At 36.6% G+C, this 262,297-nt stretch overlaps 2 protein-coding genes and 1 long non-coding RNA gene across 16 annotated transcripts; all 3 read left to right on the plus strand.

Annotated features, from left to right (window-relative positions):
• Positions 1-19,817: 19,817 nt before the first annotated feature.
• Positions 19,818-90,116, plus strand: LOC116165304 (uncharacterized protein K02A2.6-like). Of its 5 annotated transcripts, XM_031479619.1 has the most exons (5): positions 19,818-19,888; positions 29,870-29,983; positions 30,036-30,138; positions 47,530-47,847; positions 83,711-90,116. In XM_031479619.1, the coding sequence occupies exon 5, from the start codon at positions 83,818-83,820 to the stop codon at positions 88,018-88,020; it is 4,203 nt and encodes a 1,400-aa protein (XP_031335479.1). In that variant the 5' UTR covers positions 19,818-19,888; positions 29,870-29,983; positions 30,036-30,138; positions 47,530-47,847; positions 83,711-83,817; the 3' UTR covers positions 88,021-90,116. The 5 variants fall into 5 exon arrangements, 4 of the variants coding, with proteins under 4 accessions (XP_031335479.1, XP_031335477.1, XP_031335478.1 ...); XM_031479617.1 differs by lacking the exons at positions 19,818-19,888; positions 29,870-29,983; positions 30,036-30,138; positions 47,530-47,847 and adding exons at positions 79,604-79,731; positions 79,780-81,132; XM_031479618.1 differs by lacking the exons at positions 19,818-19,888; positions 29,870-29,983; positions 30,036-30,138; positions 47,530-47,847 and adding exons at positions 79,604-79,731; positions 79,780-79,931.
• LOC116165303 (agrin-like) lies at positions 55,787-206,048 on the plus strand. Of its 10 annotated transcripts, none has more exons than XM_031479612.1 (27): positions 126,238-126,337; positions 170,685-170,714; positions 170,885-171,386; positions 173,261-173,296; positions 191,506-191,715; positions 193,745-193,966; positions 194,065-194,709; positions 194,756-194,841; positions 199,157-199,274; positions 199,323-199,556; positions 199,658-199,999; positions 200,959-201,111; positions 201,159-201,422; positions 201,473-201,619; positions 201,667-201,797; positions 201,849-201,957; positions 202,009-202,266; positions 202,313-203,051; positions 203,099-203,466; positions 203,522-203,765; positions 203,817-203,981; positions 204,029-204,309; positions 204,363-204,435; positions 204,551-204,718; positions 204,793-204,975; positions 205,020-205,174; positions 205,225-206,048. In XM_031479612.1, the coding sequence occupies exons 3-27, from the start codon at positions 171,014-171,016 to the stop codon at positions 205,380-205,382; spliced, it is 5,862 nt and encodes a 1,953-aa protein (XP_031335472.1). In that variant the 5' UTR covers positions 126,238-126,337; positions 170,685-170,714; positions 170,885-171,013; the 3' UTR covers positions 205,383-206,048. The 10 variants fall into 10 exon arrangements, with proteins under 10 accessions (XP_031335467.1, XP_031335470.1, XP_031335472.1 ...); XM_031479614.1 differs by lacking the exon at positions 126,238-126,337 and adding an exon at positions 163,333-163,427; XM_031479616.1 differs by lacking the exons at positions 126,238-126,337; positions 170,885-171,386 and adding an exon at positions 162,931-162,940.
• Positions 154,295-162,931, plus strand: LOC116165306. Its single transcript, XR_004144126.1, has 3 exons — positions 154,295-154,375; positions 162,619-162,773; positions 162,832-162,931. It is a non-coding gene; the product is annotated as an uncharacterized LOC116165306 (long non-coding RNA).
• Positions 206,049-262,297: the final 56,249 nt, after the last annotated feature.

Raw genomic sequence — 262,297 nt, forward strand, 5'->3', positions numbered from 1 at the left:
ATGTCGATTTAAAATTCCCGTATATTTCAAGCAACAATATGTCAAGTTTAATTGAAGAAAACTGAAATACTTTATTTGAGCACGTCAATACTTGACTTGAGACTATTCTCGTCCATTCAAAAGTATTACTCAAGTATTTATTATACTGTATGCGACTTTATTGCTTATTTACTTTTAAGATAAGAATTTGCATCAAACATACGATAATGTTGATACAAAATGATATTTCTGAATAAATAGCCATTCTTAATTGAAGAATAGATTTTTTTGTGTAATTGTTCTTACTTCTGCCAGCGTATACCTTAATAGTGAGTAGAAAGTCGACTTGTTGACTACAGCTTATTAAATTTTCCGTTCAAATCTTCAGATTTGATCCAATGCTTTTCCCGCAGAAGAACCTTTATGTTCAAATCTTTAGAATTCTCTTAGATCCTTTTTTATCTATACACAAAGGAATGCCCGTTCTGCTGCTTCTAATAAAAACAGTTTACAACAATATTTATTTGCTACTTGATAGTTTGGACATATGCCTGGCGTCGCCGCCTCTCCCAGGATTTAGTCAACTGTCGTGGGGATGCATCCCTGATAGGCACTATCAGGGGCGTCTTTTAAGTGAGACTTGGTTTAGGACAAAGATTTTTTTCACGCAAGTGAAATGTCCCGCGCAATTATAGGTGGAGATTTCAATGCGCATCCCGCGGTATGGGGTCAAACCGCGGTATGGGGTCAAACCGCAATGACACTAATGGAATGCAGTTCATATACAAACAGCAGATGATCTTAATTTTTCTATTATTAATAATGGTCAGCCAGCAGTCACTCTACCCGATCAACAAAAATCCATGGTAGACATCAAATTCTGTTCTTCTCATCTTGGAAATAAATTAAACTGGGCGGTGATCCCGATAGTTAGTTATTCAAATGAAACTTATCTGTTATCATTCAACAAAAAGTACCAAAAAGTAAGTAGAACAGTAAAAAACGCCAATTGGTCTATGTACACACAAACGCTTGAAGACTTTTTCAATAGCGTAACTATTGACGCAAAATTAAAATAAACAGACAGTATAGACTTTGCAGCGACAAAAGGTATTCCCCAGTTTAAACGTTTGAAGAGGACCCGCAAATAACCAAAAATATTTCGCGCCAGCTAGTTTTGTAAACAAGGTATCTTGTGCTGGTATTGGATACGTTTCCCTTTTAATATATTTATTCAAATAAACTGGGTCCAGACATATGCAAATATCCGCACCCTTATTCTTTGGTACAACTACTATTGGATTTTGCCAATCAGTAGGTTAAGTAACCGGAACAATCAAATTGTTTTCAACCATTTCCGTTAACTTTTCCCTGACTTTGTCTCTAAGTACTAGTGGTATTTTTCGCGTACCGCTTATAAAAGGAACCACGTCATTGGTTAAAGTTATCGTGAATTTATAAATCTAGACCTTTATCTATCTACAAAATGTTCGGACTGTTTTTTTAAAAAGTTTATACCAACTGAATACCGATTGTTTAAATTACACCGATTTTTGCGCTAATCTGTTTTATTTTTTTACTTTCGATCAATACGATTTATGGAAAAAGTAAACCGACAGTTTTCTCGATAAGTCACTTCTAAACATTAGCCCAAAAAATGAAATCATATTTTTTGTAAATAAAGTCTGTATCTTGGCAGGCGGTAAATCAACAATTTTATTGTAGCAAGTGGCGCCGCTGCACAGTGTCGGCGGGAACTAACTAAGGATCAAGACAGGAGTTGACAAAGCAAGAATATCATCTTGTGTCTTGCATAATTATAATTAATCATCTATACACTATATTGTAAAAAAGTTGCGCTTAGGTAAAGAAGACTTATCAACTTTACAGATTAGGTACCCGTAAAAACACTAATATATTTTTGTAAACCGCTCTTACATTTCACTATTTGCAGTCAACAGTCAACGGTTGATTATTATTGCCTAGTTTAGACTTTTGCACACCCGTACCTAAGTCCCAAAATTGATTTTGAAAAGTCGTTAGGCAACACAAAATAACAAATTTTGCGATATACCGTTATAGGTAATTGCATTGCAAAAACATTTGTTCTAACACCTCAATTTTATGTCCAGTGTAGCTCGATAATACACTCGACGAGGGTACCTAATAGTTCTTTGGAAGCAATATTTAGCTTTTGCAAGTTCGAAAAATTAAGAATACTTACTTGACTGCTTTTTAAATTAATTTTACAACAATTAATTTTAATTGTTGTCTCATACTAGTCTATTAAATTCACACGAGAATCTTGTTGTGAGCCTTTTTGTATTGTCCACACTAGGTTTTTATCACGGTTAAAGTACCTAGCACTAATCTGAGTTTGACAGTCGCTCTTAGAACTAGTGTCCTCATCAATTTCATGTACAATACCCTTTTTTGGACAAAATTGGCGATAATGCCCCCTTTCGGGACCCTATGAGCAATATCTATTAAAAGCAGAGTGTTATCGTGCACACCACCATATCGGTACCAAGGAAGATTTTTACCTTTTTGTCCTCGTGACCCTGTATCAGTGGAGTTACCCGTATATCCAGAATATCCTGAACGTCCAAAATCTCCCACTACGTGTACAGATTGTCCCTAGGATTGTCCTGACACTGGCACATAATGTTTTATGCTTTTGTCACTCGATTTTATTCCGTATTCCACTCTACGCCTCGCTCTACGCACAGCATTCACTTCTTTGGCGATTTCCCGTTGTGTTAAAACACTACCTACTCTCCATTGACCTACACGTATCTATTGGTGCATTTAACTCTAAGGTACTAAACTGCAAAAGTTCTTCCTGGATTTCTCGAATCGCGAACACCCAAAACAGTTCGATCCAAAATCAGAACGTCCCTTTCTTTAAACTAACACGTGCTAGTGCGGTTATGAATTGATTTATAGTTTCATTGGACAACTGATCACGTTTAAAAAACTTCGATGTACTGGCTGATCAGTAGAAGATCACCATTATCAAATGATAAACTATTGCTATACATCCTAAAGCCAATATTGACATATATGGCCTTCAGCTGTGGAGAAGAAATCCAATATTAGCATTATCCAGAGGTTCCAATCCAAGATCATGCGCTCAATAATAAACGCACCCTTTTCTTTAAATGATTTATAAATCAAAAGAAGTCATTGAAATCTAAATAAATCCGTTTAAATCTGACTAGATTCTTTTAAATTTAAAAAAAATCCTCTTAAATCTAAATAAATCATTTTAAATCCGAGTAAATCTATTTTAATCTTAAGGAATTACCGAGGGGTATTTCACGGAGCAAATTTTTGTACACGTACTGCCGAAATTGGCAGGACTTGGTGTACTCCTCCTGTCCTGCTCGTAATTCTGTGTACTACCGGGTACTGCCAAGTACTGCCAAAAGTCCTGCCGATGTACTACCTGGTCCTGCGCGTGTACTTCCAGGTATTACCAGGTCTTGCGCACATACTTCCAGGTACTAGGTCCTGTTTGCACACTGCCGTGACCCACGAAACGAAGGACAATCTTATCGACATTTTTTTAAAATTAATGCCACAAAATTTTTTTGCAATGATCGGCACTTTATTTACAACGCTAAAAGCTAAGACTCCCTAAATAAACTCTTTACTCGCCTCTTTATTTAAAAAAAAGGATGAAAATAGGACGCGTCAAAAAATCGCTGACACAAGGTTAAAATACATTTTTCTCGAATGCGTATGGAAAGTGACAGAAACCCAATAAGTATCTAAAATTACATGACTTTAGGGAAAAGAAGAAGAGAAAAAAAAATCACGCATTTCTATTAAAATCCATATGTTTCATTTCACTGTTTGTATTGTCATTTTTACCAATTTCATATAGTACCTACATAATACTACCTCCAAATTCGCAGGGTTCGCCTGAATGGACCCAACCCGAAAAAACTCAGAAAACCCACTGAGTTTTTTCGGGTCGGACCCACTTGAAAAAACCCATTGGGTTTTTCATTAATGGGTTTTGTTATGAAAAAGTAACAATCAAATTTTTAAAAAGAGATTTGGATAATTTCATATGGCCTGATAAGAAACAGGAGGACGTCGAGAGAGTAGCAAAAAAATATATTTTTTACGGACCAGTGGAAATTTGTGGCAATAGTCCTTTTGAACTGCAGAGAACAGATGTACTGAATATTGACAAGTTATATAAAGTGCTAAAAGTTTACTTTTTTTTTTAAAGGAACAAATTGTTTAATGAAAATAATAGAACAAGAACAAATTACATATAAGAACGGGGTTTTAAAACATAATAAATTTCATGAAAAGAATTACTAAAAAAAGGAAAGTTCCTAAAACACATTCGGCGTTGCCTTTTTGAATTTCTATACCTATCCGTTGGTAAATAAACTGGGTTGAGCGGGACTCTCCTGTTTTTTGCCTGAGTCTTTTACCAATTGCCGCTGTCATCATTTTCGCTTTATTTCTCCACGGACCCATGGTTTCTACAGCGAATCCGTTAAAAATAAATTTAGGTTCTAAAGCAGCGTAAGTATTTTTCTTTCTGCGTTCAGCTAAAGCGGCGGCAGAACCTGCTTTCTTCACCGAGGAGAAGAGATATGAAGGACATAAGGTATCAACACAAGTAAAGTCCCATGCCAGACATCGTCCTTCCATCCAAGGTGTTAAAGTTCTCCCTTAATTAATTAATTAAGAGTAACATATTATGTAGGATTATGCCCATAAAATTAGGTAGCTATGCTGATACAGAAAAAATAAATGCCACTCGTGAACACCGACCTTCACCACCCAACAAGTTTACGAGGATGACTATCTTTGTTTTATCATCCTTTGAGTTTTTCTCTGTAGTAGCTAATAAGTAAAATTCAAATTTTTGTTTCCATAAACGCATTTGCAATATTATTGCCTTCAAAAGTAAATTGTTCCGGAATTCTACTAGCATTGGTTCATTATAATTAAAAGTATTGGAAACTAATGAGATTTAATGTAAACAGATAACATAAATATACGTGCGCATTGTTACACTACTAAAGCTGAACTCATTCATAAACATAAGAATATCATTGGTATACAAAATTCCCATACATTGCACCTCCTTGGTGGAATGCTCAGTGCGGCCAAATGATTAAAAAACCGCAAGAATTCTTGTGCTCTTTGGTCGCAAACAAAAAAAATCTATAGAAAAATAACTCTGACGATTAAACCTTTCGAAACTATATAGATACCAACTCAAATAGATATGTATCCACCTCAAAAACATTTTTATTTTCTTAGAAAAAGAAAGTTTCTTACTTGGTTTCAATAGATTGGATGTGCCATCCATTAAATCTTGTATTTGTGTGCTTACTGGACACAATCTACCCAATATAAAAATCTTACATTTCATTAATCAACAATCTTTTTGCAAATAAATTAAACATTTAGGAAAGGTCCTTGACAGGAGGTTATCTTGGAAACTACATATTGAAAATATGTTAAATGGATGTAATAAATAAATCTTAGATTATGGACGCATACTTTATGGATCGGCAAGTACACATCTATTAAATAAAATAAAAATCTTGATAACCACAGTTCTATGTATTTATTTAGATGTCATGAAATCCACCCCTATAACGGCACTGTATGTAGAGGCTCTCGAACCACAACTGGATTTAAGGACAGTTCGAAATTAAAAACGCTACATTGAACAACAGCACCTATTTGTTACCTTAATGAACAAGACATATTTCAAATAAAAAGACTAATAAATGAATTAAATAATATGAATAAAGAAAACTTCTTGGGTTAAAGCTCATGTACCTAGGACTTAAACATAACGAACATATGTAGATCGACGAGCAAAAAAACGCTATTACGCAATGTTCCACAACGGAACATAAACTTTGTATCCCGTTGTCTACGCATGAAAGAAAAATAAGGGGAGCTGTAAAAGTTCCTGGAACAACTTCCAATACGTACTATTCCATAATACAACCTGATGCCCCAAACGAGTACTAAAATCTACAGGTTCCCCGAAAGTATATATAACGACAATTTTTAACATAAGGTTTGGGCATACGTGCTAGCCAATCCACTTACAGAAAATACATGTCCTGGGACTCAAGTCTTTGTCAACTTTGAAGAGAAACAGGTGATCTAAATCATATCTTTTTAATTGTACTAAATAGAGACAACAATCGGAAAACTTGATAAATTAATCTGAGAAAACCTTTTCCATCCTCATAATATATGCTCGTTATTAGACCTAAATAGAAAATGTTTATATGAATGCTTGTTTGAATTTAGCGATTTGGGGCTTTGGGCACTTTTTAAAAGATTGATAAACAATTTTCGCACTCTTGACGGAAGTACGTCCACATAATACCACCACGAGTCACCACCAGCTAACTCAAGACAGCAAGATATGTGACAAAATCGTCATTGTATAATGAGTAACAATCTTAAGGTTTTCAAAAGTCTAAGGGTAATTTCCTATGAAGTCGCTTTGCAACGAATGCCAACGAATAAAGTTCGTCTCTGTGAGGGCATCTGCAACAAAATGACCGACGAATACTCGACGTTAACCACGTTCTTCAATTGCGGCAATTATGATTACATCAGCTTAAAGCATCCCATCCTCGATGCCAAATTGTTACAACTCAAAGAGAACTTAATATTAAAAAGGACAAATGTATAGATAGGGGCGCAACCGACCTGTCGCTGAGACATTACAGAAAGTTATTATGTTAGTCTAGAAGTAGGATTATTAAGTGATAATATATTATGTTATCATATCGAATACTGTATCAATCAAGTACAAGTATATGTATCCTATATTAAGCAATATTAGGACATAGTAAAATGAAGAAGAATTAGAATTCGATGGTGCTCCGATGAGTAATGTTCAAACAAGAAATACGCAATCAAGGGTGGAGGGACACCTGATATTAGATGGAAGAAGAAAGCAGGCAATAGCGTTTCCACGGATGTGATTACATTCATAAACTTAAGCGATTGTATAATTTAATGTGTCAATTAATAACTTCAATATCTTTTTATCGTCGAATTTCTACAAAATACAATAAATTGACGACGAGGATAAGAAACTACGACCTTTACAATGACTATTATTTTTCAAACTGAGATGTTTGAAATTCTCGAATTCAATAGGAGAGATGGGCGAAGAGATTGGAAGGTACATTTGATGCATTTCAAATTGAAGAAAATAAGAAACTGCCATACTGATTACATTATATGGTACCAGATATGTACGATCTTCTATGCGACAAGCTTTCACCTAGCAAACCTACTGACAAGACATCCAGTGAAGTTGTTAAGCTTCTACAAGATTACTACAGTCCTTTGGAAATTGAAGAAAGCAGCACGAGGGCAATAACAGATTTCCAAGTTAAGTTAGAAGTCCGGAACATTTTTCCAAAGTCAAAAGTAACTCAGCATGTAGGGTATTATTATTATTAAAATAGCATCCGTATAGAAATGACGGCTGAAAACAAGATGGGAGAAATAAAAACGGTTTTTTTAGTTTTGGAAAAAGAGACTCTCGGAGACTTAAGCCTACTGTAAGGCGGATACCACATTGCAAAGTTGAATTTCTCTTCGTAAAAGAATTTTTCTTAATTTTCAAACGCATGTTAATCACCTCTACCATTGAATAATAAATCTGATTTATTATTCAATGCCTCTACCAAGAAAGGTGAATAATCGACTTAGACGGTCCAATAATATTAAATAAACGCGTAATTTCGAATTTATTTGTTACCTTTCGGATCGTGACCGTGATGCGGAGTGGATCGTGCTGATATCGTATCTTTTGAACAGACTAATTTTAGTGACATGCATTGAGCAATAAATTTAAACTAATAATTGTGCTTGGTGATGGTGGATATATTGCGGGAAACGAACGAAAAAGGTATGGAAACTTAGTTTTACAGTTTTGACGGAAAGATTCGATTTGATAGTGTCAATGGGTCTCACAATCACAAACTGTGGTAAACTGATCTACCTAACCGCAACAAAGCCTCCCATTAAGCTGAGTGTACCGCAGCCTAGGCTCTCCAAATCAAAGTCCCATACTCGCATAATAAAAGCGTGCTTGTGTAGTAATTAATTAGTAGTCGACCTGATTCAGTCTCATCTCGCCTGGTTTCTAAACTCTGTACGTCCAGAAATGGTGCAGAGCTTGGGAATTTATCACCAATAAATAATATAAAAAATAATAAAAAAACAAATAATAATAGATGACCTGATAGAGCCTAAGAGAAGCTTATAAAAACGGTATACACAAAATACATGCTAAAGTAAAAGCAATACAAGAACGACCAAGACCTACCGACAAAAATCAGTTATGTTCTTTTCTAGGTTTAGTCAATTATTACTATGGTAGATTTTTTGAAAACTGTTAGCGCCATTGAATTTATAGTTATAAATTCAATAGTTAATGGTTAGCGCCATTAAATGACCTTTTAAAACTCATGTCTATTTGGAATCAGAAATGCGAAAAATAAATTATTACAAGTTAAAAAGAAATTCAATCTGAGAATTTTTTGTTCATTTTGATTTACAATTAATTCCTACAAAATACAATAGCAGAAACTGTACGAGACTTGATTTTTTGAAAAAGAATTAGCGCGTGGAAATCAATATCAGCATTTTACGAAGCAACGGATTTATGTTTGAAGTATGGAAAAAGTAAAGAAAAAGCGAAAGAGAAGTCAAGCAGGTTGCTGACCTGTAAGGGAGGGTGTAGCTAAAAGGGAGCTAAGAATGAATCGTTGAACTGGCCTCTCACAATTCGACCCCTGTGTCATTTCGCTCCTAAATGTTCATTCCAATTTCGGCAAAACTACAATTCGTCGACAACGCAATGAACATAGACCTGGAACACTTGAATATTCCCCCACAATGTAAAATAATTGAGGTACATGGCGGGCACCAACAGTTCCCGAAGTAAAATTCCGATGACACTCTGCTGCCTGACAGGATATTCGTTTTTGTTATAATGCTATTGCTATGCTGCTATTGAAATGGAACATTTTCTGAGGCTCCAAATTTATTTTCCCCTAGATTTTTCCAAGTATATACTATCCATGTATCAGAAGTTACTTCAAAAGTTTGTTACCAGGGTTGTTTCCCACTAGGCGCCTGCTGGACTTTGAAGCAGGAGCATTATTCGTGTTTATTATTCGATTAGCTATAGTCATCACCTAATATCACAATTCATCATCACACCTATGAAACACTAGAAACTAGAAATATGTCAGGATGGTTCGACGGTTAAAGTAAAAACATATTAAATTTGACAAAAGTTGAATTATCAAAGTACTCTGGTTACGATTTGACAAGGAAGTCAAGATCGGAAAGAACGCCGTAAAACTTGAATCGGAGAAGAGCGATCTGTTGATCTTGATCTTCTTGAGAAAGCCGACCACGTCGGGTGGAATGCCTGCCGTGATTTAAGTGCAAACAATTCGGCCCTAACTCTTCCGACTGTCGTTTATAAATTTATATGATTTGATAATTTATATGTCAAGGTATCAAGTATCAAGTAAAGAGCTAATATATTATACAATATTTTTGACATGATGATGACACGTTTGTGTCTCTGTAGATTGTTTTAATTTATTGATGTTGTTAACTATTGATGTTAACTAATGCGTAAGATTTTTAATTTACATTGTTCATTTCTTGCAATGCAGATTGCCAAACTGAACAGTTTAGTAAGTAGTGCGAGTATTGAGAGTAGCAACTTTATCAAAAATGTAAAAAAATCTGAATGTTCATGTCATTTCTAATTTTTCTTCTGGCAGTTTCGTAAAAATCCATACTGTTGACGACTTTCTCGTGACATGGACTACGATCTGTTCGAAAAAACTGATCAGGAGTTCGAATTGTCCCCAGAGCTGGTAGGTCCACAATAATTCATTAGTCAACCATTACAACAACAAGCTACAACAATAGAAATGTGACGCAACAATATCATAATCAATCACTAAATCAAATTCCAACTTGGTTACATAAATGGAAGATCATGATAAAACTAAATAAATCTGCACAGATAACTTTTACACTAAAACGAGAACAATGTCCTCCGATACACGTAAATATTATCATAATTTCACCAGCATATAATGTCACGTATACAATTGGACAGCAAACTATCATGGAAGGAGCACGAAAACAAATATATTTAAAAGTGGATGTTTGGAAGACGATCTAGTATGTTCATAGTGAAGAAGCTATTGTACAAAGCAATTATTAAGCCAATTTGGATGTATGCACGTGAACTATGGTTTGATGAAACCAAGGCAACACAGAAGATTACGAAGGCAATGGCCTGCAGACCTAAAACAAGAATAAAAAGGGCTTCTCATTGGAGAAGTGACTTAACACGTCATTAGGGCTACGTGGCTCTTAAGCCAACAAAATAGCTTTTAGAGTATTATCAAAGAATACTTACTTTGGTATTATGTAAATTCTGATTGTTAATAAATATGTATGAAAATTTGCTGTGGCTAGCGCGTTCTGCCTAAAAGCTTCCCAGTTCTTTCTTTTATGTCTAAAAATATGTGTACCAAATTTGGTTCCAATTGGTTCAAGCGTTTAGCCGGAAATGAGAATACAGACAGATATACCCACATAATCGTACTTCAAAACGTATATTTCCGTGGAGGATTATTTCTTACCCCAATACCATACCTCACTAACGAGAGGGTGGTAAACGCAATTAATGATTATGAACTTGATATTCCCAGTCGTAGTAAATACCGATGAGTAAAAATGGTACTATAAACTTGTAAGTAAAAATGGTACTATAAACTTGTAAGTAAAAAAAGAAAAGTGCAATTCCTTTGGAGTGCGGGGGGTAGTAGAAAATACGTTATGTTTGGTGAGAAACGGATTTTTGAAAGATGTAGCCACAAATGTACAGATATTCAACAAGACCATTTTGTCGTGGAAGCCATCAATTTAAGTATTTGAAAAAAATACGTCGTGAGAACAAGACGTCATCATTGATTGCTACAGCACGCACCCCAGCATTGATTATTAGAAGTTGCTGCTGTATACTTACAGCGACTTTCGCCGTTTGCTGTGCTTATGTTTGGCCCACAAAATTTTACGGTAGTTTCTACAGCCACATTGAAGGGATTTATTCATTAAGCTTGCAGAAATTGTTAATTTTAATATGCAAAGGCGGTGTCTATAGAAACAGAATTTGTTACATAAGTATAGATGTCGCTGTAGATTTCATCTAACTGCCACTTCTAATTAAAAAAAAATCAGAGAATTTTTGAGATATATACGTTCAACTAAAACAGATTTACTTACATAAAAAAGGGCGGAACAAGTAACCGATTTAAAATCGATTGCTAACCAGATTTCTAATTTTAAACTTTAAACACGTTTCAAAACCCCAATTAATTTGCATTTAATAATGTAGGATTAATATTTTAATTTACAAGGGTAGCTTATGCGAAGCGCACCGCGTTTGTCGTAGTGGAATTGTTTCAGGCAATTCAGGGTTCGTTGGTGTAATGGAAATGTAGGTATTTATGTATTTCCTCTGTTCGTTTGGAGTAAAATACTGAGAATAACCAACGAGCATATAATAGAAGAGTTTCCTTCTCCATATTTATTTTATTTCATTCATTGTGGGTCCATAGCGGGCGTTTTCAGCATATTAGATCTTTGTTTACTACCCATTGTTTCAATATACATTTGATATTGCACCTTTAGGAACTCCACGGGAAATAGCGCAATTTCAATATTTGCTTGGGCGTGGCAAATGAACTACTTTCTGATCACGCTCAATTTCCAAAGTACAGATTTTACGAACACTTTTCCACATGTATGTTTGTGGAGTTTTTCAGTACGTTGTGAATAATATTTTTTTCAGTCCCACTGTCTGAATTATGTAATTTAATTATTTCTCAGAAAATGCTCATCAGGAGTAAATTAAACACCTGGGGTTATTTATTTATTTATTTATTTATACCCCTTAAGTAATTGTAAAAGTACAACCCATAAATGTAGTCAGAGGCGCCGGTCTCTTACCGGAAGCAGAAGCTGAACCCAAAATTACTCGTTTCGCAAAGGAAAATGTAATTGACCATAGTCCCTTGATTGTTGTTGACTTTCACTCCACAGCGTAAAAGACTGTTAGCAGTTATTTCTTGCTGCAAAAAATGCATTTATGGTACCGAAAGAGTATCCTCTACCTCCTTTGCTTTTTAGTTTTCTTTTGTGGCGAAAATGTGTTCAAAATTCTCTAAAAACGCACGAATTTGGAGGGGTTGTTTCGGGGAAATCAATAAAATAAAAGTTTTACCAAAGAAACGTTTATTGCTTTCTATCGCGTACTAAAACCCCTTTTCTTTTTTTTATTAAAATTACCGGATCAGCACACAGTATGTTTAAGAATAAGTACATTGCATAATTAAATAGCACAATAACTAGGTACTAATTTTTTAGAATTGGTTGGTTCAATTGTTTGATTAATCACTGTCACTGAGGAGCACGTCTTGGGGTATAGCCTTCAGACGAAGTTTGGTAGATCGCCGTCTAAGCATGTAGTGATCGGTGGCTGGGTTGGGCCCTACCTAGATTGTTGAAGAACTTTTTGGTGGTGGATTTAATCAATTTCTATTCTTATCTTTATGTTATGAAATCATCACCCAAATTGGAGGAGATTCCTTAACGCAACTCGCAGTACCCACTATTTGTTTCACTTCAGATTGCGTCTGTAGATAATGAAAACCTTTAAGAAACTATGCTTTGAATACACCTTGTGTGGCATGGAATCATCCCCCGATCGAGGCATGATTTGCATATACAGTATTTATATTTTTTAAGAGTGGAAGCTCAAAAAGTTTGATAAGTGATGAGTGTTGCTTAAAGACTTGTAGAGGAGTGGTTAAAAAACCAAAACAAAAAGCTTACCATACCCTTGCTGAAATTCTGGTGAAAATCAAGGGATGGATCCATGATACTTTGACAGTCATCAGGCCGTTTAAAAAAAAAAGCAGTTGGAGTTTCTAAAATGATGTCATTGCTGTAAAACTAGCAGAATCCATTAATCCAGGGGATGCTCGCGCTGTAGACATAGGCTATCATAAGAATTGTTGGAACAGAACCGTCGCTAATGTTTTGAGGGAAAATAGACAGAAAAATAATACTGGCGAATTTCCGAAAATAACTGGATCATCTTTGAGTTTCCACCCTTCATTTAAATTATTTATATTCTAGTCAACTTTGAAGATGGATCCTACAAGAGGTCTGTGATCTGTTATCACAATAATTTTTTCACTGTAAAGGTATGGGCGAAAGTATGTTATTCCGTAATGGATAGCTAAAAGTTTTTCGATTATTGGCTTGTTTAATTCATGATTGGTTAAACTTCTGCTTGCAAAAGCTATCGGTTGATCTTTTCCTATGTCGCCTTGCGATAAGACAAAACCTAGGGCGAGTTGAAGCATCGGTCATTCAGAAATATCTGGGTATCTAAGGATAGGGTATTATAAACGAGTTTTCATACTCAAGTGTCCATTGCAATTCTACATTCTTTTTCAGTAATTTGTTTAAAGAGTACGCTCTTAGAAAAATTTGGGATAAACCTACGGTAATAATTCATAAAAGCAATAAATCGTCGGATTTCATGCGCTGACTTTGGAGTGGGGTAATTTATTATTACATCATGAGATCTGGACTGATACCTTCACTAGGTATCTAGTGACCTAGATACGTTATTTCGGTTTTCAGAAATTGGCATTAGGATGGGTCGAATTTTAGATTATACAAACGACATCTTTCAAATATCTTAATTAAACTTGCCTTATGGTGCTTTATACTCACGAACTTATAAATTAAGATGGACTGCTGATCAAACAGTTGCATAGGGGTAGAAATGGCCCTAGCATGGGCGCCGCCATGATGTGCACATTTTAGTTATTTTCTAGGGGAATTTTCCTAGTGCTCAAGTTTTGAGACTATTAGTATGTGGAATTAAAAATTATGTTTCTACTTCATAGTAACATGTAAAATTCTTTTCTAATTAAAAATATATAAATGTTACGGTAAAAGTACGTAAATGGTGATTGTATACAATGACCGGTAATTGTATAGAATCACCAAAGTCACTGGTAAATGTACGAAATTATTCTCAATTATCTACTTTTACCGGTAATTGTATACAATAACCAAGGACCAGCGGTAAAAGTAAGAAAATCATATCAAAAGAAGAAATAAAAACAATAAATTCAAATAGTTTTTTAAGAAGTGTAATTTTTATTATTACTGTTTTTTTTAACCTAAAAACAAGAGGTTTTTTGCCTGAATCAATAACAAGAGGCAAATTTTGTATGGCAGAACAGATACAAACACTTCCGAAGAATCAACACTGCAGACTAATAACTAATAATAGGATCACACATGCACGTGGTAAACAAACGCACTGCGCTTGCGTGTCGATCCTTGAAATTTGAATTTTTTACTTTCACCAAGTTCCTCTGGCGATTGTATACAATTACCGGTAAAAGTAGGTAATAGGGGGTTTTTTAAGATTATTTTCTACTTTTACCAAAGACTCCGGTAAATGTATACAATTACCGGTAATTGTATACAATTACCACATTATGTACCCTTACCGTAACATAAATACTATACAGGGTGACAATTTGAAAACTTACCACCCCCCATATCTTAGTAAATAAACGAGATATTTAAAAAAATCAAAATCCGTTTCGGTAATTCGGAGGGGGAATCACAATGACATAGTTGGCGACGCACCCCCTCACACCCCCTGCGCCCTAGCCACCCCAACTTTTAAATCTTAAATAGTGACCCCCCATGTGTGATACGTCGTTGGAAAGCTCTGAAAAAATGCTTTCTAACCATACCAAATAGCATTACATTTAGGTTAGTAATTATCGTGCAAATCAAAAAATAAACATGGAAAATCGTATTTAACTTGAACTTCCAAAGCCGACTCGACAGTAACTCATTTTTGATCGCCAGTTATAATCTATTCTCAAACTCTTGTCGAACCTTTTCAAATGTTGGTTTTGCAATATTTCGACATTCTTGAATTATTCTGTCTTAGTTCGTCTATGTTCGCCGGTTGCGTTTTAAATACGACAGATTTCAAATGTATCATATTAGCTTATTTTTTGATTTGCACGATAATTACTAACCTAAATGTAATGCTATGGTATGGTTGGAAAGCATTTTTTCAGAGCTTTCCAACGACGTATCACACATGGGGGGGTCACTATTTAAGATTTAAAAGTTGGGGTGGCTGGGGCGCAGGGGGTTGGAGGGGGTGCGTCGCCAACTATGTCATTGTGATTCCCCCTCCGAATTATCGAAACGGATTTTGATTTTTTTAAATATCTCGTTTATTTACTAAGATATGGGAGGTGGTAAGTTTTCAAATTGTCACCCTGTATCTTGCAAGTTTTTAAGCAAATATTTTTTCATGTAGGGGTGATTTAAGGGTGGTTATCTCCCTTCTGCCACTCCTACGTGACGCGCTCCATTGATATTCGGAATATATACATTTTTTCTGAGAATTTTGATGTATGACATAATATTGCGCGACTAAGTTGCACACAGAATACTAATTCAAAACTGACTAATAGTGAAAATGAGCGGTAGATACCTGTTAACGCACCACGCACCATTTCTACTCGTATTATATGATAAAGTTTAGTCTTTTGTATTCATTTTACCATTATTACCTTTCATTTAAAGCCAGGATCTTGTTGTAAAGTGGCATATAGTAGACATTTCATTGTGACATGCAGTATGGAAATTATAAACGTTTTGTTATCTTTCATCATACGTCCATGTCTTTGCTTACGAAATGTATTAACATTACCTACCTGTTAAATCAGAAATTGACTACACGAGCATCGTTACAATTTACAACATGATAGAACAAACAAGTTCATATTTTGTGACTAGAACCCAAACTATTTTGAAACTTATTGTAAATCACAGCGACTGTCTATTTGTTGGCAGCGCAAGGTAGGGCTAAGTGACTAATGGTGTCACAGGACCCTTTAATTAATTCACCAGACCTCAGTTGATAACAGAGATAAGGTCGCTTTCGCCGCATTTGAGATCCTATTGCTTGACACCTTTAGTAATTATTAAGTTTCGAATAAGATTGAGTATTTTACCATTTGTTCGGAAATTTATGCTAATACGCATATATGTTACACAGTAATCAATACTAGATATGTCAACAGTACATTAAGAAAATACTAACTAATTAGTCTAAAATTAGTTGGAAATCCTTGTCATCGTGGTTTGTTTAAACCTTTTATATGCGTTGTTATTTTAACTCAAGGTATCTGTTGCGCTAATACCTAAAATACATAAAAATCGATAGCAATGTGGGAGTTCTTAAAGTCAGATTCTTATCTTAACTGGTTTAAAATTATTTCTTGCTAGACATGGTGTGTGAAAAGGCACCAAAGGAAATGTTAAACTTAATTTTAGTCGTTTCATCCAATTAGTGTACTTGTATTGTAAGGTATTTAACTACATAATAGGCGCCGATTTAGATTTATATAACAACCCTTAGGAAAATAGATCGCAGGAGTTGAATTTAAAAGGGAAATAAATTAAGCTTAATTTTTTCCTAACCAATTTATTTCGAAACATAAATCACACAGGAACCAGATCGGAGCGCAGGATACACTTTTTTGCAATTCTGACAATCACGCACGACGCACCCTTTATAAAAGTAATTCCAAGGAGGAGAATTGAGAAACACCCACGTACGTGAAGTAATTTTTTAAAGATCGCTCTAAATTTACGCCGTGCACATTGTTGGATCCGTTCAGTATTTATTTATTGTAGTTTAATCTCATTTAAATACCTGGAATATGCATTTAGGTGGGGAATTTGTTGTATTGATAGGAGATTGCATTGCTCTCAATTTTAGAAATACGTTTCATTAAGCATCCCTAAATCGGCACCCCAACATCGGGTCTGTATACACTGCCTTTTTTGAAGCCCGAAAAAAAATTGTCTCAGATCGACCCGGAAAAAAATTTTCTTATAGAATGTGGCCTGTAGAATCCATAATTTCAAACAGTTCCGAGATTGGGCTACTAGTTCAAAAGTTACAGCCCTTTGAATTTTCTTTCGAAATTGGTTTCTAGTCTATAACTTTTGATTGAGAAGTCTGATCGAAAAAGTACGAAATGTTTTGGATTCTACGCACCAAAATTAATATGAAAAAGTGCTTCCCGAGAAATTTTGGTGCAGTCGATTTTTGGTAAAAAAGGAAGGTTGTACACTGCCTTTTTTTGAAGCGCGAACAAAAAATTGTCGCAGATCGAACCGGAAAAAAAATTTTCTTATAGAATGTGGCCTGTAGAATCCATAATTTCAAACAGTTCCAAGATTGGGCTACTAGTTCAAAAGTTACAGCCCTCTGAATTTTCTTTTGAAATTGGTTTCTAGTCTATAACTTTTGATTGAGAAGTCTGATCGAAAAAGTACGAATTGTTTTGGATTCTACGCACCAAAATTAATAAGATAAAGTGTTTTCCCGAGAAATTTTGGTGCAGTCGATTTTTGGTAAAAAAGGAAGGTTGTAACACTGCCTTTTTTTGAGGCCCTCAAAAAAAATTGTCTCAGATCGACCCGATCGACTAAGAAACTTTACATCAAGAAACGCCTGCAAATTTCATCAACTTAAATAAACAATATCGCACATTTATCTGGAGCACGCAATTAAATAAAATCATGAAAAAGGGTTTTCTCCTTAAGGCGCATTTTAAATGAATTAATCAGTACTTTCTGAAAGGTCATGCAAGTTATGGCATAAACATTCTAATAAATAATAAAGTTTCCGATGCCTACCACTTACTTGTTTCCTCCTGTATCCTTTTAGAGTGTCTGACCGATTAGGCATATAGGTACGCTCTATTCCCAAGCCACAAAACAAATTCCGAACGTGGAGATTGATTTGATTTGAATTGAATTGGCGCGACCATATTAATTTTAGGAAAATGCCAAAAACCGATTGTTAATGCAACTTTACTATAAAGATAAATATGTGCTAAAGTGCTCTAATACTTCATAAGGTAACCTTTTACAACATAACGGTTTCGTTTAATGAGGAAATATGCTAACTTAAGATTAGTTATTTATTTAAGGACATTTAGGAAAACCGTCTCCCTTCTGATTGTTTTAGAAAGCTTATTAAGGAGTTTAAATGGAATAATACCTACATTTAAGTTTAAATAAGGATTACACTAAGTGCTGTTGTCTAACGGTCTTACATCTTGTCTTATTTGTTTTCACCTTGCCGAACAAATAAACGTGCAAAATCGATTAAATAAATAAAATCGAAAAAATACGCGAAGAGGTAGGTCTTATAGAATGAGGTAGTGAAGTGTATTAATTATCCAGTATACGGTAAAACATCGACACCTTAATGGGCGTATCAAGCAGTTAATGATGACAAACTTTTTCCGGGTTTATAGTGCACAATTTCGATTGTTTTATCACGTTCACACCGTGTGAAGTTTGCGTCGTTGATATTCACTTAGAAACATAAAACAGATTTCTTCTTAGTTACCTATTTTCTGTGATCGTTAATATTCACCACTTAGTATTTATGATCACTTATTGAATATGCCTAAGACAGTTAAAATAATTATCGCCTTTATTCAGCTATGAGCTTTATTATTAATTCTTATTACACATTGCTTTTATACCAATATTTGTGAACCAATTTCATGTAGAAAAGCATGCTATGGAAATACAATCGTTCACTTGTAATTGTAAGAATCTTTATTGTTTTGAATCCTAAAACACTGAATTCATCACATCTCTTCTATTTATCATTATCATATTCATCAATATTACCGTTTGCATTACCCTTATTTTAGTTAGAAGCGAGATCCACGGACTTGTCTTAGCAATAAAGCTCGGAACCAGCAGACAGCGTACAATAATAGGGCAAGTAACTTATTATCGTTGGAAATTCTTCATTCTCTGAATTTGGAACGGCAATTTTTTGAAGATATGATGGTTTAGTTTCCAAAATATTACTCATTAAAGATCCTTATCTAATTTAAAATTTTAGCATTTCATGGTAAACGATGTCCCCTTTGAACCTACGGGATTTTTGTTAATTTGCTTGATTGGTGCACCTATGCGGACAATAGCATCAAAGCGGGTGAAAGATTAAGACGCATAAAAAAAGATCTCATAAATATCACAATCTCTTCTCATTTGACACATTTGCCAAAAGATATGGACGCATTTTGGGCATCAAACCACAACAAAATACAACTACAATATTTTTTATCACCAAAGGCGAACCATCATTTAGTATCAATAGGTCCTCATTATTGACAATAATGACAATCTCTTTTCCTCCCCACATATGATCACTATACCAGCAACAAAAATGGCCGATCACTACCTTAATATCTTTTTTCTCCCATTGTTGATCCGGGAGATCCAGAGAACAGCCGGTTAAATGGGGTTTTAACTTGTATAGCAATGATTAATAGATTCATTTCTCTCGATATTACGTTTTCTTTTAGAATGATAGCGACTCACTCCCCCATGTGCCCTTTGACCACCCACAAGATCTCTCCTCCTCCTCTCAATGAATAGGGTTGCGATGGCTTAAGGTGAGTTTCCTGTATCGCTACGCAAAATGTATCATTATCAACATGACAATATACGTATTAATTACATGGAATAGTAAATATATTGTTATGATATGATATGATTATCAAATTGTCATTGTGCGAATTGCGGCAAGTTTTCCACTTTCACTTTATGCGTATGCATTGATATGAAAGCATTTAAATTTTGAATCGCAGTAATCTGCTAGTGTAATTAACTATATACGCAAGTAAGTGGAATTTCAATTGTTTGCATGGATTCTCCAATTAATGATAAGTAGCAAATTTGCCTAAATTAATTGTAAATTTCATAATCATTGGGGATATGTAAAGATGAAGCGCATGTTATCTTGTGGGAAATTTTTAAATTGATACCTGCGCCACTAAAGGATTAATTATGATTGCTTATGTGTCCTGTTATTTGTAGACGTCATTATTATTTGTTCGTCGTCGTCGCCAACTTCCCGATCTATCAGATTGCCTTATTGGTATCCTCAGCTCCAGACAATAATTGTTCAAACGACTCCTGGCGTTCAAGCTGATTCTGATCCTGTTAAGGGTGCACCCACCAACTACTAATAATCGCTGGCCGCCAGCTACAACCCTGTTCTAAGCCCCCACTTCAATATAACCTTAAATACATAAACAGATAAAATAACGAAACTAAATAAATAGATGAATATATAAAAAGCACAGGTAGTATCACAAAAGGTATTACAAATCAGTTTATCCACGGTTTTTTGTGGATACCCTTGAAGTAGATTGAGATCTCAATCTTGTTCTACATTCTTAATAGTTCTGGGTTTGCCTTTCGGCCATCCCCTACGCTTTTTTTATTTTGATGAGAGGACGAAAACCGACTACTTTTAGGAGGGCTTTCTCTTGTAGCTGTATATTCTGTGCTGTCTTTTTTAGTATCAAACACAGATTTTAATGTATCTACCACACTAGGTAACAGTTCTTTTGCGAATTCTGACTTCTAGTACATTCTTTACAGATGATACAGTATCGCTATACGACACTGTCGTTGGCCTGACAACCTTCTTTGCTTGGGACATGTTTTTCATCGCTTTAATTTTCTGTATGGCCACTTCTTGTTTATAAACAGGGCAGTTTTTATACGTAGCATTGTGGTTTCTAATACAGGTCACACATTTGATTGGTGGGTCGCATGACAGGGTTGCTGGGATGTGTCGGGTGGGTTTTGTAAGAGGTAGCGTATGGGACAGGATTTTGTAGGTGAAGGTCCCTGAACAGGACCGCCTTTTACGACAAGTGGGACAATTCTCTTCCCTGAACCCAATTTTCCTTTATAAAGAAGCATCTTCTGTAAAAATTTCAGAAAAATTGGTCCACAAACAAAAAGTGCAAACAATGTGCGCATGTGCAATCTATTTTTGATCATTTTCAAGTAAGATTTTGAAACCATTAAACCCATTTTCATCAGTAAATTTTAGAATGCTATGAGCGAGGAACTTCAAAGTTTTGAAAAATGCGCATTATTAATTTCAAAATGTATAAAAGCTGTAACAGAGGGCCGCTTTGCTTTGAATTTCGTTCAACATAGGGAAATTTGCGCATATACCGCTTCATACGGAACATGAACGTAAGCATGGTATAGCTATAAAACGCAGGTAGTTCAGAAAGGGGTCTTGGGTTTTATCTTCCTCGATAAAGCGACGAACGTACTTGGGGAAAGCGTGCGCTGCTGCAGCGATGTCTTTGATCCTCAAAAATGCGCCGGTTCCATTTTATTCCGGTTGAAAAAATCGAAATGCCGGTTTTCTATTGGTTAGTAGGGCATGCTAGGATTGTTGCGTTCAGGAAGTAGGTGCCGTTTTGGTTTTTCACGCACAATATGATTACGAGAAATTTACTTCGAATGAAAAACTAAATTTCGATTACGTCGTTTAGAAACATTTAATTAAAAACTGGAATTTGTTACAAATTACCGGCGACGGCGAGTTTAATTTTACGCTAAAAGAATGAGATAAAACGGGATTTGTAGCAAGATCGTTCGTTTTTTGAGTGATAAAATTCCACGCCAATAAACGTTTCTAAATCATAAGAACGCTTTTTATACCAGAACTGACATTAAAACATAGCGTGATCAACAAAAAATTGTTTTCTCAACCTTAAGTGTAACGACTGGTTAAAAAAAGCAAGTTTACCAAAGTGACGTCATTGTATAATGCATGGTTTTATAAATAAAGCTTTGCATACAACGGTATAAGGTAAAAAATTTAAAGACGATTAATTGGAGCATTTACTTGCAGCAAAATTAGGTAAAATGAATATCCATACAGTGGAAAACTGGTTCTTGGTTTGCTTGTATTCGCAATTCACGCGGACATTTTTTCAGCCAAATTTTTTCATAATAATAAATAATAGTAATAAAAAAACTTTGCTTTAACCAACTTTAATATTCCTAACGAAACCGACCCGAAAAAAATATTGGCATGAAGCAGATTGTATAGTATTTCTTGATAACAGATAATTTTGGGTATTGTTGTTTCATTCATTGGGAATTTGCATTTAATTTCAGTGATGCTAGCCCTTTGGTTGGATTAAAAGAGATGTGTGTGTATAATTTGAACAGGAGAATGTACTAAGAATTTATCACGTGTAAAAAGGAAGGTTCAGAATCAGATACGGATCAGAGCATTGATCACGAGTTATGAACCACGCCAATATTTTAAATCAAATAATCTGTAAAGAAAAATGGAATTTGACCGCTTGCATTTTTATTAATGTATTCAATCAATTCAATTCACATGCGTATTTATTCCAGATCAATTAAATCAGGGCATTAGGGTTTGAATTTCACATTTAAAATAAAAACATTAATATTGGAGAACACCCTTACTCAAGCCTTGCTATACATTTTAATTATTCGATAAGAAATCGGTACCGTTCACGATCTTACCAAACAGTTGTGGGAATAATGAGGGGCGGTGCATTCGGTGGCAAGACTGCTCACCTTACACGAGATGAAGTTTATGTACCCAAATTCCAAAAACCTCCGAATGTCAGATCACATTTTAAAGTTTGTTAACGTTAAAGATATAGCTCAAGAAGAATGCGGATAGCTTAGAAATCAGATGGAAAGGTTCAAGCGACGAACTTGCTAGGAAATTAAAGCCAACAGACACATTTTAAAGAAGGGGATTCGCTGAAGAAGTTTCCTCTGAATTGATAAACGTACCAAACGTGCAAAGAAATACCTACACGTAATGCGTCTGCGTCATTTGACCCTTCAGAAAGTTAGATGAACTCAAGAAAAATAGGTACACACAAGGAGACGATGAAATGAAAAGAACCATTGTCAAAGCAATGCACGACAGTCAGACAAAGAGTTTGGTAGTTTAATTGATTAACAGTAAAATACTTACACGTAATGGGTCCACGTCATTTGACCCTTCAGAAAGTTAGATGAACTCAAGAAAAATAGGTACAAACAAGGAGACGATGAAATGAAAAGAACCATTGTCAAAGCAATGCACGACAGTCAGACAAAGAGTTTTGTAGTTTAATTGATTAACAGTAAAATACTTACACGTAATGGGTCCACGTCATTAGACCCTTCAGAAAGTTTGATGAACTCAAGAAAAATAGGTACAAACAAGGAGAGGATGAAATGAAAAGAACCATCGTCAAAGCAATGCACGACAGTCAGACAAAGAGTTTTGTAGTTTAATTGATTTACAATATGTTAATAATATTAGCGAATATTCCATCCCGATAGATAGTCATTGGCGATAAGGAACGAAGGCGGATGTGTCGCAATCTTTCCGGGAAATATGACGCGTTTTGCTCTAGGGTGTTCCGCCGCGCGCACTCGAGTTTGCTATATAAGCAAATCGAATTGCGTTTCAGGTTAGTGCCTATTTCAACGCCAAAGTAATAAATAGTAATAATAAAAATAGATAAATAATATTTTAACTGTTATAAATCAATTGGTTTCAAGAGTGTTATAAATTTATCGTTAATTAATAAATAAATCACGTTAGGTTACAATATTTACAAAAAGTTGCAATTTCAAATGTACAGTATAAGCACAACGAAGGTTCTGTTCACCCATTTCCAAACGTTGCTCTTTCAAATTTTTGTTTTTGCCAGGAATTCTTTCAATTTCATTTTCTATTAATTTGTCAACAGAAAAAAATTAATACGGTCAAGGAATATCACCTTTAGCAGTGATTGGTCATGCGAAGCCATCAACCATGTTAATCTTAATTTACACAACAATATTTAAATTAAAATGCCACAGTAACTTATTGAGGCTGTATATGACAAACGTTCTCTATTAAGTATTGTAAAGGGTTCTTTCAATGACTAATTCGCGCGATTTCCCACAAGAGTAACATTTTCCTTTCTTTTTCTCTCGAGAGTTGAAGTTCTTTCAACCGCAAGTGAGAATTTCATGTTTGAACAAGTTACGGAAGGTCTTTTAGAAAAAAATTATGGATAACTAGTCTGTTGGTTCAGAATTGAATTGTGCTGTCTGTATAAAATGATTGATTCCTTTGTCGATAAGAATATTATTATCGTTAGAGTCTCCCAGGTGACTAATTTGGATTACATCCCACTCGAACACAAAACAGAATACGAATTGAAGAAAGCGAACCTACATTGATCGTCTGAAATGCCTACGCATCCGCACACATGAAAAGCCGCTCTACTTTCTCAATGTAATGCTGCTGAAAACTACAAAGGTCTGTTGTTAATTACTAGTATTAGCCCTCTCAGCATGCCAAACGTACTTTATAATAAAAGTCGAAATGTGTGGTCTCATGGAAAATTTAAAATAGTACGTTTCAGGGTTTTTAGTAAATATAGGTGCGCTAGAACGCTTTGAACGTTATTCAAGCATCTAGTAGTTCAAATACACATTCTTCTTGGGTATATAGATAGGAATTTGATATTGCGTAAAAGATACCAGTATATCGAAGGAATGAAGGAATACATAAATTTCGTCTTTGTACCGCACGTTGTGGACAAATGTCACTCACAATATTTTACACAGAGTCGTATGTAACCACACGCAAAATGGTGTTACTGACAAATTCAAGTCACAGAGGTAGGTAACCAAGTCACAAATATAAAAGTCTATCATTAGAGGAAGCGCAAAGGCTTACTAATTTATACATTTAATTAATTTCATTTCAACGTGAATAACAATTTTTGTTTTCCGAAGCTTAGTGCTGATTGCCTCTATTTTAAAACATGTATATTCATAAAGGGAAGCATGTCTCAGGGGTGGAGAATTTCTTTTCCTGTCGAGACCGAGATTCTTCCATCTCAGTCTGCGATATCTAGGTTTGGGCCAACCCTTCTTTTCGGTTTAGCTTTCAGGGCTTTATCACATGGAGAACTGGATGCTCTTTTCCTTTTTTCCTTCGTATTCATCCCTCTTCTGTTATATTTTGAAAAGAAGGTGGCATAGTGTGTCTGCTACACCACACCTAATACTTGGTATTAGAATATCACATACGTTCTTTGATATCGTAACGACTAAATTTGGTACCATTTTTTTTGTTACATCTTCTACAGACGGACTTGTATCATTTTTCCAATTACAGAAGTATGTTTAGCTTTTGGATATGATAATCCCTCTGTTACTTTGAGCCTTTGAATAGCTACCGTTTTTATAAACTGGGCACCCTTTCGACTTAGACTTGCACAATTCACACATTTAGGTGGTTCCAAACTTAGGTCATCATTTACGTGTCTATTTTTTTTACCTACACATTTCTCAGATTTAATTTAATTTAATTTAATGATGTAATACAGGAATAACCACAAAAGCACAAACATATTTCGGTGTACAGTTTCAAAGAATTACAAAAAAATAAAATTAACTACATTTTAAACTAAATTTTAAATTAAGATTACAAATTAGCTAATAAATGGTAGTTTATTATTTTTTTTTTTTATTATCCCTCTCTTGTTTTGGGCCTTCAACAGGCATGCGCCCAATTACAGAGTGACCCGCATAATGCTATTTAGAGGTGCCTCTGCAGAAGGTCTTAAGATGGTCTATACTACTCCGGTATTTACCTTACGAATTAGGAAAACTGCAGGAAAACCTAATTCGGAGTAGCCGGTAGAATGCTCGGAACTGGTCTAAGGTAATTTCCATCTCCGCCACAGATGAAAAATTCACCTCAACCCAGGTTCGAACACCCGACCTTCGGATTTATAACCCAATGCTCTTACCACTGAGCCATAAATCCGTTTAGATATATAATAACTCAAAAACCCAAAAACTATACAAAAATAATAATTTAAAAATTAAAAAAAACAATAATTCAATAACTCAAATAAATGTACAGATCCTCTACGAAAAATACAAATACACAAATACAATCACTTAGCAAGGATAAAGACAAATAAAATAAACCTTAGGGAATAGATATATGACATCTTACTGATGTGTGGCCGAATTTTAAACAATTTTTACAACTCATTGGTGTAGGAATATAAGGTCAACTTCCATACTATAAAAAGCGGCTTTTACATTCTTTGGAATTTTAGGCGATTTAAATGTTAGGATGTCGCCCCATCTATTATACCTTGTTACGTCATGCCTTCTCTAATTTCACTCACTGTACAATTCAAGAAATCCCTGCCGTATACAATTCGAACCCGACCGCGACTTCGCACTACTTTTTTAATTGTCGTTATATCTCCCGCCAAGCCATAGATTGCACGGGAGATGTGGAAGACACTCGCAAAATCGCCACCGTCCACTCTTTTCACAACCATGAACCGAGGAATCACAATCGACTCCCTGCTTGCAACTCTTTGGGGTGTTTTCTGGTGTTCACCATTGCATTACCGCTTCCATTAGCTATCGTTCTGTATTTTTTTATAAGTATAAGAATTTTCAGGTTACCACCCTTGAAAGTGGCCAATCCTTGTACAAGGTAGACATGGGTCAAATTTTTTACCATTAATTTGCAATGAGAGTTGTGTTTACTGGTGGTGCCTTGTCATTAAAATTTTTTATTTTGTAAGGTTTAAAATTTTTTATTTTTAATCTTTTTCATTGTTTTTTAAATTTATATTTTGTTAGTAATTCATCGTAAATATTCTGGTTGTGGTTTCCAATGACACTTATCTATAGTACTTATTATGAAAAACGTAACGGTTGGAATTTTACAATTGCGCCGTTACCAAATTTACATACCAAACAAAAAATTAATTAAAACAAGTGTGAAGCAAAGTTATTATTTATATTGTGACCTTTTGTCGCGCGTCCAATTTTACATGCGTTCAAATTTCATGCGTCCTAATATCCGCGTCCTTTTGTCGCGCGTCCAAATATCTGGGTCCTATTGTCGTAGATTCATGTTATATACTGATAATTTGGACCACCCTGTATAATACCAATAACATAACTTTTTACAATGATATTGTAAATTCTATTCCACAATGACAACACAGACAAACATCTTGAATAAATATAAAAAGTTTGTATGCGAATATCATATTTTTAGTTTTAATACGTGATCACCCTGTATAAAAACAAAACTGGCTTGGCATCATACTAAATATGTACGTCTCAGACAAACAATAACTCGTGGACCTCTCAAAAACACAAGATGTTACCTAGCGTATGGACCATTATTGTTACCTTTTACTTTTAGGTAATATTGCAGTGTGCTCATTTCCCTTTGGTACTTTAACGGCAGAACCTAGCCTTCGTTGTACAGCTTGGAAATTGGGCTCATTCTGAAGGCCCACAGGATCAGCCTCATAGCTTGGTTGGCGAGTTTTTCAATTGGAATAAGAGTTGTTCGTCGCGCCGAACTATATATTTTAGTTCCATATTTTATTCTGGCCATTGGGGTTGCAATTATGCTTTCAAAATCCGCAATGGTTCTTAATACGTTCGTTCTTTTTGCATTCGGTAGCTAATATAATATTATAATAATAGTAGAGGAAAGTCGCCTAATATTGGACAGTTGCCTAATTTTGGATACTGGATTATCTCCGAAACCTATTGACAGTTGTCTGTAATTAAGTGGACAAAACTAGTTTTCGAACACAAAATAATCCTGTGTAAACGGTATAGTTCAGTTGTGCACCACTAGGTGGTACCCTAAAATCACATGAAAGATTTTTTTATTTTACTCACCAAACATTGAACAGGAAGGTTGCCCAATTTTGGATAGACAAAGTGTCTTAAAATTGGATATCCAAAAATAGGAATTAAAAAATTCAAACCAAACTAAAAAGAAGGTTTTCAAAAATAAAAAACTAAAAAAGTGGAAGACGAAGTTGAATCCTCAGACTCATCAAAAGATGTTCCTTATGAAGACGACTCAGATATGGATCCCGATCAAGAAAGTGATGGAGAGTATATTTTCTGCACTGGACGTTATTCAGAGGACCAAAACGGAGAAAACTGGATACAGTGTTCCATTTGTTTCAGGTGGTCACGTGTGGACTGTGCTGGTAGTGACAAAAGAGCTTACGTCTGCGATCTTTGTTTACAAAAATAGGTTCCCAATATTGGATAGGGTATCCAATTTTGGGCTACTTTTTTTTTATTTCAAAAAGTGTCATTTTTTATTTGGGCATATTTTTTATACCTTTTAAGGGTAAAATAAATGGTTTTGTATGCATCACGTGTTTTTATTAAAGTAATAGCACTTTCTGAGTACAAAAAAATAAATAAAAGAATTTTTTTTCGGTTCAAAAAATTGAATTTAGAAAAAGTATCCAAAATTAGGCCACCTTCCTCTATTTGAAGGCTCGGGCAACTTAACCAAGAAAAATCTTGACGTTTAATGTGTGCAGGCGCAGTCTGTGCAATCAACTTTCTTATTTATGGAAATATTTTTTTGAAATTTTAAACACAGGTGCTTCTAGTAACGACAAGCATTGTATTAAATTATAAAAATCAGATGTGAGCATGCGCTGACTGCGCAATATCAACTTTCTTATTTATGTAAATCTTTCTTCGAAAACATTTCTAATTGCAAAAATCAGCGCAAACGCAATGTCAACTTGCTAATTTATGGAGATATTTCATTGAAATTTTAACCATTGATGATTTTGGTAGAGACAAGCATATCGCATGCTGTAAAAATGTCACCTTTCTTATTTATAGAAATATTTTTTTGAAATTTTAACCAGATTCTTGTAGTAAAGGTAAACATATCGTATAATTTAAACATCAGGTTGGGCAGACTGCGCGACGCTAAGTTTCTATTTATGCCATAACTTATTTTCCTTTACACACATAAATATTCCGTTATATGACCTTTCGAGAAATACTGATTAATTCATGGAAAATACGCTAAAGTTACTCGCCTTAAGGCGAAAAGGTTTTCTTCATTTTTGGAGATTTAGCCGCCGACAGCGCATATTCTACTCTCACTCGAAATCTTCTATTGGTCATAAAAATTGTTGCAGTATGTCCTTTTAATCCCCATGTTCTTAACTGCTGAAGTATTGCATGTCTCCATACAGTGTCGTACGCTTCCTGCGCGGTTATTTTTAATGGCGTTCTCCAATTCTACCATGTGGTCCACAGTTGAATGTCCCTTTCTAAATCCAATCTAAATCTTTCATAGATCTATAGTGCCATTCCGAGATATATATATATATATATATATATATATATAAAATTGTATTTTTCAAGATTATCTCTTCGAATATTATTTATTCTTGTTTTTCAGTCATTTTTGTAAGCCGCAAATTACCCTTCATAAGTGCCACAATTCCCCACAACCCCTCTACCCAGGTTCTTCCTCCAGGTTAACCTTGATGCGGCTTGTTTCTGTTTCCTCTCTACTACTCTTTTCCGTGTAAATTCCACTAAATTATCTAGATTCCAGGGACTTATCTTGTCCACCATGGTACGGGGTTTCTATGTAGACTACTGGTACTGGTAGTCATGGTCATAGATTGACTTGCTGCAGACAATATCATTTCAATTAGCTTTTCGACTTGTACACATTTGAGGTACATCTTTTGCATCTTGGTACGATTTCCCATCAGCTTCTTCTACTTCCCAGCTTCTTACCCTTTTCATCTCTTCTCGCCGAATGGGCATGCATATAGGAAAAGGATCACTTTGATATACCCACTCCATTCCGTCTGCCAACGTTGAGGAAATGAGAGACACATCAACTACACTAAGACCTCCTCGAGGTGTTCAAGACTACTAAGCTGTTATTATGGATTATTTCTTTTAGATCACCACATTTGTGGTCTTGATGTGATCTCCATAGTGGACTTCATCTCCAAGTGGCGCTGGGATCTGCTGTAAGTAATAATCCATTTATCTGCTAATGTTCAACTCTGATTAGGTAACGATAAATTGCAAATTGACAGTTTCACTCTTACAACAATTATTTGCAGATCGGTCACTACTTCCACCTGTTTTTTTGTGGTACGTTGCCCGTATGTATGCTGCTCACATACGTTGAGAACCGTTGGATATTGTCACACTTAGCGAATAGGGGTGAGTTTAAGTTTTTCTTTTTCATTACTGACGATATTGTTAGTTGACGTACGTATGCGTTAATGTTAACCTTATTCTTGCATAAGCGGTCGATAAGGGTGCCAGTTCCTGCGTACTAGGTTTCGTAATTTACTCTACTTAAAACTAGGTGGCACCACCCAATCGTCGCTCGTTTTAGGTACGATACAAAAATCCACCCCCTTCACGTAGAGTTACCGGTACCAGATATTCTTGTTACAACTTAAAATCATGAGGTACCGAATAACGCATTTTTTGTGAAAATACAATTAATTAAAATGTGAAATCTTAAATTTTCTAGAGCGCCACTTTTAGACCTGCGAACAATTAAAGTATGTAACAACCACATTGAAAGTAACTGATTAAAATTCTAAGGAAATATTCTGTCCTCTGTTAAAACAGTTAGGTTTCAAAAATAATGACCGAAGGATCTGCTGGCGCCAAACTAAACAAGGTCATCAGGTAAGATACCGATGTTTAGGAATGTATTAATTTAATGATATTGTTATAAGTTGCAAATTATGAAATTCCGTTCTTCAGATGTTTCCTTGCGGCTGCCACTCAACGTTGAGACAAGAGCTTACGCGCGGAGAGCAATAAATTTACACTTTATGATGTAGTGATATAAAATTATTGTTAAAAAAAAGCAATATCGCTTCAGTGTTTCTTCAAACCATTACAATTTGCTAAATAAATTCAGATGAGAGGAAAGAAGTGTGTTAATTGGGATTTAATTGTTAAAAATGCTTCTTTTTTTGATCGATGTATATTTGCTTACAAAAAAGTGAAGTGAAGAATTGTAGGTTCTTCGAAAATCAGTCGACTATTATCACCTGCTCAACGCGGTATGGCGCCTTCCCAACCCACGCAACTCTCTCGTCTACGCCGTAAGACATTGCAGGTTATACCGTACGTTTGAAAGGTTATTTATTTCAAATTGGTTGTTAAAATAATGTAAATGTATGTGATTGGTCCGATAGTTCCCCAGTAGAATAAATAACACAATTTCGATTCGAAATTTTCGAAGACTCATTGACGCAGCTGGTTTATTTGGTGATACATTTTACGGGGACATTGCCCATATGAAAATTGCGCTAACGGTCCGATTAATATAACAGCGTACTAATTCTATAGCTCAAAGAAGCAGAGGAGTATAATAAATAAATTTGAAGCGTTTAAATTGTATGAACATTTGTATTTATTTGTAAACATGTCATATTAACGCCACTTTTCAAAGATTATAAGGATATAAAACGCTTCAACGGCTTTTTTTGTTAACCTGCCTTCGACAGGAGGTTCTACCAAGGTAAGCAACCACTTCATACTAAAACAACATGATAATTGAATCGGATTGATGCCTAAGTTGACATGCCTAGTTAAAGAATTTCGTTTTGGTTTTACGCACAAACTGTCCTTTCCATGAAAAAGATATACGTGTAACGCAACTGGTAAGTCTTGATGAGTATATTTTCGGAAAAAAGGGAACAAAATGTGTGTACCTATGATACGACGAAGTATAGTAAAATGGGTACTACAGCCTCTGCTCTTACTGATCCAATAAGTTTTCACTCAAAGTACTCAAACCATCGTTAAGGATTTATATCCCTCTACAATTTCTAGCTGAATCATCTATTCATCTTAGTAAATACACCTTCATTTTTGTACTGTTTCACATGACAACCTTATTGATTCCATCTAGAAAACAATCAACGGCGAAATAAAGAAATATTTCATAAACTTCCACTAGTTTTCGTGAACGATCATTACTGCCTATTATTGAATTATGTTATCAGTATTTGATACAATCATCCATACATTGATTTCGTTGGGTTTTCTTGCTTTTTAACAGCATTCTGCACTATACAGTGCGTTCTAGATAAGAGAGTCCCTTCGACAACTCTTTTGTTGGCGAGATACGAAAAATTTGTCAAATATATTTTTGTATGTGACATTACGATCTATCCGATCGCACATTGAAGGTTCCGGTAGCACTTCCTGTTTAACCGGGCCGCAAGAGACGCCATTAAACGGATTGATCTAAAACGTGCCACGGACGTCCAAACGTCTCTGAAAAAACTCGAAAGCACTACTATTTGCGGACGACCAAAAACTTGTTAATAAAGACCAATCCGTAAGTGACTGTTTAAATATTCAAGAGGACATTAACTCAGTGATTAAGTGGTGTACCAAAAATGAACTGAAACTAAATATTGGTAAGTTTAAGGTCCTAACATTCACTAGATCGAAAAATCCCTTACTTTTTAACTATAAGATGAATGGAAAGGTCTTACTAAGAGTCACATCAGTTAAGGACCGGGGGGTGATTTTCAAGATCAACCTTAATCTCAACTTACACATTGAATACCTAACAAATGAGTGTTACAAACTTCTAAAATCAGTAAATTATTAGTAGTCGAAATTTTTATATAGTCCATAACTTTTGATTGAGAGGTCTGATCGAAAAAGTACGAATCGTTTTGGATTCTACGCACTAAAATTAGCGAGAAAAAGAGTTTTCCCGAGAAATTTTGGTGCAGTCGATTTTCGATAAAAAAGGAATGTTATACACTGCCTTTTTTTGAGGGCGGAAAAAAAAATTGTCTGAGATCGACCGGGAAAAAACATTTTCTTATAGAGTTTGGCCCGTAGAATCCATAATTTCAAACAGTTCCAAGATTGGACTACTAAATCAAAAGTTACAGCCCTTTGAACTATATATATATATATATATATATATATATATATAAAAAGCGGTAAGGTGAGATCATCAGACATCAGTGTAATTCACCGAAATAGGAAGACCCACTCCAAGTGCCCCAAGTACACCAATGCGTGTAAATGTAATGCAAAATTTCAGGACAATCAATGAAATAAAAAATATTAAAATAAACGAGACTGTCATTCCGTTATTTGTCCTTGAAAATGACTTACAGGCTACAACTAGAAAATTTACGGGCTTTATTTTCACAAGCACTTTTTAAATTTTTTATTTTGCAAATAACGACTCGGCAAACTAACAAAAAATTCAGAATTTACTAGGTTTGTGCACATACGTGTCAATTTTGTTTAAAAACAAATACAATAACATTATCTAAAATGAAACCATAAATTTTTCAAAATGACCTACCACATGTTATGTATAGATATATTCGTTTAATTGATAACGGCAGCATCATCAGTAGTAATAATTTTCTGTGTTATTATATATTTTTAGCAGACTCGTAAATTACAAAGGTAAATTCCGAAATCTGGCTAGGCAGGCTTAAAATTCTTCAGGACAGGCTGAGCCTGCGCTCGCGTACCCCTGGCTGCCGCCCTGCCTACAGGGTCATTGGATTTGACCCATTTTCAATAGACTTGTTACATGTGGCACATAGGTCAACTGTGCAAAGTTTTAACCAAATCGGTCCAAGCGTTTGACGGTTATCGTGTTACCGGACGGACAGACGGACCCCATCGACTTCCCTATAAAGCTTGCATCGCTTTGCTCTGCCGCTTAATAAATCAAGTTAAACCTTAAGTCCAAATGTATGTTCAGAACCCCAGTGTCATGTAATTGGAATTTTCTTATTCTGTATGGTGTCTGGTTAAACAAATAAATAAATAAATAATATTACGAAGCTGTATAATGATTTGCCGAGTAATATAAAAAAGTTATCTGTTAGGTCCTTTAAAATTCAGTTACACTCACAATTTTCAAAATCTTTCGTAATCAATTTAAATCATATTAGTATCAGTTTTGTTACAGAATACGGTTCTTTTGTTTTTTCTCTTTTTCCTCTTTCAATAGAAATTTTCTTTAGCATTTTATGATTTCATCTTTCAACAATGAATAATGTATGTATTCGATTCAAATAAGATATTACTTTTTTGCACTCGTACAAGATAAATGGTTTTAATTATAATTTTTCAATTGATAGTTATAAGATATGAAATTATAGGGTTCAGTGGTAGAGCAAGCCTTGTGGGTGAATTTCGTCACTAGCATCTGAACTTCGCCCTTTTAGTTGCGTACATTGTACAGGGTCATTCTTGACGAGCGTCAGTTAGAAAGATATGGAGAACCTTTGAAATGAAACTAAAGTGATAAGTGATAAATATTTTCAAGACGGTGCCACTTCGGCAAATACCGGAAGTAGCCATCAACTTTGTTATTTTAAATAGGAACCCTCTATTTTTTCTACATTTTCGGGTTCTACGTCGAATTTGGAGTACAACGATAGTTAGCCCTTTGTTCGAAGGGTTCCGTCGATATTCAAGTTTTTTCAAAAATTACATTTGCTTGGGTTATTTTACAAATTCATTATTGGAAAACGGTAAGAGATATTGCAAAACAGTTTTCACGGCGTTATTAAGGAAAGAACGAATTTTCTTTTGGTATAAGTAACCGTCCAAAAAAGTAAGATTACGTCACTTTTTAAAAGCTCTAACCTTTTAAATTTCCGAAACTCCATTTTTTCAAATGGCACCTCCCATTTTTTTCTTCACTTACACTAATGAAGTTTTTTAAAATTTAATATTAATACACGGTGAATGAAATCGACTAGCGGCCAGGACTTGCCGTCTTTTTTCAAAGATACCCTGACAAGGCGCTACCCGCAGAGGCTACAATTCGCAAATTACTACAAAAATTACAGGAATAACGGTATGTTTCAGACACAAATACAAAAAAGAACGCCCGTGGTAGACTCTGAAGAAGAAATAAGTGTTTTTGGCCTGCACCATCAAATAACATGGTTTAATGTTTTTTGTGCCACAAAAAGAAATCGAATATTATGTTACTCATTTCACAATGAAAATTTGAATGCGGAAAAGTCTTAGGCGCCGTATTCCATTTGAAGAATTGGCCAGTACCTTTTACCAACAAGATATGTAATTTCAGATTATCTGGAGCGAATCTTTAATGATAACTGGATCGTTTATTTATGACCCGAGTTCACCCGATCTTACGCCCCTAGACCTTATCTTTGAGGAACTATCAAAGATATGGTTTATGCTACACCATCAGCAACAAAAAGCTGGTATGGGACGAGTTAGAGATGCTTTCAATTCATTAACACCTCAACAGACCCAAAGGGCAACTCGTGGAAATGTAAAAAGGCTAGAAACATGTTTAACCCAAGAGGGAGGAATATTTAAAATGCAGATATTCGATATTTATTTGATGTATTTTCAATTGTTGAGTTTCTTCATTAAATCCGTAGATTAAAACTTTATTAAATATGTCGTGATTTTTATTTTGAACGATTCTTCATTGCATGGTTTTGTCTTCTCATAGGACTCTTCTCATATTAAAATAAAGGGTCAACTCTGGGGTATCGTTGTACTCCAAATTCGACGTAGAATTCGAAAATGTAGAAAAATAGGGAGTTCCTATTTAAAATAACAAAGTTGATGGCTACTTCCGGTATTTGCGGAAGTGGCGCCATCTTGAAAATACTTTACTTCAATTCATCATGTGTTCTGAGAAATTACTCTTTCAAATTATTCGTAAGCGAAAAGTGCGAAATATCTTGGGGGTGAAATACCCGAATTGCATTCATACAGGCTCGTCCATTGTCCAACACGTGTAGAATGACACGTTAAAGCTAATTGGCGGACAAATGCTTTACTTTACCATTTAAGAAGTCTAGTACTTCATGTCGTGTCGTGTCATTGTTTTCCTACGTAGAGGCTGGGAGGAAAGGACAGGTCCGTTGGCCCCTTACTAACACAAGGGTACTTAGTAACTTGAGGTACCGTCTGCCGATGACATTGAGCAAATTGTTATACTATTTTGTAATTTAAAAATCGGATTCAATCGACGATGACGTGGGCACGCAAAAAAGTGCACCACGAAGTTAAATGTGGGATAAAATGACCTTCCGGGAGTTTATAGTAAGCGGATTATCAAAGTAAACGCACCGCCAAAATGTTTTAAGACTGCAGTTCGTACACTTGCGGTTTTGACCAGCTGGACGGCTCAGACAATACAAATGTAGTCCAATAAAATGTTCAATACTTTCAATATTTTTCTATTATAATATACTACTTTCCACTTCTTCCCACGCGACAAATCATTAAGTGGCAAGAGAAACCATGTCGGCGGCGTGGTTCGTGCGACGTGTGCAGTCTATCTCTTCCCCGTGCGCGCGTCTTCTCACGCTTAAGCACTGCCTTAGGCCAGGTATCTGTTTTACTAGCAGCCGGAAGCTTAAGACTAATGTAGGATGATCGCAATTCGCCCCAATTACTCTTCACACTGTGAATATACTTATATCCCAAAAATGACCATCTGCTACTTGCGCTAAGCGAATAGCGTGATAAAGAATGCACATGTGCGAACGATGGCGCTTTGATGAAAGGCGTGAGAGACAAGGATAAAACTATGTAGGAGTTATAAGTGCATATTTTATTACTTATTGGACGTTCAGGCCAAGAACGCGACTACAGAACACAAAAAATAAAGATGCCATTTGAAATTTTAAAATGCGTCTCCATTGCACCTAAACAAATAGAGTACTTAACATGCGCCCGCAAACCTACATGCTTCAAGATTCTCAGTTGTGACACAAAAATGAAGAACGTATTAAGTTTTAATGCCGTGCACATCTGGTTGTAATATATCAGCTGTAATAGCAATTACTCATTTCATTACTATCTTGGGAGTAGTGATTTGGCGCCATCATTAATAATATCAAATATTGTGTATTTTAATAGTTTATTGGTACGGCATTAATTCTAAAACCAATCCATTAAAATATTTCACAAGCAGGTTTCCTTCAGTAACGGTATATATTTGACGTTATAGTGTCTTACGAAATAACATCAATCATTTTATCAAAAACCAATTTGCCTATATCTCAACAGCTCTTCCAAAACTGCCAAACGAGTTGTAATTAAGAGACATTATTTTAGTCTCATTTCAGATATGCAAATTATAAAATCAGATTAAAATCAAATTAACTACTTATACCAAATAGGTATATGTGACCACCTAGGGTTATAAATCGTGATGACAAATTGGTCAATTCTAAAATTCAACCTAAATATTTGCATTTCTTATCACGCAGTTTTCCTATGTTAAACAATAAAATCAAACTTTGAAACAAAATCCAAACGCATTATGCCGACTTGTTAATTCCATGAAACTACGGGGATTCCAGGGGAAATGGGATTTGGTACTGAAATTTTGGCTTCTCCAGAAGGCATTGTTAATGGAATTGCTAGAAATATTTACACCACTAATGAATACGGTCGAAATGCTGCCCAACAAATCACTAGACTACATGTGCTTTACTTTAGTTAGTGAGGAAGCTGTCATCAAGTCTCTTAAGCAATTTAAGTCAAAAAGCACGGCTGGATTGGATGGAATTCCATCGTTCCATATAAAGGATTGTTGGCCGATCTTAGTAAAACCTCTAACCCATTTATTTAACCTTATTATTCGGACGTCGGGATTGCCGGTAATGTGGAAGTGCGCTAAAGTGATACCAATCCTGAAATCGGGAGATCAAACGGACATTACAAACTACAGACAAATATCTCTGCTCAATAATTTTAATTTTTAATTTGTCCGTAGATAGGAAAATTCTGTGTCTATTGTTCTCAAAAGGAATGAGCAGAGTTTAATTAGTGGAATTATGTGTACTTGGCATACCAACCTTTTTGAGATTCTTTTAAAATCAAAGGTTCAGCTAAGTCCACATAAATAACTTTAAATATGGCAGCGTCACGAACTCTCTTAAAATGTAAGGGGGGCTGTTTTTGTCTATTTTGTTCACTGAGTGACGGTTGCGTGGAATGCAGTTGGAAATAACGCTTTTAACAGTATGACGGCCATCCATAATAGTGTTCTCTTGGTATATCGAGCAGTGTGTGAACACCAGCATGTGATGATTTTTGATGAATATTAAAAGTTAATTTTGTTACGAAGGGTGTTTTGCAGATAATAAAATAGTCATCAAATAGACCATCTTGTTGTAGTTTGTTAGCTACACTGTTGATGCGTTTTTGATCGATATCTAAATTCTTCTTTAAATGTGGGCGTGCTTGTTTGCATGGTATTTGCATCATATACCCTCAATACACCCCTGCAGTTGGAAACGGCTCACTCTTTTAAATTTGGGATTCTTATCCTTATTATCAGTCTGAGATAAAAACTCATCATTTTGCACCTCAGACCTTATAAAATACATTCAACCATCTAATCTTGTTTTTAATGTTCCACCAGCACCAGCGAAAGCTGTGGTGATCGTTGTCAATCTCTTAAAAAATCTTCTGGCATGACATGTATCAGTGTGGCACTCCAAGAGTACTTAATGCTCTTAATTAGGTTTCAACACGATCATATAAACTAGAGGACCGAGTTTTTGATTAGGAGACAATTCTTTGTTTAAAATAATTTTAGTAGTTCCCGTACGTAGAACGTACAAACGAAAAAGTTTCCTTTGCTTGTCTTTTATATAATTATTATATTGCAGTTTCCGTGAAACATACTCGTCAGTACGAAATTATCAGTCAACCAAAAAAAACTGCCTGTATACCTGCTATCTGTCTCCAAACCGGTGCGATACTCATTCCGTTTTTCATGTTCGTCAGTGCAACATACCGGCCTAAACGATCCCGTGCTTCTCCATCCCGTGATAAAAGGGGTGAAATAAAACCTTAAGAAACAGTGCAGAAACATGAGTCTACAGGTAGGCTGTTTTTAATTATATATTAACTGTTGTAAAGGGAAAACGTGCGTTCTTCCCCAAAAGAACATTGAAACGGAATCGTGGGATTTCTTCAGTTGACAATAATTTTAAATACCGGGTGGTATTTAAAACGGTTGTAATTGGGCGACTTAATTGTATTTTAGTTTTTGTGTGGGAATGGTTCTGGCGCACTTTCATTTGCGTTGGAATTTCTTATGTGTAGTATGTTGGAAGGTTACAAATTCCAAACTAATTTATCCTTCGGTATTTCAGTAGACAAACTGCTATTGGAAATCGGGTGATGCCATTTTTATTAGTTGACAGTTTTTCTCGTCTAAAAGCCTTTATTTAACCCATGAGGGTTATAATAAATTGCTACCTTTGTTTTTGCCATTAATTATATCGCGCGATGTTGGGAAAATGAATATTTCGGTACAAAGTATAATTAAACCTGAACCTTTAACATGTCACGGTCTTGGGTTGGGTCCAATTCTATTCAAAACCTAAACAAATATTTGATCCATTGGTAAAATTTGTGCAAGCTCAAAGAAAAGCATATGAACATTCCTTACAAGTGTTACTGAAAATAGGCTATATTGAGAGTAGTTGTCCAATAAAAGGTTAATTTATATCTCCTTATTTTTTAACTAAGAAACCGAATGGGGAAAACAGGTTTTATACTAAAAAAAAACTGCCCCACATTTTAAATTTGAGGACTACAGAACTGCTCTAAAACTTCGACATAAAGGTTACTTTCTCTCAAATAATTTAGATGCCCTGAAGTAGACCTTTTTGCTACTAGGCTAGATAATAAATGCCCCAAATTTATTTCATGGTTTCCAGATCCGGAGTCCTGATGCTTTACAGCAGACTGGTCGAAGTATTACTTCTATTCCTTTCCTCCTCTTTCTATTATGGCAAGAGTATTGCAAAAAATCATACAACATAAGGCACTACGAATCGTAATTGTTCCTTATTATCTAACTCAGTCGTGGTTTCCACTATTCAATAAATTATTCATCAACCAGAAAGACATTTACTTACTTCCCCTTTTAGGGGAAGCCATCCGCTTCACAAGGAAATTTCCCTGGTGGCGGGGAAGTTATTCGGAGGACATTTCTGAAAAAGGGAATTCCGAAAGACGCCGCGTAGGCACAAACTATAAGCCATTGGATGAAAAAGACGTTTAACAGCTCATAGCGTACGTCACGCATCAACCTCTGCCGCGTTCAGAGCAGGGGTGAGTATAGAACAAATACGAAATACCGCGAGTTGGACATCTTCCTCCAACACGTTTTTAACTTTTATAACAAACCCATAGATATATTGGGTCTAAAACCTAATTATATATAATTAATTACTTAGTATTTACTCTTACTTGGTTATATTGTTATAATGGTATTATTGGTATACTTGTCAAGGATCTATATTAGTTATATTTTTCGGCAAAAGAAAATCACCTTTCTTACTCTGAACATCTACAATGTGATAATTATATTAAGCACAAGCGAAGGAAAATTAAAATTAATAGACTGACCTGAAGGAAGAATAATTATAAGTTTACGAGCTTATCCGTAGATATAATTATTACCCAGCCCACCCTATGCATTGACTGAGGTGTCTTGCAACAATATATCACACATGGTGGTTCAGCACCACATTTTGACTAGAGATAGAGAGAGTTCAAAGAATCCATGTGGAGGACTTCCACAAAGGATGACGTGAAATACAGCATGTATATAAGAAAGAAGATATAGAGAAAAACGGGTTGATTCTTGTAGCGCAGTGGCACGGAAGTTTAATTGCGGTAATTAGGGTGCCTAGTTAGAATCTGGGTATAGATATTTGTAAATGTGGATTGGTTTGGTAGCTTATACTGAAACTCCACGCACTTCAAAATAAAGACCAAATGAAATCACATTACTGCTATACATAAGACAGCTACAAAAACACAATATATGTTTAAGTTAATCAAATATGAGTCCCCAAGAAAATAAGGGATGAATTGCAGCAAATCAACACAACACTAGCTGCTTTTCAAGCAATACGGTAGAAGGAAACTTAGCATCTCATATCTCAAAATTCTTCGGCTTGGCGGTTTGCGTGAATTTATAGTAGTCATATTCCGGATCTGCGAATGCACTTGCATTTACAGTTAGTAATGATTTTGTTCAAACTTTAGCTGACGAAATTAATCCCTTGCTTAGTGGAAAAGAAGTCTCAGAACGGCTGTTAGTTTGCACTGCTACAACATTATAAAAAGAAAAGATGATAAAACGTAGTAAAGATTAAGTCTCTCTTTTTCAGAGTCCAGACTATTCTTAAAAAATTATATTTATTTAAAAGTTTGTTTTTTTATATTTAATAGAAGTGGTGCACTTAAAATGAAGGTATGGAATTGCTCTAGTCTAGTATTCTTTGTAGTATTATCGTTAATTGTTATTGAAGACATTCTCCTGTACATACCCGGAGAAATACTGAAAAAAATGCTATGGCCTAGTATATTAAGAAAAATAAACGCAAGATATCAGGACAAATCTTCGGTTTGCTTCACATTGGTTTCAACATAATACCAAGACAAGAAATTGGGACCCTCTGGGGCTGCTCGCAGCTATTCTCCACGTTAAAAAAGAAATAGTCCCCTCTATACATAAAAAGAATAATGTGGGTCGAGCAAATGAGTAGAATAAAACAATTTCATTTTCACTCACGGGAAAAAACTGGAATTAATAATGATAATTATATTGCCTTTAATTAACCATAAAGAAAATGAACAAGAGAAAAAGTTAGTGCAAAGCGAAGTTCAGATTGACAATAAAATAAAAATAAACCAGCCAAACTAGCTTGATCTCTAAAGAGGATCTCTTCAATTATCGCAATCTTAAAGCACGCCGATCAAACGACGCCAATTTCTTCTCACGTAAAAAAGAAATTGACACACTAGTTATGGAATTTATCATATATATCAATGTACTTCAGCACATGTACATTCAGACATTAGCACAACGATTGTCATTTGACACTTCAGCAGAATATACAGACGTTAGGTTATGCAGTTGAAACAATTGATGATTGGAGGCGTTATAGAAAGCGCAACCTACTCCCGATTGATTTCGGGGACCATCCGTAAAAATAATAGCGGTATTACCAAATTGCTCTCCTATAGAGTTAAACAATTGAGTATCATGTTCCTCAGAACCGTTGTATTGGAGGAAATATGGACATGTGGAGTCCTAAACGATTGAAAAAAGTCGCTGTCATTTCTCCCGTATATAGATAGCTACTGCCATGTTTTACAGAATGCGTCTGCTAATAAGGGAGATGGTTTCTTGACCCAATACATCCCGTAAGGTCAACCGTTGATAACATATTTAACCGCTGAGTTTTATGACGTAGATCTCTATTAAAGTCAGACAGGGCTTTATTCTGTATGACGTCAATTCGTTTCAAGTGATATATTCAGAAGATTTGGAGTATTATAAAACTTCATCGCTCTCTGGAAGCAGCGCCTCGAACTCCTCATAGAATAGTTCATCCTCATGTTTATCGATGTTTTTTGCCTTTGGTTTTTTAAACAAAAGTTTATTAAGGAAATTAACGTGTGATGTAGAGTTTAACTGTGATGGGCTGGAGGAGAGCAGGTGTGCGCTTGTAATTTCCTCTTGAACAACATTCATTTAATTGTTCCATGTGGTGCACTGACCTTCCTATTTGCAGAGTTAGGCTCGGATTCATCTAAATTTGATCCTAAGAGTAAACTTATTGAATTTTGAGTAGATTGAGTGTCTTTTTTTTTTTGACATTCTCCTGCAACGTGGCCTACCTAGTTACAAGTGAAACACCTTAACTCTTTGGAGGATAAACATATTCGAGAATGTTAATTAGGATAGAATTTGGAATTTCAACGGTATAATAATTTCATTTGAAATATTAGATAAAACTAGCCGTTTCTCTGGTGTTGATTAACCGGCGAGCGTCTCTTATGATTATGCCTTTCTCTCTTCTCATGAAGCTATCAACCAGTTCTCAATTTGCAAAATATGCACATATCCTGCCATTTGAGATACGTGACGTAAATGATATTTTTAGACTGAATAATGTGAACAACCACCATAATATATTGGTTTTTAGTGTAACCGCCAATAACTGGAAAAAATACCACTTGGTCGCTTTCCGGGCACGACTGTGACCTTACTACTGCAGAATATGGTAAACTACCCTTTTTGACAGTGTTACCATTACGATTCATTTCGACTGTAGGGTTTGTATTTTGATTTTCTGGAACCAATGTGTTCTCCATGTTCAAAACATGAGCTTTGCAATGAGGAACTGTAAATAAACTCAATTCCTAGCTTATGAAAGCAATAAATAACTGAAATTCGACAGGGCAGGGGCGGTAGTCACCTCGAACCCCTTTTTTCCGCTTACTTTATACTCCCTAAATTAATATTTAACAATACCAATTGAGGATGAAAGTAATGGTTAACATTTTTCTTTACAGGAACGTAATGTTTCTCTTCAAACCCCCATTTATAAATAAATATATATATATATATATATATATACATATATATATATATAGGCTCGTAATTTTGTGGAATGTTTAGGAAAACGTATTGCCAGTATTACTGGAGAACCTCGAGCTACTAGTTATTTAAGACAAAAAATCAGTATTGCTATACAACGTGGCAATGCGGCAAGTGTAATGGGGACGCTTCCAACTGCGATCCCCATGGAAGAAATTTATTATTTGTTATGAATATTTGATCTTTAAAAATTTTTAACTTTGTAATTAAATTTATTGAGTTCTACGAAAAAATCAATCAATTAAAAAAAAAATAAAATAAATAAAATACACCATGAAAAATATATATATATATATATATATATATATATATATATATAATTCTATTGCAGCAAAGATATACCTTAAAGAACCCTTTCATATTTTGATAAAGATTATTGAATTATTATTTAACCTTTTACCCTTTTCCTTAAGATGCCAGAAGAGGATTACTAACTAACAGCTGGCCGAAGCACATTTATTTATATAATACACAACAAGAACCACACCCAATTTAATTAAGATATATGAAGCTGAACCAGAGGTAGAGTGGAGTAGAAGAAGTATTTGTAACATCCGTTACGACCAGATGTCTTCGTTTCCCAAATCATTTTGAGCAGAACAGCTTCTGGTAGAACGGAATATGAAAGAGATTAATTGGATGACAGTTATGACAGTAGAGATTTTCAAAAACAAACGCTTCCTAATGAAAAATGACGAGCAGGACCTATAGAATTGTCAAGTAAAGCAGCTTTCTAATTCATTTGGCCATCATTGACATTTACACAACTTTACAAATAAAAGTGTCTAAATGGTACAATTATTCACAATTGGTCAGGATAAGCGAAGGACTAAGATTAATGAAAGTGTTCGGCGTTATTGAAATAAGGGAAAAAAAGTCGTATGCGGTGCGGAAAAATTGATGATAGTCAATTCGTTTACCATCACAACGTGCTTCTGAACGGTATTGGGAATGTCAGCGAACATGGACGTTTTATGGAGTTTACAAATAGAATGGCAGTGTGTGATAAGGAGATGTAATTGTAAGGATCAATTAACAAGCTTGAAATCGACTGTATGCAAACTTGGTATTAAACGCATTATGTTTCCGATAATTGATGTGTCTGCATTTAATGACGGTAGGTTAATTACTATTTACTATGCCCGAATTAAACCTAATTGGCCGTGATTGATATGTGGCAACTTCGGTAGTACAGCAAAAGGAGGGAGATAGAGTTGGCAATATGAGAAGGTCTTGCTCTATGCGGCCGAAACCCGTTTTAACAAAACGGTTTAAATGCTGGATACTGAGGTCTGCTATAGAATCCCTTTTCAATGCCCATCTTAATTTTACACAATTTCCTGACTCCTCAAAGTGCTACTGCATCGCTGTTCAACCCCGCCCTACAATTGCTTTTAATTTATACATAATTAAAGAATTTATGTTTCCAAACCGCAAGGCTGTATATTTAAGCTCATTTAAAATATTATGGTGATTGATGCACCGTTCATGCTAATGTATTCCACTCTTTAATGTAGTCTATAAACGATAAATTGGAGAACTAAAAGCTTTATTTGTAAACTTCTAGCATCTACAATGATGGTGCTAACGCAGATACAAAATTTCGTAAGCGATAACATCGGTATGCCGTATATCTTCAGGTAAAATATACCTTTCATTACACTGATAAAGAATTACGTTTAATTGGTAATGGATGCTATTCCGCTATTATAACTGTACAATATTTTGGAATTGTACCATCTGGAAATTGATGTACACATTCGCATTTTATCTTCTTCAGCACCACTTTAGTTCACATTTTCAGCGCTCACCCAAATTGACATTTACCGCATGGCCACGTTAATTTGAATATTGCCAAAATCAGCCCCTTTATCATGATTTATTGTGGTTGTGGCCTCTTTGGCAGTTGCCAAACTGTCGACGTATTTCCTTATTGTTCTTCACCTTCCCAAGTTTTGCTCCAAGGAAGAAATTTGTCTATGTCACTTGGTGTTGCGAATAGTTGAGTTTGATCTACTGACTGAATATCAATCCGGCTCGAAGGACCATGTAATTTTTCTGTGTGGTGGTTTCGTGCTTTTCAATCACAGATCAAAATATCGCAAAACTGCATGAATACTGGTGCTTTATTCAACATCATTACAACGAATGAAATTTCCCATACATAGAATAAACAAAAATGCGATTGCGCATAAACATAAACTCAACTATTCGTAACACTTGGCGTCATGCGATTTTATAATAATAATCGCATTGGTACACCTTCCATTTAGTTGCATTGTAGGTATAGCAAAGTAATAACTCAAAAATATGTACTGAAATTTTGGTACGCGAAGATTTTTTTGGGCTTTAGTTGATGCTCAATTCGGTCTTTAATTCAGTGTTCAATTCCGCCTTTGTTTCAATTACCGCTTCTATAAGCGCAGAAAAATGCCCTTCCGGTAGGCTCATCAGCCCCATTGTGGATAGCTCTTCTTTCTTTTCTTCGGGTAGGTATGTCTGAACCGGGTACTAAATCCGCGCTAACTTCCGTCGGTATTTCAATTGCACTTTCGGCCTTCGAATCCATCTCTTCTTTATTAGAGGACGTTCTTCGTTAATATTAAAACCTTACCTCTAACACTGGAGATCGCTTTAAATCTGTTCTAAATGAAAATCTTGGGCCGCCAGCAAGAAGGTAGTGTGTCTTGGGGATGGTCCCTTGGTGGTGGCTTTGTGTGTTGGTGAATTGTCGGGACTAGCATTATGCTTATTGTTGTTATACATCCAATTCGTGACACGTAAACATGTGGGTTTACTTGCTTCTGTATGGTATCCGTATTGGTCATATCCTCCTGTCAAAACAGGATCATTTTCATCGGCTTTAAACATGCTTTCCTTTTTTGCAAATGGGATTGATGCATTCGTGACTCTGGGGAATCTAGTTGTATATCCATGGGTTATGATATGCTACCACCTTTCGGATATATATATATATATATATATATATATATAATTAATATCCCGAAAAAAATCACTTTATATATATATATAATATTGCTAATTATTTAAATTTCTCACACAACTTTGGTTAACTTGCTTCTACACAGATTTATGATAAAAAATGACGAACTGCGTCTTCCGTCTCAAGTACTTAAAGAACCATCACTTCTACGATAAACTCCTTTTTTATGAAATTTCAAATAAATCGCCAAACGTCCTGGCTTCTCTTACATAAAGCACGCAATTATCTTAACAGCGATCAGATACGTGCGTTAATTATTTTTCGCCTGATAATAAAACTCCTTATCGCAAACGACCAGATGTAACGTTACTTCTAACACCTTATTTAAATTGAATAATTTTCATAAGCGATAAAATTAAAACGAAAAATTACGCATTTAAGAAATTACTAAGAGGAAAAACAAACACTGAAGTAAAATTCCAATCAAAAAAACAAACTCTGTACTTATTCGTAAATAACCCACCGGACTTGCATTTAAAAATTCAAATATGTCTCATATACAGGATGTCCCGTCATTATTTTGGGTGTTTCGAGCGAAATAACGTCTGTTGTGTATAAAAAAGCAATTGCCGTTACAAACAAGAAGTTTCTTTATAGTTTGAGGTATGTATAACAGTTTTTAGTATCTTGGTATTATACGGAAAATTCAGTTAATACCAATTATAATCGAAAGTATGTCAAAATTAATATTTTAAAAGGAACATCAAACATAATGCTTATAATGTTTGATTAGATATTTTAGTCGTCACTGACAGGTTTAGTAGCAATATCGTTCATAAATTATTATTATTAATTTACGGTTATTGTGTTTGTTATGTGAAACGTTAGTCTTATCCGACACATAATTTGTAAATTATTCAGTTATACGGTAACGCCCAATAAAAGAAATTTATTAATTATATTATAATAGTAGGAAACGTGTTAACGTTTTAAAATAAATAAACGAAAAGATTGAAAAATTTGCATACAACTTTCACGTGGAGACTAAATTCTTACAACGCCATAATACATAAATTGGAGGCTAATATGACAACAAGTAATGGCATATAAATTGAAACAGTATATTGTGTAAAGAGTGGTGTAAAAGTGGACTTTTTTGTTACAGATTGTGCAAGAGCCGCAGGCGAGTGTAAAGAAGTCTCACCGTTTTTACGACGTCATGCTTACTTTTCATTGCACTATGATGAAGTAGCATAAATTGATTAAATAGTTTGCTTCTACATCTGCGCATGTGTGGTCTTTGATTCCACATAAAAAATGTGTCCAGTAAATCAATTCAGCCACTGAAATCCATGATCATGTGGACGAAAGACTGGAGTTATTTACTTTTTGAGGCGAAGAAAGGGGCTAGACCTGGAATTATTCAATACAAGAACCCAACAGAACGAGGTAACCACCGTAGCATTTTGATGAACAGCGTGGGGTATGTAAAACCTTTATTAAACTAGAATAGAAAACTACCGTTACAGCGTTACCGTTACACGGTTCAGGAATAGTAGATCCTCCGTATTAGTCCTGATACATGTCCAGTCCTTAAGCAATTAAAAAGACCAATTTTCGTAGTTGCGTGACCAATACTCAGCTAACGTCACGTTTGATACTACCATCACCAAAACAGTCACGTCACTCTCGTTATGCTCAAACCTACCCCCTAGACGTAATCTATCTTTCAATGGAAGCGCAGGTTTGCAACATTTTCAAAATTTAAGACCAGAGGGTTCGTGTGCTTAGAGGTCATTGTAATTTTGCCAATTAATCCTTCGAAATCCTTCATTATGTACGTTCTAGCAATACCTCTTTTTTGAACATCCCATGCGGAATCGCAAATCCGCCAATGTAACCATGAAAGCTCACAAATTGTGATATAGATCCTTGAACAAATTTTTTGTATAAGTGGGCACAATCATTTTGGTGACACCATTCTTGTGTATGGGTTAAACTTTATTTTAGTATCCAGAGGTGTGTAAAGCTTTTGAATAGGAAAATGTACTAGGTGTTGAATTGATTTCGAATATTAAAAAATCTAGATAATGAGTTTTGGACGTGTTCACGAGGTGGGGGTTGAAATTTATCTATATTAATTTGTTGAATGAATTACATCAATACTCGTATTTTAAATCTTGAACAATGTAAAGAAAAGTGGAGTATTCGAACAAGGGATCTAACCAGAGCATCAGGTTTTGACTTTCAGATTATAAGGGGAAATAAAGAATGAACTTTCCGCAAGGTAAGAGTCAGTTTATATTATTACAAAAAGTAATTCTTACAGTAAAATTTGTAGCAGTGCCGTAGAGAATAAAATTCATTTTTTGCAGGTGGGGTTTACAATCCCTGTAACTGTAACTAAACCGTTACAGCATACACAACATATTCTTTGATACGTCCTTTCAATTTGATTTTATAATAAGCATCTTAGCGTATAGAATTTCTACGTCCAATAAATGGCAAAAGTGTAAAATTATGGTATGAAACAAATGATTTTTTTACTATAACTTGTTTAATAATAACGCACATTTCCTTCCTTGCTGCAAGCCGCGACACCAGTAATTTTTTTATAACAAACCAAATAGCGAATACTCTAGAAAATGAAACCACTTCGCCAGACACCAGATCAGATGACGTTTACAATCTACATGGCCCAGATTCCCAATCGTAACAGCTTTTTACAGAATTTCCGCTCAAGCTGTGCAGTATTTATCAATGGACTTATTGAAGCTTCTTAATGATTATTATTCGTTTTCTCGGAACAAACAAGAAATCCCAGTGTCCGGAAAATCCAAAAGAACGAATCAAACAATATTAAGTACACAACAGATTTGTTTGGTACTCAAACAAGTACATTTTTATTTGCTCATAGCGTTTCATTGCACTGCGCCATATTCTGAAACAGTAAAAGTCTTTTGAAACTGTACTAGTCGTACGTTAACGTAAAGCTGGGAGGCTTTTATGACATCGTCAATTTGTAAGTACCCACTTAACGATATTGAAAAGTTAGTTGGTCTTCCACTTAAAAGGTTAAGATATGTCGAGTATGTTGTGAATACTAAGGATAATTACCCTTATTTTTAGTGAATTTTTCTTGTAGATACCGTCCTCCGCAACTGTATTCAGTTACAATACCAATTATATGGGATTCGTTAGCACACTTTTTTCGAAAATCGCTCTCAAACGTAACGAGCGTCTATCTTTTGTAGCTTTGTTTATTAATTAACCGCTTTCCTCGTTACATTGTAATACGGCATTTAAACACAAGCTTCTTACTTATCGAGTAAATGGAAGTTCTAACCGTTGCGTTGTCTGGTGAGCTTTTTGTGTAATATTTAAATAAGTATTCTTTGGCGTGGCAACCAGTACCTAGTATTTGGCGATTTTATCGGCACATAAAACATTTAGAGCCACTAGAAATATTGTAAGCCCTGTATTTAATATTAATGTGTTAAGTCACACCCAAAAATGCAATGTTACATAACTTGTAACTATTTCAAAAAGGTTCTAAAGTGTATTACGTTTCTAGTAGGAGACCAATGTGTATTCTCCAAAAACGGTTATTAGCTCCACTTTTTTTGAGTTTTCTTCACTGCCTTTCTTTGTATATCCACGTATCCTTCCCCTCTTTTAGATCGTCTACCATCTCCACGGCTCCTTCGATCATGTCTTTCAGCAAACTATTCCTTTTTAGCACTTGACCAAGTCTTCTCAAAATTGTTATACAAAAATATTCCTTCTCCTATTGTTTCTAGTACATGCTTGTTCCTAATCCTGTCACACCACTTTATTCCAATCATAAAATTGTCCACGTTTCACATCTGTACACCATAACATATCAAACGCACAAAGCGATTCTTGAATCAGTTCAAAGACGTCTTTGCAAATATGTGTTTTACAGAACATATGGGTATTATCCAGAAAGAGGTTGTGACAAACGTAGAGCTGTTGGATCGTGTTAATGTTGAAGCTCTTGAACTGAGAAGAACTAAAATTGGACTTGCGTTTCTACACAATTTGTTGCATAACAAAATTGATGCTCCGGAACTAATGAAGTACATTAACTTTTATATTCCACGCCAATGTTATCGTGGTAAGCAAACATTTTATCTCCCACTACCTAGGACAAATACACTAAAACGGTCACCTATGTATTCTATTTGCCATAATTGTAACGTTTACTCTCAACCTTATGATATACTAACTACAACAAAATGTGAATTTATAAGCTCAGGTTATTAACTTTATTATTCATAGTTTATAATTATTTATCTGTTAATGAACGATCACCCTGCTTCATATATTCTTTTCTTTAGAGTTTATTATACGAATTTTTTTGTTTTGTTTTTATGTATAATCAGGTTATCTACTATGTTCAACTTCAATTGCATTTAATTCTTTTTCTTTTAAATTTTAATGTAATACTTGCACATTCTCCAAATAAGGCATATTGTCCTGTAACTGGATATGTATATCTGTTGAGCAATAAATTATTATTATTATAACACTCCATATCTAATACTAATATCCCGAAAAGATATTCCACCTAGGGAAATCCCTGAGAATAAACATGATTAAAAATGACATTAGTACGGTTTATCAAAAATCCTCTATTACTTCTGATCCCAAGTATTCTGGGTGGATTCTGTGTTGTAAGGTTGCTCTGATGTGAGAACGCGTGGATACAAAGGGGGTGCAAAACTACGCTTTAAAATGCAGTCAAATTAGAAACTGTACAAATGACTTTTCAAAGTCTGAAAATGACGACACTGTTTAGGCAACTTGATTTTGTGGTTTAGGGCAATAAACGTTTTTCATACTAATAAAGTTCACTAGCATTTCGATCGCACGGGATAGTAGTAGTGGTGTCCTAAAGTTCGTATTACCAGAATCGAATGTATGAATTTGAAAAATGGCGTATTTTGTCATTTAGTACGCAACGGTAGTGGGTGTATAAGAAATGATCTAAGTTACAAAGCAGATGAAAACTTAGAATGAAATCGGAAATCGTGGGATTGCTGAGATATTAATATGTAATTGCACCAACAGCGTGTCGTAATCCACCCAAGTCGCACTTTAAAAATTACATAAAAGTTTAATCTTTGCGAAAGCAATTATTTCTGAGTAAATATTTATTTATAAAAGATAGTGTTCTCTCAATCCAAACTTTTCCCATTAACCTACTATAGATATGGCGCGATAATCAGTAATATACAAAAAGAGTCAATAATGTCAGGGTAAAACAAGTTACACAAGGGCGAAAGCGGCTCAAAACGAGGAAAATGGGATTTTAAAATGGTTCGCGTTTAAAAAGCATATCCGGAGCTCATTTGTTCGTTTCTAGGGAAATTTTTCGAAATAAAAAAGATGGCACCGTCAAACTGATAACGTACATCAATATTGTTTGTTCTGTTATGATGAACAGGATTTGCAGACAGCTTTTTTGCACTTTGGATATCATTATACAGGACTAGAGGACTACAAATCTGTACATATTTCGGAAGATAGATTCAAGCATGCTTCACAGTTCATGTATTTAGTCTCGGTGCTAGACAGGGCTACAGTACGTTGCCTTTTGCTTTCCCATGATACTAGATATCGTGATAATTTGAATCAAAAACCTCTCCAACTTTTCGACACTGACTTCCATATCCAGTAATTCACTTTTTATTGAATTGGAGGAGATTGTTATTCCTGAATGCCCAGTTCCCTTGATCATTAGTGAAAATCTTTCTGGCAGACCTGGTTCATCCATTTTAAATCCTGTGCGCATTTTTGAGGATAACATAAATCGTCACTGAGTAGCAATTTTCCAGACGTGTGGAAATCCCGAAACTATCAATTAATGATTTTGACTTCGTTCAGAGGTCTTTCGTGTTTTTTATATCTCGAATATGAACATATAACGAGGGATCTATAGTTAAAATCAACCCTTCCAGAACTAGGAAGCTTTCTACGATAAATACCGCTTTCGTTAGCAATGTAATTTGCAGCCATTTCTGATTTAATTAACCGATTAATCATGCGCTTTAAAATCTGGGCCCATGACCTATTAGCGCCGTTTATTGGTTAAGTGTGTGCACACATAGGGTTACCGGAGATATATATATATAGTTCAAAGGGCTGTAACTTTTAGTCCAATCTTGGAACTGTTTGAAATTATGGATTCTACGGGCCAAACTCTATAAGAAAATGTTTTTTCCCGGTCGATCTCAGACAATTTTTTTCTACGGCCTCAAAAAAAGGCAGTGTTATTACCTTCCTTTTTTTTACCAAAAATCGACTGCTCCAAAATTTCTCGGGAAAACACTTTTTCTTATTAATTTTGGTGCGTAGAATCCAAAACAATTCGTACTTTTTCGATCAGACTTCTCAATCAAAGTTATACACTAGAAACCAATTTCGAAAGAAAATTCAAAGGGCTGTAACTTTTGAACTAGTAGCCCAATCTTGGAACTGTGAAATTATGGATTCTACAGGGCACGTTCTATAAGAAAAATTTGTTTCCGGGTCGATCTGAGACAATTTTTTTTAGAGACTCAAAAAAAGGCAGTGTACAACCTTCCTTTTTTACCAAAAATCGACTGCTCCAAAATTTCTCGGAAAAACACTTTTTCTCACTAATTTTGGTGCGTAGAATCCAAATCGATTCGTACTTTTTCGATCAGACCTCTCAATCAAAAGTTATGGACTAAATAAAAATTTCGACAATATATATATATATTTTTTTTTTTGGGGTCATACTAACACAATTAGCCGATTTGGAAGTGAATTATTCGCAAATATTCTCCGAAATGAACATCCGGCCTGTTGGAACAAGGTCCTGGATTGGACGTGCCACTTTGTTGAGTGCAGGGCCAATATGAGTAATTAATAAGTCTAAATAATTTTGTGAATTTAAATTTCGAAATTTTTATGTCGAAAGGGCGAAAAAAATACCTGCTCAAATATTAGTTTTTTTTTGGGATATTGCGTTCTAAAGGTTTAAATTCCGACCGTTTTGCACGTTTCGTTCGTTTACCACATTCATCCGTAAAGCAAATCGACGATAGAAAATTGCGATCCGCATTAGCACGTTCTTGAATAATTCTACAAAGGGATCTTCATCCAACGACAATAACTCTTGATGGCATTGAAACTTGTACGAAGGGATAGCCGTGCTTTCTTCCAATTTTGCAGACTGTTTCTTACCGCCATAGGTCTTGTACTTAGTTTGAAGATACCAGGCCAATAACAATTACGTTTGCGATGTTCATTTAACTTGAAAATTTACCTGAATTTCCCTTTTTAGCGCATTTTATGTTGGAAGGCGCTATTATGGTCACTTTCTCCGTCCGTCCGTCCATCTGTCCGAGGCCTTATCTAGTCCTACAGTGTTTAAGATATTGCATTCGGTAGCTAATAGCTCTGGCACCTCAACCAAGAATTAACTCCTATAATATAGGGACCACAGATGCTTCTAGTAAAGACAAGCATATCGTATATTGTAAAAATCAGACGTGCGTGCGCACTGCGCAATGTCATCTTTCATATCTATAGATATATTTTTGAAATTCTAACCACAGATTCTTGTAGTTAAGGCAAACATATCCGTTACATAGTCCGTTACATTACCTTTCGGGAAGTACTCATCAATGCATGAAAAATGCGCTAAAGTTACATGCGAAAACCTTTTTACATTTTTTTATTACCTCAATTTTGCTCTTGTTCACCAAGAATACATAATTCCTATAAGGTCACACTTAGTTTTGTCATTTGCATGTTTTTACTTGTGAGTAATAGATTAAGTTCGTTTGCGTACATTTCTTTTCAATTTCCTCTTTAGAAAAGGCACGAGAAAGATTTCGTTTCCATAATACGGTCCACTTAATTAATCGTTTGCTGCCTGCGCGTAACAACGAGCATGTTATGACGCTTATTATTCAGAAAGTGTCCGTTTGCGACACGAGCGAGCTTGTGAGGGAGTAGAGTAAGTGAGTCGAGTGAATAAGGATTATTTGAGTTGTACATACGGCGTTATACGGTTATCATTTCCAATGTCTCCGATGGTTGCATGGATTTTATTATAAATACTTTTTCCTCAGTGATTTACATTTAAAAAAATTAGTTGTCATAATCTGATATTGATTTGAAATTGAATAAAGTTTGAATCTCTTTTTGTCTTACTAATAGTCTAATTGGGTTTATTGATAAAATGAGAAATACAACTAAAAATTCGTACAACATTAGATGAAGAAAAATATTATTTCAATTGGGGTTATTATAAATGATCTGCAAAAAACCTTTTTCCCATGTTCGTTGCTTATGTTCAGTCTTTGAATATATTTATATTCAAAAGTTCGGTTTTGGAAGATTCACCCGGTATAGATATCATATTTTTGTGGAATAAGTATTACATTTTTTTTATAATGTTTATTAATTCGCATTTCAATTGTAACTGCCAATATTGGTATTTCCTATGTGTTTCCCATTGTTGGTCCATTACATTTAGTGCATGGAGTGCATTTGTTGCACTCAAACGCCCAAATCGGAAAATTGCCGAAATTTTGATTTACCCACTTCGCGATGTGGCATTGCAGAATATCCAAATCGGGTTCTGATAAGCAAAAGTGGTTGAAACGAAATGGTGGATGACCCTTCCCCCAATAAAGCAGATTATAAACCTATATTATTAGGTTATAAGATTCGCCAAAAAATATCGACATCGCGAAGTACGTAAAAGTTTGGGCCATTGTTGGATAATTTGGAATTCGGCGTTTGTGTGCAACATATCCCCTTGAACAACAAAATACGTCTCGCTTTAATTTAACACAAAGACAAACGAGAATTTGCAATCTCCAAAACAAGGATGTTTGACATTGATCATTGAAAAGACGCTCCTGATTGGCCGCTAGACGTAGGAGTCTGCGATTGGTGCAGAAGTACGTTTTGGTTACTAACATTGCCAAAAAATAAACATGCAATGATTATTCATTCCAAATTTTTATAGGCGTTTGAAGAGGAATCTGGAAACTACAACAAGGAAGGTACAAACATGGGGTGGTTTTGGCACGGTTTTGCAAATGGGCCAAAGATGATAATGAAAGAACGAGGTAAGATATAGACAATCATGCAATGTTTTTCTTGGATTATTTCGTCAAAATTTAACGATAATTTACGATTACTTAGGTTAATAGAGCCATACCGTTGGCAGGTCGATTTGACTACTGACCAGCCACCACAAGTATTACGGAACTTTCTATAGTACCTATTAAACGAATTGAATTTGTAAACAGTAACCAGTGAATGTGTAATCTAAATGAGTGGGCCGTGTTTCAAAGAACCAATCCCAGTACCTCGTGATAGAGTAATCCGAAGAGATGTTAGTGTTAATCTAGTCCAAGAAGGAGCGGTAACAGTGCTGTAGTCAGTCATGTCGCGCCTGTAGCCGAGGGTACTTCTAACCGCGTGAAGGACGTGGACATCACGAAATGCTTCCGGCATATCTTTGGTGGACAATAACCATTTGTACCCTGTGGGTAGCCGCCACTGATCTGCCGCGGATAATTGCACGTAGACAATCCCTTGCGAATCTGTTATACTCCCCATATTGCAAATACGACGAAGATATTATAAAGAATGACTATAAATTGGAAAACATAATCGAAAATGCAGATTACGTTTTCTCAGGGAAAGTTATTAGTGACCTGCAGTATAACGCAACCACGAAAACTATCGCATTTTTAGTGCTTGTTAAACGATTTTTTAAAAGTTCGGAAGTGCTGAAAAACGCGAACGAACTTAGGGTGATAAAAAACTTACACGAGGGTGAAGGCACCGAGTGCCGTCAAGTTGTGCGATACCGTTACATCGCGATTTTTATTGGACTTAAATCACAGGAGTTGGATACGGATGTTCACCTATCTATTAACCCCATTACTGTCACTCTAGAAAATTTGGATCGAGTGAATAACGCCGTTAAAAAAGGTAGGATCACATTCTTAAATAATTTCGCGCAATTTGTTAAATGAAATCCATAAGGGAGGTATGAAAGTTTAACCTCGTTAGCGCGCATAAATTAAATCGACTGCATCGACCATTTCATTACCATTCCCGTATGCAGTACATTTTCATTACTGTAAGGGTAATTTGCCGAGATGATTCTCAATTACGTTTATTGGTGCGTAATTTCTTTAATGCTAACAATCCATTAAAGGGATTCGTCGTTATAGAACGACTTTTAGTTGATGTAATCTGGTAATTAATCATACAATCCATTATTCTTATTATTTGGGAGTTTATTTGATTCCGTTGTAGGCATTAATTTCGCCTTTATTTGTTTCACTGAACAGAAGCCTTCGAGTAGATTTGAATACTTTATATTCCACTTGGAAAGTTTAATGGAACTTCAAAGTGTGTGGCTAAGAAGTGCCATTTGTAAAGGTTGACAACGCAAGGTTGCTACAAATTTAAGAAATTCTCAAACCTCTTACGGGAACAAATAATTCATTTCTTAATTTCCTGATAGGTTCTCTAACCTCGGCGTATCCTCCCTGGATAATTTGTAAATGGACCGGGGCAGATTAATAATTTTAATTAGTCTTATGCACAAGATTTTCCGGGACTAATATTACGATTTTCAGATAAAAAAAGAAATTCTCCCATTATTAATGCACTCACTCGAGTAAATTACCATCTCAAGGTGATCAAGGTAATCGCTTTCTTACGTTACCACTTTGACCATGCCCAACTCGTGCGAAATGGACATTGTAAATAATTGAAACATAATTGTTTGGTTACAGACCGACTTATTCGCATGGTATTTCTAAAATTGAAAGTTAATAGGGACGACGTCCTATTCGTACCATTTCTTGAATGGTTGTAAACGTAGGTATTCAAATTATAATGAAGTAATGGTTTTTGGCTTGTAGTAACACGTTGTAACAGCATCATTGAAATGTAAAAAGTGTTAAATTAAACAATTACAATTCGAATTAATTGATTTAAGCAATGTATAAAGAACGATGCATAAAAACCTCCTCCTTGAGCATTGGCGCGTATAATTGGTGTACGCACTTTCTTTGTGTCGCCTTCTTATATTTTCTCGATTTTAATCATTTGGGGTGAGAACGATTTATCATTATATGAAAGCGCTCGCAAAATACAAACTCTTTAAATAATGTATTAAACGTGAACTTTAATGCAAGAAATTAACGTATAGTGCTAGGTGAACGAGTAACTTTATCACCATGCGGTAAGGAAAGCTTTCCACACTCCCGCGTATACAATAGCTTCGGTAAAGCTTCCGGTAGGGGTGATCACTTCCCTAACACTGAAGTCCTATAAATCGATTGATTTTGATGATCTATGTGTCGTTTGCGATAGATTAAAGTTCTTAGCTTCAACCCTCTAGGATTGACGGTCTTCGAAATAAGGCGTGATTTCGTAAACGTTTGGTTTTTACAGTTAGAGCTCGTTTTCCGCCACTTTGTCTCATATAATTCCGTTTCTCTTGATATTTTAATATTATGATTGGTGGAGATCTAAAAGGGGGAATGGAGGTTTCAAAAGCGAATACGTTTGGTCACTTCACTACCTATTATTATTCTGTAGTATGGTCTACCTATTAGTTTATAAAAATCCAGAATAGTAGGGAAAGGGACCGTCTTTTATCGCGTCAACGTACGTATACCAATATAAGCATTCGAGCACTTTTTCTCACCGTCACAGTTACATGCTGTGGTGCAAGGTAAAGAGACTTTTCTGCATTTACATAATCGTGTGGAGTAAACAATGGTGCAGGCACACCTTCCCACTTCCAAACTCTTCAGACCATATTGGTGTAAAATCGTCCTTCCACCCTTACAAAGTGGTTATAGGGGAAGCTACCGTTTTCATCAGTCTTAGTTTATGAGGGAATTCGATTCAATTATTCACATATTTGTTTGATTCTTAATGTACAGGTATCATCCCTTAAATATCACCAATAAAATTGCCAATTCAAACGTAATCGTTTTCCTTAGGGAAAAGTTATAAGGCAAAGCACGTTCAATTTCAGGTAGTAGGATCATAAGAATTCACGTATTTGTTTGATTGTTAATCTACAGGAACCATCCCTTAAATATTGTGAATAAAATTGCATCATTCCTAATCCATATATATATATAATAAATATTTAATTAATGTAATATAATAAATTTCTTGCATGGGGATCGTAGTTGGAAGTGTCCCCGTTACACTGGCCGCGTTTCCACGTTGTATGGCAATAATTTTTGTCGTAAGTAAGCTCGAGGTTCCGCAGTAATATTGGTTATTCGTTTTCCTAGGCCTAGTGCGAGCTTCTCCACACCAGGTGCAAAAGGTACCTATAAAGATATGGTTCTGCTTTATAGTCTTTCTTTATTTTTATATTTTCCGCAGATTCAGCTACTGCACCACCTTTTTTACTTGACAAAGTAACATGGGATGGTGCTAGGGTGTCAGTGCAGGTCGCATTCCAAACTAACATGTGTCCTTTTGTCGAGGAAACCAGGGTCATTCCATCAGTACGTTTATTGTGGTCAGTCAGATTTCACGGTTTTTCTCGCGACCTTACGATAAATGTAATGAATCTCCAATTGGCGAAGGTTTGGCATCGTAGTCTCTTGTCGTTTTTGAGTTGGACGAGGAAGAGACGGACGGACAAAACCATCACATAAGAGCAATTTCTTTTGAAAAATTCCCCTAAAAAGGGTGAGACTTTTTAGGGAGGAAGGTGAAAGTATAAATAATCGTAGAGAACAGAAACCAGAGCTGGATAAAATAGAGGATTTTCGATAAACCGTACTATTGTCATTTTTAATCATGTTTATTCTCAGGGATTTCCCTAGGTCAAGAAATGGAATGTAAAGTGATTTTTCGGGATATTAATATTATATATATATATATATATATATATATATATATATATATAATATTTAAAAATATATTTAATAATTATTAATCGACTGAAGACTATGGTGCAGATCTTCGTTCGTCACCGATACAGCTCTGAAAGCCCGTATCTGCCATGTACCATAAAAACCCGTTAATTTTTAGTACTTGTGAAAGCGCACATCCCCTGGTTTCCAGATCGCTGCCAATAATATAGTCAGCTAACTGGTGTTTGCAATAAGGAGTTTTTTGTTAGGAGAAATTTAATTAACGGACGCAATTTTTTCTCTGATAAGAGATATGCAGAAATATAAATCGAGTATCGCAAAAAGAAAACGACACCAAATAATAAAACACTGGCTTGCAAAACACCTTAATTTTATAAAGCAATGGAAAATTATTTTGTCATTTTGATTCTTTAGCGCGTATAACCACTCTTTGTACTCCAAAAATTAGAAAAGCTTAGAATTTCAAATGGAAAGCTAATGGTTTAAAATTAGCTTAAAATTATAAAATATCAAACAACAGAATTTGATAACGACGAAAAGCTCACAAAGTTGAAGCTCTTGAAGTGTCGAAGTAAACGTTTAAAATGTATATCGATAATCCAGAGATTCTACGCTCTGGAAACGGACTCGAAAATAAATATTAAGACTATGGCGATACGCAGTAATCTCAAGAAGAGAGAACTTCCAAATAGTCAACAACTGTGATCGCGAAGGAATTGTACGCAATCATTTTCGTATAATTTAATTTTAACGACGCCAGATGACAGTCATTTTTAGTATACGTATTCCTTATACACCTTTTGGTTGAATTTAAATGTCGCGAGCGTCAGTAACCATCTCAACAAATCTCACAACGTTCGAGTTAATCAAAATGAAGCAAAAAGTAAATTATTTCGGTACAGAACTGTGTAATGTGACTATTATAACATCACTTACCTACTTAGGTTTTATTATGTATAAATATTTGAGTAGTTAATAATCTTTAGACATGCGTTCGAGTACACAAATTATGTTCAAAACAAACTTTTCTTGTTTACTTTGAGATAATATTTAATTATTTAACAATTCAATCGTTTTAGGCACTCAAATATGCTCTTCATCGTCAAATAATGAGCAACTTCCTAATAAGCCGACGTACTTTTTTTTTGTAATGTTTAAACAGTCAATATAGGCGAACCCTTTCTCTCGTTTTAAGTGACATTCTTAAATTTATTTGCTAATGTTATGATAATTGGGACATATGTGGATCTACAACAAAAGCGTCAAAATGACTTGTGAAATCCACCCCCAAAGTATTTCTAGTGGTTTGGTTTTCTATTAGTTAGTAAGACTGTACTACTTGTCAGACCTGGACATTTCACCAGACGTACGAGTTTTAAAATAAATGCTTGACAACTAAAAACGAATGTACAGGAAAGTGCAAACACCTAGCGGAATTATTTACAGTCTTGTATCAAATGTAGAAGGAATGATTCGTATTGATGTCCCCGAGTTCTCCTCCACTAATACACCCTTTCACATTTGAGGAACTGAAAAGGAGTTAAATAAATCGAAAAGTAACGTATCAGGACTTCATACGATACCTTTCGAGTGTCACAAAGCACCGGCCGTTGAGAAACTTAAATCAGATATGGTTTGGTGACGAATGTCCAGACACAAATTTTAGAACCATGGATGAGGCTAACTGGTTCATGTTGTATAGACCTGTCCAAACTCGACCAAAACAATGATAATCCATCGGTAATATAGCGGTCCTTTCTGCAACAACTTAGTAAGTTCGCTTCCAGCCAAGTCATGTACACGGATGGTTCCAAACCAGAGAGTGGTACTGGTTTTAGTGATTGAACGATCACTCCCAGCATACGTCAGTGCCTTACACTAGTGCATTTAGTAGAAAATATCACGTAATTATTGTATTTAGTTTTAGTACAGGACATACACGACTAACCCATTCGTACTTATTCACTGGTGATCAACCCCCACCCTGTGATACATGTAAAGTGCAGGTAACAGTTAATGCAGATGAAGAGATCTTACGATTCCTGAAGAACTCGTCATTAGATAAGCGCTAATGTAGTGTATGCGCTAATATAATAAAAAAAGACAATAATAGTAATAATATATTAGTCCTATTTATGTGCCCTGCACTTACACTGGCCAACATTAGGAAATAAAAAATACGTCCGCAGCGTATATCAAAAATATGGCAGATTCAATTTAATAGCCCTTTTGATGCTGCTGAAAATTCATCAAACCAGTAAAACGTCTTTATCACAGATTTAAACCTTGACTTGCATAATTCCCTGGTCGCAGTGGGAAGGCAGCTAAAAAGAAGTGGACCCTTTTCATGTTACAAAAAGAAAAATCAATTTTAATTTCATTTCTATTTTGGAAAAAGTAATGTTGACACGCAACATCACTTTGAGGCTATAAACTGATAATGGTGGAGGGCGGGGGAACAAATATAGTAGACGGTGAAGCTACTATACTACAGTGTTAAAAAAAACTTTAAGGGTTTCAATAAGAAGAAGAATAGCAATGTAGGGTGGTACTAAAATCCTTAATTAGGAATCATTTGACGATAGTTAATTTTTTTTCGACGAGAGATGTATTTAATAAAAGCCACATTTTAATTTTTACATATTTTTAGATTTTGGGGTTAGATCCATTTCAGATCAAATGTTTACCATCCGAGATATAAACAAACAATTTTGAAAAACATGCTTCTTGATTTTGGGGGTTTAATTTTTGTGTGTTGTTCCTAGTTTAATAATAATAAGAGAGATAATAAGAGAGGTGCAATTTTTGAATCTAGAAAAAGAGGCATGGAAGATGTAAGACGCGATTTCTCGTTTATTAATTTTATACATGATTTTTGTATTTTTATGATTGGAAGGAGGACGTTTTTTGAGGCACCGCCCCAGAACTCTATTCCATAGCTTAAACGAGAGTGTATGTATGCATTGTACAATAATTTCAGAGCATCAGGAATGATCATATTTCTGTTGACTCCGTGTAATTTTGGTTTTAATTTATCTACGTGTTTCTTCCAATTTAGCTTTGAATATAGGACTATTCCCAGGTATCAGCAAAAGCTGTGATCTTTCCAGCCAACCTGGCTTTACATAAGTCATTGCAATAAATAAGAAAAGCGTTCTTGATAAGACGCAAACTTGTGGGAACCCAAGATCTTCCTCACAGATAACTATAGAACCAATCCCATGCCATACCCCTTACGCCAGATTTCTCCAATTTATCTAAAAGAATATTTCTATAGATCTAGATCAAGGAAGATTACTGCAGCCTTAGTATTATTATTAGGTTAGTATAGATATCTGCCAGTAAGTGAGCTTTTACCCTTTCGAAAACCAAATTAGTTTGGTGCTAATATTTTATGATTTTCTTATGGATAAATCTTGCATTCGTTGCTTTTTCAAAGATCTTGGATAATATTGGAATGAGTGATATTGGTCTATAGTTATTAACGATCCTCGAGATCGTTTATAATTTTGTATTGCTGTCTGTCTGTCCGTGTGCACGATAACTTTGTGTGGAAACGTCCGATCGCTTTAAAAATTGATACGCATGTCCTTCAGGATATTGTTTTCTGGCTACGTAGTCTAACGGCCCAAAAAGTTATAGCCCAAAAACCTCCAAAAAGGGTTTCTTTTATAATTCTTGTTACAAAGAACATATTATGAATGTCCGGTTTTCTGTGTTGGTAAATATTCCTTAAACCTCCGGCAACTATGCAGACGAATTAATAAAAAATTGCGCATGCGCAACGCAACTTTTGTATTTGTGCAATCCCAATTTTTTTTTGTTAAGATATTTAAATGAAATTTGTTTTACAAGCTATGCTGATCAGGTGGGACAGAATCAACCCCTTAAAATGTGTTTGTAAAAATGATGTATGTGTCAAAATGTCGAGGATCGTTCGGTATTCAGTTGTATCGGATTTTTTAGCATCTCTTTGTCATCCGATTTGTATAGTGGTACTACGAGCTTTTTTTAACGTTTTCGGAAAAGTTCCTTAGCTAAATCTTTATAATTTTGTATTGTCTGTCCATCTGTCTGCCTGCCCGTCTGTCTGTCTATCCGTGTGCACGATAACTTTGTTTAGAAACGTCGGATCGCTACTCGCTATTGTTTTTCAGCTACGTAGACTAACGGATCAAAAAGATATTGACCAAACTTCCAAAAAATAGGGTTCTTGTATCATTCTTGTTACAAAGACCAATTGAGAAGCTAATTTTACTGTTTTCACCTGTCTGTTTTTAGTGTGTTTGTTATATTGTTTGTTATATTTTATTAATGTTAAATGTAATTTCCCATTTCTTTTGACGAGTGTAAGTGTAATCCACACCTTCTCACAATTAAATATTATTATTATTATTAATTGCAAAGGTACAGCTAGTAAAAAGCACTAGGTGACGAACGTATGATTAGCATTATGTCATCTGCTTAAGTGGGAGATGAAATAAAATTAATGGAGTTCCTGGGCACGTGGGAGTTCCCGGTAATACAATTGTACAAATATATAATAAATTATCAATTATAAAAGAGAAACCTAAAAGCAAATTCCAAAAGTCGGCGGAAGTGTAAGAAGTGTCCTTTTATCGGAATAGAACAGGTGACCCTCGCCCAAATGAGAATATAGGACGCACTAATGTCACGCGAGACTCTCCGTTGGACTTTTTTTATAACAATAATTCAAATTTATTGGCAAAATGCGTCGACAAGGATGATAAATTTAAACACATGAGCAAATTTAGTCGCCATAAAATATATAGAAAATACAAAGCCTTTTTACACTTCCCTCGTTTTGAATACCTTTCTCATCAGGAACAACGTGTATGTAAATACCATGAAGGTACACCTATGCCCTTTGTAGACTCTGAAGAAGGAAGAAGTGAATGATCATTTCAACGTTCCCCTCGTATGCTTTAGTCTATTGACATAGCATTTAGCAAGTCACGTGCAATAAACAGGACAAGTAATGTGGAAATTAATAATAAAAGAACAACGCATTTAGCTAAATAATTGCAAAATTAAATTTACGTCTCTTTCCATAACAAATGTTAGTTCAAATTAAACATAATCCCTTTTATAAAAGTTTTCACCTTTTAAAAGGGACGAATTGTATCGCCTTTTGTTGCGCTAAACTCTCGGGGAAACCTACAGGAATGTAATTGAGTTTCTTCATTCCATTTACCGTAAATAATTAAATTTATCGTCATTTTCTATAAAGTAAATAAACAGAGATAAAGGATTGAAAATACGCTTCATCAATTATAAGTTCTGCAATTGGACGCAAAATTCAACCCCCATAAAATTGATGTAGGAAAAAGGCGGCCACCTATTCATTTTATTTGCTTAATGGACATTAAAAAATAATCGTGTATAAAACTAATTACTATCTCCATTAGTTACGTTAGGAGTTAATTGCATTTATGACACATTTAGGAACCCACTCGTCAGAACTAAGTAACTTTAACCTTCATAGGAAAATATTGAGTTTGCGTTGACGACACGACAGAATGATTTGTTTACATGTTTGATTCACTATTCCGTTTAGTGTTAGTAATTGTGTGGTCATTGTGCATATTTGGATATGATATGCTATTTGCGAAGTGCGTACGCATTAGAATGTAAAAAATCATTAAAGGCAAACTTCTAGAAAAGGGACTGTCACATGAAGGGTGGAGGGCGTTAATCGACGGTCGATCGGATTTGCTAATAACGTCGAAAGCTTTTCATTTTTGTCGTTTAGGACTTTCTTTCTACGTGCGATTGATTTTTGCAGTGTTACAAGGAAACCCTCTTCGGCGCACATATTGGTAAACTAGACGACCAAAATTGTTTCATTGAAATTTATTAATCATCCCTACTCAATAGACTCAATCTAAAAATATTCAAAGGTTCTTATGAAATTGTGCTTTTACAGTGGACGTATAACAAATTATCTTCTAGATAGCGCTCTTAATGAAAATTTCATTTTGTACAGTTTTATATTTTTGATTAATCACAGTAATAGACAAATTCTTTCTTCATAAAAAACAGTCGTCATGGCAAGTAGTGGTATAATGCAATGGCAGTGAATAGACGTATTAAGATGTACGTGGTTACACTTGATTAATAATAAATTTATAAAACGAATTAATTTATAACAGTAATTACTGTTTATCATTTACAATTTACAGCATAACACAAGCGCATCTAAGGTACGATTTACTTATATAGCTAACAACATTCTTTCTAGAATGTTCTCACGTGTTCAAGGACGCTTCAAAATGTTCTCGAAAAAACACGACGTATTTCTCCGAAAAACTATGTCACATCCGCAGTCGTTGTTTATTGCCGATGTCTAATCTTTCATGGAGCTTAGATGTCTGTCGTGATTTCTGGAATATTCGCCACACTTATTTTCCCTCATCCCAGCAAGTGGCGCCAAACTTTCGGGCCGATATTTGTTCTTTTGAAAATAGCTACAAGTAGAAAATTTTGTGAAGATATATTTACATTTTGATTTTGTAAACAACAATGGCCATGGACGGACTTGAAGATCCTGCTTTATCTGACAAAATCCGAGGCAAACATACATAACAAAAAGAGACCTCTGATACGCATACAAAAGTTTAAACTTCTGTTCTCAATACACTAATCTTTTAAACAATGCCTTCACTTCAGAAGTAGTGTTGGGTATATGCAGGGGCGGACATAGGATTATGTTTTGGAAGGGTCATTCTTGATCTGGGGGATCTCCACCGGAAGTTTTTTGGCATTTTATAGCTTCAAAAACGTGTTTTTGGAACCATTTTTTATGTCAATAAAGGACTTTGAACTAAATAATTAATTCGCTATTTAAATGTTATCATGAATCATGATGATTTGATTACTTGCGAATTGTTCTTTGCATTATATAAGTAACAATAATTTTAGACCAGAATTAGAATTTACTGTACTATTTCAATTTCACGACAGCTAATGATATTTAACTGTTAGGCCTACGACTATATTTTTATTTATTACACATAAAGAAATCATCAAAGGGTTTGGAGGGGGTCATGACCCCCATGACCGCCCCCTTGTATCCGCCTCTGGGTATATCCTTTTTGACGCATTTGTAAAAATTTAGAAAAAAATACGGTATTTTCAGCCGGTCTTTATCGTTGTTCATCTGCTACATGAATCATAGAGGTCTCAAACGAAAGCTTAGATATAATATCAGGAGGTGACCCCCTCCCTCCCCTTTGGACCTTCTAGGCTCGACAGCACTCCTCTGGTGGCGGACAACAAAGTGGAAATTCGATTTCCCAGGTTTATATTATTCGGTGGTTTATAATAGTAATAGTACTGAGGGATTTCTAAACTGTCTTTCGCTCTTAAGGTACTCAAATCCAAAATAGAATACAAATTAGACCTCGTAGAATAGAGGGCGCCCCGAGGGCCAACGAGTTACGCTTACACCACTGGCGCCCAGATCAACATGGTCAACTCCTGGTGCGTATCAACGTCGGTACCACCTTTGGATGCGAAGGGGCAAAACAGAGTCTCACAGGGATCAAGTTGTACCAGGTATTACAAGGACAAGGGTATCATTTCGCCCCCCGCGCCGGCTACCATAAAATGAAAGTATGTTAATTAATGCAAGAAAACTAAGGGAGAAACGGCATTTTTGCATTTTTGAAATGTTTATTTTGGTTTGGTTGTTGCTACTTCTTGCTTAATATAATAACTGCAACGTATTACTAACGTCTGATCAATAAAATCAAACTGAATCCCAGCTTCACTCTTTTACAAAATTTTCCCCTGGATTAAACTTTCCAAATCTAAATCCTTTTACTCCGTGGGCATTTTTACAACCCCTAGCTTACCCCTCTTTTTACTTTCTAGTAATGACATAAATATCTTAGTTATCCTTGATTTTGTCACTGTTAAAAGTACCCAGTTCTCATTGAACATCGCAGATCTTTTCACAAGGAATATATTAAATGAAGATAAACTATTTCTTGTTGCTTTACTAAACGAATCCAACCAAAAACAATTGAAATTTAAAATGGTTACATTTGTCACAATACCTTTTTTCTTAACGTTTCTTGAAATGGACGGTTTTGCTGTACAGTGGAACAAACTGCTATCAGATGTTCGCTGGATCGGGGATCGAGGCTACTGATTGAAAATCGCCTTGCAATTGAAGACTCCGAGAAAAATGATGAGGATAATGACTCGTTGGAGTTGGTTTACTATTATTTATTTATTGAGCACAAACTTTCGCCCCTTTGTGCAATTTTTTAACCAGCGCAAAATATACTGAATATTGTTAGAAAGATACATCGAATTATCCATATTTGGAATATTTGAATAGTCCGCTTCAGAAAAATGTGTAATAGGCTCGCGGGAAAATATTTCCTGTTCCATTAAAGCAATAATAGGGAATAGTTAATAACATTGAAGTGTAGGTGAAAAAAAAGTTTGAATTAAATATAACTTTACAGAATAATTATCAGTATTACCCAAAGTACATGCGAATCGAAAAATAATTCATGGACTTCGTATTGAAGCGGATGGAGGGTTGAAATTTGTTCCGCAAATGAACATTAATGGTTAATTCATATTTCGAGTTTGCGGGAATCTTGATAATAATATTACTAATGACTAAATAACTGTTTTGCAAATAGCATTGAGTTGCAGCACCTCGCACGTGCATTAACTGTCGACAATTTGGTATATCGCTTGTGAATAGAAACGATACTCCAATCACAACTAATTACGTACATATCTGATCATCCGGTATGGTAAATGTAGAACCTTTAAACTGTGAAGATACAGTCACGAAAAGGATAAAATTGCTCTCTACATGTCTATTAACAACTTAAATTTGCATTTTAATATCTTGCGGCTTAACTTTGGCGGGTGGTTACTCGTAGTTCACTGCAACTGTCAATCCTTGCTATTCTTTTACTGCATTTGACAAGAGCTCGTTACACTTCTCTCAAAATCATTACAATGCAAAGACAATCGTACCTTTTTGCCTGTGGTATTCCAAGTTACTATATTACTCAGGATGCCAAACTTATTAGCTTCTTTATTGAAATGAACAAAAACCATTCCTACCTTATATCTAGCCTGATAGTAAATAGGTACAACAGAGAACTATAAGATCGCAATCGTATTCTGCTTGCCTCCATACACAGCGGTGGGATGCCTGTGATTGCCTCTAGCAATGTTGGTGTGGTTTTATAACCCCCAATTGCCTTTGCATGGCGTTAAGTTGATTCTGTAGCCTGGTATCGGCTTCTCACCCCCGGCTGCATGAGGAATCGCTGGTCGCACCGCGTAGATGTATAGTGCTTTTTTTTTCTTCTCTGGCCTACATTCAAATGGGCCTTAATTTACAATAAAAGTGTCAAACAATTAATGATCCATATCGACCGACGACTGTACGCGTCGATATTAATAATTTTCATCTAGGATTTGCTTAAAAGGGGAAATTTGGGCAGATGTATGTGTGCTTTAGTGAAATGAAATCGTAATTTGGTGTTTTGAATAGTTACTGTGGCGGTTTCGATTGCAATTACTCTGGCAACGTATTCTTTATCTTCATTTATCGCAACCATCTAGTTCTATGATCGTGTTAGACTATATCCCAAATTAACGACATTCCAGTACAGCATGGGCATTGTCATTTATAGCGCATTCCAAATACAAATTGCCCTCTTATAAATGTACTGATAATACTTTGAATTAAATGCAATGTTGTTTTCGAATTTACAGTATCCCTTGTTCCTAGTGCTGGTTTTACCTGCCAACCCTCAGTATGAATTCTTGACAGATTTACGTGTTTTTATTTACATTTAGATACAGCATGACGTTCTCTTAGGGATGATATTCAATACGAATGTGCAGAATTAAATGATGCAATAAATAATAATAATAATAATAATAATGTGTTTATTTCCACCAAAACCACAGGGGTTATCGGTTCAGTTGCTGCACAGGCAGGTTCTGATCTTCCACCGACTCCCTGAATACAATTAGAATTAACATAATCAAGTAATGCTTATAACTGAGTAATATAATAAAAAGGAAAATATGATAGAAAAAGATGACTCTAGATATTCATATCCTTGTAATATTGTGAAATATAATCCTAATAGTAATAAATGCACATAGGAGTAACTAAATGAGAATGAGATGAAGAGAGATTGAGTAATATACTAAGAAAAGCGGACAAAGAGACTAGAGACATGTTAAACAAGATAAATATGAATGACAATCTACAACGTACGTACAGAGTCATGGGCTAATATTTGACGCAATTTAATTTTGAAATACTGCGGAGAAAGGGGCTTAATCAAATCTGGAACAGACGAATATACTTTAAAAATATTATAACTAAAAGATCTCTTGTACATTTCTGTGTGATGAGAGGGTGGAGTAATCCCACCACTAAACCGTAAATTTAAGTTGTGAACATCGGTTCTAAAAGATATTTTGCGGTATAAATATGGAGGAGATTTGTTCCAGATAATTTTATGATACAGACACGCCGCAGTAAACAGTCGCCTATCCCTCATGCTGAACCAGCGTAATTCTTTTAGTTTGGAAGATACTCGATCAAACTTCCTAAGACCAAATACTAGTCTAATGCAGGAGTTTTGTACTCGCTGTATTCTTGCAGACATATCCTGAGTGATGCACGGACCGTAGACTTGCGAACAGTAATTAAAGTGGCTTAGTACCAGCGCGTTACAGAGTTGAGCTTTTAAAGTTTGGGACAAGTAGTGCCTATGGGGAAAGATACATTTTAAATTTGCATATGCTCTCTGAATGTAGCTAGTGAGTAATTTGTTGTATCTAAACGAATTGTCTATCATTATTCCTAAATTTTTTGCTTCCTCCTTTAGTGCAACAGCTTTGTCGCCAATTCTGAATTTTACCAAATGCTTCAAGTCGGTGACTTTCTGCTTGTTACCAAACAACATGACTGCCGATTTTAGAGGATTGAGAACCAGCGAGTGCGCCAATGAAGCCCTTTCAATAGCCTTAAGGTCACTCTGAATCAGATTTAGCGCTTCGTGTAAATGTTCACTTTTAAAGGAGTGGTACAACTGCATGTCGTCTGCATACATGTGAACTAGACACGTCTTAGGAACTGATGTATAAAACAAAGTATATATAGTGAACAATAAGGGGCCAAGAATAGACCCTTGCGGCACACCCCTAGATAGTTCCCTGTACCCAGATGACTTACCCATTAAAGTAACGCACTGTGACCTGCCCGTTAGGTGGCTATGAAGTAATGAGGTAGCATTAGGAGAAAGACGTGTAGCCGTAAGATGGAAATTGCAGTTTGATGATTAATTGTATCGAAATATTATAGCGATTCGTGGATGGTGCTTTATTTTGAAACATCGACACTATTGATTTTCTTGCAGCACATTTTCTTTCTTTTGCATGAATATGTTACTGTTTATTTACAGGGTGCTTCATCTGGGGGCTAGTGACGTACGTTAAGCCGCTGATTATTACATTTTGCACTTGGCATTGAGAATTAATTACTTTGAATTTAAAGCGTGAGTTGCGTAGTCTCTCGGGGCTGGCCTGGGTACGTCACAAGCTTTTCCAGCAGTTTTTCTTGGAATGCCTCCAAACGTCCTCCGCGGAATTGGTGTATGGTTAACCCTTATGCCTTCCCGGAGAGATGATCAGCCCTCCTACTCGCCAGCAAGTACCTAGTGACATAACAGTGTGTGGCGACAATCTACTACACCGTACGTTTCAGCCGACACGTGTGCTTTCCAACGCACCCAAAATAATAGGTTTACTCGCTCCCCTGGCAGAAGGAGGGGAGATGAAAATTTAGATAGAGCATAGCAAACCTAACGTAACCAACGTGCAGTCCGGATTAAGGTGATTTTCCGACCGTACTCGAATACTTAAATATTTAAATTTGAAACACTGCCATATTTTTAATATCCTACCCCTTCTACCAAGACAGGAAGACCATAAAATTTAGTTCTCGCTCTTTTAATTAATTTTAAATTTAAAACAGTAGGTAAGAAATCTAAATTTTTTATTTTTGTTTATTTTTGGTCTTTATTTTTAAGTGGGTTTAAGGCTGTTTTACCAACCCAACCGACTGTACGTTTACAAATAAAACTCTATGATCCACTAAGAATCAATTATGGAAGTGTTGCTAGTAACAGTAACATGAGCAAGTGGTAATTAGATTTATTTATTTTATTATTTTATCTGCCGCTTAGATGTTAATCTAGGAGTTAACATTGCTTAGGTTGTGTACATGTTTGCCATTATCAAAAACTTTGCCAGAGCTTCGAAACAAATATCAAAATCAGCAGAAGGTTAAATCGAAGCGTTTCAACGTCCAATGACACCATCATCGCCGTCTAAAGGTGGCTCCAGTTCGGTAATCAGTTTTAATTATACTAGATGCATAGATGTAAATATACTATTTACATTTGAGCTGGAGGCCAAATTGATTGCGTCGTCAGTGCCATATGATTCTTTTAAGAACACACACGGTCGATAGCAGCCTACGTGAGACCATAATGTCAAGCAATTATTATGTAAAACAACATATTACACTTTCATGCAAAGATAAACGGTTTTTTCTTACACGAGGCAAAAATTTACGAAAAATGTTTGCAAAAGTTGTCAAGATTGTGCAGAAAATCGCGTCGCACAATGCATTTACGGTATGTTTGGCAGCAGATGCGAAACATGCGTAACACCGTAGGTGTAGAAATAATGCTTTCAAATATATATGGGAAACCCACGCAAATTCCGTATTTATCTGAATGTGTCAAATAAGTTAGCATCAGCATAATCTTCTATTTATGTAATGGAAAGAACCGATCTACAAACTAACTGGTGCGCGAATTTGTAAGCTGCCCACTTTCCCTCGTAATCGATTGACAAAAAGGCATGTGAGAAATGGCGTACCCTTCGTTAAATTTGTGTACCTACTCATATTCTGTAACGAGCGCACGTGAGTGACACAGTTGTGGTTGGAGGTTGACGTAAGTGTTACAGTCACATGGCGTGCGCTAATAAAAATCCCGGCGACCAATCATCCCTTAAAATATGCCTACACGGTCTTCTACATTAATGTTATAATTCGAATCAAACGCGTTTATGACCTCTTGAATACCTAAAATATGGTCCAATAAAAATCGAACACCTTTAGGTGTAGTTTTATAGGCTACCGCGAGTTGTGCTTTATAACGTGATTTATCATCGGTATAATCTTATACCAATTATATTTTTTATACGTCTACAAAGTACAACAGATGACCTCGTTAGAAAGTTGTCAAACTGAAAACAACCCTATCGTTGAGTACTCGCTGAACGCCCTTATGTAATAAGTCAATTTATCGTTTACAGTGAGCCTATTATATTACTCGACTTTCGATTTCATCACTTTCTTGGTTTAAGTTTGTCATCACGTTGGAATTTGTCGACTTTTAGAAACGAAAACTAAAATATACAAGATTTAAATGATAACGTTACAGCTATACACTAACAGAGCCAGTAAATTTGTTTGAGAGTAACATAAAATGTATCATCAATATTAATTAAGCCTTGGACAATCTGTATTATATTTTTAAAGCAAATATTCGAAATTGACAAGATGTCATGTTAAATGTATTTAACAGGATTCTTTTGTCAAACCCTTAATGTGTATATCTGCCAAAACCCTTCAATAGGTTTAAGATATCGGCAGATTCTTTAGTATTTCTCACTAGGAAACCTTTATGTGTCGATTAAAGGTCAGATCGCTGTCAAATTTAACACCAAGGTCACGAATACTGTCATCCCGCAGTATTTAATTGGAGGTTATTAATCAAAAACTTATACTTAGATCATCTATGGCAATCACAAATTGAGCTGATTAAAGAAAATATTTTTACATCATCAGCATAAAATTTGGCATTCTTCATTAATAAAGATGACGAATAGCAGGGGACCCAGGTTTGATCCCTAGGGCACCCCAGAAATTGCATTGTGTCAGATGTATAACCACTACTATATTAATTTTATTTTAATCTAAATTGTTAAGTTAATATTCAAATGTGTGTTCCATTTCTGTATCAGCATATGACCGAAAATGTGAAGGGATACTTGCATATATTAGCTATGTATTGGTTGAAACAACATCAAGTGCAACAAGAAGAAATATACGATTTAATTAAGGTCAGAAAGCATTTTAAAAGTAACATTCGACTCTTTTGGCAAAATGCATTGGCGATTTGTGTTTCCAGAAAAACTGCGCCATCTGTCAAATTAGACAGACATTGTAACGAGGTCCCGCCATAGAAAGTGCTCAGAAAATTGAAGCCGAACATATGAACGAAACTTGTACAGCGATAGTCCAGAGAAATGGATCTAGTTATTTGACAAAGAAAAACAATTGCTCTGTTATTGAAATGTATAAAGTCAAGTTATTAATTTCGAGTGCTTCGGAAACAGATTTTTCTGTGTTATATATAATCGTGAATACACCAATTTCCGGTATTCCATTCCCTAGTTACAACTTCTAAATCAACTTACAAGAAAGCTGGTGGATCCAAATTCAAATCTCAAAGCCAAACAACCACACCCGCCAATGTCAAACGTAATTGCCAAGGATGCGGAAAATCTTCCACGCACACCCCGCGCGAGTGCATACTGTGTATTAAGAAGAACCCATCAGCCCACCTTATCGGAAAATAAACCCCTAAAGCGGATCTAAAAAAGCGACAGAGCATCGCGCTGTGACCTTGGATTTGGGTCATTTTCATTAGGATTGTTCAATTACGTCAAAAGATGTTTATGATACCAATGCCAATCCCTTAGGCCTCATCAAGAGAGATGACAAGGTCCTTATCCAAGACCACCACACTAACCGATGGTGTACCCTTGGTCATCGAAGTAACAGGAAGATCCGCTACCATCAAAACGGAATCAGGCAGTCTCTTCCGCCGAAAACGTCGATTTCTCCGACCCTTCAACCCAGAAGAAACCACCACATCCACTAGGACCCAGGCGATTTAATAAAGAAGACTCGCGGCTACTAATGATATTTGCCAAAACGCTAGGTAATAGATAAAATACATGGAGCTCTGAACTTTACATCTAAACTCAACTGAGTTACACGTGGCCTGATGCGGTTTCATTATCTCAGGTCAGAAATATCTTCTTCGGCGTTCAAATCTACTACGATTCGCATTCCTAATGAGTTATTTGATGACATGCCATTAAAAGCAGGGCGACTGCCAATCACTGACGCTGTCGGCCTGAGCTCGAAGGTAATCCCCAAAACTGTAGACCAATTAACGTGGCTCGTAATTTTGTTTCTCAGTGGCTCAAAAAACTAATACGTAGTTCAACTTAGTACGAGGTAAATCTGTAATGCGTACTCGAAACGTAATTTTCAGGGAATCGGCTCGTAACTTCTAAAAATTAAAGGGTTTCATTATTGAATAATGAAATAAGAACTTACTGTTTCTGAACGGCACAAAAACTAATAATTAGTTCAATTTGGTACTAAGTAGGGAATGCAATCCCGCAGCAAAATCTCAATCCCGGTATTTGAGGGATCTCGCAAAACTTTAAAATTGGCAAATAAGCAATTCTGTGCGGTTAACTTCTGTATTAAAATAAATCGCTAATTATCACAATATTTAACAAAAAAGTACCTTCGGCCTAACTTAGAACTCAAAAAAACCTTACCTGTAAAGCACAAAAGTCTTCTAAAGTGCCTCAAAAATCATAGTACATTTTTAACGAAAAAAGTTTAACAATTATTTAAAAAATAATTCGCCGTTATCAGTTTCATTAACAAAGTAAACAGAGTCGTCCCCTTGGTCGACAAATTCCTCAGTCCCGCAAATCCCTCGATTTATGTGCGGGATTAATCTCGCAAAAATGCTGCGGGATCCCGGTATTTCGAGATCCCGTAATCCCGGTATTGCATTCCCTAGTTTCTAGTCTATAACTTTTGATTGAGAAGTCTGATCGAAAAAGTACGAATTGTTTTGGATTCTACGCACCAAAATTATTAAGAAAAAGTGTTTTCCCGAGAAATTTTGGTGCAGTCGATTTTTGGTAAAAAAGGAAGGTTATACACTGCCTTTTTTTGAGCCCCGAAAAAAAATGGTCTCAGATCGACCCGGAAAAAAATGTTCTTATAGAATGTGGCCTGTAGAATCCATAATTTCAAACAGTTCCAAGATTGGGCTACTAGTTCAAAAGTTACAGCCCTTTGAATTTTCTTTCGAAATTGGTTTCTTTTCTAGTCTATAACTTTTTATTGAGACGTCTGATCGAAAAAGTCCGAATTGTTTTGGATTCTACGCACCAAAATTAATAAGAAAAAGTGTTTTCTCGAGAAAGTTTGGTGCAGTCGATTTTTGGTAAAAAAGGAAGGTTATACACTGCCTTTTTTTGAGGCCCTCAAAAAAAAGTCTCAGATCGACCCCGAAAAAAAAAATGTTTCTCTTAGAATGTAGCCTGTAGAATCCATAATTTCAAACAGTTCCAAGATTGGGCTACTAATTCAAAAGTTACAGCCCTTTGAATTTTCTTTCGATATTGGTTTCTAGTAGGGAATGCAATCCCGCAGCAAAATCTCAATCTCGGTATTTGCGGGATTGTTAGATGTTAATCCCGCGGGATCCCGGTATTTGCGGGATCTCGCAAAACTTTAAACAAATTGGCAAATAAGCAATTCTGTGCGGTTAACTTCTGTATTAAAATAAATCGCTAATTATCACAATATCTAACAAAAAAGTACCTTCGGCCTAACTTAGAACTCAAACAGAGTCGTCCCCTTGGTCGACAAATGCCTCTGTCCCGCAAATCCCGCGGGATCCCGCTCCATTTATGTGCGGGATTAATCTCGCAAAAATGCTGCGGGATCCCGGTATTTCGGGATCCCGCAATCCCGGTATTGCATTCCCTAGTACTAAGTAAATTTGCAATACCTACGTGCACTCAAAACATAATTTGTCAAGGAATGCGCTCGGAAAAGCCTCCTATCGCTTTACCCATTCTTTACTATCATTACTATCGCTTACACGCCGACAAGGAACTAACAATTACGAGCAAAACAACACATTATATATACAGAGACGTGGACGAAATTTTGGAACGTTACAGCCTTTACTTCAAAGCCATAGTTTTCAAGAACAGGAACCTATTTGTAAAAATGAAATATCGCAACAGCAAGTAAAACATTGATATTCAAGCTTCTAGAGGTGCGTGAATACAAGGCGTAAGACAAATTGTACTATGTTAATTGGAATGGGCAATATTTTACTCGAATAGCCTACAATGTGCATGTAAAATTAAGATTTCCATTTGAGAACAATGATTTAGCGGTAAATATATCCTCGGCTAGTTAGAATAAATTACGTTTCTTATCATCATTAAGATGTTTCATTAGTTTACAATCACAGCTTACCTATACAGAATGGTAATTTATACCGAGGGTGAGCATACGTCAAAATTAATTTGAATAAGTGATGTGGTGCATAAATAAAAAATGAACAATGTCTTAATTTATAACAAATTAATAGGCGCGGTGTGCCAAATAGAAACCGACAGTCATCGCATAGACCTAAACAAATTCCTCTTGGATTAAAGTTGTGGAAAAAGAACTCAACCATAACTATCCTACAGAATAAGAAAACCACCGAACGGATTTTCAGCTTTTCTATGCTTTTAAGCATTTTTCATTTTTAAGATGGTTTCCTTGCTTTAAAAACGTATTAACTAATGGTTCTGATATTTAAATCTATGTTGTCCATTGATTATTATTACTCAATTTTCTCCATAAGAACCAACACCTTTTACTTGCACGTGTAAAACTCATATTATCCGTTGATAAGTTCCAATTGCCTTTTCTGGTTTTACTCTCTAAGTTTTGCCATCTTTTGCGTCCAAAATGACTATTGTTTAATTCATTGTATCAACATTTTATTCTAAAGCAACTATGCTAACTAAGCATAGGAAGATTTACACGTATACCGCTTTATAGCGAACAGAAACAAAATTACATGTGAAAATAAAAGGCGATAACAACGCGTATATTTTTAATAAAAGGTCTGCAACTTGAGATAAGCATTGGTTACACCGTCTGTGCGGGGACAATCAGATGAGGTTGAAGTTTAAAAGAGAAAGCACGTAATCTTTTAGTGCGCAAAAGGTGGTTATTCTACGTTGCATATCAACATTGTATTGTAGTTTTCCGGTACGTATGGCCATTTTTTGCTTGGTATTTACCACGAAGTTGGCGTTACCAGGGTGCTATCAAGAGCTAGCGGTGGTATATTTCCATATTTCTTAAAGTGAGCAGCATTTTCCGGGGAGATGACCAATTGTAACCTGAAAAGAATCTGATCCACTTCAGTTACTGTAAGTTGTTTTGAATTTTTGTATTGTATGAATTAGTGGTCGGTTAATTTTAGGAATTTGCCTAAAGTAACTTTGATATTGAGGTTTAAGCAAATGGGGTCTTCAACCCTAGTACGTGTAACTAGCCCGTTACATGGATCTTATCCTTCTGTGACGCATATGAAATTATTCTATGACAATTATTCGTTTATAAAAGGACAAATTGATGTTAACGTCCTAAATTAATAACGGTTTTGGGCAACTTATTTCCTTAACCTTTGACCTAGGATGAAATCGAGTCATATCTTATAATAATTGCCACTGTACCAAATTTGAAGAAAATCCGCCAACGCATTCTGAATATTACTTATTTATGCATATATGCACGTAATTATGTAAATATCTTGTGAGCGAATGGTATTTTACAGTGGGGTGGGTGACGCACAGCCCAAATTAATCTAATTGTTGCTAAAAGTCAATATTAACGATTAGTTTGCTCTATCGACTTCATCAGGGGTTGTTTCAGATTGTAGGAACAGGTGCTGTTGAATCGGGGACAAAATGTGAATATTCTAGAAATCCCGATAGAAAGCAAGCGCTCGAGAAAGAGGGGGTTTGCTATATAAGCGAAACGAGTGATGATTCGGGGAGTTCCAACATTGATGCGTTCTTGTTGTGTTATTAATTGCGAATGATAGATATTGTAATTATAAATTTATTAATTGTAAATAAATAAGCAACGTAATTAAATTTACGTTACAGTATTAACAATTTGAACACTTAAATGAAAATGATTCGATTTTTGAGTTCAGTCGGTTCAGCAAAGATTCAGAGTCATAATTGTATAGAAACTATGAAAAAATATTTGTCTACACGCAGACAGTGAACCCACTTCTGCGACCTTTTAGAGGGAATTTTGATATTAACCAGAGGGATGTTGTGGTGCCTGCACAGGCGTTAAGTTGTAATTATTCAATTCAATTTGTGTAAAATCCGTTACATAAGATATAGAAAATGATTTGGTTTCTATCTTGTATAAATTATTATTGTTCTATTTGAGATGCTTAGTGGAAATAATTATGTCGCACGAACAGGAGAAGACGTGATATTAATCTATGATAGTAGTAGGTAATGTATAATGCGGCATATTTTAAAGTCACCTTTCTGGATTAATTTAAGGCACAAAACAAATGATGCTGTATGGATTGAGCAGGAAAACGAGATACCGCAATTTGCCATGCGATTAAAATCGCTAAAATTGCATTAACGTGCCAAATTAATATTCAACATGAGACTTTCCTGATACCTACAATATAAGCACGATAAAGGACACGTAACGTTTAAGATTCCATTTAATTAAGCATTCAGGTATCTCAATTATGCAGATATTCCGTTTCATGTATGAAAGAAAAGTAATAATTTCAAAAAACTTTCAAAGGTTCTACTTTATATAATGCAGGAACCGACACTTTTTATATAATTTTTCCTACCGAAGGCGAGCACGTTTTCTATAATGCTTTCAGTCGTACCATAGTGTAAGAATAGAACTTTACACTAAGGTCGTACCTAGGAATCAATATGTAAGCTACCGCGTATAGAATTTGATCATACCATTCCTAACTAACGTAGTAGTGCATTATTTGGGTAGTCCTCCTAAGGGAGCCTATACCGCCAATAATGTAATTGGTGGACTAAAGAAATACGCTTGATTATTTGAAGGTGACAAATAGCAGTGCTGTTAAAAAATATGTACGTGCTAAATCACCTAACGGCATTAATGAGTTCGGCGATATTTATTTACAGTACGGCTCGGTTTTCACGAAATAATCGAGGTGGAGCTAATTACTCGTGTTATTATTATTGCTGTGTTTACCACAAACCACCCACTGTGTGGTGTTGACTTACAGATATTAGCTTGAGGTTCCATTATAAATTACTGTATGGCATCGCTAACGTTGGGCCATTGAAATGAATTAACAACTATTATTCCACATCTCAATGGTGAGGGGTCGCGAATTCAGGTAGCGTATAGCTACCAGCTCGCTTTAAAACGAATTAAAAACTTTTAGTGGGCTAACTAAAAACACAACGCAAAAATGGTTAATTAAATTGTAATAACGTAAAAGGCATGCTGTTTTCTTAACGCAACTGTTCAATTACCAATAAAAATTGTCAGAATTTAATAAGTAGCCTAGAAGTTAACGGCTGCCAACGTATGAAGGTACGTAACAGTTTCAATTTAGTGCGGCTTGTAACCAATTGTGTCATGCACAGAAGTTTGCTTTCAAACCGTGTTAAAATTTAAATCCGTATACTAATTAATAGCCTTTGATGTTTCCTTACCACAGGTTCAATTTGTTTAGTAAATTAACCTAACAAAATCAATAACTCCTTATGTTATCTAAAACCGTCGAGTATACACCTTTTGCTAAATCGCAATGGAAGGCGAGACATACTGTAACAATAGTATGGGATTTGTAGCCGTTCGGAGTTGAAAACCTCAAACAAAACAACAATATTTACGTTTATTATTCTGCACAGTACAGAACAAGCTTTACGAGAGTCCCAATTCCTGCGAAATATGAGAGCTTACACAGCTGGTATTATACAAGAATCATGAAAGGGAAAAGCTCTTGAATTCAAAGGTTGATACGTCAGTAGTTTCACAACATGCATTGGTGTAAGGATCTCTCATACGGTTCAAAAATATCCGATTCGATTCTTTGGAAAAAAATTTACAGAAACTTGAGAGCATTCGAGACAGAATTGTTTAGAAGCTTTTGATAGATAGTTTTGCAAACAGCGCGACGCATACTTTTTTAACAAAAAATAAAAGGAAATGAATTGTTATTGGTCACATCTAAAATGAAGTTGTTGCCACGAGAGCATTATTTATTTATTTAAAAGAAGAGGTTCGTTTCAGGATAGGCAACATTTTGAAAGCGAATACGACTATTTTATAGTAGATTATTTTATCGGTATAGGAGGGCTTCGTCTGCATTTACCTTACCTTTAGTTAGAACAAGTGTTTATTGGTGAAACCTTTAATTCCATCTAACTGCATCACGATTTATTTAATATGATTACGCTACCTTTTTACTTTAGCCAATGAATTTCCAATTTGGGAATATCAATGGCAGATCTCTCTTGAGTAAGGTGGAAAATGTGAAAAATTTACTTTATATGATTGATTATGATTTCATGGGCATCTCCGAGTACGCCCCTTGGACTGCTTGGGATTGATGATTCTTGCATATACCAAGAGCTTGATGTGATCATTCCGGCACCGATTTCCCGGCGACCATTTACTTCCCGGCTTCGGTTATCCCTGCCATCTAAACCCGACGATGGGTAATCCCGGCTTCGGTCGTCCCAGCAATTTGAACTCTGAGATCGGGGGGATGGAAAACATTTAAGACGAGGTAAACATATGAAGTAAATTCATCTTTATTATATTGAAACAATTCACCGGAATTAAGTTTTCTTATTTGTTATTGTATAGAGTGTGATTTTTCCTTTCTAGATATAATACAATCTGAATAGGGACTATAGTATCAAATTCAAATTATGCCATTTATAGTTAGGTAACCTTTTTTGATATCTACCTGCGTGGGTAAATGGTAAAACGCAATTTTCAAAAAATGCGTCCCTTGCACCGTTGGCAATTGTGTAAACAAGACTAAGCGATTGTTGATGATATATTAAAATCTGTCCGTCAAGGTAACTGTCTATTATTGGCGCTTTTTGACTATTCAAAGGCATTCGACACTGTGAATCAGTCTCTGCTTGTGTCAATTTTATGTTACGTAGGTCTTGACGCTGAAGCAGTTGCATCGTCTGTATGGGAAATATAATGAATCAAATGCAGTTGGGAGTGCCTCAGGGTGCCATACTTGGTCCCCTACTTTTTACGATTTAATGTATTTGTAGCCGTTCGGAGTCGAAAACCTCAAACAAAACAACAATATTTACGTTTATTATTCTGCACAGTACAGAACAAGCTTTACGAGAGTCCCAATTCCTGCGAAATATGAGAGCTTACACAGCTGGTATTATACAAGAATCATGAAAGGGAAAAGCTCTTGAATTCAAAGGTTGATACGTCAGTAGTTTCACAACATGCATTGGTGTAAGGATCTCTCATACGGTTCAAAAATATCCGATTCGATTCTTTGGAAAAAAATTTACAGAAACTTGAGAGCATTCGAGACAGAATTGTTTAGAAGCTTTTGATAGATAGTTTTGCAAACAGCGCGACGCACACTTTTTTAACAAAAAATAAAAGGAAATAAATTGTTATTGGTCACATCTAAAATGAAGTTGTTGCCACGAGAGCATTATTTATTTATTTAAAAGAAGAGGTCCGTTTCAGGATATGCAACATTTTGAAAGCGAATACGATAGAGCTGGACACTGCTCTGTTGAATTTAACCTATTCATGCGGTTGACATGTTTCTATGTCTTGAAATACAGTGGTTACGGCTTCGAGTGCTCCTGCTAAATTATGCGACATAAGAACGGGAAAACACCAAAGAGAAACAGAAAGAAAGCAGTTAAAGCTTTCTATGGAAAGTGCTGTATCTGAACTGAATTAAGAAACCCCAGTAGAAGTGGCAAACGTAACCCTGCCTTAGGGTATGGTAAACGATCCGTATCGATCACGGCGGTTGAAGGCGCACCGATATTAATATTTTTGAATATGATTTCGTCCAATAGGAGTATTGGTCAGTACGTCTGTGAGCTGAGTGCTGTACTAATTAACACTACATACGTTGCATTGCCTCAATTAATTATTTTAACAGAAATCTGGATTAATAATGACGAAAAAAATCTATACCAAATAAATCGCTATACAAATTTTCAAAAAAGCAATGCAAATTATCGCGCAGGTGGTGTAGTCCTGTACGTACATGATTCAATTGTAACTACTCTTGATATTGATCCGTCTGTAAATTTTTTAACAGCTGATGCATTATTAATATCACTTAGAGTAAGTGGCGTTAGTTTGAGTATTTTGGCTCTTTATAGATTACACGCATATACAATTGCTTCTTTTTTGGAAGAGTTAGAAAAATGTTTAAATGCGAATTTAAAACACTCAAAAAATGCACTTATCATAGGGGACATAAACATTAATATCTTGGCTAGTGATAGTGAGAGTATAATAGATGACTATAAAATATTATTGTCTGGACACGGCTATGAATCTTTAATAAACGAGCCGACAAGAGTAACTCAGCAGTCCGCAACCTGCATTGATCATGTGTATGCAAAGGTCGCATGCAAAAGCAGGACGAAGTTTGGTGCTACGATCGAGCACGCTCAAATCACCGATCACTCGCTGACGATGGTGACGTTCCAGGTGGAACTTGGAGCGCGTACTCTTACCTCTACCAGCCGGCCAGCTGATTCTGGTTATCGAAAGCGTATCGATTATGACGTACTTGATGGTCTGCTCAATAACGTTGACTGGAGTCCTATTTATCAGCATAATAATGCCTCGATAGCGTTTGACCTATTTTTTAATACCCTCCAAAATTTGATAAATAAAAGTCAGGTGTCAGTTAAGATAAGCAATCCTTTAGTTCATTTAAAACCATGGATAAGCGATGCACTCTGTAAGAGGATTCTTTTTAGGAATAAGTTGTATAAAAGATTTAAACGTACATCTGGTGTCTCAGATGAGAAATTTAGGCTATTCTTTATCAGGTATCGAAATAGGACAATGATATAAAGGATGCCAAGGAGGCATATTATATGAACTTGTTTAACAACAGCAAGGGAAATTCTAAAAACACCTGGAACATCATTAAGGATATTACAGGGCAACAAAATAAAAACACACAGTTTGCATTGAAAATACAAGGTAGTATACATAAGGACTGTAAATACGTGGCTAACTGTAGTGTCCCAGCTTTAGATAGACAAAGAGTGTGGACTCAGCTTTAGAACGGGAACGGTAATGGCCGACAATAAAGAGTGACTGTCTTTTTATTTTAGATTCCACACGATTGCTTGAATTAACAGGATGTAACAAACATCACATTTTGGCGACGAGAATTAATAACATTTGTATACGTTTTTCCTGTGTGAGATGAGAATCCATAATGGAGTTCCTAACAGCACCAGTCCCAATTTTTAACATGCAAGATGATGCAAGCAGCATGGGCAGCCGGTGGGAAAAATGGTTGAACAGATTCGAGAACTATTTGTTAGCAGCCGGGATCGATAATGAGGAAAGGCAGAAGGCAATGTTGTTGCATTACGCAGGTGAGCAAGTGCATGATTTATTCCTAACACTCCCAGATATAACCGTAAATCCTACCGAAACTCCAGCTCCTTCAGCATACCTTGTAGCAAAACGCAAACTAAACAAATATTTTCACCCTAAAGTAAACAGAGAATTCGAAATATTTAATTTTCGGCAATGTAAACAAGAGGAAAACGAGGTTATTGATACATTCTACACAAGATTGTTAAAATTATCAAAAACCTGTAGTTTCACCAACACCAACGAAGAAATAAAATCACAAATAATCATGAAGACGAAGTACACTCAACTTAGAAAATATGGTCTAACCGAACAACCAAGTCTAGACGATTTGTTAGCGAGAGGTCGAACAATCGAAGCAACAAGAAAACAATTAGCAGCCATCGAAGATGAACACAAACAAATAGAAAAATGCAATCGCATGCACCAAAATAAAAACAGAAGCAACACGAGTCAGAAAAACAGAAATCCGGATCAAAACAGAGATCATCAGATACAATCAAAATGTAAGAACTGTGGAGGAACCTGGCACACAAACGGAAGACAAAGTTGCCCAGCATACCAGCTTAATTGTAGGTCTTGTGGGAAAATAGGGCATTTCGCAAAAGTTTGCATGTCAAAAGGAAACCAAAGACCACAACACAACACGAGAAACTCAAGAACACACACTCAAAGAGCAAGAGTGAATTTCAATGAAACCCAAAACCAAGAAGAGTTCAACAGTGACCACTCAGAGACATCATTCCAGATCACAACAATACAAAAGGTAAATAAAGTCAATCTTCCGACAACGCAAGTAAAGCTAAATGGTACATCGGTTGATTTCATCATTGACACGGGATCTTCTATCAACTTAATCAATGCCGAAACTTACAAAAACTTAGGCATACACAAATTGTTACCAGATAATACAACCATCCTGCCATACAACACAATGAAGCGACTTGAACTTGTAGGAAAATTCAAGGGTAAATTCGTACACAACAAAAGCGAAACAGAAGCAGATGTATATGTAGTTCAAGGAGATGGAGAAGCATTACTCAGTTATGAGACATCTGTGAAGCTGAACCTCATACACGTTTCACTTAATAACAAAACAATCTCGGAAATCAGTTTGAGCGAATACCCAAACCTAACCAAAGGTATAGGAAACCTTAAACATGTAAAAGTGATGCTACACATCGATGAAACTATAACACCCGTAGCTCACAAACACAGGAGGATTCCCATACATTTAAGGAAAGCCGTCGAAGCAGAGCTTAAACGTCTGGAACAACAAGATATAATTGAAAAGGCAACAGGTCCCACACCATGGGTATCTCCGATCGTAATAATACCCAGGACTAGCAACCCAAACCAAATCAGGCTGTGCGTAGACATGCGTGAAGCAAACAAGGCGATCAAACGAGAACGACATCCAACACCAACTATAGATGACATACTATCGGAGCTAAACGGAGCAACAACATTTTCCAAGATTGACCTAAAAGATGGGTATCACCAACTAACACTTCACGAAAATTCAAGATACATCACAGTCTTCTCAACACATGCAGGACTGTACCGATATAAACGTTTAAGCTTCGGAATCAACTCTGCAGCTGAAATCTTCCAAAATATAATACGTCAGACCCTTATCAACATTCAAGGAGTTATAAATGTCAGTGACGACATATTGATATATGGAAAATCAAAGGAAAAACATGATCAAGCATTACGAATAGTACTAGAACGTCTAAATGCGAACAATTTAACTATTAATTTGCGGAAATGTGTTCTGAACAAGGACAAAATAAAATTCTTTGGTTACGTATTTTCGAAAGATGGCGTACATCCAGACCCTGAAAAGATAAAATCCGTTGTAAACTTAGAAACCCCTACGAATGTACACGAAGTTCGTAGTTTATTAGGAATTCTAAATTACGTAGGAAAATTTCTACCTAATTTGGCAACAAACACACAAGTGCTAAGAGAATTAACAAATAAGAGAAAAAAGTGGGAGTGGAGCGATGCACATGAAAAAGCCTTCAAATTTTTAAAGAAGCAACTAAGTAATGCACAAAAATTAGCCTATTTTGATGTTAACAAAAATACTCACCTTTATGTAGATGCAGGACCAATAGGACTTGGAGCGATATTATCGCAAGAAGCAAACAACAAAACTGAAATAATAGCTTATGCAAGTCGGACGTTAACACAAGTAGAACAGCGCTATAGTCAGATAGAGAAGGAAACTCTAGCAGCAACATGGGCAATACAGCATTTTCACATCTATCTATATGGAACAACATTTACTCTACACACTGACCATAAACCCCTTCTCAGCATTCTAAGTAATCCACAATCATCTCCAAGCGCAAGAATTGAACGTTTGTGCCTAAGGACGCAGCCCTATCAATTCAAAATAGTACACCAACCTGGAGTATCAAACCCATCAGATTATTTATCGAGACATCCTACCACAGACGAAGGGATAAACAAAAATGACAAAATAGAAGAATATGTCTACTTCATTGCACAAAACAGTATGCCGAAAACAATGACTGTCGAAGAAGTTAGGCAAAAAACCCAAGAAGATGCACTTTTGAACAAATTAAAAGAAGCGCTACAGAATAACGACTACAAACTATGGGAAAACCCACAACTAAAACCGTACAAATCTATAAAAGAAGAATTAACAATTTACCAAGGAGTAGTACTAAGAAAAAATCGAATCTTAATTCCAACATCCATGCAAGAAAGAGTTATACAACTGGCACATAAAGGACATCTAGGAATTGTAAAAACAAAACAGTTGTTACGCACTAAAGTATGGTTTGCCAACATGAACGAAATGGTTGACAAATATGTCAAAAGCTGCCATGCTTGCCAAGCGGTAACACCTTTCAAACAAAGAAATCCACTTGAGACAACTGAAATGGCTAGTCACGCATTTGGAAGCGTTGATGTTGACTACGCAGGACCATTTCCAAATGGTAAATATGCTTTCTTACTAATAGATGAATATAGTCGATTCCCAATTGTTGAAATAATTCCATCAACAAATTTCAAACATTTGAAAGCAATTTTGGACAAAACTTTCGCCATATTTGGAATCCGGCAGAAACTCAAATCAGATAATGGACCCCCATTCAACGGGAAAGAGTTGAAAAGTTACTTAAGTTCAATGCACATAAAGCATCACCCGATAACACCGTATTGGCCAGAAGCAAATGGAGTAGCCGAAAGATTTGTCAAAACACTCAAAAAGTCTCTCCTATGCGCATTCTTGGAAACACATGACATGGAAGCTCAATTGCAAGAATTTTTGATCAACTACAGAAGCTCACCACATCAAACAACAGAGAAATCACCATACGAACTCATTTTCAACAGAGAAGTCAATACATTCTTACCATCTATAATACAAACCGGAAACTCAAACTACAATCCGTCAATTGAACATACAAAGAGGGAAACACGAAACAATAAAGCAAACATAAAACGTAGAACAAAGCCACACACTTTTACATTAGGAGATAAAGTTCTATGTAAACAAATTAAACACAACTCACTAACACCGTATTATGACCCCTATCCATGGAAAATAACCAGAATCACAGGTGCTCAAATCGAGGGAGAAAGAGAAGGAAGGAAGATAATCAGAAATTCATCTTTCTTTAAATCATTCATACCAAGAACAAATCCTTCAAACCCTAATAGTCCTTCTTTAATCACTTCACCCAATCCCAATGAATCAGACACTCTCACAAACACAAGCCTAACAAAAACTACAAAAATATATGAGACGCCACCAAATGGAACCATCCAGGAGCAAGAGACCAGTGAAAATTCAATGTCAACCGGAACAATGAGAACCAGACCATCCATAGCCCCAAGTAATCGGACTCCAACACCAATCGTGACACCATCGACATCAGGTCATGAAGCCCAAGACATTCGACACCCCGAAGCAAGCCCACCATCGTTTTCTAACAGACCCAAGCGGCAAACAAAGACTCCCGGACACTTTAAAGACTATGTAGTGACTAAATATTAATCGAACACTCTTATGTCCTTAGTTCAGTAACATGTTAATTAGTTATAACATTTTAAGTTGTATTTTGAATGTTTTAATGTTATCACATAATTAGAACTTGGGAGGAATGTAGTGTCCCAGCTTTAGATAGACAAAGAGTGTGGACTCAGCTTTAGAACGGGAACGGTAATGGCCGACAATAAAGAGTGACTGTCTTTTTATTTTAGATTCCACACGATTGCTTGAATTAACAGGATGTAACAAACATCACACTAACGAATTCAACAAATATTTTTTAACGGTAGTTGATAGTTTAGTCGGTAACTTGAGAATACCACAAATCCATGGAACATTACCTTATAAAAACTTATACAACCAACACGGTGAATTACGGTCCATGTTTAAGGTAAGTGTATATTTTCTAAAATATCTGAAGTTTTGTTACACTTAATAAACTTGAGTTTTCAAACAGGGATTTTTCCTTCTAAATTAAAAGCCGCAGTGGTAATCCCTATACATAAGAAAGGTCCGAAAACTCAATGTAATAACTACCGATCCATTTCATTAGTGTCTACATTTTCAAAAATTATAGAGAAAATTATGAAATCTAAATTATTAAAATTTTTTGACTTAACGGGATTTTTTAGTAAGAACCAACATGGCTTTAGGGAAGGGGTAAATACTGAAACAACCTTGCTTAACTTTATGGGCATGGTTTGTGATGGTCTTAACCAGGGGAAACGTGCCAGTGGCCTATTTTTAGATATAAAGAAGGCCTTTGACACGGTCGACCATGGGATACTGTTAAGTATACTGTATAAATGTGGAGTAAGGGGAGTTGTTTTGAAGTGGTTTTGTGATTATCTCACTTATAGAACACAGCGTGTTAAAATAAATGGAGTTCTTAGTGATATCGGTATAATCAAATGTGGGGTACCGCAAGGGTCAGTTCTGGGCCCCACATTGTTCTTAGTATACATAAACGATCTTTGTAATGCCCGCCTGCAAGGCACAGTTACGTCATTTGCGGATGATACGGCTTTATGTTACATTGCTAATAACTTCCTAGATATAGAGAGGGCCATCAATAGTGACCTCATGGCACTGCAGTGGTGGTTTACGCAGAATAAAATGGTCCTGAGTCCAGAAACAACTAACTATATAAATTTTAGCCTTAAAGATCCCGTCAGTTTTAGTGCTCCATTAGTATATAAGTGTATAGACTGTTCATGTGAAAATTCTACTTGTACTATAGACTGTGTGGAGATTAAAAGCTGTAATTCTGTGAAATACTTAGGTCTGATTTTGGATTGTGAAGTAAGTTGGAAATTACACATAAAGTATCTCAAATCCAAATTAAGTAGTATCCTAAGGATCTTTTATTTTTTAAGGAAAATGTGCGTATACTAAGACTACTTTATTTTGCTCTAGTACATAGTCGATTGGATTATGGAATATCGTGTTGGGGAGGGACCTATAAGACCAATTTAAGCACTGTCATAAAACTTCAAAAGCAGTTCATCAGAATTACCCTAAATAAGAGAAAAACAGATCCGTCATATCCTCTATTTCTAAGCCTTAAAGTCCTACCCTTAAGAACAATGTTTGTTTACATAGTTTTAAAACTTTTTTATGCATTTAGTGGGAATTTACCCGATATCGATGTACATAATTATCGAAGAAAGTTACGTAGTAAATCTCAATTTGTTGTTCCTAAGCCTAACCTAACTCATTTTACTAAAACATTTCACTTTTTAGCACCAAGAATTTTCAATAAAATTCCTAATATCATAAAGTGTTTGAAATCCAAACCGGTTTTTCTTTCACGGATAATGCGATGGCTGCTATCGTTCCCAGATGTTGAATTTTTAATTGAAGTACGGGGGTAGGTAGCTAGTAAACCTAGGTGTATAAGCCAAATTATCCACTTCTACAATACGGCATATTTAGAAATGTAACTTACTTATAAATAATTCTTAATTCTAGTACTTTGGTATATATATTGTGATATACAAAAAATTATGTTTTGTTCAATGGTCTGGTTTTATTCTGACCGCAGGCTTACTGTTTTCATTTTTAGTTTAAGTGCGTGAGGGTGTCCACAGGCTTGCCTTAGAGGCCCTAAGTTTTTTCTCTAGTATAGCATATATATATATATATATATATATATTAGTTAGTTCGTCAATCAGATTGTTGATTAATGTTAATTTTATTTTGTGTTAATTCAACTACTCTGCTGCTGTACTTGAGCAAAAATAAAAAATTCTTATTCTTATTTATTGTATGCAACTAGACTCATCATTCATAATAACGGTACAAGTGCACGTTTCCTCAGCAATGTCATGCATATAACAAGACCAACGTAATTTCGATATTGTTTGGGAGTTACCGTGAGTAATCATTTCTTTATTTCTTGAAATCTCTTGAATTTGTTTTTTTGGGACGTGCGTTCTGTGAACGGGCTGTATACAAAATGGCTTTATGTCGCCTTAGAATTTTTATTACAGGATTTTCTACTTGCGTTTCTTTTGGGTAAGAATACATTTTAAGATTCAGGTTCCATTCCATTCATTTGTTCTGTTAGTTTGTTGTTCCGGAATGGTATTTCTGATTTGTTTCAAAATTTACGGAATCTGATTCCGGCCTTCAGAACTTTTTTTAATTTTAGGTGTCACCGTCACTTATAGCATTATGCGGGTCACTCTGTAATTGGGCGTATGCCTGTTGAGGGCCCAAAACAAGAGAGGGATAATAGACTTATTTTACCTTCACCCACATCGAGGGCGATGCGTATAAAAAGATGTCACTTTTCTGTGAGCACTGCCTCTAACACTCACACGGACTGTCTTGCAGGGGTTAGATTCGACAGGGGTATAAGGAGTAGGGTTCTCACTCCCACGACTATGAAACGTCAGCTACTAAACGTAACACGTTTGAGTGTTGCTGAGTAACACGAATAGAGTAGCTATGTGCAAGACAGAGGGTGCTACTTGTCCTGACAATTGGGGTGAGTGATTTGCGTGATGCTGCAAATAGAATTTTTCTGTGATAAAGTATCTATGTAGTCTAAAATAACTGCCGGCATTTATGCTTTGTTGTACCTTTAGTGTACTATTTTATCTATATTTGTAATATATTTTTTAAATTCTTGTGATGTTAGTATGCTTTATATTTATCTTGAAATAATCCATATTGTGGAATAATAATAATGTACATTCTCAGCAAACATCTCCATAGCTTTAGGAAATACGATCAACATTTTTCCCACGTTCCGAGAGACTGAATAGCGCAGTATGGTGTTGATCCGTCATTTTTCAATAGCCTGTGTTGTTATAAGCCAAGAGCAAATAAGAAATTTTTCTTTTAAACTTTTAAAGATAATTTAGAATACAAACAAAATAAGTGTAAAACGTATCGGCGGCGTTCTTGCTTGTAAAAAGAACAGTAGGTAGGCGTAGCTTTTCGGTAGATAACTCGAGTTCGTTATGGTTAAATGGGTTTAAGTTACATGAAGTACTTCGCTTGCTTTACAATGTAATGTAATGAGCTGAAGTAAGAAAGTATATCGTTTTGAATTGGCCAGAAGTGGTAATGAGGACGCATTTTGCTTAAAACTGAAATTAATTTGCCAACGCTCGGTAAAATGTCTTCAACGTTACCAAAGGCAACAGTAATTGTAATGCATCAACATGTTTCTGAAATGACGGTTTAATGCTTGTCCTAAGGCGTATATGAATTGGCCTTGTATCTCGCCGTATTTTACATACTTCTATGTGTAAGTGCCGACGTATTTTCTGCATAAATCTTAAATAAGATCGATTTCGATTTGGGGCCTAAATGAATTCGGCATTTGGGTATGACAGAATATAATTTTTGTTTGTTTAATGTTATGACGAATAGATGCATCTTACTGCGAAACAAAAAGAACAAATCAATCTACATTCGTACTCACTACACTACATATAAAACTGTCAAAACCTTGTAACGATCGTTTCTGGAAAATTAATCGTCCAACCGGACGACGGCGACTTTGTTCATTTGTTCGGCTTTAAGCTGTTTTACACATGCATATCGTAAGACGTTCAAAGTATCTTAAAGTAGGCGTTGTAGTAATAATAGTAGTATTAATAAGTGGAAGTAGGATTTATGTTAATAAAAAACGACCGGAATGAGTGTTTTTTAATGTGATTACAGTTAAATGTACTGCTAATGATCATTAGAAGATCGACATTATTCTTTTTATAACAAACGTTTTTTACTGACCCTAGAATTATTTAGATAGGCATAACTCAGTTACTTCATATTGCACTAATTTCACGTGCTAACTAATCGTTCAGTTATATGGCTTTCCAATAACACATAAAAATTGCATAGCTTATTTAACCACAAGTCTGGGATATATTTCAATGAGGTTGAATCCGTTCGCCCTAATTACATGTCACACTCTATTTTAGGAGAGCTCGGACTGTTCCCCTCAAGGACCTTAAGATCCTGACACCCGGCTCAACTTTTTGTCAAGACTGGAAATCCGAGAGGTCCAACGCCTTTGGCTTTTAGGGCTTTGCAATCAATGGAAGCACATAAAGCTTTTCGTCTTTAAGCTGCCTGTGACAATAATTTATTAAAACTCTCAATTTCAGGACTATTCGAGTAACCAATATCCAAAAATGTTCATGTCTTAGTTACGATTCAGCGTACACGATAAAAAGTCGAACAAACCATTTTTATTGGTTTTTGGAAGATTGAATATCTACACTATTTTATAGTAGATTATTTTATCGGTATAGGATGGCTTCGTCTGCATTTACCTTACTTTTAGTTAGAACAAGTGTTTATTGGTGAAACCTTTAATTGCATCTAACTGCATCACGAATTTATTTAATATGATTACGCTACCTTTTTACTTTAGCCAATGAATTTCCAATTTGGGAATATCAATGGCAGATCTCTCTTGAGTAAGGTGAAAAATGTGAAAAATTTACTTTATATGAATGATTATGATTTCATGGGCATCTCCGAGTACGCCCCTTGGACTGCTTGGGATTGATGATTCTTGCATATACCAAGAGCTTGATGTGATCATTCCGGCACCGATTTCCCGGCGACCATTTACTTCCCGGCTTCGGTTATCCCTGCCATCTAAACCCGACGATGGGTAATCCCGGCTTCGGTCGTCCCAGCAATTTGAACTCTGAGATCGGGGGATGGAAAACATTTAAGACGAGGTAAACATATGAAGTAAATTCATCTTTATTATATTGAAACAATTCACCGGAATTAAGTTTTCTTATTTGTTATTGTATAGAGTGTGATTTTTCCTTTCTAGATATAATACAATCTGAATAGGGACTATAGTATCAAATTGAAATTATGCCGTTTATAGTTAGGTAAAGTTTTCTGGTATCTACCTGCGTAGGTAAATGGTAAAACGCAATTTTCAAAAAAAAATACGTCCTTTGCGCCGTTGGCAATTGTGTAAACAAGACTTTCGGTACCTAATTTGACAACTCCTTCTACAGTATATCATTATTTATGTCCAAAAAAAAACAAAAAGAAAATGGACTTGGACAGACGTCGTTAGGTGTGCATTGCCCAGAAAGTAATAGTCACCGGGATGGGTTGTCGCCGCGAAAACGGTCACGGGGTGTACGTCGCCGGGATGAGATGCACCGCCATTTTCATATATCGCAATTTCAACAAAATTGGCCCGCCCGCTTTTAATAAAGATTTATTTGCAATACCATGGTATTACAATGTATATAAATTTAACCCGAATAGTTTTTTTGCTTTTTCCGAAGCTTTGGAGGAAGATATCACTTAAATATTACTCGTATTTACGTTGTCATCTAATGCTCCTGGCGTTGACGGTATCAGTATAATAATGTTAACATATTGCTGCGCTTTTCTAACTCCTTATATAACCCATATTATCAGCTACTGCCTAAAATCTCATTCCGTACCTTTTGTATGGAAGTGCTCTTTGCTTAAACCAATTGCGAAAGTGCATCACCTAGTGGTATATCCTTCGCCCTATAAGTATATGACCTTAACTTAATGTCCCCCCCGCTACGCTACGCTACTTCGTACTGGGTATGATTAGGAGACCTTAGTATACCCATGGCAAGGTTAAAAATTTCAAAACAATCTCCAAATTCTGTAGGAATTAAACTATTCAACCACCTCCCAACCTCAATTAAAAAACAGCACACACTCAAAGATTTTAAAAGATCAATAAAAAATATTCTAAGCGATTGTTGATTATATATTAAAAGCTGTCGGTCAAGGTAACTGTCTATTATTGGCGCTTCTTGACTATTCAAAGGCATTCCACACTGTGAATCAGTCTCTGCTTGTGTCAATTTTATGTTACGTAGGTCTTGACGCTGAAGCAGTTGCAGTTTTTCGCAGCTATTTATGTAATAGAATACAGATCGTCTGCATGGGAAATATAATCAATCAAATGCAGTTGGGAGTGTCTCAGGGTGCTATACTTGGTCCCCTACTTTTTACGATTTAATGTAAGGACATAAAATATACCAAAGTCCATATTTTTGCGGATGATACCCAGATCTATACCTCATTCCCTAAAAGTAAATTTCAAAGTGAAGTAAATAATCTAAATCTGCACCTTCAACAATTGTCAGTAAATTCTAATAAATATAATCTTACTTTAAACTCTAATAAATGCAAAGTTATATTATTTGGGAGTAGGAGGAATGCCAATAATAAATCTCACTCCAGTATCTATGAACGGTACAATACTCCCACTTGGAAGTGATAAGAATCTTGGACTCATTGTGGATCCAAATTTGCGATTTAAGTTGCACATCCCAAAATTAATACAACAATCATCTTGTATGCTGAAATTGTTGTATTCGCATAGGCATTCATTAAAGTTAAACCAACATTTAACAAAATTGCTTAGCTATACTCTCATTTTATTTAAAAAGAACTCGTGTGTCTTAGGTTTATATTTGACGTCAGAAGAAAGGAAGGAATTTCCCATTACATTAGAAGGGCTTGTTGGTTAAAAATGGAAGATCGAAGGACGCTGCATTGTTACTGCACTTTTTATAAAATACCCACAATTTCTCGTTAATAAAATACGGTTCAGAACATACTCACAATATCAATATCAGAAGAAAGGATTTACTTATTACAATCCCTCTTCAATTATCTTCTCTTATTTACTCGCTTTTTATTTAAACAAACTAAAGAGTAACTTTTCATCTGTGTCACTAGCACAGTTCAAAACCTTAATTAAAAAAGGCTGTATTCTGGCGAGTCATAATATAAATAATGTAGATTTGTACCCTCTTACTCAGTTGGAATCATTGGCTAATAACTTTCTATCCTTTTCATAAATTAATAGATGTAGGTAGATTTCCGCGATTTAAGTATACCCCTCTCTATGACGTATTGGGGCTGAGTGGTAGACCAGACGGTATTTTTGCCCAATCTGAATTTCAACCCCGCCTTACGGGAAACTAGAAGGGCTTTATTGTAATGATCATACTCATGTACCTTATATGACATTCTATGTTAATCCCAGTCTAAACTACGTTTAATTTTTGTTTATAACCGCATTGTAATTGGTTTATTTTATTTAATTGTAACTGGATAGGATAAACAACGTCTCGAAATTATTTGCGTAATATTTGAACAGTTGATCTCATCGTTTTCTCCGGTCGTATGTCGTGGGTAGTCCGATGTTTCCCGGGAAAAACTCGTGCAAGTGCACAATTGAAATAACGTAACAGTTTAATATGAAAGAGTTGCGCTTATCGCAAAAATTTAATGAATGATGATTTCGCAGAAAATTGTATTTATTTTATTTAAAGAATAGGGAAGTGGAATCCAAGATGTGACAAAATCTGTTAAATAGGAGAGGGAGTGTTGTAACGGGGATCTTTTTATTTCGCCGGTCGCTTTTCGCCCTTGTGGAAGTCGGAGCCGCCGCCGCTTCTCGTTTTTTTTGTACGCGTCGTTTAATGGAAATCCAGTGTAAGACTGGATAGTAGGATGATTTTATTTAACCTGTTTTGATCGAGCGCTGGGTAGCGTCGTATTTATCCCTGGTACTGTCGCCAATTTTTATTACAACAGATTTGTATCAGTTTGAGCCCAAATTACGATCGTGGACTTTTCCTGAGAGTTTCCTGTTACTTGTTTTTGTGAGCGACTTTATCAAATTGAGCTTGTGGGTGGCCGTGAAGGTTTGCCACTGTGAACCAATCCCGGCAGAACCTAAAGTTATGCTCGTGCCAATATTTCTTGTTTAAATTTGCATTGTAAAAAGACTCCTGCGAGATTTCACGTAGCTGAAAACTTGATCTCCCGTCTCTAAAAGCTTTGATTGATTCGACAAACGGGCCCTTTTCTTATCTACCTTGAACTAGAACCTAGGACACAAACCCCCGGCAAATTTCCCCCGATCAAAAACCCACTGCAAATGAATCCCAGGAGACAATAACTCCTAGGACTTCCAGGAATAACCCCCGAACAATTTGAAAGGTGGATTACTGGCTTTGTATTTTAATAGAAAATATAAAACAACAATAAGGGTTTATAATATTTAGTAAAATGCATCTTATGGATGTGCCCTAACATAATAGGTATTCAATCGGTGTTTTGTGACCGGAATCGTATACTCCGAATTACGAATAAGCGTCTTTTTTTTATACCGATCTCTTAAGGAGTATGAATTAGCAAAGAATCCACATTGGATGTATCATCAAACTGTAGAAAATGCTCATGTCCATCTCTCCGGGGGTTTTTGTAGGGGGTTATTGTCTCCCGAGGGTTCCTGGTGAGGGGGATAATTGTCCCTATTGTGCCTACATATACTTCGCTTATTTTCAGAGTTATAGAGAAGCATCAAACTTTGCTTTTTTCTTTTCTTCTGTGTGCAATTTTGATTCATGGAAAGCCAGTTCACACTGGAAATTTTCTGGTTTCGCCAATGGAGAGTTTATATGAGTGTTAGCTATGACCCCTTAAAGAACGATGGGTCCCACGCACTTGTGTATTTTGCATATTGATGGATCCGAGTGCACGAAGGTTTTAAAGCATATAATAGAAATACTCCTGGATAGCATTTATAATATTGGGTAGGCATTTGTAAAGTTTCTGCTTATTCTTCTGTAACTTTTTCCCAGTATTCACTAATACTTCATCGATAGTTAATTACACTCCTTGTAAATTCTTAACCTTTAAACTTGACTAGACTGTTATTTAAGGGTTTGGGGTGATTCGACATATAAAAAGTTCAGTGTTTACGTGCGTCTATTAGTCATCCTTATTAGTTGTCATGGTGGAAATTGTTCTTGATTTGCATTAATTTTATTTATATGATCTTAATATTAATCAATTAAAAGGTCCATTAACCTTGATAACAACTTAACGCACGATGAGTGCCTAGATTATGAGGTTATTAGACCAATTATTATGACTTCTAATTCCATAATAGCTTTTAAAAAATTACTTTTCTATGACCAGTGATTTATTATGCCCGTGAATCTAATTTTATAAGAAAATTGTGGAAACTGTAAGCAGGAGCGCAGTTCTTAGTATCTAAAAATAGGTTCTGGATATTGTAGATTGAAAAGTTGCGGAGTATAATCATAAAATTTCGTTGTCAGTGTGATCCGGCCGTTTATCCCTCTAATCCGTTTCCAGGGTTATGGGAAAACGGATCGCACGGCTCATACGGGGTTAACGTCTGACAGTAAACAGCAATATTGGTATCGGTCAAGAGTTCAAATGTCTAATTCCCCCTCAATTGCCCAATTGTGACGCTGGTTAGCCCCCTCATCCTCGAGTATTTCCTCTGTCGTCTTAAAGGTCAGCACATCTGTCGAAACTAGCTTGGCCTTGGGGAACTCGGAACGCCTGGCCTTTTTCGCTTCTAGCTTATAATTATACAGGGTGTTGCACGGGAACCAATCGTAGTGCGTCCCCCTGTCGCACTGCAGAGGGGATCCGAACCCTGTTTCGGGCTCAGGTGAGCGTTTTCACCTTATCTCCTCGTACTGAATTGAGTAAATCGTTAAGTTCATTGCTTTCCATAATGGAGGACAATAATAATAAAATATTTAAAAGTAACCAACTAGTAATCAGGTTAAACGTTGTTCAATGGAATATACGGTCAGCTATATTCAATAGAGTTCGGACCACAACCCAATCCTTATGAGCATGAGGAAAAACAGCAGTACAGTTCACCCCAAAAGTGGGTGGAAGATGGATCGCAATGAACTCTGCCAAGTGGAAAGCCTTATAGAGGAAAGGCTATTGTTGAACCCCATGCCTACCTCTGCCAGCGATAGGGTCTCTCTAATAATCAAAGGCGAGTTTGGGATAAAAAAGTCATACCAAATAAGGTCAAAGCAATCTCCGCCCTGGACGCACAGTGCGAAAATTTAGTCAAATTACGAAAGACAGCGGCCAAAACTTTCGAAAATTTCACTCATTGCCTATGCAAAAAGGTATCTCAAGCACAGGAAACGCTTCAGTTTGCAACTCATTAAATTGGAACACGCCGCCCAAACAAATATGGTCAACTATTCGTAAAAAAAAGTCATACCAAATAAGGTCAAAGCAATCTCCGCCCTGGACGCACAGTGCGAAAATTTAGTCAAATTACGAAAGACAGCGGCCAAAACTTTCGAAAATTTCACTCATTGCCTATGCAAAAAGGTATCTCAAGCACAGGAAACGCTTCAGTTTGCAACTCATTAAATTGGAACACGCCGCCCAAACAAATATGGTCAACTATTCGTAAATTTTACGGTGGCGTCAATTACCCAAACTTGTATGACACGAGCTGGAAAACGGATTTTCTGGGAAACCTTACGCCAGATTATGTCCAAAGCCAACCCAAACGGTATAGAGTCTCCTGAAAGATCCCTTTACTCTCTTAGAGTTGGGGAGAATGAGACATGTTAAAAGAGACAGAATTTAGGAACGTACCCGAATGTAACCAGTTCTTATCAGCCACTATCACTGTTGTCCTGCCTCTTTAAAACTTATGAACGATTAGATAAACAGAGAATGGTGGGAATGAGATGTTAAAAGGGACATAATTACAGAATTTAGAAACGTACCCGAATGTGACCAGTTCTTATCGGCCACTATCGCTGTTGTCCAGCCTATTTAAAAGTTAACGATTAGATAAACAGAGAATGGTGGTGGATTCAAGAAAGCCAAAATTCTCCCTGGCCACCAATATGGTTTTAAAATAAGGCATTGGGACAAACGATGCAGTCACGGACATACAGATACCCTTGGCTGATAAACAATGTGTAGGAGATATATTTATTGACCTACGTGTTGCTTATAATTGCGTGAAGCGTTTAGTACGAGCCGGCAAAAAACCATTCTCGGTGCAGATGTCTCTTAATCCCAATTAACAAAATTCAACATTAAATTATTACACAACCATATAACACAAAAGCAGACGGTTCTGTTGAAGAACAAATAAATAAAACTGAGAAACCAAACTGACAAACTTCATTGATTTCATTATTTCAAGCATGTAGAAAAATCGACATTTTGTGGTACCTCTTTGTGTCAAAGCTCAATCGATTAGGTACTTGAAATTTACATTTTATAACAGCAAGTGAAGTTGTAAAAATTTAATCTAAATTCGCCCACGCCCTTTTGTAAATAAGCATATAATAACAATTTAGGGGATGCAACTGTTTATGGAAATGCATAATCGTAAAGATGACAAGCTTGTACAAGAGCAAACAAGAGAAGTCCATTGGTATTGTTAAATTATTCGGAACGTGACAGTTTTGTTTGGCCACACGCGTTATGACACCAACGCAGAGTGAGTACTACTTTAGGGTGCGGTGAAGAAAAATATTCCAAAATATGCATTTCCAAAAATGAAATAATTGGTGGGTATGAACCATCAACCGATAAAAGAGGTAAACAATATGTGTCATCGGAAGTAGTCGCATTCTTCCACCTACAACAATTTCCGGTGATGCCGATACAACCATTTTCTTTCTTTCAGAAAGAGGGTATGGTTACATGTTTGTCATTCGTCTCTAAATTTTACTAATGCGCAAAATGAGGATAATTTCCCGCATTAGATTATTCCGCGGCAGACTCCTCGTTTATCCTACGCAAGGTATGGTAACTATTTAGATTTGATCTTTGAGTATATATTTTATATTCAGAGGTTTTATTTTGTAGGTAAGCGCCACGGGTACTGAAATGCAGGTATATGCTTGAACAATTGAATTGTTACCTATATTTAATTTTAGGCTATGTCCCAAGGATAATTTGTCTACCTGAATGTTTCGAATTGTGATTTGTTTTTTATCAAAACTGATCGCCCGAAGCCTAACCTTTGTTGAATCATATTGAAGGATTTATGTTGGTGATCCCGGGAGCCACTTCAGTCGTTACGATAATAAATTGAGGTCCGATACATTGCACCTGCGCTGCCCACATTCTACTTAGGATCAGTAAAATTGTTAAAAACATTTCTGGGTGGTTTTAATATTTCATAATTATAGTTGTCACATTCGATAATTGTTTGGATGCCATTGGAATTGCATTAAATCTTTTTAAGTTGCAACGCAAAGCCATATATAAATTGTTATTAGATTGCGGAGACGTTTCGATGTAGAATTCAGATTCTTATTGTTGTATGTCTTTTTGACAAGGAAAGTTTCATAAGCTTTAGGGCACTCACAAATGTCTTCGCCATTAACGCCAGGGTCAGGACCCAAAAAAAAAGGATTTTTTTCATTATTAAAAAAATACTCGAGAGATTTTAACACATATTGTTATAGTTCAGAGAGAAGACAAAATTGTGTTAATAAACGTTCAGTAGAGAACCAGAAAAAAAGACAATTGCGGATGGTAAAAAAAGAGAATATGCAAATTCATGAAATGAAGAAAGTATTCCTTTGACAGGAGCGTGTAAGTGAACACAAAAAGTAAAAAAAAAATATGTTTACCTAGTGCAACTTCAGCAAATAAGGAGAAGAACGGAATTAACTGCAGCTACATTAAAAACTATAACAAGATCCAACAGTCTATTGTGACAATTTTGTGTTATTGTTATATTGGCTAAGATTAACCAGATTCATTAAGTCGTATATTAATTTAGATTTCCTGCCATTACTGCCTTTATATTGGAAAAATGTGGGATATTAAAATCCCCCATAATTGAATTAGTTTTATCAAAGTTTATTATTTATTTATTATTTATCGTAGTATCTGGTGGTACAAATACGTCAACTGTATACAAATGAAAACAACACTCATCGACTCATCGAAACGATCCACATAACTACAGTTTTTTATAGCAAGAAGAGCACCCCCACCCACCCTATTTCTGGTTACAACAGAGTAACACTCAGGAAAGTATTCCGCGCTGGAAATCGAAGATGTTAGGCAGCTTCCACAAGTCCAATTAAATCAAATTCAGACACACTAACAGATGCCACATTCGTACATTTTTGAACGAAGATCTCTCACGTTGTGAAAGTAACACACTAAATCTATTTCATTGTTAGGACACCCTGTACATGTTTAATCTATAAGTTGACTTCTCCTGCTCCTCCCTATGACTATGCCATAGACTTTAAGTCGATCCGATTCTAAGGGGTGCTACGTGAAGTGAAGGCACTCCTTTTAGAAATTTTGACACAAAACAAAAATTTTGGTTTTCTCGTAAACGGGAAGCACACAAAATTTGGGGATTAGCGCACAAAATGAGCACAAATTTTACCGATTTAAGAGGATGCTAGCTGAATCCACCTAGGACCACCCGACGAATTTCGTATTGTGGTCTTTAACTTGGACATAACCAGTCCACAACGCAGTTTGGTAGTTTTTCCGCTCAATCAGCATTTCCATCTTTGATCCAAACACATTCAGTACCTAAGCAGATTTAATAAAGCGGCAGAGCATCTCAGTGGGACCCTACGGGGTCATTGGATTTGACTTATTTTCAATAGGCTTGTTACATGTTGTATATATGTGAACTGTGCAAAGTTTGAACCGAATGGGTTCAAGCGTTTGCCAGAGACAGAGAGGCGTGACCCTACGGGGTCATTCGGTTTGACCCATTTTCAATAGGATTATTACATGTGGCATATAGGTCAATTGACCAAAGTTTGAACCGAATCGGACCAAGCGTTTGACAGACAGACGGACACCGTCGATTCCCCTATAAAGCTTCCATCGCTTATTAAACCGATACAATGAAGTATCGAAGCCCTAGAAGTGGATCAAAGGTACGATTTCGCTTGGAACTTAACAAACGTAAACGCTTGATCACCCCCCCCCCCCCCCGATCTCGTCTTGTAATTTATTGATCTACAATCTACAATATCGTTTAACAGTAGATATTTCAAACCCTACTTTTCGCTACTATATTGGTATATACAACAGTAGAATTCGTAGTTGATGTTAAAATGCTAGAATGCAAACGTAAACTTCTCTAGTTTAGCTACTATCAGTAGAAACCAATAAAAATTGTGTATGCAAATGAAAATGTTTGACTGAATTTGTCAACGCTTGTTACGTTATCTGCTTTTATTGCACATACCTGGTCCGTGTAGGTATCTACACGTTTTTCGGTAGTCTCTCATGAGAAATGCTAATTTAAGTCAAGCTATATGGAAAACAAAGCCATTACAACCATTATACGTATAATTCTTGTATGTTAGCAGCATAATTAAATCAACAAAAGTTAATCTCATGGTTTATCCGTGAGTACTTGTGTCTACGTAATAAAATGGATGGTGTGCTATACCTATAATACCTGCTTTATTGTGCTTTGCGGAAACTTTATAGCTTCCTTGCGCATTATTAAAGATTTTTTATTTTTCAGCCCACAGAGTGGAACTTCAAAAAATTGCTTCTTCAGAGAGTGTTTTCGTTTATTAGACTGCAACTGTGTAGTCTTTGTTTTTTCCTACTGTGCACTAATGATAAACCGGGTTCTAAGCGACTCTGTCAAGAAGACAATTTCCGCTATTTATTGCAAAGCTTATGAAACTTACTAATACTACCCCTACATGCTGTGACAGCATTACCGCATGTGGTCAACAATAGCAAATTACCCATCGACGGTTCCTTTAATTTTATGGTATATCGCGTCAAGCACCTTCCACAATATTGACATGCGTGAGATAGCAGATTAATGTCATTATAAGAGATGGGGATCGTTTAAATCTCAAACTGAAAAATGTCAAAGTTTCAGTAATCCCTTTATCTTTAGAGAGACGCTAATAAAATACCTTAGCATCTTAAAAAACAAATAAGAAACATAATTGAGTGCAGAGAATGGGGTTTTTACGAACGAGTAACCATAATGGAAATATATGAATAATCTCCAAATGTAATAAAGGGAAATGATTGTCAGAATGGAATGTTGCTACGATATGATCCACTTTATAACAAAATAACTGGTCTTTAAACGCGTTAAGTATATGCACTTAATTACAAACGAGAAAATCGACAACCTAACACACAATTGCAATGGTCAAGGATTACTATGTGTGCAATTGTGAAAAGTAGAGTAGCGAATAAGTAGGTAGGTTCTAGAATATAAATAGTATATAAACATTGTAAATAAACGCTAATGATTTAACACGCATTTAGCCACTATCATCATGTGTACCCAAGTCTTCAAATAATGTTATAAGATATTAACAGTAATAATTACAGTAATAGTTTATTGTTACTTGATACTTTGGCATATGCCTCTCCCAGAATTTAGTCAACTGTCTCGGGGATGTGTCCCTGGTAGGAACTAACAGGGGTGCATCTCCACCACTTTTGTTGCCATTGGTGCATTTTGTGGATTGGGGGGGGGGGGGGCTAACTGGGTATTGTGCGACCCCAAAGAGTACGGCCACAGCTTCAACTGCATTAGAGGGAACTCTGCTTCCTGCTTATAATAAGCCCCTCCCCCTTCCCATTAGTTCCCGATGCTTCCAGTCTTCTTTCTTGTTTCTTCATCTCTTATTGTTGTTCTTTCCCTGCATCCCTTTCTGTCTCCTCCTCCTCCTCTTGGCTGCTTGTACTTCCGTCTGATTCTTCCTCCACTTCCAGTACTCGTCGGTTAATTATTTAAATAAATAAATAAATAAANTTTTACAATTTTAAACAAAAAAATGACACACACAAAAAAAAAAAACAAATTACTCAAACATTACAAAAAAAACAAGACAAAACAAAACACTAACTACTACTTACTTTTAAAATTAGTCCGAGTAACGTACTCCGATAAAAAGAGGTAACCGTACACAAACACGCAAACCAAACACTCAAACACCGACGTCTTCTCTCTTCGGGTACCCACAAATTCAAAACTTCCGTGTTTCCGCAAAATAAAAAAAAAACAGGACGACGACAAACTTCTTAAACTTCTCAATAATTCTTCTTAAAACGGCAGACACAAAATTCTAATTAAACCTGGATCCAACTACGCAGGAAAACTTCCACAAAATTCAAAAATAACGTAACCGAAGAAGCGCCGGTTGGCTTTGTAACGACCAAAAAGCCCCGCTCTCTTCAAAAATTTTCTTTTTAAGCCAAAAGCCCTTCTCCTTTCTCCCACATCCCGCCCGCCAATCACGCGAAGCGTCGAATTTTCAACTTCTTGCTAAACGGCACGTACGCCCGGCAATTCTGCGAAGACAACCTTATCTCTACTTCGCGCTATACCTCGTTAACGGCAAATAAAATTTAAAAAGAAATTTACATCGAAAAAATTCTAGGAATAAAATAAAAACAGAACACTTCTAAGAAATTGAACCAAAACTATAACATGAAATTTACGCAATCCTGTGTCTCAAATTATTAAAAACCCCCCCGGTTAATTAATTGAACTAAACAAAATTGTCACATCCAGACGCTCTATAATTTCTTTCAAGTTACAACTAAAACAAAATAACACAACAATATATATATATATATATATATATATATATATATATATATTCCAAAATGTTTGTTATTACCTTGTCCCATGTCTCTTTAGGCTTGCCTCTCATCCTCTTGTTTTGGGTTCTTGCTTCCCACACCTGTTTTGCCTGTCTCTTGCTGTCCATTCTTTGCAGATGACCCCACCAACTCAGTTGCCGATTTTCTATGTATTTTAATAACACCTGTATTCGTATTTCCTCTCGTATTTGATCATTTCTGATTCTGTCCATTCTTGTAATCCCTTTAACACGTCTAGGAAACTTCATTTCCGTAGCCTGCAGTTTACTTTTTTGGTTTTTTGTTAACACCCATGTTTCACACCCATATGTCAATGTTGCTCTATATACAGTTTTATACATACATTTTTGTATTCCACGACACTTCTTTTTTACTTATAAAACACTTGTTTAGTGCACCGTAAAGTTTTATTGTACTGTCTATTCGCGTATTTATATCTGGGTCCATATGTCCTGTTGAGTCTATCACTACACCAAGGTATTTATATTGTTTTACATGTTCTATTTTAATGCCGCATAGATTAATGTTCATGTTTATGCACTCCCTTGTTACACTTTTGTTTTAGCTTTATTTATGTGCATGTTGTTATTTTCTAATTCCTGATTCCATATTAATAAATTATGTTGTAAGTCCGTTTCAGTATCTGCTATTATGACCATGTCATCTGCGAAAGCGCACTCCGATAATGGTATCCTACTCATTTGCCTATATCATACTAGTGCTTTTTTGGTCTTTGCATCACAGCTTCTTATTATGTCATCTATAAATATATTAAAAAGTGTAGGGCTGAGTCCTCCTCCTTGTCTTATTCCTTTGTTGTTGTAAATGCTTTTGATTTCATATTCTTCCGTATAACATAATTCGTTGTATTTCTGTACATATTCTTTATAACCCTGGTTAGTTTTGAGTTACTTCCCTTTTATTTAGACTATCCCATATTCTGTCCCTAGGCACTGAATCAAAAGCCTTCTCTAAGTCGATGAAGGCTATATATTTCTTCCCACTATTCCCGTTCTTTTCGATTAATTGCATAATTGCGAAGATAATATGATCTTGTGTGCTCCTACCTTTTCTAAAACCACATTGCCCTTCTGTAAGGGTTTCTTCTGTTGTCCATTTCAGTTTTCTGTTTATAATTGGTTCGTAGACTTTCATCACACTACTAATTGATGTTATTCCCTCTATAGTTTTTACAGTTCTTCGTATCTCCTTTTTTATGTAGTGGAACAATGATGCCAATCTCCCATTTCCTAGGTATGTTGTCCTTCTGTCATGCTTTATTGTAGATTGCCTGTAGTAATTCTGTCCCTGCTGCCCCCATATATTAATTATTTTTTTCATATTAATTTTCTCCTTGAAAGCTTTGTGTCGTGATGATAGATTTCATATGGTAGTTCGTATGGAGTTATAAGAGTTTTGGTACCATGGCATTTTAGCGACGTTCTCCGTATTTATTGTAATAATACAGATCATGATATATTCTGCGTGTTGGATAATCATGGGATAATGACATTCCATACTGATTTTCGCCATAGTGGGTAAGTATATTTGTATATTTATAGAATTGATTGTTAATGTGTTCTTTTCAAGGTCCTGCTCCTTGTAGACCATCTTTATAATTTTTATCTGCAGTGTTTCTACTTTACTTACATGAACTGGTTGTGCACATCACCAGACTTGTGCTGCATACCTCAAAATTGATTCTGGCAATGCAATTTTAGTTGTCTTTTCATCCATGCACTGTTTTAATAAATAAATAAATAAGACCCGCGGTATTTGATTGAGTTTTAAGGATAAGCATAATCAGAAAGTTTGTTGTATTTTAATTGAGAATCAATTATTAAGCCGAGGTAAGAGTCCGCGCGTATTTATGTATGTACCTTCATCCGAATTGACACAGCGCTTGCAACACAATATGAAAGGTGTTTAAAGGGGGTCAAAAGACTATCCAAAACTTTCAACAATAGAATGCATTTTATGTACAAAAAATAGTAGGTAAGATGCTAATCAAGTTTCCCAGTTAAGAAAAACTAAAATAATTTAATGAAAGCCGAAGGGCTGGTTTATCCACTAACATTTCGGTGTCATTGTAAGTTGCTCACGTAATCTTTTTATTTGCAGGTATGTCATGGTGTCCCATTCCGAAACCATAGATTCGCCTTCCGCCTTTAAAATGATGACTATTATACCGTTTACTATTCGTGTGTAAGTGCATTTACTTCAGTTTATCTTTTGTAGTTAAGTTTTATCAAAATATAGTTATTTATTATTCCATCCTAGTCTCATATTATTTGATTACTATTTAATTTAATGGCCCAAAAAAAAACAGCTATAAAATGACTGGTATAGTTAAAAAACCAGTTGCCAAATTCTTGACAGAACAGCTTCCTAGCTCAAAGCAAGTATTTCACACAAAAAAACCTTTTTGACAGTCTTACATTCTTTACGCCTAATATACACTGCTAAAAGTCTTATTAATTTGCTGTACGTGCCTTTTTATTACAAAACACTACGCGGTCGGTACTTGGATGGGTGACTGCTTGAACACCTCTCATACTCATGTTTGTGTATTGATTTTATTTATTTATTTTTATTTTAATGGAACAAGGCATCATATAATTAATAATTGTAATTCCTAATTAAAATGAATTTAGTTTTGGCTATGACATTTCTTCTCAGTTTTTTTTTTTATAAAACCTGGAACAATTTTTGTAGGTTGTACACACAAAAATAAGGTCTTTCGAATACCTTAATAAAAATTGGAGGTTACTTTTTGAAAGTTCTATGCCGTTACGGCGGTACAAATTTTTTTTCAAAAATCCGGTCCATTATTTTTCGTTTCCATATCCAAAATTGCCAACATACGTACGTACATACAGACGGAACAAAATTTTATTCTTCGAAAGTTGTTTAAAACGTCGACATTTGACGTTTCCAAAAAACGGTGATCGCAATAGCTATCTCGCTCATGCCAGATAAAGCTAAAAATTGGATTCGCGTTATTACTGTTACTACGTTTTCGTGTGCTCCGGGAAAATAACTATTCACGTATCGACACCAACGGCACAAAGACATGTATAGGTACATAATCCATTTGAAAAAATCGGAAGAAATTTCTTTTTTGTTCCCTGCATCTTATTCCCTAGAAATTTATTTTTACTTTCCCAAATTTCCATCAATTTTTTCATATTCAATAGTCATTTTCCATTTATTTTCTGCGAGGAACTCCATGATAATCAGTCTTAGTTTTCCACATTTCCATCTTTGCCCCACCCTTAATTTTTCAAAGTATCCTTTAAATTTTTTTCAGATGTAGATGTGCGGGGCTTGAACTTCCCCAAGTTTTTCTAAGATATCTTTCGACATTTCTCAGTTTCCTTATCGTTTCTTTTTAATGTTTTGAATTTATTAAAAACCATTCCCTTTCACTGGACGGTATTCGATTTCTTGGGGTCGGAATTATCGGAAAGTGTTTTCAAAAATCTAGATAACCGTTAGCTGTATCCCATTATGGAGGAGTTTAAATCTCTCTTTTAAAAACAAGAATATGCGGAGCGAGAAACACGATATAAATCAGTACATGTTTTATTCCGTGTTTTTCGGCAGGCACTTTGTGCTTATTTTTAAGTCTTCTTTGGATATTTATGAAACGCAGAATAACATTCATTAACATCACAGTAATAATCTAGAAGGCTGTATCGATCGATTGTACGCAGGTTATAATATAAATTGAAGATGAAGCGTAATTCAATGAAAAGGACAAATTGGAAAGGATAACGTTCGTAGCTACAGCCGGGATTAAGTCGAGTGTTAGAAGCACTTTTTAGTTAAACTGATTGCAAGAGTACGACGATATTGCAGTGCATTCTCACAAAGCAAGTTCATTGTTCATAACTTAGAAAGGAATGTACCAAAGATACTTAAAAATGAATGATAACTGAAAATAACTAGGTAGTAATGTTTCTGCTGTTTTATGTAGGTATATTATTTTTCGACCTTTGTGTTTCTAATTTCCGCGTCGGATGTGGAGCAGTACTTGTACATGGGGTTCATATTTCTACGCCTTTGAGCAATTTTCTCTGCGGTAGGTGTTTTCTGTGCAGCGAAGTACAATAGATTCATCCGTGCGTTTTGTGTTACTAACCCTATGGATGAACTTTCCTAAAACCGATTTTCCTTTGGGATCACGGAATATCAAAGGTATAATGAAAACGCACGATGCCGATTGTTAAAATAGAAATTTTCTCGGAATTGATTTTAATTACAAATGACGTTAGGACGGTAGCATTAAACATAGAAACCCTTACAGCTCGGTTATCCAAGAGATTCGAGTCCGATTGGGCGATTTAAAATTAAATATTTGAAATGAAGGAAATCTCTAAAGTATGTTTTGTTTGCGGTGGAGTTTTACAACTGTTTGATTTTATCTGCCAATGTTCGGAAAATAGAACAATCGAAGACTTAGTAATCATTTACAATTACAATATAATATAAATGAAATAAAGTTCATTACGTATACCTTGACAATAATATATTTTCATTTCATTTATTTGTCGTAGTTATACAATACCGCATGGTTCCACAAAGAATTAACGTTTATGTTAAAATATTTACATTTAAAGGCTGTGAGGGGAAGTGTAATCAGTGCTTTAATCATGTCTGATCATAGTTTTAAGTTAATTAAATTGCTAAATTTGTAGTTTTTTTTATAGCGTTGGCTATTGTGGCCATCAATAGCTATTTTGGTAAGTATGAATTACATAATATTCCTATATTTCCGTAATGTGTTTTTTTACCTAGAGACAAACAGTAATCGTTATTTGATTTTTAATCCGTGCGATTAGTTAACCAGGCTAGACCTGAGTCCTCACAAGAAACACCGACCATAATACACACATAAAACTCTTTCTTTTCAGAAACACACTACGTTATCACAACCCACTCGTATTCAACCCAAACAAACACTTACACAATAAACAACGCCACTTGATTAAACTTGTAGGAAATGTGTGTATTTTTTATTTTATTATATTTTATTTTCTTATTTTTCATTTTTTTTAAATTATTACTATTTTGTCTTATTTTATTTTTTTTTTTTTAAATTATAGAATTTAGGACTCTACAAAACTTAACCAGACGAACGACGTTCAGCAAGGCGCACACTTGGAGTGATCTGGATGTCCTGACTTTTAAGTTTGCGTTCCAAAATTTTTCGTTGTTACAAAATTATTCTTTAATTGTTATTTAATTATTAGATAAGTTTTTCCTTAACTTCCAAAAACAAGCTTGTTGGAGTAACGTCAAGCTGAACACCATCACGAATACATTGCATTTCTTGATTTAGGTTTGTGTTCCAAAATTAGTCTTTAAAGTTCCATAATAAAATTATACTATTGAAATTTTTCCATCTTTTCCGATTTCTAAGGTGCCGACTTGACGTCTAGCTAGCACCCCCACGTATAAATTGTATTTTCTGACTTTAGGTTTCGGTTCCAACATTTTTTATTGTGTTCCAAAATTTAAGCTTCAATTGTTCTTTAATTATTACATAAGTTTTTTCTAGATTTCCAAAAAGAACGTTGGTGGGGTGACCTCCAGCTGGCACCTCCCCGAAAACTTTCGCTCCCTGTCTATATTTTTCCCTTCCACCTTTTTATTGTATTCAAAAATTAGTCCTTAATTTTTAACTTAATTTAATTTTTCCATTTTTTAAAGAAACGGTCGCCGACATGACGCCAAGCTAGCACACTTACGAATAAATTGCATTTCTTGATTTTAGGTTTGCGTTCCAAAATTTTTGGTGGTGTTACAAAGTTAATCTTTAATTGTTCTTTAATTATTACAGGTGTTTTTTCTTAATTTATAAGAAGAAGGTTGCTGGGGTGACTTCAAGCTAGCACCCCCACGAACAAATTTCATTTCTTGATTTAGGTTTGTATTCGAAAATTAGTCTTTAATTGAATTTAGAATTTAATTGAAATGTTTCCATGTTTTTCTATTTCTAAAGAAAAGCACTTTACGTTAAGCTAGCACCTCCACGAATAAATGGCATTTCCTGACTTTAGCTTTGCGTTCCAAAATTTTTGGTTGTGTTACAAAATTAATCTTTAATTGTTCTTTAATTATTACAGTTTTTTCTTAATTTCCAATAAGAAGGTTGCTGGGGTGACGTCAAGCTGGTACTCTCAGACATAAATTTCATTTCTTGATTTAAGTTTGTTCGAAAATTCCAAAGTCTTTAATTGTTCCATAATTATACGATTGAAATTTTTCCATCTTTTTCTATTTCCAAGGAAAAGGTTGCCGACTTGCACTCTCACGAATAAATTGTAATTTCAGAGGACGATTTTGTAGAAGCACGTATTCTGGAGAGGAATAAATTTATTTGGATTAATTTCTCTTTTTTTGTCTGCACGACATACCTACAATACTTTACGGAAAAGGTTAGCGGTTTAATCTTTTGTTTATTCAACAACCTATTGTTGGTATTTGTACCCGTTCAATTTTAGCGCGCATTTTGCCGACGTCGTGCTTTTTGTTTGTCGACCTTAGTCTTCCTTTTTAGTTTGAAAAACAGCTGAGGTGTTAGTGAAAACGCATGGAATTTCAATTGCTCCCATCCATATTTTATTAACCTTCGGCAATTGAATTCATTTAATTGGCGAATTCCGCAGGTATGGACGGATTCACCTATAACTACGATATAGAGAGGATAATTGTTTTGTTACTTCTTTATCGTAAGTACGCCATTTGTATGTTCCGTAATTGACGTGTATCTTTTTTTAGGTTTCGGCTGATATTTGTCACATTGTAATTTCAATGAATTTCATATGGGGAGAGTTGAGCTAGAAATTGAGTGGCGCTCAACCATTGGTAAGTACAACGAAGGGTTTGAGGAAACGCAGCGGTTTTATCGTCCGCAAAAACTGGAGACCGTGTCAGGTGAGTACCTTAGAATAGATTGATCGGATTCTATTGATCAAGGGGTAAGGGGGTGCGAATGTCCTTGACTTTCCTGAAGTGAAAGTTGATACAAACATTTGTTAATTCATTATTAATGTAAATTGTGATAAGGATGTTTGTTTTAAGTGTGCTTTTTAGCAGACACTGAAAATCGTACTAATACTCATAATTAACCAATTATTTCTCATAATCTCGTCAATCCTTCGACTTCATCATTCTCAGCTATACATTCTACATTCGTAGCGGTAATAATGAAAACAATAATGCTGTTTTTTCGGAGGTGACGTTCAGTAACTTCTATTATTGCTTCCCGGGCTATATCGGATTGTTTATTAGCTTTAGCGGTTACGTTCAAAGAATGAATTTCGGCTTTTAAGACGATTATAGGATTTTTTTGGTTCCTCAATGTCATTTATTAAATTAATGTGTTTTCCAAGGCTAGCCTTGAATAAGCGAGATTTGTGCAACTTGTGCGTGCAAGATCACGTGCAATAATTACGCTATTATTTCCCTCAATTTGTACGGAAAATCGCCCTTATCAACTCCTATTATATGAAAATGACAGAAGACTATACTTATGGTAACGAAAACTGGTGTTCTACAGAAAGTAGGTATGATTTCTTTGGTCCATTTTACTTTCAATTACAATTGCACTATATTCATGATGTACATAATGATTTATTAAAAGACTTCCATGTAAGACAATGTCATTTCACCTTTTATATGATTTTCCTGATTTTTTTTCTCGTTCCTTACAGAAAAACTGAACAATTAACGACTTTTTCTTGTTTGTGTTGTGTAAGTATTAATTTAATTACAAACTGGTACAGGATCTGCAACGCCTGATGGGAGCTTCTAAATACGGTCGTGATAAATCACTTATTTGTATAGCACGCTCACCGGGAGTATTCGAATGGTATAGCATAGCGCAGTAATTGGAAAATCATCCCTGGGATTTCGATCATTAATTTAGGATAAAACTTCCCAGGTTGCATATTAGCTTCCATCCTGCACAAATATGTCCTGTTCTTCTGTGCGAGGTGGGATAAAGTTCAGGAACCAAAACGGGGGTACGGTGCCATCGTTGGCAGCACCATCTACACCGTAAACTTCACAGTAAATGTAGGTTTACGACGCGACTTTGCATGGAGATCCGTAGTCGTGAATCTTCCAAAACCAATTATAGGAGCGGATTTTTTTAAATACTGGTGGACATGAGAAATCGTCGCATTTTAGAGCATTACCTCCCCTGGAGAGGTGACCGAGTATGACTTATCATGAGTTCCTGGTCGTCACCATTACACCTTATTTCCAAGAAAAACGAAGAGTGGAGGCAATGCGGTTTTATCGGGCTCTGAATGCAAGGACCTTTCATAGGTTTTTTAGTCCTCCAAGGTTTGGTATTCTGTTTTGCCTATATTGAGGACATACTCATCGCGTCATCTTCACCCGAAGAACATCTTCAACACTTGAAGAAACTAAGTTCCGCGGAACAGAAATACTCCGCTTATGGCCGTGAAGTTCTAGCAATATACCGGGCGATCAAATAAATTCGGCATATGGTAGAAGGACGACATTTGGTTGTGTACTCGTACCCCAGGCCAATAACGTTTGCCTTTTCCAAGAAAACTGGCACTGCCATTCCCTTTTTGGAAAAAAAATCTTTGAGACACTATGTAACTTCGTGGGAACTATCGCTTATTATAATACTTCCCAAATTGATTTTCAAGAAGTGGAGCTATTGTCCTACTAATGCCGTCACTAATGGCATTAGTATTAGGTTTTCAAATGGTGCAGCCTTCGGAGACTCGATGACTACTTTTTATCATTGCCCTTAGTTCGGTAAGATTTTCCGAAATTCTTGTTTTAATTACAAACTGGTACATGATCTGCAACGCCTGATGAGGGCTTCTAAATACGGTCGTATACAATAACTTATGTGGATAGCACGCTCACTGGGAATATTCGAATGGTAGCATAGCGTAATTCGAAAATCATGTCTGGGATTTCGATTATTAATTTATGATCCCAGATTCCATATTAGACTCCATACTGCACGAATATGTCCTGTTTTTCGGTGTGATGGAATCAACAAAACTTAAGGATAATCAAAACGATGGTACAGTACCACCGGTTTCGTTCTTGCATTTTTAGTGTAGTTATCTATAACGACAATGTCAGAATACGAAAAAAAATCAGGAAGCATGTAGGCTCAATGGAAAACTGATTTTCCTCATTTGCATTGGTTCAGTTAAATGGTTCATTTATCTATTGTTAAAACGTGCCCTAGATCTCTATCTATCAGGTACTTTTACTTATCCGGATCTCGCTTTGAAATATATTCCCGAGTGAATTACCTATTACATTGGCTTATATGAAACCGGGGTAATACTGGAATTCTTATTTTCCGAAACTCTGAAATGATTCCAAGACTTTTTTAGGGCACTTTCTTTATAATAAGGATGGATAAAAATCAGTTTCTATTTCAGACTGGTACATGATCTGCAACGCCTTTAGTTAAGACACTTTCTAGGGAACGATAATAAGAGCTCTTCATCTTTCTTGGGTTTTCCATTTAAACCACGTTCCCTAAAAAAGCATCAAATCAAAAAATTATGTACCACAACAATTACTTGTCCCATAAGCGTAATTCAGTGTTATGTAATGGAACTATCTTCCCATTTGAAATTCAGAACTAATACATTTCCATTTTACTTTAACTGGTATATCGACCATATTTCCGGTGAAGACAACGTTGTTGCGGACATGCTTTCTCGGGGTTTAATTTGGGCGCCAACCTCTCTGATGTTTGCTTGCCCAATCGACAGGTAAATCGGACAAGACAATAAAAATCAATCCTGCGACTAGAACAACAGTTAATAAACAATAATAACCAAGGTAAGTATTCACAGTAATTAATTACGTGATTAATACACAATTTCTTTCAGGTACCACTAGCTAGCGAATGATCATGCACCCTCACAAATAAAATACGTAGCTATATCCCAGGTTCCGATAAGATTTCCTTTTTCTTATATATTCTAATTGCAGGACGGACGACGATTTATAAATAAAATTATCACAACGGGGAGATAAAGTAAGTTTTGTGGGTCTTGGAAAATATTGCTGTTTGGTGCATCCAGGTACGCAGCGGACGAGTATAGCTGACCTTTTGATAATGGCGCTGCAAGGCCCTTGTGCGAATTGCAATCAACCTTCTTAATTACGTTCTTCGTAATGATGGACTGACGATTACTTGGAGTAAGATTTGACTGCCGGTGGTGATGGATTATAAAAAAATACCAAACTGTTGGAGCCTTTGTTTTTGGACGGCTCCGAATGAAAGTTTAGGATTTTCCTAATGGTGATTATTGTTTTATGTAATTATGTATTTCGTTAGACGATTTTAGTATTTTAGGGCAAAATCATGATCTCAAAACTGAATTCTGATATTACACGTAGCAAAAGTGTAAATTCGTTTTCTTTTTAAGACTCAATCGCATCTCCCAAACTACTCCGCGCGTCTATTCCCCGACCTTTAATTTTTCAATATCGCCTCACCACCCATATAATTTAATACCGCGAATTTTTAGCGTTACAAAAGTTTCAGAAAGAGCTTTTAATTCAATCCACAATATACGACTACAGTTAAACTCGTAACCAAACGTTTTGTATGGCCCTCTGTTAAAGCAGGTAGTCGAAAGTGGGCGCCCAACAGCATCGGCATGTCCCTTCCCACAATTATTTCGGAATCCTAACACAAATTACGATTGATATGTGCCATAATGGTCTAGTACTAAGGACACACTGCTGGCAACCGGGCGGCTCGGGTTCTATTCTTTGCGTGAAAAGTTTTTTCACAAAAACGAGTATCCCAATTCAGCGGACTTGCAAATTTGAGGTTTTCCACAGGGATAACGCGTCTGCTATTGCCGAATATACTGCCCACAATGTTCAACGTTACAAATTTTGTAGATATATCACAGCCTCGTTCGGAAACTTGGCAACGCCGAAATACAGATTCGAACAAATCCCAAACAATTTAGCATACCTCGATTATATAAACTTGAAAGGAAAATACCCTATCAGCAAAGATTACCTTACATACTGAACACAGAAGTAGTTTTAGAATCATGTAATAATAATAATATAGAAATAATATTTATATATACCAAAACGTAGTAACGTTATAAAAACAAAACCATTGCTTTGACCATTGCACCATTGCTTTGATTGTGCTGAGCTCCAAGTCCAATCCGTCGCACAGAAAAACATATTTGTGCAGACGGACATAATTATATATTTTTGGGTGTATGTATTGGATAATATACATAAACAAATATGTATAGTATTGATAATTTATTATATTAGTTACTGCATATCTGACAAGAACCCAACAATTATTTATTTATTTACTTATTTATTTATTATAAGGTTGCATCTCTCCACTAAAGACATCAATCAATTAATCGACTTAATCAAGCAAGCTATTTCAAAATTTTCGCAGAGATGCACAAAGGAAAGGATTAAAAGATTAATAAACTATTTAAAAAGAGATTTAATTGAAGAAGGTTTAAAGAAACCTGAACCCTTAGATTGATTGAGATTACGAGAGAACGACACAAAAAGGAGATAGTACCTCCATTTATCCTACACTTTCTCGAATAAATTACACCACTAATCAATCAATGCTCAATCTCAATCGACAATGTTCCAACACCCCTACACCCATATTCCAAACCCTACTAAGCAACAGCCCCCGCAAGGTCAATATACTTATAGAAACAGAGGGCCCAACCGCACCCACAAGGTCAATATGCATATAGCTACACGGGAACGGTTCCAACCGTTCACGACTACTAACAACAATGACGAAAACAACTCGGAAGAACAACCCAAAAAAGAGAAAGTACCTCCTCTACGGTCGAAAGTAATGATTGTCCGGGAGCAGACGAAACTTCCTTCAAAGTCACAGAGTGACTCAAAGATTTTTTGCCAAAATGGAGACAAAACCAAAGACGTGGTTCACCAGTAGGCAATGATACTGTGCCACGCAAAGGAAACGATGAAGTTATTGATAAGGACCTTATTGAGAAGCTTCGATCGTAGCACCCCGGCCATAGAAAGTGCCGTAATTTATTTCCGACGGTGTCGATCATGTACCAGATTGAAATTAAAAACAATTTTTTATCATCCCTCTATTATATAAAAGTGGAAGGCAAATACACTATCTGCAAGAAGTAAGAAGAGTATGAATTCAAAAAAGGGAAAATAGTGGAACTGTCCGGGAGCAGACAATAGATCCTGGAAGTCACAAAGTGTCTCAAGGATTTTTGCCAAAATGGAGACAACCGAAGTCTTGCACGGCAAGTAGGGAAGGATACTGTACCGCGCAAAGTAAAAAGGAAATTATTGATCAGGACCTTATTGAGAAGCTCCGATCCCAGCGCTCGTTCCATAGAAAGTGCCGTAATTCCCTACAGGCGTTGCAGATCATGTACCGGTTTGAAACTAAAACAATTTATCATCCCTCGATTATACAAACTTGGAAGGAAAATACCCTGTCAGCAAGAATGCCTTACATACTGAACATAAAACAAGTTTTAGAATCATGTAATAATAATAATATAGGAATAATATTTATATATATACCAAAACGTAGTCACGTTATAAAAACAAAACCATTGCTTTGACCATTGCACCATTGCTTTGATTGTGCTGAGCTTTAAGTCCAATCCGTCGCACAGAAAAGCAGGACATATTTGTGCAGACGGACATAATTATACATTTTTGGATGTATGTATTAGATAATATATAGAATCAAATATGTATAGTATTGATAAATTATTATAGTAGTTACTGCATATCTGACAAGGACCCAACAATTATTTATTTATTTATTATAAGGTTGCATCGCTCCACTAAAGACATCAATCAATTAATCGACTTAATCAAGCAAGCTATTTCAAAATTTTCGCAGAGATGCACAAAGGAAAGGAAAGGATTAAACTATTTAAAAAGATATTTAATTGAAGAAAGTTTAAAGAAACCTGAACCCTTAGATTGAAGGAGATTGTGAGGCAAGGACACAAAAAGGAGACAGTACCTCCCTTTATCCTACACTTTCTCGAATAAATTACACCACTAATCAATCAATGCTCAACCTCAATCGACAATGTTCCAACACACCTGCACCCATATTCCAAACCCTACTACGCAACAGCCCCCGCAAGGTCAATACACTTATAGCAACAGAGGGCCCAGCCGCACCCACAAGGTCAATATGCATATAGCTACACGGGACCGGTTCCAACCGTTCACGACTACTAACAACAATGACGAAAACAACACGGAAGAACGACCCAAAAAGGAGAAAGTACCTCCTCTACGGTCGAAAGTAATGATTGTCCGGGAGCAGAAGAAACTTCCTTCAAAGTGACAGAGTGACTCAAAGAATTTTTGCCAAAATGGAGACAAAACCAAAGACGTGGTTCACCAGTAGGCAATGATACTGTACCACGGAAAGAAAGGATGAAGTTATTGATAAGGACCTTATTGCGAAGCTCCGATCGTGGCACCCCGCCCATAGAAAGTGCCGTAATTTATTTCGACGGTGCCGATCATGTACCAGATTGAAATTAAAAACAATTTTTTATCATCCCTCTATTATATAAAAGTGGAAGGCAAATACACTATCTGCAAGAAGTAAGAAGAGTATGAATTCAAAAAAGGGAAAATAGTGGAACTGTCCGGGAGCAGACAATAGATCCTGGAAGTCACAAAGTGTCTCAAGGATTTTTGCCAAAATGGAGACAACCGAAGTCTTGCACGGCAAGTAGGGAAGGATACTGTACCGCGCAAAGTAAAGAGGAAATTATTGATCAGGACCTTATTGAGAAGCTCCGATCCCAGCGCTCGTTCCATAGAAAGTGCCGTAATTCCCTACAGGCGTTGCAGATCATGTACCGGTTTGAAACTAAAACAATTTATCATCCCTCGATTATACAAACTTGGAAGGAAAATACCCTGTCAGCAAGAATGCCTTACATACTGAACATAAAACAAGTTTTAGAATCATGTAATAATAATAATATAGGAATAATATTTATATATATACCAAAACGTAGTCACGTTATAAAAACAAAACCATTGCTTTGACCATTGCACCATTGCTTTGATTGTGCTGAGCTTTAAGTCCAATCCGTCGCACAGAAAAGCAGGACATATTTGTGCAGACGGACATAATTATACATTTTTGGATGTATGTATTAGATAATATATAGAATCAAATATGTATAGTATTGATAAATTATTATAGTAGTTACTGCATATCTGACAAGGACCCAACAATTATTTATTTATTTATTATAAGGTTGCATCGCTCCACTAAAGACATCAATCAATTAATCGACTTAATCAAGCAAGCTATTTCAAAATTTTCGCAGAGATGCACAAAGGAAAGGAAAGGATTAAACTATTTAAAAAGATATTTAATTGAAGAAAGTTTAAAGAAACCTGAACCCTTAGATTGAAGGAGATTGTGAGGCAAGGACACAAAAAGGAGACAGTACCTCCCTTTATCCTACACTTTCTCGAATAAATTACACCACTAATCAATCAATGCTCAACCTCAATCGACAATGTTCCAACACACCTGCACCCATATTCCAAACCCTACTACGCAACAGCCCCCGCAAGGTCAATACACTTATAGCAACAGAGGGCCCAGCCGCACCCACAAGGTCAATATGCATATAGCTACACGGGACCGGTTCCAACCGTTCACGACTACTAACAACAATGACGAAAACAACACGGAAGAACGACCCAAAAAGGAGAAAGTACCTCCTCTACGGTCGAAAGTAATGATTGTCCGGGAGCAGAAGAAACTTCCTTCAAAGTGACAGAGTGACTCAAAGAATTTTTGCCAAAATGGAGACAAAACCAAAGACGTGGTTCACCAGTAGGCAATGATACTGTACCACGGAAAGAAAGGATGAAGTTATTGATAAGGACCTTATTGCGAAGCTCCGATCGTGGCACCCCGCCCATAGAAAGTGCCGTAATTTATTTCGACGGTGCCGATCATGTACCAGATTGAAATTAAAAACAATTTTTTATCATCCCTCTATTATATAAAAGTGGAAGGCAAATACACTATCTGCAAGAAGTAAGAAGAGTATGAATTCAAAAAAGGGAAAATAGTGGAACTGTCCGGGAGCAGACAATAGATCCTGGAAGTCACAAAGTGTCTCAAGGATTTTTGCCAAAATGGAGACAACCGAAGTCTTGCACGGCAAGTAGGGAAGGATACTGTACCGCGCAAAGTAAAGAGGAAATTATTGATCAGGACCTTATTGAGAAGCTCCGATCCCAGCGCTCGTTCCATAGAAAGTGCCGTAATTCCCTACAGGCGTTGCAGATCATGTACCGGTTTGAAACTAAAACAATTTATCATCCCTCGATTATACAAACTTGGAAGGAAAATACCCTGTCAGCAAGAATGCCTTACATACTGAACATAAAACAAGTTTTAGAATCATGTAATAATAATAATATAGGAATAATATTTATATATATACCAAAACGTAGTCACGTTATAAAAACAAAACCATTGCTTTGACCATTGCACCATTGCTTTGATTGTGCTGAGCTTTAAGTCCAATCCGTCGCACAGAAAAGCAGGACATATTTGTGCAGACGGACATAATTATACATTTTTGGATGTATGTATTAGATAATATATAGAATCAAATATGTATAGTATTGATAAATTATTATAGTAGTTACTGCATATCTGACAAGGACCCAACAATTATTTATTTATTTATTATAAGGTTGCATCGCTCCACTAAAGACATCAATCAATTAATCGACTTAATCAAGCAAGCTATTTCAAAATTTTCGCAGAGATGCACAAAGGAAAGGAAAGGATTAAACTATTTAAAAAGATATTTAATTGAAGAAAGTTTAAAGAAACCTGAACCCTTAGATTGAAGGAGATTGTGAGGCAAGGACACAAAAAGGAGACAGTACCTCCCTTTATCCTACACTTTCTCGAATAAATTACACCACTAATCAATCAATGCTCAACCTCAATCGACAATGTTCCAACACACCTGCACCCATATTCCAAACCCTACTACGCAACAGCCCCCGCAAGGTCAATACACTTATAGCAACAGAGGGCCCAGCCGCACCCACAAGGTCAATATGCATATAGCTACACGGGACCGGTTCCAACCGTTCACGACTACTAACAACAATGACGAAAACAACACGGAAGAACGACCCAAAAAGGAGAAAGTACCTCCTCTACGGTCGAAAGTAATGATTGTCCGGGAGCAGACGAAACTTCCTTCAAAGTCACAGAGTGACTCAAAGATTTTTTGCCAAAATGGAGACAAAACCAAAGACGTGGTTCACCAGTAGGCAATGATATTGTATCGCGCAAAGAAATGATGAAGTTATTGATAACGACCTTATTGAGAAGCTCCGATCCCAGCACTCGTTCCATAGAAAGTGCCGTAATTCACTACAGGCGTTGCAGATCATGTACCGGTTTGAAATTAAAAACAATTTATCATCCCTCGATTATATGAACTTGGAAGGAAAATACCCTGTCAGCAAGAATGCCTTACATACTGAACATAAAACAAGTTTCAGAATCATGTAATAATAACATAGGAATAATACTTATATATACCAAAACGTAGTCACGTTATAAAAACAAAACCATTGCTTTGACCATTGCACCATTGCTTTGATTGTGCTGATCTCCAAGTCCAACCCGTCGCACAGAAAAACAGGACATATTTGTGCAGACGGACATAATTATACATTTTTGGATGTATGTATTGGATAATATACACAAACAAATATGTATAGTATTGATAATTTATTATATTAGTTACTGCATATCTGACAAGGATCCAACAATTATTTATTTATTTATTTACTTATTTATTTATTTATTTATTTATTATAAGGTTACATCGCTCCACTAAAGACATCAATCAATTAATAGACTTAATCAAACAAGCTATTTCAAAATTTTCGCAGAGATGCACAAAGGAAAGGATTAAAAGATTAATAAACTATTTAAAAAGAGATTTAATTGAAGAAGGTTTAAAGAAACCTAAACCCTTAGGAGATTACGAGAGAACGACACAAAAAGGATATAGTACCTCCCTTTATCCTTTACTTCCTTCAAAGTCACAGAGTGACTCGAAGATTTTTTGCCAAAATGGAAACAAAACCATAGCCGTGCTTCGCCAGTAGGCAATGATACTGTACCACGCAAAGAAGCGGTGAAATTGTTGATAAGTTATTGAGAAGATCCAATCGTAGCAGATCACGTACCGGTTTGAAATTAAAAACAATTTATCATCCCTCGATTATATAAATTTGAAAGAAAAATACCTTATCAGCAAGAATACCTTACATTCCGAATACAAAACAAGTTTCAGAATCATGTAATAATAATAATATAGGAATTATATATACCAAAACGAAGTCACGTTATAAACACGAAACCCGCAGTAAAGAGAGTACAAATGCAAAAAAGGGAAAATAGTGGAATATCCGGGAGCAGAGGATACTTCCTTCGAAGTCACGAAGTGACAACGATTTTTCCCAAAATGGAGACAAAACCGAAGCCGTGCACCGCCTTTAGAGAGTGATACTGTACAGCGCAAAGAAAATAGAAAGATATTAATCAGGACCTTGGTAAGAAGCTCCAATCCCTGTACTGGTTCCATAGAAAGTGCCTTAATTAGCTATTGCCGTTGCACATCCTAAACAATGCCATGAGGGAAACACCGAGCCAGGCGCTGGTAAGTGAAAATATCCCATATCTCCTTCATTTTACACTTCAAGAACATGCTCTGCACCATTGTTTTGGTTGTGCTGAGCTTTAAGTCGAATCCGTCCCACAGAAAAACAGGACATATTTGTGCAGACGGGCATAATTATACTGATGAAAATTATGTAATTAAGGCGGCGCTGAGAGAAAAACTATTAGAGTTGGGTCATTCATTAAATAAATCGCAAAAAATTCAGCAACAACCATTACCGTAAAGTAAGAAAAAATGTAGTTAATCCCTATTTAGACAATTTAATATAATAATTCAGTTATTATGTTTGTGACTGAGGTGCATCGGTTGAACTAAATGAAATGAGTGAGGAGCATAATTGGTACTCAATTTGGAACAGTATGTAATAGTTACAATCTGTAAGATCTGTGAGTGTATTTGAGAGACCATTTTAGGCATCCACTGTTAATGAATGCTTCAAATTGAGAAAGACTAACCCTTATTAAATAAACGTGATAGGAAACTACACGATAAATAAGAAGTGCCTTATATACAAACGAAAAATTTTTTGAAGCGGTTGTTTTTGCTCCACATTTCAGAAACACCCTAGTATCGCATTCCGATAGAGGTGGTAGAAGTGAAAATGTAGCTAACTATTTTTCTGAACCAAGCACGACATTACAGACAATAGTCGCAAAGTCCACGTGAGCAATATAAAACTACCCATCAGTGATTGCAGGCTACCCCATTTTCCAAAAACACCCGACAAAGAAGTTAATGTACTGCATACTTGCGTACTTGAACAAGGGAAGTACTGCTACTAAGCAACCGCCCCCTCAAGGACAATATACGTATAGAAGCACAGGGCCCAACCGCCCCCTCAAGGACAATATGCGTACAGAAATACGAGGCCGGTTCCAACCGTTCACGACTACAAACAACGATGACGAAAACAACTTGGGAGAACCAAAGTATTGTTAAACGCTGTTGTAAAATTCGAAGCACCATGAAAGAAATCCAACTTAATCCAATGCCTAAGATGCTGCTGGTATGGGCGCACAAAGAGTAACTGTACACGCCCGATGGGATGTTACATTTGTGCAGAGACGCGACCACAAAACATGCAACAAACAAAAAGGTGATGGCAATGATATGCGATATGCAAAGTGTACCAAGAAATAGGCGGTAGAATCTCGAAAACTCTAAGTTCCAACAAAACATCCCTCAAGAACAAGAAGACCCCAACATGCCAAAACCCAAACACCAATACAGACAAAACCAAACCGATACAGCACCAAGAATACTAGAAACCACAGCAAGAACAACATCCCCTTATGGCAAAACCGCAAAACCTATACTTCACTCAGCACACCTCAAAACTTCCACCAACAACAAAAACCAAAGTATGCCCCAGATAACTAATGTCAGCAGTATCATCACTTCCCTACAAGCACCTACAACAAACTCACCAATCATGCTATCATACTCCTTACAACAAAGATTTTTATTATGGTGCTTGTAACTATGGACAAAAAAAAAATATTACAACAATGTATCAAATACCTGCAAGTGAAGGAGCATGCAGCCCTGTACACTCATGGGTACACAGAGAGAGAAATGATCTACAATTTTATTGAATATCAACAAGTGTTACGTTATTTGGTTTTCCAAGAAACATGTGCCGTTGGTACCAAATTACTATCTGTGTAGTGAACGACATTCTGGACCCGAAATTGAACTTCTAAGGTCAGTATGATTACATTATTTATTTATTTATTGTCTCTTTTGTTCTAGGCCCTCAACAGCCCAATTACATCATGAAGATCCATACATCGGTCATAGTCTTAAAAAGGAAACTTGTCGACGCCTCGTCATTATTTTATTATGATCATTATGATGTAGTAACATGTTCACCTTAAAATGCCACTGGCGTAAATAAATGCTTATTATTTATGCCTTTAGCGGATTCCAAATTTCGTACCCAGCGCCTCAAAGTACCACATCTACTGTGACGCCTTCATACACCCTAGTAAGCGTCAATGGCTTTAATCGGCGCAGCTGTGGATAGCCTACACACATCATTGGATATATATATATATATATATATTATATATATTTTTGTTAAAAACTGTTCATTATAAATAAAATAAGTGGATCACATGCAATGTGTTCGATTAAAGGAATTCGTTTCCCAATGAGATGGGTGGGGACCTTTACAATGAAGTAACATCAACATTCAGGAAAAGTGGAAGGAAGTCTTTGTGAATTTTTCGAATTCTGTAACTTTTCTCTCTTGGAATAAGCTGTTATTAATATTATCGACCAGAGACAAACAATTTATGATGGTGTTAGTTTTCTTCTTTAATGTTGGGGTTAGTATCTCTCTTTAGTTCTCTTAATGAGATTGTTATATTTTGTTTAGGAACGCGTGCTTGTTTCAGAGTATACGTAACATTTAACATTGATTTATCGGCTGCTTCAGAGACTTTTGACAGCGATTTCTACATTAGTAATATTTTCCATGGAATAATTGCTCTTTTTTAAAATATTAATTGCGTAGTTATCAATATTGACAATTGGCCCCGAGAATATTTCCCACTATAAATGTTCGGAAAGGGTTGAAGACTCGATTTTCGTAGGAGAAAAGGCGTTAGTTTCGAAATGGGCTAAATGGTAATTCAAGGGATGCTTTTCTTATGAAGCAGCCGAGTTAAATAATAGGTTTATTTTACTTTCCTTCTATTTAGCAGATAAGCTCCTATAATTTATTTACTGTATCATGTAAGTGTACACGAATCTCCAATCAGATATCCAAATGGTGTGCAAACCTGCTAAAGAAAGCACTTTTAGTGGAGTCCATTTGAAAGTATTAAAAGACAAAGAATAGGAGCGATTGAAGCTAATGGACGTGGCGCTAATGAATCGACGTAATACATATTCTTATTATGATTACCAACTGGTAAACTTAATAAGGGCGAACGTGATTTAAGTCTCTATCTAGGGCGCAATAATGAAAGATCTAGCAAAATCCGCACTTCTCGTAATGAAACTGAAAATTAGTCATTGTTTTTTATTCGCTCCAGCTTGTATCTAAATAATTTAGTGAGAACCATCACATCGGGTTTCTTGATATAGATTAAGTTCAAAAAGAAAAAGTATTGGCTTTAATTGAGAGCCTTCGCAATGATTTTTTTGCTGCGAAAGCTTTCCAAAGTGACACAAAAAGCTTAACGAAGGAGGCGTAATTCAATTACGTCACTACGAAAAAAATGTGACAACTATATGTCTGTCATTTCTGCTTGTCGTGCCCTAATTTCCTTATGTCAAATGAGTGGTGGCATGCCCTCTTTGTAATATTTGTTACAGTGACCGTCGAGCTTTTGGCGTTCAGGTGGCGCTTCTGCACCGACGCCCTTCGACGCCTCTACGACGGAATCAGTTTTACGCGAGCTATCGTTTTGGATAGCATACATTCTGCGAATAAGTTTCGTGTTTACGAAGCACGTGTTCATTAGAGGACAGAATATTTACACAAGGTAGCTTCTGATTAATCTGAAGTGGTGACTGTTTATAAAAGATGAGTGGTATGTATTAGTTTGGTGTCGTTTCACGTATAGTTTTGCGCTGGTCCGTGAAAGCCGTTGTTCCAAATGGATTGTTTCCCTTATAAAAGTAAATTTTAACATTCGGATTCTGTTCTGTAATAAATCAGGCTTTAGGGAGGGAGATATATTATCACGGTCTTCGCGTATTCTGTTGCTAATACAATTCTCCTTATTTGTCACAATATCAGGAAGGCTAAAACCAACGGACGAATTTGCCGTACTATTAAAATGTAACCTGCATTGAATTATGAATAGGGACAGCGAGCTTCGAATGCCGAGAGTAAGAAGTAATATATAATTTACAATGACAGGCTAGATGTATTTCGTCTTATTGTTAACAATGCTTAATCGGGGTAAATATTTTAAACTGTTTTCAGACAGTGCTTGGTTTCTTAGATATATTCTTCAAGTTGGGCCAAATCCGATAGAAACTATCTTTGAACCAACTTTAAGTTTAATTCGCTAATCTAGAGGGAAAATAACTAGAGGGCATACGGGTCATGTTGTTGACAGGTTGCTGACGTTTAAGGATACAGTTTTCTTATTTTGTATTCAATCCGTGTTCGTCGCTCGCAGCATCTTTTGGTACACCACAAACTTAAATATGTTTGCCGGCTGCGATATTACATTGTTCCATTAGTTTTCCAAACTCGTTCTTTTACCATTTACAAGTATTTTGAACTCGAGTTTTTATGCAGAAGTAACCGTATAATCCTTAAGATTGCTCTTGAAAAACTCACAGATTTTCCGACGGCAGAGAACTTATTATGTTAAAAGAATTTGTTGGCAACAAACCCTTATAAGTTTCTCCCTAGAGTTACAGCAGGTTGAGAGCGTACGTGCACAACAAAAGTTCGCCTCTTGTGACACTTCATTACCATTATTCCTCCAGACGTCACCTTTGCGATTATTTGGAAAACGCGGTGAAATAGTTGCGCAGGAAACGATATGTACTATTGATATTGCCAAAATTTATTAACTGTAATATGGTCGTAAGTTATCCTAAAAAAATATAGGAGAAAGGCTATTTATTTTCGGTCGATAGGGGTATAACGTATCGGCTATCAAGAACAGTATACTAGTACACAGTTAATAAATTATTCCATCTGTGACGACTACCATTAGGAGAATAACTCCAAATTATTTCAGTTAATGGCACCTAATGACTAGCTTTAGAAGTAAATTAGGCGTAGTGATATATTTTCATTGAATGCTTGAGATTTTGATGTTCCTTTAGAAAAAAAATTGTGAAGGTAATTTACGGCGATTATTATAATGGAATCGTAACATCGTAACTCTACATCATTATCTAGTATTTGTAGTACGATCGAAGGTACGATTTGTTAGTTTCATTTGCGCAATGGACGAATATTCGAAAAGTGGTTTGCTGAAGGGCGTCGAATTGAAGGTGTGCCTTACAACTTCAAGGTATGTGGTCTGAATTTAACCAAATTTTACATCATCCCCAACCCAACCTCTTCTATTACACTGGGGGTGGAGACCAATACATCGGTTTCTTATTATGTATTTTTGATACATTTGAATGTATTAGCATTTTGTTACGTCTTTGTTAATAACATATAATTAAGAGTGTAAGCTTCAATTGCCGGTTGAAAACTCATACTTCAAATAGTATTCAGACAGGAACCATGTAAACCTGTGATTTTTTGGGAATACCAAGATGAATTGGACTCATTTTGCAATTAGAATTGAAATATTGTTTCCTCGACTATTGCAGTACCACGAAAATCTCATCAGATGTAGAAAAATGTAGGCCTTTATGTACTTGAAATTACCCCCTTTAATAATTAAAGGGAAATTTGAGTGCCACAGCGGATTACAATAAAGTGTGGTAACGAGTAACACGTATTCTGTTATGATAAATTTTCTTAGGTAATCAATTTACTTGCCGATATCACTTTCTTCCAATCGCAATCGGTACGCCGCACAGATCAGTCGAGTGTATGTGTATGTAGTATCTACATAACTCTATTTCGGGCTCAGGTGAGCGTTTTCATCTTATCTCCTTGTATTAATAATTAATTTGAGTAAATCGTTAAGCTTATTGCTTTTCTATAATGGAAGATAATAACAATAATATATTTATAAGTAACAGACAATGCACCTACATTCGCGGTGGTGGTTGAAAAAAGCAACCAAACGAAACTCACTTTCCCCGAAAGAGAACAAGGGATCCTATTTCAAGCAATTGGTGGCCCAAAAACGAATATATTATTGGGGTCGCCTCCTTAATTGGGCCCAAACATGTATGTTCGCCCCGCGGGCATCAGATGGAAGAGTATGCATTTACGTATCTAATAGACATCATGGACAATTTTATATATATATATATATATATATATATATAACAACTTCGTCCCCATCAACTTTCGACCAGACTCAGGCTCCAATAAGAGCACAGGAGCCTTCTCCTCCCCATATCAAACGCGCGGTAGCCACGGGGATCTCAACTCCGTGTATTACAAAGTCTGATTCGACAAAGGCACGTCCACTTGCAATTTATAGACCACCAGAAATTAATGTTTGCGAGGACGAGTACCTAAGCCAGTTGAAACAAATTAGACCTCCTTATAGGTGATTTAAATTCACATCATGTGGCTCTAGGGCCCAACAGGGCGGCGGGGGACATTGCACTTAAGTTAGCGGATAGATTAGGATGTGTATTTTTGAATAATGGCCCCACTCGACCAAATGAAATAATATCCGCTATAGGTATTACTCTAGTATCACCAAGCCTGGCGTCTATTGTGGACTGGGAAGTACTCGAAGACAATATTATGCTGCTGACCCAATCCTTATTGAGTCAGTTCTTCTTATATCCAGTTCTTATCGGCCAATATCGCTGTCGTCGTGATGCTTATAATGCGTCAACCTAGACAGATAAACGGATAAACTGGAGAATACAAATATTCCTAATTTATATCGCAACAGAAATGTGTACGTACGGACACCTTCAAACGCCTACATAGGTCCAAGATGAGTTTCCGTGGGTATCCCACAGGGATCTATTATTAGTCCTTTATTATTTAACATATATACGCCAGATTTCTTTCGCTATGTAAAACATGAAATTAATATCATTCCATATGCAGATGAGTTTGTTAAATATTATTCTAACCCCATCATAACTAGTTGTAGAAACCCTAAATAAGGCAATCGTAGAACTTAAACTATTAATTTTCAACGACGGACTAGAAATTTCTGCTGCTAAATCAAAAGTAGATATTTGCTGTTATGGGTTATGGCTTGATGCATATATTTTTTCTTAAAGGCAAAGGATTGGTGTTCTGTCCTTTCGAGAAACTTGTAAAATTTGGTACCGAAAGGGGTTCTTATTGCTCATCGTACTTAATTCGAAATGTAAGGAAGCGGAAATACGTAACGGTCATCCCAAAATATTTTCTAAATTCCCTTCATAGGTATGTATCCACATGACATGGAAAAGGAAAATTATTACAAATACCAAAATTTAATATCGAAAATACTGTACGTATTTTAACAGTAGTACATTTTTCATTGAAAGAACAAGGTTCAGAGCATTCCTTGTCGACTTAACTTTCAAAGAAAATCCTTTCGCTTTGTAATACAATTAACTTACCCTATGAGTGTAACACATAACTAAAGTAAACATAACTTAGATGTGAAACTACCCTGTTTAATTTAGGTAATTCGTTTAGTATAATTTAATATGCTTATCTACGTAGAACCGTATTACCACATTTTGTTTCTGCAGCCCACGTTTTATTTCAAATTTACGTGCAGGGGTGTTTGTTATGTGTCTTACATGCCGTTCATGAGAATGATCTATCGACTATCGAAGGAATATATAGTATGGAAAGACTTGATCCTCCCTCATTTTTCTAAAATGTAGTTTTCGTTTATGTATTGGATTATCAAGTCGATATATAAATAACTGAACTGCCACTGGGAGCCAGATCTGGGGAAGCAATTTGTAAATAATTTTGCGATCGTTTTCAGTAACTAATTCTTTTTACCCATTATTTTACAATTACAAAAGTTGCTGCCCCACTCACAATACTATATATCGCGAACCAATTTTCAAACAGCCAAATTTATATAGGTATCGTTTGAAGGTTAGTACCAAATAAAAAACATGTGGATTTGATTCTAGTAACATCATCTATCTGTCAGCCTGCGAACTTTTCAGCCCAATTGTTAAATGCTTCTAGAAGATTATTCGACAATCTGTTCCCTAATCGATTTTTTATAAATTTCAGAATTGAGAATGAACGTTCACATTCAAACGGCATCTAAAACGTTTTGACAAATTTCACAAACGGCATTTTTAGAAAAATAATCTAACGTCTTATGACATTCACATTTCAGAGAAGTTAATATTTTATCCAGCAAGCGGAAAAATTTATAAATTAGTACAATACAGGAATTATTTCCTATTTGATGACTTTTGCTTTAACTACGGTAATTTCTAGATGTACGAAGAAAATTTCGAACAATGAAAGTTTACAGTCGGATGGAGAAGCATAAGAAATAACAAAAATTAAACCGCAATAAAACTTTAATAAACCGCGTTTCAACAGCAAAGCTGTCATCATCAGCGTACTACAAAAAGAGAAGGCACCTCTATTTACACTAATTACATATAATGAAAGCGAAGGTTTACGAGGTCTGATTGGCTTAATGGACCTTCCTCGTCATTTTTCATTAGGAAACGTTTGTTTATCGGAATGAGATTTTGGGGACAATGAAAAACAACCTGAGTAAAGAGATATATGAAAAGCCTGGCAATTCAACCCTGCTTTTCCAATTATTTGTATTTTTCATGAAGCGTGCTCTTCAGAAAATCGCACACTTCTAGAAACGAGATAAAAAATGGCAGGCAATGGCAATTATTATTTGCTATCTGCTACTTTATACTAAACAATGACTGTTTGCATTCACGTACAAGTATAAGAAAATTTATTTTCTCGTCATATGGCTCATAAAATTTACTTTACTATCTGTTCAACCATAAAAGGAAAGATAAACAGCAAGTCACTAGACAACGATAAAGTAGTTTGTCCAAAAAACAAATTAAAAATCGAAAAGTAAAACGCACAAATGCAATCGATATATAAATATAAGCAAAAAATGTTATGCTTCCCTCATAGGCTTTTGTTTCATATTACCGCATATTAGTTGCTGATCAGAACCACCTTGATAGGTATTATTGAGAAGAGAGAAAACAGAACCATCCCTTTCGCGCAGAGAGTCGGTACTGATCGAGTATGTAACGAAAATAACATCCTCCGTCTCTATTTCCGCGATCATGAGATTATACCAGTAATGTTTGTTATATTTTGATATTATATGTCATCACCTATATACAATATAGAAACCTACTCTTCTCCTACCGTCTCTGGAACACACAGTGAAAATGCAATCCTCTACCTTTGTATTTGAGAAAGCCAGAGACCCAGGAATCCATATCATTCGGATATCCAAACATAGTTAGAATGGAAGTATAACAATAATTTATTATTTGGCGGGCCGATCTGAATACGTCTCTATTGTTGTATCTCATGAGCAAACATGACAATTTGTTCGATTATTTAATTGCACTTCCTACTAGGATTATGGAGTTTCGCATGTGCAGCGTACGAATCGGCCTGGCCTATTCGGCTATTCAGGACGGAGACGAATCCAAAAAATCATGAAATTCCATCCAGCCATTCTTGATGATTTATGTCGTGTAACCAACACGACTTTGTATACATATATTCATTATCTGAAAGCGCCCTCAATATTGAAAGAAAATGGTCATACTACATCCAACAAGGGATACTGAAACCATAGTGCGAGCCCAGTTGCGAAAACTAAAATTGCAATCGATATTTCAATAGTGTTTTCCACCTATATTTTACAGGTCTTTAACAATGCGCACCACGTGAACACAAATTTCATAAAAGCAGTTGCACGCAAACCTGTTACAGCTTTAGTAACAGTGCATATAAATCGGCAAACTCAAGTTCCAACTAACGGCGATTTTCTAAACTACCCACTTCTTAATAAAACTGGCCAGTACAACTGGCAACTGATTAAATAGCAGCCAAAAAAATATACTGTCAGTAAAGCAGTGCTTTTTAGCTTCCTAATTTGAGCTAGGTTACGCACCGAACCTTCCAAACAAGGATCGGTCAAGAGCAAGACACCTTCAAATTATTCAATACAATCGCCAGGAATTCTCAGTAAGCGCGAGTCATAAGCTCCCGTTGATTATGTTCCTGCGCTTTCTATACACCGTTCGTAGCTACTACCAATCCAACGCTTGGTGAGGACTTCCAATCCAGGCCCGCCAGTGTACAGTCGACGGACGCTTGGGAACTTGATCCTTTAGAGGAAGTAAAAGTTGTAACAAATGTTGAACGATTTTTGTATCTCACTCGAGTGAAGATAGAGAAGACAATTGAGAAATATAGAAAATACTGATGTAATTTAAAATTAAATAATTCTGATGATAACAGTAATGAAAATTGTTTAAAACATTCGCGAGGAATTCCCTATGTATTGTTATGCTGTATTAATCCATAACATATGAATGATTTGTTCTCCCTCCCGATTTTTTGATGGAGAAAGATTCTCCAACAGTTCGATTTGGTCGATCTAAATCATCGTTAGACGATGTTATAAAGAAAATCACCTTCGTCATATTAAGGAATTATATTAGGATATGATTTATCGTACGACCTATACAACCTCTCTACCCACATATCATGGTATTATATTATCACGTTATGAGATTATACAGTAATACTGTTATATTTTGATATTATGTCATCATTGGTAACGGTAATGCAAATTGTTTAAAACATTCGCAAGGAATTGCAAGTAAACGCGAGTCATAAGTTCCCGTTGATTATGTTCCTGCCCTTTGTACACAATTGAGAAATATAGAAAATATTGATGTAATTTAAAATTCAAAGAATTCAGACGACAATAGTAATGAAAATAAGTTCCCGTTGATTATGTTCCCGCCCTTTGTACGCAATTGAGAAATATAGAAAACATAGATGTAATTTAAAATTAGAAGAATTCCGACGACAACAGTAGTGAAAATTGTTTAAAACATTCGCGAGGAATTCCCAGTAAGCGCGAGTCATAAGCTCCCGTTGATTATGTTCCTGCCCTTTCTATACACCGTTCGTCGCTACTACCAATCCAACGCTTAGTTAGGACTTCGAATCCAGGCCCGCCAGTGTACAGTCGACGGACGCTTGGGAACTTGATCCTTTAGAGGAAGTAAAAGTTGTAACAAATGTTGAACGATTTTTATATCTCACTCGAGTGAAGATAGAAAAGACAATTGAGAAATATAGAAAATACTGATGTAATTTAAAATTAAATAATTCTGATGATAACAGTAATGAAAATTGTTTAAAACATTCGCGAGGAATTCCCTATGTATTGTTATGCTGTATTAATCCATAACATATGAATGATTTGTTCTCCCTCCCGATTTTTTGATGGAGAAAGATTCTCCAACAGTTCGATTTGGTCGATCTAAATCATCGTTAGACGATGTTATAAAGAAAATTACCTTCGTCATATTAAGGAATTATATTAGGATATGATTTATCGTACGACCTATACAACCTCTCTACCCACATATCATGGTATTATATTATCACGTTATGAGATTATACAGTAATACTGTTATATTTTGATATTATGTCATAGGATATGATTTATCGTACGACCTATACAACCTCTCTACCCACATATCATGGTATTATATTATCACGTTATGAGATTATACAGTAATACTGTTATATTTTGATATTATGTCATCAATGGTAACGGTAATGTAAATTGTTTAAAACATTCGCAAGGAATTGCAAGTAAACGCGAGTCATAAGCTCCCGTTAATTATGTTCCTGCCCTTTGTACACAATTGAGAAATATAGAAAATATTGATGTAATTTAAAATTCAAAGAATTCAGACAATAGTAATGAAAATAAGTTCCCGTTGATTATGTTCCTGCCCTTTGTACGCAATTGAGAAATATAGAAAACATAGATGTAATTTAAAATTACAAGAATTCCGACGACAACAGTAATGAAAATTGTTTAAAACATTCGCAAGGAATTGCAAGTAAACGCGAGTCATAAGCTCCCGTTGATTATGTTCCTGCCCTTTCTATACACCGTTGGTCGCTACTACCAATCCAACGCTTAGTTAGGACTTCGAATCCAGGCCCGCCAGTGTACCGTCGACGGACGCTTGGGAACTTGATCCTTTAGAGGAAGTAAAAGTTGTAACAAACGTTGAACGATTTTTATATCTCACTCGAGTGAAGATAGAGAAGACAATTGAGAAATATAGAAAATACTGATGTAATTTAAAATTAAATATTTCTAACGATAACAGTAATATAAATTGTTTAAAACATTCGCGAGGAATTCCCTATGTATTGTTAAGTTATAAGATATGAATGATTTGTTCTCTCTCCCGATTTTTTGATGGAGAAAGATTCTCCAACACTTCGATTTGGTCGATCTAAATCATCGTTAGACGATGCTATAAAGAAAACCACCTTCATGATATTAAGGAATTATATTAGGATATGATTTATCGTACGACCTATACCACCTTTCTACCCACATATCATGGTATTATATTATATTATACATTTTACGTGTGATATATTAGGATATTCGTTCTCCATCACGTTATGAGATTATACAGTAATACTATATTTTGATATTATATGTCATTAATGGTAATGTAAATTGTTTAAAACATTCGCAAGGAATTGCAAGTAAACGCGAGTCATAAGTTTCCGTTGATTATGTTCCTGCCCTTTGTACACAATTGAGTAATATAGAAAATATTGATGTAATTTAAAATTACAAGAATTCCGACGACAACAGTAATGAGAATTGTTTAAAACATTCGCAAGCAATTGCGAGCAAAAGAGTCATAAGTTCCCGTTAATTATGTTCCTGCCCTTTGTACACAATTGAGAAATATAGAAAATATTGATGTAATTTAAAATAATAATAAATTAAACAAATTTACTTGATCTCCATACTAATTATATTCTCGACAGACGACCCTTCAGTATTTAGTACTTGTTAAACGTTGCATACATGAAGAATTAACTTAGCTGTTGAAGTAGAGGCGCACGTTTTCCTTCAAATGGCGGTATATGGTTCTTTTGAAAAGTAAGAGGCGTTTCAGAGTCAGCTCCCCTAGCCATATTACATAAATGCATAGCAATTTTCGTTTCACGAACATAAATTCCCCCAAAAGAATATTTTGAAAATTTACATTTACAGGTTTGTTTCATATTGAAACTTTTCATCTAATTCAAATTTATAGTAAGTATATTTCCATTGTAAACTAAATATTATTGTAAAACTGGAAACCTCAGACGGCATCAGCAATTTAGGCTTGTCAACTTCTTTTACGAACCTTCCTATCGTGTTTTATTGTTTAAGGCAACAATTCTTATTTGTTGCAAAAATGGAATGTACTTATGTATTTATTTTCAGTTGAGCAAGTAATATTTATGTGACAACTGCATAAAGTAAATGGGTTGCGTATGAACTACGATGAAGCAATTTATGCTGATTGGTAGAGAAGCAAAATGCAATAGCTTTTTAATCGAGTGTATCTTGTAGTAATTAATGATATGGCCCATTGTAAACGTACAGACGAAAAGAAAATCGGTCGCTTGCTACGGTTAATTATACACGGTCATGCGATTGTCTTATGATTGTAAGTAAAAGTCTAAATATTTATGTCATCTGCCTCCACGTCCAACCATTAGTGTCTTCATCTTTCAGTATATTTACACTTAATGGTGCAACCAGGATTTGAAACGCGCTGTTAATGTTTCTCCTATTCTTAATTACTGGTCGTATTGTATTTTCAGATCTTACATCATGCAATTTGTAGGTGGTGTTATTGTTGCCACATTTTACATGTACATTGCAGTTCCAGTTGTTCGGAGCTTACTTGAGAGTCATTATAAGTTTTCCTACTTCAAAGGCGGTACTTCCTTCCAGTCATTATTTTCAAATTTCAAATAGTAATCTCTAGTGAAAAATTATATATATATATATATATATATATATATATATATTCCCATTTTCCGGTCAAAATTTTCGCATGTGTTTTAATATCCTGTCATATTCCCAGCGAAGACTAATCCAACAAATCAAAAATCACTAAAATCGATCCAGCCGTTCTTCAATTATAAGATTACAAACACGTTTCGGTCCGTTATAATATATATATATATATATATATATATATATATATATATATATATATATATAATCGGGAAATTTCCAATTTTCCTGTCAAATTTTCGCATGTTGTAATATTCTATGTTCTATTCCCAGAGCAGACTAATTCCACAAATCGATTTGAGTTTTTGGGAACAACTCCACTACTCACTTGGCGCACCCTGGATTTGTCTGTATGATGTACGATGATGTCCGGCCGTCAATTCTGATAACGAACTAAAAGAAGCAGCTAAGTGGAGAACTGCAGAAGCTGACTGGGACTCTTTTAGTCTATCCGTTAAGGAGCAAACCCAACTACATTTAGTAATAATATAGACCGCCACGTATTGAAACAGTTGTCATTCAATTTAATCAAAATCCTTCTGAAAGAACCTGGTGGCGTTTAATAAATGTAATAGGTAATTTATGGGTGGCGAGAGAAATTGATTCAGCACCTAACGGTAAATAGGAAGAATATAACGTTCCGAACAATGTTAACGATTCATATCTACAGAATACAAAGTTACTGTAAGATAATTGTAAATGTGTCACGGTAGCTGCACGTCATTCTGCCACTCAGTCTTACTGTTATCAGTAGAATTAGTTAAATATGCATATAATACGACAGCGAGAGCCCCGGGTGTTTAGCTAAACTTTTACAAAGGCACACATTTCCAATTTACGCTGTACTTGTTTGCCATGACGAAATTTTCTCATTTTCATTAAAGTAGCAAAACAATAGAGCTAGGCTAATGCAGTACACCTATTAAATACACAATATGCCACCGTAAAGATTGAATATTTACATTATCTAGCTGATTACAATACTGGATTTAGTCAATATTATTAGAGATCCTCGTGTCGTAGGGATTAGCTATGAGGTGGGGTCTTTGCGCCCACCACATATCGTGTAGTAATCTAAATGAGCAAGACAAGAAGACTTCTCCCTTATGAGTATGCTAATCAGATGTAAATCGTTAGAAATGGAAGTAGGGAATAATAGTATGAGTACCTCGCCAACGTTATTGAAGTGCTACAACGACGAGAGAGAATTTTAGGAGAAGATATACATTTCGTTTCGCTAAAGGCAGGTTGGATTATTTCACAACTTCTACGCTATATATTATGCGAATCCGAATTTTGGGGTAACGGCCCATTTCTGCATCGATCACGTTATTCTTATCGTACTACTGTATTACGTATAGTCATCGTCACAAATCGATTCTTCGCAAAGGTGCAAAAGGTGGTTTATTCACCGTACTGTGGGGTAGTTGATAGATACCAAAGACCTTCCTTCTCACCAATCGTTTTTTAAAACGTCAAACCCGTACCGCTTCCGGTTGATTTAAAATCGACCTTGGCTTTATTCCCGGCGACACCTTTCGAGGGTGTTTCGTCCCGGATGCCCTCCGAGATAGTTGTTTTATTTTGTTGACTATTTTCTCCAAGGTACATAACGTAAGAAGCTTTCATTTTTTTTAATTATTACTTCAATTTTTCATATTCAAAGCTTCCTCGCAAACGAAAATATCTAAATTTCCATTGATGTTTGCTTCTATACATTGAATGCGAATGATTGCTGAACAGTATGCGGACTAATAATTAATAGAAATTCGAGCAATAATTACGAACGCGTATATTTGGGAAGGTAAACTTAATTTAGTAGAAAGTTATATAAGGAATTTCACAAGCGGTTCAGGGCGAGTTTCACAAAGGAATGGGCAGCTTCGGTTCAATTGCCCTACACCCTTCTCTTCTCTTTGTCATGTAAGGTGAACAGAGTAAGTATTCTACAAAAACCAATTTAATCCCTAACAATGAAGAAACGACGCCCTCGAGAAGAATCCAAGAATGGACTACTCTAATTAGCACAACACATACAACCCAATGTTCTGTATGTGTTTTAATACGAAGTGTGGCAATAAAATTCCCCGAATGAATTCCCAGAGGTGTTTCCATGTTCCATCCTTTGATAGACGCACTGGTTTCCCCTATCTCTAATGATCACTCCAAGGTACATAACGTAAGAAGCTTTCATTTTTTTTAATTATTACTTCAATTTTTCATATTCAAAGCTTCCTCGCAAACGAAAATATCTAAATTTCCATTGATGTTTGCTTCTATACATTGAATGCGAATGATTGCTGAACAGTATGCGGACTAATAATTAATAGAAATTCGAGCAATAATTACGAACGCGTATATTTGGGAAGGTAAACTTAATTTAGTAGAAAGTTATATAAGGAATTTCACAAGCGGTTCAGGGCGAGTTTCACAAAGGAATGGGCAGCTTCGGTTCAATTGCCCTACACCCTTCTCTTCTCTTTGTCATGTAAGGTGAACAGAGTAAGTATTCTACAAAAACCAATTTAATCCCTAACAATGAAGAAACGACGCCCTCGAGAAGAATCCAAGAATGGACTACTCTAATTAGCACAACACATACAACCCAATGTTCTGTATGTGTTTTAATACGAAGTGTGGCAATAAAATTCCCCGAATGAATTCCCAGAGGTGTTTCCATGTTCCATCCTTTGATAGACGCACTGGAATTCTCTTCCCTATTCCATTGCACATCAGATATATCATAAAATTGGAGAATTTGGAGAATGGGCGTCTATTCGTCTCTAAGTCTAAGTCAAAACTAATCACTTGTAAATATATATATATATATATATATATATATATATATATAAAAAGTTCAGGGGCTGTACTTTTGATTTAATAGTCCAATCTTGGAACTGTTTGAAATTATGGATTGTACGGGCCAAACTCTATAAGATAATGTTTTTTCCCGGTCGATCTCAGACAATTTTTTTTCCGGCCTCAAAAAAAGGCAGTGTTATACCTTCCTTTTTTACCAGAAATCGACTGCTCCAAAATTTCTCGGGAAAACACTTTTTCTCACTAATTTTGGTGCGTAGAATCCAAAACGATTCGTACTTTTTCGATCAGACCTCTCAATCAAAAGTTATGGACTAAACACAAATTTCGACTATATATATATATATATATATATATATATATATATATATATATATATATATAATTTTAAATTGAAACCTGATGAATTGGTAAATGTATTATTTTGCGACTATAAAGAAGCTGACCTTTTTACTGGTACATGAACTGGGATCCAGTCAGCTAACCAGCTTGCTCACCTCAGGAGCTTTAAACTTGCCTCCACTAAGTTTTCCGACTTTTACAAAGTGAAATATACGTCGAGCAAAAGGGATGTGCAAATTAATTCAGGGACCCGAAAGCCTGTACAAGATAAAGAGTGACCACAATAGGTCACCATGAAAGTGAGAGTAATTATTATTATTATTTGAATAGAATCGTCAACGGGTTGGTAGCAACACATCTTTTATCTAAGAATCAATGAACGTACTTTTAACTTAACAAAATTTGTATATTGTAGATTGGTAGTACGTAAGAGTTTATATCTGTATCTATGATCATTCTCAATAGACTATGCATATTAGGAAAGAAATGGGGGTGAGAAGGAAAGTTTTGCTACAGTTTTGATTTTCTTCCCCTCTATCTTTTTTGGGTGAATGAACATGAATTTGAAGTTTAAAGGCAAAAATTTGACCCGGAAGTAGTTTTAACACTTTTTCAGTTTTTGGCCTATATCTCAGAAAGGAAGCATTTTTTCGACAAATTCACTCCATATAAAATGAAAGTAGACAAAAGTTCGCCTGCTCCCCGGTTATTGAGGACAAGGAGGACGAAGTTATGTAATATTTTCTTCCTCAAAAAAAGACAATCACGCACTTGGGACCTGTCTGAAGTGGTTAGTATGAATGTACAAGCTTACGCAAGTCTTCTGTTCAGTACAGACCCCTCCACCACTTGAAAAAATACGGAGAACAGATGATCGGACTGAACAGGACGTGAGAGTTCCTTGAAAAATGAAGGTATGTACAATAGTATCTTCAGCAGTAAACATGTGCAGATTACCACCCACCTCGTCTATAAATAAATCCATAAAATAACATTTCCTGTATATTCCAAATGATTAAGGCAGTCCCAATTATAACGGCAGCAGCATCACTATACGTAATTATATGGATATACGAGGTGAGATTTTTATTTAATCTACCTAGCTATGAAAACCATGACGAATGGCAATGATGAACCGTCCTCCAGATTCCAGAAAATTGTGTATTGGGTATTATTATTTTGTGTAGATTTTTTGGTTATGATTTATGCCAAGACAAGGATGGTTTTACACGTTCTTGATACTTTGACATATGCCACCAAATTTCAAAAATCAATTGGTGTGCAATAAGTGAGTTATTATTAATATTTCAATCTAAAGATATATTCCACATAATATCAGCAAGTTTGGAACAAGGGAAAATGCATATGCTATGCTTTTATGAAAGAGGTACGTGGATACACAAGTGTACCCAGTATTGACGGTAGCGCTACTCAAGCTCAAGAGCTACTCAAACGCCATTAACTTTGGCGTAAGTATCCCGATAAGTTTTACATATCCTGAATGATATCGGATAATGTGCAGAAAAAGTTACTTCAGCCCCAAACTTTTAAAACAGAATGGAAAGTAAATTTTAAATCAATGGAGGACGCCGTTGCGCAACTATAAGGAAGGCTTTCGCATATAATATAGGAAGTACGTTCGCGTGGTTTAATTAGTGCCTGAAACAACCTAATGTCAGAAATTGATTCTCGGCTGTAGGTGAATACCTCTGAGAAACCAGAGATCTTATCGCGTTAGGTCACAGAAATGTTACGCTATTAACCTTTCGTATTCCACTATGCATTACCCTAAACCAAATTTGCTGTTAACCTTTAACATCCGTGCTTTTTATTGTTAATCAAAATAAGCTTTAAAAACGTCGATATTTTCCATACTGGAATACCCACCCAGATGTTTTTTTGCACAAAAAGGGCGGGTACTAATAAACGAAGCTCTTATCTTTATACATGCTGTTGGGGTTAACTAGTCTCATAAAATTGACCCTTTAACAATATGCATTATTGTAGGGTCTCCAACTCGAAAATTAAAAGCCGTTTAAAATAAAAGGCAAATTTAATTTTCATTTTCCATCAGACAATAGCGTTTAGCATGGAATTTTTAACGCTAGTTACGTTTCGAATCTTTACCATTTATAATTTTATAGGTATCCGAAAGGATTTCAATGGGGGCGCCAATTAAAATTTAGTAACGTATAAATTATTTATGACATATACGTTAACGTACGTTCAACATCGACATAAAGTGGAAACGTAATGGAAGATAAATTTCAATTCATTATTAATGTGCACTTAATCCTCTCTGGGTGGATGTATTAGAACATTTTAAATTAATGATCTACAGTGATCTGAATGTCCCTCCATCTGTCTGTTCAATGTCAATTTAAATCCTTGTATCCGTGTAATCAAGGTTTCTTCAATTTTCTTTCATTCATCGTCGTGCTTCATTCCACAGGCCTTATGCCACTTTCGATTGGATATGTACTTCTTGGCGTTTTTGGGGATTATTTTTCTAAACTTAAATATCGGCCCATTCATTGATTCAATTTACCTCTTCCGCATTTCAACACATACTGTACCGACAGATAAATCAAGGAAAGCAACACCAGTTTCCAATTTTCATTCAAGATAATGCCTATCTTTACGTCGTTCGCTTTCGGAAAAGGAAACAATTTCAATAAAAACATTGGTAACTAGCTAGAATTTTTGAAGGCTTTTCTGGTTTTAAAGTTGTTACTACTTTTGCAAACTCGAAAAATTTTGACCAAGATGTACCGTCAAATCATGCATTTCTTCAGTTTTTAAGATGTGATAACAATAATTTACTCTTCAATGCTAAATGTAATTAAATTAGACACAATAATTTTAAATGTCCATTTGAATGTTGTTCATGAAATTTAGCAAAGCATCAAATATGTTTTTGTTTTGAGTATCAAATAGTCGTGGATGAACCGCAGAAGTCAGAAGTTATTTACTTCTTCGGTATTTGCAAACGCTTCTGCCAACATAGGTCCATTGTGAATGTACACTTTTCACCTTGTTGGACGCTAGATAGTAGCGTCTTGTATACAGGGGCAGGTCCAAAGCTCTAGCTAGAATCGCGTGAACCATCGAAGATTTCATATAGCTCCAATGCAGATTCTTCATGCATTCTGTCGACAACACGCAGATGACACACTGCCGCCACCCCATCTACAGGACTGCCATAGTCGAATATGGAGCGAATGTATGCTCTGTGGAATTGCACAGCAATATCGGGAGCTGCACCCCATTTGGTTTTGATGTCACATTTGCTCTTTATATGTTCGTGTTCTTATTCCATATTTATGTATATTCAAGGGGCTGTAACTTTTGATCTAGTAGTGCAATCTTGGAACTGTTTGAAATTATGGATTCTACGGGTTAAACTGTATAAGATAATGTTTTTTCCCGGTCGATCTCAAACAATTTTTTTTCCGGCCTCAAAAAAAGGCAGATCTTCCTTTTTTACCAAAAATCGACTGCTCCAAAATTTTTCGGAAAAACACTTTTTCTCACTAATTTTGGTGCGTAGAATCCAAAACGATTCGTACTTTTTCGATCAGACCTCTCAATCAAAAGTTATGGACTAAATACAAATTTCGACTATATATATATATATATATATATATAAATTATGGGTTCAGTGGAAGAACACCTGGTGGCGATATTGCATTTGGCCTTTCTTTATGTTGAATTTGCCGTTCTAAATATAATAATTTTTGATAGAATTCGATTTGTTGCATAGCAGACATTCCATGGCATGACGGATATTGGCATAGTTTTTGTATTATGAAATTCCATGCCATCAGAGATTATTGAAAAAGATGCGGATTTTATTTTTCCAATTTTCGGCCTTTATTATGACAAAAATTGAAAACTAAAACCGTAGATTGGCTACAAAAAACCTTAATACATTTTTGCTCTAAAATAATGTGGGGAGCCAATAATCGCATGTTATGAATTTTACATTAAAATCCCTATGCCAAATGGCGCTTAGTATACCACAACGTCGTTCTCGTAGTCGTATAACCTTTTATTGTAAAACAGCACTTGCTCTAAAAATCCCCAATTTTTCAAATGTGTCATACCTTTAATAAAATTTCTACTCATGATATAAATTACGACTCTTTTATGCATATAAAACAGTTCTTTATTAACAATTATTAATAATTTTCATTTGAGGTGACTTGTTTTACTACATTTCACTGCTACATTACATGTTATCTTAGCGTATTATGCTTCATTATTTTGTTATACTGTCTACACAATGTTTTGTTTTATGTTATTTTGAATTATATACGTAATTAGTATCAACACTGTGCCCTGTAAATTGATGTCTCATTAATTAATTATGTCGAATACATTTGTAAGTACTATCTTTATTTCAATATATAGGTAATCACATAATGCCTACTATTAAGGAAGGCAATCCCCTTAAGAGAAACCACAATATACACCCAACTAACACAGTCGTTGGGCTGTATTTGTATGAGCCGTGGTAATATTTTCCATGCACAGGACCCGATGAGTCGCAGGAGCCATATAGTAATAAAATAATAGACTAACCGGTAGTATGCACATTATACTTTTGCTTGCTTTAGCGTGTAATAAACGAATAAGGATAACCTGGTAACAATAACAAGAGAGCTGTTTGTGAACGAAAATCCCAACTATATCTTACACCCCGAGAACAGTTTCTGGAACATTAACAAAAAACCTCAATTTCGTCTTGAACCTTTTTTTAATCTGCTATAAAGTAGTTGCGACGTTCCACAAATTGTATTGTATACTTCCCAAATCGAATGTAACTTACTTATTTGATTTGATTTAAACAAGCAATAGAGTTTTTAATGTGAGGGTCTAAGGTGGAAACGTTGGGCATTCGTCGGTGATTCTTGATTTTTAAAACAGCCAATCACAATATGAATTCTATAACGATTTAGTTTTGCATAGTTTCTAGTTTATATAATAGTGCGATGGTTTCTACTAAACGGTTTCATTAAATTTATGCCATTTTCACATCTATCCAATGTATCACTTGATGTTTAAAATCACACAAATATTTATCCTAACTTTTATGCGGATAGAAATACTTTTATATCGTAAGTTGCTATATCCAGAGAAGATTTATTTGTAGCAGACCAGGACGTTTTATATTTATGTTAATTCAATAAACATAAATATCGTCAACGTAAAACCACTACTTGATATATTGAAGGAGATTCTTATTCAAGGATAATACAATATCTCTTGAATCTGTTAGAATAGCTCATTCTGGTAACTTGTTGAAATCCTGTCTCGTTTCATTCAAATGTACGTAAATAGAACTGTTTTTAAAAAGGAATACAATATCTCTAGGGACTCGTTCCAGCATACCTAAAGAGCTTAATTTACTTTAGAATATGTCTAAGTCTACATTACGGAAAACATTTTCAGTATCGGGAAGCACGGCGTATATATTTGTTCGTTTTTTAGCGTCTTAATACTAAATGAGAACTGCTGTAATTTCGCGAGGCAAATTGAACATTAACGCCTCCTGATAGGTCATCCTCCTCGTACACTATGTTCCAGCAGTGAACCCTCTGGGGATATTCCTTCGTTTTTTTTGCCATTGTCGTTATGTGGACGCCTTCTCTATTACCTCACTTGAAGTGAAGTGAAGTTACCAAACATCTTTATTTAAAGCACTGTGGATAATCTAAATGTTCCAGATAAGATTTCCTGTGGACCGTTACTACGTTTTCTAGATACGATGGCCATCGGTATTCTTCCACAATGGAATTATTCAAAGGTATAGGAATTTGCAATAGATTCATCTCTCCTCAATGGAGACCCCTCTTGGAGCTCAATTTTGTGTTGCCGCGAGATGCCCTCGTGCCACTTCGCTTTGCCTTCCAATAGGCATGGAGCTCATCAATTTCCATGGTCGGTTTTTTTAATACTTACTGCTTTTCTTTTTTAATATGTAAAAAGTACCCATTGTCATTTTTAATTGTTAAAAGGACATGTCGATTATATTTCAGATCAATTTTTAATCTTAAATGCATTGTACCTGCTACTTGTACAGTTGCAGATAGCAATTACAATTGTGGAGAACGATTTCGATGCAATTTTGCAGGATTGATTCTTTATTAAATTTGTAGATCGGAATTCGTGAATTGACAAAAAATAAGGAATGCCCTTTTGAAATCTCCGTTGCATGAAATTCACACTGGGCATAGCTATCACTATAGCTGTGAATATATGCAAATTGCATATCATTTATTTTTGGTTGTACTCGTATAAGATTTTGGGCATTTTCCATTTGCAACATTTTGAAGCGATTAAATTCAATTTATTTTTGTATATCTTGCATATTCTTTGCATTTAATTATAAACTTGCATATTTTAAGATGTATTTAAATTTTTGTTAGTTTTAATCGATTTTAATTTGAATGTTTAGCACATTTTTGCGGATTTTCATAACGGACGCGATCATGAAACATACGCAATAGCCGGAAACAAGATTTATTAATTTAATTGATGTTTAATTTTCAAACTATTTTCTCCTTCTCTAGGGTGTTGATAGGTGATATTGTGGAAGGTTTGGAAATTGCTCGCAATATCTTGGCGGCCCTTTCTAATGCACCTATTACTTCTGTTGATGAAGGGAAAAGTTTCTCTGCTTACTGCTTATAAATTAATTCTTAGGGGCACGAGGCAAGCATTTCTTGCAGAAAACTTAGAGAAACATCTTCGTGCTAGTGCAGTTTGCATATACATCAAAACTGTTTTCATATTTTTCACTAATTTTCTGCAAATATATGCGCATATTTTACCATTTTTGGTGCATATAATTCACAGCTCTAGCTATCACCATATCATATGTAGTGCCAAAAGTGGAGTCTAATCGAACCAATATGTACAGTGACCTTTTGGTATTTCGGCCAATTTATGAACCGAATGGCATGAAATTCAAACTGGGCATAGCTTTAGGCATACTATACGCAATGCCAAAAGTTGTGACTAATGGATTCAACATTCACAGTGCACAGGGCATCTCGGCCTTTATGAACCGAATTGCATGAAGTTTATCATTATTATTTTTTTTATTAATTTGGCGCATCGACTACTATGGTCTTTAACGCCATTGCTATACATACAGTATATACAACGTATCACCTTTAGATTTTTTTATAATATCACGTTTTTTGTCATATTGTTAGATATCACATACATCTGGCGCAATGGATGATATAAGGAGCAGTTACAAACAATATGTTCCACCGATAACGTAAGTTGCGGTTCATTTGCTATTTAATATTTGTGTGTGAACACTGTATTCCCTATTCTCAATCGGTGCGCACTTGTGAGACGTTTTTAAGGGCACTTCCCATTTACTGACTGTAGGTAAACCCTAAATAACTGTGCTAATGCGACCATTCTTGCTGCCATAACGATTTTGCTTGTTTTTTAAATGAGCATTTATGCTTGATATTTCTCCCTGTACCTCGGCGTTGTTTTTAACAGCACGACATACCGCTCTATCGGCTGTCTCATTACTTGAGATGTTAATATGTCCTGATAGCCACACAAATTTAATAAAATAATTTAGAGTTACCAGATGAGTAAAGATCGCTAAAATTAGTTGCACCATCGGTTCTCTGTTGTAAGGATCTTGCAAGCTAATGAGTTAACTCTGTGAGTCGGTTACAATGACAAACTTTCTTTTGTTCAAATACATTTCACAGTAGTGGAGAGCGTGCCAAATAGTATAAAGCTCCGTCGTAAAAATAGACGTATGTGGGAGCATCCTCATTTCCCCCCACAAACAATCCACATCCTGTACCGGTTTTTGATCTATCTGTGTAGAGATTTTATATTATCCCCTCAATTTGCTTTTCGGTTGAATATGAATATAAAAATCCTCCACTTGACCCAAGATAACAATAATCAGCAAAGTTTTCCACTATGGTCGATATATTATGGATGTTTTCCCAAGCCGCTCATTATTTAACTATCTACGCTTTTAGTTGAGGTTCTGTATAGCATATTATTAATTTGTTTCCATACAGCATGCGGGTCTCTTGAAATGCTTTCGTATGTATTATTGTAAATGCTCGTTTGCTGTGCCTGATCTCATTATTTATTCGGTTTGTAGATATTTCAATAATTTGCGTTACTTGGGTGCGATTTCCATCGCTGAAATAAATTTTTTTTGCGTAGATATCGTTGTTTATTCATTCCTTATCCCATTCGCTATTCTCATTGTTGGTTTTCTCTAGGTTTTGATTAACGGCCGATTGAACATTTCATACATGGTTGTGGTTATAGTTCTTATAAGTATTTGTCGACATATTCATTTTCTTTCCTCTGCCAGTTTTGATCTCAGATTGCATTTGTTCAATTTTCTAGTGCTGTATTTTGGCAGGGGGCACATGCATAATGGTCGGATTTTTTATATCAATTAAAGACTCTTGCTGAACTTCTCCAGTATTTAGTCCATGCGAGTAAATAGGTTTTATGGACTGAGGCTCTGGTGGTTATATACGTTAAAAGAGTTATGACTTGTAGAGATGTATGGAATACTCAAGTTTCCCATGAGTTTTTTCTAGAGCTTTTGAACCAAATGATTTATTTATCAAATATTGTACGTCGATTTGTATTTGGGTAACTGACTACAACACAATTTCCCAACAATCCATCGGTGGTACCTGGACCTCAGCTGCAGACACCTGGATTCTATCTTTATCCCGATAAAATACAATAGCTTTATAACATTTATATCAGGGAAATCTCTTATACTTTTAACAAAACCTAACATTTTGTAAACAGAGGGAATTGTCTCTGTCACATGATCACCAAAAGACAATTCGTTGTCAATTAATACTTGTAGTCAATTCTATTTTTATATTTAATTGTAGTTAACACCAATAAATCGCAAACAAATCATTCTGAAGAATAATACAAGCAGAAATGGGCAAATATTAATATATTAAGAGACCCAAGCTAGATTTCATCCAGTATCATTTAAACTTATGCCCGTTGTCCAATAACTTCCGCAGTTATTGTCCTGCCAAAGGCAAGGGTCACTGTGTAATTTTCCTGCAAAATTGTTTGTTTGCTTTTAACTTAAATTCTAATTAACTAACTAAATGCAATCTAAAGATCCCGCTTACAAGACATTCTTTGTAGAAAGTATTTTAGAATAGCTCCTTAGAGCGAATATGTTAATTGAAACGACAAGTTTTATTCTCACCGGTTACGGTTTTTCGTTTGCTTGTCTACTTGGGCAAAGACCTTCTGTAGTCTTAAAAATAGAGATGTTAGAATCTAAGAGGGCTCTTTACATTGAAACAGCTTAAACGCCCCCAAACATTTTGTTAATCCAACAATTAAGAGCCCTACTTTCTGCTTACTGATAACGGGACCCTTGCGCGCTAAATTTAATTACTTTGGCCTCTTTCTCATTCTGAATTTTATCAAGTTTATTTTGTCACCAAAAGTAGAGGTGTCACGGTTATGCCTTTCTTTTTTTAAAAAATACGAAACCCTCGTCATTATTTTAAATAGTGCTCGTAATTAAAGGACGTTAACGTTATGAATCTTGCGGCGTCATCGTTTATGAATTTCACTTGGAAAAGTGGAAACTGATACCTAACACGAACACTAAATCCTCGGATTTTGCCGTTCGTCTAGCCAATGTAAGTCAGAGTAGTTACTGTTTCCGCACTCGCAGCGCTCTCGCCTGGTGCACCAAGGCATCTAGGGATCGATATTTGCACTACTGCTTCGAGCAGTTTACATATATTTGTGATTAACGTGTAACTCCCCAGTTTCAGCCCGAAACTCGAAGGAGTTGGTCGACTAGTAGTTGGGGCTTTAATGTGTTTGGAAATAACAATTTTGTGTCCACAATTGCGCTAAGGGGCCATTCGCAACCAAGGGGAGGCTGGTAAAAAATGCTTTTGCATCATTGTACCTACAGTGGTTTGCAGACACCCAGCCACAACAGGACCCTCCCTGGGGAAAGTGCTTCATTTGTGACCCATGTACCCGTTTCTGGGTCCTGGAAAGCCATTTGACAGATCTTGAGAGCTATTTCTGGTAATATAGGACTTAAGCTTTCCGCTTTCTTTATGTTTATACTGTAGTTCTATGATACGGTCGCGTTCCTCCTCGTCACGACCCGTCTTGAACCTTTTAAGGGTTGCTTAAACGACATAACGAACCGCGCGCAACTTGCGATCCACCCCAGCGTTACTCGCCTTTGGTAAGTTATATGGCGCTCTGAATTCCTTCATTTTGGTCGGCCTTAGCGAAGGGTTATCTAAGTCTGGTATGGAGGTATTACCATACCAGTGTCGAACGTTTTCCAGTTTGTTTTTCGGTATCTGTACCGGGGCTTTATTTTAGCTATGTAACTGTGCTCTTAACTTCCACATGATAATTGAATGGTCGCTCAACGTGGCCGTTTGGAAACGTAATGGATTACGCTTCAGTTATTAACAGTAATGTCGCGTGCATGTGTGATATCTATACATATATGGCAAGCCATTAACCGTACAAAACGTGACGGACCATTTATGTAGTTCCCATTCGGAGGAACAGTCTTCGGGTTTAGTTAGTAGATTTTCAAAGCACGTTTTGGGCACTGCTAGATTTGGGCCGGGCTCTTGTATTGAAATAATGTTTGCGTTGTGCTCTTGTGCTCATTACCCTAGATGTAACGTGGTCATCTTTGCAGCGCAACAACCTGGAGCGACTCCCCTAACATTGGTTATGCCCTAGAGGTCTTCATAATCAGTCATATTTATGGCTAACTCGATCGGACAGTTACAGTCTGCCGCCGAGTGGTTGATGAGAGATTCAACCGTTTACAATTTATGCAACATAGGATTGCATCCGTTCTGGGTGTGTCTACAAAAATGGCACTTAATATGAATATGTTCTTCAACACAGTTTTCAATAACTAATAAGTTAATTGCGCCAATTTTCATTAATTCCCTCTGCAGATTTCTACATTTTCTTTTCCCTGCAAGTTTAAAGGGGAGGTGCCAAAAATGTAAAAGACGCTTAGACAGCACTACCGATACACACTACAGAAGGCAACCTCATTGGTATATGGCGACTGCGCACTCAATCCAATACATCTAGAATCTCTATCCCGATGACAATGTACGGGACAACTTCACTTCATCTCCTACTTCCAGATCCTCTGGCATTAAAGATGTATTAAAGGTATTGCTACTGCCATGAGCAATATCCAAAACTTGGAGCATGTGTTTAATAATGTTGTGGTTTTAATCCAATTGCGCGTAACATGGGCGCAATAATGGTTGAAAACGCGTAGAATTTCTTTGAATTGCGGTTCAAGAGTGTGTATAGAAAAGCTCGAGCTACCGTCTGTGGCGTTTCTTTGGAAAAGTTTTTTCTATAAGCTTTTGTTCCATTTGCGTAAGTATTTCTCAGTAATGGATTAACGTTATTGTAGAAGTCGGCGCCTTGGATATTCCTACCAGTGGCGTGGAAACATTTTAAGTAGGTATAGCGGAAATGTATTGTCCTACGGCTTTTGTTTTTACAGAAGTAATTAGTTACACAAACTTCTTCAAACATGGTGCTTAAGCATTCTCATTTTAAAGTTAATGCTTTTTAACGTGGTTGTAAGAAGATGGCGGAATGAAAATATGACTTATAACTATGTTTTCATTGTTTATTCACGAGCCTGCTCGTATTTCACAATTTTAAAACAATATTACACCTATTCAAAAATGATGAAGATCCCACACATATACGTTTGCTTTTGGAAGCTAACAAGGGGAGTCCGTAACTTTCTCGTTCCATTAGGCGTAAGAATAGTGACCTGAACAGCGCTTTTTCACTCAACACCCATTACGTTATGACAAAGTATAAAATGACAGCACAGGCAAAATTTCATAAATTGATACAAACAATTTCAAGCATCAACATTTTACACGTGTTGAGATTTGGTGATAACGGCGGCCTGTTAAAATCGATGAGCCCTTTCGCTTTCCATTTCGTATAAATTTTAGTTAAACAGACGTACATATTTCGTACAGTGTTTAAGTGATTTAGTATATGAGAATATTTTCATATTATAAATTGATCTACGGGACCGCAAATGCAATATTTTTTTTAGATTAGGGGAGATGCCACCTTATTATTACGGATTGGAACGCACTCTACGCTGGACCTTGAGTTGTGATAGCTCATAGGTATCGCGGTTATTTAAATCAGTTCGTTTTAAACCGTTGACTGGAGTAGTCGAGTGCAATTGTACAATATTGTTCTAGCGATTGGCGCCGTAAGTATATTACTGGTTTTTGTCATATCCAAATTATTTTATCTGTTTAAAATTCATCTTCTAAACAGAGAAGCTGCACGTTAGTTTGTAATCGTAATCAGGAAATTTAGAAATAGTGGGGAAGTAAACTGCAATTTTGCATAATAGGAATAGTAAGTAGGTATGGGATTGGGAAACATGTAAAGTCATAGGTTAGTATTATAAAAGAATAACTATAATAGACAACCTGTAATCGAAACTCTCCTCGATCGTTGAAGAAAAGGCTCCCTTTTAGGCTTTTACCTAAAGGTAATTACCATTTCATTGTAATTTAAGTAAAAATTTTTAATTGACGTTGAGAGATTAAAGTCAAAAAAGGCGATCTGCTACAACTTTTGGCGCTCAACGTGGGGCGGAACCGGAAAAATGCAGTTGGCCTGCTAAAGTATGGAGCCAAACGTTATGTATACGTGATATAATCTACAAACCTTTGTCCAATGCTATCGATTGCCCCTCTTCAACATTCAACCCGTTTAGATGCAGAACTGCCGCGTTACAGAGATCACCAGTTCATTTAGTGTGTTCACTAGTGAACGAATTACCTTCCACCACGGATATATTTAATATTACTTTAAACGAACGGTTACAATTCGTTGAATGAAATTTAGTTGTATCAGAGTTGAATTTTTAGATTTGCTTTTTTTTCTTGAATAGTTAACGGCTCGCAATAACTTTAAGATTTCTTTTTTTAGATATTGTCCTGTTATAGAGTATTTACTTGTTTGGACAATAAATATTATTATTATAATATAATTTCACAAACCAAATCAATGCATGTGGAGAAACTTAATTGCTTATCTATGTACATCCGATGGTAGTGGTCAAAAAGTAATGGGACCCAAGTCTGTTTGACTTCGATGGGCTCAACCAATTCATTGCCGATTACAAACCGGTAGTGATCTTATCAGTAAAAAAAAGCCACCCATAAAAAGGTTATACTTGTAACACTTGACGTGCCAGCAAACGTTGGCGATATTGCGACAAACTTTGCGCATACAGTTGAGGAAATTCCCCCTGCAGTTCGGCAAAGTCAACCACTTCATTTCCGATGGAGCGGTGGTAATCAAAAAACCACCCTCACTAACAAGTGGAAAAATTGATGACGTACCAGCGAGGGTTTGATAGTCAATTTGATGGGTTTCAATCCTACTTCCGTCTTGATTTAGACATCTTTTCTATTTTGGTAGACCCAGCAATATCGCTTGGAATTAATTGCTCTACGTAATTCTTGAATTTCCTCTTTCATTCGATTTTCCCCATGCTATCTCGATTTTTATTCGTTTTAGTTCTATCGCAGTTCTATGTAGGCCGTCCTGCAAGCTCGCAACATCTCTCCCTTTGGCTATTAAAGCCAGGTCGTCCGCGTACGCCACGCTCGCCATATCTGAACCCATTTCCAATGTGAGGACTCTGTCGTAGAAGATGTTCCACAGGGTTGGGCCGAGAATCGATCCCTGTGGGACGCCGCTCGTAACTCGTCTTGGCCTCCCATCTTGGGCTATTATAAAGCGGTTTATATTCAACGCAACGGAAGAGCAGGGATAATGGACTTTGCGTTAGTATCTGAACTTCGTCCTTTTACATCGCGCATATGTATATTATTATTATATTGTTTAGATATTCGTTTTCATTAATGTGATTAGCGTGATTTAATAAAAGACATTATTATTTTAATTTTTTTTAATAAAAATGTCCCATTGCTTTTTGTAATGCAAGCACGATAAATGCATTACTTTCATAATTTGCCTCAATATATAACAAGTGCTCGGAAATGTACTTAGACATGATGGTCAAAAACTCATGTACAAGATCTCATTCTTTAACTTGCGAAAACTCATTTTTATGGATCTCTCTCTTTTTCTGTTCCATTGTACATGGCACAAAATTGTGAAAATTAACATTTGACGTTATTAGAGTAATGGAACAAGATTTCAAATAATGTACCATGGCCATTTCGGCTAGGATGGGATCATGTAAACATCCAAATGAGCTTGAAAGTTTGAGCCCTATAACACATTTTTTGGAAAATGGTTTAGAAGGGTGGCACTTCGCATTTATTTTAGGTAAGGGAAATTGATCTTTTTTAACGGAGAAATACGGAAAGAATTAAGTGTAACCAATTTTCTCATTTCAGCAGTATAGGAACATCAAAATGTTGTTTGCTAAATGGATTTTCCAAGTTTTCCGTTTTATCGTAAATTCATTTGTTTGAAATAGTTGTATGACTAAGAAAGGTGGGTATTTAAAGGAAACCAGTTCAGATGATAACGTGTACATTTAAATTCTTTGTTTTCAGTTGAGCCGTGATCGTCTTTCGGGGAGTGTTGTGTCGATATTGAATATTGTTTAGTGCACGATTTCAGCTAAATAAAAAGGTATGGAAATAGAAACTTTTTTTTAATTCAGAGAGAAACACTCGTTTTGTTATTGTAACGAGACAATTAATTTGTTTCTTTTAGTCCTAATATTTTATTGAAATTGAAAACCAATTCCAAATTAACATCCGTCCGTATGATGCGAATTACTTAAATTTGTTGTGATCTTTGATATTCAATTCGAGTGTCGTGGAACCAAAACAAAGAAAATATTCTTCCAAGAAAATTGTATTGGAAATTTGAACGTGATTTAGTTTCCTGATTTTGCGTTTTTTTTGTTGCCCCTCAAAGCTAGTCTTTAATCAACTTGACGGGGTGCCAAATTTTCCGATGTAATTCTTTACGAGATCGGAATTCTGGACTACAAATTTTAGATAAAGCTCTTTCTATATGTGTTGTTAGTGTTTGTTAGAAGAAATGAAAGACGCGGAGGTGGTGTGTAGTTTCCCAATGAAACATTTCAACCTTTCGTTTAAGTTGTAGCACCCCATATCCATGAACAATATGAGCAAAACCTTATTCGTGGCTTTGTTAATTTTATTAGTAAGGTGCTATAGTCACCATTTGGAAAACACATCTGGTGATTTCATTTCGTGAGAAACAATAAAAGTTCAAGTTTTGCTTAGAAATTAGCTCTTGATTTAATCTGAAATCCTCAAATTTTTATCTTCATTCAGTTCTAAATTTCAAGTGGCTGATTAAACAGAACTATCAAACCTCAAATCTTCGGTTTTAAATTCCTTAAATTTGAATGTACGCTACCCATGCTTTTTATTTAAAGGGAAGTTATTACCGCGAATATTAGGTATACTTTAAGGCTCTATTCTGTATAGTTTGAATTCGAAACTTTCAAAATCAAGCAAAATTGTTTAAGATTCAGATTTCGAGTTTCAAACGTCAAATTTCGTTCGAGAACGAAACCCACATACTCGTATATTATGTCAATGATAGAAATTTACATTTCAATTATTTTTATTATAGGAACAATGTGCACTATTAAATTGTTTACATTGAAGTAAAAAACGTGACGGTATCATATCACCTTATGCGCATACCTGGATCTACATATTTGATAGAGGGGAAATTCAAATTACAATTGAGGGTTCTGACACCCCCTCTTAATTTTAATCACCGATCAGCTATGCAACAACAAAAAATAATAATAATAAAAATGCACAAAATTTTAACGTGTTCTACAGTGGTCAGATCTAGATCGAATCCAAGCTGATCATATCATCATTCACCACAATACATTTGTGTAATCCTAAACTAGATGACAATTTAAGATGTGCGGGTGAGGGAAGAGATTTGGTAAGAATATCAGCAATATTTTGGTCTGAGGGTACATAATCCAATTTGTACAAGTTACTCAGTATACAATCTCTCACGAAATGATGCTTTATATCAGTGTGCTTGGAACGCTTGGTAACAATAGGATTGGTAGACAGCTTTAGGGCAGACTGACTGTCTGTGAATACATTAACTACGGGGACTTGGCCTACGATTGAAGCATAGAGAGAGACAAGAAATTTGCACTCCTTTGACATCTCTGCCATTGCCATATATTCGGCTTCACATGATGACAATGCCACAGTCTTCTGTTTTCTTGATTCCCAAGCAATGGAAGTGTTGGCGAGCATCAAGACGAATCCTGTAGTTGACTTGCGGTCTGAGCAGTCACCACCCCAGTCACTATCAACGTAGCCTGTAATTATGCCGTCTTTAGACTTGCTGAAGATAAGTCCCAAGTTAATAGTAGATTTGAGGTATCTCAGGATGCGTTTGGCGTGTTTCCAGTGGGTTTCGGATGGTTTGCTGCTGTAGGCTGCAAGCTTGTTGACTGCGAACGAAATATCTGGTCGAGTACATGTCGCGAGCCAGATAAGCGATCCAATGAGTTGTCTGTAAGGTACCTTAGCAACCTTATCAGGTGTGGTTTCTTCAAATTTGATGCCACATTCCATTGATGTAGCGATGTTCTTGCAGTCTTGCATTTGAAATTTTTTAAGTAGGGAATGGATGTAGTGAGCTTGGTCTACTTTAAGTTGATTGTTTTCCCGTTGTACGTTTAGACCTAAAATGTGACTGACACTTCCAAGATCCTTTGTCTTGAACTTATTAGTTATTTCAATTCTGACAAATTTTTCAAGAATTTGGTCATTACTTAATACAAGGTCATCAACCCAAATTCCAATTACGACTAAGCTATTTCCTTTCTTAAGAGTAAACACACAGGGGTCAATATCAGAGGATTTAAAATCTACTGATAGGAGAAAATCTGTAAGTTTCTGGTACCACCGACGCCCTGCGTTCTTCAAACCGTAGAGAGCTTTGTGCAATTTAAGCACTCGATCGGTTCCGTCTTCGAAAATTTCGGGTTGCCGCATGTAGACAGGCGATTCCAGTTCCCCGTGTAGGAAAGCACAGGTGACATCCCAGTGACTCAGGCTCAGATTATTTTCAATGGCCAAAGCGAATAATAGTTTGAGTGTACTATATCGCATCACGGGGGAGTAGGTTTCCATTGATGTCGTATCCTGATTATAGCCTTGCGCTACTAGTCGTGATTTGTACCTCTCAATGGTACCATCTGAGTGTCTTTTTATTTTAAACACCCATCTACATCCAAGAACTTGCTGATCCTTGGGCTTTTCCACAAGACTCCAGACTTCATTTTCATTCATTGCGTTGATTTCTGCTTTCATGGATTCATACCATTGATGTCTATCTCGGCGGTTGAGTGCGTTCCTCACTGTGGTTGGTTCATTCTCATTCAGCATAGAGGCCATCACGATGCTTTCAGTCACTAGGTTGACGTTGCCTCTGGTTTTGTAAGGAGAATCTTTGTCAGCTACATCTGAGTCTTCTGAATCTTCATCAGATGGCAGGTACTCACTTGAGTCGATTAGTGGACTATCTGAAGAACATGCTTTCCTTAGGGCAATTGTGACGGGCGATTCTTGCTCGTCCTCGAATTCTGATGACGCTTCCGAACGTACAGGCAGCGTAACTGCTCGACTGTTGCTCGGGCGATGCTCAGGTGACTGCAGCTGTGTCTGCGTGGGCTGAGCTTGATGTCCCCCCTTTCGCGTCTGAACGGTAGGCGGCGACGTCAGAGGAACACACACGAGACTCTTGCGATCTTCGTTGACTGGTGCGGTCTCTGGAATGGCGTGAAAGAAGTGGTCTTCCAGAAATACGACATTTCTGCCTACAGTTAACGATTTAGGACGATGGGGTCAATTAAGCGATAACCTCCCTTCTGTGTCTCAGAATATCCGACGAAAATCAATTTCTGTGATCGGGATTCTAGCTTCTTCCGATTAATATCCTTCCTCTCATAAGCAAGGCATCCGAATACACGGAGATGAGATAAATCTACAACAGTATCAGACCATACGCCATCTGGTGTATTGTTCGGAACAGCTCCCGACGGACTGCGGTTCTTAATATACACAGCCGTGCTGGCGGCTTCCGCCCAATAGGCATTTGGTAGATTTGCATGAAGCAACATGCAGCGTGCCTTTGTAAAAATTAAACGACAACATGCCTCGGCGACTCCATTCTGTTCTGGATGATACTTCACACTGGATTGATGCTTGATTCCATGCTGTTTCAGATAATCCTGGAAGTCATGGGCGAAGTACTCAGCCCCATTGTCGGAGCGAAGAGTTTTGATCCGCTTTCCGGTTTGGTTCTCGACGAATGCCTGAAATTCGCAGAATTTAGCAAAAGCTTCTGACTTCTTCTTCATAAAATAAATGAAGGTTTTTCGGCTATAATCATCGACAAACAGGATTGCGCTCGTCGCGCCGTTGAGTGAACTTACATTCACAATAGCAATATCAGTATGTACAAGTTCGAGTAATTCTGTTGCCCTAGTACCTTTCTCGCGAGGTATAGGTACTCTCTTTTGCTTTCCCTCAATACAAGGAATACAAGGGTCGTGTGGAGTATTAGGGTAGTTAACTCCTGTAGCGAGACCGTTACGTAGCAATCTCATACTACGATGATTGAGGTGAGCTAGGCGTGAATGCCAAATATCATGAGAATGTTGGACAGCATTGGCACGAGCATTTGACTGCTGAGGCTTTGAAATAGCATGTATAGTCTCAGTAGGTTGTGATTGCTGCTCATTTGTAGCCTGACATATCATGTGCTTAGTAGAAGGACGATCCAGTACGTAGATTCCATCTCTAAGAGTGGCGGTGGCGACTACAATACCTTCTGGTGAATGAATCTGGCAGCCATCACTTGTGAACGTTGGTTCTGACATATTACATCAAAATTTCTCGCATAATTCCATGCTTAATCCCTCATTTTTATTTAGTCCTTCTTCGAGTTAAACTTTTTTTAAAAGTCCTTTCTAGGGTCCTTTAGTGTGAATTTTTTGAGTCATTCTGAATTTTTCCACTAGAAGAAATTCAAAATTATGCATAAGTGATGTTTTTTAAGTCATAGTTGGCATAGTTTATGTCAAGAGTAACAATGTAATCTCATATGCAGAAAAAAATGAAACTTCCATACAGTAGACAGAGCTTTAGAACGATATTGTTCATAGGCAACCGGACTTAATGTTGAAAAATTCGCTTTCTACCTTCTATAATTGATTCTTGATGTAAGGTGTTGAAAATTGATGAGATTGGCTCATATCAAAAGAAATCCTGCACATAACATACTGTTCCAATAACTACCCTTGCGCTCCGACACACCACAGTGTGACTCTCCCGCTGCTTGAAAAACGAACTCTTAATAGTAATCTCAAAATAGGAGTGTTCAAAATATTGAATTTAAAAATTACCTTCGCCAGTTCCAAAAACCCAAAATGTCATGATCAAATGGCTCGAGCAACAGGAAAACAATACCGACATTATCTTCAAGTAAAAGATTAAAAACAGTATTCTTAATTAGAAGGCTTGTAGTCTGCTAAACATAATAGGGAACATCATCATTCCTAAATATTACTGTAATCAGGGAAAAGCAACCCTTCAATAAACAATATTAATACAATTTCCCTAAAAATCGTCAGGTATATCGAATATAGTCAATATTCGTTTATTTAGTAGTTTTTAATTTACCCTTATCACGATATAGTCACGTAAACTGAACAGAAGCATTGAACCCCAATAGCTAAATACTGCCACAATAACAAAAATCCTAATAATGTCAAACAGACAACTCCCTAATTGCAAATCGATGTGATTGTAATATTTGATCACGCTTTCCAACGTGAATTTTCCAAAATAGACAGACGTTGATGAGACACACATTTATCATTTAAGGGGTTCTTCGACAAGAAAATCATTCGTACAGTTAAGAATTGTTATTAATGAGAGGTGTAGACACACTTTTGAATCGGCAGTCTTGAAGAAGATAAATTTGAAAATCAATCGAGCATAAATAATGCGCATGTAAATTAACTACCGACAACAAAACACAGAATGCGGAAAGAGTACGGTTATTTTCTATGAATGATGCTACGGTGACAGTGCGTTTACACATTGATTATACACTTACACTACAAACGACCGGAATGGCAACCATTCTCCCTAAAAGTTATTGATTAGGCAAAGTTCATGACCCATTTAAATAGTTGTAAATAAAATATCTCATTTTACTCTGGCGTCATAAAAGCTTTCATTATGTTTTTTAACGTCCAATCAAAACATTCAGTTATTTTCCAAATTAAACGATGCCCGAGGTTTTCCTCAGTCCCCCGATACAAGTATGTATCATCCCTTGTTAAAATTGCATAATTTTAAATAGATTCGTTACACACTCGAGCCACAGCTTTGGATTAAGTACCTTCAAACCTATTTATTATTAAAAGATTAAATGAAAATCTGAAAGGTTGAATATTCTCATTTCACTATAGCGTAAGCGCACGAATAATAAATATTGATCAGCCGCCTTACAAATGATTGCCTCATTTTTTAAGCGACAAGTAATTTGTTAGAATAAATTTCTTCCAGCATATACGCACATTATCCTTGCGGAAAAGCAAAAAAATCTTTAGTTCGACACTAACTCATTTGTGAACTTGCATTGATTGCTAACAGTTGTTGAGAATACAATGGAATTGTAAAGGGTGCTAGAAATGACATGATATGTATACCTTTCGCAAGGTTATTTTTCAGCAAAATCAATCTTTTTTGCGGAACCATTGAATCTCAATCTTTATATAATGCGCATGATTGCTTACAACTGCAACCTTCACAGGACGTAGTCAATATCTCGCTTCCGAATTGCGCTATGTTTACATTTTGAATCGGGAATTTACTAAAAACTCGGGAAACGCTCGACCTTCTAATTTGTTTAATGGATTTTAAACAAATTACGTTTACCCATTATAGGCTTTATAAAACGTCAATCGATAACTTAGCTCTACCGCTTTGAGAGTACGTAGAATGCGAGTTCGAAGGAGGCTACAACAAACATATTTGTCAGAGGAAGAATAGAGAGGTTAGAAATATGAAAATTTTGCCTTTGGTCCCAAACACTCTAGCCTGAAATATTTTATCTCATAGTAATACGATACAAAATGTCTCTTCTAATATAAGCACGATTGTATTAACAGCGAGGAGCAAATATTGCGTCCACGCATTTTATACGACTTTGGATACCACGTTTGTCTGTGCATCTGCCTACAAAGAAATCATACTCGAGTCATAAACGTAAAAAATAAACTTCATAGGAAGTACATAGTTATTAAATTGCCTTTGTATATCCACGAATTGAAAAAATTCCGATCCCTTACAAAATACAATCAATCCGAAAATTAATTAACAAGCCAAGAATAAACATTACACAACCAAAACTTAACATATAAAGGAATATGTGAACAAAAAGCTATTCCAAACGCTATGTATCCAACAAATGAAAATACAATAGAGAAAAATAAGTTAAAAACAACATATAGGTAAGATAAGCACCGATCTCAAAAATATGTTCTTATAAATGAACTACATACTCAAATGCATTAGAGCATAGCTTTCAACATGTGTGTAACAAGTTTCGCACATGTTGGGGACCTCTTTAATAAATTGTACTGTCTTCATGCAACAATTGTTACATTCTTTCCGACGTTGTGGTACGACATTGATAGCAGAGGTTGATGATGAAGGTTTCTGTTGGCCTTTAAAGGATATGTATTTGCAAAATATGCGCTGAACAGCTACAATGGCATTCGTATGATTATTATACAACGGCTGCCATATACTGTTGAGGCATGCTCGGGCATAATCCGAATATGTTTAAATAGCTTACAATGTCTAATCACAAAAGCAGCTTGAAACTACAATTTTTGTTAATGTGGGACAATTTGGCATCGAACAAGACCCCAAGATCCTTAAATTCTTGACGTTGACTCATTTGTTTTGTAATGTGTAATCAATTAAGATGCAATTCTTTCTTCGATTGGAACGAAACAATAGCACATTTTGGTATGATTTTTGTCGCACTACTTTATTCAGGTGAAATTCTAAGGAATGACAATCTTCCATTGTGGATATTGAGTAAAACACCTTCAGATCGTTAGCAAATAATACCTTACGTCAATAATATCATCCATGAACAGTAAAAACAAAACTGTGCCAAGCTTCGACACCGGAAATTACCACCAAACATGGAAGAGTGATGTTCGATCTTGATTATATGAAGACCTAATTTCCTTAATTTCGGTGAGACTCTAAGACAGACCTCAGCTACCCCTTATACATCGTAACGTTTTAATTCTGAGAATTAAAGCAAAGTTGGCCACGGTAGCAGACATTTTGGGATTCTGGGACCAACCCGCTAATAACCTAGTAGTTTCAAAGTTAACCCTTTGCTACTAGCAGCAGAAGTTTCTGCATCCCTGGTACTATACGCGGAAAATTTACTAACGTCCATGTCACTGCTTTGTAAAATAAGGTTAATTCATCCGCTAAGCATTTGGGCAGTTGCCTTGTGGAACTGCTTTTTTGTTAATAACAGGAACCTAACTGAGACTTTCCTAACTCCCGTTTTGATTATATAAGGTAGATGGTTTGAACTACACAACTCTCCAGATCCACACGACAAGTGGACACTAACTTTCCTGACATCCTGTAAAATGAGTTTTTGGAATAAACTCCATAATTTTCTATTTTTGACAATTCGGCTACTAATTTCAACTGCTGTTCCCTTGGCAAAGATACTGTCATTTCTATGGATTTAACTAATTACATATTAACAGTTTTTACAAATTGATTAAATTGTTTTAGATTGACAATTAATCTCCCTGTGCCCTCCGGGTTAGGAGTCCAAAAACACATTCGAAATGAACTGACCTGGGTAAAACAAATAACAATCCAAATTGGACCTTCTCGATCGCAGAGTACGATAGCTCCTCCGAAAAGTACTGGCTTTTTAATGAAAGGTAACAAACTCCTTTCAACCACGATAATAAAACCAAATTATTTGTTAACTGTTTCCAGAATGTTGTGAAGCGTCATTAGGCAGTTCATTTCCTTATAAACTTGTCGTCAATGTTCATGGGCAGCTCGCTTCATGGGGTTCGCCGTTTTCAACTGGCCGCTGCTGTTGGTAAGGACTTGTCGATGCCATCCACCCTGCCCCTTCCCTACCAAATCTGGCAGCCTACTACTACAATTCAACACATTATGCTGATGTAGTTGAATAAGGTTTTGAAATTGCTCAATTGCTGTACAATGTACAATCCCTAACAGCAGTATTGAAGTTTGGCACGTGGAAACCTCCCGGAGATGTAATTAATAAAGGTGGTGATTCACAATGTATTGTTCCAACAGTTCAAAAATCAAATTGAAATTTATCATGATGGCGGAATAACAAATATCCACAAAATTATTGTGCATGGAAGTAACATTGACAACCCACTATATTACGGCAATCAATGCACCACCACCTCACATCTTGCCCGTAATATCATACGATCGATCACGATGGTACCCAGGACGATCGTTCAACACACTTTCACTATCGCTTGCGCTACAAACAACTAAGTCTGTTTTATAGCAAAACCCAAAAGGGCACCGTAGCCCCCAATAAAGAGGTATGTACAATATACTTCAATAATAGAATTAAGTTAGAAACATAAACCAAATTAGACAGATGCTGACCCAACACCCGTAGGTGGAGACCACCTGGTGTAATCGCCGCCACACACACAGATATATATATATATATATATATATATATATATATATATTAATTTTAATTATATATATATATAATTAAAAACCCAATTTCAATGCAAATGTAATAATGTATTGGACTGCAGAAAAATAGCGATATAGGGTAATAGAGTTTAAAAAGTTATTTTTATTTTCAAATTATTTATACTCGTTAAATAAGTCAGTAAAATGTCCCTGATTGGGGTCAAAATTCTTCAAAAAAATATTCAAAATAATAACTCCGGACTACAAGTGTAATTAGAATTAAAAGATCGAACAAGAGGCATTATAAGTACCGGAAAGGATTGCTCATCAGGATAAAGCAGAAACCTCTATTTGAAAAGCTGCAAACGACGGAGGTACCTGACAAAGAAATGTCAACCACACTATTTTGTGATAGAACCGAATTAATTGGTCTTACACGTATTCCTGCGTACCTCTCCGGACGGTTTAAAGTAAATTTGCTCTTATTCCCCAAAATAATTTCATTAATAAATTCACTAAGACAAGTAAATTGACATTTTACGGCAGTAGCGTTATGACCTACTGCGTATTCAGTAAAGGCGAATTCCGAGCCTTTGGTTTCCCGTCCCTAAATGGGGAGTGTTCCCCTCAAAAATAACAATAGTACTTTTAAGCTTGTTCGGCATGAGTAATATAGTTACTCCCCACTCTAATAGACAACATGCTCGTAGACGAAAATTAGAACATTCAATAGGAGGGATCGTGTTCAACCCTCAAAAATATCAATAGTATATTTAAGCTTGTTCGGCATGGGTAGATAGTTGCTCCCCGCTCTCTAATGCTCGAAGAGGAAAATTAAAAAATTCAATAGGAGGGATAAGCACACGAATAAGAGGTGTATGTAGATAATAAAGCATCCGAAAAGCATGGTGTCGACCAATAGGATTTTTATGGACAATCAGGAATATCCCCTGCTCAATAAATTAAAGAGCATTGAAGAAAATACAGATACATATAGATATTATTCTATTAATAGATAGATTCGTCCACGTAATGGCAAAGATCTTACGAATATCTCGAGACCTCGATAAAGGATTAGAATCAACAACAGCAGAAGTTAAGTAATATTTTAGAGATAGCCAGAACAATAGTCATCTGGGCGTTGAGCATGGATCAAAAAATAAATGAAGGGAAGTATAAAAAGCACCTGCCAAGGCAAAGGTCACTTCGCAAGCTAATGTAAGAGTCGAATAGATCAAAACAGCAAGTAGACTAATAATGTTGAGTCAAAAACAGTTATTGAGCATCAAAAGGTATTATTATTATATTGAAATTATTATTATTAATATTATGTATATATTGTTAATCGCTTAGGTACATCGTGAACGCAACAGCTCTTTATCCCACAAAAAACACCACAAAGTGTCTGAAAATTGGAATTCGATAGAGAGAAGAAGTTTCCCACTGATATTTCCGCTTGGTTGTGCAAAGCTGAAACACTTATAACGTTGGAATGGCACGAGCTCGACTCACATAAACATCAATCGAATTTTGAAGCGTGTTCGGCGTGTGCAGGTAACACAGTTTCATTCCACCCTGAAGTGCAGAAACCGGCACTGTAATCGTAGAAAATCCACCCAGTATATGAAGTGAAGGTTGGTGTACTTAGACCCATATACTACTAACGTACGTATCAAATTTGGAGAGGAACCTTATCCAATTACTGTATCAACTTGCATATCTCCATGGTCTCCATCAAAAGTATGGTGAAACCAGATATAGAGCGTACTTATTTAGTACTTATTTAGTTATTTAGGGTTCAAGATTAATTTTTCAAAAATTCCAAGGGTATAGAGACAGAGACTTTGGTCATCTGTCGGGTTTAGAAATCTGTCTTAATCAGCACGAATCTGAACCAGGCTTCCAGAATGTCATATTGTTAGTAAGCGGCATTCAAAACTGTCGCAAGACCAGATCACATATACAACGTTTCCGTATCAATTCAAGACTATCAGTTATTTAGGGTTCAAGAGTAATTTTCAAGAATTCAAAGGGTAATAGACAGAAACTTTGACAGCTTGGTCACATGTCGGCTTTAGAAATGTGTCTGGGCCCAACTAGGGTCTAATTAGAGCGAATCGGGGCAAAGCTCCACAATGTCATATGGTTGGTAAGCAGCATTCAGATTATGTCAATCAAAACTGCCCAAAGACCAGATCACATCTACAACGTTCCACGAAACGTACCGTAACAAAGAGCAGCATCTGAGATATAAGTAGCATACCCAGTGTTCCCAAATTGTACATCTGGGAATGATTCCTGTTTGTATAATAGTTTAGAGTATAATTTAATTAGTGACTACTGCTTAGTAAATTGTAGCTCATGTCGATAAAACGGTTTTGTTGGTCTCGATTATTATCAGTGAATTTTACAAATTAAGTGTATTTGCCAGTGGACTACTTATAAATTGAAGAAAAGAAAGACACGTGTTATAATGGTGGATTAAAAAATAAAAGTTTAGCTGAAGAGCGTGTTAAGGAATTTGATTGGTTAAATTGCAAAAATGCACCAATCACATATTAATTAGCAATTTTAGCCCAGTTTTACTTAAACCAGAATTCAAGCCGCGGTATTCAATCTCCAATAGATATCCAATTTGGGCACTTTTGCGGGGTAGGTATACCTTACATACTTTTTACCCGCACACTATATAGGTATATGATGTTTTGTATTTATTAGACACAAACATAATATAAGCTTTTCAACAACAATCTCAGAATTTAAAATTTTTATGTTTATATGGTGGATTTCGTTTATAATAAAAAAATTAAAACTGTATATCGCCAAAGCACCCATATGGAGACACCTTATTTAACTGCTGGGCCTTATACCTTACTTGCGGTTTAAAAATTACTGTAAGACTAACATTTTTATGCCACTCAGGATTGATCTAAGGTGTCATCATACAAAAGAAAACGAATTAAATTGAAATGCTTGGAGTGTGGCGGACAATTCCACAGCGATTACAGAGCACGTCATGAAATACGAAGGAAAACGTGTAAAGGTGCAGCACGTTGGAGCGCCGTTGAACCCATTTCAAGCGGCAAAACGGAATTGCAACGCTCTTGCAGATTCGGCTACACCTCCATCACCTTCATGCATATCGATTGAATTTAAGACGAGGTAAACATATGAAGTAAACTCATGTTTATTATATTGAAACAATTCACCGGAATTAAGTTTTATTATTTGTTATTGTATAGAGTGTGATTTTTCCTTTCTACATATAATACAATTCGAATAGGGACTATAGTATTAATTTGAAATTATGCCCTTTATAGTAGGGTAAAGTTTTCTGGTATCTACCTGCGTAGGTAAACGGTAAAACGCAATTAAAAAAAATGCATCATTTGCACCGTTGGAAATTATGTAAAAAAGACAGCTTATTTGAACTTCCTTGCATATTTCAACCATATAACAACCACTTTCGGTACCTAATTTGACAACCGCTCTACAGTATATCATTGTTCATGTCCAAAAAAAAAACAAAAACGATAGGTCGTCGCCGGGATGGGATGCACTGTATCGATTGATGCTGTGGTCTTACTTTCATCGACCTTCACACATGAAAAAGAAAACGTTCCCATTACAGAACCGTCTCCGGTCGCGGTTGCGGTTCCGAAGAAGAAGAAACTACACTACCCGAGAGTCTCACGGACAAAGAGAACACCACACCAGAAGAGGCCACATCTATCAAATTTTCTTGGACAGACTACGTTGGGCAAGTAAATGAATTTTGAAACGATAGGCGAACTAATAATTTTCGAAAAAGTGCAGCCCCAAACACAAAATTATTCATTATAGAAGCAATAGACGTTTTAACAATTACCGTGGAAACAGGCACCATGATAGAGCATGACGCCGGCAAACGACGAAAAGTATCTACCGAAAATGAACGACAATATTTAAACTCTCTTGGACCATTCCAGCCAAAACTATGCAGACAGCAGTTCCAATGGACAAACGATGCCGTGGTACAAAGAGTATCCATCATTGGAGTACAGCATTCACAACGACGACGCCTTTTGTCTGTACTTTGGTTCCAGAAGGAATGAGCCGGCATAAATCTAATTCCGAATGGATATCTGTTGGCGTAACAATTCAAGACTGTCCGATGTTTGTGGCAACGGATTGCATTGTAGGCACAATAATGTTCATAGCAGTTGCTAGAATGATTCGTTACTCGTTGCATATTCTGATGGAACTGCATCAAGATTAATTTTTCAAGAATTCAAGGGGTAATAGAGACTAAGACGGCTTGATCACCTGTCGGCTTTAGAAATGTGTCCCATTGGTTTCAACGTTCTTACAGAACTACAGTTAATTTTATATTTAAAATTATTATTGGGCGCGCTATGACACCTCGGCTTGCTAAAGACGTGTGCCTTAAAACCAATCTATTTTAGAGTGTTGTTGTTTGACCAAGATTGGGTGCTACTATCATCGCCGATATTACCACCGCCTCTATTGCCTACATCCCACTTGCCTCTATCACCACCAGCTAAATTAAGGCTTTAATTTGGGCTTGATTCTTTAACAGTTCACATATACAACGTTTCACAATGCAACCATGGAAGAGTAACCGGTGTTGGTGGCAACGAGTACATTAGTTACTCGTTGCATATTCAGCAGGTGCTGAAGCGACTCACAGCCTATCAGTCACGATGACAGTTCAGCAATGCATTTAAGAAAACAATGGTACTGTGGTACCTACACAAGTGATCATAGTGTTAGTCTTAGTTGCACAAGAGCGTACCCCTTCGAAATGGTCCCAACCAAATTTTAAAGCGTGTTCCGCAAGGGAAACAAAAGTATTTACATTGGAAAAAGAAAGACATACGATAGAAAAGTTCAAGAAATGGAATATGATATGTAAATGTTATATAACCACCATCAAAAACCAATTATTAAAAGAATTCACCACTAAAATACAATATTAATGAACAGTACAAATAGGATTTCGAGATCAATACGATTGCCAAATACATATATACCAGAGGAGCGGGTAACAGGAGAACGCCACCAACCTAGACAGAGGCAAAATCCAACAAACGATCTTCCCAACATTCTAAGGTCAGAACTGGAGACTCATCAGTCACCAATCAATGTAGAATTAATTGCATCCCCATCGCCTGAATCAAGAACATGTTAAGTATTCATAGGAATTTGCATCAGGTATTTAGTTTCAAGAATTTAAGAAACTTCGACGGCTTGTTCACTTGGTCTAATTTTCTCCAAGATAAAACATTTCAAGAAACATGCCATACCAATGGAAGATGATTCGCTGATTCGCTGTTATTGGCAACATCTAAAAGATGCGTTTCCTATGTCCATTAAAAAAACAGGTAAATTGTAATTTTATGGATGTGCGCCTATGGCGGAATCGTGCAACAACGATGTGTCATGACTGAATGTGAGATCCGAGCTCGAGCTTTTTAAGGTTGGATCTACACTGTCGACTATACAAAGGTAAAATTCCCGTATATGCTTTTTACTTAAATGGAGTTTGGAGATTAATAAAATATCGGTTTTCATACATAAGAACTTAACACATGCAATCTCTCTAGAAAATGATGGGAGTAAACGAAACATATTTTGAAATGATTCATTTCAAATGTGAGCACTTTACATTCATTTTAAGAATTTCGCTGGCAACTTCATCCCAGCTGATATGTACGTATTGTGCAAAATAGCTTTCTTCATCACATTCCTTAAAGTGTACCTAGGTACCAGCTCAGTCGCATGCTCAAAGTGTAAAAAGCGCTAATGTAATATTTATGTAAGACAGCGTCATCTATGTATCTTATATCAAAAACTGAAAGAATGTGTAAGGAACACTGATATCATTTTTCTCGTGAATTACCGGAAAGAAATTGTGGATTATCGTCAGGGCTGCAGTCCCAAAAATTAGCAGAGTACACGCATCCAAAGGTTTAGGACTGTATAATTTAGCGTGTTTGCTACAATTGTGTTTTGGGGTGCGTTATAGTATGAATTTTATTTTTATTACAATCCTCGGCGAATCGATACTATGTGTGCAGTGTACTCCAATTTAAAAGGATGCAACTGAGTATTAGAAGGTATACGCTAATCAGTCGACTGCAGCGCGGATTATTGTACTGATTTATAGGAAATAATTTAAATTTTAAAAATCTAACGGTCAAATTATACCATCACTGTTGAAAATGTGGAAAATATGTGCCATCCCAGTCGAAATGTTGTAGAATCTCATGAATTCGTTTTATGATTCGATTCAATACCGCTGAATTGTAGAATTTCTTTCTCATTAAATGCATCCATAAATTACAATAAAGAAAAAGAGGAGTTTAACTTTTCGTTAAATTGTGCGCTTTTTCCTTCTATCCTTAATAACTCAAATTAAATTGGTATTCTTTTAAGAATCGCTTTGAATAGTATTTTTGTACACTATCCCTGTATCTTTTCTTTGGCCACCACACCAAAGCAAAACGGTGGTGGTTACCGGGGAGCGATTCCCTTTAATTCTGCCCAGTTGGTTGCATCATTGAAATTCCGTCTTAAACAAATTGATTGCAGATATCGATATATATATATATATATATATATATAGTCGAAATTTTTATTTAGTCCATAACTTTTGATTGAGAGGTCTGATCGAAAAAGTACGAATCGATTTGTAAGGTAAATAACTGCCTTTTTTTGAGGCCGGAAAAAAAATTGGCCGAGATCGACCGGGAAAAAACATTTTCTTATAGAGTTTGGCCCGTAAAATTCATAATTTCAAACAGTTCCAAGATTGGACTACTAGATCAAAAGTTACAGCCCTTTGAACTTTATATATATAATATAGGCTTTGCCCCTTTGCTCATATACAATCTTCTTAGAGATTGTCGGGGTGCAAAACGATCCCATACTGTTTTAGACCTAGGAATAGTATTTCTCTATTTCTGACAGGTTCTAGACAAAATCATTGCAATAGTTTGCAACCTGTCAATTTCAAGTCGGCAACTGACCAACTTAACATTGTGCGTAATGCTAAATTGTTGTTGGGTTTTCTGCTTATTGGCACTGATAGTTAGAACCTTCCTTTAACGTCCTACTTCAATATACTAACTTGTTTTATTTTGTTACAGGTAAACGATCGAAAGCACAATTTAAAAAGTGTGAGTAGTTAGATCTAATATGATTGGCAATTTTGAGTCTAAATTCATAGTCATACTATGAATGAATGTTGAAGAGGGAAAGCATGTTTATTAATAACACTAACAGTAACTATACAGTGATTTCGGAGTTTGTCCGTAATAATTACATAGATTATGCTTCTACTTCACAGTCACCTCACACGTATAACGATGCTTGGTACGTGAGGGAGGCAAACTCGGATGGACCCAAGGTCTTCCGAAATAATCTCGAAGCAGAATCCAATTGTTCGTGTAAATGTTGGACCAACGAGATCTCAAAAATGCATCCATCAACGATGAGGTGCAACAACTTACCGCAGTCCGCGGCCAGTATGGTGGCATCTTATGGAGTCTACCAAGATACAGAGTTACGAAAAGTAGACAAGGAGGATGGCTCATTTACGCGTAATAATGCCCACAGGGGAATTGTAGTGAATGCCACCGTAGGAAGTAGTGTGGTACGAACTAATCAATCAATTCCTCTTCGACCAAGTTCCTGCACTTGGTGCGTTCCATCACAAACTACAGCATCTAACTCAGGGACCGAGTCATCCTTTTGGACGCCATGCTGCAAACCTTCTGTCCTACTACTTGTACTTGTAGTATTAGTAGTAATATTTGTGATGGTCTCCGGAATTCTAGTCTACTTTAACTGTACGTTTATTTATAACTAACATTGCATGCTATTAGGGACTTTCTTGCTGTTGTGCATGATGCATTGCATTTTTGTCACACAAACAGTGCGACAATCGCTCACGTTGGTACATTAGTGATCAGATCACCCAGATGAGCTGTTGTTTATTAATTTTGAGGAAGTTTTTTGCATTTTTGACATTTTAATAAAGCATTTTGAATAAATGAACATTCATTTAAGTATTTTGCAGTAGCAGTAGATTTTTCCAAAACATTTGCACTTGGCTCTTCCCAAAATTACAAATCACTTTTGTGATACAGAAAGAGGAAAGTCTAGAATCAACACTTTTGGATGGTACACATTCAAAAAGAAAAATGAAAAATATTTTCAGTGTCTAGGATCTAGATCCTGTCTTCATTATTAACTTAAATGTGGTTGTCGGAAAGCACCCTTTCGCAGTGTTCTAAATCTTCCTCATGGATCATTGACACTAATCGACGGAGGGCCCCATTTAATCGCAAAGAGAGGTAAAATATCCCTATTCAGCCGACACAACAGACACACACTCCTTCATTTTCCCACCAGCTCTGCCTAATAGTTTGTGGATTACCCTGTTTTAAAACAGCGGTTACTATTGCCTTCCGAAATTCATTGGAATCTGACCGGAATTAAGAACAATGTTCAAAAAATTCTTTGCTCAATTTAATAGAATTTTAGACAGTGCTGTAGCATTTGGAACAATACAAATCTTTAATTGTTGCTGTTCCTCTGCAATTCAAAACTACTACCACGGGAATCATTTCAGTTTCAAAGAATTCCTTTAAGATATCCTTTTTGGTAATATTTTCCTTGGCAGCAGTCTTTAAAACCCTATCAGTCTTGAAAGATTGCAGATAGTTGAAATGTATTAAAGTAATCGAATTCTGGGACGCACATAATAAAAAAATAACAACAATTCGATATGATTCGATAAATAAACTATTAAAAATTCTGACGGTATCGAATATAGGTGATTTAAATGAATCAAGTGAGAGCATAAGGGATTTCTATTATTGTAGATTTTTATATATACATTTACTATTTTATTATTATTTTGTCAGTAAATATAGTTGCGCAGTATTAAAAATATAGAATTATTAGTGTGTTCGATACACTTCGTCGATATACACAGAACATTTATAAATCAGGATGTCGTTCTATTTAACCAATAAATAATAAACGCCTAACGCGGATCTAAAAAAGCAGCAGAGTATCTCGGTTTGATCCTACGGGGTTATTGGATTTGACCCATATACTTGTTACATGTGGCATGTAGGTCAACTGTGCAAAGTTTGAACCGAATCAATCCAAGCGTTTGGCAGTTATCGTGTTCAGAATGAAACAATTCTTCTCTTTTAAAGAAACACCAACGGATTCAGGCATTTCGCATATCACGTGATCAACATTATCGATTTTATTTTGACCTTCCATCATAAAAGTTGGCTTTACTCTTTTGAGTGATTTTGCAAGTTGGCTACCGTTTTTCTAAGCTGGTAGCTAATTGCACCTTGATCTCAGTGTCAATGTAATTTACGGACTTTAGTTGGCGTGTGGAGACCTAGTTTTCAAAGGTTACAAATGAGCTCTCCATCGATACATCAAAATCATTACAACTAACACACTGCATGATACAATGGATAAACTGCAATGAAACACGGTGTTCCAGTTACAAGGTCCCCATCTAATGCGACCGCAGATGCGGCTAACAGAGGGCGCTCGAGAATCGCCCTGTAGACACAGTAGCTTTTATGCACGTTCTAGTTTAAGTGACATAATAATTGTTATTGTACACCGTTTGCATGTTTTCACATTATCGTTTTTCCTCGTTTGAATGTAACCCTTTTTCGTCTTTCAGATATGACCTACAAACCTGGCCAAGCACCATCAGAAGGTAAGAGAGTTGTAGTAGGTGTTGTATTTAGAAATTTCCTTTGAAAATTATTGACTAATAAAGTCTATCAATCGTTCGTTAAGTCTCCTGTTTTGAAATAAATAACAATGATACAGAATTTTTCGACGTAGTGATCCGAAGCTCGACGAGTTTCTCCAACACCAAACCCTCGAGCTCCTCAAAATAGGCATTGGCGCTTTCTGTCACCTTGTCATTCGTGGAAAATTTTTCTCTAGCCAGATAAAACTTCTACTTTTGGGGAAATCTGGCGAAGCCAAATCAGGTGAATCAATTGGAGCCGCAAATAGTCCAACTTCTAAAACACAAGAGGGCAAAGTGTTAATAATCCAAAATCTCATGTTGTGCCGCGATTTCCAACAGATGCACTAACACAAAACACCAGGTGAAAATACTTCGACTTTAATTATAATAGTACTTGAATTTCGATTTAGACGACACTGGGTTCGTTGCAATTACTGACGTAAAATTTGGCTCTAGAACAACACAACTTAAATATCTTAATACTCGTAGCACTTAACTAGCTTTCTTCTACAACAAAAACTTTACGAATACAAAGGACAGACTGTCTTTCCAATAATACGCTCAATTAACGGCAAATCTGCCAATCATTAAACAATAAGCGGCTACGTTTCAACATCCACAAAAAACAAAACCGACCACTGTGAACGTCCGCCACCAGACAACCCTCCGCTTAACTCTTAACGTTTACTTTTATCACACGACGTATTGTATTGTATCTAGCTTCTACCCAGGCTTCTACACAACTTTACAATTAAAAAAGACAGACGGTCTTTTCAAATACGCCCAACTACGACACGATTCACGTCCAGGTAGCTTACTTAAAACATTCTTCTCTTTCGCTGTTCCAGCTTGGACCTCTCTACTTCTTTATAAAAATACTGCGTCTTGTTTCAATAATCTGCATCTGCTTAACTCGGCGATAACACGTGCTTATCTTGAAACGAATTAGCTTTCGCAGCGATAAGGAAACGACCAGAGATAAACTTCTACAAAAGAATGAACAATGGACGAATTTCAGCACCAGGCGTAGTTAAGTTAGGAGTAACACAGGATCCATTTGCTATTTTTGATGTATATTTTGTCTTCCGGACTGTAGATTCATATGTAGTCTGTCGACTCCCAAATTTACTGTAGTTTTTCACACCACGACTTAAATAAAATTTGTTGATTAATTGTAAATTTTTGTTAATTGCGCAAGATATTAACTTACTCTCCAGAGAATGACAAATATATTTGTGTATCCTCGGCATAGAAATGAGATTCAAATAAGTAGGACCAACATCCTTGCGGAAAACCCCAAAAAAACTTCCTGGTACCTGTCACTTCTGATTAACACCATCGACCCTTGATTAAACCAAACATCATTCAATAAAGCGAGCAACAGTTGATGATCGACCAAGTCGAATGTTTAGCTCTAATCAAGCAGTACCTAATTGTGAATCTAATAAAATTGTATGTGCCTTGTGATGCAAAAAACACTGAACATTAACAAACTTAAGGCATGGGTAGATCATGTTTGTTAACTCTTTTAATTAAAAAATGAAAATTTGTACGAAAGAGAATGCAGGCAAATCCGAAAGAAATGCGAAATTAACAGGAGTAGTAAGAAAGTATTTAATAAAGTTAAGTAGGAACATAAACTCGCGGAAAAGTAATTATAAAGACATTAGTACGTTCGATACAATTAAGGGTTAAGAGACCTACCAATAAGGAAACACCTTAGGAACTGGTTATTTGATAGTAACATAATTCCGTTTGCAAAAAGCCATTGACATTTTAGTTAATTTAACAACATCCGAAAGGACGTACCGGAATCGACGTCGTTTCCTGCAACATTAACGGAATTGAACAGTTTTACTTATCCGTGGTGGAAGTCTAGAAACGGAAATCGGAAGTAAAGTTGCAGATGACAGTTCCTTACCAATCAGTATTTGCCAAGAGTAAGTCACGGTTCGCCGCCTAGGCCGACCTCATTCCCGTGATGTATTTCCTATAACGCCCGCGGAAGGGGAGAATATCGATAAATTTTTAAACCTTAGACTTGTAGCAGTCTGATGTGATGGGAGCCGTTCAATCTATAAAAAAGTTTCACTGTGCTTTCCTGAGTTATTGGCTTATTCAAATCGAGTTATGAATATCTACAAGGAAAAATCGAGTGCCTTTTAGAAAAATTACTCGACAGAGTGGATTGTGAGTTGAGTACTTTCCAATTGTCATTCAAGACAAATCCGAACTGAATTATTCGTAATTCTGAATGTTTTCTCTTGATATTTGGAACGCAAAGCTCTAGCTGTACATAGCTAGCTGTGCCTAACCGCCTATTTGTGATTCCTATTTCCTCAGAAGGTATGAAGTTTACGTACGTGAACCAATCCGACTGATCCATGTCGAATACATTAAAGAAAGTGTAACTTATCCCACTAATTTTACGTTAAACGTGAGAGACAGGCGGTGTTTGTGTATGCGGCTCAGCTTTTTAATGCTTTCTTTCAACGAGCTTTAGCTCGCAGATCTAATTCAACGTCTTACATTTATTAAAATTATATTTTATGGGTGATTAATCCAATATTTTCGCTCCCTACATTGCAGTTCTTAACATTTACGAGTATTGATACATCATCTTTCAGTACCAGTTTGAGCATTATGCGAGTATTTATTATTTTAATTAAGTAATAGTTCATTTTCTAGTTAAAGCTATTTACGTATTAAGATTTCATCGATTCTGTTCCATGACAGGACGTCGGAAAAACTAGAACCATTCAAAATTCTCCGCCCTTTATTACACGAAATTCATCGTCCAGAAATTCCATTTATGATATGAGAGCTTTTAATAAAATATTCGTTTTCGAAGTCGGGTTTTCAAAAATAACTGGGTAGGTTCGGCAAATAAAAGTTTAGCAAAGGACAGTCTACTCGATTATGAATGAAGTACAAGCGTAATGATATCTTCGATTCTTCCATGGTATGTTGTATTAAGCACTGCTTCTTGTGGATATGCTCTTGGGGAGTATACTCTGTCTATTTTAAAAACTAAATATTTTAGAAATTTCGTCGTATTCATTCGATGGTACTTGCACTTGGTTTTTATTGATGGGATACCATACAAGATTACAGTACTCCAGCTTAGGTCGGAGTAACCCCATGTGTAAGGAAAACGTACGTGGTGGTAGTATTGGAAAAAAACTTACACTTTAGGAAGCCTAGAGTTTTATGCACAGAGGCATATGGACCTAATATGTTTAGAAAGTATCTAGGTATGTACATAACACGCCTCAGTGGTACTGAGCTACTTCTGGAATTTACTACCATCTTTCGAGGAAGATATTTGACAATAAGTTATCTGCAAACAAGTAGTGATGACGTGATATTACATTCGTGATGTCGTTAACAAATATTAGAAATAGAATACGTCCCAGGTTATGCCCCCGAAGCAAAGTGTGCGTTCCCAGAGCGTCTCCATCAAGCAAAGTTCGGTGCCGGAGGTGCTGGAACCCGCAAGACGATGAACTATGCCTGATGAGTACCAAATCAGGCGAAACCCCGATAGGGGACCGCAACGCTACTAGCGTGCAAATAGATAGAACTAGTTATAGAGGCGAAAGAATAACCAAACCCTCTAGCGGCTGCCGCGAGATCGGATGCAAAGTGCCGAGCAAGCCATTTTTGTTAATCAAAACCGGCGCTCTGTGAAAACCATGCGTTTGTAAGGACAACACATTCTAATTTGGCAACATAACCGACATTACAATACTTTGCTTCTTAGACTATGAAACAAAGCGGACTGATAATATCCTATCAAGGGAAATAACCAACTAAATATTTTAAATAATAAATACATTTTGAACACAAGAATAGACAGAGAAAGATTAACGATTCTGTAAATATTTAACAACCAAACTTATTGAAATTCCCAAAAATAATTCAACTGCGTCACAAAAAAGTTTACCTGGGTAAGGTTCTCGATCGATTTTTTCAAACAGTAGATATGTATGGTATTCAGCTACTTCTGAATCTAATACAATCGTTCCAGGTAGATATTTGACAATATACGTTTGTCATGTGCAAAACAGGAGTGATGACCGTTGGGTATAGGGTCGCATCTATCCCTATAGACTCGGGTTGCTCTGAATTGCAGCCCCAAGTAGGCGGTCGATTCCATCTAAGGCTAAATACGATCGAACGACCGATAGCGAACAAGTAACGCGAAGGAAATTTGAGAAGAGCTTTCAAAAGACGCTAAACAGTACGAGAACCGTTGGGGGGTAAACTTGAGAAACCCGAGGGATCGAAATTGGAAATACAGACACCGGCGATGTACACTTCTCGGCCGATAGGACGTCGCGATCCCCCGAGATCGGAGGACTCGCTGGAAAAACTCGGCGGGACTTTGCGACCATCCGATCGTCAGCTTTTGCTTTGAGCGTTTTCATGGCCTCTCTTGAAACAGGTAACAAAGAGTCCAAAATGCTTGCGAGTCAATGAGAGCACACAACGGCCGTTGAGAGGATGGGCCATTGTCGGCACCATAACCAGAACGTCCCAGTCAGACATCGTCATCAAAATTAGCTACCGGAGGCGCAACCCCAAGAACACCGACGTTGAAAATCGATAGAACTGGGTATAGGGGAGAAAGAACAATCGAATCCTCTAGTAGCTGCCGCAAGATCGAATCAAGCTAACCCAATATTTGAAATTTATTTATTTATTTTATTTATTTATTCATTTATTTATTTTTATATTTACTTATTTCTTTATTTATAGTTAACTAAATGTTTGAAACAGCAGATAGATTTGAAGAATTAATTAACACGAATAGAAAGTCAAAGGTTAATATATTAATATATTATATTTGGTGTGCACTTCTCGGTCGGTAGGACGTCGCGATGCCTTCGGACCCGTGGATAAGTTCGGGCATAACCCAGACGAAGAATCTCTGCAACCATCCAATCGTCAGCTTTTGCTTTAGGCGTTTTCATGGCCCCTCTTGAAACACGTAACAAAGAGTGCAATGTTAAAAATAGATTGCACTGGGTATAGGGGAGAAAGAACAATCGAATCCTCTAGTAGCTGTCCCAAGATAGGATCAAGCTAACTCAATATTTGAAATTTATTTATTTATTCATATATTTATTTTATATTTATTTATTTTTTAATTTATTTATAGCTAACTAAATATTTGAAATAGCAGATACATTTGAAGAATTAATTAACACGAAAAGAAAGTCGAAAGTGTACGATGCCGTTGGGACCCAAAAGATGATGAGCTATGCCTGGTGAATACAAAATCAGGTGAAACCCCAAGAATACTGACGTTAAAAATAGATGGTTAGAACTGGGTATAGGGGAGAAAGAACAATCCAATCCTCTAGTAGCTGCCGCAAGATCGGATCAGCTAACTCAATATTTGAAATTTATTTATTTATAGCTAACTAAATATTTGAAATAGCAGATACATTTGAAGAATTAATTGACCCGAATAGATAGTTAAAGGTTAACGATGCTGTACATATTTACCAATCAAACTTATTGAAATTCTTAAAAACAATTCAACCGCATCACAAAAATATTAAGATCCTGGAGAAAGATACTGGATCGACTTTATTAAACACCAAATATGATGGTATTCCAGGTACTTCTGGAATATAATACAATATATATTTAGTGTGCACTTCTCGGTCGGTGACGTCGCGATGCCGTCAGACCCGTGGATACGTTTGAGCCAAACGAATACGACGAAAGTTTGCGACCATCCAATCGTCGGCTTTTGCTTTGAGCGTTTTCATGGCCCGTCTTGCAACAAGTAACAAAGAGTTCAATATGCTTGCGAGTCGATGAGAGGACACAACGGCCGTTGAGAGGATGGGTCATTGTCGTCACCATAACCAGAGCGTCCCAGTCAGACATCGTCGTCAAAATTCGCTACCGGAGGCGCAACCCCAGGAACACTGACGTTGAAAATCGATAGAACTGGGTATAGGGAAGAAAGAACAATCGAATCCTCTAGTAGCTGCCGCAAGATCGGATCAAGCTAACCCAATATTTGAAATTTATTTATTTATTTTATTTATTTATTCATTTATTTATTTTTATATTTACTTATTTCTTTATTTATAGTTAACTAAATATTTGAAACAGCAGATAGATTTGAAGAATTAATTAACACGAATAGAAAGTCAAAGGTTAATATATTAATATATTATATTTGGTGTGCACTTCTCGGTCGGTAGGACGTCGCGATGCCTTCGGACCCGTGGATAAGTTCGGGCATAACCCAGACGAAGAATCTCTGCAACCATCCAATCGTCAGCTTTTGCTTTAGGCGTTTTCATGGCCCCTCTTGAAACACGTAACAAAGAGTGCAATGTGGTTGCGAGTCAATGAGAGCACACAACGGCCGTTGGGAGGATTGGCCCTTGTCGACACCATAACCAGAGCGTCCCAGTCAGCCATCGCCGCCAAAGCTCGGTGGCGGAGGCGCACCTCAAGCGCGATCGTTGAGACCCGAAAGATGGTGAGCTATGCCTGGTGAGTACCAAATTAGGGAAACCCCTATGGGGGACCGCAACGATACTGACTTGCAAATAGATAATGCAGAACTGGGTATAGGGGAGAAAGAACAATGGAATCCTCTAGTAGCTGCCCCAAGATCGGATCACGCTAACTCAATATTTGAAATTTATTTATTTTATTTATTTTTATATTTACTTATTTATTTATTTATAGCTAACTAAATATTTGAAATAGCAGAATTAATTGACCCGAATAGATAGTTAAAGGTTAACGATACTGTAGATATTTACCAATCAAACTTATTGCAATTCTCAAAAATAATTCAACTGCCTCACAAATATATTAAGATCCTGGAGAAAGATTCTGGATCGACTTTATTAAACACCAAATATGATGGTATTCCAGATACTTCTGGAATATAATACAATATATATTTAGTGTGCACTTCTCGGTCGGTAGGACGTCGCGATGCCGTCAGACCCGTGGATACGTTCGGGCCAAACGAATACGATGAAAGTTTGCGACAATCCAATCGTCGGCTTTTGCTTTGAGCGTTTTCATGGCCCGTCTTGCAACAAGTAACAAAGAGTTCAATATGCTTGCGAGTCGATGAGAGCACACAACGGCCGTTGAGAGGATGAGTCATTGTCGTCACCATAACCAGAGCGTCCCAGTCAGACATCGTCGTCAAAATTCGCTACCGGAGGCGCTACCCCAAGAACACCGACGTTGAAAATCGATAGAACTGGGTATAGGGGAGAAAGAACAATCGAATCCTCTAGTAGCTGCCGCAAGATCGGATCAAGCTAACCCAATATTTGAAATTTATTTATTTATTTATTCATTTATTTATTTTTATATTTACTTATTTCTTTATTTATAGTTAACTAAATATTTGAAACAGCAGATAGATTTGAAGAATGAATTAACACGAATAGAAAGTCAAAGGTTAATATATTAATATAATTATTATATTTGGTGTGCACTTCTCGGTCGGTAGGACGTCGCGATGCCTTCGGACCCGTGGATAAGTTCGGGCAAAACCCAGACGAAGAATCTCTGCAACCATCCAATCGTCAGCTTTTGCTTTAGGCGTTTTCATGGCCCCTCTTGAAACACGTAACAAAGAGTGCAATGCGGTTGCGAGTCAATGAGAGCACACAACGGCCGTTGAGAGGATGAGTCATTGTCGTCACCATAACCAGAGCGTCCCAGTCAGACATCGTCGTCAAAATTCGCTACCGGAAGCGCAACCCCAAGAACACCGACGTTGAAAATCGATAGAACTGGGTATAGGGGAGAAAGAACAATCGAATCCTCTAGTTGCTGCCCCGAGATCGGATCAAGCTAACTCAATATCTGAAATTTATTTATTTATTTATTCATTTATTTATTTATTTATAGCTAACGAAAAATATGAAATAGCAGATATATTTGAAGAATTAATTAACACGAATAGAAAGTCGAAGGTTAACGATGCTGTACATATTTACCAATCAAACTTATTGAAATTCTCAAAAATAATTCAACTGCATCACAAAAAAGTTAACCTGGGTAAGGTTCTCGATCGATTTTTTCAAACAGTAAATATGTATGGTATTCAGCTACTTCTGAATCTAATACAATCGTTCCAGGTAGATATTTGACAATATATGTTTGTCATGTGCAAAACAGGAGTGATGACCGTTGGGTATAGGGTCGCATCTATCCCTAGATTCGGGTTGCTCTGAATTGCAGCCCCAAGTAGGCGGTCGATTCCATCTAAGGCTAAATACGATCGAACGACCGATAGCGAACAAGTAACGCGAAGGAAATTTGAGAAGAACTTTCAAAAGACGCTAAACAGTACGAGAACCGGTGGGGGGTAAACTTGAGAAACCCGAGGGATCGAAACTGGAAATACAGACACCGGCGATGTACACTTCTCGGCCGATAGGACGTCGCGAACCCCCGAGATCGGAGGACTCGCTCGAAAAACTCGGCGGGACCTTGCGACCATCCGATCGTCAGCTTTTGCTTTGAGCGTTTTCATGGCCTCTCTTGAAACACCTAACAAAGAGTCCAACATGCTTGCGAGCCAATGACAACACACGCAACGCAGCGATACTGACGTGCAAATAGATAGAACTGGATATAGTCATTGAATAAAAAATTAAAAAGAATAACCGAATCCTCTAGTAAGCTGCCTCAAGATCGGATCAAGCTAACTAAATATTTGAAATTCATTTATTGTTTTAATTATAGACAACTAAATATTTTAAATAGTAAATAGATTTGAAGAAATAATTACAACGAATAGAAACCGATGCTGTACATATTTACCAATTAAACTTATTCAAATTTTCAAAAATAATTCAAGTGCCTCACAAAAATATTAAGATCCTGGAGAAAGATTCTGGATCGAATTTATTAAACACCAAATATGATGGTATTCCAGATACTTCTGGAATATAATACAATATATATTTAGTGTGCACTTCTCGGTCGGTAGGACGTCGCGATGCCGTCAGACCCTTGGATAGGTTCGGGCCAAACGAATACGACGAAACTTTGCGACCATACAATCGTCGGCTTTTGCTTTGAGCGTTTTCATGGCCCGTCTTGCAACAAGTAACAAAGAGTTCAATATGCTTGCGAGTCGATGAGAGCACACAACGACCGTTGAGACGATGGGCCATTGTCGGCATCATAACCAGAGCGTCCCAGTCAGACATCGTCGTCAAAGTTCGCTACCGGAGGCGCAACCTCAAGTGCGGTCGTTACTCGTTGGAACTCGAAAGATGGTGAGCAATGCCTGGTGAGTACCAAATCAGGCGAAACTCCAAGAACACTGACGTTGAAAATCGATAGAACTGGGTATAGGGGAGAAAGAACAGTCGAATCCTCTAGTAGCTGTCCCAAGATAGGATCAAGCTAACTCAATATTTGAAATTTATTTATTTATTCATATATTTATTTTATATTTATTTATTTTTTAATTTATTTATAGCTAACTAAATATTTGAAATAGCAGATACATTTGAAGAATTAATTAACACGAAAAGAAAGTCGAAAGTGTACGATGCCGTTGGGACCCAAAAGATGATGAGCTATGCCTGGTGAATACAAAATCAGGTGAAACCCCAAGAATACTGACGTTAAAAATAGATGGTTAGAACTGGGTATAGGGGAGAAAGAACAATCCAATCCTCTAGTAGCTGCCGCAAGATCGGATCAGCTAACTCAATATTTGAAATTTATTTATTTATAGCTAACTAAATATTTGAAATAGCAGATACATTTGAAGAATTAATTAACACGAAAAGAAAGTCGAAAGTGTACGATGCCGTTGGGACCCAAAAGATGATGAGCTATGCCTGGTGAATACAAAATCAGGTGAAACCCCAAGAATACTGACGTTAAAAATAGATGGTTAGAACTGGGTATAGGGGAGAAAGAACAATCCAATCCTCTAGTAGCTGCCGCAAGATCGGATCAGCTAACTCAATATTTGAAATTTATTTATTTATAGCTAACTAAATATTTGAAATAGCAGATACATTTGAAGAATTAATTGACCCGAATAGGTAGTTAAAGGTTAACGATGCTGTAGATATTTACCAATCAAACTTATTGCAATTCTCAAAAATAATTCAACTGCCTCACAAAAATATTAAGATCCTGGAGAAAGATTCTGGATCGACTTTATTAAACACCAAATATGATGGTATTCCAGATACTTCTGGAATATAATACAATATATATTTGGTGTGCACTTCTCGGTCGGTAGGACGTCGCGATGCCGTCGGACCCGTGGATAAGTTCGGGCAAAACACAGACGAAGAATCTCTGCAACCATCCAATCGTCAGCTTTTGCTTTAGGCGTTTTCATGGCCCCTCTTGAAATACGTAACAAAGAGTACAATGTGGTTGCGAGTCAATGAGAGCACACAACGGCCGTTGGGAGGATTGGCCCTTGTCGATACCATAACCAGAGCGTCCCAGTCAGCCATCGCCGCCAAAGCTCGGTGGCGGAGACGCACCTCAAACGCGATCGTTGAGACCCGAAAGATGGTGAGCTATGCCTGGTGAGTACCAAATTAGGCGAAACCCCAAGAACACCGACGTTAAAAATCGATAGAACTGGGTATAGGGGAGAAAGAACAATCGAATCCTCTAGTAGCTGCCGCAAGATCGGATCAAACTAACACAATATTGGAAATTTATTTATTTATTTATTCATTTATTTATTTTTATATTTACTTATTTCTTTATTTATAGTTAACTAAATATTTGACACAGCAGATAGATTTGAAGAATTAATAACACGAATAGAAAGTCAAAGGTTAACGATGCTGTACATATTTACCAATCAAACTTATTGAAATTCTTAAAAACAATTCAACCGCATCACAAAAATATTAAGATCCTGGAGAAAGATTCTGGATCGACTTTATTAAACACCAAATATGATGGTATTCCAGATACTTCTGGAATATAATACAATATATATTTGGTGTGCACTTCTCGGCCGGTAGGACGTCGTGATTCCGTCAGACCCGTGGATACGTTCGGGCCAAACGCATACGACGAAAGTTTGCGACCATCCAATCGTCGGCTTTTGCTTTGAGCGTTTTCATGGCCCGTCTTGCAACAAGTAACAGAGAGTCCAATGTGGTTGCGAGTCAATGAGAGCACACAACTGCCGTTGAGACGATGGGCCATTGTCGGCACCATAACCAGAGCGTCCCAGTCGGACATCGTCGTCAAAATTCGCTACCGGAGGCGCAACATCAAGTGAGGTCGTTGAAACTCGAAAGATGGTAAGCTATGCCTGGTGAGTACCAAATCAGGCGAAACCCCGATAGAGGACCTCAACGACAATGGCAACCAAAAAAATATAACCGGTTATAGGGGCGAAAGAACAATCCAGCCCTCTATAGTCTATAGCTAACTTAATATTAGAAATAATAGATACATTTTGAACAATTAATTAGCAAGAATAGAAAGTGAAAGATCGGACCAAGCTAACTAAGTATTTGAAATTCATTTATTTATTTTATTTATTTTATTTATTTATTTTTATATTTGTTTATTTATTCATTTATTAATTAACACGAATAGAAAGTCAAAGGTTTACGATGCCAAATCAGGCGATAGAGAACCGCAACGATACTGACGAGCCGTAGATAGAACTGGTTATAAGTGCGAAATAGCAATCCAACCCTCTAGTGGCTATAGCTAACTAAATATTCGAAAGAATAAATACACCTTCAGTTAATTAACAAGAATGGAAAGTGAAAGATTAACAATGCTGTAAATATTTAACAATCAAACTCATTAAAATTCCAAAAAATAATTTAACTGCCTCACAAAAATGTTAAGGTTTTGGTTAGTTTTAGTAATTCATTAATATGTTTAGTTTTATGGAAGTTTCTTAGGTGTTTATATTTTAAACAAATGCATAACATAATTTATTTGGTTCTTTGGTAACAAAGAGTCCAATATGCGCGCGAGTCAATGAGAACACACAAAGATGGGCCGTCGTCGTCACCATCCGAGGATGTCCCTATCAAGTATCGTAGTCTAACTATGCACCTTCGTTGGGTGCCGGAGGCGCACCTCAAGAACGGTCGCTGAGACCAGAAAGATGGTGGGCTATGCCTGATGGCTACGAAACCCCGATAAAAAACCGTAACGATACCGACGTGTAAATAGACAGGCTGAACTGCACGAAAGAACAATCGAATCCTCTTGTAGCTGCCGGTAAATCGCATCAAAGGTGCCAAGCATGCCATTTTTGTTAAGCAGAACCCGCTCTCTCTGAAGCCCAGGAAAGGTGTTGGTAAGGACAACAACACAATTTAATTTGACAACATTACTGACATTACAATAGTTTGCATATTGCCAGGATCTCCCAGAAAATGTATAGCTAACTAAATATTTGAAATAGCAAATACAACAGTTAAATAACAAGAATAGAAAGTGAAAGATTAACGATGCTGTTAATATTTAACAATCAAACTTATTGAAATTCCCAAAAATAATTGAACTGCATCACAAAAATGTTAAGAATCCTGAGAAAAGGTTCTGGATCGTGTTTATTCCGACGCCAACGTGATGAATTTGCATGTAACTCTGCCCGTATCAGCTGCTTTGCTAACTCTTCTCGACTCCAGTTGTTACCTCATTTCTTTTAACTAATCAAAGATGGGTATTAAGGCAGTCTCCTTCTATCCGCGTCCCCGTTTTTCAGAAAACCTTTATGGTCGTTTAGTGGAGCGCCATAGGATTGAACCAGGGTCATCAATGAATCTTTATATAAAACTTTGAAATGTGTTTTAACGATATATAGAAGAATGTTAATAAATTATTTTCTCAATGTTTCTCAAAGGTTTACGATGCTGTACACATTTACCAATCAAACTTATTGAAATTCTTAAAAACAATTCAACCGCATCACATAAATATTAAGATCTTGGAGAAAGATTCTGGATCGACTTTCTTAAACACCAAATATGATGGTATTCCAGATACTTCTGGAATATAATACAATATATATTTCGTGTGCACTTCTCGGTCGGTAGGACGTCGCGATGCCGTCGGACCCGTGGATAGGTTCGGGCACAACACAGACGAAGAATCTCTGCAACCATACAATCGTCGGCTTTTGCTTTGAGCGTTTTCATGGCCCGTCTTGCAACAAGTAACAAAGAGTTCAATATGCTTGCGAGTCGATGAGAGGACACAACGGCCGTTGAGAGGATGGGTCATTGTCTGCACCATAACCAGAGCGTCCCAGTCAGACATCGTCGTCAAAATTCGCTACCGGAGGCGCAACCCCAAGAACACTGACGTTGAAAATCGATAGAACTGGGTATAGGGGAGAAAGAACAATCGAATCCTGTAGTAGCTGCCGCAAGATCGGATCACGCTAACTCAATATTTGAAATTTATTTATTTATTTTATTTATTTATTTTTATATTTACTTATTTATTTATTTATAGCTAACTAAATATTTGAAATAGCAGATTCATTTGAAGAATTAATTAACACGAATAGAAAGTCAAAGGTTTACGATGCTGTACACATTTACCAATCAAACTTATTGAAATTCTTAAAAACAATTCAACCGCATCACATAAATATTAAGATCTTGGAGAAAGATTCTGGATCGACTTTCTTAAACACCAAATATGATGGTATTCCAGATACTTCTGGAATATAATACAATATATATTTCGTGTGCACTTCTCGGTCGGTAGGACGTCGCGATGCCGTCGGACCCGTGGATAGGTTCGGGCACAACACAGACGAAGAATCTCTGCAACCATCCAATCGTCAGCTTTTGCTTTAGGCGTTTTCATGGCCCCTCTTGAAACACGTAACAAAGAGTGCAATGTGGTTGCGAGTCAATGAGAGCACACAACGGCCTTTGGGAGGATTGGCCCTTGTCGACACCATAACCAGAGCGTTCCAGTCAGCCATCGCCGCCAAAGCTCGGTGGCGGAGGCGCACCTCAAGCGCAATCGTTGAGACCCGAAAGATGGTGAGCTATGCCTGGTGAGTACCAAATTAGGGAAACCCCTATGGGGGACCACAACGATACTGACTTGAAAATAGATATGCAGAACTGGAAATAGGGGCGAAAGATTAATCGAATCCTCTAGTTGCTGCCCCCAGATCGGATCAAGCTAACTCAATATCTGAAATTTATTTATGTATTTATTCATTTATTTATTTATTTATTTATAGCTAACGAAATATATGAAATAGCAGATATATTTGAAGAATTAATTAACACGAATAGAAAGTCAAAGGTTAACGATGCTGTACATATTTACCAATCAAACTTATTGAAATTCTCAAAAATAATTCAACCGCATCACAAAAATATTAAGATCCTGGAGAAAGATTCTGGATCGACTTTATTAAACACCAAACATGATGGTATTCCAGATACTTCTGGAATATAATACAATATATATTTGGTGTGCACTTCTCGGCCGGTAGGACGTCGTGATTCCGTCAGACCCGTGGATACGTTCGGGCCAAACGCATACGACGAAAGTTTGCGACCATCCAATCGTCGGCTTTTGCTTTGAGCGTTTTCATGGCCCGTCTTGCAACAAGTAACAGAGAGTCCAATGTGGTTGCGAGTCAATGAGAGCACACAACTGCCGTTGAGACGATGGGCCATTGTCGGCACCATAACCAGAGCGTCCCAGTCGGACATCGTCGTCAAAATTCGCTACCGGAGGCGCAACATCAAGTGAGGTCGTTGAAACTCGAAAGATGGTAAGCTATGCCTGGTGAGTACCAAATCAGGCGAAACCCCGATAGAGGACCTCAACGACAATGGCAACCAAAAAAATATAACCGGTTATAGGGGCGAAAGAACAATCCAGCCCTCTATAGTCTATAGCTAACTTAATATTAGAAATAATAGATACATTTTGAACAATTAATTAGCAAGAATAGAAAGTGAAAGATCGGACCAAGCTAACTAAGTATTTGAAATTCATTTATTTATTTTATTTATTTTATTTATTTATTTTTATATTTGTTTATTTATTCATTTATTAATTAACACGAATAGAAAGTCAAAGGTTTACGATGCCAAATCAGGCGATAGAGAACCGCAACGATACTGACGAGCCGTAGATAGAACTGGTTATAAGTGCGAAATAGCAATCCAACCCTCTAGTGGCTATAGCTAACTAAATATTCGAAAGAATAAATACACCTTCAGTTAATTAACAAGAATGGAAAGTGAAAGATTAACAATGCTGTAAATATTTAACAATCAAACTCATTAAAATTCCAAAAAATAATTTAACTGCCTCACAAAAATGTTAAGGTTTTGGTTAGTTTTAGTAATTCATTAATATGTTTAGTTTTATGGAAGTTTCTTAGGTGTTTATATTTTAAACAAATGCATAACATAATTTATTTGGTTCTTTGGTAACAAAGAGTCCAATATGCGCGCGAGTCAATGAGAACACACAAAGATGGGCCGTCGTCGTCACCATCCGAGGATGTCCCTATCAAGTATCGTAGTCTAACTATGCACCTTCGTTGGGTGCCGGAGGCGCACCTCAAGAACGGTCGCTGAGACCAGAAAGATGGTGGGCTATGCCTGATGGCTACGAAACCCCGATAAAAAACCGTAACGATACCGACGTGTAAATAGACAGGCTGAACTGCACGAAAGAACAATCGAATCCTCTAGTAGCTGCCGGTAAATCGCATCAAAGGTGCCAAGCATGCCATTTTTGTTAAGCAGAACCCGCTCTCTCTGAAGCCCAGGAAAGGTGTTGGTAAGGACAACAACACAATTTAATTTGACAACATTACTGACATTACAATAGTTTGCATATTGCCAGGATCTCCCAGAAAATGTATAGCTAACTAAATATTTGAAATAGCAAATACAACAGTTAAATAACAAGAATAGAAAGTGAAAGATTAACGATGCTGTTAATATTTAACAATCAAGCTTATTGAAATTCTTAAAAACAATTCAACCGCATCACAAAAATATTAAGATCCTGGATCGACTTTATTAAACACCAAATATGATTGTATTCCAGATACTTCTGGAATATAATACAATATATATTTAGTGTGCACTTCTCGGTCGGTAGGACGTCGCGATGCCGTCAGACCCGTGGATACGTTCGGGCCAAACGAATACGACGAAAGTTTGCGACCATCCAATCGTCGGCTTTTGCTTTGAGCGTTTTCATGGCCCGTCTTGCAACAAGTAACAAAGAGTCCAATGTGGTTGCGAGTCAATGAGAGCACACAACGGCCGTTGAGACGATGGGCAATTGTCGGCACCATAACCAGAGCGTCCCAGTCAGACATCGTCGTCAAAATTCGCTACCGGAGGCGCAACATCAAGTGCGGTCGTTGAAACTCGAAAGATGGTAAGCTATGCCTGGTGAGTACCAAATCAGGCGAAACCCCGATAGAGGACCTCAACGACAATGGCAACCAAAAAAATATAACCGGTTATAGGGGCGAAAGAACAATCCAGCCCTCTATAGTCTATAGCTAACTTAATATTAGAAATAATAGATACATTTTGAACAATTAATTAGCAAGAATAGAAAGTGAAAGATCGGATCAAGCTAACTAAGTATTTGAAATTCATTTATTTATTTTATTTATTTATTTTTATACTTTATATTTATTTATTTATTCATTTATTAATTAACACGAATAGAAAGTCAAAGGTTTACGATGCCAAATCAGGCGATAGAGAACCGCAACGATACTGACGAGCAATAGATAGAACTGGTTATAAGTGCGAAATAACAATCCAACCCTCTAGTGGCTATAGCTAACTAAATATTCGAAAGAATAAATACACCTTGAACAGTTAATTAACAAGAATGGAACGTGAAAGATTAACAATGCTGTAAATATTTAACAATCAAACTCTTTAAAATTCCAAAAAATAATTTAACTGCCTCACAAAAATGTTAAGGTTTTGGTTAGTTTTAGTAATTCATTAATATGTTTAGTTTTATGGAAGTTTCTTAGGTGTTTATATTTTAAACAAATGCATAACATAATTTATTTGGTTCTTTGGTAACAAAGAGTCCAATATGCGCGCGAGTCAATGAGAGCACACAAAGATGGGCCGTCGTCGTCACCATCCGAGGATGTCCCTATCAAGCATCGTAGTCTAACTAAGCGCCTTCGTTGGGTGCCGGAGGCGCACCTCAAGAACGGTCGCTGAGACCAGAAAGATGGTGGGCTATGCCTTATGGCTACGAAACCCCGATAAAAAACCGTAACGATACCGACGTTTAAATAGACAGGCTGAACTGCACGAAAGAACAATCGAATCCTCTTGTAGCTGCCGGTAAATCGCATCAAAGGTGCCAAGCATGCCATTTTTGTTAAGCAGAACCCGCTCTCTCTGAAGCCCAGGAAAGGCGTTGGTAAGGACAACAACACAATTTAATTTGACAACATTACTGACATTACAATAGTTTGCATATTGCCAGGATCGCCCAGAAAATGTATAGCTAACTAAATATTTGAAATAGCAAATACAACAGTTAAATAACAAGAAGAGAAAGTGAAAGATTAACGATGCTGTAAATATTTAACAATCAAACTTATTGAAATTCCCAAAAATAATTGAACTGCATCACAAAAATGTTAAGAATCCTGAGAAAAGGTTCTGGATCGTTTTTATTCCGACGCCAACGTGATGAATTTGCATGTAACTCTGCCCGTATCAGCTGCTTTGCTAACTCTTCTTGACTCCAGTTGTTTCTTTTAACTAATCAAAGATGGGTATTCAGGCAGTCTCCTTCTATCCGCGTCCCCGTTTCTCAGAAAACCTTTATGGTCGTTTAGTGGAGCGCCATAGGATTGATCCAGGGTCATCAATGAATCTTTATATAAAACTTTTAAATGTGTTTTAACGGTATATAGAAGAATGTTAATAAATTATTTTCTCAATGTTTAATTTTCAGTAAAATAAATATTATTTTTGGAAGTATTAGTTTTTTTTATTAGTTTAATTATTTTGAAAGGGAGAACTATTACAGACTTGTCTTTGGGTCCCAAGGGTCCCAGGTAAAAAAGTGTGCAAGTAGTTGCAATGAATATTTATGTAAAAAATTAAATAACTGAAAATGCAATTTTGTTTCAGAGCCATGTGAGAAGACATTCTGCGCTTGGGGTGCCCATTGCGTTACTGGTCCTGATGGTAGAGCATTATGTCAATGTCCCACGTACTGTAAACCAATCAGCGACCCTGTATGCGGTACCGATGACAAGACGTATTTGAATCAATGCGAATTAAGAGCATCGGCATGTCAAAATCGACAAAATATCAGGCAAAAATATTCTGGTGCTTGCGGTAAGTGTTCATTAATTAATATAATGGCAAAGGCACAGACTTGGTTCATTTTATGTGCTTGTATTTTTTGTTAGCTGCTACTGAGTCACAATAAATATATATGCCTAAATTTCCTCGTATTTGTAAACAGCTTTTAGACGCTTTAACAAAGTTCACACGTAAAATCCATCTCACGAGTCTTTTCATTAATTAATGCCTTTCAGGATTTCTGGCATTTTAAATACCTTTCCGTTATAAATAATTACGATCAAGATTTTAATTTCAAATAAAAATGGTAGGTAGCCGTCCAAGACGTTTTCATAAAGCAAAATCTATGCCTTTGTCGTGAATACAAGATTAGATTATAAAGTTATCTTAACTCGAAATCAGGTTTTACATAATACTCGCACGTTAATTAAATTTTGGATACAATATTTCCAAATAATTATTTATTAACTCAATTAACTAAGAAAATTGGATGATACTGCTGCAGTCATTTACCTTCGTAAAGGATATTGTTATTAAAACTAATGCCGTACTTATCTGGACTTGAGCACATGCATTGCCTTATAAACTATAACGAGATAATGTTTTTATAAGATCGTCCTAGGTAATAACTATAGTGTTAAGGACGTGTGAGTCTGAAAATTGAGTCTGTTGGGTCTCGGGGGAAATGAAAAAGCCACATATTTTGAGAGTGTTATCTCGCCGAAGACTCTTGGGATAAACTTGGAAACGTTTTTCATCGTGTGATTGGAGTTGTCCGATTTGTTCGTGGTTATACAGTGAAATGGTTCTAAACTATTATAATAATAATAACAATAAATCAACCAGAGTGTGTTCATTCTGATTTTGTAGTTAGTTAACGTCATTTCCACATTTTTCAAGTAATGGACATTAAACTCGAAACTTCAGCGCTAATGTAGGATTATCCGACTTGCAACAAGGACCGTGCTCTAATGTTAAAGTTGCGATTGTTGAAAAAGTTTAAAGGTTACGAAACATATGTCATTAGTGTAATTGAGAAACATATCTCTTGGATATAACAGTTTCGCAAACGAATTAAATTACGTACTCGTAGATATGAAGACACTTATTCTTCGCACTGACATCTATATATTCGAATTTCTCTACTGGCAGGTAAACCAGAGTCTTATAAATGCCAGTGTTGCAGAATGCATATTATTTTATTCAAAAATGGATAATTTCTTGAGTTGTGCATTGACACCTTATTTTACTTATTGGTAATATGATCTTCAATCTCTGAACCGAAAATAGTAGTGTGCGGTATTGTTCTTATTCGCTATCGCCCGCTACGGCGCTACCCCAAATCTCAGATAGAGTTAACGTCTTCGACTACCACATCATAAAGCAGCAAGTGACATTTTCCGTAATTTTTTTTTATTTATTCAAACATTAATTTAGCGCTTCGCCTTATAAAGTCCTGTTCGACGGTGGGAATAATTTTTCGCACAGCGTTGAGGAAAACGCCGTGTTGATTTTGTTGGCATTTTACTGATAATTGTGGTGTGATGCGTATCAGCTACCATATGTACTACCACAATTTGAAAGACCGATCGTTGCCATTATGTATGGCTCTTGGCTGTCATGTGGATTGGTATCGTCCCAAATTCGACAATTTTGTTTACTAGCATACCCTTACATCCAGAAATATATTATAACAAAATAAATAATAGATTGCAAGTTCCAAGATTTTCCCCATGGCGCCTTTCACCAATAATACGGTGGGTAAATAATGTGGACCTTACTAGTACAAAACGAATGCCATAATCTACCAGAAAATGGTATCTTATACATAATGATTAATGACAACCAAGGCCCCCAAGGGCAAATGTCCGGCAGATAAAATTTGTAGAGCCGCGGATCAAACTCTTGATGCAAGTCCGAGAACCACGACGAAAGTAGTAGAACCATTGCTTCGAAGTAATTTTTTTAATGCAAAGTCGCAGTTATTAAGTTTGCCTGAACAATTATCACATTCAGCCTCACCCCTTGTAAACATCACACTAGTTCATTATTACGTTTGCAGAACTCAGCAACCCCTGTAAAAAGAGCTGCGCAAGCGACGGTCAATGCCAATTCTCCCCTGACGAACGTGAGTGCGAATGTCCTCAAAAATGCGTTGGAGAGCATTCCGCTTTGCAACCTGTTTGCGGGTCTGATGGTGTTGACTACAAGAACACTTGTGAATTGAACATAGCGTCATGTAATCTTAACACGAACCTTACAGTCAAATTCTACGGAAAATGTGGTACGTACACAAGTTTTTTAATTTTGATTTATCCCGAAACCTTGTTGCAATTTTTCAAATGGAAAACCTAAATCAATGTATGGTGAAATGTTCTTTAGATCCGTGTGCTGAAATTGAGTGTCCTGATCCGGAAGTATGCCAGTTGGACCAACACAGGAACCCTGTGTGCCGATGCGGTGAAACCTGTGCCCTTGCGTTTAATCCTGTCTGTGGTTCTGATGGGAAAACGTACTCTAACGAGTGTGTGTTGAGGCAAGAGGCTTGCAGGACGAGGAGATCGCTTCATATAATATACCGTGGAAAATGCAGTTCGGGAGTTAATCCATGCACTAGCGTACGGTGTAGTTTGGGGCAGGGTTGTGCAATAAATAAATATGGAATCGCTCGTTGTGAGTGCCCTCCTGCTTGCGAACCCATTATGCGACCTGTATGTTCGAAAGACGGTTTAACGTATCCCTCCGAATGCGAGTTGAAACGATCGTCGTGCATTTCGAGAACCCACACGGAGGTTGCACATACAGGACACTGTAGCGCACTTAGTCCTTGCACTCAGAATGTGTGCAAATTTGGAGCAAGATGTGTCGAGATTTCGGGAATGGCAACGTGTAAATGTCCCACGTGTTCCGCCGAGTTTGATCCCGTGTGTGGATCTAACGGAGTCACTTACGGAAATGAATGCAAGCTGCGGTTGGAGGGATGCGAGCTTAGTCAGGAGATTAAATTGTTGTATTGGGGGCCTTGCGGTTAGTTAAAATGTTTTATTCTAGGCCCTAATGCAGCTAATTACAGATCGATGCGAACATGGTAAATGCGAATATCCGACTTGTAACAACGAAAGCCGATGCATCTGTCCCAAGTCTTGTAATGAATCCAAGGTATGTTGAAGAACTGTCTAAATTTGTAGTGTTAACCGTTTGATTGAAAGTGTTAAGGCGTTGGATACCAATTTCCACTTGCTACTACATTTTTCAGTTTTTCGCCCATAATTTGAAAACTACTTATAGTTTATTGTGTAAATAATAACTACTGAAATAGATTACTCTAACGATCGACGTATGTTGGCGTTGAAATTCGGTGCAGAGAAATTTTTTTTTAATGTTAGTTGGCACTGAGCGTAGTACCCAAAGGCGAAAGTGTCAAAATTATTTTTCAGTCTTTCGTCGGAGACCTTATATCAAAAATGGCACGTGTAATGTGTCCATACAATCAGCGGCTCACAATGACAACAGAGCGCACAAAAAGGTAGGTGCCTTCACAAATTATAATAATTCATATAGTCTTTGCTTGATATTGAAAATTACGAAGTGTTAGAACCATTTACAGTCTACGCTGATTATTGATTTGTTGCGCTAATACTTTATCCTTCGAACACGATAGATGAGTACATCTTTTGCACACACTTCTTCGCCCAAGACATGGGATAAATGTGAAATAGTAATTTATAAAGTGTTAACTGCATCAATGAATGTAAATTCACCTACAAGCACCAACAAATGTGGATTTTACGGGGTGCAAATGAATTGTTTCAAAAGTAATAGTAATACCGATGACGTGCATACATTACTTCTTTTATCAGAAATGAGAAAATCTATAATGAACAGCCCCGCTTTCATCTGCAGTGGGGATAATGCTCCCAGAGCCCGAGTTTAAAAACCATTCGTCGTTCAGAGATTACTTTTTTCCTAAGTGGCTGTTTTCGACATTTATCATCATATCCGCCGATATGTAATGAAATTGGCTATTACAGCAATGTAGACAAGTAAGTAGCAAGGTTGGCAAACTCGCAGACATTAACTTGACAGGACATCGCGGTTGACGACGATTGCTAAAGAGGAGTGTAAAACTTGCATCGAACCAGTGAAGTTTTCCCCAAATGCCTTCATTTATTACTAAATAATCCCAACCCCACATGGCGATCCTGCCACCTAAAACGAATCCTACCACCCAAAACGAAGCCTGCGACCTAAAACCAAGCTCCTAAGCAGTATGATAAATAAAGTATAAAGATAAAAGATATAAAGATAAATTAAGTTAAATAGTACGTAAAATGAACGATGTGCAACCCCACATGGCCAACAGTCAACAAGTCAAAAGGAGAAGAGAAGAAATACGAGTTGAGAAGTCTCATTTGTTTCTCCCTTTTACCCCCCGACCATAATCACGCTACACTTGGTAGCTTCTACCTTCTTCACGACCTAGCTCCAACCTCTGCCTTAGAAGGTATTCCGCAGGATAGAACGAAGTACGTAACCCTGTGGAACACCGCACATCTGTGCGACTGTAACGTCCGCCACCGTAAGGCAGGCCGGCTTTAAAAGGTCCGTTTTTCGACTCTATTAATCATTTTAATCAAAAATTATAAGTGCAAAGAATTTAATTTCAAATTTTACGTTTTTTTAATAATTCCAAAGGCCCAAGGGGAAAAATTCTAGCGACGATTTTAATTTAGCGCATGCGTTTCAGAGCTTCCAAAGCGTTTTCAACTGTGGAAATGATGTGATTACTGATTACGCTCAGATAAAGTGCCATACCTGATCAAAACGAAGGAACAAAGTAGATGAAGTAGCGATTACGCCGAGGAAGTCGAGGCTCAGGGAAATCCACGATGGCCTGCGTTTCAGGTTGTGGAAAGCAAAAACCCTTCTCGCAAAGCTGGAAACCAGCAAAGGCGACAAGAAACAACCAAAGAATTGATATTATAAGCCATATAGAGAACAATACTATAACAAGACAATAAAAAACCACTTTATATATAAATATAACAATAAATATGTATAACAAATCTAACTCAGCGCTTGGTAATTAATGCAAAAACGTAAATAAATGACAGTTAATAATTCTTAATATATTCAAAATAGTTTCCTTTTAAACATTCAACGAACAATTCATCAGCATATTTGTATTATTTAAAGTTTAAAGTATTTTACCCCCAGACCAGAATCGTAATCACGCTACACTTGGTAGCTTCTACCTACTTCACGACCTAGCTCCAACCTCTGCCTTAGAAGGTATTCCACAGGATAGAACCGAGTACATAACCCTGTGAAACACCGCACATCTGTGCGACTGTAATGTCCGCCACCGTGAGGCAGGCCGGCTTTAAAAGGTCCGTTTTTTCGACTCTATTGATCATTTTAATCAAAAATTATAAGTACAAAGAACTTAATTTCAAATTTTACGTTTTTTTTAATAATTCCCAAGGCCCAAGGGGAAAAATTCTAGCGACGATTTTAAATTAGCGCATGCGTTTCAGAGCTTTCAAAGCGTTTTCAACTGTGGAAATGATGTGATTACTGATTACGCTCAGATAAAGTACTATACCTGATCAAAACGAAGGAACAAAGTAGATTAAGTAGCGATTACGCCGACGAAGTCGAGGCTCGGTTTTATTAAACTGTGATACAGAAGAGTGAGTAAATGATTTATTAATTTATTTGAGATTCCACCGAAATGCAAGGAACAACATACGACCTTCAACCAAAACCTGGCCCTTTAGAATTATTGTTATCCAGGTTCCAACTAGCGTTTTAATGTTAATAGTAATAACAGTTATTTACATCACCTAGTAGACCACGAGGAAACAGTTTTCCGCATTTTCTCACAAGAGTACCTACGTCAAATCATCCCCGTTGATTACAAACTGAATATTCGACTGGAGGAAGGGATAATACACTTTCCAAGAAACAATAAATAATTAAAATAATGAGTATAATCTTAAACGATCGTTTTGTAATAGCAATTTATAATTTTCAAATAAATTTTATTTTTAGTTATAAAGTCAAAATACTCTGCTCGATTTGTAGTAAAATTGGGCTGTAGTGCCTCCATTTTGCACATGATAAAAACCTCAAAGGTCTTAATATACAGGAAATTTCGTACATCTTTCTTTTTATTAAGGCATGATTTACGAATTGTGAGGAAAACCGCAATAAAACGCCAACATTTCATAGTTTTTCACAATTTTCCGTGTCGTTTCGAAGTAGAAACGTGGAAATTGGTATTCAGCACCAGGAAATGACAAACAATGAGAAACTCCTAGTTTTTTCTCATCCAAATTACTATTTGAATGAATTGTGCACCTTCGATTTAGACTTAGCCGCTCCGCTAATAAGTCATCCAACGTATTAAAAGGGTTTATTTACGTTTGTTCGTGGCACTTGTCCCATTTGTCTTGCAAAAGTTTTAATTGTTGGAGCATGAAAATGAACAAATAATAAACTTCATTAGCAGCTGTTACACTACCAACACTACGACATCGAACCGGAAAGTATTTTCTAACAACCGGCAGGTGTGAATTTGCAGGGGAAACGTCCAAAGGCGATGTATGCAATTTTTATTCTTAACCACTTAGGGCTTTAAATGTAAAAATCGTTTTACTCTATTTTGTGTTACATCTTACATTATAAATTTGTAGCGTATGAATAGTTCGCTATGAACATATTTCTCATTGTTCAATTACATGTGAGCCAAGACCGACATAGTCATCGAGCACTGGCACCCTAATTGCAGAATCCAACCTCATTATAACGGGTTTTCCAATAAGAGGTTATTTTGATATTCAAAGGAAAATGCAATTTTTTAAGATAAATGATCGGATATTTATTACATTATAAAGAGGAAGGTATGCCGTTAATAATGGAAAACAACATCAGCTACATGACCACGCCTACAGGACCATATCCTTTTCATGAAATTTTCCATAACCATATGGCAAAGTGGCTGTCCTATGTCCTCGATAGCCTCACGAATTCCATCTTTGAGGTCTTGAATCGATGCTGGGCTGTTGGCGTAGACCTTGTCTTTCACGTGGCCCCAAAGGAGGAAGTCGCAAGGTGTCATATCACAAGATGTCGGTGGCCAATTGTGATCACCTCTTCGAGAGAAAACACGGCCCGGAAACTTTTCCCGTAAAAGATCAATGGTTTCGTTGTTTGTGTTGGTGTTGAAGCGTGTATCGTTCCATTTTTATTAATGGCGTAGTTTCTACTTGTCTAATGTCAAAAAATGACAGCTTCAAATTGACATCTATCGAAATAGCGGGCTATTCAAAATAACACCTCTGAAAACCCGTTACTTTATTTTCTAAAGACTACTTATAAAATATCCATAGTTCCATCTAGCTTGATCTTTTTGTCAAGGGGCGGGGGTCTCACTGTATTTATTTTACGCAGAGCATTTTCTCTTTTTCAGCTTATAGAAGGAGTGGTCTGCGGTACAGATGGTGTTACGTACAAAAGTGAATGTGAACTTCAAATCTCGTCCTGCAAGCTAAACCAATATATTATAGTCGCATATAAAGGAGATTGCGGTACATAGCACTTTTAGATTGAAAATATCTAAGTGACAAACTTTTTAGACCTCTGTAAATCTGTCGAATGCAAGAATGGGGCGAAATGCCACGATGGTAAATGTATCTGCCCAATCGACTGCCAGGATTCTAAGGAAGAGCCCATTTGCGCGTCAAATATGATTACATACGCAAATGAATGTGAATTTGAAAAATCGATATGTTTAAATCCTAGCACGCCTCCCATTAGTGTCTTATTTTATGGAAATTGCAGCGAGAGATTTCCCGTTACTGGAGCTCTTAGTAAGTACTAACATTAGCTTATTTTGTACTTTTAATACCAATCCCTTTGCTAAGCAACCGACTAATGAATGTCATTAACAACGTAATAACATCCTCTCCAGCAACTCTATTCCCGTCCGTGGTCCTCGTTAACTCAGAAACGGCTGCAGATGCAACCGTGGCCACTCCTGAAAATCCTTTCAGTTTGACAGAACTGGAATTAAATGCTGCAGAGCGAGAAGAGTGCCTCGACATCCACTGCGATTTTGAAGCAACTTGCGAATTGGGTCCCGACAACTTTCCACGGTGCGTATGCCAGTTTAACTGTGCCACATCCACAACCTCACCTGCGCAAGCCGTTTGCGGGTCCGACTTACGCACCTACCCCTCTCTATGCGCAATGAAGATGGAAGCGTGTCAAAGGCAAGAAGAGTTGCGCTTACGCCCGCTCGATCTCTGTCAAGGTCAATCCCTTACTAACTAAGCATGATTTTTTATTTTGTTGCTTGTATATACAACGCACTTTACCATTTTTGTAATCTGGTCTCAACGCGATAACTGGCTATGCCAAGTTTGAATTTCATGCAATTTGGTCCATAAATAGTCGAGATGCCAAAAGTTATCAAGTCCTCGTGTGAAATCGAAGAGACTTAATCGCATTTTTGTGTGGTAGATCAGTATTCTATTAGCCAGCTTTGACCCCACCATCAGTAAGACCTTGTTGGGGGCTACCGTGTTCTTTGTCAGTTTGAAATTTACAAATAAATTTTAAAAAATTCGCTAAAAAAGCACTGTGAACTTTTGGCATTGCATAGATTAGAAGAAAACGAGCTACACACCCCATTCCAGGTGTGTCATGAAAAGCAGGTTCACTATCCTCGAAATTACTACCACATTTTTTAAAAGTGCAGTATCCTTGTGAGAAGTATATACTTATGTATTTCTATCGAACCAACTTGCGTAGGTATGTTTTGCCGTTATTTGTTTACTGTGCCCTTTGTGGTGGTAGTACGTATACATAGATAAAGAACCTTATCTTATTAAATAAGATACATAACACAAAGACAACAAAGAAAGAATGCAATATCCCCAAAATTAGCCAGCCTGTTTAAGGAGACAGCATTCTGCTTCCCTCCCTCGCTTCCAGTGTTACTGATTTATGCGTTCTGGTACTGTACGAACACTTTTGACTTTTCAAGTGACGTATTTAAGAAAAATCGAATTGGCCCAACAACATCATGTATTATTCCAGTCCAAATTTGGATGTAACGGTGCCAGAACGTTACAGGTTTAACTCGGTATTCGGGCAGTTTCTCAGATTGCCCCAATTGCGCATTCTATTAAATGTCATTTTTAGCTCCCATTACTTTTTTGTAATCGTCCATTGATGATTTGAACATTTTCAGTAACCTGTTTTCTGTAGGCATGGAAGTGAAACCGTGTAATGGCGACAAACCACTAGTAGATCTGCTAACTGGTGAAGAATTGGATTGTGGAAATGATCCGAATAGAAAGGATTGTCCATCGGGTAGCTATTGCCATCAAACAACAAGGTTTTCTCGTTGCTGTCACAAGGGTAAACGAAAGGTTCCAAGTAACAAAATGTAAAACTGTGTAATTTAGATCAAAGCGTTATTCAAGGGAAAGGTTGCGAGGATAGCTGGCACGGTTGTTGTCCGGATGGGAAAACTCCCGCCCAGGGTGTCAATTTTGCCGGTTGTCCCTCCCTGTGTGGATGTAATAAACTGGGATCCTACTCGCATATTTGCGACCCGGACACTTTGCAGTGTGCTTGTAGACCAGGCGTTGGGGGCACTAAGTGCGATAGATGTTTACCTGGCTACTGGGGACTGCCTAAAATATCTGTGGGACATTTGGGTTGTATTCGTAAGCTGATCATAATATACCACAACACGATGGTGATTATATTGTTACAGCGTGCGGTTGTTCTTCATTTGGATCGGTGCGAGAGGACTGTGAGCAAATGACAGGACGCTGTGTTTGCAAGCCAGGTATACAAGGCCAAAAGTGTACCGTTTGTAATAGCCATAACAAGATTTTAGGACCAAACGGATGCGTATCAGGTATAATTAGCTAAAATAAGGTAATTGCTAACTATTTCTTGCAACAGCTGATGTGACAACTCTACCACCAACCACGTGTAAAGGATTAATGTGTCATTTTGGGGCCATATGCGTGGAACGGGGCAACCATGCACTGTGCGATTGCCAAGATAAGTGCGAAAAAGAGCTTAACACCAAGGTAGTAACACCTTAGTTCAGACCTTCCCCTTCTAATGCACCCTAATCTTAGATTGTTTGCGGTAGCGATGGTCAAACTTACAGATCTGCATGCCAACTTCATTTAGTAGCTTGTCGACTGCAAAAGGATATCGTAATTCAAGCATTCGGATCCTGTAAAGGTAAGAAGTTAACCACATCGTAAAAATCTTAGGCATTCAATCACATAACAGAACATATGCTCCCTGGAACGGACTGGCCAATTCAACGTTATACCCCTTTGCAATTCACACAACCCGATGAATCGAACTCTCCCCTTTCAAAGTCTACTCGGCACCTCTTGGTTTCTGATCTGAGGTATTACTACGAAAGGAGTGGATCGCCTCTATGGGCGTCAAAGGGTTTACCATATTCTACAAGCTCAGATTCCGACAACCGACTACTAGTCGAAAACGAGCCATTCTTTTCAGAGAAAATTCACAATACACGCGGTAAGTGGGGTATATGAAAACAAAATTTTCATTTTGGGACACGCAGGTGAAAATTATGCAGCAGCTTATAGGCCCACGCCAGCAACTGTCAGAGTAGTAACTGCACTGTTAGGAGATCTGTGCTCTGAACATTCTGATTGCTTAATTATGTACAGCGATTGTGTGAAAGGTGCTTGTTCGTGCATGACGGGTTACTCAGAATCTTCAGATCGCCAGAAATGTATCGAAGAACCGAGCACAACCGAAGAATATAGCGCTTGTAGTTCTTCTCCCTGTCACCATAGCAGCACATGCGTAGATCTTCCAGATTCCATGTTTGCTTGTATTTGTCCCGATAACTTGACGGGGTTACTTTGCGAAAGTGGAACTACAGAAACAAGTTTCGAAGTTGCGGCATTCGGAGGACGATCTTCTGTTCGGTTAAAACCCTTAAAAGCATACCATAAGCTTAGTATTGAGATAGAGTTTAAAACATATTCCAACAATGGCGTAATACTCTACAATCAACAAACGCCAAAAGGAATAGGCGATTTTATATCCTTGGCCGTTATAGATGGATATCTCGAATTTAGGTATAATTTAGGAAATGGTGCAGTCATTATTACATCTGTAGAGAAATTAGAACTCAAAAAGTTTCATAAAGCTGTGATTAAAAGGTATCACCGTGACGGAATGCTTAGACTTGATGATGGAGAAGATGTAGTGGGCCAATCTAAAGGCTCCTTGCGAGCTTTAGATCTTTTAGAAGACGCTTTTGTAGGATACGTCCCTACTAACTACACAAGGTGAGCTTTCGTCTCATATTTGTAATTTTTATTACCACCAAATGTAGAGTATACGAAAATATTGGGACCGATCAAGGATTTCAAGGGTGCATTAGGAAATTAAAGATAGGAAGAAGAATAGTAGAATTACAGGACAGCAAAGATGAACTAGTTTTAAATGTCCAAGGTGTACTAGAATGCGGACAAAATCCTTGCTCGAGCCTTCCCTGTTTAAATGGCGGGATTTGCTCTGCGCTGGATTCTATTCAATACCGCTGCGACTGTAAACCACCATACATAGGAAATTTTTGCGAAAACATGGTCGACGCATGCTTATCGAATCCGTGCAAAGGGGGTTCGACGTGTAGCGTCTTACAAAGTGGAGGTTATGATTGCAAGTGCCCAACTGGCCTCAAAGGAAACAACTGCGACTTAGGTTGGTGAAAAACCGCTCGCTTGATTGACTAAACCACAAATGATTGTCATTTTAGTGGACACAAGCATAAATTTGTCTATTCCCCAGTTTAACGGTTCGAGTTACATAGTATTTCCAAAATTGGAAGGAATCAGTAAAACATTTTCTATGGAAGTCTTCTTTTTAAGCACTTTCGAATCGGGAATGTTGTTGTATAGTGGCCAGTTAAGAAACGGCCATGGAGATTTTATATCTTTAAACTTGGTAAAGGGATATTTACAGTTTAGATTTAATTTAGGAAGTGGAGTCGCAAATATTACGTAAATATTTACTATGATTTATTTCGTCGTTAGTAATCCTAAATGTTATAGATCCGATAGAAAAATTGAAATTGGAAAGTGGCACTGGGCACGAATTTCTCGAAACGGTCGCGAAGGGTTGTTACACTTCGATAACTCCACAGTTGTCCGTGGCTACTCAGGTTCACCACTCACGGAGTTAAATTTAAATCTGCCTTTTTACATAGGGTCGCTCAAGTAAGTTACAATTTTTAAATTAACTCTTCCTTTTATTGATGTTCCAGGTACTGGAAAGAGGTACACAAACTATCGGGAATTATAAAGGGTTTTAGAGGAGCAATTCAAAAATTAATAATCAACGGCGAAACGCTTCCAATATCAGGTAAATTGCCAAACTGCCATTCCACCAATACATCAGTGTGTGCCGATAACATTGATGTCTACACTGGATCGCCGTGTCCTGTTACTAAAAATCCTTGTTTAAATAATGGGTTGTGTGTACCATATCTAAATAAATATCTTTGTCAGTGCAATTCCAAATTTGAGGGAAGATACTGCGAAATTTGTAAGTTGGCATTTGCAGTTCCGGCATGTAATTTGGTCGCCATTCAATTTTAGCACGTGATGAAAGGTCTTCCGTTAAGTTTAATGGTTCCACGTTCTTGCAGTACCGTAACAGAGGCTACAGAAAGTAAGTAACACCATTGCACTAGAAAACCATTAAATGCAGCCTGTGTAGTGTAGTTCTAACCAGACAATAACACGGCAAGACTTCTTTCTAATGTACTAACTGTTACTAACTTTAGCGAGAATATAAGTCATAATGTTAAGGAAGTTAACTATGGCCCAAACCATTATTACTTCGACGACGGTGTGCTACCAGAAGACGAAACCGATCACTATGGCTTAGACATCGATTACGATGAGGGCAGTGAGGATTATGACTTAGACGATAATTTCTATGACTTTATTGGGTATGCATGAGAACACTATGCTACTTTCAAAGACCGATCCCGACGTAGAGGAAATGCAGCAGTGTCTTTTTCAGGAGGAAAGGTGAGCGAGGAAATCGATACGAGTTTAGACTACGCACTTCAGTATCTGATGGATTGTTACTTTGGAGGAGTAAAAGTCGCAGCATAACCGAAGATTATTTCACTGTTGCTATAGTTGATGGTTATCCTGAGATGAGTTACAATTTGGGAAAGCAAAACGTATTTTGGGCAATAAGGTAAAGTACATAACGATTTATTTCCTTACTTACAAGTTGCTTAGAGCCAAAACGAGGATCAACGACGGTGAATGGCATACTTTAGAGGTGAGAAGGAGAAAGAAAATGGGTTTTATTTCAGTTGATGGAGAAGCACCAACTAAAGGTATTTCCTATAATGGCGCCATATCATTGAATACTAATTCCAAACTATGGATAGGTAACAAATTTTAACACCATGCGTATAAGTTACTAATCTTTCATTGGTAGGTGGATTACTTTCAGGGCCTCCAGGTTTGCCGTCATCCTATTACAAAGGTTTCGTCGGTTGCATAAAGTATATTACTGTGAACGCAAAAGCCCTTAATATGTTACGACACAACGAGCATACAATTACATTTTGCCACGAGAACGAAATATTGAATTAAACACGGTATCAAGGTCACTGTTCCAGTTACTTTAACGATATAAGACTGAATTCCTACATTTCCCCATTCTGACAATAGCAACATGCGACATTATGATTGAACATGTTACTATTGCCATGAGGATAACAACTTAGATTCCATTTTTAGATTAGTTAATTAAAAAATCCTTTTTGTAACGCCTTGTGTATTACCTACAGAGTACCACTCAAAAACATTGAACATTTATTTTTGGTAATTTCTAATCTTCCAAAATGTTAGTAATCATATCGTTTTACGAACATTACTATGACAATGAATCGCTACAACTGCCTTCAATTTATAGTCTGACAATGTAATATTATTGTATCATATCTTTTACATATCTTTTCCCTATTGCTTCTGTTCCTAACACTTACAAATCTCTCTATTTGAACAAATTGTATTAATGTTGTAACTATATGTATATACAAGTATTAGTTGTACCTTTGAATACAGTTGTTGAGATATCTAGTGTACATATGATAACGATAGAGGTATTATATAGTTAAGTTAATCATTACTTTATTGCCATGAACATACAGCAACGCAAATAACAATCGTTAAACAAACTATTCAAAAATAGAGTCATCTTGTTTTAGAATGCATTGTGTGTAATAAATTAGTCAATATATTTTTCTTTCACACATATTCCACTTTTTGTTTTGTGACAGTTTTCAGCTACTGTAAGTGGATCCTGTAGTACGTTTCAGTATTAACTACTTTCTGCGAGACATACAAAACGTACATAGTACAATGAAAAACATAGGTAGGTATATCAACCGATTTTTAGCCCCACATCGATGCCCTTGTGCCAGGCGCTGAGTAATTAACATTTATTATTTCGATTGTAATTTAAGCTTCTATCAACGCATCGTAGATCAGTTTATTATTTGCACCTAATACGATAATGATATTGGTTGGTAATTCTTTAAGTTGTATGTTATTCTCACGCCCAAGGTAAATATGGTTAAGATCCCCCTGTTCTCCTATTGGGTGTGTCTATCAATCAAGTTTGTACAGGTACACTGGACATTGTCCGTCAACAAACATGGCTGGCGTCGTCGAATATCATCTACTAATATTAAAGTTGCCAGTGCGTTTCAGTAAAATGAGGATGGATTTCCGCACTTTATTTCCGATCTGCTAATATTCCGGTTTCCACGATACTGAACTGACTCATTCCTCATTAGAATTGTAACCAAATAGCCCTAATTAATATGACTGAAAATGAACCTCATTCCAGACAACTCTTCTCTATACATGGGGAATGCATTAAGAAAACAAAGTTCTACAGAAATTCATTTTTTCACTTAATGTAGCCCTCAATTTCCATTATCATGGAATTATGAGAATAGATCCTTGTGTCAGTCTCCTCAATAATTTTCCTGGGTCGATTTCATTGTTATGGTACCATTAACAGGATATTCGTTGCTGGTAAGGTTATCAATTTATCCTCCAATATTAATAGATCACTGATGTAAGTAGCAGGTAAGCCAAAGTCTTCACACATTGTGTGCCGTTTCTAGTTCCATCACAGGTGCGAAGAAAGTGGGGTAGGTATAACAGCGTTATTAATGGTCATGTAAGAGTCCCCACAAACGCGACCCCTTCCAAATGTCACCTTATTTTGGAGATGGTATAAGCGACAGCATTGGCGAGACATATCTGACACCTTCGAGGTAGGTACTCGAGCGTTTTCTCAGGTTAAAATTATGTTTCCGATTTGACCAACCCCATTCATGTGATCCACCAACTTAAGACCTTCTGCAGAGGCACCTTTAAAAAGCATTATGCGGGTCACTCTGTAATTGGGCGCAAGCCTGTTGAGGGCCCAGAACAAGAGAGGGATAATAAATAAATAAATAAATCCTGACAAGTAGCAATTAAATTGTTACTCAACAATAGTGCTTGCAGCATGAAGGTTGACGGAACGCTTTGTTTATTGAATCGAATTCGCATGTATGTAGTTAATTTAATTATTATCATTAGGTTTACCATCCGTACTTTAAGTAATAGGTCAAAGGTAAAGACATTAATCCATATTGTTTAAGCCTATACGGTGTAATGACATCGCATCGTATAGAAATTATCTGTTGCGAGGCACTCTGGCTATTAAACCACGAAGAGGGAAGAAGAGGATTGGTCAAAGGTTACACGATGTCCATTCTGTAAACGCAATACGAAAGCACAAGTAGAAAAAGAAACTACACTCAGGTACATAGGTACACTTCCAATTAAAACCCTGATAAAATGACATAGATCCTTTAAAGACCTAAAGCAAGACGGCCCAAAAACAATATGTAAAGAATTACGGCACGAAAAGAAGTAAGTTCCAGAGGCAATATGTGGATGTGGATGAATGGAAAATGTTGCCAAGGAAGACTGTGTAATTTATATAAATTCGGAGTAAAATGTCAATTATTGAGATTGAAATAAGCAAGTATACAGGAATACCCATCAAGTAAAAGCGATACACATGATTACAATTAGAGATTGTAATCGAATTCCAATTGTTGACCCAACATGGTCATCATATAAAATAACGTTAGAAAGAGCTATTGAGAGTGATCATGTAAATTAAAGTTAGGAGCTAAAAGGTAGTCTAATTCTGCTAGCTTAATATATTCAATGGCTGCCAGTATATCAAGTGTTTCATTGCAATATCAATGAAAAATATTGAAACAAACCGAAAGGTAGCACCAATGACGGTGTCTCACCCCAACAAATGTAATGAATCGGTTCCCAAACAAACTGAAGACATAACGGTCACAACAAATGTTGATAAAAGGGCATTTGTGGCTCTGCCAAGTACCCATATCATTTGGACATCACTGATGTCCCAGATAAGCCAAATCCATCAGAAATTGTGGGCCGTTTGAAGTTCCATCAGATGAGTGAGTATAGCCGAGTTCTTTATCCCCTTACGGACTGTAATTTAGAATCCACGATCATGATGGAGTGGTTATTACTCAACAGTACTGCTTACAGCATGGAAGTTGACGGTGGCACAAACTTGTAGCCGATCGCTTTGCTTGTATTTCGAATTGAATGTACATGTATGTACGTAGGTAGTCAATTTCATTATTATTTATTACGCTAGTCCCCTTTTTTAGGTAATAAGTCAAAGGTAAAGCAAAAAGCTCGCAACACAAAGAATTAGCTATGGATCCACGAAGAGAGAAGAAGAGGATTGTTCAAAGTTTACACGAAGTCCATTCTGTAAACGAAATTTGCACATTTGCAACTAAAAAGCCGATATATTGAGATAGATCCCTTAGAAATCTAAATCGCGTGTCCCAAATACAATATATATAAGGAATTATTCTATGCAGAGAAGTAAAAAGTCAATATGTGGATGTGGATGAATGGAAATTCGTAAATGTTTGCCAAGGAAGATTGTGAATGGGTAATTTGATAATTTCGGAGTAAAATGTCAATTATTGAGATTAAAATATGCAAGTATACAGGAATACCCATCAAGTAATTGTAAAACGATACACATAAACACATAGAGTTAGCGATTGTAATCGAATTCCAATTGTAATTTTGGATAACGGTAGCACCTCGATCCGCCTCTAACAAATGTACCCAACATGGTGATCATGTAAATTACCGTTGGAAGCAGCTAAAAGTAAGACTCAGTATTATAGGAAAAAAATCAACCAATTTAAGGCGGAGAGATCTGATTCGCCTAGCTTAACAATCCGCCCGTTGGAGAGAATCGCAAACATGCCCGGTAGCGATCCGATTCGAGGACACTGTCAGGCGGAAGTTTGACGAAGGCGATACATATGTCAAAAAATAACGCGGGTGGGTGACCCGAGCCCAGCTGAGCGAGGACACAAAACCTCACGTAGACCAAAAGAGCAAATGCTGGCGGACGACTACATATGCACTTTCCAGATGATCCGTAAGGCGATACTTGATACTGCACCAATATAAAAAGGTACCCAACATGGCCCTCATGCAAACTGACCTTGGAAGGAGCTAATATGTAGTGCTAAAATAAAAGATGGTGCTAGTCAGTGTTATAGGGTAGAGATAACCTTGAGTAGACACAAAAGAAATAGATACCGCTTGCCCAATTAAAAGAAAATCGATTCGACAAACCATAAAAGACAAAGAATTATACATAAATATATTTAGAGATTGTAATCAAATTCCAATTGCAATTTTACACAATATAAAAAGGTGCCCAACATGGCCCTCGTGTAAACTGACCTTGGAAGGAGCTAAAAGCTAGTGCTAAAAGGTAGTGCGAAAATAAAAGGTGGTGATAGTCAGTTTTATAGGGAAAAGATAACCTTGGGTAGACACAGAAGAAATAGATACCGCTTGCCCAATTAAAAGAAAATCAATTCGACAAATCATAAAAGACAAAGAATTATACATAAATATATTTAGAGATAGTAATCAAATTCCAATTGCAATTTTAGATAACGATAGCACCTCCATCCTCATCTAGTAGTTTTAATTCCGCGTTAGCATAGTTAACACGAAGTACACTATAGTTGCTGGCGCGGAATTGTCCGAAAGAACTTCGCACAAAGGTACCTTACATGGCTCTCTTGTAAGCTAACCTTGGGAGGCTCAGCGAGGACACAAACCTCGCGTAGACCAAAAGAGCAATTAATGCTGGCTTAATCCCACACAAAAGAAATAGATACCGCTTGCCCAATTAAAAGAAAATCGATTCGTCAAACCATAAAAGACAAAGAATTATACATAAATATATTTAGAGATAGTAATCAAATTCCAATTGCAATTTTAGATAACGATAGCACCTCCATCCTCATCTAGTAGTTTTAATTCCGCGTTAGCTTAGTTAACACGAAGTACACGTGTGTTGTTGGCGCGGAATTGTCCGAAAGAACTTCGCACAAAGGTACCTTACATGGCTCTCTTGTAAGCTAACCTTGGGAGGCTCAGCGAGGACACAAACCTCGCGTAGACCAAAATAGCAAATGCTGGCGGACGACTAATATATATAGGGTGAAGTAGACACAAAAGAAATGGATAACGCTTGCCCAATTAAACGAAAATCGATTTGACAAACCATAATAGACAAAGAATAACACATAATTACAATTCCAGATTATAATCGTATTCCCATTGTATAATAAAGTAAAAATAAAGACTAAAAAACAAGATAATTCCATACGAATCAATAATTATATTGAAATATACAATTCCTTCGTTGAAAGACATCTAAATCAAGTGTCCCAATACAAATATATAAAGAATATCCCATGAAGGGAAGAAAGTTCCAGGATCAATAAGTGGATGTGGATGAATGGCAATTCTTAAAATGTTGCCAAGGCAGTAAATCAGTTTATTTATAATAGTATAATTTAATAAATATAATAATGATAAATGTAATCACTTTTGGGGGTAAAATGTCAGATATTGAGATTAAAGTATGCAAGTATACAGGAATACCATCAAGTAATTGTAAAACGACCTGGTATGTGAACACAATTGAAAAGTCCACATGGGTAGACTCGAACGAGTCCAACAATGTATGCCCAATTAGGCGGAAATTGAGTCAACAATCCATAAAAGTCCAAAAATAATAAATGCATACAATTAAAGTTTGTAATCGAATTCCAATTGCAATTTTAGATAACGGTAGCATATAATAGTTTTAATCCCGCATTAGCATAGTTACTACGAAGTACACTATAGTTGTTGGCGAGGAATTGTTCGAAAGAACTTCGCAAAAAGCTACCCAACATGGCTCTCATGTAAGCTAACCGTGGAAGGCTCAGCGAGGACACAAACCTCGCGTAGACCAAAAGAGCAAATGGTGGCTTAATCCCGATGCTGAGTAAAGGGACCGCGAAAGCGACATTTAAGCAAGAGCTGTTAGAAAAGTTACACAGGAATAACTGCATGGCTTGTGCACAAGTCGCCTTTTGGTCCTTCGATGTCGACTCTTCCTATCATTGCGAATATGGCAATGAATACAACTAACGTTACTATCTTCCAAACTGCTAAGAAATCGTAATAGGGTGCATAAAGGGAACGGAGATAGCACAGACCATGACCAAGGCTCTGGCCGCGGTTCAATGTGGAATGCCGGAAACAGGACGACTATATATGGACTTTCCAGATGATCCTTAAGGCGATACTTGGTACTGCACTAATATAAAATGGAATCCAATGTTGTTGTCGGGTCACACTAACGTTGGAAGGAGCTAAAAGGTGGTGCTAGTCAGTATTATAGAGTAAAGGTTACTCAATTTAAGGCACAGGAATCCAATTCTGCTAGGTTAATATATTCAATGACTGCCAGTATATCAAGTATTCCCCATCCGACACCCCATCAAATGAAATGAATCGGTACATTTACCGATCCAATTGCGAAACAACGGTTTTCTGAAGACCAACGGTCCCAACGGATGATGATGAAAGAGCATTTGTGGCTCCGCTAAGTACCTATACCTATCATTTGGACATCACAGATATATCCCAGATAAGCCAAATCCATCAGAAATTGTGGGCCGTTTGAAGTGATATCAGAGGAGTGAGTATAGGCGAGTTCTTTATCCCGTAACTTGGAATCCACGATCAAGATGGAGTGGTTCCTCAACAGTACGGCTTACAGCATGGAAGTTGACGGTGGTACAAACTTGTAGCCGGTCGTTTTGCTTGTATTTTGAATCGAATGTACATGTACGTAGGTGGTCAATTTCATTATTATTCATTACGCTAGTCCCCTTTTTTAGGTAATAAGTCATAGGTAAAGCAAAAAGCTCGCAACACAAAGAATTAGCAATGGAAGACTGAATGGGTAATTTATAATAATAATTTAATAAATTCAGAGTAAAACAGTTATTGAGATTAAAATATGCAAAATATACAGGAATACCCATCAAGTAATTGTAAAACGATACACAGAATTACAGTTAGCGATTGTAATCGAATTCCAATTGTAATTTTGGATAACGGTAGCACCTCCACCCGCCTTTAACAAATGTACCCAACATGGTGATCATGTAAATTACCGTTGGAAGCAGCTAAAAGTAAGACTCAGTATTATAGGAAAAAAATCAACCAATTTAAGGCGGAGAGATCTGATTCACCTAGCTTAACAATCCGCCCGTTGGGAGAGGCTCTCAAACATGCTCGGTAGCGATCCGATTCGAGGACACCGCCAGGCGGAAGTTTGACTGGGGCGATACATATGTCAAAAAATAACGCGGGTAGGTGACCCAAGGCCAGCTCAGCGAGGACACAAACCTCGTGTAGACCAAAAGAGCAAATGCTGGCGGACGACTACATATGCACTTTCCAGATGATCCATAAGGCGATACTTGGTACGGCACCAATATAAAAAGGTACCCAACATGGCCCTCATGCAAACTGTAGACACAAAAGAAATAGATACCGCTTGCCCAATTAAAAGAAAATCAATTCGACAAACCATAAAAGAAAAAGAATTATACATAAATATATTTAGAGATAGTAATCAAATTCCAATTGCAATTTTAGATAAGGATAGGACCTCCATCCTCATCTAGTAGATTTAATTCCGCGTTAGCATAGTTACTACAAAGTACACTATAGTTGTTGGCGAGGAATTGTGCAAAAGAACTTTGCAAACAGATACCCAACATGGCTCTCGTGTAAACTGACATTAGAAGGGCTAAAAGGTGGTGCTAGTCAGTATTATAGAGTAAAGGTTAATCAATTTAAGGCAGAGGAATCCAATTCTGCTAGCTTAATATATTCGATGACTGCCAGTATATCAAGTGTTTCGCTGCTATATCAATGCAAAGTATTGAAACAAACCGAACGGTCGCACCAATGACTCCCCATCCAACACCCCATCAAATGAAATGAATCGGTACATTTACCGATCCAATTGCGAAACAACTGTTTTCTGAAGACCAACGGTCCCAACGGATGATGGTGAAAGAGAATTTGTGGCTCCGCTAAGTACCTATACCTATCATTTGGACATCACAGATATATCCCAGATAAGCCAAATCCATCAGAAATTGTGGAGGAGTGAGTACAGCCGAGTTGCTTATGCCCTTACGGACTTTAATTTAGAATCCACGATCACGATGAATTGGTTATTACTCAACAGTAGTGCTTACAGCATGGAAGTTGACGGTGGCACAAACTTGTAGTCGGTCGTTTTGCTTGTATTTTTAATCGAATGTACATGTACGTAGGTGGTCAATTTCATTATTATTCATTACGCTAGTCCCCTTTTTTAGGTAATAAGTCAAAGGTAAAGCAAAAAGCTCGCAACACAAAGAATTAGCAATGGACCCACGAAGAACGAAGAAGAGGATTGTTCAAAGTTTACACGAAGTCCATCCTGTAAACGAAATTTTCACATTTGCAACTAAAAAGCCGATATATTGAGATAGATCCCTTAGAAATCTAAATCACGTGTCCCAAAAACAATATATAAGGAATTATTCTATGAAGAGAAGTAAGTCAGAGTCAATATGTGGATGTAGATGAATGGAATTTCGTAAAACGTTGCCAAGGAAGACTGTGAATGGGTAATTTACAATAATAATTTAATAAATTCGGAGTAAAACAGTTATTGAGATTAAAATATGCAAGTATACAGGAATACCCATCAAGTAATTGTAAAACGATACACATAATTACAGTTAGCGATTGTTTTAGATAACGGTGGCACCTCCATCCTCCTCTAATAGTTTTAACCCCGCGTTAGCATAGTTACTACAAACCATAAAAGACAAAGAATAATAGATAATTACAATTCAAGATTATAATCGATTTCCCATTGTATAATAGTAAAAATAACCACTAAAAAACAAGATAATGCAATATGAATCCATTATTATAATGAAATATACAACTCCTTCGTTGAAAGACATCTAAATCACGTGTCCCAAGATAAATATATATATAAAGAATATCCCATGAAGGGAAGAAAGTTCAAGAATCAATATGTGGAAGTGGATGAATGGCAATTCTTAAAATGTTGCCAAGGACTGCTGTAAATCAGTTATTTTATAATGGTAATTTAATAAATATAATAATTATAAATGTAATCACTTTTAGGGGTCAAATGTCACATATTGAGATTAAAGTATGCAAGTATACAGGAATACCATCAAGTAATTGTAAAACGACGTGGTATGTGAACACAATTGAAAAGTCCACATGGGTAGACTCGAACGACTCCAACAATGTATGCCCAATTAGGCGGAAATTGAGTCAACAATCCATAAAAGTCCAAAAATAATAAATGCATACAATTAGAGTTTGTAATCGCATTCCAATTGCAATTTTAGATAACGATAGCACCTCCATCCTCATCTAGTAGTTTTAATTCCGCGTTAGCATAGTTAACACGAAGTACACTCTAGTTGTTGGCGAGGAATTGTTCGAAAGAACTTCGCACAAAGGTACCCTACATGACTCTCCTACAAGCTAACCTTGGGAGACTCAGCGAGGACACAAACCTCGCGTAGACCAACAGAGCAAATGTTGGCTTAATCCCGATGCTGAGTAAAGGGACCGCGAAAGCGACTTTTAAGCAAGAGCTGTTAGAAAAGTTACACAGGGATAACGGCATGGCTTGTGCACAAGTCGCCTTTTGGTCCTTCGATGTCGACTCTTCCTATCATTGCGAATATGGCAATGAATACAACTAACGTTACTATCTTCCAAACTGCTAAAGAATCGTAATAGGGTGCATAAAGGGAACGGAGATAGCACAAACCATGACCAAGGCTCTGGCCGCGGTTCAAGGTGGAATGCCGGAAACAGGACGACTATATATGGACTTTCCAGATGATCCTTAAGGCGATACTTGGTACTGCACTAATATAAAATGGAATCCAATGTTGTTGTCGGGTCACACTAACGTTGGAAGGAGCTAAAAGGTGGTGCTAGTCAGTATTATAGAGTAAAGGTTACTCAATTTAAGGCACAGGAATCCAATTCTGCTAGCTTCATATATTCAATGACTGCCAGTATATCAAGTGTTTCGCTGCTATATCAATGCAAAGTATTGAAACAAACCGAACGGTCGCACCAATGACTCCCCATCCGACACCCCACCAAAAGAGCAATTAATGCTGGCTTAATCCCACACAAAAGAAATAGATACCGCTTGCCCAATTAAAAGAAAATCAATTCGTCAAACCATAAAAGACAAAGAATTATACATAAATATATTTAGAGATAGTAATCAAATTCCAATTGCAATTTTAGATAACGATAGCACCTCCATCCTCATCTAGTAGTTTTAATTCCGCGTTAGCATAGTTAACACGAAGTACACTCTTAGTTGTTGGCGCGGAATTGTCCGAAAGAACTTCGCACAAAGGTACCCTACATGGCTCTCGTGTAAGCTAACCTTGGGAGGCTCAGCGAGGACACAAACCTCGCGTAGACCAAAATAGCAAATGCTGGCGGACGACTAATATATATATATATATATATATATATATAGGGTGAAGTAGACACAAAAGAAATGGATAACGCTTGCCCAATTAAACGAAAATCGATTTGACAAACCATAATAGACAAAGAATAACACATAATTACAATTCCAGATTATAATCGTATTCCCATTGTATAATAAAGTAAAAATAAAGACTAAAAAACAAGATAATTCCATACGAACCAATTATTATATTGAAATATACAATTCCTTCGTTGAAAGACATCTAAATCAAGGGTCCCAATACAAATATATAAAGAATATCCCATGATGGGAAGAATAAGATAATAATTGATAAGAAAATCAATTCGACAAACCATAAAAGACAAAGAATTATACATAAATATATTTAGAGATAGTAATCAAATTCCAATTGCAATTTTAGATAACGATAGCACCTCCATCCTCATCTAGTAGTTTTAATTCCGCGTTAGCATAGTTAACACGAAGTACACGTGTGTTGTTGGCGCGGAATTGTTCGAAAGAACTTCGCACAAAGGTACCTTACATGGCTGTCTTGTAAATTAACCTTGGGAGGCTCAGCGAGGACACAAACCTCGCGTAGACCAAAAGAGCAATTAATGCTGACTTAATCCCACACAAAAGTAATAGATACCGCTTGCCCAATTAAAAGAAAATCAATTCGACAAACCATAAAAGACAAAGAATTATACATAAATATATTTAGAGATAGTAATCAAATTCCAATTGCAATTTTAGATAACGATAGGACCTCCATCCTCATCTAGTAGATTTAATTCCGCGTTAGCATAGTTACTACAAAGTACACTATAGTTGTTGGCGAGGAATTGTGCAAAAGAACTTTGCAAACAGATACCCAACATGGCTCTCGTGTAAACTGACATTAGAAGGGCTAAAAGGTGGTGCTAGTCAGTATTATAGAGTAAAGGTTAATCATTTAAGGCAGAGGAATCCAATTCTGCTAGCTTAATATATTCGATGACTGCCAGTATATCAAGTGTTTCGCTGCTATATCAATGCAAAGTATTGAAACAAACCGAACGGTCGCACCAATGACTCCCCATCCAACACCCCATCAAATGAAATGAATCGGTACATTTACCGATTCAATTGCGAAACAACTGTTTTCTGAAGACCAACGGTCCCAACGGATGATGGTGAAAGAGAATTTGTGGCTCCGCTAAGTACCTATACCTATCATTTGGACATCACAGATATATCCCAGATAAGCCAAATCCATCAGAAATTGTGGAGGAGTGAGTACAGCCGAGTTGCTTATGCCCTTACGGACTTTAATTTAGAATCCACGATCACGATGAAGTGGTTATTACTCAACAGCAGTGCTTACAGCATGGAAGTTGACGGTGGCACAAACTTGTAGTCGGTCGTTTTGCTTGTATTTTTAATCGAATGTACATGTACGTAGGTGGTCAATTTCATTATTATTCATTACGCTAGTCCCCTTTTTTAGGTAATAAGTCAAAGGTAAAGCAAAAAGCTCGCAACACAAAGAATTAGCAATGGACCCACGAAGAACGAAGAAGAGGATTGTTCAAAGTTTACACGAAGTCCATCCTGTAAACGAAATTTTCACATTTGCAACTAAAAAGCCGATATATTGAGATAGATCCCTTAGAAATCTAAATCACGTGTCCCAAAAACAATATATAAGGAATTATTCTATGAAGAGAAGTAAGTCAGAGTCAATATGTGGATGTAGATGAATGGAATTTCGTAAAACGTTGCCAAGGAAGACTGTGAATGGGTAATTTACAATAATAATTTAATAAATTCGGAGTAAAACAGTTATTGAGATTAAAATATGCAAGTATACAGGAATACCCATCAAGTAATTGTAAAACGATACACATAATTACAGTTAGCGATTGTTTTAGATAACGGTGGCACCTCCATCCTCCTCTAATAGTTTTAACCCCGCGTTAGCATAGTTACTACAAACCATAAAAGACAAAGAATAATAGATAATTACAATTCAAGATTATAATCGATTTCCCATTGTATAATAGTAAAAATAACCACTAAAAAACAAGATAATGCAATATGAATCCATTATTATAATGAAATATACAACTCCTTCGTTGAAAGACATCTAAATCACGTGTCCCAAGATAAATATATATATAAAGAATATCCCATGAAGGGAAGAAAGTTCAAGAATCAATATGTGGAAGTGGATGAATGGCAATTCTTAAAATGTTGCCAAGGACTGCTGTAAATCAGTTATTTTATAATGGTAATTTAATAAATATAATAATTATAAATGTAATCACTTTTAGGGGTCAAATGTCACATATTGAGATTAAAGTATGCAAGTATACAGGAATACCATCAAGTAATTGTAAAACGACGTGGTATGTGAACACAATTGAAAAGTCCACATGGGTAGACTCGAACGACTCCAACAATGTATGCCCAATTAGGCGGAAATTGAGTCAACAATCCATAAAAGTCCAAAAATAATAAATGCATACAATTAGAGTTTGTAATCGCATTCCAATTGCAATTTTAGATAACGGTAGCACCTCAATTCCCATCTAATAGTTTTAATCCCGCATTAGCATAGTTAACACGAAGTACACTCTAGTTGTTGGCGAGGAATTGTTCGAAAGAACTTCGCACAAAGGTACCCTACATGACTCTCCTACAAGCTAACCTTGGGAGACTCAGCGAGGACACAAACCTCGCGTAGACCAACAGAGCAAATGTTGGCTTAATCCCGATGCTGAGTAAAGGGACCGCGAAAGCGACTTTTAAGCAAGAGCTGTTAGAAAAGTTACACAGGGATAACGGCATGGCTTGTGCACAAGTCGCCTTTTGGTCCTTCGATGTCGACTCTTCCTATCATTGCGAATATGGCAATGAATACAACTAACGTTACTATCTTCCAAACTGCTAAGGAATCGTAATAGGGTGCATAAAGGGAACGGAGATAGCACAAACCATGACCAAGGCTCTGGCCGCGGTTCAGTGTGGAATGCCGGTAACAGGACTACATATAGACTTTCCAGATTATCCTGAAGGTGATACTTGGTACTGCACTAATATAAAAAGGCACCCAACATGGCCCTCGTGCAAACTGACCTTGGCAAGAGCTAAAAGGTAGTGCTAAAAAAATATTGTAAAGGCGCCTTAAAACTATTGTCTTTTTAGGACAATAATACTAAATCCATAAGTGTGATTTAAAACTAGTGTATATTCGAGTTATATAATCGTTTCGCTCAGAGCGGAAGAAATTAAGAACAATCAAGTTTCTGGAATTCATTGATCCGAGGAGACTGTAGCAGGCAGATTTCAAAGCACCAAGATATTGACAACTTGAGAGTCTCGGAGAAAATTCCAAGATTCGACATCGACCGAATCATCCGGTTCCACAACTCCGGCTGTATAAAGAGACTTCATTCATAAGGTAAAAGACAATATTCCTTTATACTAATTAAAATCCAACGGCGTACGTATTTAAAAACTCGCAGTCATCTTGCAGGGGAGTTAATGACAATTTATTTACGAAGTTTGAATTTCACCCGGGGACCGAAGCGCTAAAGTATTTTCATAAATTTATTGTTTAGATAGTTTAGGTTTGGGTTTTTTAGGTTCAACGTAACTGTAATTGTTTGCTTTATTTATATTTTAATTAAAATAAATGTATCGTAATTAATGTACTCTTTGCAATCGTAATTATTACAAAGACTAATCTTTACTAACCGATATAACCATGTAGTATAATGTTAAATTTTGATAATATTAAAAAATATATGGAGAAGGTATGTATAAATATTTTCTCATAACGATTACCATTCACCCCCATTTTGTGCACTTCAATTCCAACGTTATGGACGACACTCATTTGAAAATAATGTATCTGTAACCCAACGATGTGAATGTGTGACTGTAATTCCAAACCAAGGATTTCAAATCCCAGTCTTGCATTTTCTTGTAACAATCTTCAAAATTTCGGGAGTGTGGGCAATCGACCTTTGTGGTTTGTGAACAAATTAACTCTTCCATTTCGCTGTATTCATATCATCTTTATTGCTTGCGAAATGTTGTGGAACTCATTTACTCTGTGTCTCGCGAACAGTTAAATCAAGAATCTACTCATTTCGAGACTTGATCTGAACACAAGCTGACAGAGTCGCTTCTTTCTGACTCTCGAAATCGAAAAACCAACGCCGACCTCTGTTATATTAATTCTATTCTGCTTTATTATATATATATATAACCCTGATATTACTAACAAATGAGTGGAAAATCATGTCTAACCCAACGATGTGAATATGTGACTGTAATTCCAAACCAAGGACTTCAATTCCCAGTCTTGCATTTTCTTGTAACAATCTTCAAAATTTCGAGAGTGTGGACCATCGACCTTATGTTGTGGAACTCATTTATTTTGTGTCTCGCGAACAGTTAAATCAAGAATCTACTCATTTCGAGACTTGATCTGAACACAAGCTGACAGAGTCGCTTCTTTCTCGCTCTCGAAATCGAAAAACCAACGCCGACCTCTATCAAGAATCGATTCATTTCGAGACTTGATCTGAACAGAAGCTGACAGAGTCGCTTCTTTCTCGCTTTCCAAAAACCAACGCCGACCTCTGTTATATTAATTCTATTCTCTTTATTGATATAACAGAAGCTGACAGAGTCGCTTCTTTCTCGCTTTCCAAAAACCAACGCCGACCTCTGTTATATTAATTCTATTCTGCTTTATTATATATATATATATATAACCCTGATATTACTAACAAATGAGTGGAAAATCATGTCTAACCCAACGATGTGAATATGTGACTGTAATTCCAAACCAAGGACTTCAATTCCCAGTCTTGCATTTTCTTGTAAGAATCTTCAAAATTTCGAGAGTGTGCACAATCGACCTTTGTGGTCTGTGAACAAATTAACCCTTCCAAATATAGAATATCATTTCGCTGTATTCATATCATCTTTATTGCTTGCGAAATATTGTGGAACTCATTTACTCTGTGTCTCGCGAACAGTTAAATCAAGAATCTACTCATTTCGAGACTTGATCTGAACACAAGCTGACAGAGTCGCTTCTTTCTGACTCTCGAAATCGAAAAACCAATGCCGACCTCTGTTATATTAATTCTATTCTGCTTTATTATATATATATATATATATAACCCTGATATTACTAACAAATGAGTGGAAAATCATGTCTAACCCAACGATGTGAATATGTGACTGTAATTCCAAACCAAGGACTATTTCAGATTCCCAAGTCTTGCATTTTCTTGTACAATCTCAAAATTTTCGAGAGTGTGGACAATCGACCTTATGTTGTTGGAACTCATTTATTTTGTGTCTCGCGAACAGTTGAATCTAAGAATCGATTCATTTCGAGACTTGATCTGAACAGAAGGTGCAGAGTCGCTTCTTCTCGCTTTCCAAAAACAACGCGACCTCTGTTATATAATTCTATCTGCTATTATATATTATATAAAACCCTGATATTACTAACAAATGAGTGGAAAATCATGTCTAACCCAACGATGTGAATATGTGACTGTAATTCCAAACCAAGGACTTCAATTCCCAGTCTTGCATTTTCTTGTAACAATCTTCAAAATTTCGAAAGTGTGGACCATCGACCTTATGTTGTGGAACTCATTTATTTTGTGTCTCGCGAACAGTTGAATCAAGAATCGATTCATTTCGAGACTTGATCTGAACACAAGCTGACAGAGTCGCTTCTTTCTCGCTCTCGAAATCGAAAAACCAACGCCGACCTCTGTTATATTAATTCTATTCTGCTTTATTATATATATATAACCCTGATATTACTAACAAATGAGTGGAAAATCATGTCTAACCCAACGATGTGAATATGTGACTGTAATTCCAAACCAAGGACTTCAATTCCCAGTCTTGCATTTTCTTGTAACAATCTTCAAAATTTCGAGAGTGTGGACCATCGACCTTATGTTGTGGAACTCATTTATTTTGTGTCTCGCGAACAGTTGAATCAAGAATCGATTCATTTCGAGACTTGATCTGAACACAAGCTGACAGAGTCGCTTCTTTCTCGCTCTCGAAATCGAAAAACCAACGCCGACCTCTGTTATATTAATTCTATTCTGCTTTATTATATATATAAAACCCTGATATTACTAACAAATGAGTGGAAAATCATGTCTAACCCAACGATGTGAATATGTGACTGTAATTCCAAACCAAGGACTTCAATTCCCAGTCTTGCATTTTCTTGTAACAATCTTCAAAATTTCGAGAGTGTGGACAATCGACCTTTGTGGTTTGTGAACAAATTAACCCTTCCAAATATAGAATATCATTTCGCTTCATATCTCCTTTATTGCTTGCGAAATGTTGTGGAACTCATTTACTCTGTGTCTCGCGAACAGTTAAATCAAGAATCTACTCATTTCGAGACTTGATCTGAACACAAGCTGACAGAGTCGCTTCTTTCTCGCTCTCGAAATCGAAAAACCAACGCCGACCTCTGTTATATTAATTCTATTCTGCTTTATTATATATATATAACCCTGATATTACTAACAAATGAGTGGAAAATCATGTCTAACCCAACGATGTGATTATGTGACTGTAATTCCAAACCAAGGACTTCAATTCCCAGTCTTGCATTTTCTTGTAACATTCTTCAAAATTTCGGGAGTGCGGACAATCCACCTTTGTGATTTGTGAACAAAATAACCCATCCAAATATATGTATAGAATATCATTTCGCTGTATTCATATCATCCTTATTGCTTATGAAATGTTGTGGAACTCATTTACTCTGTGTCTCGCGAACAGTTAAATCAAGAATCTACTCATTTCGAGACTTGACCTGAACACAAGCTGACAGTCAGGGCATGCATCTATATTCCGGCTTGAAATCTTGTCATAATCTTTCAAATTTCGGGAACGTGGACAATCGATCTTTGTGGGTTGAATCCTTTCAAATATGGAATATCATTACGTAGTTATTTCTTATCTTCTTGTCTGCTTTCCAAATCTTGTGGAATTAATTTACTCTGTGTCTCGTGAACAGCCAAATCAAGACTCTACTCAGTTCAAGTCTTGACCTGAACACAAGCTAACAGAATCAAAGCATGCATCTTTCTTCAGTCTTGCAATTTTGTCACAATCTTCACAATGTACGTAACGTGGACACAATCTTTGCGGCTTATGGACAAATTATTCCTTTGAAATATGAGGAGAATATGATCACGTGGTATCTGATATCTGCTTGGCTGCTTCCCATTGATTTGTTGTGGAACTCGTTTACTCTGTGTCTCGTGAACAGTTCTTCCGGGAATCTACTCAATTCAACTCCTAACCTGAACACAAGCTGACAGAGCCTCTTCTTTCCAAGTGCAAAGATATTCAAGGGTACGCATTTTCCCTCCTCCTTTCTCAACCGGGCTGGGGACCGGCTATGGCGGAGTTAAAAATACATGAGTCACGATACACTTTGTTAAATACCACATTTTTTTTACAACTAAACCGTTTAAATGACTAACCTTACAGACTAACTTATTATTAAAGGAAAATTATAACTGAACGTACGTGATACACCGTAACATATAATGAATACCAGATTAAAAATTAAATTAAACACTAAACATACATTAAATGAACTAGCATAATTACCATTCGAATTACCAAAGACAATTGTCACCAAAAACCAATGTTTCCCAATTATCAACCTTATTACACTACATCACCTTAAAACTAACGATTTTTTTTTATTTCCAAAATTGGATGTTTAATAGCAGCAGCACTTTTTACCCTCCTACTTTGCTCCGGGCTTGGGACCGGCGGGGCGTAGTTACTTCAAAGTGCAACTGCCATTCCAAACTGTGTCCAAAATAGGGATGTCTAATGAGGGTCTCCCTTTCCATAGAAGATACGATGAGGATTAAATTAGAGAAAAGATATGTAATTAAAGAATGTTTATCAAGCTTTAAAGGAAAGCAGAAAATTCCTATTACTTTCAAAAATTCTGGTTTCCTTTATAGCATGATAATTAACTTTTTAATAAAATTTTCCCTAATTTAACCATCGCCGTATCTTCTATGGTTTCGGAGATCACCATGATAGACATCCTTATCTTGGACACAGTGTATAGTGGAAGTACTGTTGTTGGAAACAAAATCAACGTTTAGTTCAATCTGAACTAGGAAATGTATATCTGAAAATTGTTGAATACTTCCATCACAAGTAGTTTTATTGTTCATTTCAGTATAGTTTAATTTTAGCTGAAAATATGAAATACTGCCCCACCTAAAAAATGAGCAACTATTGCGTCTAGTTAGTATTGAAATGCATTAATGTTTGAAAATAAAAATACTTTCAATCCGCTTTGCAGCTCTGAAATTTTCCTATTTGAGGAGCTTCTTTTGAAATCCATTTTTGAGTTAGCACAAGATAAATATCTTAATTTTTGTAACGACTATGGATCCAAATGTTTTTTATTTTGTTAATGGGGGGTTGCATATTAAAATACGGCATTTTACAAAATCTATGTCAATCATTTAGATTATTATGATTGATAATAATGGTCGACTTGAAATTTTGAAAATATGAACTTGCTCGCTTTGAAAAGAAGCTCCTCATTTATTGTGGTCAACTCAAAATGTGCTTGTATTAAAAAAGCAAATAGTTAAATGCAAATTCTGTACCATTTATTACGGAAATAGTACTTAAATTTTGATAGCAAAACAAATAGGATCCTAGAAATGAAAATATCAAAATGAAATGCACTGCACTTCCCACATTTTAGGATTGCATCAGCTAAATTTCAGAGTATAATTGATGCTAGTAATAGTTTTAATAGCATACAGCTCGATAGTTCCAATTTGCTTCTAGTAGGAATACCCTTTGATGGCAGGACTTTCTATTTCATTACAAATCACAAAAGGATTACGAAATATTATCAATGTCATGCAAGCGAAAATTAATTTTTTGGGGCACAACCAAGTTGAAGCCATCACGGATATACCTAACCCAAAGCGACCTACAACCCTTAACCCTGCTGTCCTGTTCAGATTCACTGCACGAACGTACTGTTCGGGTCAATATGACCCGCCAAAGGTTTGGGGGTCGTGGTTATTTAAATAAATTCATCTAATATGTATTAAAGTAAACTCTATTAACAAAAATACATGTTTCATGTAAAAAAAAAGGTCTTTCATACGGCATTCTCAATCAAAATATACAAACGTACTGAATTCAGTTTTACATTTCGAGATTCACTATCGACGTTGTTCGACGGCTTTCGTCTAGCAACAGCTAGTTCTTACTTGCCGAGATCTATTTCTTTTCACACAAATCTTATAGACAAATACCTATGTTTACGTTATTTAGAATAATGTCAATTAAAAATAAGTGTATTATGCAATTCTTGCTATTATATTCACTCGGGTCATATTGACCCAAACAATACATAGGTAACAATTCACTTTTTAAAAAATAATAGCGGAAGTAAAATTTTTATATAGCTCGAAAATAAAACCTTGTACACTAACGAACAAAGTCATGCAATACCATAGCGTTACACCGCGCGGTATTCTTTAAAATAAGAAATGAATTTGTTTTTGGGTCAAATAGACCCGAACAGGACAGCAGGGTTAAAGCACTGTTACAATATTATGGTGTAAATGTAAACAAACTTATAATTATCATTGTAAACTGATTGTAGTATAGGTTCAAAATGTGTTTTTAACTTACCTTAACAAAAAACTTACCTTAACAAAAGGATTGAAGGTCCTCTACCACGCGAAGGAAGTTTTTTAAGTACAGCTGGAATAATAGCGAAAATGTGTCTATGCTTATACATGTGAATTATTAATTGTTTGCAAGAAGTTAAACAGTTTACCAGAAAGTTACACTAATTTCAAGTCCAGCTGGATGTTATTAAAGGGAGAGGTTTATCTGACTGTTCAGCGATGTTCGTACAAGAGGATCTTTACTAGGCAAGAAGAAGTTTCACCTTAATTGCAAAAGAAGAATACGAAGAAGTTGCAGTACGTCCAACGAGACAATACAAGAAGTGGTAGGAAGACGACAGACCAAGAAAACCGCAAGAAGCATCAGAAGCCGAAGGTTTATTAGATCTTATGATTGTGGAAGGGCAAAGCATGTCGGTTGAAACAATAAACGAAGCATGTAACAAACAAACCGAAGTACTTCGTGGACCATAAGACATCAGGTCAGCAAGAACACAAATACTAGAAGCAATAGGAAAAAAGACAAGCAATATTAATACCGTCCGAAAAGTTTTCCAATTCAAAGATGTCTGGTGTGTACCGAAACAATCGAGGAACCTGTTTTCTATTTTAGCCGAAATCCAAAGAGTATTTTTCAATTGACAGCAACTAAATGAAAGCTTTCAAACCAGGAAACGTTAATGTTGCAAGGCTCGAAAAAGACTGGACTGGACTGGACTTCCACCAGTAAAAAGAGCACAAGCAAATGTAGATAATGGGTTACAGATGAGGACACCAAGATAAGAGGCATGTAGCAGCAAAAATGCAAAAGGAGCTCAATATTAAAGGTCCATGCATTTATGGGAAGCCACACAGGCTACCGTTCGGACATTGAGTGGGGGCCAGCAAACCAGGAGAACTTATGTCGGCAGACGTATGTGGTCCTTTCCCATAACCATACGCTGGAAAGAGGTATGTAGTAGTATTCAAAGATAGCATGAAGGATGCGAGACAGTTGTGTCACCCGTTTAGAGTGTATCAGTGACCATGGAGAAGTGGATAATAAGGCAATACGAGATATTCTGAGCTTGGAAGGGTTAAGGCAGAGACTGACAGCCCAATACACTCCGCAGCAAAATGGTATTTGCGAGTCCCTATCAACTATGGACAGGTAAGAAGCCAAGAATGTGATCGGCTCCACGTGTTATGTCCGCGTGCCCCATCAAAGATTAAAGAAGTTCAACAAAAAGGCAACGAAGGGCTATTTTATTGGCTGCGATGGCGATGAACGCTACGGTATATGGATAAACGAGGTAGTTGTGAACAGAAATGTGTTTATTCAAAAAAAGCCAAGTGAATGTTGGCTTGTTAATTTACCCATGCATGTTATAAATCGGGGAAAGCAGAGCAATTAAGAATCTGAAGAAGAGCAAGACAAGACCCTTTCACAGTGTACGAGATCGTTCAAAGTTAAATAAACCTGCTAAGTTTAATGATTATGCTGCACTCGCAGAAGAAGAAGAAACGCCTACAAGTTTTCATGAAGCAATGAATAGCCAGAAGAGTTCGGACTGGAAAAAAGCAATGAAAATGTTTTAAATGGATCTGAAGGAATTTTTCTTGTTGCCATTATTTAGGAAAGAGTCACTCGTATAAGGAAACTGATATAAAAATGCCAGTGAGTAACGAAGGAAGTAAAACAATGGAGCAAGGTTCCATGTCACCTGAGTGAAATGCATTTGCGGAAATGAAGATCTCACAAGATATTATTGAAAAAATGGATCAGCTAGGCAAATAATTTACCAGAGAAATAGAAAATATTAAAGGAGACGAAGATGGCAACATAATCGAAAAAAAAGGGTGAAGATGAAGCTAAACTCAACATTCTAAATGAGTTTGTGGCACAGAATACAAAGCTGATTTTTGGTAGAAATTCATGCCTGAGGGCTAAATTGCAACATACGAAAAGTTCTGGAGAATCCTCCTTCCTTGTAATTGACGGTGGCTTTCTGCTGCATATTGTAGTATGACCAAAGCTTAGCAACTTCAAGGATGTTTTTAATGCATACATCCGATATGTAGTCAAAACATGATCAAAAATCAGTTTTCGACGGATATGCAGAGGAAGCTACCACAAAATCGGAAGAACAGAGAAGACGTGGGAAAAATAAGTGTAGTCCAAATTTAACGAAAACACATTCCTCAAGAAAACTTTCTTTCAAATAACAATAACAAGGCGTTCCATATATCTGTGTTAGAGGCATATTTAAAAGATGCGGGGGCCACAGTCATTCACATTGTAGATTTATTTATTTTTATTTATTACCCCTCTCTTGTTCTTGGCCCTCAACAGGCTTGCGCCCAATTACAGAGTGACTCGCATAATTCTTTATAGAGGTGCCTCTACAGAAGGTCTTATGTTGTTCTATACTACTTCGGTATTTACCTTACGAATTAGGAAAATGCAGGAAAACCTAATTCGGAGTAACCGATAGAATGCTGGAAACTGATCTAAGGAAATTCCCATCTCTGTCACAGATGAAAAATTCTTAACTCAGTCCAAGATCGAACACCCGACCTCCGGCTTTATAACCCAACGCTCTACCATTGAACCACAAGGTCGGTAGATGATCCAGATGAACTAATATTCAGTACAGCTCTCAAATTAAATATCAGCAATAACAATGTTATAGTTTAAGTACGGATACAGACGTTCTTGCAATGCTCATTGGTAGAACACCACAAAATAATAGCATAAGTGTACTTTATCCAGCCACGTGCCCAACTGCTGGAAAAGTATATGCAGTAACTCTTTGCTCATGCAGTTTCTGGCTGCGATAAAAAACATTTGCCTTACACATAAAAGGGAAAAAAATTGTACACAAGCAGTTACAGAAAAATCACAAGATATTTAATGTACCTAATCAATCACAAGAAAATGTGATTCAATGTGGGGACAACTTTGTCAGATCTCTTTATCCTGATGGCCCAAAATTTGGATGTATCAATTAATGACCTTCGCCATCGTCTTTATAATAAAGCAATGGCACCTTCTGCACTTCTAGAGCTCTCCAGTTTGCAGTTACCGTTCAAACGCTAGTTAGAAATTGACGATTCAAATAATAGAAGGGAATTGGAAGGAATTCACTAATTGACAGCCGTTAATATAATCTAGGGTTGAAAGTGTGGAAAATGTGTTTTCCGGAAACAGGTGAAATACGCCAATTTTTAACTAGCATTTGAGCCCGAACAGCTCATCGAGGAAAAAGCTAAATAGTGGAATTTATACTTTCATTTTGAATAGGAAGGTTATTTTCTGTGCACAAAAATGCCAAAAAAATAGTTATTTCACCTTTTTTTATTTTTTCCAATGTTGCGTCATGAAATGTTGTTAGCAAACCTCAGATTCGGATTCAGAACCCCAAAAAACGTATGGACTGAAAGAAATTGGAACTATACCCCACAATTTTTGGTAAAAAATGAAATTGAATAGGTAATATAGTGAAACATTTGGTTCATTAACAATAGTTCTGCATTGTATTATGTTCATGGAAAGAATCATAGAGTTACCCAAAGCTTAGCATGGAACGTATATATTCAAGCTTTAGCTGGGAGTTATGTTTAGTGGCCGAAAATGGATGAAGATAACGAAACCCTCGTTCCTGGATCCAACATCCAGCAAAAAATTCCACAAGGACAATATTAGAAATGTAGCAATACCCAGAAGTCATGGTAACGTATCCAAATCGACCATAAATGTGCGACCTTTACTATACACACTGTTACAGGAGAAGTAGATTCTCCAGTAAGGGTTGCTGTACCTAGGTAAAGTCGTCTCTTACTGGTCTTGTTGATTAATAGCGAAAGGTGAATTTTTGATCAAATTTACTAGTCTCAGTTGTCTGGTACCTAGGGAAAGTATACCCTTACTGAATTGTAAGGAAACGATCCACCGTAATAAAAAAAAATACAAAAGCAAAACCTTTATGATATACAGGGTGGTGACTTGCGTAACGCATCATAGGGATTTCAATGTAAAATTCATAACATGCGATTATTGGGTCCCCAAATTATTTTAGAGCAAAAATGAATTAAGGTTTTTTGTAGAAAAAATTTTTTGACGTCAATCAACCGTATTAGTTTTAAATTTTTTGCATAATAAGGACGGAAAATTGGAAAAATAAAACCCCCATCTTTTTCAATAATCTGTGATGCCATGGAATTTTATAATAGAAAAACTACGCCAATATCCCTCATGCCATAGAATGTCTGCTATAAAATAACAAATCAAATTCTACCAAAAGAACATCGAATTCAACATAAAAAAAGACCAAATTACTAAAAACGGTTTCCTAATGTAACAATTTATAATAAATGTTCGAATAAGTCACCACTAACTGCAAGACAGTAACCAAGTCGATCTTTTCCATTTCGAACTGCTGCTAATTGATAACTGGATATCTTTGGATGTTAGTGGGATATTTGCTGAATGTAACCCGAATGAAACCTCAACAATATTACTATCGACCAGTTCAATACTATTATTGGAGGGGAAGAAGAAAAAAGAAAGATTTTGCCTTGTAAAATTATCATAGAAACACTGTTTCAAAATTCCATTTCCGATTCAACTTTTGCTAAACCACAGCAGGCAAAATTAACTCTTCCTAGATGATCCGTTTATTTTCATTCAACTTTTGGATAGCCAGGTCACTCAGAAAAACGATATTTTTCTGCATGGTAGAAACAAAGACTATCCTCCTTCATAGTCTTTGGTAGAAACTGAATAGATCGTTATATGGGAAACGAACAGATTCTTGTATATAAGGGATACTGAAAAGTGAATCTCAGTGAAAAAGAAATGACTACTTCCGATTTTATTCAAAGTTGACTCACACTTCGCATGCAGAGATGGAAATTTCCTTACACAGTTTCGAGCATTCTGCCGGCTACTCCGAATTAGATTTTCCTAATTCGCAATCAAATACCGGAGTACCTTCTGCAGGGGCACCTCTAAGAAGGTGGGTCACTCTTGCCTGTTGCGGGCCCAGAACAAGAGTGGGAAATAAAAATAAATGCTCTAGTTTTTATTCATATTATTTTTTCTACGAATTTGGACTAAAGGTCATACGCCTAAACCAAAAGGTGTGTGATCGGACTAATTAAAAAATTACGCAGTCACTTGTCCAAAATGGTTACCAAGATGATAAATACTAAAGCATTTAACTCTTTGTCAATGAGTAAGGGCGTTTTTCCCTTTCTTAGCAAAACACAATAAGGGATTAAATATCTTGAGCAGCTGCTTCGACAACAACCATAAAACCATGTTACAAGGGAAGATTTTTATGTAATCTACCTATTCATGAAAACCATGAGGAATGGCAATGATTTTTAACTGTCAAACAGCTTCAACATTTATAAATATGCCGAGCACGTGGCGTACAAAAATTGAAAAATTTACAAAAATTGAAAATTTTTTGTAATTTTGGTAGTGGTTTGAATGTTGAAAAATGGGTGATCGAAACACAGAAGCGTTATAAAATTTTTGACTAAGGAGGATCATGGTGAGAATGCTCCATCATACTATGAAGTAAAATTCTGGTCAAAACAATTTCTTTGGGGTCGAGAATCCATACACAATGACCCAAGATCTGGTAGGCCTCTTGAGGCGAGAACACAGGAAACAGAAAACTGAAAAAATTGTATTGGCAGATCGAAGAATTCAAGTTTCGGTTATTGTAAGGGAAATTCACATATCAGATACAACAGTTTTAAAAATTTTGCACGAAGATTTGGGGATGAACAAAGTCGCTGCGAGATGGATTCCCAGGCTCCTGACACCAGAACAGAAACTCGTGAGGCAAGAAATTTGACAGGAAAATCTGGATGCTTTAAAACAAGATATTGATTTTTTTTTTCAAAAATTATCACCGGCGATGAAACCTGGGTGTATCACTGGGACCCTCCAACGAAACAAGAGCCGATGCAGTGGGTGCATAACTCCTCCACCAAAAAAAGGCGAAAACGCAACGTTCAGCAGGAAAATTGATGGCAACGGTTTTCTGGGATTGCGAGGGGATTCTGCTGATTGAATACATCCAGAAAGGCACTACAATTACCTGTGATGTTTATAAAGAGACTATTAAAAACCTTAAAGATGTCAGCCGAGGGAAAAGACCTCCGAATTTTGCCGATAAGGCCATACTGCTGCACGACAACTGCAGGGTACCCAAGACTCAAAAATTTTAACAAGTTATCGACGAATGTGGCTTCCAGGACTTAAGGCATGCGCCCTACAGTCCGCATTTAGCAATTCCGCAATTTAAAAAAACATTACGAAGCAAAAGATTGGCTTCTGATGACCTGAAAGTTGCTGTTAGTCGCTATTTTGAAGAGCTACCAAAAGAATTTTTTTTTTGCATAGACATTGAAGGTTCATATGTAGAAAAAAAATTTTGTTTTGCCTTAATTTCTTTTCTTTCATATCTAGGTAGATTACATAAAAATCTCCCCTCGTAATAATGAGTATGGCATGATTTGCTAACAACATTTATACACAAATTCATTGCATGCGTTCTATTTGCTTTTATTAGAAGGGCCTACTGTAAAAATTGCGGGGCAATAACAGTTACCTCTCCGAATGCGAAATACATAAACATACAAACCAACATCTCTTCGTGTGCAAAAACCAACAAAATTTCAAATAAACTTTTGGGCATTCATCGATTGTGCATGACAATATTTAGCCAATTACATAAATTAGTTTGGCTTCTACTCCAAATCCTTGAGCTACTATCGAGACTGTTTGAATTAATCTGACAACCGGCATCTGCAAAGAAATAGTTAAATAATTAAAACTTTTGGACGTCTGCAATACCATTAGAAATAAATTGTCCACATCTTCTTTTCCCTCACAAATTCGATTCGACTGAAATGTATCTGCTTTCATTTATCTCAAATCTTTGGTTTGAGGATGTATGAAGGAATCGGAAAAGCAGCACTGCCACAGAATAGTGAAATTGAAGCATTTTGGGCACCGCCAATACCATTCGAAATACAGTGCTTTAACACAACGCCTTTTTCCATCATTAATTCCATTTGCCTGAAATGTATTTGGTTGCATCCCCAACGATGATTGAGAGCAGCTGTTTTTTTCGCATTACCAATGCCCTTCGAAATAATTGAAGAAGCGCAACAAATACTTCTGTCTCGTGTCCAAAATTAAACAACGCCGTTTGAAATTAGTCTGTGGTCATACACTATTCGTCCATCTGACTGGAAATTCTCATCCGATGTTGTCCGAATTGTCATCAATTGTTTGGGTCAATATCGAGACTATTCGAGTCAATCACCATTACCATTTAAAATAAATGATTTGTTTCATCGCCCTTGCCATCAATTTCTGTTGACTGAATTGCATTTGGTTGCATCCTCAACGTGATTGGCAAGCCAATGATGATAAAGACCAGCTTCTTTGTTCTGATACCCAATGCTGTTTGAAATCAATGAAGAGTACCAACAAATAGCACTTTTCCGTGTCCATCACATCAGGTAAATAAGCTAGTTCGTCTGCAATTCCAATTTTTTAGCCCAGCGCCGATACTGTGTTAATCAATCTGACAAGCAACACCCGCAACAAAGTAGTTAAACTATTGAAGCTTTTGGGCAACGCCAATACCGTTCGAAATACCGTGCTTCAACACAACGCCTTTTTTCCATCATAAATTCCATTTGCCTGAAATGTATTTGGTTGCATCTCCAGGATGAAGATTTAGAGCAGCTGCTTTTTTCCAATTACCAATGCCATGCCAAATAATTGAAGAATCGCCAAATACGTCTCGTGTCCATAATCAAAGAAATTAGTCTCTGGCCATACGCTATTCGTCCATCTGAATGTTACTTTGGATGTTCTCATCTGATACTGCAAGGGAGAAGGTCCGAAGGAAGGTCACCGAAGTTTCTATTCCAATTGTTTGGGTCAACATCAAGACTGAATCAATCAGGTAAGCAAAATCTGCAACAAAATAGTTAAATGATTGAAGCTTTTGAACGCAACTTTTACCATTTGAAATAAATGATTTGTTTCACCGCCCTTTCCATCAATTTCTGTTGACTGAATTGCATTTGGTTGCATCCTCAACGTGACTGGTAAGCCAATAATGATCATAAAGACCAGGTTCTTTGCTCTGATACCCAATGCTGTTTGAAATCAATGAAGAGTACCAACAAATAGCAGTTTTCAGTGTCCATCACAGTATCACACCAGGTAAATAAGCTGGTTCGTCTGCGATTCCAATTTTTTAGACCAGTGCCGATACTGTGTTAATCAATCTGACAAGCAACACCTGCAAACAAAGTAGTTAAACTATTGAAGCTTTTGGGCATCGCCAATACCGTTCGAAATAATTCCGTTACTTCATCACAGCGCCTTTTTCCATCATAAATTCCGTTTGCCTGAAATGTATTTGGTTGCATCCCCAGCGATGAAGCTCCCATTATCAATGCTGTACCAAATAATTGAAGAATCGCAACAAATACTTCGGTCTAGTGTCCAAAATCAAACAAATTAGTCTCTGGCCATACGCTATTCGTCCATCCGACTGTTACTGGGATGTTCTCATCTGATGCTGCAAGGGAGAAGGTCCGAAGGAAGGTCACCGAAGTTTCCATTCCAATTGTTTGGGTCAACATCAAGACTGAATACGTCAGGTAAGCAAAATCTGCAACAAAATAGTTAAATGATTGAAGCTTTTGAACGCAACTTTTACCATTTGAAATAAATTATTTGTTTCATCCCCGACGTCTCTTCCATCAATTTCTGTGGACTGAATTGCGTTTGATTGCATCCCCAACGAGATTGGTAAGCCAGTGATGATAAAGACCAGCTACTTTGTTCTGCTACCCAATGCTGTTTGCTCACCACACACTTTTTTAAGTCCATCACAATATCATATACCTGCAAGAAAATTGTTAAACTATTGAAGCTTTTGGGAAACCCTCTTACCATTCGAAATAAATTCTTCCAGGTCTTTTTTTCCAACATGAATTCAAGTATAACTTGTTTAATCGAAGAACAATGGTCGTTGTGGGTCTTCCCCTCCTCCTTTCTCAACCGGGCTGGGGACCGGCTATGGCGGAGTTAAAAAACCTGTTCAGACTGTACTATGCTCCATTACACAAACTTTCTGATTTGCGAAAACCCTGAAACCAGAATACTTTAATATAACGAGTTCATAAATTACATCCAGATGGGGAGTGATAATGGGAGCGAGTTTGGCATTTTCTAGGGTCTAAGATAGCGCAAGCGAAAAGTCGTACTAACAATTGTTACAATTATATTATATCTCTGAGCCATGTGCTAAAGGTTCTCTGATTTATGATCAAGTGAAACTTCTGATTTCGAAGAATAGGTGCCATTGGGATTGATAGTACCATAAACAACTATAACATAAATGTAAGAAAGAAGATGTGGACGTGATTGGAACACAATGGGAGAAATTTTCTCTTCTACAATGGGGAATGAAAAATGGAAATGGCAACAGGAGGAGTGAGTTGTGTAATCAGAAACAGAAAAATAACTCTGAAAGGAGCTTAAAATTAGAAATGCGAATGAAAAGTTTCAATATAGGTACAAATAATGATTGGTATGGTGCACAACGAAGAAAACAAGAGGGACACGTTGTCGAGAAATAAAATTCAATACCAGATGAGATGATGCTTAAAGACCAAAAATATCCACTGACCATACATGGTAAGAACAAACTGGAAAACAAAGTCACACAAAGCAGCAACAAGCATAAAAATAAGGTCAAAAACCGCAAAAAGATGTACCCTCAAGAGACAAAATTAAAAGAATTGAATTAAACAGAAAGGAATAACCCACAAACATCCTACTAGGAAAATAATCAACTGTCGGCTAACATTACAATATCGACAGTTGGTAGTACGCGAAAAAATTAAACTACAAATTAGTACCCAACATGATCCTTGGTGGCCCTAAACCAATGACATGAACTGAATTGGAAAATGGCAGTAGCAGAACACAAGCCAAGACCAGAGTGGTAACTGGCTTTAGTAGACCATATAAATTTTTTCTACGTGTTCTAAGGGAGACACTTCACTAATTGAAATCGAAATTTGAAACTTGTGATATTCAACTATAGCAAGTAAACCCCAGTTGTTCTAATCCCAAGAACGCAAAGAGTAAGCGACAAAAGGATATTGTGAATATAGGTATTCTTCCTTCTCTCTCAAGTAGGTTTGAGAGTTAAAAATCCTAGAAAATACAGCCATCGAGGATCCAAAAATTATAAACAATACTTTTTTATGTACAGGGATAACAATTGGAAAAACATCGAGACCCCGAAAGACAAGCTAAGTGAGTAAAATGAAGGAAAAGTTGCGCACTTGGTATCAATTCTCCATATAACCGATTTTGTACGTTTTACGGTCTCCCAGATGACAATGGTAACCTTCGAATTTGGGACACCCTGCACAAACATATTAATAGCAGCACCACTTTTTACCCTCCTACTTTGATCCGGGCTTGGGACCGGCGTGGCGTAGTTACTTCAAAGTGAAACTGCTATGTAAAGGATCTAGGGTAAGTAGGTATACTTTTGTTCGATATAAAAGGGGGAAGTGTTTAATACTTCATAAATAGTAATTCTTTGAGAGTATTTTCCTCGGACAAACCGTTTTCGAGATATCCGTTCTGGAGTTATAAGGAAATATATCCGAACACGATAGGGAATATGGTTGGTAGAAATTAATTCCTTTCGTTGAGACCTTTTATTAGAGTACCATGAAGGGTAAAACCAGTTCCACCCCCCTTTCTGCCCCCCCCCAGTCCCCCCTTAGACTGATCTCGAAAAAGTTGCGCGGGAAAGTTATAGTTTGCACAAACCAATTTAATTTAATTTGATTAATTACTAAAAAGCCAAAAATTAAAAAATTAAAAAACTTTAAAATAAAACTCTTCGTCAACAGAATACAGAATCAGAACAAGAAGCCAAAAATTTTCGTTTGAAAAAGTGTTCCTTTCAATATTAATATTTCTCAACCTGCAGACACTTTCAATGAAAATTTTATTTTTGTCTTTTTAGTTCAGATTCTTTGTTCTCTGTTGAGGAAACGTATTTTTTTTTAAAGTTGTTACAATTTTTTTTATTTTAAAACACATTATTCGTCAGTCACGAACTTGTCACTCTATGGGTGCACAAGCCTATAGCTAGGGAACGCCCATAGATTCACCCCTCTAGGTCTATGGCCATGAAAGAAAAGTAAAACGAATATATTTTTGATTTCCAATTATTTTTGCCTTTTTAGTGACAGATACTTAAAATCCAAAAATAAAAAAATTCAAAATAAAACATTTTTCGTCAAGATAACATACACAATTTTATTTTTGACTTTTTAATTCAGATCCTGTGTTCTGTTGGCGAAAACTGTTTTATTTTAAGTTTTTTGATTTTTTTCTATATGATAATTTGAATAACGGCGGGGCTGCCTATTATTTCATTCACTTCGTAATAAATTTATGCCGTGACACGCAGATCTCACCCCCTTAAACCATAGGGTGACTCTTTTACGTTTCTTAATAATAATTCTCCACTACTTAAAGCTAAATTTTAAACCACGTTTGATAGCGGTTTTTTATTTATTTCACCCAAAGTTAAACCTTTAAATATGATACTACACGAAACAAAAATATTTCATGTACACTTGCACTATTGTGTAGTCCCAAAATAGACAAGCAGTCTTTTAAATGTAGCCGATAATAGAAACAAATGTATCTATTCCAGGCGCCACAATTTTCTTAAAATTGGTTTCATTTTGAAAATGTTAAATATTTGAGCACAGTGCAAACTTAAAAAAGTAGTTTATGCATCGCAAAACTCAACAACCACGTAATGAATGTGTAAGGTGGAACTTCATTAAAGGAGGGCTATTGTTGGGAGAAATTAATTCCTTTCGTTGAGACTTTTCTTGAAGGATCAAACCAGGTCCAACCCCCTCCCCACCCAACCCACGCTTTATTAAGGGGTATGAGCGAAAGCGAAGCCATGTCAGTTAGACATAGCACCATATTCAAAAAATCATAAAATCATTCTGATTTTTTATTAGGAATTCAAAACTTCCATCAGAAAAGATAGTGCCATTTGAAATAAGAAAGTTCCGGTATCGTTCTGATACGCCTGGAAAAACGGCCATCTTAAAAATATTTTTAAATGATTCCTTTTGATCGATTATTCAAAAAAGGTAATGGGTCCCTAAAATCAAAATTCCAAACCGTTCCTGAGGTACGTTTAATAGTCCACTTAAAAACACCACCCTGTATAATTATATTAAAAAAATGTGGGTTGTCAATGTAATCAGGAAAAGGATGCAAATAATTGACCTTAAGATATACAGTGTTACATTTAAAAAATACCAACATTGGGTCAAATCTCAGAAACGGTGGGGCAAAAAAATTTTTTGACTACGCCACTGGATTCTACGAAAAAATAACTAAAAGAAACTGATTTTACTTTTTTTTCTATCTCGCATGGGTAGTATGATATGATAACATCCCAAAAAGTCAAACTTTTCGTTTTCGCCCTGTATCTCAGCAACAAACGCTAGATTGATTCTGTTTCTGGCAACAGAAGTTTCACAAAAAAGTGACACGAGGTCGCGAAAACACCAAGTCTCTATCATTAAAAACAGCTGAGCTACCCCGCAGTCTCAACCAAAATAGGATACACCGTATAATACTGGTTGAGTCATTTTTAGTGCACTTGACTTTAAAAAAAAAGTGCACTTTTGCGCACTTGATGTCTTGATGTCTATCTGTCTGTCTGTCTGTCCGAGTCGCAAAGGCTCCAGAACTACACCACTCCAGACTTGATATTGGGGTCATTCGATGAGAAATTAAAAATTATTTCATGTTTGTATACTCGTTAAGGCATGAAATGTCCATAAGGGCCATTAAATTCGAAAAAACATTTTTGAAAGTGCACTCTGCCTCTTGCTCACAAACGGTTTAACAAATTTTTGAGTACAAAACATGTATTTTTACGCATCATTATTCGCAAAATTATGAACATGTATGAAAAACTGCAGAAATCGCTTGGAAATCCTTACTCGGGGATTTTCGTGGTCGCAAAATCCAGAGATACCCTCATAATTGCCCGGGGATACTTAGGCGAGGCGCTGCAGGGTGCAGTGAGTGGGGTGAAATTTTAACCGTGCCGAGAAATTGCTTAGAAATTATTACTTGGGGGTTTTCGCGATCGCAGAATTCATATCTCCCCTTTATATTGCTCGGTGATGCTCAGATGCGGTGCTACGTGGTTGTAGAGGGGTGAAAAATTAACCGTGCTGAGAAATTGCTCGGAAATCGTTACTTGGGGTATTTTGTGTAAATTATACATTTCTCAGTTGACATCTTCTACTCAAAAGTTACCCGCGCCTCAACCGTATTGCTACTCTTGGGCACTTCCGGGGAATATCGAGGGCAGATCCACCGAGTAGCGATTTTCGAGCAATTTTCCAGCACGGTTAATTTTTCACTTGACTGCACCCCTGAGCCTCACCGGGCAATTTAAAGAGCAGATATAAACTCGGCGGACCCGCAAACCCCCGAGTACTTATTTCGGAGCCAAATTATTTCGGCACTGGACATCCCCGGTGAATGGGGCTCTACGCTCCCGAAAACTCCCGAATAATAATGTCTATTCGATTTCTACAGCTTTTCAAATACATTCTTTGCACCCCTTACGCAATTTTCCCTGGTTTTAGAGGAAAAAATAAAACTTGGGTTTAATTTAACGTATCCGTTTTTGGGTAGTCCAAACCGATCGTTAAACAAGCACCAGTTCAAAATGCGCAAACAATTTGATCGCTTTACACATCAGCAAAAAAAGGAGGAGGTGAAACCTGAACGGTCCCATAAATTATTTGGAAATTTTGTTACCTCGAATAGAAATTGGTATTTTGGAAAAAGTGCGTAATTTAATTCTTGAGTAGCTGGTGCCATTAACCTGTAGCAGCGCAGATATGATGACTAATAAAGTGACATGTTAGCTGTTTATTTGTTTGTTTATGAGAACGATTTTAATGCTCTAATTTCTGCTGACAAATCTTGGGAACGTAAACTGAGCGTCTTTTAGATAATTCCTTGGCATAAATTAATTATAGACGAAATCATTTATACAATAAAATAATGTTGAACGGCAAATTAGGGGTTACATAAATCATCTTCAAAGGGGTTAAAAATCATTTTCGATAAAGGCCACGACACACAAATTCACGTCCACTAATGTCATTTACGGTCAAGCATCCCTTTGTGCTAAAGGCTACAAATCGCAAACATTTTAAACCGCAACTAACACATTACAGCATCTAATATAACGAAGGGCGACACGACGAAAGGCCTTTCCAACGGCGTGCTCTATCATACGAATTAAGATTTTAGAGACTGATAACAGCGCTAAGGGATGTAAAAATCGGTAAATGAATGAGACCACTCCAAGTTTTTTTACGTAAGTACCCACTCGAAAAGAGCTCCGATTGGAACCGCAATTGGTGAAAAAATTGGAAACGGAAGATTAAGAGTTGGCACAAAATGATGAAAAATTGCGAAATTTCATAGTTTTGTTTGCCACTGCTGCTGCAGTTTTTCCCCTCAAGTCCAACGAATAAAATGCCAACTTCGCCACCCGATTTTCAAGTTCAAATACAAATAGTTCAGCAAAATCGCCCCCAAACACAAAAAATACACCAAAATTAAAATTTTAAAAAATTGTCATTTTTGACGGAGTTTCAACGTAGATTCATGCTGGTTGCATAGTGTTGTGTGATGTGTCAGAATTGGTATTTTGGATAAGGGCACAAAATAAAATTTTAAAGCGGTTAGTGCTCATTTCGATCCGAAACTCTCATTTCCAAAAACCAAGCACTGGCGGGCCTTGAAATTACGAAAAAGCTGCCCAAAAGACAAAAGTTAGTCAAAAATTTTGAAATATTGGCTACCTGAAAAAATTGAATTTTCTGTGGATACAAAATGCACATTTGTCGTGGAAAGTCAACAAAAAAGTCGAAAATGCAAATGGCGGGTTGATCGATTCGTTTTAAAAACACAGATAAATTAGTCACGTTTCGAGATGACTAATCGTTTAGAAATTAATGGCTGCAAAATGTTTTTCTGAAAGCTTGCAGGAGAGAAATAATTTGTCGTCTCAACCAAAAAAATTAACCCGAAATTGGTCCGGTCCCTCTGCGCGTCGCGTTTTCTATCGCAAGGAATTGGTCCAAGTTTGAAAAATTGATTTAAAAAAACGTCCATGACGCCACCGAGTCCAACCGCCATTGAGACGTACTGCGTAAAATACTACCGCCATTTCCGGCTAAAACGACAAAAAACAAAATTCAAAAACTTACCGGGGCCATTATCCAAGTATCCAAGTACTTAAAGGTCACTTCGATTACAAAGAATTTGATCACAAACCACGGAGAAATTTTCTAGCTTTTCAAACAAACAGTAACGAAAAACTGAAAGCTGTTGAATAGAAGCCGGAAGCTCCTGATTAAATGGTGGGGGAATTTACATGCCGCCATAATCCCTGCTAGGAACGCGGTGATTGGTCGTCTATTGTGTTAACGCTATCACCTCATATTTTACCAACCGGATGCTGAAATTTAAAAAAGTGCGCCAAATTGACTTTTGCAACGGTAAATAATAATAAACTGTCAAGATTTGCAATTTTTGTGTGATTGTATTGTAATTCAATTTTAAAAATAATTAGATTTTTCTGGAACCGTCAATCATGTCGTTTGAGAATTAGAAAATGTGCTCCAAGAACCCAGATTAAAAGAAACTAATTCTTTCTTACTTTCTTCAGATTTGAATTCTGTGGACGAATTGAAAATCATAGTAAGGGCGAAAAAACTCTTTCACGATAAGGTTTAGAAAATTACAGAATACGCAAAAACAAAGACAGCCAGCTGGAAAAGGGAAAAAATGAACTGCACCAATACAGACAACGATCGACAAGGTCATTTCCGGTTGGCAACTATTGACCAAAATGTCATCAGTTAGTCCCTTGACCATTGTCTACCGTTCGTTAGTTATCATGTACACAGATGGACGGACAGAAAGTCCAAAATCATGAACTCGCTTTTTGTTGCTCCGTAATAAGCTGAAGAAGTAGTAAAAAACGAATGGCGATTGGTGGCGTAAACCTATCCTTCGCCTGAACTGACCTGAAAACTGAATAACCTTACCGTGTGCGTAAATAAACTCAAAAAAAAATAACCCCACGGAAATTCGTCCCTGAAAGATTCCCCGTTACGATCATTAATTGCAAATTAACGCACAGAAACCCTCATCCAAATCGCAAAAAATAGAGTCCTGTTACTAAAACAATTTCCAAACGCTGTTGCGAAAACTCGCAAAATTCAGAAAATGTGAAAAATCAATTACAATAAAATAATTCGGAAAACTACAAAATTTCAAAATATTCGAAAGTTCTAGGCAAAAATATACAAACAATTGTTTTCGCAAAGCATTTTAAAAATGCTGAAAAAATGTCCAAAATCTGCGACAAATTTCATTAAAATTAGAAATGAACTCGGACGATACCGGCAAAAATTGAGTAAGTGAAATCAAAATGAAAACACTTGAAAAAATTGGAAATTTATATGTATATGAATACAGGAAAATTCGAAAAATTAAGATATCTATTTAAAAAAATCGAAAAGTTTACTGATCATGGAAACTTCTAAAAATTCTAAATAAAAATGTTTTGCCCAAATTCTTCCTCCCACAATATTTCAAAAAATGCACATTTAAATAAAAAAAATAGAAAAAACAAAATAACTTATCTAATCTGTTTGAAAAATATTCTGAAGGTTGGGGTAACCTCCAGAATATTTTTCAACTACACCCAAACTTGATTACCACCATTGAGAGAACCTACCGATTAATTATAATAGTAGTGGGAGAAGGGAAATCGAAAAAAATTACTGGTAATTGGTTGAAGAAAACCCACCACCCACTCGAGGAACCAAAGAAACTCATCGCGTCATCGTTCTCCCCAAAAAAACTGCCCCCTTATTAAATTTGCCCCTGAAACATTCAGATAATTAAATTCATGCTCTTAAATTTACTACTCCTCGTTCTGGAAAAACTCTCGTTTTACACTTTGCCCCGGAAAAACTTGAATCGTCTCGTTTCACAGCCACCGATTACTTGTGGTGGCAGAATTACATTCCCACCCTACTGAAGATATTCTAAAAAAATGAATGATACCTGGTAAGGTAAATAGACCCCAGAAAACTGGACCACATGCTCATTTTTATTCGCAAAATTCATCCCGAGAGATTCGGCAGCGAATTTTTGGGAAATTAATTTGTACCAGTAAATTCACTTCTCCACATCCATAAATTCAAACTATTCCAATAGACAAAATACGAGACGTTGTGGAATCTACGAAGCTAAATTAATAGGAAAAAGTGTTTTCCCGAACATTTTTGGGGTAGTCAATTTTCGGTGAAATGCAAAGGCTAACACTTGCCTACTATATTTTGGGTCGGAAAAATGAATTTGGTTACTTGTTTAACCAGACACCATACAGAATTAAAAATTCCTATTACATGGTACTGGGGCTCTGAACAAACATAGGACTTAAGATGTAATTTGATTTATTATTGCATTTAAGGGACCGTGAAAAAATCGATATCATTCACTCAAGAGAACTTATTTAAAGTGATCAAGAACTTAATTAGTGGGGAATTTGTGTTGCTAACTGCAAAAATAGTATTACTTTGCTTAGCTTAACAAATGGTACCTTAAGCTTAATTCCTGAATTGTCTGAAATGGACCGGGAAAAAACATTTTCTTATAGATTTTGGTCTGTAGAATCTATAACTTCAAACAGTTTGAAGACTGGGCCACCCCCATATCGCCGCCCCTGTGTATCTCCGGGCGTATACAAAATCTGGATCGAGATCTGGACCCATCGTTTGTAGCATGTACACGTTAGGCACGTTTTACTTTCAAAAACAGCATCTCAGGAAATTATTCATGTGGGTGCCCCCCCCCCCTTAAAACAACAAAATGTGACGACCTTCAAGGTATAGGCTACCTATTACAAAAAATTTCAGGACTCTACAACCATTCCCCTAAACGGCAGAGTGGGCCCGGGCGGTAAGAATGACCAGAGAACAGATATTTTACCTTATTTACCTACAATCGGTTGAAATGAAAATTATGTTTAAAGACAATACCACGTAGAAAAACCATTACCAAAATTAAAACAATTTTACTCGAGAGTTGTAAATTTTTCGCACAGTTCATATCGAAATGCGGTTTTCGGCATAGTGTTCAGAAAAATACGAAGGTAAATGTGGTACCGTGTGTCCTATTTTGGTCGAGAGCGAGACTGCGGTGTATCTCAGCTGCGTTTAATGATAGAGCCTTGGGGTTTTCGCCACCTTTTGTGAAACTTTTAATGCTACAAACAGGATCAATCTAGCTACGTTTGTTGCCGAGATACAGAGTGAAAACGAAAAGTTTGACTTTTTGGAATGTTATCATATCTTACTACCCATGGAAGATAGAAAAAGGGTAAAATCTATTTCTTTTAGATATTTTTACTTAGAATCCAGTGGCGTAGTCAAAAAATTTTTTGGACCACCGTTTCTAAGATTTGATTAAATGTTAGTATTTTTTAAATCCAACCCACTGTATATCTCAAAATCAATTTTTTTGTATTCTTTTTCTTGATTACATTGATGTATCACAACCAATTTTTTTTTTAATTTTAGCCATGAACCAAACAGTAAAACCTTATTTTTTACGGTTTTTAAATAAGAGGCCATGGATTCATGGAGATTTTGTTTTTTTTATTGTATTCATGGCAGTGGTAACCAATCAATAAAAATGACTGACGGTAGAAGCATTTGGTTTCAAAATTTACAAAAATATGATGAAATATACAGGGTGGCGTTTTTAAGTGGACCATTCGACGTATCTCAGAAACGGTTTGGAATTTTGATTCGGGACCCATTACCTTTTTTGAGTAATGGATCAAAAGGAATCGTTTAAAAATATCTTCAAGATGGCCGCTTTTCGGGTTGTATCAGAACGATACCGGAACTTTCTTATTTCAAATGGCACTATCTTTTCTGATGGCATTTTTGAATTCCTCATAAAAAATCAGTATGATTTTGTCAGTATGCTATGTCTAACTAACATGGTTTCAAAGTTATTTGACATTTTTTCACAGTTTCGGAGGTTAAGTAAATTAGCCATATCACTGTTGTCTGACAACATAGCAAAATGTTTTGTTCCCGAAGATATAGCTAAAAGTCCACGCTATCAAATGTTATTGGTCTGAATTTCAAATACGATTCGAAAATAATACGAATAAGCGTTCAAAGTAGACAATCGGTTTTTGGTAAAAAACTCGACATTTTCAAATAGAAACCATATCTTTACTATGCATGAATGGAAAGAGCATAAAAAACGGACAAAAAATGTACCAACAGTCTTTATTTTAGAAAAATTTTGCAAGTACCTACAATCCTTTATCCGTTTTTTTATGCTCTTTCCATTGATGCATAGTAAAGATATGGTTTCCATTTGAAAATTACGAGTTTTTATCCAAAAACCTATTGATAAAAATTTATGAACACTTATTCGTATTATTTTCGAATCGCATTTAAAAATAAGACCAATAAAATTTGATAGCGTAGACCTTTAGCTGTTCATTCGTGAAAAAAACATTTTGCTAAGTTGTCAGACAACAGTGATATGGCTATTTTACTGAACCTCAATAACTACAAAACAATGTCAAATAACTTGGAAACCATATCAGTTAGAAATAGCATCATACTGACAAAATCATACTGATTTTTTTATGAGGAATTCAAAAGTGTCATCAGAAAAGATAGTGCCATTAGAAATAAGAAAATTCCGGTATGGTTCTCATACAACCGGAAAAACGGCCATCTTGAAAATATTTTTAAATGATTCCTTTAGATCGATTATTCAAAAAAATTAATGGGTCTCGAAAATCAAAATTCCCAACCGTTCCTGAGATACGTTTAATGGTCCACTTAAAAACACCGCCCTCTATAATTATATTTAAAAAAATGTAGGTTGTTAATGTAATCAGGTAAAGAATGCCTTAAGATATATAGAGTGTCACATTTAAAAAATACCAACATTGGGTCAAATCTCAGAAAAGGTGGGCCAAAAAAAAGTTTTGACTACGCCACTGGATTCTACGTAAAAATAACTAAAAGAAACGGCTTTTACTTTTTTTCGATCTCACATGGGTAATAAGATATGATAACATCCCAAAAAGTCGAACTTTTCGTTTTCGCCCTGTATCTCAGCAACAAACGCTAGATTTGATTCTGTTTGTGGCAACAAAAGTTTCACAAAAAAGTGGCACGAGGACGCGGAAACCCCAAGTCTCTATCATTAAAAACAGCTGAGCTACACCGCAGTCTCAACCAAAATAGGACACACCGTATAACACTGGTTGAGCCATTTTCAGTGCACTCGACTTTCAAAAAAATCCACTTTTGCGCTCTTGATGTCTATCTGTCTGTCTGTTTGAGCCACAAAGGCTCCAGAACTACACCACTCCAGACTTGATATTGGGGTCATTCGATCAGAAATTAAACCTTATTTCATGTTTGTATTCTCGTTAAGGCATGAAATGTCCATAAGGGCCATTAAAAACGAAAAAACACATTTAAAAGTGCACTATTTGCCTCTTGATCACAAGCGGTTTAACGAATTTTTGAAAATTGCTTAAAGAGTACAAAACATATATTTATTATGCATTATTATTATTCGCAAAATTATAAACATGTATGAAAAACTGTGGAAATCGCTTGGAAATCCTTACTCGGGGATTTTCGTGGTCGCCAAGTCCAGATATTCCCTCATAATTACCCGGAAATACTTAGGCGTGGTGCTGCAGGGTGCAGTGGGGTGAAATTTTAACCGTGCCGAAAAATTGCGTGGAAATCGTTACTTGGGGGTTTTCGCGATCGCAGAATTCATATCTCCCCTTTATATTGCTCGGTAATGCTCAGATGCGGTGCTACGTGGTTGTAGTGGGGTGAAAAATTAACCGTGCTGAGAAATTGCTCGGAAATCGTTACTTGGGGTATTTTGTGTATAAAAAAATTATACATTTCTCAGTTGACATCTTCTACTCAAAAGTTACCCGCGCCTCACCCCTATTGCCACTCTTGGGCACTTCTGTGGAATTTCGAGGGCAGATCTAGAATCGGCGACCGCAAAACCATCGAGTAGGTATCGATTTTCGAGCAATTTTCCAGCACAGTTAATTTTTCACTTCACTGCACCCCTGAGCCTCACCGGGCAATTTAAAGGGCAGATATAAACTGGGCGGACCCGCAAACCCCCCGAGTAATTATTTCGAAGCACTGGACATCCCCGGTGAATGGGACTCTACGCTCCCGAAAACCCCCGAGTAATAATGTCTACTCGATTAATCCAGCTTTTCAAATACATTTTTTGCACCCCTTACGCAATTTTCCAAAGACGTTCACCCAGTACTGTACAACAGTTTTCATCGTATTTTTCTGAACGCTATGACGAAACCGGCATTTCGATACAAACTGTTGGCAAAAATTTACAACTTTTTTTCTCATCTCCCTGGTTTATAGGGCCAAAATAAAACTCGGATTTAACTTAACGTATCCGTTTTTTGGTAGTCCAAACCGATCGTTAAACAAGCACCAGTTCAAAATGCGCCAACAATTTGATCGCTTTACACAACAGCAAAAAAAGGAGGAAGTGAAACAGAACGGTTCCCATAAATTATTTGGAAATTTTGTTACCTGGAATAGAAATTTTGAAAAAGTGCGTAATTTAATTCTTGCGTAGCTGGTGCCATTAACCTGTAGCAGCGCAGATATGATGTGATGACTAACAAAGTGACATGTTAGCTGTTTATTTGTTTGTTTATGAGAACGATTTGAATGCTCTAATTTCTGCTGACAAATCTTGGGAACGTAAACTGAGCGTCTTTTAGATAATTCCTTGGCATAAATCAATTATTAGACGAAATCATTTTATACAATAAAATAATGTTGAACAGCAAATTAGGGGTTACATAAATCAGCTTCAAAGGGGTTAAAAAACATTTTCGATAAAGGCCACGACACACAAATTCACGTCCACTAATGTCATTTACGGTCAAGCATCCCTTTGTGCTAAAGGCTACAGATCGCAAACATTTTAAACCGCAAAATTAGGCAACTAACACATTACAGCATCTAATACACCTAACAAAGTACGAAGGGCGACACGACGAAAGGCCTTTCCAACGGCGTGCTCTATCATACGAATTAAGATTTTAGAGACTGATGACAGCGCTAAGGGATGTAAAAATCGGTAAATGAATGAGACCACTCCAAGTTTTTTTACGTAAGTACCCACTCGAAAAGAGCTCCGATTGGAACCGCAATTGGTGAAAAAATTGGGAACGGAAGATTAAAAGTTGGCACAAAATAATGAAAAATTGCGAAATTTCTTAGTTTTGTTTGCCACTGCTGCTGCAGTTTTTCCCCTCAAGTGCAACGGATAAAATGCCAACTTCACCACCCGATTTTCCAAGTTCAAATACAAATAGTTCAGCAAAATCGCCCCCAAACACAAAAAATAGACCAAAATTAGAATTTTAAAAAATTGTCATTTTCGACCGAGTTTCAACGTAGATCCATGCTGGTTACATAGTTGTGTCAGAATTGTTATTTTTGGATGAGGACACAACATAAAATTTTAAAGCGGTTAGTGCTCATTTCGAACCGAAACTCTCATTTCCAAAAACCAAGCAATGGCGGGCCTTGAAATTACGAAAAAGCTGCCAAAAGACAAAAGTTAGTAAAAAATTTTGAAATATTGGCTACCTGAAAAAATAGAATTTTCTGTGAATACAAAATGCACATTTGTCGTAGAGTCAACAAAAAAGTCGAAAATGCAAATGGCGGGTTGATCGATTCGTTTCAAAGACATAGATAAATTAATCACGTTTCGAGATGACTAATCGTTTAGAAATTAATAGATAAATGGCTGCAGAATGTTTTTCTGAAAGCTTGCAGGAGAGAAAGAATTTGTCCGTTGTCGCGTTTTCTATCGCAAGGAATTGGTCCAAGTTAGAAAAATTGATTTAAAAAAACGTCCATGACGCCACCGAGTCCAACCGCCATTGAGACGTACTGCGTAAAATACTACCACCATTTCCGGCTAAAACGACAAAAAACAAAATTCAAAAACTTACCGACTTACTTCCAAATTTTCAATCAATTACAAAGAATTTGATCACAAACCACGGAGAGATTTTCTAGTTTTTCAGACCAACGGCAACGGAAAACTGAAAGGTGTTTGACGGAAGCTGGAAGCTTCTGATTAAGTGGTGGGGGACTTTATATGCCGCCATACTCTCTGCTATGAACGCGGTGATTGGTCGTCTATTGTGCTAACGCTATCACCTCATTTTTTATTAACCGGATGCTGAAATTTAAAAAAGTGCGCCAAATTGACTTTTGCAACGGTAAATAATAATAAACTGTCAAGATTTGCAATTTTTGTGTGATTGTATTGTAATTCAATTTTAAAAATAATTAGATTTTTCTGGAACCCTCAATCATGTCGTTTGAGAATTAGAAAATGTGCTCCAAGAATCCAGATTAAAAGAAACTGATTCTTTCTTACTTTCTTCAGATTTGAATTCTGTGGACGAATTGAAAATCATAGTAAGGGCGAAAAAACACTTTCACAATGAGGTTTAGGAAATTACAGAAGTACGAAAAAACAGAAACAACCAGCTGGAAAAGGGAAATAATAAACTGCACCAATACAGACAACGATCGACAAGGCCATTACCGGTTGGCAACTATTGACCAACCCTCCTCAAAAAAGTTATACCTCCAAATCGCAAAAAATTGAGTCCTGTTACCAAAACAAATTCCAAACGCTGTTGTGAATACTCGCAAAATTCAGAAAATGAGAAAAATCAATTTAAACAAAATAATTCGAAAAACTAAAAAATGTCAAAAACTTCAAAATATTCGAAAGTTCTAGGCAAACTAAGTATACAAAAAATTGTTTTCGCAAAACGTTAAAAATGTCCAAATCTGCTTCAAATTTTATTAAAATTCATAGATTAAGAAATGTAAAAACTCCGACGATTCCGGCAAAAATTGAGTAAGTGAAATCAAAATGCAGACACTTGAAAAAATGGAGAATTTATATATGAATCCAGGAAAATTCGAAAAATTAAGATATACCTATTTAAAAAAATCGAAAAATCTACAGATCATGGAAATTCCTAAAAATTCCAAATAAAAATGGTTTGCCCAAATGCTTCCGCCCACAATATTTCAAAAAATGCACATATACCTAATTAAAAAAAATAGTTAAATCTGAAAATAACTTACCTAATCTGTTACCCGAACTTCCAGAATATTTTTCAAACTACACCCAAACTTGATAACCATTGAGAGAACCTTGCTCACCAAAAGATGATAGAAAACTGAACGTGCCATATACACATGGATAGCTACCGATTAATTATAATAGTAGTGGGAGAAGGGAAATGGAAAAAAAATAATCGTGATTGGTTGACGAAAACCCACCACTCACTCTAGGAACTAAATATAAACTCATCGCGTCATCGTTCACCCCAAAAAAACTGTTCCCTCATTAAATTTGACCCTAAAACGTTCAGACAATTAAATTCATACCCTTAAGTTTACTACTCCTCGTCCTGGAAAATCCCTCGTTTTGCACTTTGCCCCGGAAAAACTTCGTCTCGTTTCACAGCCACCGATCACTTGTTTATAAGTGATGGCAGAATTACGTTCCCACCCTATTGAAGATATTCTAAGAAAATGAATGGTGCTTGGTAAGGTAAATAGACCGAAGAAAACTGGACCGCATACTCAATTTTATTCGCAAAATTCATCCCGGGAGGTTCTGCAGCGAATTTTTCGCAAATGAATTCGTACCTGTAAATTCACTACTCCACATCCATAATTTCAAACAGTTCCAAGATTGGGCTACTAGCTCAAAAGTTACAGCCCTTTGAATTTTCTTTCGAAATTGGTTTCTAGTCTTTAACTTTTGATTGAGAAGTCTGATCGAAAAAGGACGAATTGTTTTGGATTCTACGCACCAAAATTAATAAGAAAAAGTTTTTTCCCGAGAAATTTTGGTGCAGTCGATTTTTGTTAAAATAGGAAGGTTATACATTGGCTTTTTTTGAGGCATGTAAAAAAAATTGTCTCAGATCGACCCGAAAAAAAAAATTTTCTTATAGAATGTGGCCTGTAGAATCCATAATTTCAAACAGTTCCAAGATTGCGCTACTAGTTCAAAAGTTACAGCCCTTTGAATTTTCTTTCGAAATTGGTTTCTAGTCTATAACTTTTGATTGAGAAGTCTGATCGAAAAAGTACGAATTGTTTTGGATTCTACGCACCAAAATTAATAAGAAAAAGTGTTTTCCCGAGAAATTTTGGTGCAGTCGATTTTTGTTAAAAAAGGAAGGTTATACACTGCCTTTTTTTGAGGCCCGAAAAAAAATTGTCTCAGATCGACCCGGAAAAAAAATTTTCTTATAGAATGTGGCCTGTAGAATCCATAATTTCCAACAGTTCCAAGATTGGGCTACTAGTTCAAAAGTTACAGCCCTTTGAATTTTCTTTCGAAATTGGTTTCTAGTCTATAACTTTTGATTGAGAAGTCTGATCGAAAAAGTACGAAATGTTTTGGATTCTACGCACCAAAATTAATAAGAAAATGTTTTTCCCGAGAAATTTTGGTGCAGTCGATTTTTGGTAAAAAAGGAATGTTATTATACACTGCCTTTTTTTGAGGCCCGAAAAAAAAATTGTCTCAGATCGACCGGAAAAAAACATTTTCTTATAGAATGTGGCCTGTAAAATCCATAATTTCAAACAGTTCCAAGATTGGGCTACTAGTTCAAAAGTTACAGCCCTTTGAATTTTCTTTCAAAATTGGTTTCTAGTCTATAACTTTTGATTGAGAAGTCTGATCGAAAAAGTACGAATTGTTTTGGATTCTACGCACCAAACTTAATAAGAAAAAGTTTTTTGCCGAGAAATTTTGGTGCAGTCGATTTTCGATAAAAAAGGAATGTTATACACTGCTTTTTTCGAGGCCCCAAAAAAAAAATTGTCTCAGATCGACCCGGAAAAAAATTTTCTTATAGAATGTGGCCTGTAGAATCCATAATTTCAAACAGTTCCAAGATTGGGCTACTAGTTCAAAAGTTACAGCCCTTTGAATTTTCTTTCGAAATTGGTTTCTAGTCTATAACTTTTGATTGAGAAGTCTGATCGAAAAAGTACGAATTGTTTTGGATTCTACGCACCAAAATTAATAAGAAAAAGTGTTTTCCCGAGAAATTTTGGTGCAGTCGATTTTTGGTAAAAAAGGAAGGTTATACACTGCCTTTTTTGAGGCTCGAAAAAAAATGGTCTCAGATCGACCCGGAAAAAAATTTTCTTATAGAATGTGGCCTGTAGAATCCATAATTTCAAACAGTTCCAAGATTGGGCTACTAGTTCAAAAGTTACAGCCCTTTGAATTTTCTTTCGAAATTGGTTTCTAGTCTATAACCTTTGATTGAAGAGTCTGATCGAAAAAGTACGAATTGATTTGGATTCTACGCGCCCAAATTAATAAGAAAAAGTGTTTTCCCGAGAAATTTTGGTGTAGTCGATTTTTGGTAAAAAAGGAAAATTATACACTGACTTTTTTCGAGCCCCGAAAAAAAATGGTCTCTGATCGACCCGGAAAAAAAATTTTCTGATAGAATGTGGCCTGTAGAATCCATAATTTCAAACAGTTCCAAGATTGGGCTACTAGTTCAAAAGTTACAGCCCTTTGAATTTTTTTCGAAATTGGTTTCTAGTCTATAACTTTTGATTAAGAGTTCGTTTCTACCCTCGTTCTAATTCCGTCATCTCTAAACACTTCTACATTTTATGTCCTCTGCTGTTGTATCCTACCATCTCCTGCTCCCTCTTCCTCTGATCCCTCTGTCTTGTCTGCACATGTCCTCACCTTCTTTCTGCCGCCATGTTCTTACTTATCCGATTCTTCGTATATTGTTTCACCTTCGAATTCTTCCAGATCTTGTCCGCCGGTTCTTCAGTGCGGGTTCATCTTTGAGAAAAGAGAAAATTCCTGAAGTTTGTCATGAGTGCTTCCGATTCCTAGAATTCTTCCGACTTCTATTTTCTGTATATCCTTCCGATTCTTCGCATTTCAACGGTTCATCAGAATACTCAGTTTTTCAAGGAAATTCTTATTCTTCAGAATCATTCTTTTCATTGAATTGTTTCGATTCTTCATTCACAGCCCTTTGAACTCGTCTTATATTTCTCAAACCGTTCCATATTATTATTATTATTATTATTATAACTTCGAATCCTCCAGAATAATGTCGTCGAAAAAATTGGCAATTGTTCTCGAAGCAAACAAGGAGCGAAGCTAATACAAAAAAAACGACATTTTTCTTTAGCCAAACGAATCGACTTTAGCTAAGACGCTCTCTCAAACTGCTACAAAGGGATGCCATTGTTCTTGCCGAATTTCATTATTGTTGAGATTTCGATTTGAAAATAAAGAGGAGCATCTATAGAACAGCAATTTTTTTAGGAATACAAATGATTTTATTGAGACGGCACTTATTCCAGTATGAAAAAGGGCGGGGAGTTTTACATCCTACACATGCATCAAATACATTGTGGTACTTTGCCAAATAAACAAATTCGCCTGACAATATAATTAATTGCATTTAGCGTAGATATGAATTGAACCGCATTTCGCGTATAAATTCCATCGCTGCACATTCAAAGCCGTTAATTTATTACGGTGCACTTCATACAGCATTGTCACATCCAACCCCTTTCGCCCTCCACAAAACTCAACAATTTTCCCCCCAATAAAAAGTGCGCCGACGGCGTTTTCGGCCATATACATCATATTACATGTCACGATGTAAAAAATTGCAAAATTTTACAAACAAAATATTGTCAAATAAACTACGGTTATAACGTGGTTTTTTTTATTTATTGTAGGCGCAAAGTTTAATGTTATAATATGATGGATGACGTTTTAAGCAATATTTAATGGACTTTAATAGTTTATGATGTAAGCCGGAGATCAAAAGAGAATTATGTTTGCGTATACAGAGCTTATTTATCTATTATGTTCGGTTATGTAAATTCCTTTTGTAAGTGCTGACGACAGGATAGTTTCAAGTAAATGGTTTACGCTTTTCGACGCGTCGTTTTAATAAAAAGGAGATGCAGAAACTGGAGAATCCAATTGATGAAGAAGAATGGACAACTGTAAAAATTGTAAAGATTTCAAGGGTCAGCAGAATCTAAAGAACTGAGAGAATCCAAAAAATTAATGGATCTAAAGAAGTTAAATCGAAAAATCGTAAAAAAATCCTATGAAATGGAAGAATCCCACGCATCTGAAGAAGAGTGAATAGTCGAATTTAAAAAATCGTAAAAATATTTAAAAAAACAAAGGAAAATAAAAAAAAAGCACGAGATTGCAAGAGAGTCAAAGGACAGAACAAAATAGCAAAGACCCAAAGGGTATGCGTGCAGGAGGAAGCCGTGACAGAAGACGTCAACACAGAAGATGGGAAGGTTGGAGATGACAGGAGAAAATAAAAAAGGACAGCACAGTTAGGGAATAGCAGGGGAGGGAAGGAAGAAAATAGACAACAGCAGAGACCAGAATCGGACTAATAATTGTAGGGTGGTGCTAAAGAGGACAGAGAAAAAACTGGTAAGCGATGAAACGACAGGAAAGGACAGATGACGGCAGATGTGGGTAGGAGGAAGCAAAAGATGGCAACAGAGGGCAGCATAGGGTAGGAGAGAATAGAAATGAAGAGTCTGCAAATGGCAGAGTCACGAGAATACGAGAAAGTGCTGAAGAAGACGGCAGAATGCAGAAGATGGCATGTGAGGGAGTATGAGGGGACCAGAGAGGGCAAGAACAGAACAGAAAAGAGTAGGGTGTGGCAGGGACAGGACAAGATAACAAAAAAAGGGAGGATAGAAAATCAAGAGAGGACCAGCCTGAAATGTGAGAGAGTAGGAGGACAGGGGAGTACAAGAGAAATTGCAAGAGGGGAAGGGAAAGAACAGAATAGTACTGGAGAGGAATCAGAATATATCAAAGTGACTAGAAACATTTGACCAATCTAAAGATACTAAAGAACATGAAAACAGCCGCAGGAAAAGATAAAATACAACACCAGAAGATAGGAGGTCAACAGTGGGCAGAAGATGGTAGCAGATAATAGAAGAGGGTGAGAGATTGCACGAAAGTATAGAAGAGGACAGCGGAGGCAGGAGTGTGCGGGGCCGAGAAAAAGAGAGAACAGACAGAATGGTTAGAAAACGGCAGATGACTAGAGGATGGGAGATGGAAGAAAAGGCACGAAAAAATAGGAGAGAGGAGGGCAAAACAAGACAAAATAGCAGTAGAGGGCCGAAGAAGACATGGAAGAGCAGAAGCAAGCAGGCGAGGGCAGAAAAGAACAAAAGAGGGCGATGTGGAGAGATGGGAGAGAACAAGAGGGACAGAAAGGGGAAAAATAGAAAAGATATAGGAAAGTAGGTGAGGAGAGAAGTATGAGGAGAAAGTAGAAGAAAAAAGAATAGGGCAAAAGAAAGCTAAAGGCAATAAAAGAAGACCGAATAGAACAGGAAAAAGGTAAATATAAGCAGGAAAATGTAGGAAATGGTAGGAGACGACGATAGCGAGGACGAGAGGGAAAAGACAAGATGGGAGTTCGCGAGCGAAGGCATGAGATGGTTGGCTAACGTAGAAGAGGGTAAGAAAAGACAGGGAAGAGATGAGACGAGATAAAAGAACAGAAGAGGGGAAAATAGTGTGACAGAAGGGTTCAGGAGATGGCAGCTAAGAGTAGAGTAAAATAGGGCAGAGACATGGAAAGCACGACAGAGGGAATACCTAATATATAAGAGGGACAGTAGATGACAAAAGAAGGTAGCAAAAACATGGCGAGAAGGGAGTAAGAAGAAAAAATAAACAAAAAAAAGTACGAGATTGGAAAAGAGCGTAGGTGTCAAAGCAAGAAGACAGAACAAAACATAAAGGGGTAGGTGTGCAGGAAGAAGTAGGACGTGGCAGAAGAGGTCGACACAGAAGATGAGAGGGTAGGTTAGAAAAGATGACACAAGACTGGAAGAGTATGAAATGGACAAGAGAGGGGAAACGATTGAGAATACAAGAGTAGAAAAACACAAAAGATGCCAGCAGAGGTAGAAAGAAGTCCGGGTGGGAAGGAACAGAAAGAGGAGAGAAGACCAAGAGGTAGCAGATCACCTTGAGTGACAGGAAAGGATACATGAGAGGGCAGAAAGAGCATGTCACGGTAGGAGAGCAGGAGGGGAGGGCGGAAGGAGATAAGAGAATGCACGAAATTGCAGTAGGCGAAGAAAGAGAACAAAACAAAACAGGGAAGTGAAGGTGTGGGCAGGAGGAAGCAGAAGATAACAAGAGATAACAGCACAGAAGATGAAAAGGTGGGAAATGGCAAGAGAGAACAAGAGTGGGTCGGACAGTTGGGGCAAAGAAAGACCACGAGAAGACAGCCACCACTGCAGAGAACAGAAGAAGATGTAGATGGTAGGATAGGACCCAAGAAGACTATAATGGGTCGAAACGAGAGGAGATGGGGGAGAGTTTGAACATTAGCAGATGGCAGGATACGGTAGGGGAAAATAGGAGAGGACAGGAATGGGCGGGACTAAGCAAGAAACTGGGAAGAAATCCCCAAGGAATAGGAGGGAGCATAAACAGAACAGAGGAAAGTCGGCGAGGACAAGAAAAGACAGCAGAATCACTGGGACTAACAGGAAGGGACACGAGCAGGCAGGAGAAGATCGCGCTACGTTAGATGAGTTTGCAAGTTCGTGCAGGAGGCGAAACAGGAAAGCGTAGGAGTGGGTAGGAGGACGAGAGGGTAGGATATGGCGCAGAAAACAAAAGAGTACAGATAGAAAAAGGAAGGGGGGAAGTGAAAAAGACAAGATATGACAGCGGACAGCAGAAGAAGGCGGGAAATGGTAGGATAGTAGATAAAACTGAAGAGCAAATAAGAAAACAAGAAAAAGCCCATAAAAATTGATTTCTTATGGGAAATTCTAAGGTCCATTTTGGTAGTTTTTGTATCACTACGGTACGGTCATGTGCACATGCGTCCCTCCCTCCTTGCGCATCGCCATCTTAGACGTCCAAGTTAGTGGAGTAACATGACATCCAAGATAGTGGTTAAGGCAGAGGTCAAGATGGTTTTCAAGAAGATGCCCAAGGTGGCGTCTAAGACAGCGTCCAATATGGCGCTGCGGAAAGAGGTGAGGCACGCATGCGTACATGATACAAACACTACCAAAGTGGTCCTTGGATTTTTGCATAAGGAATACATGGGGTTTTGGCGATAACTGGAGATGGAAGAATTTGAAGTAACGGGAATGATTTGACAAATTGGATAGGTTTCATTTTGCAGCCATCTTGAACGCCATCTTGGTCAAAGGTTCGATATAAATACAACTACCGAAACATTATATCCTATAAGCCTCAGTAGCTCCTTTCCATTAAAAAAAATGTCAGGGTACACTGGTCATTCAAGAAGCTGAGTTGAGGATTCAAGATGGATGACCAAGATTGCTGACCAAGATGGCGGCTCAAAACGGCCTCCAAAATGGCGGCCAACATGGGTCCAATATGGTGGCCAACATGGCGACTCAGATAGCGACCAAGATGGCGCTTTACAAAGGGGCGGGGCGTGTATGACTGAAGTGGTACAAAAACTACCAAAACGGACCTTAGCATTTCTCCTAAGAAATACATAGGATTTTGGCAAGAATCGCGACCGAACTCTTCTAGCGTTGTAGTCCCTCTACTAAAAAGACAGAAAAATGCAGATGTGGGCAGGAGCTGGAGCAGAAGATAGCAGCTTAAGGTAGGGGCAGTCAGAAGACGATAGGATAACAAAGGAGATGGCAAAAGAAGACATGTTATTAGACCCTGTAGGAGAACCAAGAACTTAAAGTAACTGGAATGTTTTGACAAATCTAAAAAATACGGAAATTTCAACGGTCGGTCGGAAGGAAGAATCCGGAAAATCTGACGAACTATAAAAGAAGGTAAATTGAAGATTTTAAAGAACTACAATAAACGGTTTGAAGAATTTGTACAGGGTGAGTCAACGATTGCGCGGAGTAACTTAATGCCTTGAAGATAAGATTTTTCGATAGAGTGCTTTTGTATTATGATATGGTTGAATATTCTCCACATTTTAAAAATATTTGGAATTATACAGGGTGCGCCCACAACCTTATTTAAGATTAGAATACAAAAACCAGGAAAACCAAGATATTTCTAAAACTATCAGAGATAGGTATAGGACATTATTATCAAGAGTTGAAGGTTTTTGGAGGAGCTAAAAGATGACAGAAAAATATACAGGGCGTTCCATTAAAAAAAGTGAGAGTTTTAATATGAAGTTTTTCAACTTTCGACCTACCAAAAAAAAACACCCTGTAAGCTGTATTTTTAATGTTTCATAGTAGATGTATTTATTTGACTTTTACTCAACCCAGGATAAGATATAAAACCTGGAATCAAAATTTAAGTAATAATTTTGACAATATATACTGACGCTTGCAAATGCCCAATTTTTCTTAGCGAATTATCTTTAAAACTACTAGCTTTTCGGATATTAACCATGTAATAAAAAAGACGTACAATTATGTACACGTACAATTCAAAAATGCATTCAAATACAGGGGGTTCTACTTAAAAAAATGTACCATTTGGACGCCCTACTTTGTGGGCGCACCCTGTATAATTCCAAATATTTTTAAAATGTGGAGAATATTCAACCATATCATATTACAAAAGCACTCTATCGAAAAATCTTATCTTCAAGGCATTAAGTTACTCCGCACAATCGTTGAGTCACCCTGTATGTTCCAAAGAAGGCCACGAGCCCGCAGTACCCTTGATATCTGCTTTCAGGTCTCAGATTTCAGAATCCAAGATTAGTAGTTCAACCTCATAACAAGGTAATAAAGAAGTTGAAGACTCCAAGAAGTCCACAAGAAGTTGAGGATCCAAGATGGTGACCAAGATGGCGGATCAAAATGGCGTCCAAGATGGCGGACCAAGATGGCGAATTAAGATGGCGTCCAAGATGGCGATGCGCATAAGAGTGGAGCGCACATGACCGGAGTGATACAAAGACTACCAAAATGAAATTTTCTATAAGAAATGCATGGGGTTTTGGCGATAATTGTGCCACAACTCTACTGCTTAAGGGAGGAGAAGACAAAAGAAGACAAGAGGCAGAAGACGATAGGATAACGACGGAGATGGAAAGGAAGACGTGCTATTGGAGGACCTGTCAGGAGATTGAAGTAACTGGAATCTAAGTAATAAAACTAAAGAATATGGAAAATTCAAGGGTCGGTGTGAGGAATATCCGGAGAATTGGAAGAATGATAAAAACTTGGGAAATTGATAGAATTCTAAGCACTGAAAAAGCCCATGCCGAAGAAATAGAAGATTTTAAAGAACTTCAAAAAAGGTTCGACGAATGATGATGATGAGTACAAATTGAGGAATCGGAAGAGAAGAATTGGAGGAAGGAAATGAATCAGAATCCAAGATTAGTAGTTCAGTCTGCTCTACCTCTTGGTAAAGTAATAAATCATAGGCTAAACGACGTCTTCTCAAATTAAATTGGGTAGGCTTCCAGCTTAACCACTTTTGGACAGCGACTCCCGCCGTACGGTCATTAAGATTCAGACATCGCGGTTTTGAGCTCTCTGAGAAGGTTCTGCAATGCCATTTTTAAGGACCTGGATTCTCGTGACGCTTCTGCTTAGTTGCAAATGTCGTAAACCGTGACTTGATGTTTGCCATTTACAGCGAACGGAAAACCAAGCACGGCCCTTCGATCCCGTGCAGTGCGCCATTTTCATTTTATTGCCCCATTAATTTCGCCATTGACGTTACACGTATCTCCAGCATCCCTTGCCCGGTGCATTTATAGTCTATTGATACGGCTATATCGGTCGGAACTGCAGTAAAGCGCAAGTAGATGATTTATAATGAGATTCAAAAGATTTGTATCGGAGAAAGGCAGGCACGGATTGACCTCACGCCCCTAACAGTAAATTTACAAGATCAGCTACACGGATTTTATTGCAGTGCAATGCACTTAAACCTAAATGTCGAAAGAGGGATCGCCATTATTTTTTATTTCGTTTCGCGTTTACTTTAGATATATATCGTGTCGCACAATTTTGTGGATTATTTACGGAAAAAAACTAGAAGGGAGAAAGTTATGTTTGCACTAAATTTCGCTCGCGCGACGAAAGCGGAATTAAAGTAAATACGACGCTGTTGGAATTCAAAATGCAATCATCAGGTCTTCCTTCGACCAACACTCCAAATACCGTCACCAATTCGTCCAGAAGTCGTTAATTGAAAATTTAGAGCTGGAGTGCCGTAAAAATGAAAGTTTGAATTAAAGCTAATCTCTCGCCCCAAGAAATTTAGAAACCTGGAACGCAAACATAAGTAGGTCCAACACTTTCTGAAATAGAAACTTACATTGAATAATGGAAACTAGACGCTGGCCGCTGGCCCTCAAAAAGGTAAAAAAGCACGGCAACAAATTAATTTGCATTCGAAGGTTTATAAGTAGTAAGCAAAAACGCATTTTATGAAAACGTTCCCCCGACAAAGCGTTTTCGAGATATTCGCCCGTAAAGTTTTGACATCACCAATAGATATATTTATTCCAGACTTCCCAATTGCCATTTGTGAGTACCATCCTCCGACAATCAGCATAAGGAGTTATTGATATCACGATCACGATAAGGAGTCGAAGAGAAGGCTACGATTTCTACAAATTGGAATACCATGCACGATACTATTCATTTCAACCCCCTCCCTCCACCCCCCGGACACCTACTAATCTCGGAAAGGAGTCGCGCTGGCAAGTTATATTTTGTACAAACCAATTCATTTCGGTGAGACCTTTTATTAGAATACCATGAAGGGTAGACCGTGTGCCCCCCCCCCCCCCCCCCTATCACCCGCAATTTTCAAATTTGCAAAACTAGTTGGTTGTTGAATGTAAGTTATGCACGATTTACATTCAAAAACAGTATATCAGGAAATAATTCATGGGGGGATTTTTTTAATTTTTAAACAATGCGCGAAAAACTCTTGCAAGCGACTCTTAAAGGCTCTGAAAGAACCTCAAGTGCATTTAAAGACTCTTAAAGTTTCTAAAGGGTTCTAAGACTCTTTATGATTCGGATACTAATTTAGTAGTAATTTAAGGGACTTAAAAACCTGCTAGAGTCAGTTGCAGGAAAATTTGGTGTTCTTTTCGTTTCCCTGGAGACTGTCTGTGGTCCTTAAAGACCGGTAGAAACCCATAAGAGCCTTTAAAAGCTTCCCGTGTTGTTGAAACTATTTCAGAACAACTCTCCTAAACAAGCATTTTGTGGTTTGAGAGGTCCTAAAGGACCTTGAAACTCTAAATGAACCTTGAAGCCTCTTGAAACCCTTAAGAGGTTTTTAAATACTATCAAAGTATTTGGAAGGCACTGTTTTTAACCGCCCTTGTAAGCTGTTACCGATCCTTTAAAGGCTTTTAAAATCCTATCATCACACTTAGTAGATCTTTGGAGTTCCTAAAGAATCATAAAAATAACCTCTAAGATTCAGACATTGAATACTATTGAGGGTCATTAAAAGGCCCTAAAGGCTTTTGAATACCTCATAGAGGCTATAAGGACATAAGACTACTTTTTATTTTCTTCGTAACAATAATTCTCTACCAGGATGCCATTGCCTCTTTTTTAAATGATTTGTTTTCTTTGTAACCCCTACACATATTCTTTCATGCCAATGCCGAGCGTAGCCATATTGATCTTCGGCGAGTAAAATATACCAATTCCGAGTGGCCCATGGCCGTTCGGCTTATAAGGACAGGAGATTTTGTATACCAATGCCGAGCGAGCCGAAAAATTGAGCCGAACGCGCCCTTCGGTTCGCTTCGCTAGGACATCATTCGTCGTAAAATTTAACCAATCCGTTAAAAAGGCTCCATTGCAACCATTTCCGAGCGAGCCGAAGGCGAGTTCGGCACAATCCAGGCTGCACCGATGCTTTCTTGCTTTACTTACAAGAAATTGGTCTGAATTGCGCCGAACTCGCCTTCGCCTTCGGTTCGGTCGGTAATGACACCTTTCGCCGTAAAATTTAACCAATCCGTTAAATAACCTCCATTGCAACCATTGCCGAGCGAGCCGAAGGCGAGTACGGCACAATCCAGGCTACTCCCATGCCTTTTCGCTTTACTTACAAGAAATTGGTCTGAATTGCGCCGAATTCGCCTTTGGTTCGCCCGGTAATGACACCTTCCGCCGTAAAATTTAACCAATCCGTTAAAAAGGCTCAATTGCAATCATTGCCGAGCGAGCCGAAGGCCAGTTCGGCACAATCCAGGCTACTCCCATGCCTTTTCTCTTTACTTACAAGAAATTGGTCTGAATTGCGCCGAACTCGCCTTCGGTTCGGCCGGTAATGACACCTTTCGCGGTAAAATGTAACCAATCCG

This window comes from Photinus pyralis, unplaced genomic scaffold (assembly GCF_008802855.1).
Source record: "Photinus pyralis isolate 1611_PpyrPB1 unplaced genomic scaffold, Ppyr1.3 Ppyr1.4_LG3a, whole genome shotgun sequence".
In the NCBI taxonomy this organism is placed as follows: domain Eukaryota; kingdom Metazoa; phylum Arthropoda; class Insecta; order Coleoptera; family Lampyridae; genus Photinus; species Photinus pyralis.

Bases quoted from the DNA above. Each gene is read 5' to 3' on its own strand.
- LOC116165303 (XM_031479606.1), top strand. From the start codon at position 170,798: ATGTTTATTAATAACACTAACAGTAACTATACAGTGATTTCGGAGTTT. The intron at 194,842-199,156 runs GTATGTTGAAGA...TCTCTTTTTCAG, and splicing joins AGTCTTGTAATGAATCCAAG to CTTATAGAAGGAGTGGTCTG. The intron at 201,798-201,848 runs GTAGTAACACCT...CCCTAATCTTAG, and splicing joins AAAAAGAGCTTAACACCAAG to ATTGTTTGCGGTAGCGATGG.
- LOC116165304 (XM_031479619.1), top strand. From the start codon at position 83,818: ATGGAGTTCCTAACAGCACCAGTCCCAATTTTTAACATGCAAGATGAT.